At 48.7% G+C, this 281,082-nt stretch overlaps 6 protein-coding genes across 6 annotated transcripts in view; 1 reads left to right on the forward strand and 5 right to left on the reverse strand.

Moving 5' to 3' along the window:
• Positions 1 to 4,533: 4,533 nt before the first annotated feature.
• Positions 4,534 to 10,109, reverse strand: LOC145348542 (zinc-binding protein A33-like). Its single transcript, XM_080196732.1, has 6 exons — positions 9,511 to 10,109; positions 9,006 to 9,101; positions 8,026 to 8,259; positions 6,609 to 6,631; positions 6,406 to 6,524; positions 4,534 to 5,140 (listed from the first exon to the last, which is right to left on the reverse strand). Exons 1-6 carry the CDS (start codon positions 9,910 to 9,912, stop codon positions 4,608 to 4,610), a joined length of 1,407 nt encoding a protein of 468 aa, XP_080052858.1. The 5' UTR covers positions 9,913 to 10,109; the 3' UTR covers positions 4,534 to 4,607.
• Positions 10,110 to 15,533: 5,424 nt separating this feature from the next.
• On the reverse strand, positions 15,534 to 21,140 carry LOC145348175 (zinc-binding protein A33-like). The gene is made up of 6 exons (XM_080196368.1): positions 20,518 to 21,140; positions 20,017 to 20,112; positions 19,037 to 19,270; positions 17,622 to 17,644; positions 17,419 to 17,537; positions 15,534 to 16,153 (listed from the first exon to the last, which is right to left on the reverse strand). The coding sequence occupies exons 1-6, from the start codon at positions 20,917 to 20,919 to the stop codon at positions 15,621 to 15,623; spliced, it is 1,407 nt and encodes a 468-aa protein (XP_080052494.1). The 5' UTR covers positions 20,920 to 21,140; the 3' UTR covers positions 15,534 to 15,620.
• A 6,087-nt stretch (positions 21,141 to 27,227) lies between these two features.
• LOC145348685 (zinc-binding protein A33-like) lies at positions 27,228 to 33,549 on the reverse strand. Its single transcript, XM_080196843.1, has 6 exons — positions 33,099 to 33,549; positions 32,590 to 32,685; positions 31,297 to 31,530; positions 30,054 to 30,076; positions 29,851 to 29,969; positions 27,228 to 27,760 (listed from the first exon to the last, which is right to left on the reverse strand). Exons 1-6 carry the CDS (start codon positions 33,498 to 33,500, stop codon positions 27,228 to 27,230), a joined length of 1,407 nt encoding a protein of 468 aa, XP_080052969.1. The 5' UTR covers positions 33,501 to 33,549.
• Positions 33,550 to 70,082: 36,533 nt separating this feature from the next.
• LOC145348686 (uncharacterized) lies at positions 70,083 to 190,071 on the forward strand. Its single transcript, XM_080196844.1, has 34 exons — positions 70,083 to 70,298; positions 88,320 to 88,401; positions 94,043 to 94,305; positions 96,549 to 96,890; positions 97,904 to 98,026; positions 100,955 to 101,188; positions 104,314 to 104,469; positions 106,683 to 106,868; positions 108,653 to 108,766; positions 111,438 to 111,551; positions 112,655 to 112,888; positions 116,461 to 116,571; positions 120,725 to 120,917; positions 129,191 to 129,336; positions 131,287 to 131,400; positions 133,545 to 133,664; positions 137,672 to 137,824; positions 139,342 to 139,570; positions 141,863 to 142,064; positions 145,909 to 146,062; positions 151,538 to 151,722; positions 154,990 to 155,122; positions 156,268 to 156,525; positions 158,266 to 158,378; positions 161,472 to 161,977; positions 166,656 to 167,075; positions 170,584 to 170,753; positions 176,142 to 176,349; positions 177,946 to 178,033; positions 181,231 to 181,372; positions 183,092 to 183,393; positions 186,410 to 186,557; positions 187,495 to 187,592; positions 188,863 to 190,071. Exons 1-34 carry the CDS (start codon positions 70,250 to 70,252, stop codon positions 190,069 to 190,071), a joined length of 7,299 nt encoding a protein of 2,432 aa, XP_080052970.1. The 5' UTR covers positions 70,083 to 70,249.
• A 19,601-nt stretch (positions 190,072 to 209,672) lies between these two features.
• On the reverse strand, positions 209,673 to 237,213 carry LOC145348543 (vesicle-trafficking protein SEC22b-like). Its single transcript, XM_080196733.1, has 5 exons — positions 236,971 to 237,213; positions 223,042 to 223,151; positions 215,311 to 215,471; positions 212,562 to 212,708; positions 209,673 to 210,194 (listed from the first exon to the last, which is right to left on the reverse strand). The coding sequence occupies exons 1-5, from the start codon at positions 237,043 to 237,045 to the stop codon at positions 210,046 to 210,048; spliced, it is 642 nt and encodes a 213-aa protein (XP_080052859.1). The 5' UTR covers positions 237,046 to 237,213; the 3' UTR covers positions 209,673 to 210,045.
• Positions 237,214 to 250,378: 13,165 nt separating this feature from the next.
• LOC145348687 (uncharacterized) overlaps positions 250,379 to 281,082 on the reverse strand; it is a 39,100-nt gene continuing 8,396 nt past the window's right edge. The window contains exons 2-6 of the mRNA XM_080196845.1: positions 268,111 to 268,490; positions 260,466 to 260,675; positions 259,454 to 259,613; positions 255,934 to 256,847; positions 250,379 to 250,612 (exon numbers count right to left, since the gene is read on the reverse strand). Coding sequence (XP_080052971.1) covers positions 250,379 to 250,612; positions 255,934 to 256,847; positions 259,454 to 259,613; positions 260,466 to 260,675; positions 268,111 to 268,461 — 1,869 coding nt within the window. The 5' untranslated portion in view covers positions 268,462 to 268,490. The remainder of the gene's footprint in view (positions 250,613 to 255,933; positions 256,848 to 259,453; positions 259,614 to 260,465; positions 260,676 to 268,110; positions 268,491 to 281,082) is intronic.

The following is a 281,082-nucleotide window of genomic DNA, read 5'->3' on the forward strand; positions in this document are numbered from 1 at the left end:
GAGTCCTCATTCCCAGAGACCCTGACACACACACACACATGATCTTGCACACACGCACACTCACTCACACATAGACACACTCTCTCTCACACACAACTTCTCACAGACACACACACATAGTCGCTGACGTACGCACACACTCAGATAGTGTCTCTCTCACACATTCACACACTGACACACACTCTCACATGCTCTCTCTCTCACACACACACACGTCCTACCTGGGCTGAGTCTCCATTTACTGGAGAGTGATGAATAGACAGCCTCTGTCAGCTCACTGGATCACATTAACACACCAGGAACTGGGACATCGACTGCACAATAATATCTTTAAATTCCTGCTCACCTCCTGCTCCATCAGTGTGTTCGTGTTCCGTTTAAACAAATCGTGATACTGAATCTGTTATTGTCTCCCCCGCAGTCTGCGATCATCTTGTGAGACATGTTACTGAGACAGTAATGCTGGTGAGAAGGATATTCGACTGGGGTGGCAGCACTCAATGGGAGGCAGTGAATCAGCCTCTTGTTGAACACTCTGTGCAATGTGCCTTTCCATTGCCTTCCACGGGGTGTCACTGTGAGTACAGATACTGCCATCCAGCCCCCACTTTAAAATATTGCTTCAGCTGAAACAAGGGTCTGGAACCCCTCACCAAACCCAGTCACAGTGAGTACAGCGCTGGGCACGGAGCCTCTCTCTCTATTTTCAGACTATTGAGGGGTACCGGAGGTGACCAGTACTGTCAGGAAAACGTAGACAATACAGGACACATGAAGCCAGAGATTCTGAATCAAAGAGTTAATTTTATTTAACTAGCGGCTGCTGGGAGACCATCAGAGGGTGGAGTCAGCTCTCAGAATGAGCAGCCAGAACTCTCCGAATAGATCTGACCTTTACAATTCTAAATAGAACCATTATAGGTGTTCTTCTCATCTTTTTACCGCCGTATCTTAGCTTACAATCAATCATCTTTAAGATACATATATCAATAATAAGAACATAAGAAATAGGAGCAGGAGTAGGCCATCTAGCCCTTCGAGCCTGCCCCGCCATTCAATAAGATCATGGCTGATCTGTCGTGGCTCAGTTCCACATTCCCGCCCTCTCCCCATAACCCTTAATCCCCTCTCTTATCAAAAACCCATCAACCCGCGTCTTAAAAATATTTAGCGAGGCAGCCTCCATCACTTCAACGGGCAGAGAATTCCAGAGATTCACCACCCTTTGAGTGAAGAAGTTCCTCCTCAACTCCATTCTAAACTGCCCCCCCCTTTATCTTGAGGCTGTGCCCCCTAGTCCTACTATCCTTTCTGAGCGGGAAGAGTCTCTCCACCTCTATCCTATCCATCCCATTCATCATCTTATACGTCTCAATGAGATCTCCCCTCATTCTTCTAAACTCTAACGAGTACAAGCCTAGTTTATTCAGCCTCTCCTCACAGCTCAACCCCCTCAACTCTGGCATCAGCCTAGTAAACCTCCTCTGCACTCCCTCCAAGGCCAAAATATCCTTGCGTAAGTATGGCGCCCAAAACTGCACACAGTACTCCAGCTGCGGCCTCACCAATGCCCTATATAGCCGCAGCAAGACCTCCCTACTTTTATATTCAATCCCCCTCGCTATAATAACTCTCATATTCCTCAGCCAATTGCATCTCACCACCCAGTGTAATGATGTCTCATTTGTCCATGAAATCCAGACTCTAACTCCAATCTTGGCTAAAGCCACTTCCCTGTTGCCAGGTTACCAAGACGCTCACTAGAGGGATAAAAGTGAATGTTCCCACCCAACCATTGCCAAACTGGATAGGCAGGTGATCCTGCATCAGGGCACATTTCCAGCCTGAGTGTGGACAAGGAAAATGCCAACTCATAAAATTCCAATATGTGTTGCTGCAAAAGAAACTTTCTGAGATACATTTTGCAAAGTACATGATTCCCAGGCCTTTGGTTCTGAACTATTCGACTTTACCATCATACCTTGTGGTAACCTGCCTTCGGCTGAAGTGAATAATTCATACAACACTTAAAATACATTTAAAATATCAGCATATATGTTTAAATCATAATTACTTGTTTAATTATTTCCCTACATTCTCATGTGTGTAATCTCTTCTCTCATTAGTCTACAATCTTGTTTTCAGAATTATTTAACCCTTTGCTATTAACCCTGTCAGTGTCTAAGTAAAAACTCACTGATTTGTAAGAAATTTCCCACATCAAACCCCTTCTCCATTCCTGTCCTCCTTGAATGAGAGGGTGTTTCTCATTCTAACAACTCTCTGGGTAATGCTGTTGATCTTGAATTCCCGATTGGATTTGTTAATGACTGTCTGATATTGATGCCCTCACGTTTACTAGGCTGATGCCGGAGTTGAGGGGGTTGAGCTATGAGGAGAGGCTGAATAAATTAGGCTTGTACTCGTTGGAGTTTAGAAGAATGAGGGGAGATCTCATTGAGACATAAAAGATGATGAATGGGGTGGATAGGATAGAGGTGGAGAGACTCTTCCCGCTCAGAAAGGACAGGAGGACTAGGGGGCACAGCCTCAAGATAAAGGGGGGGCGGTTTAGAACGGAGTTGAGGAGGAACTTCTTCACTCAAAGGGTGGTGAATCTCTGGAATTCTCTGCCCATTGAAGTGGTGGAGGCTGCCTCGCTAAATATTTTAAGACGCGGGTTGATGGGTTTTTGATAAGAGAGGGGATTAAGGGTTATGGGGAGAGGGCGGGAATGTGGAACTGAGCCACGACAGATCAGCCATGATCTTGTTGAATGGCGGGGCAGGCTCAAGGGACTAGATGGCCTACTCCTGCTCCTATTTCTTATGTTCTTATGTCCAGCCTCCAGTTTAAAGGCAGCTGACAGCAAGTGGCCATTCACAGGACTGCCAGCAGATGGCAGGGCTGCTCCAGGTAAAGCCCTTCCTGCCAACATGGGAAAAGGACCCACCAGGATGAGGGAGTTGGGGGCGGGGGAGGGGGCATGGATTTCAGGGAAAGCTTCTTCACACAAAGACTCCAACACTATAAAACCAAAGTCAGTAAATGTGGTGACAAAACAGATCAGCTATGATCCAACTGAACTTTGCGACAGACCGGAGCATCTCACTGTCCCAACCCCTTTTGTACAATTACCCTCTTTGCAATGACTTGATGGTTTGAGTTATATGGAGAGGCTGGACTTTTTTCCCTGGAGGCTGTGGGGTGACCTTATCGGGGTCTATAAAATAATGAGGGCAGAGATTAGGTCGATAGTCAACATTTTTTCCCAATTTTAGGGGAATCTAAAACTAGAGAACAGAGGTTTACAGTGAGAGGGGAGAGGTACAATAGTGCCCAGAAGGGCAATTGATCTCACTCAGAGGGTGGTGAGTGTCTGCAATGAGCTGCCAGAGGTAGAACTAGAAGCAGGAACAATTTGTCTTTTAAAAAGCTTTTAGATAGTTACATGGGTAAGATGGTTATCGAGGGCCAAACGTGGCAATTGGGACTCGCTCAGTGGTAAAAATTGGGTGGCATGGACAAGTTGGGTCGAAGGGCCTGTTTCCATGCTGGAAACCTCTATGACTCAATGAGGATATCAGGATAATTTATTTGAAAGATGGGAGAATTGTAAATGTTGGGAGTCAGAGGGATTTGGGGTGAAGCAGAGAAAGTGAACAAACAGATACAGTGAACAATTAGGACGGTAAATGGTATGTTAGCCTTTATTACAATGGGGTTGATGTATAAGAGTATAAGCCTTGCTGCAATGAAACAGCGACTGGGTGTGGTCACAGTTGGGGGACGGTGCACAGTTTTAGTCTCCTTACCTGAGGAAACCTAGACTTACCTTAGAGACTACAATGAAGGTTCACTGAACAGATTCTTGGGGTGAAAGGGTTGTTCTATATGAGGAGACAGAGTGAGTAGAATGGATCTGTATTCTTTAAAGGTTAGAAGAATAAGGGGTGATCTTCTTGAGACAGACACAATTGTTCAGGATCCTGACAGGGTCGATGCTGAGACTGCTCCAGAACTCGGAGTCACAGAATCAGGATAAGGGGTCGGACATTTAAGACTGAGACAAGGAGAAATGTCTTCACTCAGAGAGAGTTGTGAATCTTTGGGATGTTCTACCTCGGTGAGCTGTCAGCGAGAATATTTAACCCAGAGATCGATATATTCTTGTCCACAAAGGGAGTGAAGGGATAGGCTGGGAAAGTGGAGATGTTGATATGTCCTCCTCCAGAACCTATTCTGATATTCTTACTCCTAATTCAATCTGTACATTCTCTGAATCAACAATCTGCAGAGTCCAGTCTGCAAATAAAACCTTTATTAAATGGAGCAAATGGAATTGACTTCACAATGAATTGTTTGAGACTGGGGGCACAGTTGCCATAATTCATTTTATTGCAGCCCAGAGTGTCTGGGTTTGTCACAGATTGAGATCAGGACAGTTTGAGAGGCTGAATTAACTTTACAGTAAACTCCAAACTGCAAACACACTCAAACACCCAGCCACACCCCCAATATCATGCAGCAGAGAATGTGAGTTGCTTGGGCAGTGGGTTAGGCAGCACACAGCACCACCCTGACATCAAAAACCATGCCTGAGTGTGTTAGTGAGTGAGCAGTGTGAGTGGCTCAGAGTTATCACCATAGTTATTATTACAAGGGTTAAAGATGGGGTAGAGTTTCTCGGTGAATGTGTCAGTGAATGTGTACAGGTGAGACATGTCCTCAGCATCGTAAAATGACACCTGTCCCCCCTCATAATCCAGGTAAATTCCTAACTTCCGGGGTTTCACTTTCAGTTGGGAGATGACATCCGGGATTTTCAATGATTCGCAGTCAGGATACCGGCCGATGACCCAGAATCCATTCTCAGGTGAACGTGTGATATATGCTTTCCTGTTGATAGACTCTCTGCAGGTACCCACAACCCAGGCAGTCTTGCTTCCAAGACCCACTTCCCAGTAATGTCTCCCTGATGTGAAACTCTGGCAGCTCAAAATATATAATCCGCAATTAAATCTTTCTGGATTATCAGGAAGATCTTTATTCTCATTTCCGAACCTCACACTGCTCAGATCCTGGGAAATGATGAGTCCATTGTGTGCTGTGTCTGGATCCAGGGTGAGAGAAGCTGGAACTGGAAAAGAACACAAATGGGAAGCTGTTACGAAAAGAAAAATCGGAGTGAATCACGAGACGTGTCCAAACAGCATTGGATTCTAACCCAGAATTGTTTGCTGTTGTTTATCATTCTGCACCAGTTCTGGGTACCACACTTTAGGGAGGATGTGAAGGTATTAGAGAGAATGCAGAAAAGACTCACCAGAACGGTTCCTGGGGATAGGAACTTCAGGTATGTAGATAGATCGGAGACACTGGGGTAGTTCAACTTAGAGAGGAGAGGGCGAAGAGAAGATTAGATAGAGATGTTCAACATCATGAGGGGGCTGGACAGAGAAGATCGGGAGAAAGTGTTCCCATTCATGGAGAGATGGGGAACCAGAGGACACAGAATTTGAAGTGATTGAGAAAGGAAGCCACGGTAATGTGAGGAAAAACCTTCTCACACAGCCAGGGTTTAGGATGTGGAATGCACTGTGGTGGAATCAGATTCAATCACAGCTTTCAAAGGGAATGGGATCATTATCTGAACAGGAAATATCTGCAGAGTGAGAGAGAGAAGGTGCAGGAGTGTGAGCGGGTGAGTTACTCTTACAGTGAGCTAGCAGGAACACAATGGGCCGGATGATCTCTTCTTGTGTACATCAGTGAAACTGCAGCTTGAATATTGTGTACAGATTTGGTCACCTTACGTCAGGAGGGAGATACTTTCATTGGATGCAGTTCAGAGAAGGTTGACTAGATAGATTCCTAAGATGAAGGGATTGTCTTCTGAGGAAAGGTTGAGCAAGTTGGGTCAAAACTCACTGAAGTTTAGAAGAATAAGAGGTGATCTTCTTGAGACATGTAAGATTCTGAGGGGGGTTTGACAGGGTAGATGCTGGGAGGGTCTTTCATCTCCTGGGGAAATCGAGATCTGGGCAGCAAAGCTTCAATAAAAGGGTAATATAAGATGGTGATGAGGAGGAATTTCTCCTCTGAGAGGGTCATTAGTCTTTGGAATTCTCTTCCACAGGGAGAGCAGTGGAGGTTGCCTCAATGACTACAAGGCTGAGTTGGATAGATTTTTGATCAACAAGGGGGTTAAGGGTTATGTGGGGTGGGGAGGTAAGTGGAGTGAAGGCCACAAGCAGATCAGTCATAATCTTATCCAAAAACAGAGCGGGTTCACTGGGCTGGATCACTGCTGCTTTTCTTTCTTATGGTCATTCCATCAGTGTGTCAAAGCCCATTAGTCACGTGGATAACAGTACGGAGATGGCAATATACAGAGAATGATACCTGGTGAAATCAGTGCTCTCATTTCCCTCCACACATTGATGTATTTGAATGGTCCACCATCTATATCCACAGGTAACTGAGTGGAGACAGTTCCAGCCTCGCGAAACTCCATCTGACTCCTGTAAAAACAGGTCCGCAAATCAGTCTGTGTGAGAGAGACAGCAGCGATCACATCGCAAAACTGTTCCTTTAAATCTGCTTACCTCTTCACAAGGTCCTGTATATCCTGAGGGGACAGAAACAGAATAGATATTATTGAGTCAGATTAGAACAAGAGGTCACAGGTACAGGTCGAGAGGCAGTAGATTTAAAACTGAAATCAGGAAGAACGACTTCTCGCAGAGAGTGATAAATTTGAATAACTTGTTGCTGGGTACCATGGTGGAGTCTGAATCATTAAATATTTATTTATGAATCACAAGTAGGCTCACATTAACACTGCAGTGGAGTTCCTGTGAAAGTCCCCCCCCCCCGTGGGTGGTAAATTTGTGGATCTCGCTGCCCCATGGCGCGGTGGAGTCTGAATCATTAAATAGTTTCAAGAAAAGATGGATATATTTCTGATAAAAAAGGGTTAAAGTGACATGGGGAAGAGGTGGAGAGGTGGATTTGGGACCAGGGAGAGATCAGCCATGACATGATTGAAGAGCCGAGAAGGCTCAAAGGGGTGAATTGCCAACTTCTGCTCCTAATTCATCTGTTCCTATTCTCACATTAAAGGTCGGTTCCTGTAAATCTCAGAGAAATTATGAGGAGGGACAGAATGGAGACATCTAGAAAATAACATCTCCTTTTCCCTTTCATTCTCACTCTGAGCTCATTATTTCCATGTGACCCATTTCTTGTGTCTCTCCATCCTGTTCCCAAATATTCCTGATCACCCAACCACCCCTCCCAGTGCCCATGTCCAGCTGGATGTTCTGTCCTCAGCAGCATACATTCTTCTGTATCTGACCATAGCCCCCATCACCCCTGTGCTTGGTGACCTACGCTGGCTCCCAGCTCAACAATGTATTCACTAAAAACATTCTCATACAGTCAGAGTCAGTAATCATTGTTACACAGAAGAAGGCCCTTCAGCCCAAGTCCACATTGGTTAGTGATACACCACCCAAATATTCGAATCCCATTTTCCTGCACTTGGTCCCGAGCCTTGTTTGCCTTTGGCATCGCTAACGCACATCTAAATACTTTTTAGATATTATGAGGGTCTCTCCCTCCATCACCCTTTCAGGTAGTGAGTTCCAGACTCCCAACACCCTCTGGGTGAAAAGGTTTACTGCACATCCCCTCTCACCTTAATCCTCCTGCTCCTTATCTTAACTCTCTGCCCCCTGGTCATTGATCCATCCACCTGGTGGAAAGGTTCTTTCCTGTCTACTCTATCTCTGCCCCTGATAATTTGATTTCTCCCTCCTCACGACTTACACCCCACCATTTTTCATTTCATCACATTGAGAATACCTCACCCCATCTCCCATTGCACCCTCACTGACAGCAGCAAGAGATCATCATCCAACCAATCAGACTGAGGTCAAACCCAGGCCCAGAGGTTAAAGGTCAGTGTGTCAGCCCTCAGTCCCACAATGTTCTCCGGGACAAGACAAAGAGGTTTTGTACCTTGAGGAACTCTGGAGCCTTTTGTATCTCCAGCCTGGATTGAAGATCTCTTATTACTCCTTCAACAGAAGACATTTCATCCAAGGTTTTCTTTAAATTCTTCTCCATTTCCTCCAATATTTTATTGCTTTTTTGCGCCAACTCTGTTTTCATCAACTCTTCCTTCTCAAACAGGAACTTGTGCATCTTTGCAAATTCACTGTGGATTTCATTTCTCAGTCTGTCAACTTCAGTCTGGAACAGAATACATACAGAGTGGAATAAACAACGTCTCTAATCCCAGTGTCCCTGGTCCCTGCGCAATGGTTTACAGGATTAAAAATGTCTCCAATTCCGATAACAAATAATAACAGCTCACGGCAGGTTCAACATGATGGAATATTCGGTGTGTGGGAGTGAGTTACAACCAAACACGACAACATTATTAAATATTAGACAGCAGGGAGTGAGTTACAGACTGGAATCTAATCCAGGGGTTCAGATGGTTTATATATAGAATAATGGATACCTGGGAGTGAGTTACAGACTGGAATCTAATCGAGGGGTTCAGATGGTTTATATATAGAATAATGGATACCTGGGAGTGAGTTACAGACTGGAATCTAATCGAGGAGTTCAGATGGGTTATGTATAGAATAATGGATACCTGGGAGTGAGTTATAGGCTGGAATTTAATTGAGGGATTCAGATGGTTTATGTATAGAATAATGGATATCAGGGAATGAATTACTAGCTAGATTTATTTTATTGATTATTGAGATTGGGTGCAGCAATAAAATTAGACATTTATACATTTTTGCCATATTTTTCAATTTACAGACGCTCCCTTCCATTCCAGTTCTGGGCGTAGCCTCAAATGTACATTGGACTCCAGCATTTAATTCAGTAAAACTCTCTCTCTCTCACTGTGTAAGAAGCTCACTCACTCTCAATGACAAACACAGGGAACATTACACAAAGCCTAAAGGACACTCTCCTACCTTCATCTGTGAAATGCCGTCCTCTCCTTCTCTTTTACTGTGAAGACTGAGGTCCATTTGCTTCTGCAGAGTCTCCAATGATGTTTCTAACTTGTTCTGGCAGACAGAAAGGACACAAGGGGGGTTGTGAAAGTGAACACTCGCTCAGGGCACCTTCTGGAGGAGTTTGCTGTTTTTAAATCCACTGGTGAAGGAGAGAAGGAGATATTCCCAGGATTGGTCACTCTCAATGTTTGGGATGAAAGGAATTTAGGAGAAACTTTGTGTTAATTCCGCCTGAGGCAATGATCCTCCTCCAGTTCAATTCCCCTCCTCTATTAACCTTCCCCTCAACCCTCTCCCCACCCTCCCCCACTCCCTGCAGCTCTCCCCTCCCTCATCGTACAACCTCCCTCCCCCTCTGTTACTAACCACCGCCCCCCCGCCCCCCCCCGCCCCCCCCCGTCCCTCTTCCCATCCTGTCCCTCTTCCCTCCCTGTCTGTGTCAGTAGCAGTGATCCAGTACCTTGTATATCTGGGCTGCTTCCTTTATTGGGATCACACTGTGCATCTTGTGAGCTCTGGACATGCCACACACCAGACAGATGGCTCTCTCTTCATCCTCACAGAACAGTTTCAGCTTCTCCTCGTGTTCCTGACAGTAAAACTCCTCCTCTGGCTGTGTCACCTTCACCTTCAGCACTCTGAGCTTCTCCACGATGTTAGCCAGGGTGCGAGCGGGCCTGATGTTCCTCTGGGTGAAGACCTGTCGACACTGGGGGCAGGAAACATCTCCCGGGACCTTCTCCCAACTCTGGGAGATGCAGCTCCTGCAGAAGTGATGTTCACATTCCAGAGACACGGGCTCGGTGAATATTTCCAGGCAGATGGGACAGGTTAGTTCCTGGCTGAGATCCGGAGATGCCATCCCAGTGCTCAGAGTCTCTCTCTCTGTCTCTCTCTTCCACCTCTTTCACTTTCAATTCCTGTTCCCAGCTGCACTTGCAGGATTTGACTTCACGTGATCAGAGACACTCCCAGTGCCAGGAATTCTGTAATCCCATCAAACTGAGCCCCTTTATTGTGTCTGGAGCCTTTTTCAATTTATAAAGTCAGCTTTAGAACATTCTCTCTTTCCTGTCTACAAACACACTCCTTAAAACACCCACCCTCCCTTCTCAATCCCAACACTTTGAGGAACTCAGCAATTTCATTCCCAGTTAAGATTGAAACCATGCTTTCAGCTGTCTCTGCTCCTGACCCAATCCCCCCCCTCCCCCGGCCCACTGACCCAATCCCCCCTCCCCCGGCCCACTGACCCAATCCCCCCTCCCCCGGCCCACTGACCCAATCCCCCCCTCCCCCGGCCCACTGACCCAATCCCCCCCTCCCCCGGCCCACTGACCCAATCCCCCCTCCCCCGGCCCACTGACCCAATCCCCCCTCCCCCGGCCCACTGACCCAATCCCCCCCTCCCCCCCTCCCCCGGCCCACTGACCCAATCCCCCCTCCCCCGGCCCACTGACCCAATCCCCCCTCCCCCGGCCCACTGACCCAATCCCCCCTCCCCCGGCCCACTGACCCAGTCCCCCCTCCCCCGGCCCACTGACCCAATCCCCCCTCCCCCGGCCCACTGACCCAATCCCCCCTCCCCCGGCCCACTGACCCAGTCCCCCCTCCCCCGGCCCACTGACCCAATCCCCCCCCATGACCATCCCCCGGCCCACTGACCCAATCCCCCCTCCCCCGGCCCACTGACCCAATCCCCCCTCCCCCGGCCCACTGACCCAATCCCCCCCTCCCCCGGCCCACTGACCCAGTCCCCCCTCCCCCGGCCCACTGACCCAATCCCCCCCTCCCCCGGCCCACTGACCCAATCCCCCCCTCCCCCAGCCCACTGACCCAATCCCCCCTCCCCCACTTTTGTCTGATTTACATCCCTGTCAAGTCCCTCTGGATGTTGCATTGCATTAAAGGCGCTATATAAATGTAAATTTGTTTCTTGGCTCAGACTGAATCTGTCGAAACACTTCTGAGGGGGGAGTCCTCATTCCCAGAGACCCTGACACACACACACGCACACTCACTCACACATAGACACACTCTCTCACACACAACTTCTCACAGACACACAACTCGCTGACGTCCGCACACACTCAGACAGTGTCTCTCTCACACATTCACACACTGACACACACTCTCACACGCTCTCTCTCTCTCACACATACACACACATGTCCTATCTGAGCTGAGTCTCCATTTGCTGGGGAGTGTTGAATGGACAGTCTCTGTCAGCTCACTGGATCACATTAACACACCAGGAACTGGGACATCGACTGCACAATAATATCTTTAAATTCCTGCTCACCTCCTGCTCCATCAGTGTGTTCATGTTCCGTTTAAACAAATCGTGATACTGAATCTGTTATTGTCTCCCCCGCAGTTGGCGATCATCTTGTGAGACATGTTACTGAGACAGTAATGCTGGTGAGAAGGATATTCGACTGGGGTGGCAGCACTCAATGGGAGGTAGTGAATCAGCCTCTTGTTGCACACTCTGTGCAATGTGCCTTTCCATTGCCTTCCACGGGGTGTCACTGTGAGTACATATACTGCCATCCAGCCCCCACTTTAAAATATTGCTTCAGCTGAAACAAGGGTCTGGAACCCCTCACCAAACCCAGTCACAGTGAGTACAGTGCTGGGCATGGAGCCTCTCTCTCTATTTTCAGACTGTTGAGGGGTATCGGAGGTGACCAGTACTGTCAGGAAAACGTAGACAATACAGGACACATGAAGCCAGAGATTCTGAATCAAAGAGTTAATTTTATTTAACTAGCGGCTGCTGGGAGACCATCAGAGGGTGGAGTCAGCTCTCAGGGTGAACAGCCAGAACTCTCCGAATAGATCTGACCTTTACAATTCGAAACAGAACCATTATAGGTTTTCTTCTCATCTTTTTACCGCCGTATCTTAGCTTACAATCAATCATCTTTAAGATACATATATCAATAATAAGAACATAAGAAATAGGAGCAGGAGTAGGCCATCTAGCCCTTCGAGCCTGCCCCGCCATTCAATAAGATCATGGCTGATCTGTCACTGCTCAGTTCCACTTTCCCGCCCTCTCCCCATAACCCTTAATCCCCTCTCTTATCAAAAACCCATCAACCTGCGTCTTAAAAATATTTAGCGAGGCAGCCTCCACCACTTCAACGGGCAGAGAATTCCAGAGATTCACCACCCTTTGAGTGAAGAAGTTCCTCCTCAAGTCCGTTCTAAACCACCCCCCCTTTATCTTGAGGCTGGGCCCCCTAGTCCTACTATCCTTTCTGAGCGGGAAGAGTCTCTCCACCTCTATCCTATCCATCCCATTCATCATCTTATACGTCTCAATGAGATCTCCCCTCATTCTTCTAAACTCTAACGAGTACAAGCCTAGTTTATTCAGCCTCTCCTCACAGCTCAACCCCCTCAACTCTGGCATCAGCCTAGTAAACCTCCTCTGCACTCCCTCCAAGGCCAAAATATCCTTGCGTAAGTATGGCGCCCAAAACTGCACACAGTACTCCAGCTGCGGCCTCACCAATGCCCTATATAGCCGCAGCAAGACCTCCCTACTTTTATATTCAATCCCCCTCGCTATAATAACTCTCATATTCCTCAGCCAATTGCATCTCACCACCCAGTGTAATGATGTCTCATTTGTCCATGAAATCCAGACTCTAACTCCAATCTTGGCTAAAGCCACTTCCCTGTTGCCAGGTTACCAAGACGCTCACTAGAGGGATAAAAGTGAATGTTCCCACCCAACCATTGCCAAACTGGATAGGCAGGTGATCCTGCATCAGGGCACATTTCCAGCCTGAGTGTGGACAAGGAAAATGCCAACTCATAAAATTCCAATATGTGTTGCTGCAAAAGAAACTTTCTGAGATACATTTTGCAAAGTACATGATTCCCAGGCCTTTGGTTCTGAACTATTCGACTTTACCATCATACCTTGTGGTAACCTGCCTTCGGCTGAAGTGAATAATTCATACAACACTTAAAATACATTTAAAATATCAGCATATATGTTTAAATCATAATTACTTGTTTAATTATTTCCCTACATTCTCATGTGTGTAATCTCTTCTCTCATTAGTCTACAATCTTGTTTTCAGAATTATTTAACCCTTTGCTATTAACCCTGTCAGTGTCTAAGTAAAAACTCACTGATTTGTAAGAAATTTCCCACATCAAACCCCTTCTCCATTCCTGTCCTCCTTGAATGAGAGGGTGTTCCTCATTCTAACAACTCTCTGGGTAATGCTGTTGATCTTGAATTCCCGATTGGATTTGTTAATGACTGTCTGATATTGATGCCCTCACGTTTACTAGGCTGATGCCGGAGTTGAGGGGGTTGAGCTATGAGGAGAGGCTGAATAAATTAGGCTTGTACTCGTTAGAGTTTAGAAGAATGAGGGGAGATCTCATTGAGACGTATAAGATGATGAATGGGATGGATAGGATAGAGGTGGAGAGACTCTTCCCGCTCAGAAAGGACAGGAGGACTAGGGGGCACAGCCTCAAGATAAAGGGGGGGCGGTTTAGAACGGAGTTGAGGAGGAACTTCTTCACTCAAAGGGTGGTGAATCTCTGGAATTCTCTGCCCATTGAAGTGGTGGAGGCTGCCTCGCTAAATATTTTAAGACGCGGGTTGATGGGTTTTTGATAAGAGAGGGGATTAAGGGTTATGGGGAGAGGGCGGGAATGTGGAACTGAGCCACGACGGATCAGCCATGATCTTGTTGAATGGCGGGGCAGGCTCAAGGGACTAGATGGCCTACTCCTGCTCCTATTTCTTATGTTCTTATGTTCTTATGTCCAGCCTCCAGTTTAAAGGCAGCTGACAGCAAGTGGCCATTCACAGGACTGCCAGCAGATGGCAGGGCTGCTCCAGGTAAAGCCCTTCCTGCCAACATGGGAAAAGGACCCACCAGGATGAGGGAGTTGGGGGCGGGGGAGGGGGCATGGATTTCAGGGAAAGCTTCTTCACACAAAGACTCCAACACTATAAAACCAAAGTCAGTAAATGTGGTGACAAAACAGATCAGCTATGATCCAACTGAACTTTGCGACAGACCGGAGCATCTCACTGTCCCAACCCCTTTTGTACAATTACCCTCTTTGCAATGACTTGATGGTTTGAGTTATATGGAGAGGCTGGACTTTTTTCCCTGGAGGCTGTGGGGTGACCTTATCGGGGTCTATAAAATAATGAGGGCAGAGATTAGGTCGATAGTCAACATTTTTTCCCAATTTTAGGGGAATCTAAAACTAGAGAACAGAGGTTTACAGTGAGAGGGGAGAGGTACAATAGTGCCCAGAAGGGCAATTGATCTCACTCAGAGGGTGGTGAGTGTCTGCAATGAGCTGCCAGAGGTAGAACTAGAAGCAGGAACAATTTGTCTTTTAAAAAGCTTTTAGATAGTTACATGGGTAAGATGGTTATCGAGGGCCAAACGTGGCAATTGGGACTCGCTCAGTGGTAAAAATTGGGTGGCATGGACAAGTTGGGTCGAAGGGCCTGTTTCCATGCTGGAAACCTCTATGACTCAATGAGGATATCAGGATAATTTATTTGAAAGATGGGAGAATTGTAAATGTTGGGAGTCAGAGGGATTTGGGGTGAAGCAGAGAAAGTGAACAAACAGATACAGTGAACAATTAGGACGGTAAATGGTATGTTAGCCTTTATTACAATGGGGTTGATGTATAAGAGTATAAGCCTTGCTGCAATGAAACAGCGACTGGGTGTGGTCACAGTTGGGGGACGGTGCACAGTTTTAGTCTCCTTACCTGAGGAAACCTAGACTTACCTTAGAGACTACAATGAAGGTTCACTGAACAGATTCTTGGGGTGAAAGGGTTGTTCTATATGAGGAGACAGAGTGAGTAGAATGGATCTGTATTCTTTAAAGGTTAGAAGAATAAGGGGTGATCTTATTGAGACAGACACAATTGTTCAGGATCCTGACAGGGTCAATGCTGAGACTGCTCCAGAACTCGGAGTCACAGAATCAGGATAAGGGGTCGGACATTTAAGACTGAGACAAGGAGAAATGTCTTCACTCAGAGAGAGTTGTGAATCTTTGGGATGTTCTACCTCGGTGAGCTGTCAGCGAGAATATTTAACCCAGAGATCGATATATTCTTGTCTACAAAGGGAGTGAAGGGATAGGCTGGGAAAGTGGAGATGTTGATATGTCCTCCTCCAGAACCTATTCTGATATTCTTACTCCTAATTCAATCTGTACATTCTCTGAATCAACAATCTGCAGAGTCCAGTCTGCAAATAAAACCTTTATTAAATGGAGCAAATGGAATTGACTTCACAATGAATTGTTTGAGACTGGGGGCACAGTTGCCATAATTCATTTTATTGCAGCCCAGAGTGTCTGGGTTTGTCACAGATTGAGATCGGGACAGTTTGAGAGGCTGAATTAACGTTACAGTAAACTCCAAACTGCAAACACACTCAAACACCCAGCCACACCCCCAATATCATGCAGCAGAGAATGTGAGTTGCTTGGGCAGTGGGTTAGGCAGCACACAGCACCATCCTGACATCAAAAACCATGTCTGAGTGTGTTAGTGAGTGAGCAGTGTGAGTGGCTCAGAGTTATCACCATAGTTATTATTACAAGGGTTAAAGATGGGGTAGAGTTTCTCGGTGAATGTGTCAGTGAATGTGTACAGGTGAGACATGTCCTCAGCATCATAAAATGACACCTGTCCCCCCTCATAATCCAGGTAAATTCCTAACTTCCGGGGTTTCACTTTCAGTTGGGAGATGACATCCGGGATTTTCAATGATTCGCAGTCAGGATACCGGCCGATGACCCAGAATCCATTCTCAGGTGAACGTGTGATATATGCTTTCCTGTTGACAGACTCTCTGCAGACACCCACAACCCAGGCAGTCTTGCTTCCAAGACCCACTTCCCAGTAATGTCTCCCTGATGTGAAACTCTGGCAGCTCAAAATATATAATCCGCAATTAAACCTTTCTGGATTATCAGGAAGATCTTTATTCTCATTTCCGAACCTCACACTGCTCAGATCCTGGGAAATGATGAGTCCATTGTTTGCTGTGTCTGGATCCAGGGTGAGAGAAGCTGGAACTGGAAAAGAACAGAAATGGGAAGCTGTTACGAAAAGAAAAATCGGAGTGAATCACGAGACGTGTCCAAACAGCATTGGATTCTGACCCAGAATTGTTTGCTGTTGTTTATCATTCTGCACCAGTTCTGGGTACCACACTTTAGGGAGGATGTGAAGGTATTAGAGAGAATGCAGAAAAGACTCACCAGAACGGTTCCTGGGGATAGGAACTTCAGGTATGTAGATAGATCGGAGACACTGGGGTAGTTCAACTTAGAGAGGAGAGGGCGAAGAGAAGATTAGATAGAGATGTTCAACATCATGAGGGGGCTGGACAGAGAAGATCGGGAGAAAGTGTTCCCATTGATGGAGAGATGGGGAACCAGAGGACACAGAATTTGAAGTGATTGAGAAAGGAAGCCACAGTAATGTGAGGAAAAACCTTCTCACACAGCCAGAGTTTAGGATGTGGAATGCACTGTGGTGGAATCAGATTCAATCACAGCTTTCAAAGGGAATGGGATCATTATCTGAACAGGAAATATCTACAGAGTGAGAGAGAGAAGGTGCAGGAGTGTGTGCGGGTGAGTTACTCTTACAGTGAGCTAGCAGGAACACAATGGGCCAGATGATCTCTTCTTGTGTACATCAGTGAAACTGCAGCTTGAATATTGTGTACAGATTTGGTCACCTTACGTCAGGAGGGAGATACTTTCATTGGATGCAGTTCAGAGAAGGTTGACTAGATAGATTCCTAAGATGAAGGGATTGTCTTCTGAGGAAAGGTTGAGCAAGTTGGGTCAAAACTCACTGAAGTTTAGAAGAATAAGAGGTGATCTTCTTGAGACATGTAAGATTCTGAGGGGGGTTTGACAGGGTAGATGCTGGGAGGGTCTTTCATCTCCTGGGGAAATCGAGATCTGGGCAGCAAAGCTTCAATAAAAGGGTGATATAAGATGGTGATGGGGAGGAATTTCTCCTCTGAGAGGGTCATTAGTCTTTGGAATTCTCTTCCACAGGGAGAGCAGTGAAGGCTGCCTCATTGACGACAAGGCTGAGTTGGATAGATTTTTGATGAACAAGGGGGTTAAGGGTTATGTGGGGTGGGGAGGTAAGTGGAGTGAAGGCCACAAGCAGATTAGTCATAATCTTATCCAAAAACAGAGCAGGTTCACTGGGCTGGATCACTGCTGCTTTTCTTTCTTATGGTCATTCCATCAGTGTGTCAAAGCCCATTAGTCACGTGGATAACAGTACGGAGATGGCAATATACAGAGAATGATACCTGGTGAAATCAGTGCTCTCATTTCCCTCCACACATTGATGTATTTGAATGGTCCACCATCTATATCCACAGGTAACTGAGTGGAGACAGTTCCAGCCTCGTAAAACTCCATCTGACTCCTGTAAAAACAGGTCCGCAAATCAGTCTGTGTGAGAGAGACAGCAGCGATCACATCGCAAAACTGTTCCTTTAAATCTGCTTACCTCTTCACAAGGTCCTGTATATCCTGAGGGGACAGAAACAGAATAGATATTATTGAGTCAGATTAGAACAAGAGGTCACAGGTACAGGTCGAGAGGCAGTGGATTTAAAACTGAAATCAGGAGGAACGACTTCTCGCAGAGAGTGATAAATTTGAATAACTTGTTGCTGGGTACCATGGTGGAGTCTGAATCATTAAATATTTATTTATGAATCACAAGTAGGCTCACATTAACACTGCAGTGGAGTTCCTGTGAAAGTCCCCCCCCGGTGGGTGGTAAATGTGTGGATCTCGCTGCCCCATGGCGCGGTGGAGTCTGAATCATTAAATAGTTTCAAGAAAAGATGGATATATTTCTGATAAAAAAGGGTTAAAGTGATATGGGGAAGAGGTGGAGAGGTGGATTTGGGACCAGGGAGAGATCAGCCATGATCTGATTGAAGAGCGGAGAAGGCTCAAAGGGGTGAATTGCCAACTTCTGCTCCTAATTCATCTGTTCCTATTCTCACATTAAAGGTCGGTTCCTGTAAATCTCAGAGAAATTATGAGGAGGGACAGAATGGAGACATCTAGAAAATAACATCTCCTTTTCCCTTTCATTCTCACTCTGAGCTCATTATTTCCATGTGACCCATTTCTTGTGTCTCTCCATCCTGTTCCCAAATATTCCTGATCACCCAACCACCCCTCCCAGTGCCCATGTCCAGCTGGATGTTCTGTCCTCAGCAGCATACATTCTTCTGTATCTGACCATAGCCCCCATCACCCCTGTGCTTGGTGACCTACGCTGGCTCCCAGCTCAACAATGTATTCACTAAAAACATTCTCATACAGTCAGAGTCAGTAATCATTGTTACACAGAAGAAGGCCCTTCAGCCCAAGTCCACATTGGTTAGTGATACACCACCCAAATATTCGAATCCCATTTTCCTGCACTTGGTCCCGAGCCTTGTTTGCCTTTGGCATCGCTAACGCACATCTAAATACTTTTTAGATATTATGAGGGTCTCTTCCTCCATCACCCTTTCAGGTAGTGAGTTCCAGACTCCCAACACCCTCTGGGTGAAAAGGTTTCCTGCACATCCCCTCTCACCTTAATCCTCCTGCTCCTTATCTTAACTCTCTGCCCCCTGGTCATTAATCCATCCACCTGGTGGAAAGGTTCTTTCCTGTCTACTCTATCTCTGCCCCTGATAATTTCATCTCTCCCTCCTCACGACTTACACCCCACCATTTTTCATTTCATCACATTGAGATTACCTCACCCCATCTCCCATTGCATCCTCACTGACAGCAGCAAGAGATCATCATCCAACCAATCAGACTGAGGTCAAACCCAGGCCCAGAGGTTAAAGGTCAGTGTGTCAGCCCTCAGTCCCACAATGTTCTCCGGGACAAGACAAAGAGGTTTTGTACCTTGAGGAACTCTGGAGCCTTTTGTATCTCCAGCCTGGATTGAAGATCTCTTATTACTCCTTCAACAGAAGAGATTTCATCCAAGGTTTTCTTTAAATTCTTCTCCATTTCCTCCAATATTTTATTGCTTTTTTGCGCCAACTCTGTTTTCATCAACTCTTCCTTCTCAAACAGGAACTTGTGCATCTTTTCAAATTCACTGTGGATTTCATTTCTCAGTCTCTCAACTTCAGTCTGGAACAGAATACATACAGAGTGGAATAAACAACGTCTCTAATCCCAGTGTCCCTGGTCCCTGCGCAATGGTTTACAGGATTAAAAATGTCTCCAATTCCGATAACAAATAATAACAGCTCACGGCAGGTTCAACATGATGGAATATTCGGTGTGTGGGAGTGAGTTACAACCAAACACGACAACATTATTAAATATTAGACAGCAGGGAGTGAGTTACAGACTGGAATCTAATCCAGGGGTTCAGATGGTTTATATATAGAATAATGGATACCTGGGAGTGAGTTACAGACTGGAATCTAATCGAGGGGTTCAGATGGTTTATATATAGAATAATGGATACCTGGGAGTGAGTTACAGACTGGAATCTAATCGAGGAGTTCAGATGGGTTATGTATAGAATAATGGATACCTGGGAGTGAGTTATAGGCTGGAATTTAATTGAGGGATTCAGACGGTTTATGTATAGAATAATGGATATCAGGGAATGAATTACTAGCTAGATTTATTTTATTGATTATTGAGATTGGGTGCAGCAATAAAATTAGACATTTATACATTTTTGCCATATTTTTCAATTTACAGACGCTCCCTTGCATTCCAGTTCTGGGCGTAGCCTCTAATGTACATTAGACTCCAGCATTTAATTCAGTAAAACTCTCTCTCTCTCACTGTGTGAGAAGCTCACTCACTCTCAATGACAAACACAGGGAACATTACACAAAGCCTAAAGGACACTCTCCTACCTTCATCTGTGAAATGCCGTCCTCTCCTTCTCTTTTACTGTGAAGACTGAGGTCCATTTGCTTCTGCAGAGTCTCCAATGATGTTTCTAACTTGTCCTGGCAGACAGAAAGGACACAAGGGGGGTTGTGAAAGTGAACACTCGCTAAGGGCACCTTCTGGAGGAGTTTGCTGTTTTTCAATCCACTGGTGAAGGAGAGAAGGAGATATTCCCAGGATTGGTCACTCTCAATGTTTGGGATGAAAGGATAAAGAAATTTAGGAGAAACTTTGTGTTAATTCCGCCTGAGGCAATGATCCTCCTCCAGTTCAATTCCCCTCCTCTATTAACCTTCCCCTCAACCCTCTCCCCACCCTCCCCCACTCCCTGCAGCTCTCCCCTCCCTCATCGTACAACCTCCCTCCCCCTCTGTTACTAACCACCACCCCCCCGCCCCCCCCGTCCCTCTTCCCATCCTGTCCCTCTTCCCTCCCTGTCTGTGTCAGTAGCAGTGATCCAGTACCTTGTATATCTGGGCTGCTTCCTTTATTGGGATCACACTGTGCATCTTGTGAGCTCTGGACATGCCACACACCACACAGATGGCTCTCTCTTCATCCTCACAGAACAGTTTCAGCTTCTCCTCGTGTTCCTGACAGTAAAACTCCTCCTCTGGCTGTGTCACCTTCACCTTCAGCACTCTGAGCTTCTCCACGATGTTAGCCAGGGTGCGAGCGGGCCTGATGTTCCTCTGGGTGAAGACCTGTCGACACTGGGGGCAGGAAACATCTCCCGGGACCTTCTCCCAACTCTGGGAGATGCAGCTCCTGCAGAAGTGATGTTCACATTCCAGAGACACGGGCTCGGTGAATATTTCCAGGCAGATGGGACAGGTTAGTTCCTGGCTGAGATCCGGAGATGCCATCCCAGTGCTCAGAGTCTCTCTCTCTGTCTCTCTCTTCCACCTCTTTCACTTTCAATTCCTGTTCCCAGCTGCACTTGCAGGATTTGACTTCACGTGATCAGAGACACTCCCAGTGCCAGGAATTCTGTAATCCCATCAAACTGAGCCCCTTTATTGTGTCTGGAGCCTTTTTCAATTTATAAAGTCAGCTTTAGAACATTCTATCTTTCCTCTCTACAAACACACTCCTTAAAACACCCACCCTCCCTTCTCAATCCCAACACTTTGAGGAACTCAGCAATTTCATTCCCAGTTAAGATTGAAACCATTCTTTCAGCTGTCTCTGCTCCTGACCCAATCCCCCCCCTCCCCCGGCCCACTGACCCAATCCCCCCCTCCCCCAGCCCACTGACCCAATCCCCCCCCTCCCCCGGCCCACTGACCCAATCCCCCCCTCCCCCGGCCCACTGACCCAATCCCCCCCTCCCCCAGCCCACTGACCCAATCCCCCCCTCCCCCGGCCCACTGACCCAATCCCCCCTCCCCCGGCCCACTGACCCAATCCCCCCTCCCCCGGCCCACTGAGCCAATCCCCCCCTCCCCCGGCCCACTGACCCAATCCCCCCTCCCCCAGCCCACTGACCCAATCCCCCCTCCCCCAGCCCACTGGCCCAGTCCCCCCCTACCCCACTTTTGTCTGATTTACATCCCTGTTACATCCCTCTGGATGTTGCATTGCATTAAAGGCGCTATATAAATGTAATTTTTTTCTTGGCTCAGACTGAGTCAAGTGTTCCTGTTGAAACACTCCTGAGGGGAATCGTCATTCCCAGAGACCCTGACACACACTGAGACACACACGCACACGTACAATCTTGCACACTCACTCTCACACAACTTTTCATGCACAGACACTCACTCTCTCTCTCACACAGACAACTTCTCAGACACACACACACACACAAAATCACAGACATATGCACATACTCACACAGAGAGTCTCTCTCACACATTCACACACTGACACACCCTCTCACATGCTCTCTGTCCCTAACACAGTCTGAGACACACACACATACACACACATAGGTCCTGAGCTGAGTCTCCAATTACTGGAGAGTGTTGAATGAACAGCCTCTGTCAGCTCACTGGATCACATTAACACACCAGGAACTGGGACATCGACTGCACAATAATATCTTTAAATTCCTGCTCACCTCCTGCTCCATCAGTTTGTTCATGATCCATTTAAACAAATCGTGATACTGAATCTGTTATTGTCTCCCCAGCAGCCTGCGATCATCTTTTGCTACCAAATAACCCTGTTGGACTCTAACCTGGTGTTGTGAGACTTCTTACTGCATTTACCCCAGTCTAACGCCGACATTTCCAGATCATCTTGTGAGACATTTGCATCTCACCACCCAGCATAATGATGTCTCATTTGTCCATGAACTCCCATCTTGGTTAAAGCCACTTCCCCGTTGCCAAGTTACCCGAGATGCTCACTATAGGGGTCAATGTGAATGTTCCCACCCAACCATTGCCAAACTGGATAGGCAGGTGATCCCGCATCCGGGCACCTTTCCAGCCTGAGTCTGGACAAGGAAAACACCTACTCATAAAATTCCAATATGTGTTGCTGCATAAGAAACTTTCTGAGATACGTTTTGCAAAGTACATGATTCCCAGGCCTTTGGTTCTGAACTATTCGACTTTACCATCATCCCTTGTGGTAACCTGCCTTCGGCTGAAGGGCTCAAGGAGGAGTTCTTGGAATGCTGCCAGGATAGTTTCCTTGAACAGTGTGTGTTGGAGCCGACGAGGGAGCGAGCTATCTTGGATCTGGTGCTATGTAATGAGGCAGGTAGAATTAGGGACCTTGCGGTGAAGGATCCTCTTGGGGAGAGTGATCATTGTATGGTGGAGTTTCTGGTGCAGATGGAGGAGGAGAAAGTGGGTTCCCGGACACACGTCCTCTGTTTGAACAGAGGGGAGTACAGTAGGATGAGAGAAGAATTGGTGAATGTGGACTGGGGGAGCGCGTTGGAAGGTAGGTCTGCTGAGGAGCAGTGGAGGATCTTTAAGGCGATCTCTCTTGGTGCTCAGCAGAAATTTATTCCGATGGTCAAAAAGGACCGTAGGAGGAGAGGTAATAAACCGTGGATAACGAAGGAGGTAAGGAAAGTGTTCAACTAAAAGCGGAGGCGTTTAGAGTAGCTTAAGAGTAGTGGGCGAGAAGAGGATTGGGAGAGGTTTAAATGTCAACAAAGATTGACAAAGAAGTTGATAAAGAAGGGTAGGAGAAACTATGAAGCTGGGCTAGCGCTTAATATAAAAAAGGATAGCAAGAGTTTTTATAAATATATAAAAAGGAAGAAGCTGGCTAGGGTGAACATTGGACCCTTAGAGGATGAGAAGGGGGACTTAGTGGTAGGGAATGGGGATATGGCTGAGGTCTTGAATAACTTTTTTGTTTTGGTCTTCACGGAGGAGGACGTGAATAATTTGCCGGGTGTTAGAGATGGAAAGGTGGTAGGACCGGAGGGTCTCAATGACATTACTGTTACTAGAGAGGCGGTGCTCGACAGACTGGAGGGGCTGATTGTGGACAAGTCCCCAGGACCGGATGGAATGCATCCAAGGGTTCTGAAAGAAATGGCAGAGGTGATAGTGGATGCCTCGGTGGTTATTTTCCAGACGTCGCTGGATTCCGGGGAAGTGCCGGAAGATTGGAAAACGGCTAATGTTACGCCGTTGTTTAAGAAGGGTGCCAGGCAAAAGGCAGGGAATTATAGGCCGGTTAGTTTAACGTCTGTTGTAGGTAAAATGTTAGAATCCATCATCAAGGAGGAAATAGCGAGGCATCTTGAGGGGAACTGCTTGATAGAGCAGACGCAGCACCGTTTCGTTAAAGGGAAGTTGTGTCTGACAAATTTACTGGAGTTCTATGAGGATGTGTCTAGGGCGGTGGATAAAGGAGAGCCGGTGGATGTGGTCTTTCTTGATTTTCAGAAGGCGTTTGACAAGGTACCTCACAAGAGGTTATTGCAGAAGGTCAGGGGACATGGAGTTGGGGGTAGGGTGTTAGCGTGGATAGAGGATTGGTTGTCAAATAGGAGGCAGAGAGTGGGGGTCAATGGGTGCTATTCGGATTGGCGGTTGGTGACTAGTGGAGTGCCCCAGGGGTCGGTGCTGGGGCCTCAGCTATTTACCATTTATATAGATGATCTGGAGGAGGGAACCGAGTGTAGAGTGTCGAAATTTGCTGATGACACCAAGATTGGTGGAACGGCAAATTGCACGGAGGGTGTGGAGAGTCTACAGAAGGATCTAGATAGGCTGGGCGAATGGGCCAGGAACTGGCAAATGGAATTTAATGTTGGCAAGTGCGAGGTGGTCCACTTTGGTAGGAATAATGGTAGGAAGGATTATTACTTACGTGGCGAAAAACTGCAGCAGGCGACGGTGCGGAGGGACCTCGGGGTCCTTGTGCATGAGTCGCAAAAACCCAGCTTGCAGGTGCAGCAGGTGGTCAGGAAGGCAAATGGGATGCTGGCCTTCATAGCGAGGGAGATTGAATATAAAAGTAGGGAGGTCTTGCTGCGGCTGTATAGGGCATTGGTGAGGCCGCAGCTGGAGTACTGTGTGCAGTTTTCGGCGCTGTACTTACGCAAGGATATTTTGGCCCTGGAGGGAGTGCAGAGGAGGTTTACTAGGCTAATGCCGGAGTTGAGGGTGTTGAGCTATGAGAAGAGGCTGAATAAACTGGGCTTGTACTCGTTGGAGTTTAGAAGAATGAGGGGAGATCTCATTGAGACGTATAAGATGATGAATGGGATGGATAGGATAGAGGTGGAGAGACTCTTCCCACTCAGAAAGGACAGTAGGACTAGGGGGCACAGCCTCAAAATAAAGGGGGGGCGGTTTAGAACAGAGTTGAGGAAGAACTTCTCCACTCAAAGGGTGGTGAATCTCTGGAATTCTCTGCCCATTGAGGTGGTGGAGGCTACCTCGCTAAATATTTTTAAGACGCGGGTTGATGGGTTTTTGATAAGAGTGGGGAGTAAGGGTTATGGGGAGAGGGTGGGAATATGGAACTGAGCCACGACAGATCAGCCATGATCTTATTAAATGGCGGGGCAGGCTCAAAGGGCTAGATGGCCTACTCCTGCTCCTATTTCTTATGTTCTTATGAATAATTCATACAACACTTAAAGTACATTCAAAATATCAGCATATATGTTTCAATCATAATTATTTGTTTAATTATTTCCCTACATTCACATGTGTGTAATCTCTTCTCTCATTAGTCTACAATCTTGTTTTCAGAATTATTTAACCCTTTGCTATTAACCCTGTCAGTGTCTAAGTGTTTACTATCGTAAAACCTTATTGACTTGTAAGAAATTTCCCACATCAAACCCCTTCTCCGTTCCTGTTCTCCTTGAATGGGAGGGAGTTCCTCATTCTAACCACTCTCTGGGTAAAGATGTTGATCTCGAATTCCCGATTGGATTTGTTAATGACTATCTGATATTGATGCCCTCACTCTATCCAGCCTCCAGTTTAAAGGCAGCTAACAGAGCAAGTGGCCATTCACAGGACTGCCAGCAGATGGCAGGGCTGCTCCATACAAAACCCTCCCTGCCAACATGGCAAAAGGACCCATCAGGATGAGGGAGTTGGGGCTGAGGTGGAGGGGGCATGGATTTCAGGGAAAGCTTTTTCACACAAAGACTCCAACACTATAAAACCAAAGTCAGTAAATGTGGTGACAAAACAGTTCAGCTGTGGTCCAACTGAACATTGGGTCAGACCAGAGCATCTCACTGTCCCAACCCCTTTTGTACAATTACCCTCTTTGCAATGTCTTGATGGTTTGAGTTATATGGAAAGGCTGGACTTTTTTCCCTGGAGGCTGTGGGGTGACCTTATCGGGGTCTATAAAATAATGAGGGCAGAGATTAGGTCGATAGTCAACATCTTTTCCCAATTTTGGGGGAGTCTAAAACTAGAGAACAGAGGTTTACAGTGAGAGGGGAGAGGTACAATAGTGCCCAGAAGGGCAATTGATCTCACTCAGAGGGTGGTGAGTGTCTGCAATGAGCTGCCGGAGGTAGAACTAGAAGCAGGAACAATTTGTCTTAAAGCTTTTAGATAGTTACATGGGTAAGATGGTTATCGAGGGCCAAACGTGGGCAATTGGGACTCGCTCAGTGGTAAAAACTGGGTGGCATGGACAAGTTGGGTCGAAGGGCCTGGTTCCATGCTGGAAACCTCTATGACTCAATGAGGATATCAGGATAATTTATTTGAAAGATGGGAGACTTGTCAATGTTGGGAGTCAGAGAGATTTGGGGTGAAGCAGAGAAAGTTAACAAACAGATACAGTGAACAATTAGGACGGTAAATGGTATGTTAGCCTTTATTACAATGGGGTTGATGTATAAGAGTATAAGTCTTGCTGCAATGAAACAGCGACTGGGTGTGGTCACAGTTGGGGGACGGTGCACAGTTTTAGTCTCCTTACCTGAGGAAACCTAGACTTACCTTAGAGGCTGCAATGAAGGTTCACTGACCAGATTCTTGGGGTGAAAGGGTTGTTCTCTATGAGGAGACAGAGTGAGTACAATGGATCTGTATTCTTTAAAGTTTAGAAGAATAAGGGGTGATCTTATTGTGACAGACAGAATTATTCAGGATCCTGACAGGGTCGATGCTGAGACTGCTCTAGAACTCGGAGTCACAGAATCAGGATAAGGGGTCGGACATTTAAGACTGACACAAGGAGAAATGTCTTCCCTCAGAGAGAGTTGTGAATCTTTGGGATGCTCTACCTCGGTGAGCTGTCAGCGAGAATATTCAACCCAGAGATCGATATATTCCTGTCTACAAAGGGAGTGAAGGGATAGGCTGGGAAAGTGGAGTAGATGTTGATATGTCCTCCTCCAGAACCTATTCTGATACTCTTACTCCTAATTCAATCTGTACATTCTCTGAATCAACAATCTGCAGAGTCCAGTCTGCAAATAAAACCTTTATTAAATGGAGCAAATGGAATTGGCTTCACAATGAATTGTTCGAGACTGGGGGCACAGTTGCCACAATTCATTTTATTGCAGCCCAGTGTGTCTGGGTTTGTCACAGATTGAGATCGGGACAGTTTGAGAAGCTGAATTAACTTTACAATAAACTCCAAACTGCAAACACACTCAAACACCCAGCCACACAGTTTAATATCGTGCGGCAGAGAATGTGAGTTGCTTGGACAGTGGGTTAGGCAGCACACAGCACCACCCTGGCATCAAAAACCATCTCTGAGTGTGTTAGCGAGTGAGCAGTATGAGTGGCTCAGAGTTGTCACCATAGTTATTATTACAAGGGTTAAAGATGGGGTAGAGTTTCTCGGTGAATGTGTCAGTGAATGTGTACAGGTGAGACATGTCCTCAGCATTGTAAAATGACACCTGTCCCCCCTCATAATCCAGGTAAATTCCTAATTTCCGGGGTTTCACTTTCAGCTGGGAGATGACATCCGGGATTTTCACTGATTTGCAGTCAGGAGACCGGCTGATGACCCAGAATCCATTCCCAGGTGAAGGAATGATGTTTCCTTTCCTGTTGACAGACTCTCTGCAGACACCCACAATCCAGAGTATCTTGTCTCCAAGACCCACCTCCCAGTAATGTCTCCCTGATGTGAAACTCTGGCAGCTCAAAATATATAATTTACAATCAAATCTTTCTGGATTATCAGGAAGATCTTTATTCTCCTTTCCGAACCTCACACTGCTCAGATCCTGGGAAATGATGAGTTCATCGTTTGCTGTGTCTGGATCCAGGGTGAGAGAAGCTGGAACTGGAAAAGAACACAAATGGGAAGCTGTTACTAAAAGAAAAATAGGAGTGAATCACAAGACGTGTACAAACAGCATTGGATTCTGACCCAGAATTGTTTGCTGTTGTTTATCATTCTGCACCAGTTCTGGGTACCACACTTTAGGGAGGATGTGAAGGTATTAGAGAGAATGCAGACAAGATTCACCAGAACGGTTCCTGGGATAGGAACTTCAGGTATGTAGATAGATCGGAGACACTGGGGTAGTTCAACTTAGAGAGGAGAGGGCGAAGAGAAGATTAGATAGAGATGTTCAACATCATGAGGGGGCTGGACAGAGAAGATGGGGAGAAAGTGTTCCCATTGATGGAGAGATGGAGAACCAGAGGACACAGAATTTGAAGTGATTGAGAAAGGAAGCCACAGTAATGTGAGGAAAAACCTTCTCACACAGCCAGGGTTTAGGATGTGGAATGCACTGTGGTGGAATCAGATTCAATCACAGCTTTCAAAGGGAATGGGATCATTATCTGAACAGGAAATATCTGCAGGGCGAGAGAGAAGGAGTGGGAGCGGGTGAGTTGCTGTTGCAGCGAGCTAGCAGGAAAACAATGGGCCGAATGATCTCCTCCTATGTTCACTGGTGAAACTACAGCCTGAGTATTGCGTACAGATTTTGTCACCTTACATCAGGAGGGAGATACTTTCATTGGAATCAGTTCAGAGAAGATTCACTCTGTTGATTCCTAAGATGAAGGGATTGATTTCTGAGGAAAGGTTGAGCAAGTTGGGTCAAAACTCACTGAAGTTTAGTAGAATAAGAGATGATCTTCTTGAGACATGTAAGATTCTGAGGGGGTCCCTTTGACAGGGTAAATGCTGGGAGGGTGTTTCATCTCCTGGGGAAATCGAGATCTACATAAGAACATAAGAAATAGGAGCAGGAGTAGGCCATTTAGCCCTTCGAGCCTGCCCCGCTATTCAATAAGATCATGGCTGACCTGTCGTGGCTCAGTTCCACTTTCCCGCCCTCTCCCCATAACCCTTAATCCCCTCTCTTATCAAAAACCCATCAACCCGCTTCTTAAAAATATTTAGCGAGGTAGCCTCCACCACTTCAACGGGCAGAGAATTCCAGAGATTCACCACCCTTTGAGTGAAGAAGCTCCTCCTCAACTCTGTTCTAAACCGCCCCCCCTTTATCTTGAGGCTGTGCCCCCTAGTCCTACTGTCTTTTTTGAGCGGGAAGAGTCTCTCCACCTCTATCCTATCCATCCCATTCATCATCTTATAAGTCTCAATGAGATCTCCCCTCATTCTTCTAAACTCTAACGAGTACAAGCCTAGTTTATTCAGCCTCTCCTCATAGCTCAACCCCCTCAACTCCGGTATCAGCCTAGTAAACCTCCTCTGCACTCCCTCCAAGGCCAAAATATCTTTGCGCAGGTGCGGCGCCCAAAACTGCACCCAGTACTCCGGCTGCGGCCTCACCAATGCCCTATACAGCTGCAGCAAGACCTCCCTACTTTTATATTCAATCCCCCTCGCTATGAAGGCCAGCATCCCATTCGCTTTCCTGACCACCTGCTGCACCTGCAAGCTGGGTTTTTGCGACTCATGCACAAGGACCCCGAGGTCCCTCTGCACCGTCGCCTGCTGCAGTTTTTCGCCACGTAAGTAATAATCCTTCCTACCATTCTTCCTACCAAAGTGGACCACCTCACACTTGCCAACATTAAATTCCATTTGCCATTTCCTAGGCAGCAAAGATTCAACAAGAGGGTGATATAAGATGGTGATGAGGAGGAATTTCTCCTCTGAGAGGGTCACTAGTCTTTGGAATTCTCTTCCACAGGGAGAGCAGTGGAGGCTGCCTCAATGATTACAAGGCTGAGTTGGATAGATTTTTGATCAACAAGGGGGTTAAGGGTTCTGTGGGGCGGGGAGGTAAGTGGAGTGAAGGCCACAAGCAGATCAGTCATAATCTTATCCAAAAACAGAGCGGGTTCACTGGGCTGGATCACTGCTGCTCTCCTTTCTTATGGTCATTCCATCAGCCCATTACTCACATGGATAACAGTACGGAGATGGCAATATACAGAGAATGATACCTGGTGAAATCACTGCTCTCATTTCCCTCCACACATTGATGTATTTGAATGGTCCACCATCTATATCCACAGGTAACTGAGTGGAGACAGTTCCAGCCTCGTGAAACTCCATCTGACTCCTGTAAAAACAGGTTCGCAAATCAGTCTGTGTGAGAGAGACAGCAGCGATCACATCGCAAAACTGTTCCTTTCAATCTGCTTACCTCTTCACAAGGTCTTGTATATCCTGAGGGAACAGAAACAGAATAGATATTATTGAGTCAGATTAGAACAAGAGGTCACAGGTATAGGTCGAGAGGCAGTGGATTTAAAACTGAAATCAGGAGGAACGACTTCTCGCCGTGGGTGGTATATTTGTGGATCTCGCTGCCCCATGGCGCAGTGGAGTCTGAATCATTAAATAGTTTCAAGAAAAGATGGATATATTTCTGATAAAAAAGGGTTAATGTGATATGGGGAAGAGGTGGAGAGGTGGATTTGGGACCAGGGAGAGATCAGCCATGATCTGATTGAAGAGCGGAGAAGGCTCGAAGGGGTGAACTGCCAACTTGTGCTCCTAATTCATCTGTTCCTATCCTCACATTAAAGATCAGTTCCTGTACATCTCAGAGAAATTGTGAGGAGGGACAAAATGGAGACATCTGGAAAATAACATCTCCTTTTCCCTTTCATTCTCACTCTGAGCTCATTATCTCCATGTGACCCATCTCTTGTACCTCTCTTTTCCCATTATTTCCCTATTATACCCCACTATTCCCAAACATTCCTGATCACCCTACCACCTTCCCAGTGCCCACGTCCAGCTGGATGTTCTGTCCTCAGCAGCTTATATTCTTCTCGATCTGACCGTAGCCCCATCACCCCTGTGCTTGGTGACTCACACTGGCTCCCAGCTCAACAACATATTTATTGAAAACATTCTCATCCTTGTTTTCAAATTCCTTCCTGGCCTCACTCTTCTCTGTCTCTGTCATCTCCTCCAGCTCCACAATGCTTGGGGACATCTGCACTCGTCTAATTTGTGTCTTCTCTGAATCCTCGATTTCAATCCCAACACCATTGTTGTCTGTGTCTTCAGTTGAATCAGGTGTTTGCAGGGGCAGGAACAGCAGAACCTACAGCACAATAAAGATCTACCTTCCACACTTCGACAATGCCTCTTAACCCCATCCTCAGAACGGCCCCATCTGCCCCAGTGTGAACCCCTCCAGCTACCAGCCCAGTCCTCTCTGAATCCAAACATCACTCAGTGCTGTGGTTACACTGTGTATAGGAATCACACTCAGATTCCTCACTCCATCTCCCATTGCACCCTCACTGACAGCAGCAAGAGATCATCATCCAACCAATCAGACTGAAGCCAAAGCCAGGCCCAGAGGTTAAAGGTCAGGGTGTCAGGCCTCAGTCCCACAATGTTCTCCTGGACAAGACAAAGAGGTTTTGTACCTTGAGGAACTCTGGAGCCTCTTCTATCTTCAGCCTCGATTGAAGATCTCTTATTGCTCCTTCAAGACAAGACATTTCACCCAAAGTTTTCTTTAAATTCTTCTCCATCTCCTCGAATATTTTATTGCTTTTTTGCGCCAACTCTGTTTTCATCAACTCTTCCTTCTCAAACAGGAACTTGTGCATCTTTTCAAATTCGCTGTGGATTTCATTTCTCAGTCTCTCAACTTCAGTCTGGAACAGATTGAATACAGAGCGGATTGAACAATGTCTCTAATCCCAGTGTCCCTGGTCTCAGCCCATTCACTGTACGGTCAACTGTTTGATGGAATATTCGGCGTGTGGTACTGAGTTACATCGAAACAGATTAAAACTATAACAATGTTTTATTATAAAATATAAGAGAGCAAGGAGTGTGTTACTGAGGGAAAACTAATCGAGTGGTTTGAATTCCAACATGGATCAACGTTTACCTGGGAGTGAGTTACAGACTGGAATCCAGTCGAGGGGTTCAGATGGTTTATATATAGAATACTGGATACCTGGGAGTGAGTTACAGACTGGAATCTAATCGAGGTGTTCAGATGGTTTATATATAAAATAATGGATACCTGGGAGTGAGTTACAGACTGGAATCTAATCGAGGGGTTCAGACGGTTTATATATAGAATACTGGATACGTGGGAGTGAGTTACAGACTGGAATCTAATCGAGGTGTTCAGATGGTTTATATATAGAATACTGGATACCTGGGCGTGAGTTACAGACTGGAATCTAATTGAGGGGTTCAGATGGTTTATATATAGAATACTGGATACCTGGGAGTGAGTTACAGACTGAAATCTAATCGAGGGGTTCGGATGGTTTATATATAGAATAATGGATACCTGGGAGTGAGTTACAGACTGGATTCTAATCGAGAGGTTCAGATGGTTTATGTATAGAATAATGGATACCTGGGAGTGAGTTACAGACTGGAATCTAACTTAGAGATTCAGTTGGTTTATATATAGAATTTTGGATATCTAACTGTGAGTTCCAGACAAGATTTCTTTTATCAATCATTTAGATTCGGTGCAGGAAGAAATTTTGACCTTTGTCCCCGATTCAAGAATCAACAATTTTCAGGCAGTGCTTTATAGTCCAGTTCAGGGCATAGCCTCTAATTTACACTGGACCCCAGCATTTTATTCAGTAAATCTCTCTCCCTCTCTCTCACTGTGTGAGATGCTCACTAACTCTCAATGACAAACACAGGGAACATTACACAAAGCCTAAAGGACACTCTCCTACCTTCATCTGTGAAATGCCATCCTCTCCTTCTCTTTTACTGTGAAGACTGAGGTCCATTTGCTTCTGCAGAGTCTCCAATGATGTTTCTAACTTGTTCTGGCAGACAGAAAGGACACAAAGGGGGTTGTGAAAGTGAACACTCGATAAGGGCACCTTCTGGAGGAGTTTGCTGTTTTTAAATCCACTGGTGAAGGAGAGAAGGAGATTTCCCAGGATTGGTCACTCTCAATGTTTGGGATGAAAGGATAAAGACATTTAGGGGAAACTTTGTGTTAATTCCGCCTGTGGCGATTATCCTCCTCCAGTTCAATTCCCCTCCTCTATTAACCTTCCCCTCCCCTCAACCCTCTCCACTTCCCTCTCCCCACCCTCCCCCACTCCCTGCAGCTCTCCCCTCCCTCATCCTACAACCTCCCTCCCCCTCTGTTACTAACCACCACCGCCCCTCCCCACCCCTCGACCCTGTCCCTCTTCCCTCCCTGTCTGTGTCAGTAGCAGTGATCCAGTACCTTGTATATCTGGGCTGCTTCCTTTATTGGGATCACACTGTGCATCTTGTGAGCTCTGGACATGCCACACACCACACAGATGGCTCTCTCTTCATCCTCACAGAACAGTTTCAGCTTCTCCTCGTGTTCCTCACAGTAAAACTCCTCCTCTGGCTGTGTCACCTTCACCTTCAGCACTCTGAGCTTCTCCACGATGTTAGCCAGGGTGCGAGCGGGCCTGATGTTCCTCTGGGTGAAGACCTGTCGACACTGGGGGCAGGAAACATCTCCCGGGACCTTCTCCCAACTCTGGGAGATGCAGCTCCTGCAGAAGTGATGTTCACATTCCAGAGACACGGGCTCGGTGAATATTTCCAGGCAGATGGGACAGGTTAGTTCCTGGCTGAGATCCGGAGATGCCATCCCAGTGCTCAGAGTCTCTCTCTCTGTCTCTCTCTTCCACCTCTTTCACTTTCAATTCTTGTTCCCAGCTGCACTTCCTGGATTTGACTTCACGTGATCAGAGACACTCTCAATGTCAGGAATTCTGTAATCCCATCAAACTGAGCCCCTTTATTGTGTCTGGAGACTTTTTCACTTTATAGAATCAGCTTTAGAACATTCTCTCTTTCCTCTCTACAAAGTAACTTCATTGCAGTGTTAGTGTATGCCTACTTGTGACACTAATCAAGAAACTCTAATTTTAACTCCTTTAAAATTTCTCATCCCCTCCCCTCCTCTCGCCCCCTCCTCCCCCTCCCCTCCATCCCTGTCCCTCCACCCCCACCCCCCCCCCCCCCCCCCCCCCCCCCCTGTGCGATTTCAGGGTTGAAAAGTTGGAGTCTCCCTTTCCAGACCCAGAATGAAGGGAAATTTCTCTGGTCCCTACAACTCAGAAAGAGGCCATCCGGCCCACTGAGTCTGCTCTGACTCTGACAGATTATTTTACCTACGTCCTCTCCCCTTAATGGCACACATTTCCCCTGACTAATCCATCTAACCTACACATCTTGGGACAATAAGGGACAATTTAGCATGGCCAATCCATCTAACCCACACATCTTGGGATACAAAGCAACAGCTTAGCATGGCCAATCCCCCTAATTTGCACGTCTTTGGACTGTGGGAGGAATCCGGAGCACTCGGAAGAAGCCCATGCAGACATGGGGGCAGAACATACAGACTCTGCACAGACAGTCACCCAAGCCGGGAATCGAACCTGGGTCACTGGTGCTATGAAGCAGCAGTGCTAATCATGGTGCCACCATCTCTCAGAGGGTGATTCACTGCGGTGGGCTATGGAGCCTAGCTCACAAAATACATTCAATGTTTGAGTTAGACAGATTTTTGATGGGCAATAGTCAATGCTTGGGGGGCAGCGGGGCAGAGAGGAGGGGGAACAGGCAGGAAAGTGGAGTTGAGGCAACACTCTGGTCAGCCATGATGTTGTTGAGTGCTGAGGCAGCATCGAAGGCTGAACGGCCTACTCCTGCATCTATTTCTTAAAATACGTTCTCAAGTTCAATGCAGAAGATTGTGAGGTGATGCATTTTGGTCAGAGGAACATAAAGTGAAAGGTAGAATTCTTAAAGGAGTGCAGGAGTAGAGGGACCTGGGTGAATATAGAAACATGGAAGATCAGAGCAGGAGGAGGCCATTTGGCCTTCGCACACACTCCACCATTCATTTCAATCTTGGCTGATCATCCAACTCAATAGCATCATCCTGCTTTCTCCCCATTACCTCGATCCCATTCACCCCAAATGATATATATACAGCTGCCTCTTGAATACATACAGTATTTTGGCATCAACTACTTCTTGTGGTAATGAATTCCACAGGCTCACCACTCTTTGGGTGAAGAAATGTCTCCACATCTCCGTCCTAAATGGACTACCCTGAATCCTCAGAAAGTTATCCCTGGTTCTGGATTCCCACACCATCAGGAAATATGCTCCCTGCATCTACCCTATCTAGTCCTGTTAGAATGTTAAAAGTCTCTATAAGATCCCTCGTCATTCTTCTGAACTCCAGTGAAAACAATCCTAAACTAGCCAACATGGATAGTGCATAGAAGGTGGCAGGACTGGTGGAAGGTGAAGCAAATGAAGCATATAATATTCTGGTCTTTGTTAATACGAGTATAGAGTACAAGGGAAAGGGGTTTTGCTGAACTTATAAAAGACACTAGGTAGAGCTCAAGTGGAATATTTTATACATTTCCTATGTATTATTTATTAGTGTCAAAAGTCGACTTGCATTTACACTGCATTGAAGTTACTATGAAAATCCCCCAGTCGCCACACTCCAGTGCCTGTTAGGGGAAAATTAGGGAGAATTTAGCACGGCCAACGCACATAACCAGCACGTCTTTCAGACGGTGGGAGGAAACGGGATCACCCGGAGGAAACCCACGCAGATACAGGGAGAACGCATTCTGGGCACAACACTATAGGATGGACATGAAGACGTCATAAAGAGTGCAGAAGAGATTAATAAGAATGGTTCCAGGGATGAGACACTTCAGTTATGAGGATAGATTGGAGAAGTCGGGACTTTTTCCCTCGGAGAGGAGAAGGCTGAGAGGAGATTTGATGGGTCATTTCTGAGGGCAGTTAATGGTCAACCACATTGCTATGCTCTGGAGGCCAGACCAGGTAAGGATGGCAGATTTCCTTCCCTGAAGGGACATTAGCAAACAATCGACAATGGTTTCATGATGGTTGTCATTTGAATTCTAATCCCAGATTTTTATTTATTTATTATTAGATTCCTAAGAAGGCTCACATTAACACTGCAATGAAGTTTCTGTAAAATCCCAGAGTCGCCACACTCTGGTGCCTATTTGGGTACATTGAAGGAGAATTTAGCACGGCCAATGCACCTAACCAACACATCATTCGGACTGTGGGAGGAAAACGGAGCACCCGGAATAAACCCACGCAGATACAGGGCGAATGCGCGGACTCCGCGCAGACAGTGACCCAAGCCATGAATTGAAGTTATTAAATCAGCCATGGTAGGATTCGAACTCGGGTCACCAAAGTTTGATTCCTTCGTGGGACATGGGCGTCACTGGCTGGCCAGCATTTATGCCCATCCCTAGTTGCCCCAGGGCAGTTGAGAGTCAACTGCATTGCTGTGGCCCTGGAGTCACATGTAGGCCAGGCCAGGTAAGGACGGCAGATTTCCTTCCCTAAAGGATATCAGTGAACCAGATGGGTTTTTCCAACAATGGTTTCATGGTCTTCAGTAAATTCTTAATTTCAAATATTTTTTATTGAATTCAAATTCCACCATCTGCCATGGTGGGATTCGAACCCGGGTCTCCAGAACATTGGCTAAATGTCTGGATTAATTGTCCAGCGATAATACCACTAGGCTGTTGCCTCACCATATTACCCTGCTTCTCTGGATTATTAGTCCAGTGGCAATCTTATTACTCCACACCTCCCCCAGTAAACCCCCTTCACAATACTGACTCCAATACTTGTATATCCTTCAAAATATATGGAGGCCATTTGTGACAAATATGTATCATCAGTTTCTACTGACTTCCCCTTGCTGTCCTCCCCCTGCACCCCTCCCAGGTATGACAGTGGGTTCAAAAGCCGCAACCAAGCCGCCATTTTAAAGTATTATTTCACTTGGAGCAAAGGCTTAGGACATTTTCCAAACATAAGAACATAAGAACTAAGAGCAGGAGTAGGCCATCTGGCCCATCGAGCCTGCTCCGCCATTCAATAAGATCATGGCTGATCTTTTTGTGGACTCAGCTCCACTTACCTGCCAGCTCACCATAACCCTTCATTCCTTTACTGTTCAAAAATTTATCTTGCCTTTAAAAATATTCAATGAGGAGACCTCAACTGCTTCACTGGGCAGGGAATTCCTCAGATTCACATTCCTTTGGGTGAAGAAGTTCCTCCTCAACTCAGTCCTAAATCTCCTTCCCCTTATTTTGAGTCTATGCCCCCAGTTCTAGTTTCACCCACTAATGAAAACAACTTCCCTGCTTCTATCTTATCTTTTCCCTGCATAATCTTATATGTTTCTATAAGATCTCCCCTCATTCTTCTGAATTCTAATGAGTATAGCCCCAGTCTACTCAGTCTCTCCTCATAATCCAACCCCCTCAACCCTGGAATCAACCTAGTGAATCTCCTCTGCACCCCCTCCAGTGTCAGCATATCCTTTCAAAAGTAAGGAGACCAAAACTGTACACAGTACTCCAGGTGTGGCCTCACCAGCACCTTATCCAGCTGCAACATAACCTCGCTGTTTTTAAACTCCATCCCTCTAGCAATGAAGGACAAAATTCCATTTGCCTTCTTAATTACCTACTGCATCTGCAAACCAACTCCTTGAGATTCCTGCATTGTACTCCATCTGCCAGACCTTCACCCACTCATTTAGATTATCTATATCCCCTTGCAGATTTTCAGCGTCTTCTGCATACTTTGCTCTTCCACCCGTCTTAGTGTCATCTGCAAATTTTGACACGCTATTTTTGGTCCCTAACTCCAAATCATCGATGTAAATTGTAAACAATTGTGGTCCCAACACTGATCCCTGAGGCACACCACTGATCGCCAACCAGAAAAACACTCACCTATCCCAACGCTTTGCTTTCTGTTAGTTAACCAATCCTCTATCCATGCTAATGCATTATCCATAACTCTGTGCACCTTTATGTTATGTAGCAGTCTTTGCTGCTGCACTTTGTCAAATGCTTTCTGGAAATCCAGATACACCACATCCACAGGTTCCCCACTGTCCACTGCATATGTAATGTTCTCAAAGAATTCCACCAAATTAGTCAAACATGACCTTCCCTTCATGAACCCATGCTGCATCTTACCAATGGGACAATTTATACCCAGACGTCTCGCTATTTCTTCCTTGATGATAGATTCAAGCATTTTCCCTACTACAGAAGTTAAGCTAACTGGCCTATAGTTACCCGCCTTTTGTCTACCTCCTTTTTTAAACAGTGGCTTCACACTTGCTGTTTTCCAATCTGCAGGAACCACCCCAGAGTCCAAAGAATTTTGGTAAATTAGTTCATTTGCTATTTCTCCCGCCATCTCTTTTAGTACCCTGGGATACATTCCATCAGGACCGGGAGACTTGTCTATCTTCAGACCCATTAACTTGCCCAACACTACCTCTCTCGTGATAATGATAATTTCGAGGTTCTCACCTGCCATAGCCTTCCTGTCATCAGTTTTTGGCATGTTATTTGTGTCTTCCACTGTGAAGACCAACACAAAATATCTGCTTAATACCTCAGCCATTTTCTCATTTCCAGTTATTACACCCCCCTTCTTGTCGTCCAAAGGACTAATGTTTACTTTCGCCACTCTTTTTTGTTTTATATATTTGTCAAAACTTTTGCCATCTGTTTTTATATTCTGAGCAAGCTTACTCTCATAATCAATCCGACTTTTCATTATAGCTTTTTTTGTGGCTTTCTGCTGACCTTTAAAGATTTCCCAATCCTCTAGGTTCCCACTAACCTTTGCGACTGTGTATGCATTTTCTTTCAATTTGATACCCTTCTTTATTTCCTTAGATATACATGGCTGATTATCTCTTTTTCTACAGCCCTTCCTTATCACCGGATGTACTTCTGCTGAGCACTATGAAAGATCAATCTGAAAATCCTCCACTGTTCCTCAATTGTCTCACCAGTTTTTGCTCCCAGTCTACCTTAGCCAACTCCCCCCTCATCTCTTTATAGTCTCTTTTGTTTATGCACAAGGCACATGATGGAGCATGACTTTTCCTTCTCATGCTCCAACTATATTTTAAATTCAATGATACTTTGATCGCTTCTTCCTAGAGGATCTGGGTAAGAATAATCCATTGAATCCATAGAATCCCTGTGGTGCAGAATGAGGCCAATCCCACCCAGACCCGATCCCTGTAACCCCACATGTTTACCCTGCTAATCCCCCACAGATTAAGGGGCAATTTAGCATGACCAATCAACTAACCCGCGCAACTTTGGACCATAGGAGGAAACTGGAGCACCTGGAGGAAACCCATGCAGTCACGGGGAGAATGTTCCAACTCCTGTATTTAATGTTCCGACCGATGAAACCAAGCATGCTGAATGCTTCGTCACCTGACGAAGGGGAAAAGCCCCGAAAGCTTGTGGCTTTTGCTACCAAATAAACCTATTGGATTTTAACCTGGTGTTGTGAGACTTCTTATTCTGTCAAGTAGCCAATTTTGTATCAAATCAAAAAGTGCTTATCTCACTTCCGGTTAAATACACCTGCACTGTTCCTCTTCACCACTTCTTGTGGCAGCGAGTTCCACCTTCCAACCTTTTTCGGGGTAAGAGATGTTTCTGCCGACTTCTCGACCAGATTAGTCAGTGACGGTGTTATAACCACAGCCCTGGTTTCGCCAGCTCCATCAACAGGTAGCAGGAGGCCGTCAGTGTTTTTACTCAGTACGGCCAGCAGAGGGTACCCCTGCTCCATCGGGATCCCACCCTGCCTCCACCAGGACCCAGCAAAAGCTAAAACTCTGCGGAATGCTGGAACTGCTGACGTAAAGTGTCGGAATTGCTCTGTGGTGAGAGACAGAGCAAGGGGAGAAACACAAATGGACTTTACAACTCTCAAGCCCAGAGTTGGCACAATTGCCATATCGCCTACTCCCCAGCTTGACTGGGAGAAGGGGAAGAATGGGTGGTATGGTGGCACAGTGGTTAGCACTGCTGCCCCACAGTGCCAGTGATCTGGGTTTGATTCCTGGCTTGGGTCACTGTTTGTGTGGAGTCTGCACATTCTCCCCGTGTCTGCGTGGGTTTCCTACGGGTGCTCCGGTTTCCTCCCACAGTCCAAAGATTTGTGGGTTAGGTGGATTGGCCATGCTAAAATTGTCCCTTAGTGTCGGGAGGATTAGCAGAGTAAATATGTGTGGTTACAGAGATACGGTCTGGCTGGGATTGTTGTCAGTGCAGGCTCGATGGGCTGAATGGCCTCTTTCTGAACTGTAAGGATTCTATGAGTTAGATACAGAGTAAGGCTCCCTCTATACTTTCCCCATCAAACACTCCCAGGACAGGTACAGCACGGGGTTAGATACAGAGTAAAGCTCCCTCTACACTGTCCCCATCAAACACTCCCAGGACAGGTACAGCACGGGGTTAGATACAGAGTAAAGCTCCCTCTACACCATCCCCATCAAACACTCCCAGGACAGGTACAGCACGGGGTTAGATACAGAGTAAAGCTCCCTCTACACTGTCCCCATCAAACACTCCCAGGACAGGTACAGCACGGGGTTAGATACAGAGTAAAGCTCCCTCTACACTGTCCCATCAAACACTCCCAGGACAGGTACAGCACGGGGTTAGATACAGAGTAAAGCTCCCTCTACACTGTCCCCATCAAACACTCCCAGGACAGGTACAGCAGGGGGATAGATACAGAGAGTAAAGGGGCAACAGCTGGCCTTGTGTTGGCCGTGGGGATCTGGGTTGTACACGAGCCAGTCTCAGCCCAGGTGACATTCCAGTCTACCTCAGTATATCTGTATAGGGCAGAGGGTAGGGGCAGGAAAAATTGTCTAGTCCTGAGCCCGGTTCACTAACCCCAGGATAGGAAGTGTTAACATCATGGCCATGCACAGCTGCTGAACATCTGGACAAGACTTGGCAAGGAGTTACACATGCAAAGCAAAGTATCCTGTCTGACAGCACGGCATTGAGTATGAGCCTTCAGGAAGAATGAATGGGAAGCAGGCAGTGGTGGTGAAGTGATGCAGCTGTGAGGGAAGCTTCTCTCTGGGCGTTAAAGTCCCCTGGCTTTTTATTAATTAATTTGTGGGACATGGGCATCGCTGGCTGGCCAACATTTATTACCCATCCCTAGTTGCCCTCGGAGGGCAATTGAGAGTCAACCACATTGCTATGACTCTGGATTTACAGAGTGTCACTGGCTGGCCAGCATTTATTGCCCACCCCTAGTTGCCTTGAGGACAGTTGAGGGTCAACCACATTGCAGTGGTTCTGGAGTCACATGTCGGCCAGACCAGGTAAGGACGGCAGATTTCCTTCCCTAAAGGACATTAGTGAACCAGATGGGTTTTTCCGACAATGGTTTCATGGTCATCAGTAGATTCTTAATTCCTGATTTTTTTTTAACTGAATTCAAATTCCATCATCTGCCGTGGTGGGATTCGAACCCAGGTCCCCAGAGCATTAAAGGTTTCTGGATTAAAAGTCCAGCAATGATAACCACTGGGCCATCGCCTCCCCCTCTTGACTGCCATTGGTATTCCTCTGTTTGTCCTTTTCCCACGCTCTGACTGAGGGCGTCAACCAAAACGCTGCGGGGGACTGAGCAGGCAGCATTGGAGAAGTTTCTGGAAGGAAGGAGCATGACATGAGTCGAGGAATCTCTTGGCTGTCGAAGCGGTTTTTCTGGTTTTTGCCGGGCAATATGAATTGTTAAGCACAGTTGTGCAATGTTACGCATCCAACGGGCCCAACCAGCAGTTGAACTGCTCCTTACCATGCCTCGCTCACAACTTTATCCGTTCCCCTCACCTCCCTACTCCCCCCAACCCTCCACCATCGCCACCTCTCCTCCTCCCCCGCTCCCCAATCCCAAAAATCCATGACCCACAGCAGTCGCACACACTTCCCTCCAAACTCACCCCCCCTTCCCCCACTTACCCCCTCCTGCCCAGACAGACAGGACGAGTGACGGCACCAAAGAGATTCAGTCAGCCCGAACAACAACAACAGCAATATTTATATTTACATAACACATTTTAGGGCTGATAAGACATTTTGATTTGATTTATTATTGTCACATGTATTAACATGTACAACAAAAGTATTGTTTCTTGCACGCTATATAGCCAAAGCATACTGTTCACAGAGAAGGAAAAGAGAGTGCAGAATGTGGTGTTACAGTCATCGCTAGGGTGCAGAGAAAGATCAACTTAATGCTAAGTAGGTCCATTCAAAAGTCTGACAGCAGCAGGGAAGAAGCTGTTCTTGAGATGGTTGGTACACAACCTCAGACTTTTGTGTCTTTTTCCCAAAGGAAGAAGGTGGAAGAGAGAATGTGGCGGGTGCGTGGGGTCCTTAACTATGATGCCTGCTTTGCCAAGGCAGCAGGAAGTGTAGACAGAGTCAATGGATGGGAGGCTGGTTTGAGTGATGGATTGGGCTACATTCATGTCATTTGTAGTTTCTTGAGGTCTTGGGCAGAGCAGGAGGCATATCAAGCTGTAATACAACCAGAAAGAATGTTTTCTATGGTGCATCTGTAAAAGTTGGTGAAAGTCGTACCTGACATGTCAAATTTCCTTAGTCTTCTGAGGAAATAGAGGCATTGGTGGGCTTTCCTATCTATAGTGTTGGCATGGGGGGATCAGGGCAGGATGTTGGTGATCTGGACACATCCCCAAATCTCTTCACCAAGCACATTGTAAAACAAAACTTGACACTCAAGTATGTTTCTGTGTCAAAGGTTAGGGGTCAGAGTTTGACTTCAAGAATTACCTTGGGTGCCATTTTCCGATCTCACCTATTCCACCGCACCCCCCCCCCCACCCCCTGCCTCCCCTTCCCCCACACCGCTGCCAGTGAGAATGGAGAATTTGGTGCTCAGCCAAAGCCCCATTCCCTGCAGCGGGACTGGAGAATTCCAGCCACGGCTGAGGTGGGAGGTTTCTCTTGCTTAAGTAGGGAGGTGGAGAGGTGTAGGGTGGGAATTCCAAATTTTGGGGCTCCAACAGGCTGAAGTATTTTCCTGCCGTGCTGGAGCGATTAAAGTTGAGATCAAGGTGCCAAAATTGGAAGAGTGCAAGATGTCTCGGAAGGTGGTGGGTTATAGAGGGGTTAACAGAGAGATAGGGGAGTGAGGGGGGAGGGCATGAGGTCAAGGGAAGATTTGTAAACAAGGGGATGACCAAAACAAGGGGCGGCACAGTGGTTAGCACTGTTGCCTCAAAGCGCCAGGGACCCGGGTTCAGTTCCCAGCTTGGGTCACTGTCTGTGTGGAGTCTGCACATTCTCCCCATGTCTGTGTGGGCTTCCTCCTGGTGCTCCAGTTTCCTCCCACAGTCTGAAAGGCGTGTTGGTTAAGTGCATTGGCTGTGCTAAATTCTCCCTCTGTACCTGAACAGGTGCCAGAATGTGGCTACTGGAGGATTTTCACAGTAACTTCATTGCAGTGTTAGTATAAGCCTGCTTGTGGTACTAATGAATAAACTTTAACTTAAAGATAATTTTAAAATTAAGGCATTGCTTAATCTAGTGCCAATGGAAGCCAACGGCAGACTGGCTGATAGGGTATTGGAACTCACTGGAAGGTGTCGGAAGCCGGTTCTCGATGGCCTCCAGTGTATGGAGGTTAGAATGTAGAGGACAAGTGTGCCGGGGTGGTTGGGACTGGAACTAACAAAGGAATCAAGAGTGGCTACAGCGGCTGGTGGGTTGAAATTAGACAAAGTCGGCCTTTAGGGTGGCACAGGAGTTAGAGCTGCTGCCTCACAGCACCAGTGGGTTCGATTCTGGCCTCAGGACACTGTCAGTGTGGAGTTTGCTCATTCTCCCCATGTTTGCATGGGTTTCCTCCGGGTACTCCCTGGACCAAATGGTAACCACAATATAGGGCAAAGCGCACAAGAAGAAAAATTAGATGCTTCTGATTAAGAGATGTCAATAATCAAGTATGATTTTAATCTGCATATAAACTGAAACAATCAGATTGGTGGTAGCAGCCTGGACGAGGACGTCTTAGAATTCTTTCAAGATAGCTTCTTGGAGCAGCACGTTCTGGAATCAACCAGAGAATAAGTTAAATTAGACTTTGTATTGTGTAAGGTGAAAGGATTAATTAACAAGCTCAAACTAAAGGTGCTCTTAGATAGCAGTGACCACAACATGATGAAATTTTACATCCCATTTAAAGGGGGGAAGAGTGGGTCTAAGACTTGTAAATTAAACTTAAATAAGGATAACTATGTGGGTGTGAAAGCTGAATTAGCTGAAATGAACTGAGATACTAGTCTAGAATATCGATCAATGGAGAAGTAACAATAGACACTTAATGAGTTGAATTTATTTATTAGTGTCACAAGTAGGCTTATATTATCATTGCAATGAAGTTACTGTGAAAATCCCCTAGTCGCCACACTCTGGTGCCTGTTTGAATACACTGAGGGAGAATTTAGCATGGCCAATGTACTCAACCAGCAGATCTTTTGGACTGTGGGAGGAAATTGGAACACCTGGAGGAAACCCATGCAGACACAGGGATAATATGCAGACTCCACACAGACAGTGACCCAAGCCGGGAACTGAACCCATATCCCTTGCACTGTGAGTCAGCAGTGCTAACCACTGGGCCACCATGCCACTTACTGAGCAAGCTGATGGAGTTGTGGCCTAACAAGTCTGATGTCCTGATGGCCTTCATCCTCGGGTCTTAAAAGAAGTAGCTAATGAGGTAATGGGTGTGTTGGTGTTAATTTTCCAAACTTTGTTCAGTTCTGGAAAAGTTTGTTCAGATTGGAAGTATTCCGGAAGGGAGGGAGGCAGAAAGCAGGAAATTATGGGCCAGTTAGATTGATCTTTGTCATGGGGAAGGTGTTAGAATCAATCACAAAGTTAGAACATAGACAAGGTGAAGTCATTTGGAAGAATCAGTATGTTCTTATGAAAGTGCAATCATGTGTTCTGGTTTCCTCCCACAGTCCAAAGATGTGCGGGTTAGATGATTGGCCATGCTAAATTGCCCCTCAGTATCAGGAGGACTAGCTAGGGTAAATGCATGGGGTTATGGGGATAGGACCTGGGTGCGATTGTGATTGGTGCAGACTCAATGGGCTGAATGGCCTCCTTCTGTATGTAGGGATTCTGTGATTCTGTGTTTAACCAATTTACTAGAGATCATTGAAGGAATGTCATGTGCTGTGGATAAAGGGGAATCTGTAGATATGCTGGACTTGGATTTCCAGAAGACATCTGATAAGATGCTACATCAAAGATTATTTCAAAATAAAAGCTCATGGTGTAGGGGGTAACATATTTACCTGAATTGAAAATGAGAAGGCTGGTAGGAAACAGAGAGTATGCATAAATGGGTCTTTTTCTGATTGGCAAGATATGATGAATGGAGTTCCACAGGGCCCTGAGCTGGGGTCTTTACGTCAATGACTTAGATGAGGGGATTGAAGGCAGACAACTAAATTTGCAGAATACACAAAGAAAGGTAGGAAGATAAGTTGCGGAAAAGACAACAGGGAGTTTGTAGATGGATATCAATAGGTTGTGTAAGAGGACAAAAGATCTGGCAGGTGGAGTATAACATGGGAAAGTGTGAAGTCATTTCCTTTGGCATGAAGAATAGAAGAGCAGAGGATGACTTAAATGGAGAACAACTGCAGAATGTTGAGATGCAGAGGGATCGAGGTGCTGTAGTGCAGGAGTCATGAAAAGTTAATACACAACATGTAATCAGGAGTGCTAATGGAATGTTATCCTATATTGAGAGAGGAATTGAACATAAAAATAAGGATTAAACTCTCCAGTGATACAGGGCATTTGTGTGACCATATCTTGAAAACTGTGTGCAGTTTTGGTCTCCTTATTTCAGGAAGGGTGTAAATACAGTTCAAAGGAACTTTCATCGAATCATAGAATCCCTACCGTGCAGAAAGAGGCCATTCGGCCCATTCAGTCTGCACTGACAGCAATCCCACCCAGGCCCCATGTATTTACCTTGCTAATCTCCCTGACACTAAGGGGCAAGTTAGCATGACCAATCCACCTAACCCACACATCTTTGGATTCTGGAAGGAAACCGGAGCATCCAGAGGAGAGTCATGCTTTATCAGGTTGATCCCTGGAACAGATTGTCTAATGTGGAAAAGATGGTCGGGTTGGGATTGTTTCCGCTGGAGTTTCAAATAGTGAAGGATGACTTAGAATCATAGAATCCCCACAGTGCAGAAGGAGGCCATTTGGCCCATCGAGTCTGCACTGACCACAATCCCATCCAGATCCTATGCCCCATAACCCCACATATTTGTTCCGCCAATCCCTCTAACATACGCCTTCCGGGTCACTAACGGGAAATTTAGTGCAGCCAATGCACTGAATGCACACATCTTTGGAGTATGGGAGAAAACCGGAGCAGCCAGAGGAAACCCACGCAGACACGGGGAGAACGTGCAGACTTCACAGAGACAGTGTCCCAAGCCGGGAATCGAACCTGGGTCCCTGGTACTGAAAGGCAGCAGTGCTAACCACTGTGCTACCATGCCACCACTTGATTGAAAGATCCTCAATAATATTAACAAGGTGGAGAGCGAAAGGATGTTTCCTCTTGTGGGGGAGTCCAGAACCAGGAGGCACTGTTTTAAATTAGGTGTTGCCTTTGATGAGGAGATAAACTTTATTTATTAGTGTCACAAGCAGCCTTACATTAACACTCCAATGAACTCACTGTGAAAGTCACCACTCTCGGGCACCTGTTCGGGTACACTGAGGGAGAATTTAACATGGCCAATGCAACTAACCAGCGCATCTTTCAGACTGTGGGAGGAAACTGGAGCACCCGGAAGAAACCCACACAGACACGGGGAGAACGTGCAAACTCCACACAGAGAATGTCCCGAGCCAGGAATCGAATTCAGGTCCCTGGCGCTGTGAGGCAGCAGTGCTAACCACTGTGCCACCAAACTGCTCCGAGGACGGTTGTGCGACTTTGGAACTTCTTTGCCTCAGAAGGTGAAGGAAGTTGGGGTCAGTGAATATTTTTAAGGCAGACAGATTGCTGTCAGGCAAGGGAATCAAAGGTTATCCGGTAGATGGGGAAACTAGATATCAACACAAACAGCTCAGCTGTATCATATTGAACGGACAGTGCAGGCTCGAGGGGCCGAATGGCCTAGTTCTACTCCTACCTTATATGTGTGAGTCGGAGGCATTGAAGGAAAGTGGTGTGAGCATGTTGAGAATGATGAATGGGGAGAATTTACTTTGTCACAGGATAACAGGGTGTAATTAGCGATTTTGCCAAGAGTACTATGGCAGTGTGACAGGGGTAGAAATCTGGTCAAAGGCAACTGGACCATAGGAACAGAGGAATTAGGAGCAGAATTAGGCCATTCAGCACTTCAAATCTGCTCCACCATTCAATCAGATCGTGGCTGTTCAGCCCCTGGTCCCAAATTCACCTCCCCACCTGTTCCCCATATCTCTTTAACCCATTTTTAATTAGAATTATGTCCACCTTCTTATTGAAATCTGCCTCACATGCCAGGCACCCGGGTTCGATTCCCAGCTCGGGTCACTGTCTGTATCGAGTCTGCACATTCTCCACGTGTCTACGTGGGTTTCCTCCGGGTGCTCCGGTTTCCTCCCACCCTCCAAAGATGTGCAGGTTAGGTTGATTGGCCATGGTAAAAAAAGCCCTTTGTGTTAGGGGGATGAGCAGAGTACATCGGGGAGGGGTGGAGGGGGGGTGGTTTCAGGGATAGGGCCTGGGTGGGATTGTGGTCAGTGCAGACTTGATGGACCAAATGGCCTCCTTCTGCACTGTAAGAATTATATGATTCAGATTCCACCTCGAAATGGGGCAGCAAGTTCCCCAAATTCAACACCCTCTGATCTGTGACTGATGGAGCAAAGACAGGAATGCTGTGACTCATGAGGGTTTAATGTGATGTCAAAGCTCAGACAGAGTGGAGCCGTTTGCCAGGAGGATGGTCCGTACTGGGAGGGAGGGGCGGGGGGGGCAGTTGTTCAGCTAATGCAGGAATAGATCAGGCAGCGAGCATTGTTTGCAATCAGCAGGAAAGCGAGTCTATAGTTGACAAAAGCAATGTTTGTCTAAGGCATCATGAGAAAGGAAGTGTAAACAATAGGGGAAAGGAGTACAGGAAAGCGGGAAACAACACGATACAAGGCAAAACTTCCAAAACACAGGACTGCGCAGGCCACTCTGCTTAGATAGCGTGTCGGGAACACAGTGGCAGTGAGAATATTAGTGTTAGTCACTCCCAGAGTCAGACTGGGATCAGTCACTCCCAAAATCAGACTGGGATCAGTCACTCCCGGAGTCAGACTGGGATCAGTCACTCCCTGAGTCAGACTAGGATCAGTCACTCCCAAAATCAGACTGGGATCAGTCACTCCCTGAGTCAGACTAGGATCAGTCACTCCCAAAATCAGACTGGGATCAGTCAATCCCAGAGTCAGACTGGGATCAGTCACTCCCGGAGTCAGACTGGGATCAGTCACTCCCGGAATCAGGCTGGGATCAGTCACTCCCGGAGTCAGACTGGGATCAGTCACTCCCGGAGTCAGACTGGGATCTTTCACCATGCTAAACTGCCCCTTAGTGTCCAATGTTGAGCAGTTAGGTGGATTGACCATACTAAGTTGCCCCTTAGTGTCCAAGGAGGTGCGGGTTATGTGGGTTAGCCATGCTAAATTGCCCCTTTGTCACAATCATAGTGGTTTACAGCATGGAAACAGGCCATTCAGCCCAACTTGTCCATGCCACCCTTTTTTTAAACCCTTAAGCTAGTCCCAATTTCCCACATTTGGCCCATATCCCTGTACACCCATCTTACCCATGTGACCATCCAAATGCTTTTTAAAAGACAAAACTGTATCTGCCTCTACTACTACCTCTGGCAGCTGGTTCCTGACACTCCACCACCCTCTGTGTGAAAAAATTGCCCCTCTGGATACTTTTGTATCTCTCCCCTCTCACCTTAAACCTACGCCCTCTAGTTTTAGACTCCCCTACCTTTGGGAAAAGGTATTAACTATCTAACTGATCTGTACCCCTCATTACTTTATAGACCCCTATAAGATCACTCCTCAGCCTCCTATGCTCCAGAGAAAAAAGTCCCATCTATCCAGCTTCTCCTTATAACCCAAACCATCAAGTCCCAGTAGCATCCTAGTAAATCTTTTCTGCACTCTTTCTAGTTTAATAATATCCTTTCTGTAATAGGGTGACCAAAACTGCACACAGTATTCCAAATGTGGCCTTACCAAAGCCTTGTACAACTTGTGACTCCACTTACAAGGAGCTATGAACATGTACCCCTAAAAATCTTGGTTTTGTAACTCTCCCCCATGGCCTATCAGTAACTGAGTAAGTCCTGCCCTGGTTCAATCGACCAAAATGCATCACCTCGCATTTGTCTACATTAAACTCTATCTGCCATCCATCAGCCCACTGGCCCAATTGATCAAGATCCTATTGCAATTGGAGATACCTTTCTTTACTGTCTATTATGCCACCAATCTTTGTGTCATCTGCAAACTTACTAACCATGCCTCCTATATTCTCATCCAAATATTAATATAAACTACAAATAATAGTGGACCCAGCACTGATCCCTGAGGTACACCGCTGGTCACAGGCCTCCAGTTTGAAAAACAACCCTCTACAACCACTTTCTGGCTTCTAACAAGAAGCCAACTTTGTATCCATTCAGATACCTCAGCCTGGATCCCATGAGATTTAACCTTATGCAACAACCTACCATGCAGTACCTTGTCAAAGGCCTTGCTAAAATCCACGTGGACAGCATCATCTGCACTGCCGTCATCCACATTCTTCGTTACCCCTTCAAAAGACTCAATCAAAATTGTGAGACATGATTTTTCACTCACAAAGCCATGCTGATTGTCCCTAATCAGTCCTTGCATCATTAAATGCCTGTAGATCTTGTGTCTCAAAATGCCTTCCAACAACTTACCCACAGATGTGAGGCTCACTGGCCTGTAGTTCCAAGGCTTTTCCCTGCAGCCCTTTTTAAACAAAGCCACAACCTAGTGTCCAAAGATGAGCAGGTTAGGTGGATTGGCCATGCTAAATTTTCCCTTAGTGTCCAAAGATGAGTGGGTGAGGTTGATTATGATGTGGATGTGCCAGCGTTGGACTGGGGTAAACACAGTAAAAAGTCTGACAACACCCGAAGGTCAGAGGTAAGCATTCTCCAAGGCGGCCTTCACGACACACGACAGCGCAGAGTCGCTGAGCAGAGACTGATAGCCAAGTTCCGCACACATGAGGACAGTCTCAACAGGGATCTTGGGTTCATGTCGCATTATCTGTAACCCCGTGACTTGCCTGGGTTTGCAAAACCTCACTCACTGTGCTGTCTGGAGACAATACACATCTCTTTAACCTGTGATCAGTGTTCCTTCCACACACATTGTCAGCCACTTTAGGACTTGAACAGCAGGTTAGGTGTAAAGATTCGCATTCTAATCAGTAATCTCTAAACTGTCTGTGCTTTATATGCTCTGTCCGAGGCCAGAACTCTCCATTCACCTGACGAAGAGGGAAACCTCGAAAGCTTGTGCGTTTACTATCAAATAAATCGGTTGGACTAAAACCTGGTGTTACATAAGAACATAAGAAATAGGAGCAGGAGTAGGCCATCTAGCCCTTCGAGCCTGCCCCGCCATTCAATAAGATCATGGCTGATCTGTCGTGGCTCAGTCCCACATTCCCGCCCTCTCCCCATAACCCTTAATCCCCTCGCTTATCAAAAACCCATCAACCCGCGTCTTAAAAATATTTAACTAGGCAGCCTCCACCACTTCAACGGGCAGAGAATTCCAGAGATTCACCACCCTTTGAGTGAAGAAGTTCCTCCTCAACTCCGTTCTAAACCGCCCCCCCTTTATCTTGAGGCTGTGCCCCCTAGTCCTACTGTCCTTTCTGAGTGGGAAGAGTCTCTCCACCTCTATCCTATCCATCCCATTCATCATCTTATATGTCTCAATGAGATCTCCCCTCATTCTTCTAAACTCTAACGAGTACAAGCCCAGTTTATTCAGCCTCTCCTCATAGCTCAACCCCCTCAACTCCGGTATCAGCCTAGTAAACCTCCTCTGCACTCCCTCCAAGGCCAAAATATCCTTGAGTAAGTACGGCGACCAAAACTGCACACAGTACTCCAGCTGCGGCCTCACCAATGCCCTATACAGCTGCAGCAAGACCTCCCTACTTTTATATTCAATCCCCCTCGCTATGAAGGCCAGCATCCCATTAGCCTTCCTGACCACCTGCTGCACCTGCAGTGTCAGACTTTTTACTGAGGTTGATTAGCCATGCTAAATTGTTCCTTAGTGTCCAAAGATGTGCGGATTAGGGTAATTGGCCATGCTAAATTGACATAGTGTCAGGAGGATTAGCAGTTAAAAACGTGGGGCTGCAGGAATAGGGTCTTAGTGGGATTGTGGTCAGTATAGACTCAATGGGCCAAATGGCCTCCTTCTGTAGGGACTCAATGGATAAGCTAAATATTGGCACTGATCAATATGTTCACAATCGAGCAGTCTTCAGACAGAATGGAGGAGGAGATACTGTTTCTCCTGACAGGATGGTCAGTAGACAGGGGCCTCAGATCCAAGTTTCAAGTTTATTTATTAATGTCACAAGTAGGCTTACACTAACACTGCAATGAAGGCGAAAATCCTCTATTCGGGAATGCTGAGGGCAAATTTAGCACGGCCAATGCACTCTAACCAGCACATCTTTCCGACTGTGGGAGGAAACCGGAGCACCCGGAGGAAACCCACGCAGACACGGAAGAACGAGTTCTGGACATGACACCATAGGAAGGGTATGAACGCATTGGAAAGAGTGCAGAAGAGATTAATAAAATGGTCCCTGGGGTGAGCAACTTTAGTTATGAGGATAGATTGGAGAGGTTGGGAATGTTCTTCTTGGAGAGATGAAGGCTCAGAGGAGATTTGATAGAGATGTTTAAAATCAGGAGGGGGGCTGGGTAGATAGAGAGGAGGCATTTCCCCCCTCGCAACAGGAGCACTCAGAGGAAACCCACGCAGACATGGGGAGAATGTGCAGACTCCACACAGACAGTGACCCAAGCCGGGAATTGAACCCAGGTCCTTGACGGTGTGAGGCAGCTGTGCTAACCACTGTGCATGGTGACGCGGCTTGAGGAAGAAGCAATGACAGTACAAGATGTTGTGAGCTGTCTGCTTGATCTGTAAGAGCTGTGGGAGGAGGTTGGAAGAGGCGTTCCAGAAGGGAATCGGGCCAAAGTCTGCAGCTGAGAAAATCTCGGGATTATTGGATAACAGTGTGCAGAGGTGCGATGAATTGGAAAGAGGTTTCGCCAATCTAGCAAGGGACACGATGGGCAGAGTAGCCTCTTTCTGTGATTAAATGATGCCCCATGCAGTCGAATAGCCTGTCGGCACATACCCTCTAGGCGAGACAAAGAACGGCAATCGATGAAGGGCAGCACGGTGACACAGTGGTTAGCAATGCTGCCTCATGGCGTCAGGGACCCGAGTTCGATTCCCGGCTTGGGTCACTGTCTGTGCGGAGTCTGCACATTCTCCCCATGTCTGCATGGGCTTCCTCCGGATGCTCTGGTTTCCTCCCACAGTCCGAAAGACGTGCTGGTTAGGGTGCATTGGCCGTGCTAAATTCCCCCTCAGTGTACCCGATCAGGCGCCGGAGTGTGGCGACTGGGGGATTTTCACAGTAACTTAATTGCAGTGTTAAGGTAAAACTACTTGTGCAGTTTAGGTGCACTGGCCATGCTAAACTGACCCTGAGTGTCAGGGGGATTAGCAGGGTAAATATGTAGGGTTACAGGGAAAGGGCCTGGATGGGATTGATGTCGGTGCAGACTTGATGGGCCGAATGGCCTCCTTCTGCAGTATCGAGATTCTATGATTTTATGAAAAGCTGAAAGACAGAACAGGGTCCGGTAACTGGCACTAGCACTGACTGTGAGGGCATTGAGATATATATCACCCTCCCCTCCCCCACACCCCCCCCTCCTCCCCCCCACCTCCTTCCCCTCCCACGGACTGTATCACTTCCCAAAGCAATTAGCTTCTTGGCATTCATGAGCAGGACGGCTGAATTAACATCAATTTGCGGTAAACAAACCCATTTGATAACAGGGCCCAGTGTCCGCTGGGACTGGAGCTGAGTCCTGCCAAGTCCCTGTCACTCTGCTGACAGATGGTCAGATGAGAGCAGCCTTCCATCAGTTCCTGCACTCTGTGGTTGAATTGGTCTGAAGCTGACCATCTTACAGGAGAGCAGCAAAGCCCCCTCTGTGTCCCAGCGCAGTCGTTTGTCTCGTCGATTGTGATCCTAGGTCCCTTACCTCTCCACGTGGCACCTATTAAAACAATTATAGAATCCCTGCAGTGCAGAAGGAAGCCATTCGGCCCATCGAGTCTGCACCAACCACAATCCCACCCAGGCCCTATTTCGCCTTAACCCCACATATTTACCCTGCTAATCTCCCTGACACCAAGGGGCAATTCAGCATGGCCACTCAACCTGACCCGCACATCTTTGGAGTATGGGAGGAAACCGGAGCACCCGGAGGAAACCCACGCAGACGCGGGGAGAATGTGCAGACTCCACACAGACAGAGGCCTGAATCGAATCCGGGTCCCTGGCACTGTGAGGCAGCTGTGCTAACCACTGTGCCACCGTGCCACCCTCAACAATAGTGCACAGAATCCCTACAGTGCAGAAGGAGGCCATCCGGCCCATCGAATCTGCACTGACTCTCTGACAGACCGTGCCACCCAGGCCCTCTCCCACATATTTTCCCTGCCAATCCCTGTAATTTCAACATCTTTGGGCACAAAGAGACAATTTTGCACGGTCAGTGTGCCTAACCAGCATATCTTTAGACTATGGGAGGAAACCGGAGCACACGAAGGAAACCCAGGCAGACACGGGGGCAATTTGCAAACTCCGCGCATAAAATGACCCGAGGCCGGAATTGAACCCGAGTCCCTGACGCTGCGAGGCAGCCGTGCTAACCACTACGCCACCAAGCCACCTGTAGATGTGGTGCTGGCTAGGCTAGAATTTATTGTCCATCCCTAACTGTCCTTGAGAACAGAGATTTCCAGCATGGAAATGGACCCTTCAGCCTATTGTGTTTGCAGCAGCCATCAATCACCTGTCTACTCTAATTGTTTTCCAGCACTTGGCCCTTCAAGTGCTCATTTAAACGTTTCTTAAATGTAGTGAGGGTTCCCGTCTCTACCACCCTTTCAGGCAGCGATTTCCAGATTCCCACCACCCTCTGGGTGAAAGAGTTTTGCCTCAAATCTGCTCTAAACCTCCTCCTCCTTACGTCAAATCTATGCCCCCTGGTTACCGACCCTCTCTGCTAAAGGGAAAACTTTCTTCCTATCTACCTCATCTATATGCTTCAGAATTCCGCACACCTCAATCAGGTCCCCCCTCAGCCTTCTCTGCACTGAGGAAAGCAGCCCCAGTCGTAACCAGACTCTCCACAACCGCAACACTCCCTCCCAGGCAACATCCTGGTGAATCTCCTCTGCACCGTTTCTAGAGCAATCATATCCTTTCCATAGTGTCGCGACTGGAGATGCACACAGTGCAGTCGCTGGTGGCGAGTCTTGAACCGCTGCAGTCCTTGTGGTGTAGGTACACCCACAGTGCTGTCAGGGGGAGAGTCCCAGGATTTTGACCCAGCGACAGCGAAGGAATGGCTGATATTTTTCCAAGTCATAGAATCCCTATAGTTAGAAGTAGGCCATTCGGCCCATCAAGTCTGCACCGATAACAATCCCAGCTAGGCCCCATCCCACCATATTTATCCTGCTAACTCCTTTAACCTAAGCATCCTGGGACACTAATATAGCACAGCCATTGCACCTAACCTGCTCATTTTTGGACTGTGGGAGGAAACCGGAGCACCCGTCTCACTAGACACAGGGAAAATGTTCAAACTCCACCCAGTCACCCAAGTGGGGAATTGAACCCAGGTCCCTGGAGCTGTGAGGTAGCAGTGCTAAGCACTGTGCCACTGTGCCACCGTGCTGCCTCCAGGATGAAGGGGGAAAGGGAAGTCAGGATGGTAAGTGGCTTGGAGGGGAAGTTCTATGTGGTGATCGTTCCCATGTACCTGCTGCTCTTGTCCTTCTAGATGGTAGAGGTGGTGGGTTTGATTTTGATTTGATTTGACAAACTATTGTCACATGTATTAGTACACAGTGAAAAGTATTGTTTCTTACGTGCTATACAGAGAAGGGAAGGAGAGAGTGCAGAATGTAGCGTTACAATCACAGCTAGGGTGTAGAGAAAGATCAACTTAATGCAAGGTAGGTCCTTTCAAAAGTCTGATGGCAGCAGGGAAGAAGCTGTTCTGAGAATCACAGAATTCCCAGAGTGTAAAAGGTCATTCAGCCCATTGAGTGTGCTCTGACCACAATCCCACACAGGCCCTATTTCCAAAACTCCAAATATTTACCCTGCTAATCTCCAGAAACTAAGGTCAATTTAACATGGCCAATCTATCTAACCCACACACCTTTGGATTGAGTCAGTTGGTACGTGACCTCAGACTTTTGTATCTTCTTACCAATGGAAGAAGATGGAAGAGGGAATGTCCAAGGTGTTGAGGTCCTTAATTATATAAAGCTGGCTGCTCTGCCAATGTAGCGGGAAGTGTAGATAGAGTCAGTGGATGGGAGGCTGGTTTGCATGATGGATTGGCTTCATTTAAACCTTTTGTCGTTTCTCGCAGTCTTGGGCAGAGCAGGAGCCATACCAAGCTGTGATACATCTGGAAAGAATGCTTTCTATGGTGCATCTGTCAAAGTTGGTGAGAGTCGTAGCTGACATGCCAAATTTTCTTAGTCTTCTGAGAAAGTAGAGGCGTTGGTGGGCTTTATTATCTATAGTGTCGGCATGGGGGGGAGCCAGGACAGGTTGTTGGTGATCTGAACACGTAAAAGCTCTCAACCCTTTCTTTGGCACATGATATCTGAGGAATCAATATATCGCCAAATTGCATCCCTGGTATTACCCCCAGTGCCAAACTGCAGCGCGTACACAACCACAGGATGTACCAAAGTGCCTTACAGCCAATTAAGTATTTTCTGAAATCCCTATAGTGTAAAAGGAGGCCATTCGGCCCATCAAGTCTGCATCGACAACAACCCCAACTAGGCTCCATATTCATCCTGCTAATCTCTTTAGACTACATTACGTTTAGTAGTCATTAAATGTAGCATAGGTTGAAGAGATTATCAGGATAAATATGGAGCCTAGCTGGGGTTGTTGTCGGTCTAAATATAGTGTGGGAAACATGGCACCCAATTTGCACACAGCAAGATCCCACAAGATAGAAATATGATAATGGAGACAACTTGGGTTTAGTGATACAACATGAATGGTAAATTATTGATCAGGACACTGGGAATAACTCCCTGGCACCTCTCCTGAATCATTGAATCCCTAAAGTGCAGAAGAAGGCCATTCGGCCCATCGAGCATGCACCAGCCTCAATCCCACCCCGGCCCTATCCCCGTAACCCCATGTCATTTTCTGTGGAATGATGTTCTCGCTCTTGAGGGAGTGCAGCGAAGGTTTACCAGGCTGATTCTGGGGATGGCGGGACTGATGTACGAGGAGAGATTGACTAGGTTAGGATTGTTTTCACTGGAGTTCAGATGAATGGGGAGAGTCTCAGAGAGACTTATAAAATTCTAACAGGACTAGACAGGGTAGATGCAGGGAGGATACTCCTGATGGTGGGGGAGTACGGAACCAGGAGTCAGTCTGAGGATTCAGGGTAGACCATTCAGGATCGAGATGAGGAGACATTTCTTCACCCAAAGAGCTTGTGGAATTCATTACCACTGGAAGTAGTTGATTCCAAAACATTGAATGTATTCAAGTGGGGGCTGGATATAGCACTTGGGGCAAATGGGATCAAAGGTTATGGGGAGAAAGCAGGATTAGGCTATTGAGTTGGGTGATCAGCCATGATCATGATGAATAGCGGAATAGGCCCGAAAGGCCGAATGGCCTCCTCCTGCTCCTACCTTCTATGTTTCTATGTGGTCACCCTAAACCCACTGGCACTAGGGTCAATTTAGCATGGCCAATCCACCTAACCCGCAGATCTTTGGAGTGTGGGAGGAAACTGGAGCATCTGGAGTAAAGCTTTGCAGACATGGGAAGAACATGCAAACTCCACACAGACAGTCACCCGAGGCCGGAATTGAACCTGTTCCCTGGCACTGTGAAGTAATGCCGTGAGATCCAATGGACATCCCATCTGAAAGTGACCACTTCCAATGCGGGTGAATAGGCGGGCTAAATGAGGAGAGGGAAGGAGAGGAATGAGTGGTTAAGATTCGTAGGAGTAGAGGAACTTGTTGGTCTTCCAGTATAAGGAGTTGTCCCCAGTTGAGACTTGCAGACTGGCACATTCCCAAAGCCCAGGACTATGTGCTGAGGGACGCACTAAAGCTTGGAGCAACCTCTGCAGAGGCGGAATGGGGAAGTCACTCTCTACTACCTTTCAACCACAGTGAACTGAGCAGAGTTGGAAACTGCGTGGGACACCTTGGCTGCATGACTGGCATTGAATGTACTTTGCGAATACCAGGTGTATTGAAATTGTATTGAAGCGTTTCAGAGTGGAACATGCTGTACCAGGAGAAGTTGAATTCTATTACGCTTCCTGTCATTTTCACGTTGAAATGTTTTGCCCTCAGGTTGTCTGTCTGACGTTCAGTATATAGTATAAACATCTAGAGTATTGTGATTGTACTGAGGAATCTCAGAGTGGAGCCAAGTGGAGTTCATTGCACTTTCTGTGCCCATATAATCCTGACAGTGCAGAAGGATGACATTTGGCCCATCGAGTCAGCACCAATTCTCCAAAAGAGTATTTACCCAGGGGGCAAATCCCTTTACCCTATCTCTGTAACCCTGCGCATTTACCCCAATCCACCTAACCTGCACACCTGTGGACACTAAGGGGCAGTTTAGCATGGTCAATCCACCCAACCTGCACATCTTTGGATACTCATGGGCAATTTAGCATGGCCAATCCACCTAACCTACACTTCTTTAGATACGAAGGGACAATTTACCATGGTCACTCCACCTAGCCTACACATCTTTGGACACTAGCGACAATTTAGCATGGCCAATTCACCTAAGCTGCACATCTGTGGACACTAAGGGGCAATTTAGCATGACCAATCCAACTAACGTACATATCTTTGGACACTAAGGGGCAATTTAACATGGCCAATGCACCTAAACTATGTATCTTTGGACATGAAGGGGTGATTTAGCATGATCAATCAGCTTATCCACACCTCTTTGGACTGTGGAAGCACCCTGAGGAAACCCACGCAGACACGGGAAAAATGTACAAACTTCACTCAGACAGTGACGCAACGTCAGAATTGGACCTGGATCCCTGGCGCTATGAGACTGCAGTTCTCCCCACTATGCCACCATTCCATTCAATTTGAAGGTACCACAGTGGTGAGCACTGCTGCCTCATAGCGCCAGGGATCCAGGTCCAATTGCGGTCTCGGGTCACTGTCTGTGTGGAGTTTGTATGTTCTCCCCCCATCTGCATGGGTTTCCTCTGAGTGCTCCAGTTTCCTCCCACAGTCCAAAGCTGAGGATTAGGTTGATTGGTTATCTAAATTGCTCCTTATTTTCAGGGGGATTAGCAGGATAAATTTGTGGGGTTACAGACATAGAGCCTGGGTGAGATTGCAATTGGTGCAGACTCAATGGGCTAAATGGCTTCCCTCTGCACGGTATGATTCTATGGAATGTCTTGTAACATACTTTTACAAAGGTTATGAATCAAGTGAATTTTTGAGAACATAAATGTTCTATCAAAACGTCTGATCGTCTTAAAGACAAATAAACTCAAAAGTCATTAGGGAAGGAGCAAGGGACTAATTGGGCTGCTTGGTGGACCTGCAGGAAGTCAATGGGCCGAATGGGCTCCATCTGCACTGCAATATGTCGGTACTCTATGACCTGGACTAGGCCGCTCTTTATTCTTCTTCATGTGCCCAGTCCTATCGAAAAGCAACAAGACTGTTGGGCTAAACAGCCTTGCCTTTTGTTGAAGCTTCGAGTGTGGTGTGGGTTAACCTGACTCTGGGAATTCCAAGCTGCGCTGGTGTTGTTAAGTGGAGAAAACTGGGAATGCTAACTGGCCGTCCAGGATCTGGGAGGAAGGCTGGTATTTCTCCGTAAACAAACATCAGGATGCCAAGTTGGCAGGCTGGGTGCAGTAATAATTTCAGCAGGCAGTTCTCATGACCTGTGACCCTTGAGGATGGGGTCATTGCCAGGCTGTTCAATACTTGCGCTGCATCGAAGGGGATTGGAAGCCAGTTTCAGTTGAGTGCAGGACTGGAATTTAAGTGACCCATTCCCAAGAATATCCACCCAAATTTCCTGCTAACTGTTCCACCAGGACTTTGGTGATAAACATTGGGGGAAAATAGTACAGTCTCTGAGAGTGCTGTTCGAACCTTACACAAGCAAGGCTGTTGGGGGTGTGGTTCATCATGACTTTTTTGATTTAGCTTTTTAAATTCATTCATGGGACATGGGTATCGCTGGCTGGTCAGCATTTATTCCCCATCCCTAATTGCCAAAGGACAGTTGAGAGTCAACCACATTGCTGTGGCTCTGGAGACACATGTAGGCCAGACCAGGTAAGGATGGCAGATTTCCTTCCCTAAATGACATTAAGGAGCCAGATGGATTTTTCTGACAATCGACAATGGTTTCGTGGTCACCAGTAAATTCTTAATTCCAGATATTTTTACTTGAATTCAACATTCACCAGCTGCCCTGGCAGGATATGAACCTGGGCCCCCAGAACATTAGCTGAGTTTCTGGATTAATGGTCTAGCGATAATACCACTTGGCCATTGCCTTCCTGGTAGATTGTAGGTGGAAGGTGGACACAAGAACATAAAGGAACAAAGGAAGGAGTAGACCAGATGGCCTGTCGATCCTGCTCCTCCATTCAGTACAGAATGTGGGTGATCTGTTTCATTGCTTTGTTTGCTCCCCATATCCCATAATTCCCTAAGAGACCAAAGATCCGTCTATCTTGGCCTTAACTGAGTTCACCAACGGTGGCAGAATGGTTAATGTTGCTGCCTCACAGCGCTAGGGGATCGGGGTCAATTCCATCCTCAGGTGACTGCGTGTTCTCCCTGTGGGTTCCCTCCCACACTCCAAAGATGCGTGGGTTAGGTGGATTAGCCATGTTAAATTGCCCCTTAGTATCAGAGGGATTAACAGAGTAAATATCTGGGGTTACAGGGATAGGGCCTGGGTGGGATTGTTGTTGGTGCAGACTCAAAGGGCTGAATGGCCTCTTTCTGCACTATAGGCATTCTATGATTCTATCATATGATTCTGTGATCCTCAACCCTCGGGATTTAGAGCATTCAAAAGATTTATAAAACTTTGAGTGAAGTAATTTCTTCTCATTTTAGTCCTAAAAGATTGGCCCCTTATCCTGGCACTATGCAGACACTCCAACCCTCCACCTTGCCGCCCCCAAACCCTCTGTTGTAGATTCCCTCAGCAGCGGAAACAATCTCCAAGCGTCCATCTATCATCAAACTCCTTCAGAATTTTGTCAGGTTGAATGAGATCGTTTCTCATTCGTCTGAAGCCCAGAGTATAGTTTACTTAGTGTCCCATCACTGATTTCTAGTATTTTTGTGGCGAGGTTGTTTCTCAGGTTATTTGCTGGATTGTACTTGAAATTGGTATTCCCACCCTGCGGTGATTTTCCATCCTGTTTTCAAGCTCCTGAATGGAAGGTGCTGTTTTGATTTGCAGCATCCATACCTCTTCTGGTTTCCACTCAATCCCATTTTACATTCACTATGATTCAGTAACCCAGAGAGCACATCACACAGTCGGATACACAGTGCCAACCAATGCCTCTACCTTCACAGGAGACTGAGGAAATTTGGCATGTCTGTTACGACTCTCACCAACTTTTACAGATGCACCGTAGGAAGCATTCTTTCTGGTTGTATCACAGGGTGGTATGGCTCCTACTCTACCCAGGACCACAAGAAACTACAAAAGGTCGTGAATGTAGCCCAATCCATCACGCAAATCAGCCTCCCATCCACTGACTGTGTCTACACTTCCCGCTGCCTTGGCAAAGCAGCCAGCATAATTAAGGACCCCACACACTCCTTACATTCTCTCTTCTACCTTCTTCCTACAGAAAAAGATACAAAATTCTGAGGTCACGTATCAATCAACTCAAAAACAGCTTCTTCCTGCTGCTGTCAGACTTTTGAATGGACTTACCTTGCATTAAGTTGATCTTTCTCTACACCCTAGCTATGACTGTAATACTACATTCTGCACTCTCTCGTTTCCTTCTCCATGAATGGTATGCTTTGTCTCTATAACACGCAAGAAACAATATTTCACTGTCGGTTAGTACATGTGACAATAATAAACCAAATCAAATCAAATCATTAAATCAAAATCAACCCTAGCGCCATTATGAGGAAGTGCAGCAGTGTTGGAGGAGCTGTCTTTCAGCTGAGACTTTTTACCTTTTCGACTGATAGCCAAGTTCTGCACACATGAGGACGGCCTCAACTGAGATCTTGAGTTCATGTCACACTATCTGTAACCCCCGTGGCTTGCCTGGGCTTGCAAAATCTCACTAACTGTCCTTGCTGGAAACGATACACGTCTCTTTAACTCTTTAACCTGTGCTTAACGCTCTCTCCACTCACACTGTCTGTACCTGTAAAGACCTGATTACCTGTAAAGGCTCGCATTCTGACCATTATCCTGTAATTGAGTTTGTGTCTATATATGCCCTGTTTGCGAACTGAACTCTTCACTCACCTGATGAAGGAGCAGTGCTCCAAAAGCTCAAGCTGCTAGACTTTAACTTGGTGTTGTGAGACTACTCACATAGATTATCTGATCATCGTCTCTTTGCTTATGGGATCTTGCAGTGCACAAACTACCCATCACGTCTCTGACATTTACAACGCCGACTGTACTTTTAAAACAAACGGTCATGTTTTGGCTGCCTGGTCCTTTGGGAACACCCGAGGTCAGAAAAGACGTCAGAGGAACGCATGTTGTTCTCCTTTCTTTTACTCTGGAGTATTTGTCATTGGATGGGATGAATTTTGTGTCACTGGGATCAGTTGCTGTGATGTTACCGATGTTAAGGAATAGCACAATGTTGGAAGGAACCTCAGCAATCATCCCCCTCCCACCCCCCAACCCCATTCTCTGAAAGGGGGACCTCTATTGAGACACAGCCCCTAGTGTCCCATCCACCCCCCAGCCCCCCCCTTCAGGTTATCCCTTGTTGTTCATTGGGTTGGAGATCGACAGAGACCCCCATGTGCGACATGGTGGCACAGTGGTTAGCACTGCTGCCTCACACCGCCAGGGAGCTGGGTTCGATTCCGGTCTCGGATCACTGTCTGTGAGGATTCTGCATGTTCTCCCTGTGTCTGTGCGGGTTTCCTCCCACAGTCCAAAAGATGTGCTGGTTAGGGTGCATCACCCATGCTAAGTTCTCCCTCAGTGTCGGGGGAAGGGTAAATATGTTGGGTTACGGGAATAGGATGGGGTTGTGGTCTGTGCAGACTCAATGGACCGAATGGCCTCCGTCTGCACTGTAGGCATTCTATGAAGAATCTTCAGTAGGGAACACAGGAAGATTGGCAATTGTGCTGTGCTTACTGCAACTACCAAACATCTCAGCTTTCTCTGCAAGTTCAAAACCTCTGTTAATTTACTTTGTAAATTTATTCTGATGTACTTTCCAAAGAGGATTTTCTGCGGATCTGCACCCTGTAAACCCCCTCCCCTGCCCTTCCAGTGCTGATCAACACATCTAGACCACAATGGCCAGATGAAGTTTTAATCTCGCCATGTTGCTTGATGAATAAATATTGGCCAGGATGCCAATTTTATCCTAGCTCCACAAAGGGTCATCCATACTCAAAGCATTGCCTCTAACCTCTCTCTCCAGATGCTGTCAGACCTGCTGAGATTTTCCAGCATTTTCTATTCTTCTTTCAGCTTCCAACATCTGCAGTCTTTTCTTTTTATCCAACATGACCTCCCTTGGTATACCTTGATTGCTAAAAGCAAGTATCCCTGAGGAATCCTGTGTATGTGTAGCACTGTTTGCTTTAACCAACACAAAGACTTCATATTAAGATATTACTGCCTATGTGTAATTAGGTTTAAATGCTGAACTAACTCAGCTAAGCTGAAAAATTGTAACTAATTTAACCACATTTAGAATCAGAAGGTATGATGGGTGAGCTAAAAATTGACTGTTTTAAAGTTTATTTATTAGTGTCACAAGTAGGCTTACATTAACACTGCAATGAAGTTACTGTGAAAATCCCCTAGTCGTCACACTCCAGCGCCTGTTCGGGTACAGCGAGGGAGAATTTAGTATGGCCAATGCACGTCTTTCAGACTGTGGGAGGGAACCGGAGCAACCAGAGGAAACCCACACAGACAGGAGGAGAACATGCAGACACCACACAGAAGCCAGGAATCGAACCAGGGTCCCTGGCACTTTGAGGCAGCAGTGCTACCCACTGTGCCACCCAGTGGCAGATGGAATTTAATCTTGAAAAGTGTGATATAATACACTTTCTGTGCATTCCTGAAGAGTACACAATGCAGGCAAACAACAGTTTCCTGTAACAGCAGCCACAAAGATTGTTTTTTCTGGACGGAGACAGCATTCGAAAAACACTTCCAATAATGAGATAAGAGTTGAAATATATTTTGGTTTGAGACTGCTCAGTTCAAGTTCAGTTCAGTTCTTAGATTAGGGGGATTGGTTTAGAAGCCAGTCTCTAAATATTTTTTTGCTTCTGTCATGTTAATTTTTAAAATTCTTCTCAATAAAAGAAAAACATTTTCAAACTTGTACCAGTGCTGACTTCTCATCTCTTCAAATGAATGAATGGATCCAACCTGCCTCATTCCACACCCAACCAACATGCCTGCCCATCCTCAGCAATCTGTGGACAAACATGCCAAGGCCTCTTTGTTCCACAGAACTTCCTAGCGTGCTGCCATTCACTAAATTACTGCTTCTAACATGTGTTACATCACACTTTTCAAGGTTAAGTTCCATCTTCAGGTTATCTGTCCATTTAATTATCCTGTCTGACACTAAACTCGCCTTTCCCCCTCAAATCCCTTGATCCCTTGAGAGGCTTTTTCCCAGAGTGAGAATGTCAATTACAAGGGGGCTCAGATTCAAGGTGAGAGGGAGAAAGTTTAAGGGAGATGTGCGGGGATGGTTTTTCACGCAGAGAGTGGTGGGTGCCTGGAACGCACTGCCAGAGGAGACGGTGAAAGCAGGAACATTTTCAACATTCAAGAGACATCTGGATGGGTACATGAATAGGGAGAGAATAGAGGGATTTGCATCAAATAAGGGCAGAAGGTTTATTTCAGTTTAGTTAGGATATCACGATTGGCACGGACTTGAGGTCTGCAGGGCATGTTCTTGTGCTGTCCTTTGTTTTTTGTTATTTAGCCCCCAAGGCCTATATCTAATTCTTTCTTGAAATCACGCAACATTTTGGCTTTAGCTGCTTTCTGTGGTAGTGAATTCCACACATTCACCATCCTCCGGGTGAAGAAATTTCTCCTCACCTCTGTCTTAAAAGGATTATCCCTTATCCTCAAATTATGGCCCCTAATTCTGGACTCCCCCACCATCGGGAACATTCTTTCTGAATCTACCCTGTCTAACCCTGTTAGAATTTTATAAGTTTCTATAAGATCCCCTCTCACCCTTCTAAACTCCATTGAATATAATCCTAACTGAGTTAGTCTCTCCTCATATGACAGCCTTACCATCCCAGGATTAGGCCTGGTAAACCTTCACTGCACTTAAAGATCTTATTGTCACTTTTTAATTTGCCCTTATCCTACTAGATGATCAAGGTTGTGGGTTTGGAAGGTGTTCCCTAAGGAGCATCAGTGAGTTCCTGCAGTGCATCGTGTAGGTGGTATACCCTATGTTCACAGGACAGAGAATGAGTACACACTGAATCATCCTGCTGCATTAATAAAAGGACAGCACTGGGGCACAGTGGTTAACACTGCTACCTCACAGCGCCAGGGGACCCGGGTTCGATCCCCGGTTTGGGTCACTGCCTATGCGGAGTTTCAACGTACTCCCCGTGTCTGCATGGGTTTCCTCCAGGTGCTCCGGTTTCCTCCTGCACTCCAAAGATGTGTGGGTTAGGTTGATTAGCCATGCTAAATTGACTCTAGTGCAGGGGGATTAGCAGAGTAAATGTGTGGGGTTACGGGAATAGGGATCTGGGTGAAACTGTGGACTCAGTGGGCTGAATGGTTTCCTTCTATGATTCCAAAGATATGTGGGTTAGGTGGATTAATCATCCTAAATTACCCCTTAGTGTCAGGGGGACTAAATAGGGTAAATGCATGTGCTTATGGGGATAGGTCCTGGGTGGGATTGTGGTCGGTGCAGACTCGATGGGCCGAATGGCCTCTTTCTGCACTGCAGGGATTCTATGGGATATTTGTTCTTAAATTGCATCAATACATATCTCTCTGCCCTTGTATCCAAATATATGTAAAAAAAAGAAAAGGTTTTCAAAATCTTTTCCAGGTAAAGTTTGAAACAAAATAATACAGTTTTTGCCTTGGCAAGGGAAAGATATTTACAAGACACTCAGGTCTGTGAGATTATTATGTTTGCCAAAAGCTGATTACAATGTGATTGCACTGTGCCGTGTATTCAACTGCCCCACCTCGAACTGTGTTCCAGATGGGAATCAGGGTGGTTTCCTTCTGCAGATAACACACTCAGTCACGCATATTAAATAAAGAAGGCAGGCTATTAATTACAATGCAACGCATCCATTCTGAAAGGCATAGAATCATAGAATCCCTACAATGCAGAAGGAGGCCATTCAGCCCATTGAGTCTGCAACGGCCCTATTCCTGTAACCCCATGCATTTACCCTGCTAATCTCCCAAACACAAGTGCCAATTCAGCATGGCTAATCCACCTAACCCGCGCATCTTTAGAGTTTGGGAAAAAACCAGAGCACCCAGAAGAAACCCATGCAGACACAGGGGGAATGTGCAAACTTCGCACAGACAGTGGCTCGAGGCCAGAATAGAACCCGGGGCCTTGCTGCCGTGAGGCAGCAGCGTTAATCCATGGTGCTACCGTGACGCCCAGATGTAGTCACTTCAAGGACAGAGTTCCTCTGTTGCTCCCTCACCCGTCGCAGATTCGGAAACCTCCTGCTAACGACTGTCTCCCACCCGCCCTGAGCTGCTGAACACTGCAGGCACTCAGGGTAGTGAGGTCTACTCTGGGTAGGAGGACTTCAACATGTCAGAGATCTCAGGGAGGCAGTGATATTGTGGTAATCATTGGTACTAGTAATCCAGAGACACGTTGCTTATGTTACAGACCATAGAACAGCACAGCACAGGAACAGGCCCTTCGGCCCACTAACTAAACTAATCCCTTCTGCCTGCCTTTGGTCCATATCCCTCTATTCCTTGCATGTTCATGTGCTTATCTAAAAGCCCCACACATGCCCCTATCGTGTCTGCCTGCACCACCACGCCTGGCATCACATTCCAGACATTTATCACTCTCTGTGTGAAGAAACTTGTCCCTCACATCTTCTTTGAACTTCCCCTCGCATCTTGAGTGCATGCCCCCTACTATTAGACAATTCAACTCTGGGTAAAAGATTCTGACTGCCTCTGCCTCTCATCATTTTATAGACTTCTAATAGGTCTCCCCTCAGCCTCTGCCGCTCCAGAGAAAACAATCTTAGTTTGATCAGCCTCTCCTTAGAGCTCATTCCCTCTAATCCAGGCAGCATCGTGGTCAACCTCCTCTGCACCCTCTCCAAAGCCTCCACATCATTCCTGTAATGTGGCGACCAGAATTGAAAGCAATACTCTAAGGTGCGGCCAAAGGTTTATAATGATGCAGAGATGCCAGCATTGGACTGGGGTGGGCACAGCAAGAAGTCTCACAACACCAGGTTAAAGTCCAACAGGTTTATCTGCAATCACAACCTTCTGGAGTGCTGCTCCTTCATCAGGTGAAGGCCCCCCTCACCACTACAACCCCACTCACCTGATGAAGGAGCAGTGCTCCGAAAGCACATGATTCCAGATAAACTCACTGGACTTTAACCTGGTGTTGCGAGACTTCTTAAAGCTTTATAAAGCTGCAACATGATATCCTGACTCTTGTACTCAATGCCCTGACCAATAAAGGCAAGCATGCCATATGCCTTCTCCACCACCCAGTCTACCTGATTGGTCACTTTTGTGAAGCTACGGACCTGAACTCCAAGATCCCTCTGTACAACAATGTACAATAGTGTCCTGCCATTAACTGTATACTTATCCTTAAAATATGGCGGGGAAGGGGGGGGGGTGCGTTGGTCAACGGGATGTGGGGGGGAAGCATGAGTTTAATTCCCACCATAGCAGTTGGCAATCCTTACACTCAATTCTTTTGTTAAAAATCTGTAATTTAAACCTAATCATTAATAATAGTGACAATCATCGATTGTCCCACTTTGATTCACAAATACCCTTTGGGGTAAAGAGTTTGTATTCGGATATTACTGCACAGCCCTTCACATCTCTTTAGAACTCTAGGGAACTTATAGCTTATTCCCTCTAATCCAGGTGGTAGACATTTTAACTACCCTCTGAAAATGACCCCTTGTGATCCACCCATTCCAAGGGACAATTAGGAATGGGCAAACAAATGGCCACACCCCATGAATGGGTAAAGGGAAAATCAGTGATGCCATCACTGACTGAGCAGGCTGAAGGGTATAGCTGCCAGACTGGGCAAGCAACAGTGAAGTAAAAGGATTGGTACACGGGCAGCAATGGTGGCACAGTGGTTAGCACTGCTGCCTCACAGTAAAAAGTCTGACAACACCAGGTTTCAGTCCAATCGATTTATTTGATAGTAAATTCACAAGCTTTCGGATTAGCCCCTTCGTCAGGTGAATGGAGAAGGGGAAGGAGAATGACGAAGGGGCTAATCTGAAAGCTAGTGAATTTACTATCAATCGGTTGGACTGAAACCTGGTGTTGTCAGACTTTTTACTGTGTTTACCCCAGTCCAATGCCGGCATATCCACATCATGACTACTATCGGCCTCACAGTGCCAGGGGCCGGGGTTCAATTCCAGTCTCGGGTCACTGTCTCTATGGAGTCTGCTTGTTCTCCCCTATATCTGTGTGGGTTTCCTCCGAGTGCTCTGGTTTCCTTCCACAGCCCAAAGATGTGTGGATTAGGTGGATTGGCCATGTTAAGTTGCCACTTAGTTTCAGGAGATTAGCAGAGTAAATATGTGGATTATGGGGATAGGGCCTGGGTGGGATTGTGGTTGGTGCAAACTTGATGGGCTGAATGGCCTCCTTCTGCACTGTAGGGATTCTGTGACACATACCTGACTTTGTTCTCACCCATCTACTTACCACAGATACATCTGTTCATAACACTCTTGGTGGGAGTGACCCCTGCACAGTGCTTGTGGACTAAGTTCTCATTTTATGCTGAGGATGTTGCCCATTGAGCTGTGTGGCACTATCACTGAGCTGAATAGGATACATTCACAACTGATCCAGCAGCCCATAAAATGGGCATTAATGAATGGCTTGGAGGCACAGTGGTTAACATTGCTGCCTCACAGCACGAGGGACCCAGGTTCGATTCTGGCCTTGGATCACTGTCTCTGCAGAGTTTGCACATTCTCCCTGTGTCTGCATGGGTTTCCTCCAGGTGTTCCAGTTTCCTCCCATGGTCCAAAAATGTGCAGGTTAGGTGGATTGGCCATGACAAATGTTCTTTATTGCCCCAAGATGTGTAGGTTAGGTGGATTGGCCACTAATTCCCCTTTAGTGTCAGGGGGAATTAGTGGGGTAAAAACATGGGGTTTCAGGGATAGGAGCTGGGTGGGATTGTTAACAGTGCAGGCCTGATGGGCCGAATGGTCTCCTTCTCCATTGTAGGGAAATCTATGATTTTATGAGGTATTGTAGGCAATCAGTAATGACAGAAATGTCTTTTAACCCTATCTGTAACCTCATGGACCAGCAGATTACTCACACTACCTTTGTTATTGTTTCCCTTCCAACACTTAGTGGTGCACAAGGCAGAATTTCATCTGTTCAGATAGCGAGGTCTTTTCCTGGAACTGGTCGCCAGTCTGTTACCAGGGGCTTATAGCTTGAGGGGTGCCATTCCACATCAAGCATGGCTGACCAGAAGTCTCTTCTGCCGCCATTGTCATCTTAGAAAGATTTTCCAGGTGGATTCTCAGCTTGTTGGCCGCATTATGATCGCACGTCCCTTGGCCAACAGCAGCAGCAATATATTTCCAAGTCAGGCTGGCATGTGTCTGGGTGAGGGACTTACAGGGTGCGGTGTTCCCATGCATCTGCTGCCATTCTCCCTCTAGGTTGTCAAGAACATGAACTTGGAAGGTACTGTTGAAGAGATACTCTCCACTTTCAAGAAGGTGGACACCATCCAGGACAATGCAGCCCACTTATTTGGCACCCTACCCACAAACATTCACTCCCTCCACCTTTGGCTGTACAGCAATACTTTTCACCCTATACTAACACATGTGACAATAATAAATCAAACACAATCACAAATAGTTAGCCTGTATACTGCACTTCACACATACACACACACAAGTATCCGGAGCTTTATCACATTCTCGTGACAAAACAAAATATGGATTGCGTTTAGAGAGCAGTGGACTGTTATTCTGGACAAACAATCACCCGTCAAATAGCACGCAACCAGGTCTCAGTGAGTGATATCAGTGGCCAGCTAATGGTTTATTTTAGTTTTGATTAGAGAGAGAGAGAGAGGTGCCTGTGCCCTGGTCTCGGTAATTGTGTGTGTGAGTGAGATATGGATAAATTTCCTCCTCTCTAACCCACAGGCTGTTCACTCACTCACTCCAGCCTGGGCTGCGTTTGGCAGTTTTCCCGGAACAGTCTCTGGGATCGCTTCCTTTCAGCTACTTGGCCCCAGTCGCATTCGCTCTCGGACACACACACACACCCACACGCACGGTGCCTCTGGCGCTGTAAGCCGGGGATCTACCCTGCTCATTCTCGGAGCTGCGCGCCGATTCTCTTTTGCTGGGATTTGATTTATTTATTGGTGTTTTCAATGTTTCTCTGGATGAATCTTTCCGAGCTGCTGGAAGTCTCTTGACGCGAGGGATGGTGCACCTGCTGGGAATTCTCCTGCTGATACTACCAGGCTCTCAAGGTGGGAAGGACGCACGCACAGATAGACGCACACATTTACACACACACACACAGATATACAGATAGACATACACAGAGATATGCACATAGACCACAGATACACACACAGATATACACAGACATACACACATAGACCGATAGACACACACAAGATATGCAGATAGACATACACACACAGATATACAGATAGACACACACACTTATATAGATAGACATACACAGATATACAGATAGACACATGCATACAGATACACAGATAGACACACAGACAGACACACATACACAGATAGACACACAAAGATGTACAGATAGACACATACACACACAGATATACAGGTAGATATACACACACATAGATACACACAAATGCACATACACACAGATGGACACACATACACACAGACATACACACAGATATGCAAATAGACACACGCAGACACACACAGAGATATACAGATAGATACACACACATACAGATAGGCACACAGACACATACAAATAGACACACACACACATACAGATAGAAACACACAGATAGACATACACACACAAACACACAGATAGATACACAGATAGACATACATACACACAGACGCACATACACAGATAGACATAGACACAGGTAAACACACACAGATGGATACACACACAGACACATACAAATCAAGAAATGCACTTGAAAATACACAAATAGAGGCACATAGACAGAGATGCACAGATAGACACAGGCAACACACACCTTCACAGACAAACACATAGCAAACACACAGTCACACATGCACAGACAGACACATAGACAAACACACAGCCACATATGCTCAGATAGACTCATAGGCAAACTAATACTGTCACACAGAGATGCATAGACAAACATACAGACACACAAACTGACAGAGACCCAGGCAAACACACATACATAGAGACACCCACACAGAGACACAGCTGCACATAACTGCAGACAAACATACATTTATTGGCGCAGACATAGAGGCACACAAACAGACAGAGAGAGATGCTCAGGGATTGACACAGGTGCACGCTCAGACAAACATAGTGACACATACATACACAGATATATACAGACACCGAGCCACACAGACACACGTACACACAGTGACATTTCCAAAAGAACAGTCTCAGACTCAAGCGTACAGAGCCACAGAGGTATTGGAACTTTCGGTAACTTGGTGAGGTTGTCGATTTCACAAAGTGACATGTCGGTTTCATGAATGGAACAGCGCCAAGCTGGCAATCTGAATAACGAGGTGATTTCCCAGGTCTGCTTCAGAAATGTGAACAGGAAGAGCTGCATTGTAATCCATAAGCAGTGTTAATATTTACTCCTCAGGGTATTATTATTGTCGAATATTTAACTCGGTGTTGCCGGGGGGGGGGGGGTGGAACGTAAAGTCAGCACAGATATCATAAGCAAGCTCAGGTCTCTGGTGGCTCACCCGGGGCAATGTTAACTGTGTGACCCTGCCCACATGTCCAAGTCTGTGTAGATATAAGTGCTGGGTACAAACTCCATCAACCTGGGGTGCTGGGGACAGTTTTTCTTTTTAAGGGTGTGTCAACTCAGATTCTTACAAAAAAAAATACAGCTTTATTCCACTCCATTTTCCATTTGCATGTGTATCCATCAGGGTGGGTCTTATCCAGGATGTGTGGATTGTGGACTGGTTCTAGTCTTAGGGACAGATGGAAAAAAACGATTGCAGTTTATTTATTTCATTTATTTATTAGCGTCATAAGTAGGCTTACATTAACACTGCAATAACGTTACTGTGAAAATACCCCACTGCAGCGCCTGTTCGGGTAGAATCATAGAATCCCTACAGTGCAGAAGGAGGCTATTCAGCCCATCGAGTCTGCACCAACCACAATCCCACCCAGGCCCTATCCTCACAATCCCATGCAGTTACCCCAGCTAGTCCCCCTGACACTAAGGGGCAATTTAGCACTGTCAGTGCATCTAACCAGCATGTCTTTTGGAGGAAACCGGAGCACCCAGAGGAAACCCACGCAGATACAGGGAGAACATGCAGACTCCGCACAGACAGTGACACAAGCTGGGAATCGAACCTGGGTTCCTGGCGCTGTGAGGCAGCAGTGCCAACTACTGTGCTACAGTTACATGTGCCTTTGCAGGTTTGTGTGGATGTGGACTGTAACTTCCATTACTGGACAGAGTATATGTTCTTTCTTTAGTTAACCAACTAAACTAAACTGACAAGCTGTGGGGCTAATGAACAATGCCACCGAATGGCCAAGTAAAATTAAAACATCAGAACAAAATTTGATTAAAGGGAACAATGATGCACCCCAGTCCCCACGGTGCCCACTGGGTGTGGAAGGCCTCGGTGGTGCCCCTACTCCGTGTGTGTGTGTTTATGTGCATGTGTGTGTGTGTGTGTGTACACGTGCATGCATATATATACGTGTGTGCGTGAGTCCACAGAAAGATGCTGCCTTTGGAACCAGATTCAACCACAAACCAAATCCTCAAACCACTGTTCATTGTTTGCATGTCAGGAGCAGGGCAAAAGGACCATCTGGATTTGGAATATTGTGAGTGGGCAGCACGGTGGCACTGTGGTTAGCACTGCTGCCTCACAGCGCCAGGGAGCCGGTTTGCTTCCCGGCTTGGGGTCAGTGTCTGTGTGGAGTCTGCGGGTTCTCCCCACGCCCGCGTGGGTTTCCTTCGGGAGCTCTGGTTTCTTCCCACAGTCCAAAAGACGTGCCGGTTAGATGCATTGGCCATACTAAATGCCCCCTCAGTGTACCTGAACAGGCGCCGGAGTGTGGCGACTAGAGGAGTTTCACATTTACTTCATTGCCGTGTTAATATAAGTCCACTTATGACACTAATAAGTAAACTTTAGACTTCAAAAATTTAAATGTTGGGCTCCTTCTCTAAGGAAGGATGTGCTGGCCTTGGAAAGGGTCCAGCAGAGGTTCATGAGAATGATCCAGGGAATGTAAAGCTTGATGTATGAGGAGTGTTTGAGGTCTCTGGCTCTGAACTCGAAGGAGTTCAGAAGGATGAGGGGGGATCTCATTGATACTTTCAGAATACTGAGAGGCCTAGATAGAGTGGATGTGGGAAAGATGTTTCCATCAGTAGGAGAGACTCAGATCCGAGGGCATGGCCTCAGAGTAAAGGGATGACCCTTTCAGAATCGAGACGAGGAGGAATGCCTTCGGGCAGAGGGTGGTGAATCTATTGGATTTAGTGCCACAGAAGGCTGTGGAAGCCAGGCCACTGAGTGTATTTAATACAGAAATAGATCGGTTCTTGATTGGCAAGGGGATCAAAGGTTACAGGAAAAAGGCAGGAAAGTGTGATTGAGAAACATATCAGCCAGGATTGAATGGCGGTGCAGACTCAGTGGGCCGAATGGCCTAACTCTGCTCCTGTATCTTATGGTTCATGGTCTTATGAATTTCTAGGGGATAGAATTGAAAAGTAGTGAGACCCTGCTGAACTTGCATGGAACTTTACTCAGGTCAGTCTATTACAGTACTGATAACATTCTGCTAGCTGTGGTAAGTAAAAAAAGAAGACACTGGAGGGAATGCAATGAATGGATACAAACTATGATACCAGAAAGCCGGAGAGCTACACCTCTCTGAAAAACAAACAGGCTGGGCGTCTTCTCTCTTGAAAAAGCGAAGGGTGAGGGTGACCTAATAGAGGTTGTAAACATTCCAAAAGGTTTTGATAGGAAGGACACAGTGGGAATGTTTCCTCTTGCGGGGAAGCTTGTGACCAGAGATTTTTTTTAAACCCAGGTTTCCAATGGGGAATTCAGATCAGAAACATTCTTTACGCAGAGTGTGGTGAGAAAGTGGGTCTTTGGTGTGTAGTGCACTGGTGAGTAAGTTTGTAGATTGGGCTGGGTTGCCACAATGAGCCTTTCTTCTTATTGTTCATTCTTGCAGGCGTTACTGTCAAGGCTGGTATTGATTGTCCGCACATTGCTGCCTTTGAGAAGGCTTTCCTGTTCAACTCATACCATAGAGTGATAGAATCCTTAGAGTGCAGACAGAGGCCCTTCGAGTCTGCACTGACTTTCTGACAGAGCATCCCACCCAGCCTTGTATTTACTCCATGTATTTACTCCTCTAATCCACCTTACCTACACATCCTGGGACACAAAGGGTCAATTTAGCATGGCCTATCCACCTCACCTACACATCTTTATATACTCGGGGGCAATTTAGCATGGCCTATCCACCTCACCTACACATCTTTATATACTCGGGGGCAATTTAGCATGGCTGATCCACCTAAGCTGCACATCTTTGGACATGAGAGGGAATTTAACATGGCCAATCCACATAAACTGCACATCTTTGGACACTAAGGGGCAATTTAACATGGCCAATCCAACTAGCCTGCACACCTTTGGACACTAAGGGGCAATTTAGCATGGCCAATCCAACTAACCTGCACACCTTTGGACACTAAGGGGCAATTTAACATGGCCAATCCAACTAACCTGCACAGCTTTGGACACTAAGGGGCAATTTAGCATGGCCAATCCACCTAACCTTCACAGCTTTGGATACTAAGAGGCAATTTAGCATGGCCAATCCAACTAACCTGCACAGCTTTGGATATTAAGGGGCAATTTAGCATGGCTAATCCAACTAACTTGCACAGCTTTGGATACTAAGACGCAATTTAGCTTGGCCAATCCAACTAACTTGCACAGCTTTGGATACTAAGGGGCAATTTAGCATGGCTAATCCAACTAACTTGCACAGCTTTGGATACTAAGGGGCAATTTAGCATGGCCAATCCAACACATTGTTGGACTGTGGGAGGAAACTGCAGCACCCGGAGGAAACCCACACAGACATGGGGGAGAACGTGCAAACACCGCACAATCACGCAAGGCTGGAATTGAGGTTTGGAATTGCTAACCAATATGATGTGGCACACATTGTGAAGGCACTCCCACCACACTGTTAGGTAGGCAGATCCAGAAACTTGGCCCAGCCGGTTTACGTGGGCAAGTTCAAACAATGTTTGGCTTGGAAAAGTAAGCTGGAGGTTACATCATTCCCATGCACAAAGTGTCCTCCTCCTTTGAGGCTGACTGGCTTGAAGGATGCAATGGCAGGAGTCTTAGGGAGTTGTTGCAGTGTCTTTTGTGGATGGCACACACTGCTGCAAAGTTGCGTCGGTGACGGAAGAAATGGGCACGGGTTTCCTCTCGGTGCTCCTATTTCCTCCCACAGTCTAATCAGTTTAGGTGGATTGGCCATGCTAAATTGGCCCTAGGTGTCCCAGGTTAGATGGATTAGCCACGTTGAATGCATTGTGTTGTGGGGATAGCGTGGGTGGGAGGGCTTGGGTAGGATGCTTTTGGAAACAATCATAAAATCCCTGCAGTACAGAAGGAGGCCATTTGGCCCATCGAGATTGTTTTATACATTCGTGGGACATGGGCGCCGCTGACTGGCCAGCATTTATTGCCCATCCCTACTTGCCCGAGGGCAGTTGAGAGTCAACCACATTATGTGGCTCTAGCGTCATATGTAGCCCAGACCAGGTAAGGATGGCAAATTTCCTTCTCTAAAGGACATCATCATAGGTAGAAATCATAGAAACCCTACAGTACAGAAAGAGGCTATTCGGCCCATCGAGTCTGCACCGACCACAACCCCACCCAGGCCCTACCCCCATATCCCTAATTATTTACCCACTAATCCTTCTAACCTATGCATCTCAGGTCACTAAGGGCAATTTTTTAAGCATGGCCAATCAACCTAACCCACACGTCTTTAGACTGTGGGAGGAAACCGGAGCACCTGGAGGAAACCCACGCAGGCATGAAGAGAATGTGCAAACTCCACACAGACAGTGACCCAAGCTGGGAATCGAACGCTGGTCCACTGGAGCTGTGGAGTAGCAGTGCTAACCATTGTGCTACCGTGCCACCCATTAGTGAACCAGATGGGCTTTTCTGACAATCGACAATGGTCATCAGCAGACTCTTAATTCCGGATTTTTCTTATTGAATACAAATTCCACCATCTGCCGTGGTGGGATTCGAACCCAGGTCCCCAGAACATGAGCTGAATTTCAGGATTAATAGTCTAGCCATCATACCGCTAGGCCACTGCATCGGCTCTCTGAAAGTGCCTCTTGCCCAGACCTCTGTAACCCCAGGTGTAAAGTGGCACGGACAGGGTACCGGTCAAATGGGCCGCATCGTCCCACATGGTGTTTTTCTGAGGGAATCTGCAGCCGTTGTGGTTGAATAGCTGGAGTGGGCCTACTTGATAAGATCATGGGTGGGCTGCCCCAGTGACTATTGATAAGCGGCAGCACAGTCTCTCAGTCGGAAAGCAGGGGAACACTAGAGGAAGAAGGCTTGTGTTCTAAGCAAGTCCCCTCAGGCTTACGGGTGGTTAATGGAATTGTAGGTCGGAGTTTCATCAGCTGCCACAGTATAATAGACCATTCTTTAGCAATCTGCGAATGTTTGTATGGGATAAAGCACGCAGGATGGGGAGTGTTTCACTCACTTCCTCCCCTTGTTCTTATTTTGTCCAGTAAATTAAGTCACATATCCTCCACTACATCAATCCTAAAAAAAAAACACATGGCAAGTGGGACAGTTTTGTTGTTCTGGAAATCTAATCAGGAACATTTTGATGAATAACACTCTTTTTTTTGACCTTCCCTGTGTGATTCTTGTCTTGCGCTGCTGTGGCTTTGAGAATATCTGGACATTAAAAGGGAGTAATAGAAAGCATTAACTGAGAGGCTTGCTGTGAACAGGGTGTGTGCAAAATATGGTCAGCGATTACTGGAAGGGGCAGAAACTAAATAAAAAAGATGTTTGTCCCCTCTTCCCCTCTGTCCCTTTGCCCTTCCATTGGTCTCTATTCTTCTCACGTCTCACCCTGCTCTCACGGGCGATTCAGTGGCACAGTGGTTAACACTGCTGCTTCACAGAGCCAGGGTCCCAGGTTCAATTCTGGCCTCGGGCCACTGTCTGTGTGGAGTTTGCACGTTCTCCCCCCGTATCTGCATGGGTTTCCTCCGAGCGCTCCGGTTTCCTCCCATGCTCCAAAAATGTGCAAGTTAGGTTGATTGGCTGTGCTAAATTGCCCCTTAGTGTCTGGGGGATTAGCAGGGTAAATATGTGAGGTTATATGGATAGGGCCTGGGTGGGATTGTTGTCGGTGCAGGTTTGATGGGCTGAATGGCCTCTTTCTGCACTGTAGCGATTCTATGGATATCCTAGCCCACTCTCACCACTCCCACTCTCACCATCCCCAAGTTGAGAAGGTGATCAAGAAGGCATATGACATGCTTACCTTCATCAGTTGGGGCATTGAGTTTAAAAATTGGCAAGTCATGTTGCCGCTTTATAGAATCTTAGTTTGGCCGCAGTTGGAATATAGTGTTCAATTCTGGTTGCCACATTAACAGAAGGATGTGGAGGCTTTGGAGAGGATACAGATAAGATTTATCAGAATGTTACCTGGAGGGCATTAGCTATAAGGTAAGGTTGGAGAAACTTGGTTTGTTCTCACTTAAATGACAGAGGTTGAGGGGAGACCTGATAATAGTCTATAAGATTATGAGGGGCAAGGACAGAGTGGATAGTTAGAAGCTTTTTCCCAGGGTGGAAGAGTCAATTACTAGGGGGCATAGGTTTAAGGTAAGAGGGGTAAGGTTTAAAGGAAATGTATGAGACAAGTTTTTTACCAAGAGAGTGGAGGGTGCCTAGAACTCGCTGCCAGGGAGATAATGGGAGCAGATACGGTAGTCACTTGTAAGGGGAATCTGGACAAATACATGGATAGGATGGGAACAGAAGGATATGGTCCCTGGAAGGGTAGAGGGTTTTAGTTCAGACAGGCAGCATGGTCGGTACAGGCTTGGAGGGCTGAAGGGCCTGTTCCTATGCTGTAACTTTCTTTGATCTTTATTCTGTATACACACACTCACCATTCCAGCCTGCTCTACAGAATTACCCGTTCTGCCTCTCCATTTCCAGTGCTTTAAAACCATAAAGCTTACTCTTTAACCAAATTCCCAGCCTACTCTCCTGACATTTGTCTCTCCTGGTGCCCTGACCGTTTCTTTTTATAAACCATAGAATCCCTACAGTGCAGGAAGCCATTCACCCCATTGAGTCTGCGCCAACTCTCCAAATGGGCGGCACGTTGGCACAGTGGTTAGCACAGCTGCCTCTCAGCATCATGGACCCGGGTTCAATTTGGGTCTCGGGTCACTGTCTGTGTGGAGTTTGTACATTCTCCCCGTGTTTGCATGGGTTTCTTCCAGATGCTCCAGTTTCCTCTCACAGTCCAAACATGTGCAGGCTAGGTGGATTGGCCATGCTAAATTGACCCTAGTGTCAGGGGGATTAGTTAAGGTAGATGTGTGGGGTTAGAGGAATAGGGTCGGAGTGGGAATGAGGTTGGTGCAGACTTGATGGGCTGAATGTCCTCCTTCTGCACTATAGGATTCTAATGCTGGAGGAGAGAAAAAAGAGCCGCGGGGAAAATAAGCTTTACATGCAGTTAAACCAAAAGAGAAAACGCTGGAAGATCTCGCCATCTGTAAGGAGAGAAAAAAAAACTGACGTTTAGGGTCCAGATGACCTTTTGTCAAAGCTGAGTTACATGGAGTTATGTAGCTCGCAAGCAGTGCCAATCAGAGGAGCTGGTAGTACAGTGGTACTATCACTGGATAGCAACCCCAAGGCCCAAGCTGACCTTGCGAGGACGTGGCTTCACATTCCATCAGGGCAGCTGAAGTAATTCAAATTCATTGAATAAACCTAGCTCAGTAATGGTGACCGTAACATCCATCACTGATTGTTGGTACAACCCATCTGGTTCACTAATGTCTTTTAGGGAAGGAAATCTGCCACCCTTACCCGGTCTGGCCTACATGTGACTCCAGAGCCACAGCAATGTGGTTGACCCTGAAATGCCCCCTGGAGTGGCCTGGCAAACCATTCAGTTCAAAGGAAGGGCATCAAGTGCCTTGTCAATGATGCCAACGTCACCAAGGAAGAGTCGAGAAAAGAAACTTAACCTCCCTCATGTGTATGTTCCAATAGAGCCTCCTCCTTCCGTGTGTCATCTCACCCTATCAGTGCATCTACACTATTCATCTCAACCACTCCCTGTGGTTAGTGAGCTCCACATTTTCATCACTCCCTGGGTGAACAGTCTTCTCCTGAGTTGCATGTTGAATTGGAGTTTTGAGTTTATTTATTAGCGTCACAAGTAGGCTTTACATTAATACTATAGTGAAGACACTGTGAAAATTCCTTGTTCACCACACTCCGGCGCCTGTTCGGGTACACTGAGGGAGAATTTGGCATGGCCAACGCGTCTAACTAATACGTCTTTCAGACTGTGGGAGGAAACTGGAGCACCCGGTAGAGACCCACGCAGGCACACAGAAAATGTGCAGACTCCACACAGACTTTTTTTTTTAACCGTGGCTAATCTCCTAAACCTTCACATCCTAAGGGGCAATTTAGCACGGTCAAAGCAACTAACCAGCACACTTTTCGGACTGTAGGAGGAAATCGGAGCACCCGGAGGAAACCCATGCAGACACGGGGGAGAATGTGCAAACTCCACACAGACCATGACCCAAGCCGGGAATCGAACCTGGATCCCTGGCACTATGAGGCAGCAGTGCTAACCACCGTGCTGCCCGAGGTTCAGTGCTCTGAGTCAAGCCCTTGCCATACAGCACTGATGCCCTTCTTGCTGATACTGGCTCTGAGTGCTGAGTGCCTGGTTGCTGGATATTTGCCAGCCCTGAATTTGTCCCCAGCCTGAGGCCCGGCTCCTGACTACTTGTCTCAAGTCTGGCCCCTTGTCCCTTTCCCACGCTCAGAGCAGACACTGGTATTTCCCAGTCAACTAACCTTCCACAGAGAGAATGGCTGATCTCACCCTTTTTTACCCACAGTAACTGTCCCTGACTGGAGCCTGGCAATGATACTACACACACACACACACACACACACACACACACAAACATCTACCCTGAGTGCATTCTTCCCAAACCTAGCATGTACTGACATGAGGATGGGAAAGCCACACTGTGCTGAGAATTGCAGCAACATATTAGATTCAGTCAGTGACTGCAGCAATAATGAACAAGCTGGCTTTTCACATATATATTCCATTTCCATTCTATGTCCTGTAGAAGGAGGCAGACAATGACAGAATTGTGAGACTTCCTTCACAGCAACTTACAGAAGCATACAATACAGCAACCGGCAGCGTCTGAACTTTATGCTAGCCCTGCATTGTACAGACACACAGTGTGTGTTACATACAGGGACTGGCAGAGTCTATATTTGTATACCGAACCCTGCATTTACAGGCACACAGAGAGTGTGGAACATACACGGACTGGCAGAGTCTGTACTTGTATACTGAACCCTGCGTTGTACAGGCATACAGAGAGTGTGTTACATACAGGAACTGGCAGAGTCTATACTTGTATACTGAACCCTGCATTTACAGGCACACAGAGTGTGTTACATACAGGGACTGGCAGGGTCTGTACTTGTATACTGAACCCTGCGTTGTACAGGCACACAGAGAGTGTGTTACACACAGGAACTGGCAGAGTCTATACTTGTATACTGAACCCTGCATTTACAGGCACACAGAGAGTCTGTTACACACAGGGACTGGCAGAGTCTGTACTTGTACACTGAGCCCTGCACCACACAGGCACACAGAGGGCCTGATTTTACCAAACATTTGTGCCCATTTTCGACTGTGAAATCGCGGTAACTTCAGGAGTTGGGCCTTTAACGCGATCTGCACCCGAATCCGAGCAGATCGCGACTTTACTGGCACCCGATTTGGGCGTGGGTCCGGTCCGCACCCGAATTGGATGGCCTGACAATTTAAATACAGGCCCCATTCGGCAGATCCCCTCCCCCCCGGATCGGACCCCCCTGAGGGGCAGGCCTCCCTCGACAGAGCACACCCCCAACCTACCTCGATCGCTGGTCTCCCTCCACCATCCTTCTCGACCATCTTCTGTCCTTCAAGAACCTGCAGCGCCTTCCTGGCCACAGACTCAGAGACACGGCTAAAGTGATCAGGTTTCACACCTTCCCGCTGGTGTCCGCAGACAGATCTCTAGTCCGGGGGGTAGAGGAGGGAGCTCAGATGGACTCTGGTTGGGGTTGGGGAGTGAGGAAGGTGGCGGGCTTAGATAGACCTCTGCTTGGGGAGGGCAGGAGGGGTCCGCTGCCACTCTGCGGACGATCCCTCCTCCCCACTGGAGGAAGAATCCCTCCTCCCAGAGCGGCCATACCATCCCACCAAGGGTTTTCATGCTGATCCACTGTGGAATCGGCCAGTTCTGCTTCATCTTCTTAGCGAGGAATTGCTTGATCCTGAAGGTTTGGTGGGATGGCATTGCCGCACATCCCAGCAACAAGATCAGGGTCAACTCCAAGAAGAGACATGGAGAAGGACCAAGCTGGGCCTTTAAAGGGATACACCATCATTGGTACACTACCAGCCACAGATTACTCTTCCCTGCAGGGGCAAGAGAGCGGGAGAGATGACTGTGACTGGTAGTGAACCAATGATAGTGTATCCCTTTACAGGCCCATCGAGTCTGTACCAAGCACAATCCCAACCAGGCCCTAACCCCCATATCCCTACATATTTACCCGCTAATCCCTCTAATCTACGCATCTCAGGACACTAAGGGGCAAGTTTAGCATGGCCAATCAACGTAACCCACACATCTTTGAACTGCAGGAGCAAACCGGAGCACCCGGAGGAAACCCACGCAGAGACAGGGAGAATGTGCAAACTCCACACAGACAGTGATCCAAGCCGGGAATCGAATCCAGGTCCCTGGAGTTGTGAAGCAGCAGTGCTAACCACTGTGCTACCGTACCACCCAACTTGTATAGTGTACTTGAACGGAGTGGCAACTAAGAGTCAACCACAGTGCCGTGCATCTGAAGTCACATGCAGGCCAGATCGGTAGATATCATTCCCTAAAGGACGTTTGTGAACTAGATGGGTTTTTACAACAATTGACATTTTATTAGATTCAAACATTACCATCTGTCCTGGTGGGATTTGAACCTGGGTCGCCAGGACAGCATCCTGGGTGTCTGTGTTACTAGTTGGGCATCAATACCACTACACCACCGTCTCTTCATCACAAGGTTTCTGGGCACAAAAATCAAGGTTAAGCTTGTTTGTTTATTAGTGTCACAATTAGTTTATATTAACACTGCAATGAAGTTACTGTAAAAATCCTGAGTTGACACTCCAATGCAGTACTGTGGAAGCATGGCACTGTCGGAGGTGGCTTTTTAGAGGTGAGATGTTACACTGAGACCCCTGCTTGGATGGTTGTCAAAAAACTCATGGCCTTATTTGAAAGAAAAGCAATGGTGCTGATCCCTAGTGCCATGGCCAGTGCTTATCTTTCTGTCAACACTACAAGGGACAGATTTGTGGATGTGAATTACTGTTTGTGGGGGAATGGCTGGGACAGTTTAACTGTCAAGTTTCCTACAGTGCGTACACTTCAATTGGATAACAAAATGTTTTAAGATGTTCAGTGGTTGTGAAAATTGCTGTGCAAGTGAAACCATTTGCTGCAATGATATAAATTTTTTATTAGTTCAGTTTGGTTATGAGTTTCACCAGTAGGCTCACATTAACACTGCAATGGAGTTAGTGTGAAAATCCCCTGGTCGCCACACTCTGGCGCCTGTTCAGGTACGCTGAGGGAGAATTTAGTATGTTCAATGCACCTAATCAGCACACCTTTTAGAGGAAACCCACGCAGACACGGGGAGAACGTAGAGACGGTGACCCAAGCCGGGAATCAAACCCAGGTCCCTGACCCTGCCAGGCAGTAGTGCTAACCACTGTGCCACCACGCCGCCAGGATGAGTCACAGCTGTGAGGGAGGAATTGACTGGTTTAAATTGCCCATACCTTCACGGGGGAAAAAAAGCTCAGGCATTGTGGTTACGATGTGCCACTCAGGAGGATGTTTAGCTTCCCAGACTGTCGTGTGGGAAGCTGAGAGGGGACCTTATCCACCCAGCATGTTGTACCCATTGAAAGATTTATCCAACACTGCGCAGGCTCCAGATAAGAACTCCTTTGAAGCCACCCAGACATTGATTAGCCTGCAACACTGAGTTCATTAGCCCTGTTTGGGGCAGGATAATGAGCCTGATTATATATGCGTGCATGGTCACAGGGATCAGAGGATACCAGCTGGGAAGTCAGTGGTGAACTGATAATCATGTGGCTGCAGCTTTGCCAGTTTACCAATCCCAGCTAAGGCAGCAGGAAGGTATATTTATACATTACTTTTCCTGAGCTTAGTGTGTGCTTCATAACCAATCAAACACTAATGTAGGGAGCTTCAAACAAAGCCAGTTTAATGGATACCAGGGGAAAGCTGGTCTTCATTAGATAAATGGAGTGAAAGTTAAAATGGGTAAATGAACAGAGGGAAACATTTGAAGAGAGAATGCCTTTATTAGTCAAGACATTGAACATATTAGCTTGAGGGAATTAGCTCAAATCATAGAGCGCTTGCTTAGCACATGAGAGGGAGTGGGATCGATGTCCATATTCTCCATTTTGATTTTAGGGTGGCACAGTGGTTAGCATTGCTACCTCACAGCGCCAGGGACCCAAGTTCGATTCCCGGCTTGGTTCACTGTATGTGTGGAGTTTGCACATTCTCCCCATATCTGAGTGGGTTTCCTCTGGGTGCTCCGGTTTCCTCTCACAGTCTGAAGATGTGTTGGTTAGGGTGCATTGGCCAGGATAGATTCTCCCCCAGTGTACGCCAACAGGCTGTGGCGACTAGGGGATTTTCACAGTAACTTCATTGCAGTGTTAAAGTAAGCCTACTTGTGACTAGTAAATAAAAACTAAAACAAAAGAGCAAGAGTGGCTGCGATGAGTTGTACAAAATGCCCATTAGGCCACAGCTGGAGTCCTGTGTGCAGTTCTGGTCACCATACTATTGGAAGATGTGATTGCACTGGAGGGGGTGCAGGGGAGATTCACCAGGATGTTGCCTGGGCTGGAGAATTTCAGCTATGAAGAGAGGATAGTTAGGATGGGGTTGTTTTCCTTGGAGTGGAGAAGGCTGAGGGGGGACCTGATTGAGGTGAACACAATTCTGAGGGATATAGAAAGGGTGGATAAGAAGGAACTTTTCCTCTTAGCAGAAAGATTAATAACCAGGGGGCATTGATTTAAGGTAAGGGGCAGAAGATTGAGAGGGAAATTGAGCAAAAACCTTTTCACCCAGACGGTGGTAGAAATTAGAGACTCGTTGCCTGAAAGGGTGATAGAATTAGAAAGCCTCACAACATTTAAGAAGCATTTAAATGAGCACTTGAAATGCCAAAGCTTCTGAGCAAGTGCTGGAAAATGGGATTAAAATAGTGTTTAATGGCCAGCACAGACGTGGTGGGCCGGAGGGCTCCTTTCTGTAAAACTATAAACCCCTATGACAAATCCATTTCATTAAAGAACAAAAACTGGACAAGATTAACCCATGGTTTACTCAAGAAGTGGAAGATAGTATTAGATTAAAAGAAGAAGGTTTGCAGGAGTAAACTCCTTGACAGAGTTTAGAAGAATGAGAGGGAATCTGAAATTGGTGCACAAACGGGACCAGCGCTGGGGCCTTACAATCCATATTAATGACTTTGACAATTTAGCCAAGATTGTCCAGCCCAAAGTCAACGGAATTTTCCATTCCACCCGCAACGATTCAGTTGTAGGCGGGACAGGAAAATCCTGCTCATAGAAGAGTAATGCGTCTAAGCTAATTAGTGAAACAAAGCTAGGTGGGAATGTGGGCTGTGGGGATGACACAAGGAGACTGCAAAGAGATATTGTCAGGATAAGTGAGTGAGCAACAAGGTGCCGGATGGAGTATGAGGAGGGATAGTGTCAGGATACTTCCTTTTGACATAAGAAAAGTGACTTATTTTTTCCAAAAGGCTTAAAACGAAAGGGTGATGGTCAGAGGAACTTGTGGGTAATTCATAGAATCCCTACAGTGCAGAAGGAAGCCATTCGGCTTATCGGGTCTGTACCAATCACAATCCCACCCCAGACCCTATCCTCAAAAATTTACCCTGCTAATCCCTCTTACATACATATCCCGGGATGTTAAGGGACAGTTTAGCATGGCCAATCCACCGAATCTGCACATTTTTGGATGTGGAAGGGAACCCAGAAGAAATCCATGCAGGCATAGGGGAGAACGTGCAAATTCCACGCAGTCATCCAAGGCCAGAATTGAACCTGGGTCCCTGCTGTTGTGAGACAGCAGTGCTAACCATGCCACTGTGCTGCCCAATGCCACCCTTGCTACAATTATATAGTGTTCTGGTGAGAGCATACCTGGAGTATGGTGTACAGTTTTGATCTCCATATTTAAGGAAGGGTTTACTAACCTTGGGGGCCGAACATAAGTGTTTCACTGGAGTGGTTACTGACTGAGTTGCCTTTTGGTGAGAGGCCAAGGCTATTGGGTCTATGCCCTCTGACATTCAGCAGAACGAGAGGCAATCGCGATGAAACTGTTGGTGGAACTCCCTCTGCAATAGTCATCTTTATCAAGCAAATCCCTCTTCAATGGGGATCCTGATTGAAGTCTCCTTTAAAGAGGCCAATATCACAAAGATCTTCTTTTGAAGGCTTGCTGATTGGGATTACCACCAGATGGTACAAACATTAAAGCTTCTAGTTATATTTAGTGCTGGGGCTGGGGCTTTGATATAGCTGAGAGTATATTGTTTTGAGAGAATTTGATCTCGCAAGTTCATTGACTTACGGTTGCTTGTAATGCAGGTGAACACTAGTTCCCCGTTACCAAGCACCCTTTATTGTGTACCAAGAACGAGAGTGCTCCCATGATTCACAGCTAGGCAGAGCAACACCTCGGGACTGACAGCACCGACAGCACACATTTAAAAGTCTTCCCTAAATGCTTGCTATTGAGCGAACCACTATCTTTACAGTAAGGGTACTCCACAAAATCAATTGTCAATCCCCCCAATGGCCTTTTGTGGCCATCACAACAGTGCTAAGGTTTTAACTCTCAAGTTTTTTTTTAAGTTTGCTTATTAACATCATAAGTAGGCTGACACTAACACTGCAATGAAGTTACTGTGAAAATCCCTGAGTCGTTACACTCCAGCACCTGTTCGGTTGTACTGAGGGAGAATTTAGTACGTCAATACACCTAACCAGCACGTCTTTCGGACTGTGGGAGGAGACCGGAGCACCACGCAGATACAGGGAGAACATGCAGTGACCCAAGTCAGGAATCGCCATGGTGGGATTCAAACTCGGGTTACCAGAACATTAGCTAAGTTTCAGAGCACGGTCTCTGGAACCGCAGTTCTAACCTAATGCAAGCAAGGATGTTAGGGAAGGATGGTCGTGACTTCTTTAATTCATTTTTTAAAAATTATTTGTGGGACATGGGTGTCACAGGCTGGCCAGCATTTATTGCCCATTCCTAGTTGCCTGAGGGTAGTTGAAAGTTAACCACATTGCTGTGGTTACAAGTAGGCCAGACTGGTTAAGGATGGCAGATTTCCTTCCCTAAAGAACATTAGTGGAGCAGATAGACTTTTCCGACAATGGTTTCATGGCCATCAGTAGATTTTTAATAATAGATTAATAATAGATTTTATTCATAATTTATAATAGATTTTTTTAAATACCATCTACTGTGGTGGAATTCAAACCCAGGCCCCCAGAAATTTAGCTGAGCTTCTGGATTAATTGTTCAGTGATAATACCACTAGACCATTGCCTCATTATATTAACCTGCTTCTCTGGATTATTAGCCCAGCAGCAATCCTATTACTCCACCACCTTCCCCAGTGAACCCCCTTCACAATACTGACTCTGATACTAGTATATCTTTGAAATATAAGGAGGCCATTTGTGACAAATATGTATCATCAATTTGTCTGTATAGCATACAAGGAACAATACTTTTCACTGAATACTAATATATGTGAAAATAATTTGATTTTGATTTGATTTGATTTGTTATTGTCACGTATTAGCATACAGTGAAAAGTATTGTTTCTTGCACGCTATACAGGCAAAGCATACCATTCATAGAGAAAAAAACAAGAGAGTGCAGAATGTAGTGTTTCAGTCATAGCTAGGGTGTAGAGAAAGATCAACTTAACGTGAGGTAGGTCCGTTCAAAAGTCTGACAACAGCAAGGAGGAAACTGTCCTTGAGTCGGTTGGGGCTTTTGCATCTTTCTTCCCAACGGAAGAAGGTGGAAGAGAGAATATCCGGCTCCTTAATTATGCTGGCTGCTTTGCCGAGGCAGTGGGAAGTGTAGACAGAGTCAATGGATGGAAGGCTGGTTCGCATGATGGATTGGGCTGCATTCACAACCTTTTGTAATTCCTTGCGGCCTTGGGCAGAGCTGGAGCCATCCCAAGCAGTGATACAACCAGAAAGAATGCTTCCTATGGTGCCTTTGTAAAAGTTGGTGAGAGTTGTAGCTGACATGACAAGTTAGCTTAGTCTTCTGAGGAAGTAGAGGTGTTGGTAGGCTAATAAATCAAATCAAAAAACTTGGGTACACTGAGGGAGAATTTAGCACGGCCAATGCACCTAACCAGCATGTCTTTCGTACTTTGGGAGGAAACCAGAGCATCTGGAGGAAACCTATGCAGACACGGGGAGAGCGTGCAGCGCAGACAGTGACCCCCAGGCCAGGAATTGAACCTGGATCTCTGGTGCTGTAAGGCAGCAGTGCTAACACGGTGAGGGGGGGTGGTTTCAGTGGGTGTTGAATACTGAGAGAGGGAGGAGAGTTTCAGTGGGTGTTGAATATTGGGGAGGTTGTTTCACACAGTTTAACTGTTTGGGGGCTGGTTCAGTTGATGTAGTTGGTTAATCTCATTCCCTGACTCACTTCCTTTCTCTCCATCTCCAGGTTTGAAATGTTTAGATGCCGTGGCTCCTTGTCTTAATGGTGGGAGCTGCCAGTCGCTCAGTAACGGGACCGCAACTTGTCTGTAAGTAAAACAGTGTCACAGTCATGGGAAAAGTGGTTGAATTGAAAGGGTGTCACAGAGGGAGTCGGCACAGTCTGCCTGGGTTTCTTGTATCGGTGCGGGTTCTCCAGTATCTGTGGGGGTGTGAGTTTGTCACTATAGAGAGAAGAACACACTTGAGAAAGATTTACATGCGTATGTTATTAGGGTGTCCATCCGGCCGAAAGCACCCCACTCCCGCTGCGAGAACTCATACATAAAGAGCAACTGTAAAGTTTATTTATTTATTAGTCACAAATCGGCTTACATTAACACTGCAGTGAAATTACTGTGAAAATCCCCTAGTTGCCACACTCCAGCGCCTGTTCAGATACACTGAGGGAGAATTTAGCACGGCCAATGCACCTAACCAGCACATCTCTCAGACTGTGGGAGGAAACCAGAGCACTCGAAGGAAACCCACCCAGACAGGGGGAGAACGTGCAGACTCTGCACAATCACCCAAGCCGGGAATCGAACCCGGGTCCCTGGCGCTGTGAGTCGGCAGTGCTAACCACTTTGCTACCGTACTGCCTGGAAAAGCATTGAGAAAATGTTGTGTGTAAATTTTCAGACAGGCTTTGCCGCTCTGTACTCTTCCCCCTGTTATCCACCAAGCTCCCCGCAGCCATCACCTTGGACCCACCCAATATAACCATTCCTCTTCTCCTCTGTTACCTCAAACCTGCCTCGTTACCCTCGAGCCTGTAACTCTCACCCTCCAATTGCCTATTATCCCCTCTCAGCCGATGCCTGCTACTGTCCCCATGCCCAGCACTGTCCATGATTCCCCCGCTGCACCCCCAACCATTATCTCCCCCATGAGACTGCCTACTACCAGGACATGAGTCTGAACCTGTTACCCGAATGCACCCCGCTTCCTCCCTAGCACTGTGGCTGTTCTGCCTGCTGCCCAGTGCCCTCAGTTACACCCCCAGCGCTCCACCATTGATCAATGCCAACCCTGCCCTTTTGGACCATCCCTCCCCCACCATCTGTGCCTTGAAACATGCCACCACATGCCCCCACCCATCTCTCCACCCCAACCACTCCCACCTGACTACAATCCCCACACTCCCCTCCGTCCAACTCCCAACCCCGCCACTCCGTCCCTCATCCCATACAGGGCCCCGACCCCCAACCTGCAAAACCTTTCCCCTCCTCCCACATCCCTCAGCCTCCACCTCCCCTCCTGGCTCTGCCCCTATGGCGGACTGCCTCCCTCTCACTGCCGACCCCACTTCGCCTTCGTCTACACCCCACCAGCCAACCACTGAATATCGGTCATTCATAAGTCCATAAGACGAAGGAGAAGGATTGGGCCACTCGGCCCATCGAGTCTGCTCCTCCATTCAATCACGGCTCGTCTTCAATCTCCTGCCTTTTCCCCAAAACCCCTAATCGCCTTATTAGTCAAGAAACTACCTATCTCTGTCTTAAAGGCACCCAATGACCTGACCTCCAAAGTCTTCTGCGGCAAAGAGTTCCACACATTCACCACTCTCTGGCTGAAGAAATTCCTCCTCATCTCTGTTTTAAAGGATCGTCCCTTTAGTCTGAGGTTGTGCCCTCTGGTTCTAGTTTTTCCTACCAGTGGAAACATCCTCTCCACGTCCACTCTATCCAGGCCTCACAGTATCCTGTAAGTTTCAATAAGAACCCCCTCATCCTTCTAAATTCCAATGAGTACGGACCCAGAGTCCTCAACCATTCCACATATGATCGAGGAGGAGAAACTCACTGCCTACACACTCCAAATCCTCAAGCTTCTGGCTCGCTGGCTGCACGCCACTTAACACGGAGCTATAAATCTGGGAGCTGACTGATTGACAATGTAACTGAGAAGGGGAACTTCATTCTGGTGAGCTGAATTATCAATGAGCTTGAGTGATATAAAAACGAAGAAACATAGACGGTAGAAAGAGGAGGAAGCCATTCCCTGGCAGTGCAGCACTCCCTCAGTACTGACCCTCTGACAGTGCAGCACTCCCTCAGTACTGACCCTCTGACAGTGCAGCACTCCCTCACTACTGACTCTCTGACAGTGCGGCACTCCCTCAGTATTGACCCTCTGACAGTGCAGCACTCCCTCAGTACTGACCCTCTGACAGTGCAGCACTCCCTCAGTACTGACCCTCTGACAGTGCAGCACTCCCTCAGTACTGACTCTCTGACAGTGCGGCACTCCCTCAGTACTGACCCTCTGACAGTGCAGCACTCCCTCAGTACTGACCCTCTGACAGTGCAGCACTCCCTCAGTACTGACCCTCTGACAGTGCAGCACTCCCTCAGTACTGACCCTCTGACAGTGCGGCACTCCCTCAGTACTGACCCTCTGACAGTGCAGCACACCCTCAGTTCTGACCCTCTGACTGTGCAGCACTCCTTCAGCACTGACCCCTGACAGTTCAGCACTCCCTCAGTACTGTCCCTCTGACAGTGCAGCACTCCCTCAGTACTGTCCCTCTGACAGTGCAGCACTCCCTCAGTACTGACCCTCTGACAGTGTGGCACTCCCTCAGTACTGACCCTCTGAAAGTGCGGCACTCCCTCAGCACTGACCCTCTGACAGTGCAGCACTCCCTCAGTACTGACCCTCTGACAGTGTGGCACTCCCTCAGTACTGACCCTCTGACAGTGCGGCACTCCCTCAGCACTGACCCTCTGACAGTGCAGCACTCCCTCAGCACTGCCCCTCTGACAGTGCGGCACTCCCTCAGCACTGACCCTCTGACAGTGCGGCGATCCCTCAGCACTGACCCTTTGACAGTGCAGCACTCCCTCAGTACTGACCCTCTAACAGTGCAGCACTCCCTCAGTACTGACCCTCTGACAGTGTGGCACTCCCTCAGTACTGACCCTCTGACAGTGCGGCACTCCCTCAGCACTGACCCTCTGACAGTGCGGCGATCCCTCAGCACTGACCCTCTGACAGTGCGGCGATCCCTCAGCACTGACCCTCTGACAGTGCGGCGATCCCTCAGCACTGACCCTCTGACAGTGCGGCGATCCCTCAGCACTGACCCTTTGACAGTATGGGGAAGGGAGTGATTTGGGTGGCATGTGATGCCTTCTGCTCTTGAACAGCTTCACCAGGCTGATAGCAGAATTGTCCCGGTGGATAAATAGGGAAATGGGTGAGGGATAGGGAGGGAGGGCTACAGTGATGGGTTGGCACTGTTAGGATAGGGATAGGGAGGGCAGAGACAGGATTGGTTTCTGCTCCGTACCTTTGAGTGTTTGTGTCCAGCACTGTGGCGTAAAGAGGAATGTGCAGTGGCTCTGTTCCAGCGATCGTTTCCAACAGCTCCTTATCTGGATTGTCGATCGGTGCCTCTGGCAGTGTGACATAAATCATTACGTCCAACAATTCCTTTGAAACTGGCTCCAGTGTTTGTGGGGAACTGGTAAATACGAAACATCTGAGAGGTCAGGACAGCCCAGTGCGTTGATCGAAATGTCCTTTGATAACCTCTTCCAAACACGTTTCCCTGTGTCCTGGAACTCTCTCTGCTCGATGGCACAGTGGTTAGCAGTGCCAGGGACCTGGGTTCGCTTCCTGGCTCGGGCCACTGTCTCTGCGGAGTGTACACGTTCTCCCTGTCTCTATGTGGGTTTCCTCTGGTTTCTTCCCACAGTCTGAATGATGTGCTGGTTAGGCTCATTGGCCATGCCAAATTCTCCCTCAATGTACCCGAACAGGCACTGGAGTGTAGCGACTAGGGGATTTTCACAGTAACCTCATTGCAGTGTTAATGTCAACCTACTTGTCACGAATAAATAAACTTCAGACTTTTAGACTGGTCACCCAGTCAGTGCCATTCATATTTCCTGGAAAAGTAGAATCCAGAAAGTGGCCATTTGGCCCATCTCCACTGAGTCTCTAAAAGAGCAGGCCCTCACATCCACCCTATCTCCATGACCCCACATATTCACCATGGCTAATCCCCCTAGTCTGCGCATTTTGGGACACTAAGAGGCAAGTTAGCATGGCCAATCCACCTAACCAGTATGTCTTTTGGACTGTGGGAGGAAACCGGAGCGCCCGGAGGAAACCCATGCAGACACGGGGAGAACGTGCAAACTCCACAGAGACAGTGACCCGAGCCGGGAGTCGAACCTGGGTTCCTCTCGGCTGTGAGGCAGTAGTACTAACCACTGCGCCACTGTGCTGCCCAATTAAAAAGAAATGTAATGTGTGGCATGAGAGAGCAACACTCCCTCAGCACTGAAGAGTCAGCCTTGTTTTGTATTCAAGCTCCAGAACGTTTCATTGACTGGTGGATTGCTTACAGCCAGCCAAATCGGAACTGGAGCAGCAATCGCCCTCGTGCCACACCCTGCCTTTATTCTGCACACTTAAAAAACTTAGATAACAATCCAATTTTCTTTTGAACGTCAGGAGTGAACCTACCTCCTCCAAGCACTCAGGCATAGCATGGAAAACATGCGGTTCTATGGAGATAGAGTGAGATTGTTGTCGATTCACTGGGTCGAATGGCCTTATTCTATACTGTAGGGATTCTATCTATCTGCCTACTTCCAGATCCTAGCCACACACTGCATGAAAAGAGCTTTCCTTATGTCTGCATTGCTTCCTTTGCCCCTAATCCTCCACCCTTCCAGTGTTGGGAACACTTAGGGGTGGCACAGTGGCACAGTGGTTGGCACTGCTGCCTCACTGAGCCAGGGATCTGGGTTCGATTCCTGGCTTGGGGCACTCTCTATGCCGAGTCTGCAAGTTCTCCCCCATGTCTGTGTGGGTTTTCTCCAGCTGCCCCGGTTTCCTCCCACAGTCTGAAAGATGTGCCAGTGAGGTGCATTGACAATGTTAAATTCTCCCTCAGTGTACCCCAGGTGAGATATTAAGGGGTTAACATCACATGCAGCTAAGGACTTTTGACTTGATTTCAAAATGACAAGCTTAAGACATCTGTGGTTAATGAATTTATCCTTTAACAGTTCTCTTTCTTTCAATATGACTATATTATGACCTTAAATATGGTTAACCTAGCTAGAACAAAGGGGGTCTTGAAATTAGCTATATTGTATCAGATTGCATGTGATCATAAGGATTGTAAAAGCTACATAACGGTGGGACTGTCCATTATTCAGTGCACCTTTGCTATCTGATTCCCAGCACTGGGTGAAAGTTACATAGAAAAGTTTTGCCAGCTTGCATATGTAAGAGGAACAAAGAACTTTTGAAGTGGACGGTGGTTTGTGTTTGCCTTTGTATCAAGGACGAAAGAGTCTCGCGAGAAACGAACTTAACACAGAAGTGTGGCAACTACGGGATTTTCACAGTAACTTCATTGCTGAGTTAGTGCAAGCCTACTTGTGGCACTAATAAAAAAATCCTTTCTCTATCTGCTTCCCCTTGATTTTCAAATAGCTTCCCCAAATCTCCTCTAGACTTTCTTTTCCCCAAGATAAACAGCCCCAGTTTCTCCAATCTATCTACTTTAGACATGGAAGTGATGATAATGCTGTCCTTTCCCCAAACCATGGCTGATGCCCTCTGCTATTCCCAGTGCTTTGTCTCCCGTGATATCCATACTGGGCCGCGGCGATGTTAGCTTGATACCTTTCTGTTTTGACAGCAACCTTGCTTCCTCCCCAGCTGTGCGCCGCACTACGCCGGAGACCGCTGCCAGCACCTGAACCCCTGCTCCAGCGCGCCCTGCCTGCACGGCGCCACATGCGAGACCCTCCCCCGAAATGGCTCCCTCGTCGCCTCCTGCTCCTGTCCGCCTGGCCAGACGGGCAGATGGTGCGAGACGTCTCTCCGCGGCGGCTGTCCAATGAAGGCCTGTCTGAACGGAGGGAAGTGCGAGGTGCTCCCCGGCCATGGCTACAGATGCAAGTGTGTGCATGGCTGGACAGGTAAGGCTGTTCCCAATTACCATCCAATGACCATCCGACTGGGGGTAGGGGGTCAGATTGCGCGAAGGGCGATCAGCCTGGTGTAATAAATGTTGGCCACTTGACCAAGATAATGGACGGGGAAGGGAACCCACAACTCTGAAGCGGCATCTTGCAAAGAGGAGTTGATGACCGAATCCCAACAGCACAGAAGGAGGACATTCGGCCCATTTGGATCTGCGCTGTATCCATGAATGTGCAGGTTAGCAATGCTAAATTGCCCCTTAGTGTCCAAAGATGTGCAGGTTAGATGGATTGGCTGTGCTAAGTTGCTCCTTAGTATCCAAAGATGTGCAGGTTAGGTAGATTGACCATGCTAAATTGCCCCCTAGTATCCAAAGATGTGCAGCTTAGGTAGATTGGCCATGCTAAATTGCCCCTTAGTGTCCAATGATGTGGAGGTTCGGGTGGATTGGCCATGCTAGATTGCCCCTTAGTGTCCACGGATGTGCAGGTTAGTTGGATTGGCCATGCTAAATTGCCTCTTAATGTCCACAGATGTGCAGGTTAGATGGATTGGCCATGCTAAATTGCCCCTTAGTGTCCACAGATGTGCAGGTTAGATGGATTGGCCATGCTAAATTGCCCCTTAGTGTCCACTGATGTGCAGGTTAGGTGGATTGGTCATGGCAACTTATCCCTTACAGCGCGATCTTACTGGTTATTCATGTCGCGCTCCCACTGCAGCAAAGTCAGACAATTTGCCATACAACCAAATTTCCGTTTGCTGCGTCAGGATGGGATAAGATTCTGGCCTTTGTAACCTTAGATATGTAGATTAGTGGGGTAAATGTATGGTGTTAAGGGGATAAGGCGGCCGGAGAGGGCCTGGGTGAGATGCCCTGTTAGCGAGGTGGTGTTAGCATGATGGGCCGAATTGCTTACTTCTGCACTGTAAGGACTGAATGATTAATTTAACGTGGCCAATTCACCTAAGCCATACATGTTTTGAGTGTGTGAGGAAACTGGAGGAAACGCACGCAGATATGGAGAGAGTGTGCAAACTCAGCACAGATTTGGGAGGTGCTGTCTAAGGAGGCTTGGTGAGTTGCTGCAGTGCATCGTGTAGATGGTACGCACTGCTACCACTGTGCTTCGGTGATGGACGGGGTGAAGGTTTGTGGATAATGCCAAATCACACAGTTCTGGATGGTGTTGAACACTTTGAGTGTTGTTGGAGCTGCACTCAGCCAGACAAGGGGAGAGCATTCCATCACACTCCTGACTTGTAGATGGTGGACCAGTGTTGAGGAATCGGGAGGTGAGTCTCTCGCTGTAGACCTTCATAGGATCCCTACAGTGCAGAAGAAGGCCATTCGACCCATCTAGTCTGCACCAACAACAATCCCACCCAGACCCTAACCCTGTAATCCCACATATTTACCCGACTAATCCCTCTAACCAGCACATCCCAGGTCACTGTGGGGCAATTTAGCATGGCCAATCCACCTAACCTACACATCGTTGGACACTAAGGGGCAATTTAGAAAGGCTCACCCACCTAACTCACACATCTTTGGACTGTGGGAGAAAACTGGAGCACCCAGAGGAGACCTGCACAGACACAGGGAGAATATGCAGACTCCACAAGGACAGTGACCCAAACCGGGAATCAAACCCGGATTCCTGGAGCTGTGAGGCAGCAGTGCTAACCACTGTGCCACTGTGCTACCCAGCCTCATACCCGCCCTTGTAGCCACAGTATCTATGCATCTGATCCAGTTCAGTTCCTGGTCAGTGGTAACCTCCAGGATGTTAGTGGGTGGGGGGTATTCAGCAATGGTAATTGACATTAAACCTCAAAGGGAGGCAGTTAGATTCTCTTTCTTGCTGTTGGTGGATGTTTCAAATAAGGGTGGCATGGTAGCACAGTGGTTAGCACTGCTGCCTCCCAGTGCCAGGGACCCGGGTTCGATTCCCTGTTCGGGTCATTGTCTGTGTGGAGTATGCACATTCTCCCCGTGTCTGTGCGGGTTTCCTCCCACAGTCCAAAGATGTGCAGGTTAGGTTGATTGGCCATGCTAAATTGTCCCGGGTTGGCAGGTTAGAGGGATTAGTGGGGTAAATGTGGGGTTGTGGGGATAGGGCCTGGGTGGGATTGTGGTCAGTGCAGGCTTGATAGGCTGAATGGCCTTCTCCTGTAGTGTAGGATTCTATGGTTTCTAAGACCAAGCTCACTGACGTTTTGTTATTTTGCCCTGCAGGCCCTCAGTGCCAGCTGCCAGACCTGTGCACTGCCAACCCCTGTACCAATGGCGGGAGGTGCACCAGCACCAAGGGGCACTTCACCTGCCAGTGCGACCCGGGTTTCGAGGGCCAGGTGTGCGAGAACGACGTGGACGAGTGCAGCTCGAGCTTGGGAACGCCCTGTCGAAACCGAGCCACCTGTATCAATGTGCCTGGCTCCTACATCTGCTCCTGCCCACCGGCCTACACTGGCACCAACTGCGAGATCCCCTCCACCTCCTGCTTCCTGTCATCCTGCCAGAACGGAGGCACGTGCGTTCCGAGAGATGGTGTGATGTATCAGTGTGACTGCCTCCCGGGTAAGGCCCTGTCCGCTGTCAATAAGTTTATTTGTTAGTGTCACAAGTAGGCTTACATTAACACTGCAATGAAGTTACTGTGAAATTCCCTCGTCACCACAATCTGGTGCCTATTCAGGTACACTAAGGGAGAATTTAGCATGGCCAATGCACCTAACCAGCATGTCTTTCAGACTGTTCGAGGAAACTGGAGAAAAACCATGCAGACACGGGGAGAATGTGCAGACTCCACACAGACAGTGACCCAACCCGGGAATCGAACCTGGTCCCTGGCGCTGTGAGATAGCAGTGCTAACCACTGTGCGACTGTGCTGACCTCATTTTGGCCGCAGAAGAATCTTAACTTGACATGTAATGCCGCCCTGTACATTGTTGGGGCTATACTGGCACATTTTGTTTAAAGTTTAGTTATTAATGTCACAAGTAGGCTTACATTAACACTGCAATGAAGTTACTGTGAGAATCCCACACTCTGGCACCTGTTCGGGTACACTGAGGGAGAATTTAGCGCGGCCAATGCACCCTAAGCAGCGCGTCTTATGGACTCGTGGGAGGAAATTGGAGGAAACCCACGCAGTATAGGTATTGGGATACAGTGAAAAGTGTGCAAAAAACAGTACATTTCACTGTATACCATGTGACAATAATAAACAAATCAAAGTCAGACACAGGGAGAACGTGCAGACTCCACACAGACAGTGACTCGAGCCGGGAATCAAACTCAGGTCCCTGGCGCTGAGAGGCAGCAGTGCTAACCACTGTGCCACCTGATTATGCAACATTCCTCCCCTGTATCAGTCAGTCTGCATCATGCAGTCAAGGTCTGGATTGGAACTAAGCCCAAGAGCGTCCGACTCTGGGATGGGACTGCTGCACACCGCACCGCCCCCAGCTCCCCTCCTCCCCCGCTCATATTGGGGCAAGAGAATCAAATGGAGGGAAAATGGGCAGTTGAGGGAACAATGTCACACCATTGTCTTTCTCTCATGCTTTTGGTGTCTGTTTCCTTGCAGCTTTTACCGGTCGGTTTTGCGAAGTGAATATCGATGACTGTAAGGGTCACCGCTGTCGGAACGGAGGGACCTGTGTGGATCGTGTCAGTACTTATGATTGCAAATGTCCCCCAGCATGGACTGGTAATAAACCCTGTACCGCTCAAATGTCCTTAACACACAGCTCAGGGAGTTTTTAACACTCATTCCCCCCGCGTCCCACCACCCCACCTGGCACCACTCCCCCCACATCCCACCCCACCGCCAACCCTCACCCCGCTTCCCACTCCTCAACACTGCTTCAAATAAATGTTCGTAGTTCAAGGGGTCACTGGGTCAAAGGTCACTGTGAGCCCAAGGACTGACGGGCAAGATCATTTGATAGGGCAAGGTCATTCTGAGTTCACGGGGTCAGTGGAGCACGGTCAGGTTGACGTCACGGTCATAGCAAGTTCAAGGATTGACAGAGTAAGGTCGCAGTAAATTCAGAAACTGGGAGGGTAATGTCATGGTGAGTTCAGAGGTTCACAGGGTAAGGTCAGGGTGAGTTCAGAGGTTCACAGAGTAAGATCATGGTGAATTCAGGGGTGACAGTTTAGGATCACAGTGAGTTCAGGGAAGAAAGGATAAGGTCATGGTGAGTTCAGGGGTGAAAGGATGAGATCAGGTTGAGTTCGGGGTGAAAGGATAAGGACAGGGTGAGTTCAGCGGTGACAGTTTAGTGTCAGGGTGAGTTCAGGGGTGACAGTTTAGTGTCAGGGTGAGTTCAGGGGTGACAGTTTAGTGTCAGGGTGAGTTCAGGGGTGACAGTTTAGGGTCAGGGTGAGTTCAGGGATGACAGTTTGGGGTCAGGGTGAGTTCAGGGATGACAGTTTAATGTCAGGGTGAGTTCAGGGGTGACAGTTTAGTGTCAGGGTGAGTTCAGGGGTGACAGTTTAGTGTCAGGGTGAGTTCAGGGATGACAGTTTAGTGTCAGGGTGAGTTCAGGGGTGACAGTTTAGTGTCAGGGTGAGTTCAGGGGTGACAGTTTAATGTCAGGGTGAGTTCAGGGGTGACAGTTTAATGTCAGGGTGAGTTCAGGGGTGACAGTTTAGTGTCAGGGTGAGTTCAGGGATGACAGTTTGGGGTCAGGGTGAGTTCAGGGATGACAGTTTAAGGTTACGGTGAGTTCAGGGGTGACAGTTTAGTGTCAGGGTGAGTTCAGGGGTGACAGTTTAGTGTCAGGGTGAGTTCAGGGGTGACAGTTTAGTGTCAGGGTGAGTTCAGGGATGACAGTTTAGTGTCAGGGTGAGTTCAGGGGTGACAGTTTAGTGTCAGGGTGAGTTCAGGGGTGACAGTTTAGTGTCAGGGTGAGTTCAGGGGTGACAGTTTAGTGTCAGGGTGAGTTCAGGGGTGACAGTTTAGTGTCAGGGTGAGTTCAGGGGTGACAGTTTAGTGTCAGGGTGAGTTCAGGGGTGACAGTTTAGTGTCAGGGTGAGTTCAGGGATGACAGTTTAGTGTCAGGGTGAGTTCAGGGGTGACAGTTTAGTGTCAGGGTGAGTTCAGGGGTGACAGTTTAGTGTCAGGGTGAGTTCAGGGATGACAGTTTAGGGTCAGGGTGAGTTCAGGGATGACAGTTTGGGGTCAGGGTGAGTTCAGGGGTGACAGTTTGGGGGCAGGGTGAGTTCAGGAGTGGCAGTTTGGGGTCAGGGTGAGTTCAGGGGTGACAGTTTAAGGTTACGGTGAGTTCAGGGGTGACAGTTTGGGGGCAGGGTGAGTTCGGGGTGACAGTTTGGGGACAGGGTGAGTTCAGGGGTGACAGTTTAAGGTTACGGTGAGTTCAGGGGTGACAGTTTGGGGGCAGGGTGAGTTCAGGGGTGACAGTTTAGTGTCAGAGTGAGTTCAGGGGTGGCAGTTTAGGGTTAGGGTGAGTTCAGGGGTGACAGTTTAGGGTCAGGGTGAGTTCAGGGATGACAGTTTAAGGTTACGGTGAGTTCAGGGCTGACAGTTTAGTGTCAGGGTGAGTTCAGGGGTGACTATTTATTGTCAGGGTGAGTTCAGGGGTGACAGTTTAGGGTCAGGGTGAGTTCAGGGGTGACAGTTTAGTGTCAGGGTGAGTTCAGGGATGACAGTTTAGTGTCAGGGTGAGTTCAGGGGTGACAGTTTGGGGTCAGGGTGAGTTCAGGGGTGACAGTTTAGTGTCAGGGTGAGTTCAGGGATGACAGTTTAGTGTCAGGGTGAGTTCAGGGGTGACAGTTTAGTGTCAGGGTGAGTTCAGGGATGACAGTTTAGTGTCAGGGTGAGTTCAGGGGTGACAGTTTAGTGTCAGGGTGAGTTCAGGGGTGACAGTTTAGTGTCAGGGTGAGTTCAGGGGTGACAGTTTAGTGTCAGGGTGAGTTCAGGGGTGACAGTTTAGTGTCAGGGTGAGTTCAGGGGTGACAGTTTGGGGGCAGGGTGAGTTCAGGGGTGACAGTTTAAGGTTACGTTGAGTTCAGGGGTGGCAGTTTAGGGCTAGGGTGAGTTCAGGGGTGACAAGATAGGGCCACAGTTTGTTCAAGCTTTCATATAATCCTACAATCCCTGCCCTGAAAAAGGCCATTCAGCCCATCAAGTCTGCACCAACCACAAGCCCATCAAGTCTGCACTGACCAAAAGCCCATCCAGGCCCTATTCCCATAACCCCACATATTTACCTTGCTAATCCCCCTGACACTTGGGTCAATTTAGCAAAGCCAATAGAGCTAACCAGCATGCCTTTCGGACTGTGGGAGGAAACTGGAGCACCCGGAGGAAACCCACATAGACATAGGGAGAGCGTGCAGACTCCACACAGATAGTGACCCAAGCCGGGAATTAAACTCTGGCACTGTGTGGCAGCAGTGCTGCCCACGATTGGCAGGATAATTCCACAGTGGGATCAGTGGTTGGGAGAGACGTTTACAGTGAATTCAGGGGTGTCCGTGAGGCAAACATTCTTTAGCAATAACAGCCAGAGTGTAGCTGCTGATGAAGTAAATACTAATCCCTAAGGAGGGCAGGTACCTTGTTGGCCATTTACTGTGAGCTGTTGTGTCTTCGCTGGTTGTGTTACAGGCCAGTACTGCACTGAGGACGTGGATGAGTGCCAACTCCAGCCCAACCTATGCCAGAACGGGGGCACCTGTACCAACACTGACGGTGCCTACAACTGCATCTGCGTCAATGGCTGGTCTGGTCAAGACTGTAGGGAGAACATCAATGACTGTACGGAGACCTCCTGCGCACATGGTGCCACATGCCATGACAAGGTGGCAAACTTTGTGTGTGAGTGCCCACCAGGTAAAAAAGGTAAGGGTGCTTCAGCTTCTCCTTTGTAAGGGGAGGGGATCTTGGAAATTGTGGTGCATTGTGGGGCATGTCCTCCAAATAGTTAATGGAGAGGTGTAAGGGATCTACCTCAGTCCATTTCGGTGGTCAAAGCAGTTTGAGTTGACAGGACATCTTAACCGTGGAAAATCCACCAGCCAACATCACCATGAACACTGGGATTTGACTTGATTTATTATTGTCACATCTATTGGGATGTATCACAGCTTGGTATGATTCATGCCTCGACCAAGACTGCAAGAAATTACAAAAGGTCGTGAGTGAAGCCCAAAGAACAAAGAAAATTACAGGAACAGGCCCTTCGGCCCTCCAAGCCTGCACCGACCATGCTGCCTGACTTAACTAAAATCCCTTACCCTTCCAGGGACTATATCGCTCTATTCCCATCCTATTCATGTACTTGTCAAGACGCCCTTTAAAAGTTATTACTGTATCCGCTTCCACTACCTCTCCCGGCAACGAGTTCCAGGCACCCACTACTGTCTGTGTAAAAAATTTGCCTCGTACATCTCCTTTAAACCTTGCTCCTCGTACCTTAAACCTTTGTCCCCTAGTAATTGACTCTTCCACCCTGGGAAAAAGCTTCTGACTATCCAATCTGTCCATGCCTCTCATTAACTTGTACACTTCTATCAAGTCTCCCCTCAATCCCCATCACTTCAATGAGAACAAACCAAGTTTCTCCAACCTCTTCTCATAGCTAATGCCCTCCATACCAGGCGACATCCTGGTAAATCTTTTCTGTACCCTCTCCAATGCCTCCACATCCTTCTGGTAGTGTGGCGACCAGAATTGAACACTATATTCCAAGTGCCCAGTCCATCACACAAACTAGCTTCCCACCCATTGACTTAGTCTACACTTTCCGGTGCCTTGGAAAAGCAGTCAGCATAATCAAGGACCCCATGCACCCTGGACATTCTGTCTAGCATCTTCTTCTGTCAGGAAAAAGATACAAAAGTCTGAGGTCACGTACACCGACTCCAGAGCATTTCTTCCCGGCAGCCATCAGGCCTTTGAATGGACCTACCTTATATTAAGTTGATCTTTCTCTGCACCCTAGCCATGACTGTAGCACTGCATTCTGCACTGTCTCCTTTCCTTCTCCCATTTGCACTCTGGTTTCCTCCACATCCTCCAGTTTCCTCCCACAGTCCAAAGACGTGTGGGTTAGGTGGATTGACAATGCAAAATTGGCCTTAGTGTCAGGGGACGAACTAGGGTGAGTGCATGGGGATGGTGCCTGGGTGGGATTGTGGTCAGTGCAGACTTGATGGGCCAAATGGCCTCCTTCTACACTGTAGGATTCTATGATTTGGTGATACTCTGTGAACAGTATGCTTTGTCTGTATAACACACAAGAAACAATTTTTTGCTGCATCCGAATTGCATGTGACAATAATAAATCAAATCCAATCAATGAATGACTTTTTAAACTGTAGCTAATATCAGAAATGCAACTGCGAATTCTGTGCACAGCAAGATCCCACAGATGATCATGATCCGACTACCCGCTTTATTTTATTTTGCGATGTTAAGTGAGGGTTATACCGAGGTCAGGACATTGGGGATAAATTCCCTGCTCTACTTTAAAACAGTGTCGTGGGATCTTGTGGACCTCTGACAGTGCAGCACTCCTTTGGTACTGCACTGAGTGTCAATGGGGAATTTAGTGCTTAGGCTTGCAGAGTGTGACTTCAACTCACTTTGATTTTGATTTGATTTATTATTGTCATGTGTTGGAACATAGTGAAACACTGTTTCTTGCACTATACAGACAAAGCATACCATTCACAGAGTACATAGTGTTATAGTAATAGGTTTTTTTTATACATTTGTGGGACATGGACATCGCTAGCTGGCCAGCATTAATTGCCCTTTCCAAGTTGCACTTGTATTGACTGGATTGCTTGGCTATTTCAAAGGGCAGTTGAGAGTCTGTGACTCTGGAGTCACATTAAGGTCAGCAGATTTCCTTCCCAAAAGGACATTAGTGAACAAAATGGGTTTTTCTGACAATTGACAATGGTTCCACAGTCATCAGTGGATTCTTAATTCCCAGGTTTTTTTTAGTGAATTCAAATTCCACCTACAGCTATGGCAGGATTTGAACTTGGGTCCCCAGTACGTCAGCTGAGTTTCTGGATTAGTAATGTAGTAATAATACCACTAGGCCATCACCCTCCCCATGTAGAGAAAAATGAACTTAAAATATAGTGGGTCCATTCAAAACTCTGACAGCAGCAGGGAAGAAGCTGTTCTGGAGTCGGTTGATACATGACCTTAGACTTTTGTACCTTTTTCCCGACAGAAGAAGGTGGAAGAGAGAATGCCTGGGGTGTGTGGGGTCCTTCTGACTGCAAGACATGAGAGCAATAGACTGAGCCTCAGTGAGAGAGAGAGTGAGGTTGAATGTTACAGTGAATGAACAACTCCAGGATCGTTGTGTTGTGTGTGACCATCACAGTGACAAACAAACTCACTAGGCCAAGGTCTTTTTCTTCACCCGATGTCCCTTTCCACCTTTACATCCTAGGAATAAGAACCTGTGGGGAATGTGTGGGAGACAGGGTCATCAAAGGCTTTTCATGGGCGGCACGGTGATTAGCACTGCTGCCTCACAACAGCATGGCCCCAGGTCAATCCCAGCCCCGGGTGACTGTCTGTGTGGTGTTTGCACATTCTTTTTGTGTCTGCCTGGGTTTCCTCCAGGTGCTCCGATTTCCTCCCACACTCCAAAGATGTGCAAGTTAGGTTGATTGGCCATGCTAAATTGATTCTAATATCAAGGGGATTAGCAGGATAAATGCATGGGGTTGCGTGGCAGGGCCTAGGGTGGGATTGTGGTCAGTACAGATTTGATGGGCCAAATGGCCACATTCTGCATGGTAAGGATTCTGAGTCTATTCTATGATTGTAAATTATTCCATCTTCCCTTTCCTTCCTCTCCTTTCTTCCTCCTCACCTTCTTATTTGCCTTCGTTCCTTCCCTCCTATGTGCCCTCCCTCAACCTGCCCCCCCCTCACCCCTTCAATGCTCCGCCTCGGTGCTGGGTGACCACATTTGTCGTTTCACACCCCCTCAGGTCTGTTCTGCCAACTGGACGATCCGTGTGTCAGTAACCCCTGCCACGAGAATGCCGTCTGCGAGATGAACCCGCTCACGGGACAAGCCATGTGCCAGTGCCCCATGGGCTTCACGGGACTTTCGTGCAGGCAGGACATCGATGAGTGCTCGATGGGTGAGTCTGGCTGGGGCAGTAACTGAGTCGCGGGGCTCTCCTGATCGCAGGTACCTCCGCCACCCCTTACAGCCTCCCTCTCGGTCTGATCTCAATGCAGGCCAACAGTTAATGTTAGGATGCAGAGGCTGATCCCCTTGTGAGAAGCCATGCTGAATTCCCCAACGAGGAATACCTTGCTCTGTAATCTGTTAAAAGTGTTTGGGGAGGTATTAACTGTTCATTAATGTTTCAAGGTTCATTAACAGAAAGACCTGACATTCACTTTAAGTGAATAAGGAACAAATTATTTATTTAACCAACTGCGAACTTTATCTAAACAAGCAACGTATCAATTAAATTACTGGAATGCTGTTCAAATAAATACAAGGATCATTCATTACCAAACAAAAAATAGTCAGTCTTAAAAAAAAATACAAACAGGTTTTATAGCTTTGAAAAAAGTTTTGGAGTTCTTCTGGTGATTCTGCTATTTGTAAGCTCTTTCTGATTTGGTACCCCTTTGCTCAATAGATGGAGAGTTCTCTTAAAAGATAGTTTAAACTGGCAGGAAGCTGTTCTTGCCCTCTCCTAGTGTTTAGAGGTGGCAGCTCTTCAGTTGAACTGAACTGAACTACAGGCAGACAGTTGAGTTCCTCTTTATAACTCTGATAACCTATCCATTTTCCTACACTGGGATTGGCTTGATTGTCAACAACAGCAAATTCAAATTTGATAGGTTCCTAATAGCTGAGTGTCTTCTTTAAACTGATAGGCTGTCAAAATTCAAAAACCTCTGACCAAGGCAACCCTGATGTTTGATCCTGGTTACGAATTTTGCAGTCTATGTACCCTGTGTGCCAGCATTTTAAACATCCAACCACTGACACAAGAACAGATTTGAAAGGGACCACACTTCACAAACTTAACTTCACAACAATACAAGTAACTAAATTTATCGAACGACAGTGCAGCACTCCTTCAGTACTGATTCCCTGACAGTGCAGCACTCCCTCAGTACTGACCCCCTGACAATGCGGCAATCCCTCAGTGCTGACCCTCTGACAGTGCGGCAATCCCTCAGCACTGACCGTCTGACAGTGCAACACTCCCTCAGTACTGACCCTTTGACAGAGCAGCACTCCCTCTGTACTGACCCTCTGACAGTGTAGCACTCCCTCAGTACTGACCCTCTGACAGTGCAGCACTCCCTCAGCACTGACCCTCTGACAGTGCAGCAATCCCTCAGCACTGACCCTCTGACAGTGCAGCACTCCCTCAGTACTGACCCTCTGACAGTGTAGCACTCCCTCAGTACTGACCCTCTGACAGTGCAGCACCCCCTCAGAACTGAGCCTTTGACAGTGCAGCACTCCCTCAGTACTGACCCTCTGACAGTGCGGCACTCCCTCAGCACTGACCCTCTGACAGTGCTGCACTCCCTCAGTACTGACCCTCTGACAGTGCGGCACTCCCTCAGTACTGACTCTTTGACAGTGCAGCACTCCCTCAGCACTGACCCTCTGACAGTGCAGCACTCCCTCAGTACTGTCCCTCCAGCAGTGCACGGTATAACGTTACTTCGGTACAGTTCTCCCAACAGAATAGCACTCATGTAGTATTATCTTTCTGACAGTGTATCACTCCTTCAGTACTGTCCCTCCAACATTGTATCACTCTTTAATAATGTCGCTCCAGCAGTGTATCACTCCTACAGGACTGCCCCTCCAACATTGTATCACTCTTTAATAATGTCGCTCCAGCAGTGTATCACTCCTACAGTACTGTCCCTCCAACATTGTATCACTCTTTAATAATGTCGCTCCAGCAGTGTATCACTCCTACAGTACTGTCCTTCCACTGTAATCTTTCAGAATGGCACTAGGAGCATCATTTTAGGTTACTTGTCCAAGTTACTGGAATAAGTCTCGAAGGTAAAACCTTTCACATCAGGGGTAAAGTCCTATCCACTGAGGCACAATGGGCACATATGTGATAAGTTGGCAGCTGGTCTGAATATCACACACTTCCCTGTAACAGGACACTGTATTTATCATGTTCTGATGGCCAGATTCAGAATGGTATAAATCTGGGTGCCTAAACGCTCTGTAATCAGTACCGAGACCCTACACGAGGGGAGACATCCACTATCACGGCCTATGTCACTCCTCCCTCCCCCTCAGCGGCACTTCTAGCAAAAGCTAACGCTGCTTTTCCGGAATCTTCCCCGGCAGATGCCAATCCGTGTGAGCTGAACGGCCGCTGCGAGAACAACGTGGGCTCCTTCGAGTGCCGCTGCCTGGCGGGATACACGGGGGCCCGCTGTGAACTGGACATCAATGAATGCCGATCGAATCCCTGTCGGAATGAGGCCACGTGCCTGGATCAGATCGGAGAGTTCAAGTGTATCTGCATGGCAGGTAAGCTCAGGGTCTGAACGAGAGGAAGCTTGAAAGGGGGTTATTAAATTTTGTGTTTATGACGGGATTTTGCTCTAACTGTAATACTGAAGAGGAGGGGATAAACATTGTTTAAGTGACATTCAAGATTCATCCAATCAGCTATCAAAGAGTCTGCTTGTTATCCAATTGGCTCAGAGATGGGCCAATGGCTGGAGGGTGATTGGATGGGAGGTCATGTGATTGAGGCCTTCAGGATTAGGCCTGGCTGTGGTTGTCAATCCCAGCGCAGAGCTGGGAATGCCCTGCAGCCATTTTAGAGATTATTTCATGGTATGTGGGCATTTGTTGTCCGTCCCCCATTGTCTTTGAACTGAGTGGTTTTCCTCAGCTGCTTCAGAGGGCAGCTAAGATTCAACCACATTGCTGTGGATCTGGCATAACATAACGGGTAAGGGAGGCAGATTTAAGGGTGGCACAGTGGTTAGCACTGCTGCTTCACAGACCCAGGGACCCAGGTTCGATTCCAGACTCAATTCACTTTCTGTGTGGTGTTTGCACATTGTCCCCGTGTCTGCATGGGTTTCCTCCGGATGCTGAGGTTTCCTCCCATACTCCAGAGGTGTGTGGGTTAGGTTGATTGGCCATGCTAAATTGCCCCTTAGTGTCAGGGAGTTAGTAGGGTAAATAAGTGGGATCATGGGAATAAGGCCTGGGTGTGATTGTTATCTGTGCTGACTCAATGGGCCAAATGGCCTCTTTCTGTACTGTAGGAATTCTATGATTCTATGATTTCCTTCCCTAAAGGATATCGGTGAACTAGATGGGTTTTTAGTAACAATCATAGAAATATAAAGGCAGGATTTGGCCATTCAGCCCTTCGAGCTTGCTCCAACATTCATTTTGATCCTGGCTGGTCATCAAATTCAATATCCTGATTTCCCTCTCCTTTCCCCCATATCCCTTGATCCCCAAGAGCTATATCTAATTTCTTCTTGAAATTACACAACATTTTGGTCTCAACTACTTCCTGTGGTAGTGAATTCCACACATTCACCACCCTCTGGGTGAAGCAATTTCTGCTTACCTCAGTTTATCCTCAAACCATGTCCCCTAGTTCTGACTCCCTCCCAACATCGGGGACATTCTTTCTGAATATATCCTGTGTAATCATAGAATCATAGAATCCCTACACTACAGAAAGAAGCCATTTGGTCCATCGAGTCTGTACTGACCACAGTCGCACCAGGCCCTATCCCCATAACCCACACACATTTACCCTGCCATTCTCCCTAACACGAAGAGGCAATTTAGCATGGCCAATCAAAGTAAGCCGCGCATCTTTGGACTCTGGGAGAAAACTGGAGCACCCGGAGGAAACCCATGCAGACACGGGGAGAATGTGCAATCTTCACACAGACAGTGACCCGAGGCTGGGAATTGAACCTTGGACCCTGGTGCTAACCACCATGCCACCGCGCCAGCCCAATCAGTTATTGTTGTCATGGTCACCATGACTGAGACTAGTGTGACATTCTAAAACATAGAACATAGAACCCTACAGTGCGGAAACCGGCCCTTCGGCCCATCGGGTCTGCACCGAACACAATCCCACCCAGGCCCTATCCCCATACCCCTACACATTTACCCACTAATCCCAGGACACTAAGGGGCAATTTTAGCATGGCCAATCAACCCAACCCACACATCTTTCTGCTGAGCATTAGGCTGGGCCTCTGGATTACAATTAGCACAGTGCCATCATCTCTGCCCTCCCCCATTAACCTTGCCTCCTCTTCCCTCAGGCTATGAAGGCCTGTTCTGCGAGATCAACAGTGATGAATGCCAGAGTAAACCCTGTTTGAACAATGGCGTGTGCCAGGACCTGGTGAATGGTGTGCACTGCCAATGCCCTCCAGGTAAGGAATGTGGGACATTGGGCAACAGAATCGGACCGATTAAAGGATGGAGGGTTCGATTTATTATTGTCACATGTATTAGTATACAGTGAAAAGTATTGTTTGTTGCGCGCTATACATCAGGAAGGAAATGAGAGAGTGCAGAATGTAGTGTTACGGTCATAGTTAGCATTTCAAGAAAGATCTACTTAATACGAGGTATGTCCATTCAAAAGTCTGACAGCAGCAGGAGAGAAGCTGTTCTTGAGTAGGTTGGCACGTGTCCTCAGATTTTTGTATCTTTTGTCCGACAGAAGAAGGTGGAAGAGAGTCTGTCCGGGGTGCATGATCTCCTTAATTATGCTGGCTGCTTTTCCGAGGCAGCGGGAAGTCTAGACAGAGTAAATGGACAGAAGGCTGGTTTGCATGATGGATTGGGCTTTGTTCACAACCCTTTGTAGTTCCTTGCAGTTTTGGTCGGAGCAGGAGCCATACCAAGCTGTGATACAACCAGAAAGAGTGCTTTCTATGGTGCATCTGTAGTGGACATGCCAAATTTCCTTAGTCTCTTGACAAAGTAGAGGCATTGACGGGCTTTCTTAACTATAGCGCCAGTATGGAGGGACCAGGACAGGTTGTTGGTGATCTAGACACCTAAAAACTTGAAGCTCTCGACACTTTCTACCTTGCCCGCATTGATGTAGACACAGGCATGTTCTTCACATCTCCTGAAATCGATGACTATCTCCCTTTTGTTGACATTGAGGAGGAGATTATTGTCGTTGCATCAGTTTACCAGATTCTGTATCTCTTTCCTATACTCTGTCTCGTCATTGTTTGAGATCCGACCCACTATAGCAGTGTCATCAGCAAAGTTGAAAATGGAGTTGGAGGGGAATTTGGCCATACAATGATGAGTGTGTAAAGAACATAGTAAGGGAGAATGAGTGAACTCACATTCCTGCATGGAGCCTTCGCAGAATGACACAAAATACCTCACAGCTAATGACATATACTTATTGTTTAGTGTTTTTAAAAATGTATTCTTAGGATGTGGGTAGGCCAGCATTCTATTGCTCATCCCTATACACCCTTTGAGAAGTTGATGGTGAACTGCCTTCTTGAACCGCTGCAAACAATGTGGTGTAGACACACCCACAATGCTGTTAGGAAGGGAATTCCAGGATTTTGACCCAGTGATAATGAAGGAATGGGCAATATATTTCCAATCAGGATGGTGAGTGGCATGGAACCCATTTGCCCTTGTTCTTCTAGGTGCTAAGAGATCATGGGTTGGAAGGTGCTGACTGAGGAGCCTCGGTGCAAACGCTGCAGTGCATTTTGTAGATGGTTGCCATTCTACGTTGGTGTTGGAAAGAGTGAATATTTGTAGAACGGGCACCAATCAACCAGACTACTTTATCCGGGATGGTGCCGAGCTTCTTGAGTGTTGTTGGAGCTGCACCCATCCAGGCAAATGGGGAGTGTTCCATCACACTCCTGCCGTGTAGATGGTGGACAGAATTTGGGGAGTCAGGAGGTGAGTTACTCACCACAGGATTCCCAACATCTGACCTGCTCTTGTAGTCAACGTATTTATACAGTTAATCTAGTTCAGTTTCTGGTCAATAGTGACCTGTAGGATGAGTGGGGAATTCAGCGATGTTAATGACATTGAATATCAAAGGGGAATTGGTTAGATTCTCTCTTTTTGGTCATTGTCAGGCACTTAGCGATCTTCATTGTAATGTTGCAGTTTATCTATTAGTGTCACAAGAAGGCTTACACTAACACTGCAGTGAAGTTACTGTGAAAATCCCCTAGTTGCTACACTTCCGTGCCTATTCAGGTACACGGAGGGAGAATTTAGCATGGCCAATGCACCTAATCAGAATGTAGTCTATAATAGTCAATTAATAGTCTACAATATCAATAGGCGGCACAGCGGTTAGCACTGCTGCCTCACAATGCCAGGGTCCTGGCTTCAATTCCCAGCTTGGGTCACTGACTTTGCAGAGTCTGCACTTTCTACTTGTATCTGTGTGGGTGGCACGGTCGCACAGTGGTTAGCACTGCTGCCTCACAGCGCCAGGGACTCGGGTTCAATTCTGACCTCAGGTCACTGTCTGTGTGGAGTTTGCACATTCTCCCCGTGTCTGCGTGGGTTTCCTCTGGGCGCTCTAGTTTCCTCCCACAGTCCAAAGATGAGCAGGTTAGGTAGTTTGGCCATGCTAAATTGCCCCTAGTGTCAGGGGATTAGTAGGGTAAATATGTGGGGTTACAGGAATAGGACCTAGGTTGGATCTTGTCAGTGCAGACCCGATGGGCCGAATGGCCTCTTTCTGCACTGTAGGGATTCTATGATTCCTCCGGGTGCTCCAGTTTCTTCCCACAGTCTAAAGGACATGCTGGTTAGGTGCATTGGCCATGCTAAATTCTCCATTTGTGGACCCGAACAGGCTGGAGTGTGGCGACTAGAGGATTTTCACAGTAACTTCATTGCAGTGTTAATGTAAGCCTACGTGTGACACTAATAAATAAGCAAAATGATATATGCATGGGCACCAGACGGAGAGTTGTGTCTCAGACATGCCCCCATTCTACAGTTTTGTAGGTCACCAGCCTGGTGCCATTCTGTCGTGATCAGTTTGACATTGTCGATGTTCACCTTTTGTATGTCTTCCCATGCCAGGGTTCGCTGGGCAGCGGTGTGAGATTAACATTGACGAGTGCTCCAGCACTCCTTGCCTGAATGGAGGGAAGTGCGTTGATGGTCCCAGTCGCTATGATTGCGAGTGTCCAGAAGGTGCGTTTTTTTTTAACTAATGACCGTGTCTAATGGTCAACAAGCGATTGGAGATATCACTTTGAGCTTTCTGTGTTCTCACTGGAGCTAAGGCATTGTGTGCACTGCTTCATTGGGAGTGGCACAGTGGCATAGTGATTAGCACTGCTGCCTTACAGTGCCAGGGACCCGGGTTCAATTCCTGCCTTGAAGGGTGCAAAAAAGGTTTACAAGGATGTTAGCAGGACTAGAAGGTTTGAATTATAAGGAGAGGCTGAGACTTTTTTCCCCTGGAGCATAGGAGGATGAGTGCGTGACCTTATAGGGGTCTATAAAATCATGAAGGGCATAGGTGAGATGAATAGTCCAGGTCTTTTCCCCAGGGCAGAGGAGTCCAAAACCAGAGGCATAGGTTTAAGATGAGAAGGGAAAGATTTAAAAGGGACCTGGGGGAAACGTTTTCACACAGAGGGTGCTGCGTGTATGGAATGAGCTGCCAGAGGAGGTGGTAGAGATGGATACAACTACATTTAAAAGACATCTGGGTCGGTACATAGGTAAGAAATGTTTAGAACGATATGGGCCAAACGCAGGCAAATGGGACCAGTTTGAACAACACAGTGACACAGTCGTTAGCACTGCTGCCTCACAGCACTAAGGATCCAAATTCGATTTCCAGTTTGGATGATGGTGCGGAGTCTGCATGTTCTCCCCATGTCTGCCTGGGTTTCCTCTGGGTGCTCCCGTTTCCTCCCGCAATCCAAAGGTGTGCAGGTTAGGCGGACTGGCCATGCTAAATTGCTCCTTAGTGCTGTAGGACAGTGTAGGATAAATGCATGGAGTTACAGGGATAGGGCCTGGGTGGGATTGTGGTCGGTGCAGATTTGATGGGCCGAATGGTCTCCTTCTGCACTGTAGGGATTCTGTGATTCACTTTAGGGAACCAGGTTGGCATGGATGCGATGGGCTGAAGGGCCTGTTTCAGTGCCACTCCATGGGCAGGATTTTGCGACCTGGCTTTCTATTCCAGGGTGGGTGAGGCAGTACAATTCCGGCCCATCACTCCATGATTATCTCTCTGTCTCTCTCTCTCTTTCTCTCAATCTCTCTCTCTCCCTTCCTAGGGTTTGAAGGGCTTCTCTGCCAGACAAACATTGACGACTGCCTTCCGAACCCGTGCCACTACGGGACCTGCCTAGACGGGATTGCCGATTACTCCTGTGCCTGTGTGCCAGGGTACACGGGGCGCATCTGCAACATCGAGATCGATGAGTGCCTGAGCCAGCCCTGCCAGAACGGCGGGCGATGCGCAAATCTGGCGGATGCCTATCGGTGCGTCTGCCCGCCTGGGACCACAGGTAACCGGGGTGGTTGGGAGGATGGGGTGGACAAAGTACGGATAGCTGAAGCTGGCGACGGGGGGAGGGGGGTGGGCACAACTTGTGCTAGCATGGCATTCTTGGAGATGGAGCGTGAGCGACCCTTCAGCAATGGGCTAGTCACACCGGGAGGTGATGCCCACATTCTGGAGAGTCTCGCCAACAAATGGGCCGCAGTTCATATGGGAATATCCAGGCTTATCCCAGGAAGTGAGGGTTATCTCTAAGGCATGGCTACCAACAGACCAGGGGGGAGATTCATTGGGAAATACTTCCCCTTTCCCATTCGAGTCTTGCCACTGGCACTTTCTCCTCTGATGTACTGAGTTGGGATCAGTGAGGGCTGTTTGGCTGGGTGAGATTCACACAGTCAGAAGAACGAGGAGGCTGTTCGCCCCCTTGCAGCGCTGTGGGTGAGCCGGGCACCACGAGGTTTGGCGTGCCGGGCAGTAAAATGGAGCAAGCCGGGAGGTCATCTGACCAAAACATGCTGGGAGTTTGTCCAGCCTGAGATAGCAACCGTTTCGGCGTGGCAGTGGGGGTCATGTGACAGACATTCGGTCAGAGGCTCCTTTGGGTCTGATGCAACCCAAAGCAGCACCTGATGATGAGGGTGGAATCGGTGATTAGAGCATTGGAGGAGCGGGTGAAGGTGTGTGTGGGGGACGGGGGGATGGGGGGGGTGGTGGGGGGGAGGTGGGGGGGAGGTGGCGGGGGGGTTGGCGGGAGTGGGGGGTGGTTTGGAGGTGGTCCAGTGATTAGCATTACTGCTTCACAGGTGCCCGGGCTCAATTCCTGGTTTGGGTCAGTGTCTGTGTGGAGTTTGCACGTTCTCCCTGTGTCTGCGTGGGTTTCGTCCAGGTGCTCCAGTTTCCTCCCACAGTCCAAAGATGTGCAGGTTAGGTGGATTAACCATGCTAAATTGCCCCCTAGTGTCCAAAGATGTGCAGGATAATTAGATTGGCCATGCTAAATTGCCCCTTAGTGTCCAAAGGTGTGCAGGATAGTTAGATTGGCCATACTAAATTGCCCTTTACTGTCCAAAGATGAGTAGGTTAGATGGGTTGGCTATACTAAATTGCCCTTTAGTTTGCAAAGATGTGCAAGTTAGGCGGATTAGCCATGCTAAACTTTCCTTTAGTATTCAAAGCTCTGTACATTAGGTGGATTGGCCATACTAAATTGTCCCTTACTGTCCAAAGATGAGTAGGTTAGGTGGATTAGCCATGCTAAATTGCCCCTTAGTGTCCAAAGATGTGCAGGTTAGGTGGATTGGTCATGCTAAATTGCCCCTTTGTGTCCAAAGATGTGCAGGATAGTTAGATTGGCCATGCTAAATTGCCCCTTTGTGTCCAAAGATGAGTAGGTTAGGTGGATTGGCTACATTAAATTGCCCTTTAATGTGCAAAGATGTGCAAGATAGGTGGATTGGCTATGGTAAGTTGTCCCTTTAGCGTCCAAAGATGAGTAAGTTAGAGGGATGGTAAATGTGTGTGTTTACAAGTATAGGGCAGGGCTGTCAGTGAATTGCTGCAGACTTGTTTGGCTGAATAGCCTCTTCTGCACTGTAGAGACCCTATGATTCTATTAACAGGCTGAAGACACTGGCTTTGACCTTCCAATGTTGAATGGGGAACTTCCAAGAGTGACATCTGACCAATAATCTGACAGGGCAGGTCGTCGCGGGGCAGGGTGGGGGGGTGCCGGGGCGGAGTGGCTCAGAAGAAGTTGACTGGCATCAACATAATGGTGGAAACTGTCCCCATGGGGAACGAAGAGACCAAGCACGACTTCTATCCGTTCTATCGGGGAAGTGTTATCCCATTTGAGTACGTCACTACAGAGCACGGGAAGGAACATTGCATCAGCACATGAAGTGCTTTCTTCTTGGCATTGCACATCTCCGTGTGGGATGGTGTTGACATTCCCAGTGCCATCATCCATCATTCCAGTGAAAATAAGGCTCATATTTCTGTAGCGTCGTTCCCCAAACCGGGATGTCCAAAAGCATTTTACAGCCAATGAAATACTTACTGAGATGTGGTCACTGCTGCAGGATGGGAAAATGGCAGCCAATTTCTGTACGTCAAGACCCCACGTGTGACCCTGTGATACGATCATGATGAAATTAGGGGCCAAATTTAACCGTCCCTCCTGCCATCGGAATCGAAGCAAAGGCCCATTGACCTCAGGCAAGATCTTCTGGTTTTGGGATGAATGCCACCAGAGACTTCTGCCCAATGTTTTTCAACAATGCTGGCAAGGGCCAAATATTGGTCAAAACAGGGATTAAGGGTGTCACAGGATCTGTGTATATCAGGAGGGGTGGTCATGATTTAACACCTTGTTCAAAAAGGGCTGCAACTTAGACTAAGTCGCTTAGGATTGTCTTCAGTGGAGTTTAGAAGGGTGAGAGGGGATTTCATAGAAACTTATATAATTCTAATGGGATTAGACAGGATAGATTCGGAAAAAATATTCCCAATGGTAGGGGAGTCCAGAACAAGGGGGTCATAGTTTGAGGATAAGGGGTAAACCTTTTAGGACTGAGGTGAGGAGAAATTTCTTCACCCAGAGGTTGGTGAATATATGGAATAAAGTCCCACAGAATTGTCATAGAATCCCTATATTGCAGGAGGAGGCCATTTGGCCCATCGAGCTTGCACCAACAATCCCACCCAGGCCCTATCCCCATAACCCCTTATATTTACCTTGCTAATCCCCCTGATACTAGGGTCAATTTAGCATGGCTAATCCATATAATCTGCACATCTTTGGACTGTGGGAGCACCCGGAGGAAACCTCTGCAGACACAGAGAGAATGTGCAAACTCCACACAGACAGTGGTCTAAATGAACCCAGGTCCCTGACTCTGTGAGACAGCAGTGCTCACCACTGTACCACCACGCTGCTCATAGAAGCTTATAAAATTCTAACAGGGTTGGACAGATAGATTCAGAAAGCATGTTCCCAATGATGGTGGAGTCCAGAAATAGGGGGTCATAGTTTGAGGATAAGAGGCAAACCTTTTAGGACTGAGGTGAGGAGAAATTTCTTCACCCAGAGGGTGGTGAATGTGTGGAACTCACTACCTCAGAAAGCAGTTGAGGCCAAAGCGTTGTGGTGTTTTCAGGAAGAAATTAGATATTGCTCTTGAGGCTAAAGGGATCGAGGGGTGGGGGGAGGGGAAGGGGAAATTAGGATATTGAATTCAATGATCAAAATGGCACAGCAGGTTCGAAGGGCCGAATGGCCGACTCCTGCTTCTAGTTTTTATGTTTCTACGTGCAGCACACCCTCGGGTCCTGGTTTATGTTTCTGAAGCAGGATTTGAACTCTCGACCTCCTGACCCAGAAGCAAAAGTGCACCCGCTGACACGGCTGAACTGTGCAAGGTTGCCAAGGAACAATGGTGCCAAGCTGTCACGGTGCACTGGTCGATGACTGATTGGAATTCATTGACAACAGGGTTATCTGTCAGACCTTTTCAACTTGCGCGTCTGCTTTTGTTTTGGTTTACATTGCAGCCTCCTTCTCTCTCTTTCCTGCAGGGCCGCACTGTGAGATTGACATAGATGAGTGCGAGGCCAAGCCATGCCAATCCGGCCACTGCAAGGACTTTGTCAACGGCTACACCTGTGTGTGTGACCCAGGTTTCACAGGTAAATGTGATCAGATTTCCACCCCACCCCCGCCACCCGCTTCTGATTGCTTCCTCTTTTGTAATGACCCACTTTCGGAAACTTCGCTCGTGAGGTGATCTTCAGGTTTGAGCTCATTCGAAAGTACCTCTGCACAAGGAGAACTCCTCCCCGCAGGGTGATTGCCCACTCTGTGTTCTGATTGGCCACCCAAACCAGCTAACCCTACTCTGCTGTGTTGCCCTTCAAGGTACAAATCACCGTCTCACTTTAAAGCTCAAGTGAGGGAGAATATTCTCTGTCAGTGAGGCACTCGCTTGATGCCTTAAGCAGGAAGTTTTAATTATCTTAAATTTGGATCTGCAAAGCCTGGTAGCTGTTTGCCTGGACCCACGTTTCAATCTTCCTTGCATCAACTGCAAAACTTGCAAACACAGCTGAAAATGGTGTTTCTCAGCCTTTTACCCTCTCCCTTTCTCTCTCTCCCTCTCTCTCTTTCTTGATACCTGCACACGAGCTGATATCTCTCAGTCCCCTCTCTCTTAGAGATATTTTACTGGGTTCTATCAGTCTCGCTGTCTCTCTCTTAAAGTGATATGCATAATAATGCATATGTACACTCACCGTGGTCTCTCAGTCCTCTCTCTCTCAGGGAGATGCCTGTATACTGACTGGGGTCTCTCAGTTCCCTCTCTCTCAGGGAGATATCTGTACACTGACTGGGGTCTCTCAGTCCCTCTCTCTCAGGGAGATATCTGTACACTGACTGGGGTCTCTCAGTCCCTCTCTCTCAGGGAGATATCTGTACACTGACTGGGGTCTCTCAGTCCCCTCTCTCTTGGGGAGATACCTGTACATTGACTGGGGCCTCTCAGTCCCCTCTGTCTCAGGGAGATATCTGTACACTAACTCGTGTCTCTCAGTCCCCTCTCTCTCGGGGAGATATCTGTACACTGACTGGGGTCTCTCTGAGGGGAATATCTATAGTGATTAGAGACTGAGATCTGTTCAGCTATGGGCTGCTGTCAGGACTGATGACACAGAAACAGGGATGAGTAAGGAGGAGCTGAATGAAATGGAGAAAGAATGCCCCATTCACCTGTCCCTGACAATCCCTCTGACTGTTAATGCAAAAATCGTGGGAAATGTACACAGTATACAAAACAGGACTCTCGGTGGGTGAGTTTGACGTTGAACTGGTCTATCTGGTTTGATCAAACTGCTCTGTGACTCCTAGCAAGTGCCAGGGACACACGGAGAAATTTCAATCCCAATCAATCCCAGGCAGCCTGAGACATTCCGCGTGGGGGGGAGAGGGGGAGGCGGTGGGGAATGTGAGTGGGGAGATGGGAGGGTGGTTGGCCAAAGTAATCGAGGCATTCCAACATGCCATATGAGTTTGCAAAAAAAAAGGCTAACTCTGTCAGGAGATAGTGATTGGGCCCTGAACATAACTTTCTTCCTGCAAGGTCAAAGGGTCAGTACTGAGGGAGTGCTGCACTGTCAGAGGGTCAGTACTGAGGGAGTGCTGCACTGTCAGAGGGTCAGTGCTGAGGGAGTGCTGCAGTGTCAGAGGGTCAGTGCTGAGGGAGTGCTGCACTGTCAGAGGGTCACTTCTGAGGGAGTGCTGCACTGTCAGAGGGTCAGTGCTGAGGGAGTGCCGCACTGTCAGAGGATCAGTGCTGAGGGAGTGCCGTACTGTCAGAGGGTCAGTACTGAGGGAGTGCTGCACTGTCAGAGGGTCAGTACTGAGGGAATGCTGCACTGTCAGAGGGTCAGTACTGAGGGAGTGCAGCACTGTCAGAGGGTCAGTACTGAGGGAGTGCTGCACTGTCAGAGGGTCAGTGCTGAGGGAGTGCCGCACTGTCAGAGGGTCAGTACTGAGGGAGTGCTGCACTGTCAGAGGGTCAGTGCTGAGGGAGTGCCGCACTGTCAGAGGGTCAGTACTGAGGGAATGCTGCACTGTCAGAGGGTCAGTACTGAGGGAGTGCTGCACTGTCAGAGGGTCAGTACTGAGGGAGTGCAGCACTGCCAGAGGGTCAGTACTGAGGGAGTGCTGCACTGTCAGAGGGTCAGTACTGAGGGAGTGCTGCACTGTCAGAGGGTCAGTACTGAGGGAATGCTGCACTGTCAGAGGGTCAGTGCTGAGGGAGTGCTGCACTGTCAGAGGGTCAGTGCTGAGGGAGTACTGCACTGTCAGAGGGTCAGTGCTGAGGGAGTGCCGCACTGTCAGAGGGTCAGTACTGAGGGAGTGCTGCACTGTCAGAGGGTCAGTACTGAGGGAATGCTGCACTGTCAGAGGGTCAGTGCTGAGGGAGTGCTGCACTGTCAGAGGGTCAGTACTGAGGGAGTGCTGCACTGTCAGAGGGTCAGTGCTGAGGGAGTGCTGCACTGTCAGAGGGTCAGTTCTGAGGGAGTGCTGCACTGTCAGAGGGTCAGTTCTGAGGGAGTGCTGCACTGTCAGAGGGTCAGTGCTGAGGGAGTGCTGCACTGTCAGAGGGTCAGTACTGAGGGAGTGCTGCACTGTCAGAGGGTCAGTACTGAGGGAGTGCTGCACTGTCAGAGGGTCAGTGCTGAGGGAGTGCTGCACTGTCAGAGGGTCAGTACTGAGGGAGTGCTGCACTGTCAGAGGGTCAGTACTGAGGGAGTGCTGCACTGTCAGAGGGTCAGTGCTGAGGGAGTGCTGCACTGTCAGGGGGTCAGTGCTGAGGGAGTGCTGCACTGTCAGAGGGTCAGTGCTGAGGGAGTGCTGCACTGTCAGAGGGTCAGTACAGAGGGAGTGCCGTACTGTCAGAGGGTCAGTACAGAGGGAGTGCCGCACTGTCAGAGGGTCAGTACTGAGGGAGTGCTGCCCTGACGGATGGTCAGTACTGAGGGAGTGCTGCACTGTCAGAGGGTCAGTACTGAGGGAGTGCTGCACTGTCAGAGGGTCAGTACTGAGGGAGTGCCGCACTGTCAGAGGGTCAGTGCTGAGGGAGTGCCGCACTGTCAGAGGCAGTACTGAGGGAGTGCTGCACTGTCAGAGGGTCAGTACTGAGGGAGTGCTGCACTGTCAGAGGGTCAGTGCTGAGGGAGTGCTGCACTGTCAGAAGGTCAACTGCCCTGCCCATAGATGAGACATGGATCTTAACATACTGGGAATATCCCACAATTACATATAGTATTTTGCAGTGGAGTGTGATCATCCTGCCTTTGAATGACTGATGAACTCTTCTGAATGCCATTTTGGAAAATGCGGATCTTACCCTTAGGAATTTTTAATTAATTCACTCATGAGATGTGGGTAATGCTGGCTGGGTAGCATTTGTTCCCCATCCCTAATTGTCCTTGAAATGGGTAGTTTGCTTTGCTACTTCAGGGGGCATTTTAAGAGTCAACCACATTGCTGTTGATTACATGTAGGCCGGACCAGGTAAGGATGGCAGATTTCCTCCCCTAAAAGACATTAGTGAACTAGATGGGTTTTTCTGACAATTGACAATGGTTTCATGGTCATCAGTAAATTCTTAATTCCAGATTTTTATTCATTTCAAATTTCACCATCTGCCATGGTGGGATTCAAACCCCGAACCATTAACCAGGGTCATAGAATCATAGAATCCCTGCAGTGCAGAGGGGCCATTCAGCCCATCGGATCTGCAGCAGCTCTCTGACAGGGAATCTTACTCAGGTCATTTTCCCCTCCACCCCCATCCTCATAATGCCACACATTTCCCATGGCTAATCCATCTAATTTACACATCATTAGACACTAAGGGACAATTTAGCATGACCAGTCCACCTAACCTGCACATCTTTGGGCTGTGGGAGGAAACCGAAGCACCCGTTGGAAAGCCGCTGGGAATTGAACCTGGGTCCTTTGTGCTATGAGGCAGCTGTGTGCCAACCACTGTGCCACCGTGCCATCCTAGTAATCGCTAAATTACTAGTCCAGTGACAATACCAGTGCATCAATTCCAACCAATGAATGCTGAACAAACACGGTATAGCTAATACAAGTTATATCACGAGTTTGGAAAGCTTCAGTGAAGCATCTTGGGATATTTGATTGCATTAAAGGTGCTATAGAAATATAAGTTGTTGTTGTTTTAAAAATTCAACTTGGGCGACAGAAGTGAAGGCTAACTTTAAGAAGAGATGAGGGACCATTATTAATCCATTCTTTTGATTCCAGGCTTTCGGTGTGATGTTGACATCGATGAGTGCATCTCCAGCCCTTGTCACAATGGCGGCACCTGCGAGGACGGGGCGAACAGGTTCACCTGCATCTGTCCAGACGGCTACCACGACCCGCAGTGCATTTCCAGAGTGGACCAGTGCAATAGCAACCCCTGCGCTCATGGGACGTGCCTGAGTGATGTCAACGGGTATGAAATGAGGGTCCAGGGTTAATGGGCAGAAGCCAGTGGTGGAGTGTGGCTCAAAAACCCATCACAATGCAAGCAGGCGATCGGGGAATATATCTCCATTTCTCTTGTGGGGAGGGGTGTGTGGGTGAGTGTAGGAGTTTCAAGTTACTGTATGAAGCACAAATCATTGCAACTTCCAGAAATGTCATCTGTCCGTCAGTGGTCACATCAATTTTTTACACTCAATTAGATTTAGTGCAATGCAAAGATGACACTAAGTCATCTAAGTGTGCAGGAACTTAATTTAGAACAAAGAGAACAAAGAATAGTACAGCACTGGATCAGGCCCTTTGGCCCTCCAGCCTGCAGCAATCAAGTTGTCCTATCTAGACCAACCGTCTGTATCCCTCTATTACCCTCTACCATATTATACAATGCTTTGAAAAGTCTACTCCCATGCTTCTCGTTCAGGTTCCAGGATGTCAATGTGTCTGTTTACTTTACTCTGAGTCCACATTCCAGCCTTATCCAATTAAGCGCAGTGAGCGCAGCTTAGTCAACGATGCATGTAATCAAACACAGATCAATTGAACCATTGAACACCACTCCCTTTTCCCTCTTGTAATCAAAGGTTTTTTTTAAATCAAACTCTCCGAAACAAAAACATTGGTGCATTGTCACATCGTGGTGTTCAGATTGTCCATTTTCTTTAAGTACAGAAATAGTCTTGAGAGATGTAGGTCTCAGAGGTCTGTGCTGAGGTCCGTGAACTTGAGGTTGTGATTCTGAGTGGCTACTTATTGAGGTGAATGATCAACATCACAATCCCTCATTGGGAAAGGAAATGTATCCTCATAGTCGCTGTCCTTGAAAAGTCTTGGTCTGCTCACTATCACGTGCCTTACATTCTCAGTTATAGAACATAGAACAGTACAGCACAGGAACAGGCCCTTCGGCCCACAATATTGTGCTGAACATGACGCCACATTAAACTAATCCCTTCTGCTTGCCCTTGGTCCATATCCCTCTATACCCTCTAAAAGCCCCTTAAATGCCCCTATGTACCTGTCTGCACCACCACTCCTGGCAGCGTGTTCCAGATACTTTCCACTCTCTGTAAAATTACTTGCCCCTCACATCTCCTTTGAACTTTCCCACTCTCATCTGAAGTGCGTGCCCTGGTATTAGGCATTTCAACTTTGGAAAAAGGATTCTGACTGTTAATGCCTCTCATAATTTTATAGACTTCTATCAGGTCTCCCCTCAGCCTCTGCTGCTCCGGAGAAAATAACTCTAGTTTGTCCAATCTCTCCTTATAGTTTATTCCCTCTAATCCAGGCAGCATCCTGGTAAACCTCTTCTGCACCCTCTCCAAAGCCTCCACGACCTCCCTGTAATGTGGTGACCAGAATTGAATACTAACCAAATTTTTATAAAGCTGTTGTCATCCAACAGGTGACTGTTGGTACCAAGCTATTGCCCATCCTGCTTTGATCTCGATAGAGATGATGCAAGTTTGCGGTCATGATTTGGCTGTTTGCGAACTCCAACTCCAGATGTTGGTTCCCTGACGCACGTCCTGCTTATCCAAGTGTGTTCCTGCTTTACCTTGTCACCTTGTGATTTTTCCTGCTTTTGTTTTGACATTCCCATTGGATGGCGGCGATGGCTTGAGAATGGTCAGTGATCAGTTAATGTTACAAACACCAGTTCAGCTGGTGTCCTTTCCAATCAGTGAGTATCGAGTAGGTCGATAGAGCGATAGCGATAAGATATAGGAGCAGAATAAAGTCATTTGGCCCATCGAGTCCGCTCCGCCATTCAATCGTGGTTGATATGCTCCTTATTCCATTTTCCTGCCTTCTCCCCAAAACCCTTCAACTCACTACCAATTAAAAATCTGTCTGACTCCTCCTTAAATGTACTCACTGTTCCAGAATCCAGTGCACTTTGGCGTAGCCAATTTCTCAGATTCACAACCCTCAGGTGAGAGGCAAGGTCATCACATCACAGGAAGGGTGTGGAGACTTTGGAGAGGGTATAGAAGAGGTTTACCAGAATGCTGCCTGGATTAGAGGGAATAAGCTAAAAGGAGAGGTTGGACAAGCTAGGGTTGTTTTCTCTGGAGCAGCAGAGGTTGAGGGGAGACCTGATAGAAGTCTATAAAATTATGAGAGGTATAGAGTTGATAGTCAGAATCTTTTTCCCAGCGGTGAAATGTCTAATACTAGGGGGCATGCACTTAAGGTGAGAAGGAGAAAGCTCAAAGTAGATGAGAGGGATGAGTCTTTCTACACAGAGAGTGGTGGGTGTCAGAAATACGCTGCCAGTGATGGTGGTGGGGGCAGATATGATCGGGACATTTAAGGGAATTTTAGATAAGCATGTAATATGCAAGGTATAGAGGGATATGGACCAAGGGCAGGCAGAAGGCATTAGTTTAATGTGGCATCATGTTCGGCACAATATTGTGGGCCGAAGGGCCTGTGCTGCACTGCTCTATGGCTGTAGCTAGAGAGACAGTGATGCTCGATGGCTGTTGGCCATTTCTCTTGCCTACAACCTTAACCATCGCCATCTCTCTGGCCTGTAGGCATTGACCATACCTCTTAAGGGACATATTCAAGGCTGAATTAGATAGATTTTTGGCCGTATGGGTCAAGGATTATGTGTGTGGACAGATATGATTTAAGGCTACAATCGGATCACACCTGATCTTTTTGAGTGGTAGAAGAGGCTAAATGGTCGACTCCTGTCTCTATTCCTTATGATCCTATAGAGTCTATTTTGATTTGATTTGATTTATTATTGTCACATGTATCAGCATGCAGTGAAAGGTGTTGTTTCTTGCATGCTATACGCTTGCCATTCATAGATGAGGAAAGGAGAGAGGGTAGAATGTAATGTTACAGTCATAGCTATGGCCAACTTAATGCAAGGTAGGTCCATTCAAAAGTCTGACAACAGCAGGGAAGAAGCTGCTCTGAAGTTGGCTGGTACGTGAATCAGACTTTTGTATCTTTTTCTTGAGGGAAGAAGGTGGAAGATAGAATGTCCGCGGTGCGAGTGTCGTTAATTATGCTGGCTGCTTTGCCGAGGCAGTGGGAAGTGTAGACAGAGGTACTGAAGAGGGTGGAGGGCAGATTTACAAGGATGATATCAAAAATGTGTGGGTATACATATCAGGGGAGAGTGAACTGGCTTGAAAGGAAGGCCAAAAGGCGACCTAAAATGAGAGCTTTAAAATGATGACATATTCTGATAGAGTTAATACAGAGTGAATGGTTCCCCTTCTGGTGAGAGCAGAAATCGTGGGCATCAATACAAGATCGTCACCAGGAAATCCGGTCGGGAATTGGGAAAAAACATCTTCACCCAATGAGTGGGAGAACGTGATGACTAAGGGCTGCAGGTTAGAGAGGTGGGTTGGCTAATGGTTACAGATCAGAGAGGCATTAAGGGCCAATGGCTGCATACCGGAGCAGCAGTGATGGCCAATGGCTTCAGTAAGAAGTCTCACAACACCAGGTTAAAGTTCAAGAGGTTTATTTGGTAGCAAATGCTACTGGCTTTTGGAGCTTTACCCCTTTGTCAGGTGGATGGGGAGTTCTGATCACAAACAGGGCATATAAAGGCACACACTCAGTTTACAGAATACTGATTAGAATCTGAGCCGTTACAGCTAATCAAGTCTTAAAGGTACAAATAAGGTGAGTGGAGATAGTATTAAGCACAGGTTAAAGAGATGTGTGTTGTCTCCAGGCAGGACAGTAAGTGAGATGTTGCAAGCCCAGGCAAGTCATGGGGATTACAAATAGTGTAACATGAACCCAAGATCCTGGTTGAGACCATCCTCATGTGTGCAGAACTTGGCTATCAGTCTCTGCTCAGCGACCTGCGCTGTTGTGTGTCGTGAAGGCCGCATCAATGGCTACAGGACAGAGATGCAACGATGGCCAACAGTGGCACAGTGGTTAGCACAGTGCCATGGACTCAGATTCGATTCCTGGCTTGGGTCACTGTCTGCGCGGAGTCTGCACATTCTCCCTGTGTCTGTGTGGGTTTCCTCCAGGTGTTCCGATTTCCACCCACGTTCCAAAGATGTATGGGTTAGGTTGATTGGCCATGCTAGATTGCCTCTTAATGTGAGGGGATTAGCGAGGTAAATACTTGGGATTACAGGTGGAACCTGGGTGGGATTGTTTTTGGTGCAGACTCGATGGGCTGAATGGTCTCTTTCTGCACTATAGGGATTCTATGATTCAGTGAATAGCTGCAGATTGGAGCAGCAGTGATGGCCAATGGCTGTAGGTCAGAGAGGCATTGATGAATGGGTAATGGACAGAGATCAGTTCTGGGACCTTTGTTCTTCATAGTATATATAAATCATTTGGAGGAAAATGTCTGATGAGTAAGCTCGCAGATGACTCAGAAACTGGTGGAGTTGTGGATAGTAAAGAGGATTGTCAGAAAATACAGCAAGATATAGACTGGTTGGAAACTTGGGTGGAGAAATAACAGATGGAGCTTAATCCAGTCAAGTGTGAGATAATGCATGTAAGAATTATACAGTAAATGGTAGAACCTGAGGAGTATTGACAGGCAGAGAGATCTGGGCATATATGTCCACCGATAGCTGAAAGTGGCGATGCAGGTGGAGAAGATAGTCAAGAATGCATACGGCATGCTTGCCTTCATCAGTCGGGGCACTGAGTATAAAAATTGGCAGATCATGCTGTACAGAACCTTAGTTAGGCCTCTTTTGGAATATTGTATACAATTCTGGTTGCCACACTACTAAAAAAGATGTGGATGCTTTGGAGAGGGTGCAGAAGAGGTTTACCAGATGTTCCCTGGTCTGGAGGGCATTGGCTTTGAGGCGAGGTTGGAGAAACTCGATTTGTTCTCACTGGAATGACAGAGGTTGAGGGGTGACCTGATAGAGGTTTACAAGATTATGAGTGGCACGGACAGAGTGGATAATCAGATGCTCTTTTCTAGGGTAGAAAAATCAAGTACGAGGGGACATAGGTTTAAGGTGAGTGGGGAAAAGTTTAGAGGAGATGTGCAAGTTTTTTTACACAGAGGGTGGTGAATATCTGGAACGCGCTGCCCAGGAAGGTGGTGGGAGCAGGCACACTGGGGCATTTAAGAGGCATGTAGCCAGATACATGAATAGGATGGGGTTGGGAGGATATGGACTCCGTAAGTACATATGGTTTTAGTTTAGGCAGACATCATGATCGGCACAAGCTTGGTAGGCCGAAGGGCCTGTTTCTGTGCTGTACTGTTTCTTATTCTTTGAGCTAAGTGCAATGGTTGCATTTAAAGGGAGGTTTGATATGAGACAGAAGTGAATAAAGACTTGTGATGTTAGAGTTAGATGAGAATAGTAAGGAGGAGGCAACCTATCCATGAATGAACACCAGCATGGATAGGTTGGGCCGAATGGACTTTTTTGTGTTCCATGAAGTGCTGAAATCCCTTTTTATTTCTGGGATTGTAACCCAGTCGAGGGCTGACGTCACCATTCCATCAGGGTGCGGTCTCACGGAGCCGGACATCACCCAGTGAGTTTGTTTTCCTGTCGCGTGACTTCTCCCTGTCATTTATTCTGGGAGGGGGTGACGGGGGCCCCTCCTGCCAGGCCAGCCTGGTGAAAGGGGCAGAGTCTGCCATCGCGACACTTGAGCTCCCGCCCCCGCGTGATCCTGGTACAGTGTTTCCACAGGATAAGGAGCAGAGGCCTATGTTGTGATGATTTGCAGGCAGGAAGCAGATGTTTCCTGCTGGATAAGTCTCGGATTGTAGCACGTCGGGGTGGGACAGGAGGGGCGAGTCCCCTCATGCAATGTCAGATTCATGTATTCCAGACAGTCACAAACTTTCATCTTTACCCTAACCCTGCCCCTTTGATATATTACCCCCCGAGCACGAATAAGGGAGTATCACTACGGTACTAATTGTGAAAAGTTAAAGTTTATTTATTAGTCACAAGTAGGCTTACATTAACACTGCAATGAAGTTACTGTGAAAATTCCCGAGTCGCCACACTCTGGCACCTGTTCAGGTACACTGAGTGAGAATTTAGCATGGCCAATGCACCCTAACCAGCATGTCTTCGGGACTATGGGAGGAAACTGGAGCACCTGGAGGAAACCCATGCAGATATGGGGATAATGTGCAGACTCCGCATAGACAGTGACCCAAGCCGGGAATCGAACCCGGCTCCCTGGCGCTGTGAGGCAGCAGTGCTAACCACTGTGCTGCCTCATGATGATAATGTTAACTGCATTTTTTTTGAAAGTGGTTTTAATTTTTAACATTTTAAATTACATATTAAAATTTTACAGAAACCTTAATTGCTATACTGGTTAGGAGTTCCATATAGCGTTCAACGTGTTAAGTATTTGTTTATAGTAAGGGTGGCTGGGTCATAGAATTGTAGAGTTCGACTGCACAGAAAAAGGCCCTTCAGCCCATTGTGTCTGTGCGGACTAAAGGCAAACCATTCTCATCCCATTTTCCAGCATTTGGTCAGCAGCTTTGTGTAGTGACTTCAGTGAGGCCCATGAGGTTGAGTATGAGCTCCCTGATTGAGGTAACGATTGCCTGTCCAATCAGGGAGCTCATACTCTAAGACGCTCTCTCTCTCTCTCTCTCTCTCTCTCTCTTTATATATATATATATTTATATATATATATAGAGAGAGAGAGAGAGAGAAAGATGTGTCCAGGCTACTGACACTTCGGATTCTGACTGTACCTGAAGCACTCTTAGGAGTGGTGATAGGTTTGTAAATAAGGGGAATCTGATGAAGGGACCCCAGTCTATTGAGAAGTTATTTCACCTTATATACCTTACAATTTCAAGTACACATCTAAGTGCTTCTTAAATGAGAAAGGCTGGTGGAGGCAGAGACTCTCATAACATTCTTAAATGTTATGAGAGTCTCTGCTCCACCAGCTTTTCCAGCAGTGAGTTCGAGACTCCCACCACCCTCTGGGTGAAAACCACTTTTTCCCAGATCCCCCAATGAGCCTTTAGCCACAAGGGTGGGTAGGCATCTATCTGTTAGAGCATGGTGGCACAGTGTTTAGATACTTCAGCATTTGTTGCCCATCCATAATCGCAAGGGTGGCACAATGGCTAGTACTGCTGCCTCACAGTGCCAATGTCCCGAATTCGATTCCCGGCTCAGGTCACTGTCTGTGAGGAGTCTGCACATTCTTCCTGTGTCTGCGTGGGTTTCCTCCAGGTGCTCCGGTTTCCTCCCACAGTCCGAAAGATGTGCTGGTTAGGTGAATTGGCCATGCTAAATTCTCCCTCAGTGTACCTAAACTGGCACCGGAGTGTAGTGACTAGGGGTTTTCACTGTAACCTCTTAGTCCAGTTGATCCTGGCAGAGGACGTGGTGGAGTACACGGCCTGGCACTCACGCATCTTCCGCAGGTCAGCCGGGTCCCTGAACACGAGGAGCACATCATCGGCATAAGCCGACAGGACCACCCCAATGCCCGGCCTCCGCAGGAGGCACAGGAATGGTTCTACACAAATTGAATACAATTGGCCAGATGAGGGGTCGCCCTATCACACTCCTCTACCAAAGCGAAGGAGCACTGTCAGGGACCCGCTAACCTTAACAAGGCAGTTATGATTCTCCCAGTAAGACAAGTTGGCATGTGCAGTTACATTCTCTGCTGCAGTCTCCATGGCAATGCCTTCATCAATCAAGCAACCAACACTCTCTTCTCATGCAGTATTAGTTGTTGTTTCCTTTGCTGCTGACCTATCTTGTGAGCTGTCCTGATGAGTCCAAGATGAAAAACTTCGACAACATGCCCCTTTTTTCATCAATCCTTATGGTCTGTTCTACCGAATGACTATATCCTCAGTCACTTCTGCACGTACATCAAAGGCTGGGGAGGAGCCTTTCTAGGACCTTCCTAACCTAGGAGATACTGAAGTCTATTGTACGTTGAGCAATCATTGGACGAGATTCACTGGCCTCCCAGCCGTGTGTTTCCCACTGGTGGGTTTTTCTGGTCTTGCCACTGTCAATTGATGTCACCCCATACCGGGGGTGGTGGTGGGGGGCGGTGCTGCGGAAAGCTGCGGGCAGGGGTGCGCTGCCAGTAGGACCGGAGAATCTCACTGGCATAAATAGGCACCCAGCTCTGTTTGCTCCTGAGGATATCTGGGTGAAACACCAGGAATAGGAGACTCAGTTCTCGCCAAGACGCCATATTGTTCCTCATTGATGCCAACAGTTGTTGACTTATCTTCTCCAGGTTTACGTGCATTTGCCAGTCAGGCTGGGCAGGCATCACGTGCCAAACAGATGTCAATGAATGTGAGTCGCATCCCTGTGCACACGGTGGGACGTGTCAGGATCGGGTCAATGGCTACGACTGCCTCTGTCCAAGGGGTTTCAAAGGTAAAAGTGGGGCTTGGTGTAGACAGTGGGATTGCAGGAATTCGCAATCTCTTAAAGATAAAGGCAGGGGAGCGAGAAGGAAGATTTTTTTCATTCATTCTTGGCACATGGGTGTTGCTGGTTGGGCCCCATTTACTGTCCATCTCTAGACACCTTGAACTGAATGGCTCGCTAGACCATTTCAGAGGGTAGTTGAGAGTTAAGTTTTAAGTTTAAGCTTTTATGTTTTTAAGCTTTTAACTTTAAGTTTATTTCGTTAGTGCCACAAGTAGGCTTACATTAATGCTCCAATGAAGTTGCTGTGAAAATCTCCTAGACGCTACACTCCGGCACCTGTTCGGGTACACCGAATGAGAACTTAGCACGGCCAATCCAATATTTTGGACTGTGGGTGGAAACTGGAGCACCCGGAGGAAGCCCACGCAGACACGGGGAGAATGTGCAAACTTCGCAGAGACAATGACACGGGCTAGGAATCAAACCCAGGTCCCTGGCACTGTGAGACAGCAGTGCTAACCACTTTGCCACTGTGCTGTCCCTTCCACATTGTCAACCACGTTGCTGTGGGTTGGGAATCACATGTAGGCCAGACCAGGTAAGGATGGCAGACTTCCTTCCCTAAAGGACATAAGTGAAATAGTCGTGGAGGGATTCGAACCCGGGTCCCCAGAACATTAGCTGAGTTCCTGGATTAATAGTCTGGTGACAATACCACAAGGCCAAACCATCCCCGGATATTGGGATAAAAGGAGGTGAGGGGAGGTTTGAGGAGGAAGCAAAGGAAAAGGAAGGGAGATGAGGGATGCTGTTCCAGCATCTGGCATTTCAAGTCTTAATAAACTAACCTCAGTATCATCTCCTGAGGGCATTATGTCATCAAGTAGACCTTATTTATATAAAGAATTACAGAAGCAGCTTTATTTAACATTTAACATGCGTTCAGTTTTATTCTGCATTTAACCCCGTGCTATACCTGTCCTGGGAGTGTTTGATGGTAAAAAGTTTCCCAGGGAAACCTCAAAAGCTTGTGAGTCTATTATCAAATAAATCGGTTGGACTAAAACGTGGTGTTGTCAGACTTTTTACTGTGTTTACGCCAGTCCAACGCCGGCATACCCACATCATGACCAGTGTTTGATGGGACAGTGTAGAGGGAGCTTTACTCTGTATCTAACCCTGTGCTGTACCTGTCCTGGGAGTGTTTGATGGGACAATGTAGAGAGAGCTTTACTCTGTATCTAACCCCATGGTGTACCTGTCCTGGGAGTGTTTGATGGGGACAGTGTAGAGGGAGCTTTACTCTGTATCTAACCCTGTGCTGTACCTGTCCTGGGAGTGTTTGATGGGACAGTGTAGAGGGAGCTCTACTCTGTATCTAACCCCATGGTGTACCTGCCCTGGGAGAATATCACTCCATAAGACGTGCAACAATTTGAAACTGGTTCATCCTTCAGACCAACGCAGCGCCAGGTACCCAGGTTCAATTCCGACCTCGGATAACTATCTGTGCAGAATTTGCTCATTCTCTCTGTGTGTCTGCGTGGGTTTCCTCCGGATGCTCTGATTTTCTCCCACACTCCAAAGATGTGCGGGTTAGATGGATTGGCCATGTTAAATTTCTCTTCAGTGTCAGGGGGATTAGCAGGGTGAATACCTGGAGTTACTGGGATAGGGCTTGGGTGGGATTGTGGTCAGTGCAGACCCGATGGGCTGAATGGCCTCTTTCTGCACTGTCAGGATTCTATGATTCTTTGCCAGTGCAATATATAACTATCACAATATATAACTATCCTCTTACGTGTTGGGAGAGCCGTGGAAGAGATAAGGTCGCAAGTGGCCGGAGAACATTGAGCGTGGAAGTGCCCTCAATGAGAGAAGGATGGCATTGCCAGCTTGGCACCCAGGTAATGATCCTTCACTAACTCTTTTGGTGTGTTTCCACCGCACTAGGTCAGAACTGCCAGATGAATCAAGATGACTGCCTTCCCAACCCCTGTTTGAACAAGGGCCGTTGCATGGATGGTATTGCCAGCTACCTGTGCCAGTGCGAGCTTCCCTACACAGGTAGCGCAGTGCTTCAGATGGTGTATAGAGGAGAGCATGATCAGTCACTGTCTGATGCTTTTCAGTTTTATGCTTATATATTTGTGTCACAAGCAGGTTTACATTAACACCGCAATGAATTTACAATGAAATCCCCCAGTCGCCGCACTCCGGTGCCTGTTCGGGTACACGGAGGGAGAATTTAGCACGGCCAGTGCACCTAACTAGCACATCTTTTGGACTGTGGAAGGCAACTGGAGCACTTCCACTTTCATGAGGGAGAACGTGCAAACTCCACACAGGCAGTGACCCAAGCCAGGATTCAAACCCAGGTCCCTGGCACTGTGAGGCAGCAGTGCTAACCACTGTGCCACCATGCCGCCCTTGTGCCGTTGTGCCACCCTAACTGGCTTCCATAACTTCACAGGGGTAACAACACCTTGTAAGGTGTGGTTCCATGCAGACAGGAGCTGGGATGTGGGGGTGGTAGAGGGTGAGGGAAGCGTTGCCGTCTGTGCGTATTTGTCCAGTTGCCCATCAGGTCCTAAAAACCAACCATCTAATGAGCATTTCTAATGAGCATTTAGGAAATTGTAATTCCCTCAACATGGGGAAGAACTCGCCTTTGGCGATTATATACATTCTACTCTACAGAATTGATTAACCGACTGGATGATCACCCAGTGCAGAAGGAGGCCATTCGGCCCATCGAGTCTGCACCAACCACAATCCCACCCAGGCCCTATGCCCGTAACCCCACTCATTTACCCTGCTAACCCCTCACACTCGGGTCAATTTAGCATGGCCAATCCACCTAACCCACACATCTTTGGAGTTAATTTGGAGTGGATTAATCCAGGCACTCAAAGTCCATTTGACGGCTCTGACGGGTGTGGGGAGGGGTTATTGTCGTGTGAATGAGACTGGGGGGATTCCGTGAATAGGATGAGGACTTTGTGAATGGAGAGATTCTCTGAATGGGATCCTGTGCATGATTTGATTTGATTTGATTTGACTTAGACAAAACATGCTGTTCATAGAGTACATAGGAGAAGGAAAGGAGAGGGTGCAGAATATAGTGTTGCAGTTACAGATAAGGTGAAGAGAAAGATCAGCTTAATGTGGGGTAAGAGATTTAAAAAGAGCATTGTTAGAGAGTTTAGAGGAGTTGGAATTCAATTTTAAAAGCATAAGAGAAGAGTAAAATATAGAATTAGAGGGCGTACTGGGGACAGCTCGCAAGAAGTTGCCTCGCTCCGATATCATTGTGAATTAAATGGGATGGGGGATTCTGTGATGGGGCAGATCCTATTCTGGGGCAGATTTTGTAATATTGCAGCCCTCTGCTGAGGCTGATCTTGATGTTCGAGTGTCCATCATTCTATCATTCCTCAGCGTGATGGTATGGGATTTTCTCTTATAATAGTGGCACGGTGGCGTGGTGGTTAGCACTGCTGCCTCACAGCACCAGGGAGCCGGGTTCAATTCCCTCCTTGGATCACTGACTGTTCTCCCCGTATCTGTGTGGGTTTCCTCCGGGTGCTCCGGTTTCCTCCCACATTCCAAAGATGTGTGGGTTAGATGGATTGGCCATGATAAATGTCAGGGGGACCAGCTAGAGTAAAGGCATGGGGTTATATCGATAGGGCCTGGGTGGGATTGTGGTCGGTGCAGCCTCGATGACCAAATGGCCTCCTTTTGCACTGTAGGATTCTATAATTCTATAGAGTGGCTCAAAGACACAGTGGCTACCATTGTTGTCTCTCAGCGCCAGGGACCTGGATTCAATTCTGGCTTCAGGTGACTGTGTGGAGTTTGCACATTTTCCCCATGTCTGCGTGGGTTTCCTCCGGGTGCTCTGGTTTCCTCCCGCAGTCCAAAGATGTGCGGGTAAGGTGGATTGGCCATGTTAAATTGCTCCTTAGTGTCAGGGGGACTAGCTAGGCTAAGTATATGGGGATAGGTACATCGGCCATGCTAAATTGCCCCTTAATGCCAGGGAGATTGGGAGAGTAAATATGCGGGGTTATGGGGATAGGATAGGACGTGGGTGGGATTGTTGATGGTGCAGGTTTGATGGGCTGAATGGCCTCCTTCTGTACTATAGGGATTCTATGAATATTTCCTTCAGTTCATTCATCCTCTCAAACCTTTTCTGCTCACAGGTACCCACTGCGAAACACTACTGGCGCCTTGTGCTAAGAACCCTTGCAAAAATGGTGGCACATGTAATGAATCAGTGGACTACCAGGCATTCTCTTGTGTTTGTCCAGCTGGTTGGAACGGTGAGAGATTTTACAGTTCATGTGAATCCGTTCTCGATCCGGTAATCACCAGGTAGCGCTGGGGGAAGCCAATGTAGTGGCTCCTCATAAAAGCATCCTCCTCATGCCAAGAAAGAAAAGATCACAATATCATTGATCACACGGCAGCTTGTTCTGTTTCTTTTAGCCCTCAGTGTACCTGGTTTATTGTCAATCCTTCATATGGTAAAACCTACAAGTTCATGAGGAACTCACAAAGGGACAGCACTGGCAGTGACTCAAGCTACCACTCCCAGCATTTTAAACATCCAGGACAAATTTAATCCTAATGCTACGTAGATATTCAGGTAATCTGATAATATTATTTACCTCAATTCAGGAAATGCGTCCCAAAAAAGAAAAGAAGGATAGGGTTTAGATACAGAGTAAAGCTGCCTCAACACTGTCCCGATCAAACACTCCCAGGACAGGTACAGCATGGGGTTAGATACAAAGTAGATCTCCCTCTACTGTCCCCATCAAACACTCCCAGGACAGGTACAGCACGGGGTTAGATACAGAGTAAAGCTCCCTCTACACTGTCCCCATCAAACACTCCCAGGATAGGTACAGCATGGGGTTAGATACAGAGTACCTCACAAGAGGTTATTGCAGAAGCTAAGGGGGCATGGAGTTGGGGGTAGGGTGTTAGCGTGGATAGAGGATTGGCTGTCAAATAGGAGGCAGAGAGTGGGGGTTAGTGGGTGCTATTCGGATTGGCGGTTGGTGACTAGTGGGGTGCCCCAAGGGTCGGTGCTGGGGCCTCAGCTATTCACCATTTATATAGATGATCTGGAGGAGGGAACCGAGTGTAGGGTGTCGAAATTTGCTGATGACACCAAGATTGGTGGAACGGCAAATTGTGCGGAGGGTGTGGAGAGTCTGCAGAAGGATCTAGATAGGCTGGGCGAATGGGCCAGGAACTGGCAAATTAATTTAATGTTGGCAAATGTCAGGTTGTCCACTTTGGTAGGAAGAATGGTAGGAAGGACTATTACTTACATGGCGAAAAACTGCAGCATGCGACGGTGCAGAGGGACCTCGGGGTCCTTGTGCATGAGTCGCAAAAACCCAGCCTGCAGGTGCAGCAGGTGGTCAGGAAGGCGAATGGGATGCTGGCCTTCATAGCGAGGGGGATTGAATATAAAAGTAGGGAGGTCTTGCTGCGGCTATATAGGGCACTGGTGAGGCCGCAGCTGGAGTACTGTGTGCAGTTTTGGTCGCCGCACTTACGCAAGGATATTTTGGCCTTGGAGGGAGTGCAGAGGAGGTTTACTAGGCTGATTCCGGAGTTGAGGGGGTTGAACTACGAGGAGAGGCTGAATAAACGAGGCTTGTACTCGTTAGAGTTTAGAAGAATGAGGGGAGATCTCATTGAGATGTATAAGATGTTGAATGGGATGGATAGGATAGAGGTGGAAAGGCTCTTCCCGCTCAGAAAGGACAGTAGGACTAGGGGGCACAGCCTCAGGATAAAGGGGTGTGTGCAGTTTAGAACGGAGTTGAGAAGGAACTTCTTCACTCAAAGGGTGGTGAATCTCTGGAATTCTCTGCCCGTTGAAGTGGTGGAGGCTGCCTCGCTCGATATTTTTAAGACACGGCTTGATAGGTTTTTGATAGGCAAGGAGATTAAGGGTTATGGGGAGAGGGTGGGAATGTGGAACTGAGCCACGACAGATCAGCCATGATCTTATTGAATGGCGGGGCAGGCTCGAGGGGCTAGATGGCCTACTCCTGCTCCTATTTCTTATGTTCTTATGCTCTACACTGTCCCCATCAAACACTCCCAGGACAGGTACAGCACGGGGTTAGATACAGAGTAAAGCTGCCTCTACACTGTCCCCATCAAACACTCCCAGGACAGGTACAGCACGGGGTTAGATACAGAATAAATCTCCCTCTACACTGTTCCCATCAAACACTCCCAGGACAGGTACAGCACGGGGTTAGATACAGAGTAAAGCTCCCTCTACACTGTCCCCATCAAACACTCCCAGGACAGGTACAGCAACATATGGAAAATTAAAAATCTATCCAATTTAGCCGTATAGAATTCAATGTCACACCTCCACTTTCTGTGGGAAGGAGAATTTCACATAGTAATGACCCTCTCGAGAGAAATAATTCTCATCTCTGTCATGTTATTCTGAAACTATGTCGCCTAGTTCAAGACTCAGCCAGAAGAGGAAACTTTCTTCCAGTATCTTCCTATTCAAATCCCCTCCTGATCTGATATGTTTCAATGAGATCATTTTCTAAACTCCAGTGGGTGCAGGTTGAACCCTTTGACCTGTCCTCATAAGGTAATCCTTTCATTGTGTGAAGGAGTTGTGCAAACATTCTCTGAATTGTTTCTGACACAATGATATCCTTTTTCAAATAAAAACTCTGCACCGTACTGCAGACATTGTCTTATGGATTCTCTGTGCAGCTCCGCTCAAACTTGTCGACTTTTATATTCCTCTTACAGTAAGTGCCAACATATCATTTTCTTTCGTAGTCACTCACTCGCTCTCCCTGCAGGCTAATCCTTGGGTGATTCATGTAGAGGACACCCAGATTCCTCTACATCTGCAATCTTTCCCTGGCTCCGACCCGCCACGGCATTTGGTGGAATTTCAATTCAACAAAAAATGTTTGGAATTAAAAATCGACCGATGGCCATGAAACCACTGTCGGAAAAATCTACCTGGTTCACTGAGTTCCTTTAGGGAAGGAAATCTGCCGCCCTTATCTGGTCTGGCCTACATGAGACTCCAGAGCCACAGCAATGTGGTTGATTCGCAGTTGCCCTCTAAAATGACCTAGTGAGCCATTCAGTTCAAGGGCAATGTTAGCGCTGCTGCCACGCGGCACCAGGGACCTGGGTTTGATTCCTGACTTCAGTCACTGTCTGTGCCGACACCAGTGAGCCGCCTCCACTGCCCAAAAGCATGCCATGCAGAGGCAGCGGAAAATCCTGCCCTTTTTTCCCTTCTAGTTGAACGAAGAAGTGAGATGGTTATGATCATTTGGAGGTTGTTAAGCATGATTATTTGTCTTCCAAACAACGTCAGATGTTGAACATGAAGTGCGGGTGAACATTCTAGCTTTGAATCAGGGGAACCTTACGGTGCAGAAAGAGGCCATTTGGCCCATTGTGTCTGCATCGACTCTCTGACAGAGCATCTTACCCAGGTCCTATCCCATACTCCCACATATTTACCCTACGCATCCCCTAACCTGCGCATCTTGGGATGACACAGGACAATTTACCATGGCCAATCCGCCTAACCCGCACATCTTTTGGACTGGGGGAGGAACCAGTGCACCTGGAAGAAACCCACGCTGACACGGGGAGAATGTGCAGACTTCACAAAGACTGTGACCCAAGGCCAGAATCGAACCCAGGTCCCTGGAGCTGTGAGGCAGCAGTGCTAACCACTGTGCCACTCAATGTGTCAGGTCTGTCTCTAGAATCATAGAATAGAATCATAGAATCCCTACAATGCAGAAGGTGGCCATTTGGCCCTTCGAATCTACACCAACCACAATCCCACCCACGCCCTATTCCCATAACCCCACATATTTACTCTACTAATCCCCCCTGACACTAAGGATAATTTAGCATGGTCAATCCACTTAACCAGCACACCTCTGGATTGTGGGAGGAAACCCACGCAGACACGGGGAGAACGTGGAAACTCCTCACAGACAGTGACCTGAGGCCGGAATTGAACCTGGGCCCTTGGCGCTGTGAGGCAGCAGTGCTAACCGTTGTGCCACCGTGCTGCCTAGTTTTGGGGAATTAGCTGATTCCGGTTGGGGTAACAGTGGAGATGCAGCAATTGGTCTTAGCTGTGATGATGCTAAGCAGATACGGAATAATCTCACCATTATTTTGGAGTCTACTAAGAGGACTTGTGGAGAGGCAGACAGTGGAGGGCGGAAATGCAATGTGCAGTGGCCAACAAAGCACTCATGCAGTTTTTCCTAATTTTTCCCTGCAGGGCAGGTTTGTGAGGATGATGTTGATGAGTGTATCTCTAACCCCTGCCTCAACCAAGGGGAGTGCCTGAACTCTGAAGGTGGGCACTTCTGCAAATGCCAAGCGGGCTACACCGGCCAGCTGTGCGATGTCGACATCGATGACTGTTCACCCAGTAAGTGATCGGGATTCCTCTCTTCCCTCCTTTCAGTGTTCTCTTCTTCCTCCTTCCCTCTCTTTCTCCCTCCCTCCGGTATCAGATACCACGTTCTATCCCGGGGCTGAATGGTCAGTGGAACAGACTGCAGTACTCAAGTAGCACAAATCAACTCTCCTTCCGGTTTCCCCCACTTACCCACAAGACTTACATTACAGACCTGCAGTGACTTTAATCAGGCAATTGAGCTGGGCCTCTTAGACAATGAACTCCCTGATTAAAGGCCAAATTGTGGGGCCAATCAGCGAACCTCTTGCTCTGTATTTAACCAGGCGTGCCAGTTCCTCTGGGACCCCTAGTGTAGACTGCTAACTGAGAGCATTCTGTACGCTGCTGTCAGACTTGTATATAAAGGGATTTTGGTGAAGGGACTCATCTGAGGACTTATTACAGGACCTGAGAATGGGACTGAACACCCAGTTATTCCGCACAGTCCCCACTTCCTTCCCTCTCAACTGCCTCTTTCCCTGTTAATCACCCTGCTCTACCCTCCTCTTCTCCCTAACCCCACCCTCACCTGGTGATTGTCCAAACTGTCTATTTAGAATCATAGAGTCCCTACAGTGCAGAAGGAGGCCAATCGGCCCATCAAGCCTGCAACAACAACAATCTCACCCAGACCCTATCCACTTACTTACCCAAGCTAGTCCCCAGACACTAAGGGGCAATTTAGCACGGCCAATCCACCTAACCCAAACATCTTTGGACTGTGGGAAGAAGCAGTGCCTCTGCTATTTCCACTTCATTTTCCCTGTCTTCCTATGTTTGTGAAGTGGGAACGGTCGAGAGCTTCAAGTTTTTAGGTTCCAGATCACCAACACTGATGCTATAGTTAAGAATACCCACCAATGCCTCTCCTTTCTCAGGATGCTACGGACATTTGGCATGTCTGCTACGACTCTCACCAACTTTTACAGACGTGCCATCGAAAGCATTCTTTCTGGTTGTGTCACAGCTTGGAATGGCTCCTGCTCCGACCAAGAGCACAGGAATGGCAAAGGGTTGTGAATGAAGCCCAGTCCGTCACGCAAACCAGCCTCCCACCCATTGACTCTGTCTACACTTCCCACTGCCTTGGAAAAGCAGCCAGCATAATCAAGGACCCCACACATCCCAGACATTCTCTCCTCCACCTTCTTCCGACGGGGAAAAAGATACACAAGTCTGAGGTCACGTACCAACCGACTCAAAAACAGCTTCTTCCCTGCTGCCATCAGACCTTTGAACGGACCTACCTCGCACTAAGTTGACCTTTCTCTGCACCCTAGCTATGACTCCAGGTCAATGCTCTTGAACATCTCCTTTGATGTGTAGACAGGGGCATGTCCTTTACAGCAGTTTTTCAGCAGAACATGACTTACAGCAAGGTGTATTGAGCCAGTTTAATGGGATAACAGTGGGAGGGTGGTTTGTAGTAGAGTGGGAGGGGAGACTGCATGCAATGAGGTGTAATGTCCACATGTGCTTTTCTCCAGACCAGTGCCTCAATGGCGGCTCCTGTGAGGACGGGGTAGATTCCTTCAACTGTTCGTGCCCGGCGGGCTTCGCCGGCGAGCGTTGCCAGGACGATGTGAATGAATGCAGCAGTGGCCCATGCTGGAACGGGGCAATCTGCAATGATTACGTGAACGGATATACCTGCAGTTGCCCACTGGGGTATGATGGGACCCACTGTGAGAACGACATTCTGGAATGCACTCCCAGGTAGGGATAGTGAACAACCGGCGTCACTAAGGCCCGGGGCTGAGACCGGGCCAAAGGGAAAATAACCTTTCTTTTCTGCCGCACCCTTTCCAGAATGTTCCAAAACACCTCACAGCCGATAAAGTAATTTCTTTATCGCTGTAATGACTGGTGTAATGTTGAATCGCAGAATGTGACTGTTGCTAAAGAGAGAGAGACAGCATGTTTTTTCATATCGTACTCATCAGGACAAATGCTAGAACTCCAAATTTCAAAGATCAACCACCCCAACAATTTATACTGCAGGGTAAAAGAGTGCTGATTGGTCAGCAAGTTGACACTAATTGGCTGAGGTGTTGTCATGACGAAAGGAATCATTGAATTCCTACAGTGCAGAAGGAGGCCATTCAGCCCATTGAGCCTGCACCATCAACAATCCCACCCACGCCCTATTCCCATAACACCACATATTTACCCTGCTAACCCCCTTGTCACTAAGATGCAATTCAGCATGGCCAATCAGCCGAACCTGTACATCTTTGGATTGTGGGGAGGAAACCGGAGCACTTGGAGGAAACCCACACAGACATGGGGAGAACATGCAAACTCCACACAGACAGTCACCCAAGCTGAAAATTGAACCCGAGTCCCTGGCGCTGTGAGGCAACAGTGCCACCGCCCCACCCGAGATTTCCATGTGACAGTGCAGCATTCCCTCAGTGCTATCAGCCCTTAGTGGCTTGACCATGCTAAGTACGTAGAGTTAAGGTGAACGGGAGGAGGAGAGGGCCTGCAGAGGGGAAGTTCTTTCAGAAAGACGATACAGACTCAGTGGGCCGAATGGTCTCTTTCTACACTGTAGGGATTCTATTGCTCTGAGATCCGAGTGCCCTCCACCTTAAACACCTTCAATTTCCAGGAATGTTTGGAAGAAGAAAATATAAATAAAACTGCAAATGCTGGAAAAATGAAATAAAGATTTAGACCCACGGCCCAATTTTAGTCCAAATGATCAAATGGGAATCTAAGAAATAAGGTATCAGTGTTACCCTATCCAATATTACTTTGACTGGAGAGTAAAACCCAGTCACAATTTTGATCTTGATCCCATTGTTTTCCCAATGGACAGTGTAGTGTTCAATAGCTCAGTGTTCGATTATGTTGGTTGGGTAACTGATCTATGCTAACTATGCTTGATTGGTTAAGTCTGTGTGTTGATCCAGAGCAAAATTAAACAGAGGAGCTACTCAAAGCTGGAGTCAGGATAAGCACAGGTGCAGAATCTTCCTATTGCCTTTGTAGAAACAAGTGTCACCTCTGAGGTAAACCAATAAATCGCAAAACATAACCAGCAAGAGGGTAAGGAGGTGGTTTAGGTTAAATTGGTCCCAATCATTTGGATGGAGGCCATTCATTGGTCATATCAGTGTTAACCATGTCAGATCCTCTATGTAATGTTGATCATGCCTGCAAAGGCAGCATGCTTTCCTCTGATTCAGAAAGTTGTAGATGCACAACATCTGTTATCGCCTTAACCCTACGTATTTAGCATGGTCAAGCCACTTAACCTGAACATCTCTGGACACCAAGGGGCAATTTCCCATGGCCAATCCACCTAATTTACATCGCTTTGGACACTAATGGGCAATTTAGCATGGTCAATCCACTTAACCTGTACGTCTTTGGACGCTAAGGGGCAATTTAGCATGGCCAATCCACTTAACTTGCACTTCTTTGAACGCTAAGCAGTAATTTAGCATGGCCAATTCACCTAACCTACACAGCTTTGGACACTAAGAGGCAATTTAGCATGGCCAATCTACCTAACCTGCATATCTTTGGACATTGAGAGGCAATTTAGTATGGTCAATCCAACTAACCTGCACATCTTTGGAGCACCCAAAGGAAACCTATGCACACATAGTGAGAACGAGTAAACTCCACGCAATCACCCAAGGCCAGGTTGGAACCCGGGTCCTTGGCACTGTGAGCCAGCAGCGCTAACCACTGTGCCACCGTGCTGCCCACAGAGGCGCTACCATTTTCCTGTTGGGCAAAGAAGACAAAGGTGATGGGGATAGATGGAACTGTGGAACTTGAAACACAACCAGATCAGCGGTGATCTTATCGAATGTTGGAGCAGGGCCGAAAGGCCCACTGCTGCTTCTGTTTTGCAAGTTTGTGATGAATTTTGCTAATGTTGACCTGGGCCGAATGGTATTTAATTTGTACTAAAGCCTTGTCAGAGTCCAGGCTTGTGCGCTAAGCACCTTAACCCTTCCCTATCCTGAGCTATTTTCCCTTGTTCCACAGCTCCTGTTTGAATGGAGGGACATGTGTCGACCAAGTCGCCAACTTCTCCTGCCAATGCCCGGCCGGGTTCGCTGGTCACTATTGCCAGCAGGAAATAAATGAGTGCGACTCGCAGCCCTGCCTGAATGGAGGCACCTGCCAGGACGGCTACGGGACCTACAAGTGTTCCTGCGCTCAGGGCTACACAGGCAACAGTTGCCAGGTAACCAGACAACACAGGGAATGGAGGATCAGATGGGATAGGAAGCAGAATTATCCTCAGGGGGTTGGAGTATGAGGAACAAGAGGTGGCAGTTCAGCCCCTCGAGCCTAGTTTGGAATTCATAGAATCCCTCCGGTGAAGAAGTAGGCCATTCGGCCCATCTAGTCTGTACCAACCACAATCCAACTCAAGCCCTATTCCCATAACACCACGGCTTTATCCTAGCTAGTCCCCTGGGCAATTTAGCATGGTCAATCCACCTAACCATCACAACTTTGGAGTGGGGGAGGAAGCCGGAGCACCCAGAGGAAACCCACGCAGACACGGTGAGAATGTGCAAATTCCACACAGACGGTGACACAAGCTGGGAATTGAACCTGGGTCCCTAGAGCTGTGAGGCAGCAGTGCTAACCCACTGTGCCATCGTGCCATCCCAGGGTGGCATCCCATTCAATTTGACCATCGCTGATCAGAACTCCACCTCACCCCTTGCTCTCTACACCGCCTGCCCGATGCTTTTTCAATCTCAGTCTTAAAGACACTTGGCGGCTATTGTTCTCCAGCTCTCTGGATTGCACTCATAATGGGACCTGGGTTTGATTCCCGGCCTGGGTCACTGCCTGTGTGGAATCTGCACATTCTCCCTGTGTATATGTGGGTTTTCTCCGGGTGCTCCGGTTTCTTCTCACAATCCGAAAGACTTGCTGGTTAGGTGCATTGGCCGTACTAAATTCTCCCTCAGTGCACCCGAACACTGAGTGTGCCAACTAGGGGATTTTCACAGTAACTTCATTGCAGTGTTAATGCTGGTCACACTAGTAAATAAACAATCATTCAGAACCCCCTGAATGAAGAAGTTACCCCTCAATTCGGTCTAACATGACTGAACCCTTAGCCTGAGGCTGCCCCATGGTGTTCCGCCCTGGACAAATGACCTCTGAGTGTTCCCCCTGCCCTGCCCTCCAGAATTCAATAAGATCGCGGTTGCTCTGGGCTCTGATCACAATCTCACAGCCTTTGCACACTTGCAGAGCTTACGGCCTTCTCTGACTGTTGTGTCTGACAGCGTGTAATATAAATCATCAGAATTTGAGATTGAATTGTGAGAATGCATTAATTATACACTATTTGGGGGAGGTCATAACCTAGTGGTATTATCACTAGACCCTTAATCCAGAAGCTTCTGGGTTCGAATCCCGCCATGACAATTGGTGGAATTTGAATTCAATAAAAAAATCAGGAATTAAGAACCTCCTGATGACCGTGAAACCATTGCTGATTGTCGGAAAAACCCATCTGGTTCACTAATGTCCCTTTAGGGAAGGAAATCTGCCATCCTTACCTGGTCTGGCCTACATCTGATTCCAGAGCCACAGCAACGTGGTTGACTCTCAACTGCCCTCGGGCAACTAGGGATGGCCAATAAATGCTGGCCCAGCCAGCGACGCCCACGTCCCACAGATAATTACAATTTTGTTTTTAAACATCGCTTCATGGTCTTATTGAAGGTTAATCTACATGATTTTCACTTATCAATTTGTCATTTGAGGTGGCACGGTGGTTAGCACAGCTGCCTCACAGCACCAGGGACCTGGGTTCAATGCCAACCTTGGGTGACAGTGGAGTTTGCCCATTCATCCTGTGTCTAAATTGCCCCTTAGTGTCCCAAAATGTGTAGGTTTGGGGAATTAGCGGGCTAAATTTGTGCAGTTACGGATGGGATGCCATGTCGCTGAGTCAGTACAGACTCGACAGGCAGAATGGCCTCCTTCTGCACTATAGGGACTCTATAATGAATGCGCACCTTGTATTCTCACTTTGAACTGCTCACTCACCCTCTGATATTTCAAACCTTATTTTCAGTGAAGCGTTTCCCTGGGAAAGTCCTGTCAAATCCTCCCATAGCCTCAGAAACCTGATGTCACCTAAGTTCAAAAGGAAACATTTGCAGCTTCCGAATAACCTTTCCTCACAGCTCGCTCTCTCCCATGCACAGCTTCCATATCCTGTTTGGCGGAGCCCTTCCAGTTCTCTGCTATCACCAGGCGTCAGCAAGCCCTGGGTCACTCGCGGAGACAGGGAGCAAAACGAGGGCCCCGCCTCTAATGGGAAGGACGGGGGCAGTGGGGGGAGGGTGGGGAGCGCGGGCAGGGGCGACATCGCATCAGGTTATCAGTCAGAGAAAGGTTGCTGCTTCCTTCATGAGTGCACCTTCATGAGCACAGTCTCAGCACGTTATCCCAATACTGCTTGTTTTCCGAATACTCCCCTGATTCATCCTCAGCCCTGTGTCCTCTCACCAATCAGACCATTTAACCAGTTTTCCTGCTGTTACTTCGCAGACTTTGACACCCAAACCTACAATAACCTGTCCATCTGAGCCTTCCATTTCCAGTTCTCTTCCCGCACCAAGTGATGCACTAAAGCTAGCATCCACTTCCAAGGAGAGAATCCTTGCACTGCAGAAGGTGACCATTCGGCCCTTCGAGTCTGCACTGACTCTCTAAAAGAGCATCATACCCAAGACCATGCCCATCCCTGTAACTTGACACAATTACCAAGACTAATCCACCTAACCTGCACATCTCAGGACACTAAGGAGCAATTTAGCAAGGCCAATCCACCTAACCTACATATCTTTGGACACTGATGGACAATTTAGCATGGCCAATCCACCAAATCTACATATCTTTGGACACTAAGGGGTAATTTAGCATGGCCAATCCACCTAACTTGCACAGCCACCTCTCTCTGCTTCTGAGGCATGGAGGACTCCCTGTCTGAGATCAGCCCTTGTCTTGTGGATCCCTCGAACCTGTACATGACTGAGTGTGTACAAACAGAGCTTGGGGTGCAGTCGATCAACTGGGTCAAGTGACCAAGATGTTTAAAATGATGAGAGAAGTCGACAGAGCTGATCGAGGGTAATCTTTACCTCTGTCAAGCTGAGGCGTTCCAGTTTCCTCCCACAGTTACTTCATTGCAGTGTTAATGTAAGCCTACTTGTGTGACACTAATAAATAACGTTTGATTTAATAGTTTGCACTTTTATCCATTTGAATGGCCTGTTGAGTCCGCTTCCACTGCCCTTTATGACAATGTCTTCCTGATCACAACAACTCACTTCGTTGCAAAAAAACGGCAAAATTCTCCTCATCTCCCTCTGACAATCATCATGATTGTAGCTTCTGGGATTCCTCCAGCCTCAGCCTCCAATGACCCGCAGCTTTTTAAAAGGCCAATTTTGGTGTTAACAAATTGTTTCCTGACCTTTTTTTCTTATTCTTCTGTGGGATATGGGTGTCACTGGCTGGCCAGCATTTATTGCCCATCCCTAATTGCCCTTGAAAGTCAACCACATTGTTGTGGCTCTGGAGTCACACAAAGGCCAGACGGGGTAAGGATGGCAGATTTCCTTCCCTAAATGAGGGTCAGATGGGTTTTTCCCACAATCAACAATGGTGATTAGTAAATTCTTAATTACAAATTTTTTTATTGAATTCGAATTCCACCATGTGCCATGGCTGGATTCGAACCTGGTCCCCAGAACATTAGCTGAGTTTCTGGGTTAATAGTCTCGTGATAAAACCACTAGGCCATCGCGCCCCCTTACTGACGAATTGTCATCACTTCCCTTCAATGGTGTTGGCCAATAGGGAGTCATGTTGTTGGGAGGCATGGTGCCATTTTGGGGCTAACAAGATGGAGGTCGGGGGCGAGAGGTGGGGGACATGCAAATGTCAATACTGCAGCTGCGTTGAGTCTTGGCTTCGGTCTCTGCCCTGAACCACATGAACCTTCACCTTTCACCCTGCCTCTCACAGTTCCTTTCTTCCACCTATAGACTCTGATAAACTGGTGTGCCAAACCCGTGTGTAAGAACGGTGGCAAGTGTGAACAGGTGAACACGACCTTCCACTGCGAGTGCAAGATGGGCTGGTCAGGTCTTTACTGTGACGTACCAAAGGTGTCCTGCGAGATTGCTGCTGGCAAACGTGGTAAGGGGCTGGGATGGTTAAACCCCCAGCTGTTTCTTCTCAATCTGCTGTGGGCTGCGACGCAATGGTGTGTTGCTGGTTAAAAAAAAGACACATGCTGTTGAAACTTTGCGTCCTGTACTCATCAGGGCCAAGCGGCAAGAATGCCAAATTCAAAGGGAACAACAATTTTTATGCTGCTTGAGGAAGGGGATGCTGATTGATTGGCAGGAGGATTTTGATTGGTTGTGCATTGGCATGGTTATGGCATGATGTTACATGGTTAAGGCACCCAGGGAAACATTGGCCTCAGGATTGTATTTAATCCCAAAATAGCACAATGCCTGGATGTTTGTAGAGGAGGACAAGCAAGATTGAAAAAGGCTCTGAATACTCGCTCGAGAGAAGATGAACAGAATCAAGAAGGTTCAATAAGAGACAGGAAACTGGGCCACATCACTTGGGGCCAGCACTGGGCGGCTGTCATACTTTGGATACAAGATAGAAGAGAGAGAGAAGTGGACTGTGTTAGGGTTAAAGGTAGGGAGAGTGGACTGGGGTTGGGGATTGGGTGAAAGATAGTTGAAGGTGATTGGGCTGGCGTTGAGGGTTGGTTGAAAAATAGAAAGGTGATGGTAGGGTAGCACAGCTTTCAGCACTGCTGCCTCACAGTGCCAGGGACCCAGGCTTAATTCTGGCCTTGAGTGTACATGTGGAGCCTGCACATTCTCCCTGTGTCTGTGTGGGTTTCCTCTGGGTGCTCCAGTTTCCCCCTACGGTCTAACGTTATGTGGGTTAGGTGGATTGGCCATGCTAAATTGCCCCGTAATGTCAGGGAAACAAGCTAGGGTAAATACCATGGTTACGGGGATAGGGCCTGATTGGGATTGTTGTCGGTGCAGATTGGATGGGCCAAATGGCACTGTAGCAATTCTATTTTGGAGATTTGGAATAAGAGTGATGGAATATTCCTCCACCATACTCTCTGGCACTGTATTGTACCGCTGTATTTTGCTTATTTCAACACGAAGAATGTTTCAATGTTAAGAATACGGGCATCGAGTGAGTTCTCCGAGCCCCATGATTCCCGCCGGAGAGAGGTGGTGTATTGTTTGCGAGCAGTGGGATTCTCTGATCCCGCTGCTGTCAATGGGAATTCCCACTGACGTTACCCTACACCGGCGGGATACTCGTGGGCGGGGGGTGGGGGGTGCTTGTTGCTGGGCGGACCGGAGAATCCTGCCAGTGTGAGTGGCCCAGAGAATTCAGGCCAACATGTTGGGTAAGAGAGTAGACTGCCTTCAAATAAAACACGGCTTTGCTCTAACTAGTTATAGCTCGATGGTATGGTTATGCCTTGTGGTTCTCCACCATGCAGACTCGCTGCTTGCTTACAGGCTGTTGCTGCTAAACTGTTCTCTCAGTCTCTTACCATGTGACTGCATACATCATACATGTGGGTGGTGTTATTCTCCAGTCTCCCGTTGCTCTGCCAACTGCCTTCACATTAGAACGATTTTCACATCTTTCTTTCTTTTCAAAAAAAATTTCCTACTTCCCATCACTGTACATTTTTTTTTAATCCTTATCCCAGCTCCCGCCACATCAAATCTCTGACTTTGAATTCAAGTGGTCTGAGGTCTTGACAGTTCTCTATACCTCGGTTTGTCTCTGACGAAGTGCTGACTTATTTCCGTTTTGTAACTCTCTCATTCTCCTGCTGAGGACATTTGGTGCCCTCCCTCTGGCATCTTCCATTGTTCTCACTCTTGGGTGTTTTGTTGCCCACACTGGGGTCTTTCTTTGGCCTCCCTTTGGGGCCTTTTGTTGCCCTCTTTCTGGGGCATTCTATTGCCTTCTCTTTCAGCTCTTTGTTGCCTCCTCTCTGGGGTCCTCTTTGATTTTGATTTGATTTGATGTGTTATTGTCACATGTATTGGCATACAGTGAATAGTATTATTTCTTGCACGCAACACAGACAAAGCATACCATTCATAGAGGAGGAAAGGAAAGGGTGCAGAATGTAGTGTTACAGTCATAGCTAGGATGCAGAGAAAGACCATAAGATACAGGAGCAGAATTAGACCATTCAGCCCATTGAGCCCGCTCCGCCATTCAATCATGGCTGATATGGTTCTCATCCCCATTCTCCTGCCTTCTCCCTTTGATCCGCTTATTGATCAAGAACCTATCTATCTCTGTCTTTAAGACACTCAATGATCTGGCTTCCCCAGCCCTCTGCAGCAATGAGTTCCACAGATTCACCACCCTCTGGCTAAAGTTTTAAAGGAGCATCCCTTCACTCTGAGGTTGCACCCTCGAGTTTTAGCCTCTCCCACGACTGGAAACATCCTCTCCACCTCTAGTCCATCCAGGCCTCTCAGTATTCTATAAGATTCAATTAGATCCCCTCTCATCATCCTAAACTCGATCAAGGCTCCGACTCCTCAATCAGCTTAATTTCAGTAGGTCCATTCAGTAGTTTGATGGCAGTAGGAAGATACTGTTTTTGAGTCGGTTGGTGCATGTCCTCAGACTTTGGTATTTTTTTCCCCAATGGAAGAAGGTGGAAGAGAGAATGTGTGGGATTCATGGGGTCCTTAATTATGCTGGCTGCTTTGCCGAGGCAGCGGGAAGTGTAGACAGGGACAAGAGATGGGAGGTTGGTTTGAGTGATGGACTGGGCTACATTCACGACCCTTTTATAGTTTCTTGCAGTCTGGGTCAGAGCAGGAGCATTGACCGTAATCCCACCCAAGCCCCATTCCCGTAACCCCACACATTTACCCTGCTAATCCCTCTGACACTAAGGGGCAATTTAGCATGGCCAATCAACCTAACCCGCACGCACACCTTTGGAGTGTGGGAGGAAACCGGAGCACCCGAAGGAAAACCACGCGGACACGGGGAGAACATGCAAACTCCACATAGACAGTGACCCGAGGCCGGAATTGTTTTGTGATGCAAGTAGAAAGGATGCTTTCTACCTGTGAAAGTTGGTGAGAGTGGTAGTGGACATGCTGAAACCTGTGTCTTCACTCTGAGGTATTCTGTTGACGATGGTCCTTTATTGAGAGTTGTCCAGTATCTGGGTTCCCTTCTCCTGTCCAGAGCTGCTTATCTCTTGTGGTCGCTGCTTTAAGTGCCGTTCCCTGTTTAAGAGGGAATATAGCAATATATTTTTCACTGTAGTTGCTGGGATACAGTTGGCTTCCCCCTGTTTTTCTTTCCGAGCTCCTGTTGCTGGGCGGATTTTTGAAAGAGAAGCTCTGTAGGTGCGTTTTGTGACAGGTGTATCAATGCAGTGTTCCAGCCTTTATTCTGTACTGTGCCGCACTGGGTCTGAAGCTTAAATCTTACTTAAAATGAGCATGTTTGAAGATATTTCCTTTCAGCCTAGAGAGCTTTTAAAATGACAATTTCAGCCTTTTATCCTGCCCGCCAAAGAGGGGATTTTTTCTAACTTAGGGTTCGCTCTGGGAGTTTTCAATGCTTTTCACACCCTGTTTTCTCGTTTTTTATTTAAACTTTAAGTTGCTTCCTGGCTCCAGCTTTTACTTTTAAGCCGCTGGACTTGTGAAAAACTTCTTTACAAAATCATTTTTATGGGATGTGGGTGTCGCTGGATAGGCCAGCATTTGTTGCCCATCCCTAATCCCATGGGTGGCATGGTGGCACAGTGGTTAGCACTGCTGCCTCACAGTGCCAGGGACCCGGGTTCAATTCCCAGCTTGGGTCACTGTGTGTGCAGAGTTTGCACGTTCTCCCCAGGTCTGCGTGGGTTTCCTCCAGGTGCTCCAGTTTCCTCCCACAGTCCGAAAGACATGTTGGTTAGGGTGCATTGGCCGTGCTAAATTCTCCCTCAGTGTTACCCAAACAGGCGCCTGAGAGTGGCAACTAGGGAATTTTCACAGTAACTTCATTGCGTTGTTAATGTAAACCTACTTGTGACACAAATAAAAAGTAATTGTTGTTCAGAAGGAGGTGGTGAGCTGCCTTCTTGAATCACTGCAGCCCCTGAGGTGTGGGTACACCCACAGTGCTGTTAGGGAGGAAGCTCCTTGATTTTGACCCAGTGACAATGAAGGAACGGCCGATCTATTTCCAAGCCTGAATGGTGGGTAGCTTGGAGGGGAACTTCTAAGTGGTGATGTCCCCAGGTCACCCATTTATGACTGAGATGCGGAGGAATTTTTTCTCTCAGAGGGGAGTGTATAGGAATAGGGGTGTTTTGCCGCAATTGTATAGGGCATTGGTGAGGCCACGCCTGGAGTATTGTGCGCAGTTTTGGTGTCATTATCCGAGGAAGGATGTCCTTGCTATAGAGGGAGTGCAGCGAAGGTTTACCAAACTGATTCTTGGGATGGCAGGTCTGTCATGTGAGGAGAGACTAAGTTGGTGAGGATTATATTCACTGGCATTTAGAAAAGTGAGAGGGGATCTCATAAAACCTTATAAAATTCTAACAGGGTTGGAACAGGGTAGATTCAGAAAGAATGTCCCCAGTGGTGGGTTGAGTCCAGAACTAGGGGGTCATAGTTTGAGGATAAGGGGTAAACCTTTTAGGATTGAGGTGAGGAGAAATTTCTTCACCCAGAGGGTGGTAAATGTGTGGAATTCACCACCACAGAAAGTAGCTGAGGCCCAAATGTCTGATTTCAAGAAGAAATTAGATATAGCTCTTGGAGCTAAAGGGATCAGGGGATATGGGAGGGAAGGTGGGATCAGGATATTGAATTTGATGATCAGCCATGATCAAAATGAATGGTGGGGCAGGCTAGAAGGCCTGAATGGCCTCCTCCTGCTTCTAGTTTTTATGTTTCTATCAGTGAATCTGTGGAATTCTTTACTGCAGTGAGCTAGAGAGGCTGTGTCTTTGTTCAAGGCTGAAAAAGACAGATTTTTAATCAGTAAGGGAATGGAAGGTGATGGGGATAAGACGGGAAAGTGGAATTGAGGATTATCACATCAGACCAATCATGATTTTGTTGAATGAGATCCTTTGGATTAGCATTGCTGCCTCACAGCGCCAGGGACCTGGGTTCAATTCCGGCCTCGGGTCACTGTCTATGTGGAGTTTGCATGTTCTCCCCGTGTCTGCGTGGATTTCCTTCGGGTGCTCCAGTTTTCTCCCGCACTCCAAGGGTGTGCGTGCGGGTTAGGTTGATTGGCCATGCTAAATTGCCCCTTAGTGTCGGCGGATTAGCACGGTAAATGTGTGGGGTTATGGGAATGGGGCTTGGGTGGGATTACGGTCAATGCAGACTCGATGGGCTGAATGTCCTCCTTCTGTACCATAGTGATTCTACGATTCTATGATTGGCAGAGCAGACTCGATGGGCCAAATGGCCTACTTCTGCCCCTGTGTCTTATGCTCAGTGCTGCTATTTACCCTCTGGTTTAATTACTAGGACTCTGTTCACTGTTAAGACGCACATTGGCGCACTGACTGATGTGGAGATGTTTTCTCTGAATCTGTCCATTTCTCTCCACCAGGGGTGAACGCCACACAGTTATGCCAGCATGGTGGGCAATGTATCGACGCGGGGAACTCCCATTACTGCCAGTGCCCAGCTGGCTTCGAGGGCAGCTACTGTGAGAGGGAGATTGACGAATGCCAACCCGATCCCTGTCAGAATGGAGCCACCTGCCACGACTTGGTTGCCAAGTATTCCTGCCAGGTACTGGGGTGCCCGCTTCCTGGGTGGGGCCTCAGATCCAGTCTAATTAAATCTTGGTGCGTTTTCACCTCTCACCCCTGGCACCCAGTCTGGCAATGCCTCAATATTGAAATTCTTCACCCTCATGTTCAAAGCCCTCCATAGCCTCGCTCCTCCCTATCCCTGTGACTCTCCCATGTCTCTCAACCCCTGGAGCAATACTTCCCTAATTCTGGTATCTCGAACATTCAGGATTTTAATGGCTCCACCATTGGTGGCCATGTCCCCAGGGGACAGCTCTGTAGCCCAGTGGTTAGCAGTGCTGCCTCACAGTGCTAGGGACCTGGGTTCGATTCTCGTCTTGGGTCACTGTCTGCGTGGAGTCTGCATGTTCTCCTCGTGCCTGTGTGGGTTTCCTCCAGGTGCTCTGGTTTCCTCCCACAGTCTGAAAGACGTGCAGTTTAAGATGCATGATTATCCCTCATTGTAGCCAAACAGGCACCGGAGTGTGGCAACTAGGAGATTTTCATACTAACTTCATTGCAGTATTAATATAAGCCTTACTATTGACTAATAAATAAACTTTACTTTACCTGGGCCCCTTACTCCTGAATTCCCTCCCTACACCCCATTCACTCTCTCCCTCACATTCCTGATTCAAATGGTCCTTTGAACCCACCAGTTTGAATGAACTTTTGACATCTAATCATCTGATTTGATTAATTATTCTCGCATGTATTGGGATACAATGAAAAGTATGGTTTCTTGCACTCTATACAGACAAAGCCTGCTGTTAATAAATTACTTCCTGAATGGCTATAAATTGGGAGAGGGGAGTATGCAGCGGGGCCTGGGTGTCCTTGTGCACCAGTCACCATGGAGGTTACAGATAGTGCAACATGAACCCAAGATCCCGGTTGAGACCCGGTCACGGGCATTCGGCCTCTGACCTTCGGGTAAGCATTCTCCAAGGTGGCCTTCACGACACACGGCAGTGCAGAGTCGCTGAGCAGAGACTGATAGCCAAGTTCCACACACATGAGGACGGTCTCAACAGGGATCTTGGGTTCATGTCGCACTATCTGTAACCCCCGTGACTTGCCTGGGTTTGCAAAACCTCACTTACTGTACTGTCTGGAGACAATACACATCTCTTTAACCTGTGCCTAATGCTCTTTCCACTCACATTGTCGACCACTTTAAGACTTGAATAGCAGGTTAGGTGTAAAGACTCGCATTCTAATCAGTAATGTGTAAACTGTCTGTGCTTCATGTGCTCTGTCTGAGACCAGAACTCTCCATTCACCTGACGAAGGGCCAAACCCCAAAAGCTTGTGAGTTTACTATCAAATAAATTGGTTGGACTTAAACCTGGTGTTGTCAGACTTCTTACTACGAAAACAATTGCTCCTCTGAACACTTCTGTATCTCTCCCCTCTCACCTTAAATCTATGCCCTCTAGTTTTAGACTCCCCTACCTTTGGGAAAAGATATTGACTATCTCGCTGATCAGTGCCCCTCATTATTTTATAGATCTCTATAAGATCACATCTCAGCCTCCTACGCTCCAGAGAAAAATGTCCTAGTCTATCCAACCTCTCTTTATAACAAAAGTTGAACAATATCGCCATCAGCTGGTGGACAGATCATTCTACATCACATCTTCTCATTTCTCTTTCTCCCCCCTTATCGTCTCCAGGAACACGGGAACGGAACAGAGGAATTAGCAGCAGAAATCGGCAAATTCAGCCCTTTGAGCCTGCTCCGCCATTCAACCGGATGATGGCTAATCTCCCTCTGGTCTCAAATCCACCTCCCTACCTGTTCTCCATATCCCTTTAACCCATTTTTATATCAGAAATACACCCATCTCCCTGAAACCACTTAACAAATGCACCGCAGCGAGTTCCACAAATTCACCTCCCTCTGTGAGAAGTAGTTCCTCTCAGTGTTAAATCTACTGCCTCTCAACCTGTACCTGTGACCTCTAATTCCAGGTTATCCCATAAGAGGAAACATTTGGTCTACATTTACTCGATCAAACCCTTTTACAATTTTATATCCCTCAATCAGGCCCACACTCACCTTTCTAAACTCCAGTGAGTATAAGCCCAAACTGTTTAATCTTTCCTCGTACGTCAACCCTTTCATCCCCGGAATCAATCTGGTGGACCGTCTCTGAACTGCCTCCAATGCCACCGCACCCTTCCTCAAATATAGAGACCTAAACTGAGACAATACTCCAGACATGGTCTCACCAATCGCAACACTTCCCTACTTTACACTCCAGTCCCTTTGCAATAAATACCAACATCCCTCCCCCCTGACTGTCACTCACTCTGATACCCCCTCCTCCCCTCACCTCACCCTCACTCACTCTGATACCCCCTCCTCCCCTCACCTCACCCTCACTCACTCTGATACCCCCTCCTCCCCTCGCCTCACCCTCAGTCCCAGTGACCCTCAGTCCCGCTGACCCTCACTCCCAATGACTCTCAGTCCAGGTGACCCTCAATCCTGCTGTCCCTCGCTCCCACTGGCCCTCATTCACGGTGACCCTCAACTCCAGTGTCCCTCAGCCCCGGTGTCCCTCAGTCCCTCTGACTCTCAGTCCCGGTGTCCCTCAGTCCCTCTGACTCTCAGTCCCGGTGTCCCTCAGTCCCTCTGACCCTCAGTGCTGCTGACCCTCAGTCCCTCTGACTCTCAGTCCCGGTGTCCCTCAGTCCCTCTGACTCTCAGTCCCGGTGTCCCTCAGTCCCTCTGACCCTCAGTGCTGCTGACCCTCAGTCTCACTGACCCTCAGTCCCAGTGTCCCTCAGTGCCACTGACCCTCAGTGCCACTGACCCTCAGTCCCAGTGTCCCTCAGTCCCGGTGTCCCTCAGTCCCTCTGACTCTCAGTCCCAGTGTCCCTCAGTCTCACTGACCCTCAGTGGCAGTGACCCTCAATCCCACTGACCCTCAGTTCCGGTGTCCCTCAGTCCCAGTGTCCCTCAGTCTCACTGACCCTCAGTGGCAGTGACCCTCAATCCCACTGACCCTCAGTTCCGGTGTCCCTCAGTCCCAGTGTCCCTCAGTCTCACTGACCCTCAGTCGCAGTGACCCTCAGTGCCACTGACCCTCAGTCCTGTGGTAAATGTATTCCCGTTTGGTTCTCTGGGGGTGGACAGTGTGAGATTTTGGCAGTGAGTATATATATGGTCTGGACAGAGAGCAGGAGTTCGCGCTGTGTCCAGTTCAGAGTCACTGCAGCGATGATTGACGGGGGATCTCTGTGTCTTTATTCCCAGTGTCTCCCCGGTTATTCCGGCGTGAACTGCTCCGAAGGGATCGATGAGTGTCGTTCGCAGCCCTGTCAGAACGGAGGTACCTGTATCGACCTGATTGATGGGTATCAGTGTTCCTGTCCGTATGGCACGCAGGGTAAGTAAGCAGCTGGAGGTGGGTGGGGTGGGGGTGCTGGGGAGTGGGGATGGATCAGCTACGGGTTAAAGCATCCCCCCCTCCACCCTGTGAGAAATCACACCACAAAATACAGTCCCTACGCTGATAGAATCCCCACCCCGGCCCCACACCTCCCCAACACACACACTCACACTCCATGTATATCCAACCTGCCTTTAACTGACCAGTGCCCCGAGGGACCCCTCACTACAGTACCTGAGGGACCCTCCCCTCCCCCACACCCCCTGAGGGACCCCCCCCACCCCACCCGCCAATACATTCAACCTGCTTGGGCAGTGCCACAAGGGACCCCTCCCTCAGTGCCTGAGGGACTCCCCCCTCCTCCTACACTCCCCGAGGGATTCCCCCCAGCTACACTCCCTGAGGGTCCCCTCCCCTCCTCCTGCAGTTTCAGAGGGACAACCTGAGGGAGCGAGGGGGGCAGTGGGAGAGGAGGGAATGGGTTGGGGTGAATTTCTGTATTGCCGGAGATGTGGGAACACTGGGAGACCATTCCAGGGGTATGGTTCACATCAGTGTATGATTCCCCTGTGCTGTTTCTGCTCCAGATTGAAAAGCATATGTCTCTCTCTCTCTCCCCCCCATCTCTATCCCCCCCATCTCTCTCCCCCCCATCTCTCTCTCCCCCCACATCATTCTCTATCCCCACCTCCCCTTTCTCACTACCCCACCTTTCTCTCTCGCCTCCCTGTCTCTACCCGTCTTCTCTCTCCACCAACCCCCCTCTCTCTCTCCCTCTCTCTCTCTCTTCCCCCCCTTCCCCCTCTCTCCCCCTCTCTGTCTGTCTCTTCCCCTTCTCCCTTTCTCTCTCCCTCCCTCCCTTTCTCTCCCTTTTCCCTTTCCTCGCTCACCCCCTGCCCCCCTACCCCTCCCTCCCTCGCTCCCTCCTCCCTCTTTCCCCCCTCCCCCTCTCTCTCCCCATCTCTCTCTCCCTCCCTCCACTCTCTCCCTCTTGCACCCTCCCTCTCTCTCTCCCCATGTCTCTTTCTCTCTTCCCCTCTGCCCGCCCCCTCTCCCCCTTCCCCCCGCCCCCTCTCCCCCTCCCCCCCCGCCCCCTCTCTCCCCCTCTCCCCCTCTCCCCCCCACCCCCACCACCCCCGCAGGTACGCGTTGTGAACACGACATTGATGACTGTGCCTCTCCTGCCACTGACCTCGGCCACCAGCCCAAGTGTTACCATGGCGGCCGGTGTGTGGACAGGGTTGGCGGCTATGCCTGTGACTGCCGGGCCGGTTACGTTGGCGAGCGGTGCGAGGGCGATGTGAACGAGTGCCTTTCCAACCCGTGTGACGGGCAGGGAACGCGGAGCTGCGTGCAGTTGGTCAACGCTTACCGCTGCGAGTGCAAGGCCGGATACACAGGTCAGTGCCTCCCAACGCGAGCTAAACCGGGGAGGCCGTTCGGCCCCTCTCCCACCTGCTCCCCCACTCAGCCAGACCATGGCCAACCTCACGCCATTTTAACCACCTACCTCCGACATCCTTTGACACCAGCGAGGATAGAAAGTGGAAAGTGGAACTGATCCACTTCAGATCAGCCATGATCTTATTGAATGGCGGGGCAGGCTCGAAGGGCTGGATGGCCTACTCCTGCTCCTATTTCTTATGTTCTTATGGTAAAATATCACCTGGGCTAATAATCCCACAGCCTCAATCTCTGGATCATAGGTTCAAATCCCACGGGGATTTAAATTCAGTTCATTAATACGTCCACAATATTCAAATAAAATGTGGTCAAAAGCTCATCAACGTATCATCGATTGTCGGAAAAACCCATCTGGTTCATTAATGTCCTTTAGGGAAGGAAATCTGCCATCTTTACAAAGAGCAAAGAAAAGTACAGCACAGGAACAGGCCCTTCGGCCCTCCAAACCTGTGCTGATCATGTTGCCCAAAAAAACCTTCTGCCCTTACTCGTATCCCTCTATTCCCTCCCTATTCATGTACCCATCCAGATGCCTGTTAAATGTTGTTAATGTGCCTGCTCCCACCATCTCCTCTGGCAGCGCGTTCCAGGCGCCCACCACTCTCTGCGTGAAAAACTTCCCTCGCGCATCTCCTTTAAACTTTCCCCTTCTCAGCTTGAACCCTTGTGATTGACACTACCACCCTTGGAAAAGGCCTTGGATATAAGGTGGGGAAGGAAAATCAGTTCCCATTACTAGATGATACAAAGACTGGGTGTCATCCCTATAGGAAGGCAATGGCCTAGTGGTATTATCGCTCATCTATGAATCCAGAAACTCAGCTAATGTTCTGGGGACCCGGGTTCGAATCCCGCCACAGCAGATGGTGGAATTTGAATTCAATTCAAAAAAATCTGGAATTAAGAATCTACTGACGACCATGAAACCATTGTTGGAAAAACCCACCTGGTTCACTCATGTCCTTTAGGGAAGGAAATCTGCCGTCCTTACCCGGTCTGGCCTACATGTGACTCCAGATCCACAGCAACGTGGTTGACTCTCAGCTGCCCTTGGCAACCAAGGCTGGGCAATAAATGCTGGCCAGCCAGCGACGCCCATGTCCCACAAATGAATTAAAGAAAAAGAAGGGTTTGCTTTAGATGGTTGAATGTTTGGTGGGCTGGCATGTTTACAGTGAGGTTTGTCAGCCCCCACCACAGTGTGATGTGCCAGGCTTTGCAAAGAGGCAACAGCAGCGCCACATTTGATGCCAATGTTACAGCAAAAACACTCAGAGACAGACTATGGATGCACACGTGTGTGTGCGGGCGCGCGGTTGACTCTCAACTGCCCTCCAAGGGAAATTAGGGATGGGCAATAAATGCTGGCCCATTGACGCTCATGACCCAAGACTGGACAAAAACAAAATGGCCTCCTTTTGTGCCGTAATGACTTTCTGTTCCCCCCGGATTCCCCCTCAAGCGAGGGAACCATTTCCGCCCATGTCCAGCGATGGGATTGTTTTCACACCTTGGTCAGCCCTCAGTGCGCCCGGGGTCCACCAGCCGGGGGTTGGCATCCTGCTTGAGTGCTTTGCTTCCCTAGGCCTGCTTTGCTGCATCGTGCTCTTGCTGTCATGTTTGGCCCACGGCTGCTCCTTCATCTTGTGCCGGCTGTGTCTCCCTGCTTCCCCCAGGCCGTCGCTGCGAGTCAGTCATCGACAACTGCAAATCTGGGCCCTGCCGGAACGGTGGCACCTGCGTCCTCACCGTCAACACGCCCTTCGGGTTCCTCTGCAAGTGCCCACCGGTGAGTACGGTAAACGTCCCACCATCCCCTCTTTGCCGTGTCTTTGCCGGGGTTCCAGAGGGGTGGCAGCAGTGGGGGGGGGGGACGACAAGGATCTGTAGATGTGAGATAGACCGGTGGAGGGGGGGGGGGGGGGGGAGGTGCAGGGGGAGGGGGGGCTGGAATTCCTCAGGGGCTGGGGTGGGAGACAAGTGCCGTGGGAAGGTGGAGGAGGAGGGAGAGTTGGGTGGGAGGGATACCCCCCCTGCCCAGCACTTAGGAAGATGGCAAAGGCCTCAATCTGACTGGGGCTGTCCCCATTTCCGGGTGTTCCCTGGAAAAGGGTGAACCCTCCAACTGCCTCATGCGAGGCTAAATTCACAGGAAGAAGGGAAGTGGCATGGTGACGCAATGGTTAGCACCAGGGACCCCAGGTTTGATTCCCAGCTCGGCTCACTGGTCCGCGTGGAGTCTGCGTGTTCTCCCCCTGTCGGCATGGGTTTACTCCGGGTGCTCCGGTTTCCTCCCACGCTCCAAAGATGCGGGTTAGGTTGATTGACCATGTTAATCTGACTCTAGGGTCAGGGTATCGACAGGGCGAATATGTGGGGCTATGGGACTAAGTGGGATTGTGGTTGGTGCAGACTGGATGGGCCAAATGGCCTCCTCCTGCACTGTAAGGATTCTATGATTCTAACTCCGAGGTGGGGAGGGGCAACTAGAATTCCCAATCCTGATTGGGTGGGGGACTGGAGAAGGGGGAAGGGGCAGCGAGCTCCAGATTCCCAGCATCCTCTGGGTGTAAAGGCTTGTCCTCCAATTCCCTCGAAACCGCCTGCTCCTTACTTTAAATCTACTCCCCTTGGTTACTGACCCCACGGGGAAAGGTTTCTTCCTACCCACCTGATCTCTGCCCCTCAGAATTTCGTACACCTCAATCAGGTCCCCCCTCAGCCTTCGCTTCTTCAGCCCCAGTTGTAACCAGCGCCTCCTCATAGCTCAAGCTCTGCAGTCCAGGCAGCATCCTGGTGAATCTCCTCCGCACCCTTTTCACTCATGTCCATCAGAAAGAAAACATGTTTGGCCTACATGTGACTCCAAACCGCAGCCCCGTGAAAGAATAAAGAAAAATTCAGTGTTCCAAATATTTATCGCTTGATTGAACACCAAGTTTACAAAGACCAATCCAAGGGTTTCATCAGCCTTGTCCAACTTGGCTCATCCCAAGTCCCATCTGGGATTTTCCTTCCACCACAGTGTTCCAGGAGTGTGTGTCAGAGAATGCCCGGCCTCTGCCATGTCTGATACAACTGATCCCGGGTGGGGCGCACAATTCCACCCACTGTGTGCAGAAGCGGATTTCAATACACTTGGGCTGGTATGGTGGCATAGTGGTTAGCACTGCTGCCTCACAGCGCCAGGGACCCAGGTTTAATTCCAGCCTCGGGTCACTCTCTGTGCTGACTCTGCATGTTCTCCCCGTGTCTGCGTGGGTTTCCTCTGGGTGCTCTGGTTTCCTCCCACGCTCCAAAGGTGTGTAAGTTAGGTGGATTGCCATGCTAACTTGCTCCTTAGTGTCCAAAGATGTACAGGTTAGATGGATTGGCCATGCTAACTTGCCCCTTAGTGTCCAAAGATGTAAATATTAGATGGATTGGCCATGCTAACTTGCCCCTTAGTGTCCAAAGATGTACAGGTTAGATGGATTGGCCATGCTAATTTGCCCCTTAGTGTCCAAAGATGTACAGGTTAGATGGATTGGCCATGCTAACTTGCCCCTTTGTGTCAGGGGTATTAGTGTGTTAAATAGGTGGGGTTATGGGGAAAGGGCCTTGGTGGGATTGTTGTCAGTCCAGCTTCAATGGACTGAATGGCCTCCTTCTGAACTGTGGGTATTCTATGAATGCGACCCCCGGCCCACCCCTCCGGCTGCCCCTCGGGGCCAAACAGTCTCTGCCCAAGAAACCCAGCTGGCAGACACATCGGCCCGAGGTAATGACCCATGGTAATGACAACAATAACTGCCTTTCACCCAGCACCTACTAAAAACAGCCCCATAGGGGAGAAAGTCAGGTGAAAACCAGAAGAAATCAGGCCTCAAGGGGAGGAGTTAAATCAGCGGGCCAGAGAGGCTCGTTCAAATAGATTGGGCTTTTGTCAGCATTTGGAAGGAGGATGTGGAGTTAGAGAGGTAGAGAGAGAGGTCTTGGGAGGGAATTCCAGCAAGTAGCTAAAGACATGGCCACCAGTCATGCAATTAAAGGAACGGGTGAGAGGAACATTGGCATTTGTATGTTCTCACCCCCCTCCCCATTCCCTAACCTCCATCTTGTCGGCCCTGAGATGGGGACATGGCTCCCAGCGACATGGCTCCCTGTTGGCCAATGCCATTGAAGAGAAGCGACGACGGCTCAGGAGTGAGGGGAAGGCGATGGCCTCGTTGTGTTATCACCAGACTACTGGTTCAGAAACTCAGCTGAGGTTCCGGAGCCCTGGGTTCGAATCCCGCCATAGCATATTGTGGAATCCTAATTCAATAAAAAAAACTCTGGAATTAAGAATCTACTGATGATCGTGAAACCATTGTTGAAAAAACCCATCTGTTAAAGTTTGTTTATTTATTAGTCACTAGTCAGGTTTACATTAACACCGCAATGAAGTTACTGTGAAATTCCCCTTGTTGTCACGCTCCGGCTCCTGTTCGGGTCAATCCACCTAATATCTTTCGTACTGTGGGAGGAAGCCGGAGCACCTGGACGAAACCCACGCAGGCACAGGGAAAATGTGTAAACTTTGCACAGTCGGTGACCCAAGCCGAGAATCGAACCTGGGTGTCTGGCGCTGTGAGGCAGCAGTGCTAACCACTGTGCCACCCAAACCTTACAGGGAGCGAACCAGGATAATGTCCTTTAGGGAGGGAAATCTGCTGTCCTTACCCGGTCTGGCCTACATGTGACTCCAGAACCACAACAACGTGGTTGACTCTCAACTGCCCTTGGGCAACTAGGGATGGGCAATAAATTTTGGCCCAGCCAGCGATGCCCATGTTCCATAAATGAATAAATTAAAAAGTTAATGGAAAAGTAATATTCTTTTTGATGTTGTTGTTTCCAGGATTACAGCGGAGGAAGGTGTGACAATTACAACTCCTGCAATGCCCGGCCCTGCCAGAACGGTGGTGTTTGCGTCTCGGGTCGATGTGTCTGCCAGCCAGGATTCTCGGGCACAGACTGTTCGGCCCCGAGGGGCGGCCACTGCACGGTTGGCACCTGCCGGAATGGGGGCACCTGCCTGGAGCAGGCCCGAGAGCCCCACACTGTCTGCCGCTGCCCCCCCGGCTTCCGAGGCCTGCGCTGTCAGAGCCCAAACCGCACGTTCGGAGAGCACTGCCCGAGCAGCCGCTGTGCCCACCGGGCTGGCGACGGCCGCTGCGACCTGGACTGCGACACCCAGGCCTGCAGCTGGGACGGGGGTGACTGCGCCGGCGACCCCTGGCGGAAGTGCCCGCTGGAGGAGCTCTGCCAAGCCAGCTTCAAGGACGGCAAGTGTGACGAGGCCTGCAACAACATCGAGTGCCAGTTTGATGGGTTTGACTGCCAGGGGCAGCACACCCAGTGCAAGTGAGCCAGCAACCTTTCCCTAAAGGGTCAAGAGGGGTGGGCAAGTGGGTGGGTGTGGGTAATGTGAGCAACCCGCCATTTAAAGCAAAGGGCTTTCATTTAGACACTATTCCTCATCACTCTCCCAAAGCACCAAATCCATTGAATCATCCTTACAATATAGTCAAGTGTGGCAGCCAATCTACACACAGCAAGATCCCACCAACAGCACTGCGGTAATGACCAGCCAGATAAATAAACACAGTGGCAGATCCAAGGCTAGGAATACTGCAGTGAGTAACTCAATCCCTGACTCCCCAAAGCCTGTCCACCATCTACAAGGCACAAGTAAGGGTGGAATACTCCCCATTGGAGTATAAAAGTTGGAGTGTTATGGTAAGGTTATATAAGGCATTGGCGAGGCCGAATTTAGAGTATTGTGTACAGTTTTGGTCACCTAGTTACAGGAAGGATGTAAATAAGGTTGAAAGAGTGCAGAGAAGGTTCACGAGGGTGTTGAGAAGCTGAGTTACAGAGAGAGATTGAATAGGTTAGGACTTTATTCCCTGGAGCGTAGAAGAATGAGGGGAGATGTGATAGAGGTGTATAAAATTGTGATGGGTATAGATAGAGTGAATGCAAGCAGACTTTTTCCAGAAAAAAACCAGAGGGCATGGGTTCAGGGTGAAAGGAGAAAAATTTAAAGGGAATATTAGGGAGGGCTTCTTCACGCAGAGAGTGGTGGGAGTGTGGAATGAGCTGCCGGATAATGTGGTAAATGCGGGGTCACTTTTAACATTTAAGAAAAACTTGAACGGTTTCATGGTTGAGAGAGGTGTGGAGGGATATGGCCCAAGTGCAGGTCAGTGGGACTAGGCAAAAAATGGTTTGGCACAGACAAGAAGGGCCAAAAGGCCTGTTTCTGAGTTGTAATTTTCGATGGTTCTGTGGTTCTACTTGTCTGGATGGGTGCAGCTCCAACGATACTGAAGAAGCTCAACACTATCCAGGCAAATCTTAATTGGCACCCCATCCACAAACATTCACTCTCTCCATGACCGACACTGGAGCAGTAGTGTGCACCATCTACAAGATGCACTGCAGCAACTCAATCCTGAGACAGCACCTTCCAAACCCATGACCACTTCCATCCAGAAGGACAAGGGTAGCAGATACATGAGAACACCACCTCCTGGAGGTTCCCCTCCAAGTCCTGACTTGGAAATATATTGGCCGTTCCTTCGCAGTCACTGTGTCAAAATCCTCCCTAACAGCACTGTGGGTGTACCTATACCACATGGACTGCAGCGGTTCCAGAATGCAGCTCACCACCGCCTTCTAAAGGGTAACTTGGGATGGGCAATGAATGCTGGGCCTATCTGGCACAAATAAAAAATATATAATTTGATTTTGACAGTAATTGATGAAAGATAGACCACCCTGATCTTTTGTGAATTGGGTCTGTGGGATATTTTATGATTACCTGAGAAAAACAGATGGTTTCTAGTCTGATCTAACCCTCTGTACTTCCCACCAATATCTCTCTGTGCACATTGGCTGCTCTGTTTCAAAGAATCCCAACAATGCAGAAGGAGGCCATTCGGCCCATTGCATCTGCACCGACCACAATCCCTATCCCCATAACCCCACATATTTACCCCGCCATTCCCCCTGACACTAGGGTTAATTTAGCATGGCCAAGCCACCTAACCTGCACATCTTCGGAGCGTGGGAGGAACCGGAACACCCGGAAGAAACCCACACAGACATGAGGAGAACGTGCAAACTCCACACAGTCACTCACGGCTGGAATCAAACCAAGGTCCCTGGTGCTGTGAGGCAGCAGTGCTAACCACTGTGCCACCCCGCTGCCCCACTACATTAACCTACATACTTCCGACATTAACACAATGACCACACATCAAAAAGTGCTTCACTAATGGTAACACGATTTGGAAGGGTGAGGTTACGCACTTTGGTAGGAAGAATAGAGGCATAGATTATTTTCTAAATGGAGAAAGGCTTCAAAAACCAGAAACACCAGGGAGTCCTGGTTCAAGATTCTGTTAACATTAACATGCAGGTCCAGTTGGCAGTTAAGAAGGCAAATGCAATGTTAGCATGCAATTCTAGAGGGCAAGAATACAAGAGCAGGAGTATATGAAATGAAAAAGAGTGGCTAAAGTAAACATTGGTCCTTCAGAGGAGAGAAGGGGGATGTAATAACTGGAAATGAGAAAATGGCTGAGGCATTGAGCAGGTATTTTGTGTCGCTCTTCACAGTGGAAGACACAAATAAAATGCCAAAAATTGATGACAGGAAGGCTATGGCAGGTGAGAACCTCGAAATTATCATTATCACGAGAGAGGTAGTGTTGGGCAAGTTAATGGGGCTAAAGATAGACAAGTCTCCCGGTCCTGATGGAATGCATCCCAGGGTATTAAAAGAGATGGCGGGAGAAATAGCAAATGCACTAGAAGTAATTTACCAAAATTTGTTGGACTCTGGGGTGGTTCCCGCAGATTGGAAAACTTCAAATTTGATGCCACTGTTTAAAAAAAAAGAGGTAGACAAAAGGAGGGTAACTATAGGCCATTTGACTTAACTTCCGTAGTAGGGAAAATGCTTGGATCTATCATTAAGGAAGAAATAGTGAGAGATCCGGATATAAATTGTCCCATTGGTAAGATGCAGCATGGGTTCATGAAGGGCAGGTCATGTTTGACTAATTTGGTGGAATTCTTTGAGAACATTACATGTGCGGTGGACAATGAGGAACCTGTGGATGTGGTGTTTCTGGATTTCCAGAAGGCATTTGACAAAGTGCCGCAGCAAAGACTGCTACATAAGATAAAGGTGCACAGAGTTACGGGTAATGTATTAACATGGATAGAGGATTGGTTAACTAACAGAAAGCAGAGAGTGGGGGTAAATGGGTGTTTTTCTGGTTGGCAATCAGTGACTCGTGGCATGCCTCAGGGATCAGTGTTGGGACCACAATTGTTTACGATTTACATCGATGATTTGGAGTTGGGGATCAAGTGTAGTGTGTCAAAATTTGCAGATGACACTAAAATGGGTGGAAGAGCAAAGTGTGCAGAGGATGCTGAAAGTCTGCAAAGGCATATAGATAATCTAAGTGAGCAGGCAAGGGTCTGGCAGATGGAGTACAATGTTGGTAAATGTGAGCTCATCCATTTTGGTAGGAATAACAGCAAAATGGACTATTCTTTAAAAGGTAAAAAATTGCAGCATGCTGCTGTGCAGAGGGACCTGGGTGTCCTTGTGCAGGAATCTCAAGGAGTTGGTTTGTAGATGCAGCAGGTAATTATGAAGGCAAATGGAATTTTGTCCTTCATTGCTCGAGGGATGGAGATTAAAAACAGCGAGGTTATGTTGCAGCTGTATAAGGTGCTGGTGAGGCCACACCTGGAGTACTGTGCACAGTTTTGGTCTCTTTACTTGAGAAAGTTTATACTGGAACTGGAGGGGGTGCAGAGGAGATTCACTAGGTTGATTCCAGAGTTGAGAGGGTTGGCTTATGAGGAGAAACTGAGTTGACTGGGGTTTTACTCATTAGAATTCATAGAATGAGGGGAGATCTTATAAAAACATATGAGATTATGAAGGGAATAGATAAGGTAGAAGCAGGGAAGTTGTTTCCACTGGCCAGTGAAACTAGAACTAGGGGCATAGACTCAAAATAAGGGGGAACAGATTTAGGACTGAGTTGAGGAGGAATTTTTTCACACAAAGGATTGTGAATCTGCAGAATTCCCTACCCTGTAAAGCAGTTGAGGCTATCTCATTGAATGTTTTTAAGGCAAGGGTAGATAAATTTTTGAACAGTAAAGGATTTAAGAGTTATGGTGAGCGGGCGGGTAAGTGGAACTGAGTCCACAAAATGAACAGCCATGATCTTATTGAATAGCGGAGCAGGTTCGAGAGGCCAGATGGCCGACTCCTGCTCCTAGTTCTTATGTTCCTATATACTGCTGAAGATGTATAAGGCTCTGGTCAGACCCACATTCTTGTGAGCAGTTTTAGGCCCCGTACCTGAGGGAGGATGTGCTGGTCTTGGAGCGGGTCCAGAGGATGTTCACGAGAATGATCTCAGGAATGAAGGGTTCATCATATGGGGAGTGGTTGAGGAGTCTGGGTCTATACTCGTTGGAGTTTAGAAGGCTGAGAGGGGGATCTAATTGAAATGTACAGAATACTGAAAGGCCTGGATAGAGCGGACATGGAGAGGATGTTTCCTCTAGTGGGAGAGACTAGAACTCGAGAGAACAATCTCAGAGTAAAGGGACGATCCTTTAAAATTGGGATGAGGAGGAATTTCTTCAGGCAGAGGGTAGTGAATCTGGGCAATTAGTTGCCACAGGGGGCTGTGGAGGCCAGATCACTGAGTAATTAAGACAGAGATAGATAGGTTCTTGATCAATAAGGGGTCAAGGGTTATGGGGAGAAGGCAGGAGAATGGGGATGAGAATCATATCTGCCATGATTGAATGGCAGAGCAAACCCGATGGGCTGAATGGGCTAATTTTGCTCTGATATCTTATGTAATGCCCTCAAGTGGTGAATGCCAACTTCTCTTGTTCTTCCTCGTCTCTGATTCTTTCTCTTGCTTTCTCTTCCCCGTTTGTTCTTTCCCCACCTCCCCCAGTCTTTAACCTCTTGACCTTGCCTTTACAGCCCACACTACGACATGTACTGCCAGCACCACTACAACGATGGCCACTGCGACCAGGGCTGCAGCTCGGCCGACTGCGGCTGGGATGGCATGGACTGCGCCCGCCCCAAGGATCGGGAGCTGGCCGGCGACACCCTGGTGCTGGTGGCCTTCCTTGCCCCGCACAAGCTGAGGAGCAGCCTCTCCAGCTTCCTGTGGAACCTGGGCCTGATCCTCCACTCCACCGTGCGAGTCAAGAAGAGCCCGACTGGGGAGGACATGGTCTTCCCCTACCGTGGGCGCGAGGACCTGGACAACCTGACTGCCTTGGTCTACAACATCAGCGCCCCCGGAAGGAAACGCACGGCGAGGGAGCTGGCGCGACACGAGGAGGAGGAGGAGGGAGATGGGCCCAAGCATGGGGCAGAAGGTGACATCCTCGGGTAAGAACTCTGGTACAAATGGTTAACATTTACTGAGCAGTCAACCCCATGGGGAAGGCACAATCATAGAATGATACCAGAACTCAGCACACATGAGGACGAGGGAACAGCGCTAGACCAGGTGAGGAGGGATGATTCCAGGGACGGCGGGACTGATGTATGAGGAGAGATTGATGAGGATAGGATTGTTTTCACCGGAGGTCAGACGAATGAAGGGGGAATCTCTTAGAGACTGATAAAATTCTAACAGGACTAGACAGGGTAGATGCAGGGAGGATGGTGGGGGAGTCCAGGACCAGGGGTCACTGCCTGAGGATTCAGGGTAGACCATTTAGGACGGAGATGAGGACTCATTTCTTCACCCAGAGAGTGGTGAGCCTGTGGAATTCATTACCACAGGAAGTAGTTGATGCCAAAACATTAAATGTATTCGAGAGGTTGTTGGATATAACACTTAGGGCAACTAGGATCAAAGCTTATGGGGAGAAAGTAGGGTTAGGCTATTGAGTTGGACGATCCAGCAGGATCGTAATGAATGATGGAACAGGTTCGAAGGGCCAAATGGCCGCCTCCTGCTCCTATCTTCTATGTTTGTCTGTTAAGAGGAAGTTCTTCAGCCAGGGGTTGGTGAATCTATGGAATTCATTGCCACAGAAGGCTGTGGAGGCCAGGCCATTGAGTGTATTTAAGACACACAGGTTTAGGAAATCAAAGGTTACGTGGGAGGAAGTGTTAGGTTTATTTAGAAAGTATTAAAATTGTTGAAACCTCAGGGCCAGATGGCATCTATCCCAGATTACTGACGGAGACAAGGGAGGAAATTGCTGGGCCTCAAACAGAAATCTTTGTTTCCTCGTTGGCCTCAGGTGAGGTCCTAGAGGGTTGAAGGATAGTCAATGTTGTCCCGTTACTTAAGAAGGGTAGCAAGGATAACCCGGGTAATTATAGGCCAGTGAGCTTGACGTCAGCGATTGTGAAATTGTTGGAGAAGATTCTTAGAGATAGGATCTATACACATTTGGAACTGAATGGTCCTGTTAGCGACAGATACAAGGGAAGTCATGTCTCGCTAATTTGATTGAGATTTTTGATGAAGAGACAAAAATGATTGATGATTGAAGGGTTGTGGATGTTGTCCACATGGACATGAGGCATTTGACAGGGTCCCTCATGGCAGGCTAGTGCAAAATATTGAATCGCATAGGATCAAGGGTGAACTAGCTAGATGGATTCAGAACTGGCTTGGCTAGAGAAGACAGTGGAAGGGTTTTTTTTTGAATGGAAGACTGTAACTAGTGGTGTTCCACAGGGATCAGTGCTGGGACCTCTACTATTTGTAATATATATAAATGACTTGGAAGAAAACAGAGCTGGTCTGATTAGCAAGTTTGTGGATGATACTAAGATTGGTGGAGTTGGCGGAGAGTGATGAAGATCGTCAGAGAATACAGCAGGATGTAGATAGGCTGGAAAATTGAGCAGAGAAATGGCAGATGGAATTTAATCCGGACAAATGCGAGGTGATGTATTTTGGTAGATTCAATTCAGGTAGGAGCTATAAAATAAATGGCAGAACCATCAGGAGCACAGAGAGATCTGGGGGGACAGGTCCACATATCCTTAAAAGTGGCAGCACAGGTGGAAAAGGTGGTGAAGAAAGCATAAGGCATGCTTGCCTTCATCAGATGGGGCAAATTATGTTACAGTTGTATAAAACATTGGTTAGGCGATATTTGGAATATTGTGTCCAATTCTGGTCACCGCACAACGAGAAGAATGTGGAGGCTTTGGAGGGAGTACAAAAAGGGTTTACCAGGATAGTGCCTGGTATGGAGGGTATTAGCTACGAGGAGAGATTGGGTAAACTGGGATTGTTCTCCCTGGAAAGACAGAGGCTGAGGGGTGACCTAATAGATAAAATTATGAAGGGTAATGTTAGGGTGAACAAAGGGCAGAAACGACAATTACAAGGGGACACAAGTTGAAGGTAAGGGGGGAAATGTTCAGTGGAGATGTGCAGGGAAGTGTTTTACACAGAGGATAGTGGTGGCTTCGAATGCACTGCCAAGTGAGGTGGTCGAGGCAGTTACATTAACGGCATTTAAGACCTATCTGGATAGCTACATGAGCAAACAGGGAATTGAGGGATACAGGCAGTTGGTCTTAGATAGGACAATGTGATCAACATAGTCTTGCTTTTTTCTGTGATGTACAGTTCTTTGTTCTTTGTACCCAAACTTCCAAGTTTTAACTAATTGTGCGCAATACAGTACAAAACATTGCAAGGTGTTCTGTTGATTTGTACAGAAAATGGAACAGTTATATTTCACTGTGTCTTTTTTTTGCAAATTTGTTGAAAGGGCCTTACTTCCCACCCTGTGGCCAAGGCTAGAAACAATGTTCCTGCACCTAACATGAGGTTTAGAGTAGTCACTTATCTTGAGTATGTAATCACTGTCCTCACTGAAGGCCTTGCTGGCTAATAATTATTGACCATCACTTCACAGAATTGTTTGTCACAACTTAATTTCCACAGTTGTTGTAATATAATTTTTCCAAACCAGCACCTGCAATTTTTAACTGCTTTTAACTATAGTTTCACTATATTTATTTGAAGTGAGCATCCTTAATCTTGAAGGAGAAAGTGAATTAAATATTTAACCATAGCTGAAATTGCAACTTGATTTCCATAGTGATGAGTCTGTGGAAATCATTGCCACAGAAGGCTGTGGAGGCCAGGTCCTTGAGTGTATTTAAGACAAAGATGGATGGGTTCTTGATTGGTAAGGGGATCAAAGGTTATGGGGAAAAGATAGGAGAATGCGGTTGAGAGACCTATCAGCCATGATCGAATGGCAGAGCAGATTCAATGGGCCAAATGGCCTAATTCTACTCCTATATCTAATGGTGACCTGGCCCAGCAAGTCTGTTCCACCAATTGAATCAATCATGATTGGACCTATACCTCAACCCCACCTTCCCAGACTATTCCCCCATCTCTTTAATTCATTTAGGACAGGGAGGTGATGGCCTAGTAGTATTATCACTAAACTATTAACCTAGAAACTCAGCTGATGTTCTGGGGACCCGGGTTCGAATCCCGCCATGGCAGATGGTGGAATTTCATTTGAATTGGAAAAAAAAGTCTGGAATTAAGAAGCTACTGATGACCATGAAACCATTGTCGGAAAAACCCATTTGGTTCACTAATATCCCTTGGGGAAGGAAATCTGCCATCCTTACCTGGCCTGGCCTATAACAGGGAGTTCAGGAGAATCCCCTTTACCTGGAGTGTGGCAGCAGTGTGGAAGTTGATGCCACATCAGGTAAGTGAGGTGAATAATATAAGATGTATTGAAGGGAGAGTAAGGTGTATTGAGAGGCTGAGACAGAAAACTGTGCGATTAGGTTCACGGGGAACGGGCATGGACAATTTGGGCGTCTTTCATTGACATAAAGACTCTGTCACAGTGATCTTCACCTCTGCTGTCTCTCCCTCAAATGAAAGGTGCATCATATTCGTGGAGATCAACTTCCAGCCCTGCCTGGCGACCTACGCGGCCTGCTTCCCCACGGTCCAGGATGCCGCTGCCTTTGTCGCTGCATTGGCATCTTCTGAGAAAGGCGGTCAGGAATTCCCCTTCCCGCTGCAAGCTGTCGCCGTGGTTCCTGAGAAAGGTCAGTCAGGTCTCTTAACTGCACCCCTTCCCCGCTTCCCCTCCACCCTCTTCCCATCGCTCGTTACTGTCCGAATGGGTTCGCTGACTCCCGCGACCGTTCCGTTTTTTTTTAATCCCGACAGTGCAGAAGGAGGCCATTCGGCCCATTGAGTCAACACCGACCACAATCCAGTCCAGGCCCTATCCCCACATTTACTCTGTCTGGTCCCCCTGACACTGAGGGGCAATTTTAGCACGGCCAATCTGCCTAATCCGCACATTTTTGGACTGTGGGAGGAAACCGGAGCAACCAGAGGAAACCGACGCAAACACAGAGAGAATGTGCAAACTCCACACAGACAATAACCCAACCGGGAATTGAACCCAGGTTCCTAGCACTGTGAGGCAGCAATGCAAACCACTATGCCGCCCTTCCTCCTGCTTTCCTCCCCCTCCCCCAGTCTGTCTGGAGTTATGCCAACTCTTGTAGGTGTGGCTTGGTGTGATGATTGTCCCTTGAAGGGCAACACAGCAGAGTAAGGATCAGGGTGAACTAGGTTAGGGAACTAAAGAACATTCTGTCTAATTGTCTTTGGAGCTGAGCAGGATGTTTTCATAGTAGGTTAATATTTGAGGCAGGCTCCAAGATAGAGTTTATGGAATTAAGGGTTATGGTGAGCGGGCGAGTAAGTGGAGCTGACTCCATGAAAAGGTCAGCCATTATCTTATTGAATGGCGCAGCAGACTCGAGAGGCCAGATGGTCTATTCCTGCTCCTAGTTCTTATGTTCTTATGTTATGAAAGTGTAGTGAATGAGTTTGGTGATTGTCACTTGTAGGGCAACACAGCAGAGTAAGGGTCAGCTGGTCTGGGTGATCAATCGGGACTCAGAGCGGGGAATCACCGCAGGGGAGGAGTTCTCACAGTGCAGAGGTATTTTAGAATTAGTTGCCGACATGACTTGTTAATAAATCTTTGTTTGCTCAGTAATGAAGTCCCTGAGAGTGCGCCATTATAAAGAGGGATAATCTTCTCCCAGGCTCTCTTACAATCTTTAAACAACTTTTGCCAATGTGAAAATTGCAGATGCACAACCTGATGACAAAACCAATAAAAGAGGGTCATAGTGCAGAAAAAGGCCCTTCAGCCCATCATGTCCATGCCATCTAAAGGCAAGCCACCCAACTATTCTAATCCCGTTTTCCATCTCTTGTTTCCTAGCCTTGTATTGCCTCGGCATCGCAAGTGCACATCTAAACACTTCTTCAATGTTATGAGGATCTCTGCCTCCACCACTCTTTCAAGCAGTGAGTTCCAGACTCCCACCCATCTGGGGGAGTGGGAGGTGAAAAGGTTTTTCCTCATATCCCCTCTAAATCTATGCCCCCTGGTTATTGATCCGCTTTCCCTCAACACCAGGTTAAAGTCCAACAGGTTTATTTGGTAGCACAAGCCACTAGTTTTTGGAGTGCTGCCCCTTAGTCAGGTAAGTGGGAGTTCTGTTCACAAACAGGGCATATAAAGACACAAACTCAATTTACAAGCTAATGTGTAGAAACTTGATGTCCGCGTCAATATGCGCAATCTTCTTGGAGATCCTCTCCACCTGGAGCCGGCAGTTTGCAGTGTCAATGGTGACCATGATGTGGAGATGCCGGCGTTGGACTGGGGTAAACACAGTAAGAAGCCTCACAACACCAGGTTAAAGGCCAACAGGTTTATTTGGTAGCAAATGCCACTAGCTTTCGGAGCGCTGTTCCGAACAGAACTCCCACTTACCTAATGAAGGAGCAGTGCTCCGAAAGCTTGTGGCTGGTGCTACCAAATAAACTTGCTGAACTTTAACCTGGAATTGTGAGACTTCTTACTGTGTTTACCCCAGTCCAACGCCGGCATCTCTACATCATTGATCTATCCACCAAGGAGAAAGCTTTCTTCCTGTCTATTCTATCTACGCCCCTCCTAATTTTCATGGAATAGAATCCCTGCTGTGCAGAAGCAGGCCATTCAGCCCATTAAATTTATACCAGTATCAATCCCACCCAGACCCTATTCCCATTTACCCTGCTAATCCCTCTGACACTAGGGTCAATTTAGCACAGCCGATCCACTTAACCCGCACATCTATGGATTGTGGGAGGAAACCGGACCACCCAGAGGAAACCCCTATTAGCACAGGGAGAACATACAAACTCCACGCGGACAGTGACCTGAGGCCGGAATGGAACCTGTGTCCCTGACATTGTGAGGCAGCACTGCTAACCACTGTGCCACCGTGCCGCCTCAATTTATACGTCCCAATCGTGTACCCCTCTGTCACCTCTGCTCCAAGGAAAACAACCCCAGTCTATCCCAGGGTGGAAGAGTCAATTACAAGGAGGCACAGGTTTAAGGTTCGAGGGGCAAGGTTTAAAGGAGATGTACGAGGCAAGTTTTTAACACAGAGAGTGGAGGGTGCCTGGAACTCGCTGCGGGGAAAGCTAGTGGAAGCAGATATGATAGTGAGCTTTAAGGGGTGTCTGCACAAATACATGAATAGGATGGGAATAGAGGGATATAGTGCCCGGAAGGGGTTTTATTTCAGACGGACAGCATGGTCGGTGCAGGCTTGGAGGGCCGAAGGACCCGTTCCTGTGCTGTAACTTTCTTTGTTTTTTTGTTCCACCCAATCTCTCTTCATAACTAAACCTCTCCAGCCAGGGCAACGTCCTGGTAAATCTCCTCTGCACCTTTCCAGTGCTATCACAGCCCTTCACTAGGCTGATACCGGAGATGAGAGGGTTGGACTATGAAGAGAGACTAAATAGACTGGGTCTGTACTCGTTGGAGTTTAGAAGGATGAGGGGGGATCTTATAGAGACGTATAAGATAATGAAAGGGATGGATAGGGTAGAGGTAGAGAGATTCTTCCCGCTTAGAAAGGACAGCAGGACTAGAGGGCACAGCCTCAAGATAAGGGGGGGACAGTTTAGATCGGAGTTGAGAAGGAACTTCTTCACTCAAAGGGTGGTGAATCTCTGGAATCCTCTGCCCGTTGAAGTGGTGGAGACTACCTCGCTAAATATAGTTAAGTCATGGGTAGATAGGTCTTCTGATGGACAGGGGGATTAAGGGTTATGGGGAGAAAGTGGGAAAGTGGAATTGATCCGCTTCAGATCAGCCATGATCTTATTGAATGGTGGGGCAGGCTCGAAGGGCTAGATGGCCTACTCCTGCTCCTATTTCTTATGTTCTTCTATAATGTGGATTCCAGAACTGCACACAATATGACCAGAGTTTTATACAGTTTCAGTATAATCTGCCTGCTCTGATATTCTGTGCCTCATTTAATAAAGTGAAGTATACCATATGCCTTCTTGGTTCACCAGCCCTGCTGCCTCAGGTATACATTCACACCAAGGTCTGCCTGATGCTTTCCAGAGTCCTGCTGTTCATCATGTATTCCCTTACCTTGTTTCTCCTGCCCAATCTTATCTGGATTGAATTCCATTTGTCACTGATTGGCCCATCTGACCAGCCCGTCTCTATCCTCCTGTAATCTAAGGCTACCCTCCTCACTATTTACCACCTCACTAATCATCTCCAAACTTACTGATCAACCCCAGGACATGAACACCATTTTCTCGGTCAAACAGTTGAAGCATTGGTTGGATTTGTGGGAGCAAATCTTCCCATTCTGCCTGCCATGGGAATCGGAGCAGGCGAGGGGCGGACCATGGAAAGATCTCTTGACCTTGGGTGGGATTTTCCAGTTTTGGGGCGGGCGCGGATGGAAAATCCCACCCGTGTATTCACAAACAACAGCAAGTAGAAGGGCAGAATGGGTACAGCACAGAAAGAGGCCATTCGGCCCAATGTGTCTGCACCATGGGAGCATGTGTAAGAGTCACTCTAAGAACCTCATTCCCCTGGCTTTTCTCTCTAACTCGGCTTTTATTTTTCCTTTTCAGTTAATTTATTTATTATAAATTGCAGCAAACAGAGTCTTGCGAAAGGAGCAGATTTATTTATCTTGTGAAAAGTGGAGGATAGTAATACACACGGTGGCACAGTGGGTTAGCACTGCTGCCTCGCAGCGCCTGAGACCCAGGTTCGATTCTGGCCTTGAGTCATTGTCTGTGTGGAGTTTGCACATTCTCCCTGCGTCTGCGTGGGTTTCCTTCAGGTACTCTGGTTTTCTGTCACAGCCCAAAGATGTGCGAGTTAGGTTAATTGGCCACATTAAATTGCCCCTTAGTGTTAGGGTAAATGTGAGGGGTTGTGGGATTAGGGCCTGGGTGGAATTATGGTCGATACAGGCCATATCCCTGTTACCCCATATACTGACCCAACTAACCCCCTAAACCTAGACACCTTAGGGCTGGGGCTGCATGATGGCACAGTGGTTAGCACTGCTGCCTCACAGCGCCAGGGACCCAGGTTTGATTCCCGGCAGAGCCTGCACATCCTCCTCATGTCTGCGTGGGTTCCCTCGGGGTGCTCTACTTTCCCCCCACAGTCCAAAAGACATGCTGATCATGTGCACTGGCCGTGCTAAATTCTGCCTCAGTGTACCCGAACAGGCACCGGAGTGTGGCGACTGGGGGATTTTCACAGTAACTTCATTGCAGTGTTGATGTAGGTCTACGTGTGACATGAATAAATACACTTAAAACTTAAACTTAAATCATAAAAGGTGTAAAATTGATTCTTGATGTGATAGAAAGGGAAATTACGCAGTCATCCCAGCTCCATGCAAGGCTTTTTGAGTTTGATTTATTATTGTCACATCATAGAATCTCTACAGTGCAGAAGGCCCATCGTGCCTACACCAACAACAATCCCACCCAGGCCTTATCCCTGTAATCCCACATATTTACACCGCTAATCCCTCTCACCTAAGCATCCTGGGGCAATTTAACCTGGCCAATCAACCTAACCAGCACGTCTTTCAGACTGTGGGAGGAAACCGGAGCACCTGGAGGAAACCCACACAGACACGGGGAGAACATGCAGACTCCGCACAGACAGTGACCCGAGCCGGGAATCTAACCCGGGTTCCTGGTGCTGTGAGGCAGCAGTGCTAACCACCGTGCCGCCCCACATGTATTTGTGTACAGTGGGTATCGTTTCTTGTGAGCTATACAGATAAAGCATACCATACATAGAGACGGAAATGAGAGGGTGCAGAATATGGTGTTACAGTCACAGCTAGGGTGTCGAGAAATATCAACTTAATGCAAGGTAGGTCCATTCGAAAGTCAGACAGCAGCAGGGAAGAAGCTGTTCTTGAGTTGGTTGATACGTGACTTCAGACTTTTGTCCTACACGCTGCCACCATGTATGAATTGAGCTGGCACGGGACGGTGGATGGGGGTTGGTAATGTGCCCCACCGTGCCTCTTGTGATCCTTCTCTTTTAACTGCAGAGCCTGTTTCGTTTCCATGGGAACTGACCGGCGTGTCACTGGCCGTCCTCTTCGCCATCATCCTGGGAATCTTCGTCGGCATTCACATCGCCAAGAAGCCGAAACGCAAGCGGGGCCCCCTCTGGCTGCCCCCCGGATTCGTCCCGAGCAAGGAATCCAAGAACTACAAGAGGAGGGAGCCGGTGGGGGAGGATGCCATCGGGATGAAGTAAGTTTGGGGAGAGGGAGGGAGCGCTGCTGGGGGAGTGTTCAGGATGATATAGTGGAGGGACCACCCTTCCCGCTGGGCGCGGCAGAGAATCTGGAGACGGTGGTGTGATGGTAATGTAACTGCACGAGCAATCGCGAGGCCTGGACTAATATAGGTGTTCAAATCGCACTCCAAACATAACTCTCTTCCACCTTTTTCCGTCGGGAGAAAGGTACAAAAGTATGGCCAACGGACCCAACCAGTGCGTCTTTCGGATTGCGTGAGGAAAACGGAGAAACCCACGCAGATACAGGGAGAACGTGTAGTCTCCACTCAGGCAGTGACCCGAGCCAGGAATCGAACCCATGTCTCTGGATCTGCGAGGCAGCAGTGCTAACCACTGTGCCACACAGACTCCGCTCAGACTGTGACCCGAGCCGGGAATCGAACCCATGTCTCTGGATCTGTGAGGCAGCAGTGCTAACCACTGTGCCACACAGACTCCGCTCAGACTGTGACCCGAGCCGGGAATCGAACCCATGTCTCTGGATCTGTGAGGCAGCAGTGCTAACCACTGTGCCACACAGACTCCGTTCAGACAGTGACCCGTGCCGGGAATCGAACCCATGTCTCTGGATCTGTGAGGCAGCAGTGCTAACCACTGTGCCACACAGAGTTGAGGGGGTTGAGCTATGAGGAGAGGCTGAATAAACTGGGCTTGTACTCATTAGAGTTTAGAAGAATGAGGGGAGATCTCATTGAGACGTATAAGATGATGAATGGGATGGATAGGATAGAGGTGGAAAGACTCTTCCCGCTCAAAAAGACAGTAGGACTAGGGGGCACAGCCTCAAGATAAAAGGGGGGCGGTTTAGAACGGAGTTGAGGAGGAACTTCTTCACTCAAAGGGTGGTGAATCTCTGGAATTCTCTGCCCGTTGAAGTGGTGGAGGCTGCCTCGCTAAATATTTTTAAGACGCGGGTTGATGGGTTTTTGATAAGAGAGGGGATTAAGGGTTATGGGAAGAAGGCGGGAAAGTGGAACTGAGCAGCGACAGATCAGCCATGATCTTATTGAATGGCGGGGCAGGCTCGAAGGGCTGGATGGCCTACTCCTGCTCCTATTTCTTATGTTCTTATGACTCCGCTCAGACCGTGACCCGAGCCGGGAATTGAACCCATGTCTCTGGATCTGTGAGGCAGCAGTGCTAACCACTGTGCCACACAGACTCCACTCAGACAGTGACCCGAGCCGGGAATCGAACCCACGTCCCTGGATCTGTGAGGCAGCAGTGCTAACCACTGTGCCACACAGACTCCACTCAGACAGTGACCCGAGCCGGGAATCGAACCCATGTCTCTGGATCTGTGAGGCAGCAGTGCTAACCACTGTGCCACCGTGCACATCTCTCCACTTCACCAATTCCGTTAAGCCTACTTCGATGCCAAGACTGCATCGACCAATGTCATTGATTGTAACTCGGGCTCAATCTGAGAGAGGTGGAGAAAGGTGACACTGTGGAAGGGGGTACAAAGAGGGAAGGGGATGGTGAGGAATTACACGTGCTTAATATGTGATGGGAATTTCAGACCCAGTTTGTGTTCTTCCTCCCAGGATCCTGAACCAGGAAACTGACGGTGAAGATGATGAAGACAATCAGAATTCCCTAGTGGACGGTCCACCCAGCACCAAGAAATCCAAGGTAATGAAGAACACACAAGCGAGTGATTAACACAGTGGCAGAGGGAAAAGAATGTAGGAAGGTCTGAGGTCTGAGGAAGGATGCTCTTGCAGTGAATGTTTACCAGGCTGATTTCAGGGATGGCGGGACTGATGTATGAGGAGAGATTGACAGCTTAGGATAGTTTTCACTGGAGTTCAGATGAATGAGGGAGGATTTCATAGAGACTTATAAAATTCAAACAGGACTAGACAGGGTAGATGCAGGGAGGATGTTCCCGATGGTGGGGGAGTCCAGAATCAGGGGTTACAGCCTGAGGATTCAGGGTAGACCATTTAGGACGGAGATGAGGAGACATTTCTTCACCCAGAGAGTGGTGAGCCTGTGGAATTCATTACCACAGGAAGTAGCTGATGCCAAAACATTGCATGTATTCAAGAGGCAGCTGGATATAGCACTGGGGGCGAATGGGATCAAAGATTATGGGGAGAAAGCAGGATTAGGTTATAGAGTTGGATGATCAGCCATTAGAGTGATGAATGGTGGAGCAGGCTCGAAGGGCTGAATGGCCTCATCCTGCTCCTATCTTCTGTGGTTCCACATTATTCACGATGGTGAAAAGCAGAGTGTATTTAATTGCAAGGGAAGGAGGTGAGGGAAGGGGATGAGGGAATAGGGTTGATGACGGAGTGGACCAGGGTGTCATGGAGGAAGTTGTGGAACGCTGACAGTCGGCTGGGGGGGCTGGTGTTGGTGTTGGCGGAAATGGCGTAGGATCACCCGTTGACTGCAGAGGCTGGCGGGGTGAAAGCTCGTTACTGCTGATGAAGTCATTTTGTAATGATTGTAAAGTTGGAAATGCAGCAACTAACTTGCAAATAGGTTACCACGAAGAGCGATGTGATAATGACCAGATAAACAGTGGTTTATGATATTCTCTGAGGGATCCGTATCTGACAGGATGCGAGGGTAGCTCCCCAACTCTTCTTCAAAACAGTGTGGCACGATCACCTAAAAGGGCGCACGGGTGATCAGTTCGAGGTGTCATCTGATACATGGTACCCTCTGACAGTGCAGCACTCCTTCAGTACTGACCCTCTGACAGTGCGGCACTCCTTCAGTACTGACCCTCTGACAGTGCGGCACTCCCTCAGTACCGACCCTCTGGCAGTGCAGCACTCCCTCAGCACTGACCCTCTGACAGTGCAGCACTCCCTCAGTACTGACCCTCTGACAGTGCAGCACTCCCTCAGTACTGACCCTCTGACAGTGCAGCACTCCCTCAGGACTGACCCTCTGACAGTGCGGCACTCCTTCAGTACTGACCCTCTGACAGTGCGGCACTCCCTCAGTACTGACCCTCTGACAGTGCAGCACTCCCTCAGTACTGACCCTCTGACAGTGCGGCACTCCCTCAGTACTGACCCTCTGACAGTGCGGCACTCCTTCTGTACTGACCCTCTGACAGTGCGGCACTCCTTCAGTACTGACCCTCTGACAGTGCGGCACTCCCTCAGTACTGACCCTCTGACAGTGCAGCACTCCCTCAGTACCGACCCTCTGACAGTGCAGCACTCCCTCAGCACTGACCCTCTGACAGTGCAGCACTCCCTCAGTACTGACCCTCTGACAGTGCGGCACTCCCTCAGTACTGACCCTCTGACAGTGCGGCACTCCCTCAGTACTGACCCTCTGACAGTGCAGCACTCCCTCAGTACTGACCCTTTGACAGTGCGGCACTCCCTCAGCATTGACCCTCTGACAGTGCAGCACTCCCTCAGTACTGACCCTCTGACAGTGCAGCACTCCCTCAGTACTGACCCTCTGACAGTGCAGCACTCCCTCAGTACTGACCCTCTGACAGTGCAGCACTCCCTCAGTACTGACCCTTTGACAGTGCGGCACTCCCTCAGTACTGACCCTCTGACAGTGCAGCACTCCTTCAGCACTGACCCTCTGACAGTGCAGCACTCCCTCAGTACTGACCCTCTGACAGTGCAGCACTCCCTCAGTACTGACCCTCTGACAGTGCGGCACTCCCTCAGTACTGACCCTCTGACAGTGCGGCACTCCCTCAATACTGACCCTCTGACAGTGCGGCACTCCCTCAATACTGAACCTCTGACAGTGCAGCACTCCCTCAGTACTGACCCTCTGACAGTGCAGCACTCCCTCAGCACTGACCCTCTGACAGTGCGGCACTCCCTCAGTACTGACCCTCTGACAGTGCGGCACTCCCTCAATACTGACCCTCTGACAGTGCGGCACTCCCTCAATACTGACCCTCTGACAGTGCGGCACTCCCTCAATACTGACCCTCTGACAGTGCGGCACTCCCTCAGCACTGACCCTCTGACAGTGCAGCACTCCCTCAGCACTGACCCTCTGACAGTGCAGCACTCCCTCAGTACTGACCCTCTGACAGTGCAGCACTCCCTCAGCAGTGACCCTCTGACAGTGCAGCACTCCCTCAGCAGTGACCCTCTGACAGTGCAGCACTCCTTCAGCACTGACCCTCTGACAGTGCAGCACTCCCTCAGTACTGACCCTCTGACAGTGCAGCACTCCCTCAGTACTGACCCTCTGACAGTGCGGCACTCCCTCAGTACTGACCCTCTGACAGTGCGGCACTCCCTCAATACTGACCCTCTGACAGTGCGGCACTCCCTCAATACTGAACCTCTGACAGTGCAGCACTCCCTCAGTACTGACCCTCTGACAGTGCAGCACTCCCTCAGTACTGACCCTCTGACAGTGCGGCACTCCCTCAGTACTGACCCTCTGACAGTGCGGCACTCCCTCAATACTGACCCTCTGACAGTGCGGCACTCCCTCAGCACTGACCCTCTGACAGTGCAGCACTCCCTCAGCACTGACCCTCTGACAGTGCAGCACTCCCTCAGTACTGACCCTCTGACAGTGCAGCACTCCCTCAGCAGTGACCCTCTGACAGTGCAGCACTCCCTCAGCAGTGACCCTCTGACAGTGCAGCACTCCCTCAGCACTGACCCTCTGACAGTGCAGCACTCCCTCAGCACTGACCCTCTGACAGTGCAGCACTCCCTCAGCACTGACCCTCTGCCAATATGGAGTGCGAGTCACTGAGCACAGCCTATAGGAACCCTGTGTTTACAGGCTCAGAAGTGGGACATGAGAATGGGGTTAATTTAAAAGGTTTTTGCCTGGTTTTGTATAAAGATTATGTGTTTACTCTGCAGTCTGAGGAAATGCCAATGCTTCCTGATGATCGCAAATGGACCCAAAAACACATCAAAGCAGTGGTGAACGTTCCGCAGTCTGTCGCACTGACCCCACCACAGGAGAATACCGAGAGTGTGGATGTCGATGCACGAGGCCCAGGTAAGTAGGCACAGAATCATAGAATCCCTACAGTGCAGCAGGAGGCCATTTGGTCCATTGAGTCTGCAGGGCCTTATCCAGGCCCACACCCCGTCTTATCCTTGTAACGCCACACATTTAGCCTGCTAGTCCCCTTATTTGCGAAAGGATATATTGGCCTTGGAGGGAGTACAGAGAAGGTTCACCAGGCTGATACCGGAGATGAGGGGGTTAGCTTATGGGGAGAGATTGAGTCGACTGGGCCTATACTGGTTGGTGTTTAGAAGGCTAAGAGGTGATCTTCTGGAGACATATAAGATAATGAAGGGGCTAGATAGGATAGAGGTAGAGAGATTCTTCCTGCTTAGAAAGGAAACAAGAACTAGGGGGCACAGCCTCAAAATAAGGGGGGGGGGGGTTGCAGTTTAGAACAGAGTTGAGGAGGAACTTCTTCTCTCAGAGGGTAGTGAATCTCTGGAATTCTCTGCCCATTGAGGTGGTGGAGGCTAGCTCGTTAAATATGTTTAAGTCACAGGTAGAGAGATTTCTGATCAATAAGGGAATTAAGGGTTATGGGGAGAGGGCGGGAATGTGGAACTGAACCACAACAGATCAGCCATGATCTTATTGAATGGCAGGGCAGGCTCGAAGGGCTAGATGGTCTACTCCTGCTCCTATTTCTTATGTTCTTATGTTCCCCCTAACCTGCACATCTTTGGAAACTAAGAAGAAATTTAGCATGGCTAATCCCCCTAACCCACACATCTTTGGACATTAAGGGACAACTCAGCATGGCCAATCCACCCATCCTGCACATCTTTGGACTATGGGGAGAAACTGGAGCACCCAGAGAAAGCCCATGTAGACACAGGAAGAACGTGCAAATTCCACAGACAGTGGTTCGAGGCTGGAATTGAACCTGGGTCCCTAGTGCTGTGAGGCAGCAGTGCTAATCACTGTGCCACCGTGCCATCCATGACATCAGTCTGTCGCAGCTGTCAGGACAATTCCCAACACTCATGGAGATATAAATTTCTCCTGGCTTCCATGACAACATGGTCTACTCACAGATTCCATGATTACGCCGCCTACTCCCAGTTTCCATGGTGACGTGCCTTCTCCCAAGTTCCATGATTACGTGGCCTACCCCCAGCTTCCATGGCGATGTGGCCTATTCTCAGGTTCCCTGTTTACGCAGCCTCCTCCCAGTTTCCATAGTGATGCAGTCGTCCCCCCAGGTTCCATGACGACGTGGCCTACTCCATGGCAACAGAGCCTGCCACCAAACCGGCTGCCCAGACTCCTGTAAAGTGTCCGCCACTTCCCTGGCATGAACTTTCCCCTTGCTTTTCCTTTGCTTCCAGCTGACTGGATCAATGTTTTCCCAGCTATGGCTTGGATAAAGATGCAACGGTGCGCAGTAGGCCTCAGGCTGTGGTTGGAAGTTGCTGCTGTTCATGCCAGCCGCATTGCCCTGTCCTGCCGTTGGCACATACTGACGCCGTGGGTTTCCTGGCAGCAAATGGGAAATCCCATTGACCATGGCGGGACCAGAAGATTCCGCCACCAGCCAAAAACAGGCCTTTTTGCCAGCGCAAAACACTCCACGATCTGTATAGAAAATCTCATCCTACGTTGCTGTGCCCGCTGCCTTGTCATCCTGCCTCGTACCAGCTCTCTGCTTCTCTTGACGATCTCTATTCATCCCCATTTCCCTGCCCTGCCTGTTATCGGTTTCAGACGGAGTGACGCCGCTGATGTTGGCCGCCTGCGCCGGCGGGGGCCTGGAATCCGGTTACGCCGAGGCGGAGGCCCAGGAAGGCTCAGCGAGCGTTATCATGGACCTCATCAGCCAAGGGGCCAGCCTCCAGCCGCAGACCAACGTGACCGGCGAAACGGCACTGCACTTGGCAGCTCGGTTCTCCCGGGCAGACGCGGCAAAGTGCATGCTGGACATGGGGGCGGACACCAACGTGCAGGATCGATCGGGACGCACGCCCTTACACACCGCCGTGGCAGCTGATGCACAGGGAGTCTTCCAGGTAGAAAAGTGTTTAAAGTTTATTTATTAGTGTCACAAGTCGGCTTATATTAACACTGCGATGAAGTTACTGTGAAAATTCCCTGTCGCCACACTCTGGCGCCTGTTTGGGTACACTGAGGGGGAATTTAGCGTGCCCAATGCACCCTAACCAGCACGTCTTTCAGACTGTGGGAGGAAACCCACGCAGACATTGGGAGAACGTGCAGAGTGCACACAGACAGTGACCCAAGGCGGGAATCGAACCCGGGTCTTGGTGCTGTGAGGTAGCAGTGCCAACTACTGTGTGCCACCATTATCTCCCAGGATAGAGAGAGCGAGAGAGAGAATGAGAGACAACAAAAGGAAAAATTAACTGACAACCATCGTGACTTTGAAGGGGCTGTGTTTGAGGCCTAGTCTCAGGTTGCCCAACGCCTGACTGAACGCATACCCCTGTGCAGACGCGGAATGAGGTTATGGGATAGTATGCTCAGGAGGAGGCCACTCGGCCTTCCGAGTCTGCACCAGCTGTTTAGAAAATGTTCTGCGTTCAAAGCTAAAACTGCAGGCCTGGTCTGGATCAAATAGTTTGGCCTTAATCTAGAGCGAGAATGCCCTCAAGGACATTCAGCTCTGTTGATGGGGGAGGACAGGGCAGAGTGGGAGAAATAATTTCAGGCAAACGTGTAGAAAGAGAAACACAGTTACTCCCCCTCCGACCCCTCCGACCCCTAATTCCCTCTCCAGTGTTAGCTGTGGCTTGTTCACTTTTGCATTCAGACCTGTGAATCAGATTGTGCGCCCAAGCCCCGCTCCACAGTTTTGAGCGCGACAATTCGGGTTGAGTGCAGCGCAGTGGGAAAGGGTGCTGCACTGCCAGAGGTGCCGTCTATGAAATGTCACAGTGAGGGCCTTCTCGGATGTACAGTGCAGAAGGAGGCCATTCAGCCCAACGGGTCTGCACTGACCGCAATCCCACCCAGACCCTATCCGCATAACCCCATGCATTTACCCTAGCTAGTCCCCCTAACACTAAGGGTCGATTTAACATGGCCATTCCACCTAACCTGCACACCTTTCGGATTGTGGAAGGAAGCCAGAGCACCCAGAGGAAACTGATGCAGACACAGGGAGAACGTGCAAACTCCACACAGACAGTGATCCAAGCCGAGAATTGAACCTGGATCTCCGGTGCTGTGAGACAGCAGCAGTAAGCATTGATAATCGATGGGCGCGGCGAGGTGGCAAGGTTGCGCCCTGTGTGTTTAAACATCTCGAGCGGGACTTAAACCCACAACTGTCTGGGTCCTCCTTTCTAAACCCATGACCTCTGCCAGAAGATTGAGATGCGTGATGGGGAATGTGCCAGGGAACAGTGTCTCCCCTTGTCCCCACCACAGCAGCAGCAGCTCCCCCCCACCACCGCCCCCCCCACCCCACCCCCACCGCCCCCTCGCCACCACCCCAACAAGATTTTGTTTAATTGAAAAGCACATTGCTTGGACAAATTCCTTTTACTTTCAGAGGACTAGAGCCTGCTGCTTATGAATGTATGTGACTTCTAGCAAGCCTGACTGATGATCTTAAATGGTATTGTTGGTGTCATTCCTGGCACACTCAGGATTGTGCAGTAAGTGCAGTCCAATTATGGAATCACATCTAATGTTGGACGGTATGTTCTGAGTATTGCCAGCAGGATATTGCCAGCAGGGGCTGGCTGCGTAGGGCCAGTGCTTTGCATATTGCAAGCAGCCGCACTGATGTACTGTTTGACCCAGTCCACCAGTCACTGGGGTGTACCTAGCATCACGCTGGCACTGAAACTCTTGTGTCACATTACTCAGTTGTGTGATAGGCAGAGTCTGTTTATTGGTTTGATGGTAACACTTCTCTTGCTATGCCTAGTTGCAAAGTCAAACAGCTAGCTTCACCTAGATAGGGGGTGGTACAGTGGCACAGTGGTTAGCTCTTCTGCCTCACAGCATTAGGGATCCAGGTTAAATCCCGGCCTTGGGTCACTGTCTGTGTGGAGTCTGCACATTCTCCCCGTGTCTGCGTAGGTTTCCTCGGAATCGGAGCAGACAACGGTCCGACAATGGGAATCTCCGTTGAGCTAGGGCGGGAAGTTCATTTCTAGCCCAAAGGAGGCCATAAAATCCCATCCACAGTATCCAGCATTAGATTTGGTTCCACAACTGGACAGCACTGAGTCAGCATTGAATGTATTGAAGAGGCGGCTGGGTATAACACCTAGGGCAACTGGGATCAAAGGTTATGGAGAGAAAGCAGGATTAGGCTATTGAGTTGGATGATCAGCCCTGAGCGTGATAAATGATGGAACAGGTTCGAAGGGCCAAATGGCCTTCTCCTGCTCCTATCTTCTATGTTTCTATGTAATAATCCCAACTGTGTTAAGAATGAAATGAGCAACCAGTTTAAGGTTATCCCTTGTGATTGCGAGGTCGGGTTGGGGGGTAGGGTGGGGGTGTGTGTGGGGTGGGGGGAATGTGTGGGGGTTTGGCGGTGTGTGTCAGGGGAGTGGTTGCTGTTCCTCAACATTCCCCCATTGCACCCAATCAAACTTGCCTTTGTAAAATTTAAAGAAGGGTGTTTGGGGGTAACAGTTCCCTGGTACATTCTCCACGGTCACACCTCGACCAACCAGAGCTCAGTTGTCAGCCAATCAGCCCTACTTCTCCGGCCGCATGAAGTGTCGTTCTCTTTGAAATTTGCTATTCTTGTGTCTGTCCTGATGAGTGCAGGCTGAAAAACTTTGACGGCACGTCTCTTTATTTCAGCCACACTCGTGTCCTGTACGACCAAGGCCACATCCCGAGACAACAACCTTTTCAGCTAACTCTCGGTCCAGGAATCCCAGGCTGATGATGTGGGCACCTCGAAGCCATGAGCAAAGGCTTTGACAATGGGAAGTGGGGGATACTTGGTTTAGCTGTAAAGCAGGATGCAGAGAGACTGCGCAGTGAGAGGGCCAGCCTAGACACCGGCCCGCGTTAACCTTCCCTTTATTTCCGCAGATCCTCGTGCGGAACAGGTCGACCGATGTGGACGCCCGCATGCACGACGGGACCACGCCGCTGATCCTGGCAGCCCGGCTCGCCATCGACAACGTGGTGGAGGAACTGATAAACTGCAATGCCGATGTCAGCGCCACAGATAATCACGGTACAACACCGGCTCCGACACGCTGAGCTAGAGCAAAAAAACCCAGGTCATCTGGTATTGGGGACGAGGAGGAAAATTTATTCACTCATTTTTTTATGGGACATGGGCTGCTTTGCCCTGGATGGTGTTGAGCTTCTTGTGTATTGCCGGAGCTGCACCCATCCAGGCAAGCGGGGAATATTCCATCACCCTCCTGACTTGTGCCTTGTCAATTGTACATCCACAATGCTGCTCAGGCCAGCATTTATTGCCCATCCCTAGTTGTCCTTGAGAAGGTGTTGGTGAGACGGATTCCAGCATCCGCAGTAATTTGCTTTTCAAGGTTCCTTAGACAGTACTTTCCAAACGTAAGATCGCTACCATCTAGAAGGACAATCACTTGTGGGTCAACCCACAGCACGTTGGACTGCAGCGATCCAACAAGGCGACAGCCTTTTCAGGCAACTGTTTGTCCAGGAATTCCGGGCCGATGACGTGGGAAGGTTAACGCGGGCTAAAGATGTATAGATTAAGTGCATTGACCGTGAAAAATTGCCCAATATTGTCCAAAAACGTGCAGGTTAGATGGATTAGCCATGCTAAATTGCCCCTTATTGTCCAAATATGTGCAGGATGAGTGAATTAGCCATGGTAAATTGCCCCTTAGTCTCCCAAGATGTGTTGGTTAGGTGGATTGGCCATGGTAAATTGCCCCTTAGTGTCCAAAGATGTGCAGGTTAGGTGGATTAGCCATGGGAAGTAGCCCCTTAATGTGAAAAGATGTGTTGGTTAGGGGGATTAGCGGGGCAAATCTGTGATGTTACTACGATAGGGAATGGGAGCGGGCCTGGGCAAGAAGCTTGGCTGGATAGTCAGTGCAGATTTGATGGGCCAAACGGCCTCCTCTTCACTGTAAAGCTTCTATAATACCTGACCCTGTGTCGCTTTGCTCTCTCAGGGAAATCAGCTTTACATTGGGCAGCTGCTGTGAATAATGTGGGCACAGTCACCATTCTCCTGCGCAATGGGGCCAACAAGGATATGCTGGACAACAAGGTAAGGAGCGGGGAAGGGTCTTTGATGGTGAAAGACCTTAACCCAGACATGTCAGTGGAATAAATCACACCCATCAATCCCACTGTGTCACAATCGTGGCAGAGGAGCAAAGATTCATTCCTGATATTTACCTGTCCTGGGAGTGTTTGATGCGGACAGTGTAGAGGGAGCTTTACTCTGTATCTAACCCCGTGCTGTACCTGTCCTGGGAGTGTTTGATGCGGACAGTGTAGAGGGAGCTTTACTCTGTATCTAACCCCGTGCTGTACCTGTCCTGGGAGTGTTTGATGGGACAGTGTAGAGGGAGCTTTACTCTGTATCTAACCCCATGGTGTACCTGACCTGGGAGTGTTTGATGGGGACAGTGTAGAGGGAGCTTTACTCTGTATCTAACCCCATGCTGTACCTGTCCTGGGAGTGTTTGATGGGGACAGTGTAGAGGGAGCTTTACTCTGTATCTAACCCCATGCTGTACCTGTCCTGGGAGTGTTTGATGGGGACAGTGTAGAGGGAGCTTTACTCTGTAACTAACCCCATGCTGTACCTGTCCTGGGAGTGTTTGATGGGGGACAGTGTAGAGGGAGCTTTACTCTGTATCTAACCCTGTGCTGTACCTGTCCTGGGAGTGTTTGATGGGACACTGTAGAGGGAGCTTTACTCTGTATCTAACCCCGTGCTGTACCTGTCCTGGGAGTGTTTGATGGGGACAGTGTAGAGGGAGCTTTACTCTGTATCTAACCCTGTGCTGTACCTGTCCTGGGAGTGTTTGATGGGGACAGTGTAGAGGGAGCTTTACTCTGTATCTAACCCCGTGCTGTACCAGTCCTGGGAGTGTTTGATGGGGACAGTGTAGAGGGAGCTTTACTCTGTATCTAACCCCATGCTGTACCTGTCCTGGGAGTGTTTGATGGGGACAGTGTAGAGGGAGCTTTACTCTGTATCTAACCCCGTGCTGTTCCTGTCCTGGGAGTGTTTGATGGGACAGTGTAGAGGGAGCTTTACTCTGTATCTAACCCCATGCTGTACCTGTCCTGGGAGTGTTTGATGGGGACAGTGTAGAGGGAGCTTTACTCTGTATCTAACCCCGTGCTGTACCTGTCCTGGGAGTATTTGAAACAGATAGTTCTATCTTTCCCAGTGCTGCGATCTGGACAGTCTCTGCACACTATATTCTGGGGAATGTTGAGCAAGTTGATACTTGGCGATGACTGAGTGTGGGATTGTGTTGACTCATCTCTGTCTCCTGTTGCATTTCTCTTTCTGGTTCCAGGAGGAGACACCTCTCTTCATCGCAGCTCGAGAGGGGAGTTACGAGACTGCCAAGGTCCTGCTCGAACACCTAGCCAACCGGGACCTGGCTGACCACATGAACCGGCTGCCCCGCGCCATCGCCAGCGAGCGCCAGCACCACGACATCGTCCAGCTCCTGGACGACCGTAGCCTGCCGCCCGATCCCGCTGTCACCCCCTCTTCGCCCTTTCCTGCCCTCAAACCCCCAAAGAAGGGGAGGAGACAGGGATCGCGGGGGCCAGTTTGCCCCAAGGAAGGTGGGGAGTGTGGCAACAGGGCAGCGCCGTGCCAGGGGGCGGGTGCCCTGCGGGATACGTCTCTACCCCCCCAGATAGACTTGAACCATTCCCTCTACATCCCCCAGGCCCTGCCCTGTGCCTACCAAGCAGCCCCGCCCACCTTCCTTCCTCCGTCCTACGCAGTGCTGCCAGTGGATGGACACCACAACAGTCCCCATGCCAACCTGAACAGCGCCCACCATCTTGGCGTGGGCCAACTGTACCACTGCCGGACGCCCAACCTGAGTGGCCCCCGGATGCTGCGCGTGCCAGCCCCGAATGGCAGCAGGGTAATGGCAGTGGGCGCACCTCACCAGGGCTACCCCGAAAGCCCCTGCCTGATGGGCATGAGTCGGCACCGGGTCCCAGAGCCGGCATGCGGCTACGCGCCGGCTCACCAGAGGGAGATGCCGGGACGCTGTGACCCGGCCTGGCAGCTGAGCATCTACCCGGGGCAGAACCAGGAGTGTTGGGCGCGGACGGGCGGTGGGCCCGGGTGTGGGCAGAGGCCACCTGGCCACCCGTGCCAACCCTGCCAGGTGCCCACGCCCGTCCCGAGCGGTGACTGCGAGCGGCAGGGGGTGACCTGCCAGCAGTCAGGCCTCGCCGGGCCGGTACCCATGGGAGTCGGGGGTCTGCCCCAGGAGGGACCATCAGGCGAGGAGCCAAGCTGTTATGCCACCGCACTGCCAACCATCCAGGAGCAGACCAGCCTGTACCCGACCCCGCCATCCCAGCACAGCTACCCATCCCCACCTGACACAGATGTCCCTCCCCCTCGCCAGGGGCGCCACCCCTTCCTGACGCCCTCCCCCGAATCCCCCGACCAATGGTCGAGCTCCTCGCCGCATTCCAACCGCTCTGATTGGTCGGATGGGATCATCAGCCCCGCCTCCGAGGCTGCACTTTGAGGTAAGGGGCGGGAGGTGGGCGCGGAGGGCGAAGGAGGTTGAGGGGGGGTGGACCAAAGGTCATGTCAGCTGCACTGATTTGTGGGTAAAGGGGCATGGCTTTGCCTCTGTGTGAGCATCATGCTAAAGAGGGAGGGAGGAAGGTGGTCCATGCGGCAACCAGTTGGTTCACTGGTCTGCATCTGCATGGAGATCGCTCCTATCAGCCATGCCAATCTGTTACCACGTGCGCCAAGGACACTGGACCGAGAGAGCAGGGCACAATCACGCCGTGCCATCTTGGGATTCTCTGCATGGTCCCTGGAATAAAGGCTCCAACTAAGGCCAAACCAAGATGGGTAACGGTCACTTTGCACAATCTTCCCCCCCACCCACCCCAAACCCCCTCCGTCCACCATTCACTGTAAAGAAAGAGACCCTGTGTCATCTTGAGAAGAATAGTTGCTGTATGTAGGAGAGCGAGCAAGAGAGAGATCGTTAGTGAAGGAAAACAAGGCATTGTGACCTGGTTTCATAGGCCAATGTTTGGGATGTGCGGGCAGTGCCAACGCATTGGGCAAAGGCAGCAGGAATGACAAAATGCACTGGCCAAAGAACACTGGGACATGTTCCTAACTTCCTAACCTCAACCTGACAACTCAACCTAACCCCCCCAACTTCCAGCCCAAGCACCATCAAAATCCCACGGGATTACAGGAGCAAGATTTGAATGTCGGGGGCTAATGGAAATTTACAAAATGATGAGAAGCGTGGATGAAACGGACGGTCAGAGTCTTCTTCCCAGGATAGAAATGTCAGTAATTTGGGGGACATTGGTTGAGGGTAAAATTTGATTTGTTGTCCCATGTACCAGTATACAGGGGAAAGTTTAAAGGAGATGTGAGAGGCAAGTTTTTTTACTCAGAGGGTGGTGAGTGCCTGGAACGTGCTGCCAGGTAGAAGCAGATACAATAGCAACGTTTAAGAGTCATCTTGACAGCTATGTGAATAGGCAGGAATAGAGGAATACGGACTGCTTAGGGGCCAAATGTCTTGAGAAAGGCATCAAGTGTCAACACAGGTAGGCTGAAGGGCCTGTTCCTGTGCTGTACTGTTCTTTGACACAAAATTAGGGTGGCACTTCTTAACCTTTTGGTAAGATCAAGTCCTAGATCAGGCACGATCCCTTTCCTTGTCAGCTTGGGGCTGGAATTTTCCAGTCTCGCACACCCCACCAGCGCTGCCAGCGAGCACGGAATGTTTGGCACTCAGCCAAATCTCCGTCCGCTGCTGTGGGATTGGAGAACCCCAGCTCTGGGCGAGGTCGGAGAACTCCGGCCTCCTGGATCTCATACGTCTCTCTTGTGGGGACCATGAATTGGATTTGTTTGGGCTTTTTGGAGCAAACAAGGAGATGGACAAAGGATCTTGTAGCCAACTCTACTTCAGAATGGATTAAAATATTTATTAAAAATTGGCGAAGGAACGGAAAGCAGGCAATAGCAGGGCACGGCTGATTTTGTTTGAGCTGGAGGGCAATATAAAGTGATATCCCCCCCACACTTTAAGGCAGCATTAATGCTACTGCTCTGTTGGGTATATATATGTGTAGATAGCTAGGCTGCATAGGACATGGTTTGAAGGTTCAGAGATGAACTCAGGTCGTAATTCTGCAGCCTCACCTGCCACAGAATTATCCAGGGTCAAAGGACCACTAAATATCCGGTGCAGAAAGGAGTACCTGCCACAATGGGACTGGAAAAGAACAAAGTTTATTTTATTTATTAGTCACAAGTAGGTTTTACATTAACACCACAATGAAGTCACTGTGAAAATCCCCTAGTCACCACACTCCGGCGCCTTTTCGGGTACACTGAGGGACAACTTAGCACAGCCAATGCAACTAACCAGCACGTCTTTCCGACTGTGGGAGCACCCGGAGGAAACCCACGCAGACACGGGGAGAATGTGCGCAGACAGTGAATCAAGCCAGGAATCGAAACCTGGCTCACTGGTGTTGTGAGGCAGCAGTGCTAACAACTGTGCCACCCAACATATAATAACAATTACAAAATATAGACAAACTGGTGGAATGGATGGACACAAGACTGGTGAAATTTACCAGTAGTGTGAAGTGATACTTTTTGTTGGGGGGGCAGGGACATGGGCGCGATGGGGTGGAGGTAAGGGTGGTGGTTGGGGAGAGGCAATATAATTGGGACAATTTAAAAACAAAGGTTTGGGGGGGAAACAGAATTACAGTGACGTCAGGTGTATGTGCATAAGTCATTGAAGGTGGTAAAACAGTGAAAGAAAAGAGGATACTTCGCATCAGAAATTGAGTACAGGAGGGGTGTTATGCTAAGCGCACAGAAGCACAATTGTTAGCACTGATGCCACACAGCGCCAGGGTCCCAGGTTTAATTACAGCCACGGAGTTTGGAGTTCTCCCCTGTGTCTGCATGGGTTCCCTCTGTGTGCTCCGATTTCCTCCCACAGCCCAAAGATATGTAGGTTAGGTTGATTAGCCATGCTAAAATTGACTCTATCATCAGGGGGATTAGCAGGGTAAATGTGTGGGATTATGGGAATAGGGCCTGGGTGGGATTATGGTCGGCGTAGACTCGAATGGCTGAATGGCCCCCTTCTGAACTGTAGGATGCTATGGATTAACTGGGGTAGTCGTGTTGTGAAAGGTTTAGTGGGAGCAGAATTCTTTAAATGCGTCCAGGGGAACATTTTAGGCCAGTATGCCAAAGGTGCTAAAGAGAAACTTGCGCTATACTTAATTTTAGATAACAAAGCCAAGTATGTGGTTGAAGTATCAGTGGGGGAGCATGTTGTAGACAGCGACCATAATTTAGTTAGATTCACGGAAAAGACAAGGATGGGCCAGAAGTCAAAATTCTGAACTGGGAGAAGACTGATTTTAATATGATCAGATATGATTTGGCCAGAATGGACTGGGGGCAGACACTTTCAGTTAAATCTCTGGAATGTATTCATGAAGGAAATGGGGAATGTACATACAGTCTGTTCCAAGAAAGAAAAAGGGTGACACGAACAAATCCAATGAACCCTGGATATCGAGGGATATACATCATTGGATGAAGAGCAAACTCAAGGCTGTGGCAGACATTGCAGGTTCAGAACAGCATAACCCCTAGAGGAGTATAGAATGTGTAAGAGGGAACTTATAAAGGAAATTAGGAGAGCAAAAAATGGGACATAAAAGAATGCTGATGGGTAAAATATAGGAAAATCCTAAACTGTTTTATGCTAAGGGCAATTTACATTAGGGGTAACTAGGGAAAGAGTAGGACCTATTAAGGATCACAATGGTATGTGAGGCTGGTGGAGGTAGGTAGGATTCTGAATGAATATGTTGTGTCGGTGTTCATTAATGAGAGAGATGATGTGGGTACAGAAATCAGAGAGAAGGACTATGATACCATTAAAGAAATAAACATAGAGAGGAGGTTATGAGTGGTCTGACAGGCTTAGAAGTAGATAAACCTCCAGAACCGTATGAAATGTATCCCAGGTTGTTGACTAAGCAGGGGCCCTGGCAATAATTTTCAATTCCTCTCTGGCCACAGGAGAGGTGCCAAAGGACAGGAGGACAGCCATAGAGGTTTACAGCATGGAAGCAGGCCCTTCGGCCCAACTTGTCCATACCACCTATTTTTTTAAAGCTCGTCCCAATTGCCTGCATTTGGCCCATCTCCCGCTATACCCAATTTTAAAAGATAAAATTGACAAAATTGTACCCGCCTCTACTACTGTCAATGTGGTACCATTACTCAACAAGAGAGGAAGGGGTAAACCAGGAAACTACAGGCCAGTTAGTCCAACCTCAGTGGGGGGGAAACTAATGGAAGCAGTTCTGAGAAACAGAATGAATCTGCATTTGGAGAGGCAGAGGTTAATGAAGAACAGTCTGCATGGATTTGTTCAGAGGAAGTCATTTCTGACCAACTTGATTGAATTCTTTGAAGAGGTGACAGGTGTGTCGATGAGGGTGATACATTTGATGTGGCCTACTTGGACTTCGACAAGGCTTTTGATACGATTCCACATGGAAGACTGATAGTGAGGGTAAGAGCCCATAGAATCCACAGATCTTTGGTAAATTGCATTCAGAATTGACTGAGTGGCAGGAAGCCGAGGGTGATGGCTTTTTTTCGGACTGGAAGACTGTGTCCAGTGGGGTCCCACAGGGATAAGTGTTGGGGCCCTTGCTGTTTGTGGTTCACATAAATGACTTGAATGTGGGACGGTTGATCAGTAAAGTTCACAGATGGTACAAAAATTGCTCGGTGTGATAAATAGTAAGAAGTCTCACAATACTGAGTTAAAGTCTCAACAGGTTTATTTGGCATCACGAGCTTTCGGAGTGCTGCCCCTTCATCAGGTGAGTCACCGAAGGAACGGCGCTCCAAAAGCTCATGATACCAAATAAACCTGTTGGACTTTAACCTGGCGTTGTGAGACTTCTTACTGTGTCCATCCCAGTCCAACGCCGGCATCTCCACATTGTGATAAATAGTGAGAGGAGTAGCCTTAGATTACAGAAGGATACAGTCGGGCTGGTCAGTGGCAAATGGAATTCAATCCGGATAAATGTCAGGTGATGCTCTTGGGAAAGAGAAACAAGGCACAGGGGATACATGATGATCAGCAGGACCCTGGGAAGCACTGAGGACCAGAGAGACCTTGGCGTGCATGTACACTGGCCCCTTAAGGTAGCAGGACAGGTGGATAAAGTGGTTAAGAAAGCACATGGTATAATTCCCTTTATTAACCGAGGCATAGAGGTTAAGAGCAGGAAAATTCTGCTGGAACTGTACAAAATATTGATTACACCACAGCTAGAATATTGTGTGCAGTTCTGGAATCCACATTATAGGAGGGATGTGATAGTATTGGAAAGGCCTCAGAGGAGATTTATCAGGATGTTGCCTGGGCTGGAGGGGTTTAGTGATGAAGAGAGATTGGATAGACTGGGGTTGTTTTCCTTTGAGTAAAGGAGACTGAGGGGAGAACATGATTGAGATGGACAAAATTATGAGGTACATGGATGGAGTAGAACCCTTTCCCCATGGTGGAGGGATCAGTGACTGTGGGCATAGATTTATGGTAAGGAGCAAGGGGTTTAGAAGGAATGCAAGGAAAACCTTTTTCATCCAGAGGTTGGTGGGGGTCTGGAACACACTGCCTGAAAGGGTGGTGGAGGCAGAGATCCTCAGAATTTAGATGTGCTCTTGCAATGCCAAGGCATACCAGGCTCAGGGCCAAGTGCTATAAATGGAATAGTTGGGTGGTTTGGATTTGATTGGCACAGGTGTGATGGGCCGAAGGGCCTTTTTCTGTACTGTGCTCCACTATGATAATGGGCTGAGTGGTCCTCATCCTAAACATTTACCTGATCCGTAATGCGTGGAATCATCTGGGCAGCACAGTGGCGCATTGGGTTAGCACTGCTGCCTCACAGCGCCAGGGATCTGGGTTCGATTCCTGCCTCGGGTCACTGTCTGTGTGGAGTTTGCACCTTCTCTTCGCGTCTGCGTGGGTTTCCTGCGGGTGCACCGGTTTCTTTCCACAGTCCAAAGATGTGTGGGTTAGGTGGATTGGCCATGCTAAAATTGCCCCTTCGTATGTCAGGGAGATTAGGAGGGTTACGGCGATAGGACCTACATAGGACTGTCAGTGCAGGTTCAATGGGCCAAATAGCCTCCTTCTGCACTGCAGATTCTATATACGGATTAGGTTGATTGGCTGTGCTAAATTCCCCTTAGTGTCAGGAGGACTAGCTAGGGTAATGCATGGGGTAATGAGGATAGGGCCTGAGTGGGCTTCTGGCCGGTGCAGACTCGATGGGCCAAATGGCCTCCTTCCATACTGTAGGGAATTCTATGATTGCCCTCCTGCCCTATGCATGACCCAGTAGTGCCAGGATCAAGAAGGTACCAACTCTTTCTCTCCGATACCCAACCTCCGCAGCTCCATCCCCAATTCCTCTCCACCTCACTATACCCCGACTGGCTTTAGTGTCCCACGCTGGTGAAATCAGTGTTGGAACATCCCTGACTGATAGTCCAGAGAACATCCAACAAGCATTGTCTGCTGGTCCACTGCGCTTCCAACCACTGCCACACTGTCAAAGGGACAGTCCCCACATCAGGATGACAGAACACGGGGATATTCCAAGCCCTCTCTTCACACACTGCAGCCGGATATATTAATATATTTATTACTCTTATCCAGGTCTTCTACTTCTAATCTCCCCTGTTTGCATAAATGCAACATTTTATTAAAGAGGTTATTTTTGATATAATTTTCTAAAGACTGTGCATATGTTTTTTTTCGTAATAAATGTTCCTTGTGTTTCTAATAAAAGTTTGTGGACAAATAAAATATCTGACGAAAGGGGTTAATTTACATTCCTTGAGATCCTGCGACTTTCCAAGATACCGACAAGCAAGCATCATATTCACGACACGGTGGCACAGTGGTTAGCACTGCTGCCTTACAGCGCCAGGGACCCGGGTTCGATTCCTGGCTTGGGTCACTGTCTGTGTGGAGTTTGCACATTCTCCCCTCATCCATGTAAGTTTCCTCTGGTTTCCTCCCACAGTCCAAAGATGTGCGAGTTAGGTGGATTGGCCATGATAAATTGCCCCTTAGTGTCAGAGGGACGAGCTACGGTAAATGCATGGGGTTATGGGGATAGGGCCTGGGTGGGATTGTGGTCGGTGCAGAGTTGATGGGCCAAATAGCCTCCTTCTACACTGTAGGATTCTATGATTCTATGATATTGCCTCCACTATAGATTTGTACCAATGCAGCTTGCGATGCGTACAGTAAATGCTGGTGTGCCAGACGCACATGGCCATGGTTATTTCCAGCACTGCGTTCCACAGTTGTGTGCGGACGTGAAATTTTGTTGCCAACTTGCTGTCGCTCTCAAATGCCTGGGCTGAGGAAAGGCAAGGGTCAGGATTCTCCAGTTTTCCATGCTCCGGTCACCTCTGCCGGTGGGAGCGGAGAATCTGTGCTCGGCTGAAACTCCACTTGCTGCAGCGGGACTGGAGAATCCCAGCCGCGGATGAGATCAGAGTTACACCAGCTTAAGTGGGACAGTGTAGCGGGAGCTTTACTCAGTCTCTAACCCCATGCTGTACCTGTCCTGGGAGTGTTTGATGGGGGTAGTTTAGAGAGAGTTCTGTAACTGGAGCTTACTCCTCGCCCACTCACATTCACACACTCCACCACTAACGGACAGTGGCAGCTGTGTGTACCATCTACCAGATGACCTACAGGATCCCAGTGGTTCTGAAGCAGCACCTTCCGAACCCACGACCACTTCCGTCTCAAGGGACAAGGGCAGCAGATACATGGGAACACCACCTGAAAGGTTCCCCTCCAAACCACTCACCACCCTGAACTGGAAATATATTCTTCGTAGTCGCTGGGTCAAAATCCTGGAACACCCTCTCGAACGGCACTGTGGGTGTAACTACACCTCAGGGACTGCAGCAATTCAGGAAGGCAGCTCACCACCACCTTCTCAAGGGGCAATTAAGGATGGGCAATAAAAGGTGGTGTAGCCAGCGACAGCCAAATCCCATGACTGAATGACCTCACTTGGGAGTGCTTGATTGGACATGACAAACACAAGTTCACCACGAAGCTCATCCTCTTTACTCTGTCACTAGCCTCAGCTAGTTTGTTGGGTGCTACAACTTACCTGGGGAGACATGTTCATGCATACTTCAAGGCCCTGCTAATGCCTCACCGTATGAAAGGAGGAATCTCTGCTGTTTCTCTCCCACAAGCAAGATACCAGGAGGGACCCGGAGAAGGTAGGTCTCGCAGAGATTAATCACAAAACTAACAGATTCCTACTCACACGAGAGACGCGGCACAATGGCACAGCGGTTAGTGCAGCTGCCCCATAACATCAGGGACCCAAGTTCAATTCCAGCCTCGGGTCACTGTGTGGAGTCTGCACGTTCTCCCCGTGTCTGCGTGCGTTTCCTCTGGGTGCTCCGGTTTCCTCCCAAAGTCCAATGGTGTGCAGATTAGGTGGATTGGCCATGCTAAACTGCCCCATGGTGTCAGGGGGACTAACTAGGTTAAATACAAGAGGTTATGGGGTTAGGGCCTAGGTGGGATTGTGGTCGATGCAGATTTGTTGGGACGAATGGCCTCCTTCTGCTCTGTAGGATTTTATGATTCTCTGAGACATGGCACAGCGGCAGTGGTTAGCACTGCTGCCTTCTAGCGCCAGGGATTCGGGTTCAATTCCAGCCTCAGGTAACTGTCTGTATGGAGTTTGCATGTTCTTCCCATGTCTATATGGCTCTACTCTGGCTGCCCCAGTTTTCTCCCACGCTCCAAAGATATGTAGGCTAGGTGGACTGGCCCTGCTAAATTGCTCCTTAGTGTCAGGAGTACTAGCTAGGATAAATGTATGGGGTTCTGGGAATAGAGCCTGGGTGGGATTATTGTAGGTGCAGATTCAATGGGCTGAATGGCTCCATCTGCACTGTAGGCATTTTATGATTTTATAAAGAAGATTAATACAGAACCCAAAAATGCTGGTTAAACTCAGCAGGTCTGGCAGTGAATGCCAAGATGGAAAATAAGGAGTAATGTTTTAAGTGCTTGCAAACCTTCTACAGAATTGAAGAGAGGTAAAACTATTATGAATTATATTGCTGAAGAGAAGTGTGGAGGAGGTGGGTCGAGGCAAATTGCCCTTTAGTGTCCCAAGATGTGTAGGTTAGGTGGCTTGGCCATCCTAATTTGCCCCTTAATGCCCCAGGATGTGTAAATTAGGTGGATTGGCCATGCTAAATTGTCCCTTAGTGTCCCAAGATGTGTAGGTTAGGTGGCTTGGCCATCCTAATTTGCCCCTTAATGCCCCAGGATGTGTAAATTAGGTGGATTGGCCATGCTAAATTGTCCCTTAGTGTCCCAAGATGTGTAGGTTAGGTGGATTGGCCATCCTAATTTGCCCCTTAATGCCCCAGGATGTGTAAATTAGGTGGATTGGCCATGCTAAATTGTCCCTTAGTGTCCCAAGATGTGCAGGTTAGGTGAATTGGCCATGCTAAATTTCCCCTTAGTGTCCCAAAATGTGCCAGTTAGGTGAATTGACCATGCTAAGTTGGACCTTTTGTATCAGGGGAATTAGCAGGGTAAATACATGGGGTGTATATTCAAGGGAAATAAAATCAGATAGTTCCAGGGGTGAGATTGTGGTCAGTGTTGGTTTGATGGCCTCCTTCTGTACTGTAGGGATTCTGTGATAAGACGAAGGGGTTGCTAATGATACCACTGAAGGGTGCTAATAGAGGCAAAGGTAAGATAACAAGATGCATTATTGGAAAACAAAGGTCAAAGCTCACTGGGAGTGAAGCTGAGAAGTAAGTGACAGGTGGCTCTGTGAGGGAGGGGCGGTGCTGTATTAGGGTAGGCCAAGGGAACCAAAAATCACAGGTCAAGATGGAGACGACACATAGAAACTTAGAAATTTGGAGCAGGAGGAGGCCATTTGGCCCTTCGAGCCTGCTCCACCATTCATTCATGTCTGACCATCCAACTCAATAGCCTAATTCTACTTTTTCCCCAAACATTTGTTCCCATTTGCCCCAAGCCGCCTATAGAATACATTCAATATTTTGGTATCAGCTACTTCCTGTGGTAATGAATTCCACAGGCTCACCACTCTTTGGGTAAGAAATGTCTCCTCCTCTCCATCCTAAATGGCCTACCCTGAATCCTCAAATCCTGGTTCCGGACTCTCCCACCATCAGGAATATCCCCCCTGCATCTACCTGTCTAGTCCTGTCAGAATTTTATCAGTCTCTATGAGATTTCCCCCCTCATTCATCTGAACTCCAGTGAAGACAATCCTAACCTAGTCAATCTCTCCTCATACATCAGTCCCTCCATCCCTGGAATCAGCCTGGTAAACCTTCGCTGCACTCCCTCAAGAGGAAGAACATCCATCCACAGAAAAGGAGACTAAAACTGCACACAATATTCCAGGAGTGGCCTCGCCAATATCCCTGTATAATTACAACAACACATCCCTGCTCCTGTATTCAAAACCTCTCGCAGTGAAGGCCAACATACCATTTACCTTCTTTACTGCCTACTGCACCTGCCTGTTGACCGAGGTTAGAAACTCAGGTGGTTGACCTGAGAGCAGGGAAGTTTGAGGAGAGGGTTAATCGGGTGTTCCAAATCAGGAAGTGTTTTATTGACAGGACTCCCATTTTCCAGATTAGTCTCGTTATAACTTTGGCACCACAGCCCCCAGAGAGCGGCAGAGGGCTAGAATTCTGTCCGTACTTGCTGAACTGGCTGTCTATTTGGATGGGGGTCTTTTTTGTTTATGCGGAAGGTTTTGTGTCTCGATGGGGAGAAATCCGGCCTTCAAGGCAGGCCTTTGGTCAGTGTACATTTCTTACTTCCAGTTTCGTCCACTGGGCGTCAGTGTGGGCCTAGAGATTGCCTCTTGTTAACACAGTAATTGCACTCCACAGTACAGAAACATTACACATTACCAGCAGCCTGAAATCTAACCAACTGTCTCCACGTCCATTCGACAGGCATTTAACCTCAATCCATGAACCTCTCAAAGTGCGAGTGCCATTTTCTGCTGCCTCTGACCCTAAATTAGTTTATTTATTAGTCACAAGTAAACGACATTATCGAATCATTGAACCATACAGTGCAGAAGGAGGCTATTTGGCCCATCAAGTCTGCAGTGACCACAATCCGACCCACGCCCTATTCCCACAACTCCATGCTCTAGTTAGTCCCCCCTGACACTAAGAGGCAATTTAGCATGGCCAATCAACCGAACCCGCTCATCTTTGGACTGCGGGAGGAAACTGGAGCACCCGGAGGAACCCACGCAGACACGAGGAGAATGTACAGACTCCACACAGACAATGACCCGAGCCGGGAATCGAACCCAGGTCCCTGGAGCTGTGAAGCAGCAGTGCTAACCACTGCACTACCGTGTCGCAGGCCAGAATGTTACCATCACGTCCGCCCTGATTCCGGGGCATGCGCAGCTCGCAGAATGGAACTCTCCGCTGGCCTCATTATACGAGCCTCACCCAAGCAAGGTAGTAAAATACCAGCTGTAGCATCATACAGCACAGAAAAGGCCCTTCGGCCCATCAAATCTGTACTGACAATACCACTAATGGTGTGCTAATCCCATTTTCCTGCACCTGTCCCACATCCTGCATATTATGATATTTCAAGCATTTATCTAAATATTTTTTTAAAAGGTTGGAAGGTTTCCAGCCTCCATTACTTTCCCAGGCAGTGCATTCCAGATCCTGACTTGGAAATATATCAGCATTCCTTCACTGTTGCTGGGTCAAATTCCTGGAACTCCTTCCCCAATAGCAGTGTGTCTGTACCTACGCATCAGGTACAAGAAGACCACAAGATATAGGCGCAGAATTAGGCCATTCGGCCCATCGAGCAGTGGCACAGTGGTTAGCACTGCTGCTTCACAGTTCTAGGGACCTGGGTTCGATTCCGGCCTCGGGTGACTGTCAACATGATAAGAACAACACTGTTCAACGTGATGTTTGCACATTCTCCCCATGTTTGCATGGGTTTCCTCCGGGTGCTCTGGGTTCCTCCCATAGTCCAAAGATGTGCGGGTTAGGTTGATTGGACATGCTAAATTAACCCTTAGTGTCCCAGGACACGATGGGTTAGAAGGATTAGCAGAGTGACTAAATGGGGATACTGCCTGGAGGGGACAGTTGTCAGTGCGGACTTGATGGGCACAGTAGCAATTCTATGTGTTTGCTCCATTTAGTCACGGCTGATATGTTTCTCAACCCCATTCTCCCGCTTTTTCCCCTAACCTTTGATTCCCTCACCGATCAAGAATCCATCTATCTCTGCCTTAAATGCACTCAATGACCGGGCCTCCACAGCCCTACGTGGCAGTGAGTTCCACAGATTCACCACTCTCTGGCCAAAGAAATTCCTCCTCATCTTCATAGTGAAGGGCTGTCCCTTTACCAGCTCACCACCACCTCCTGAAGGGCAATTAATGCTGGCTTGGCCAGCGAAGTCCACATCTCGTGAAAGAATAAGGGAGCGGTGGTCATCGCGAATATTAATTTTTTAACATAGGACAAAAGGGAGAGAAAATTAAAGGAGACAATGTGTCTGTGAGAAAGGAGCAGAGGGAACTCACTGTCTAGCTCTTTCATCGCTGAGTAGGTGATAGCTTAGTGGTATTATCGCAAGTCTATTAATCCAGAAACTCAGCTAATGTTCTGGGGACCCGGGTTCAAATCCCGCCATGGCAGCTAGTGGAATTTGAATTCAATAAAAAAATCTGGAATTAAGAATCTTCTGGTGCCCATGAAACCATTGCTGGAAAAATCCATCTGGTTCACTAATGTCCTTTAGGGAAGGAAATCTGCCGCCCTTACCCGGTCTGGCCTACATGTGACTCCAGAGCCACAAACAATATGGTTGACTCTCAACTGCCCTTGGGTAACTAGAGATGGGCAATAAACGCTGGCCAGACAGTAACGCCCATGTCCCACGAATTAACACTCTGTATGGCTGGCCGGACAAGTGAAGGCTGTGTACAGAGCACTGCAGATTGCACAGGTAGCTCATAGTTGGTTACTGGCTCTGTTCTGTACAGATAGATTCCCATTGTGTTCAGTACAACAATAACACATTACTGAACATCTACTACACCTCGCTGGCTGACAGATTGCTGCAGGGCTCCCTCACTGCGGCCTGTGTGTTGGTGCAGGGTTCCTGCAGGATTCACTCAAACAGATCCATTGATATAGAGTACAGCACAAGGAGAGGTGATGGCCTAGCAATATTATGGCTAGATTATTAAGAGTTTCTGGATTAATGTTCTGGGTACCCGGTTTCAAATCCCACCACAGCAGATGGTCCTGTATATAACACACTGTTAAGACTCCTGTACATATACCCTGTAACACACGGTGTGTTATATAATATATACAGGAGTGTTACACCCTGTGGCACACAGTGTGTTACATAATATATACAGGAGTGTTACACCCTGTGACACAGTGTGTTACATAATATATACAGGAGTGTTATACCCTGTGGCACACAGCGTGTTATATAACATATACAGGAGTGTTACACCCTGTGACACACAGTGTGTTATACAATATATACAGGAGTGTTACACCCTGTAACACACAGTGTGTTATATAATATATACAGGAGTGTTACACCCTGTGACACAGTGTGTTATATAATATATACAGGAGTGTTATACCCTGTGACATAGTGTGTTATATAATATATACAGGAGTGTTACACCCTGTGACACAGCCTGTTATATAATATATACAGGAGTGTTACACCCTGTGACACACAGCATGTTATATAATATATACAGGAGTGTTACACCCTGTGACACACAGCGTGTTATATTATACAGGAGTGTTACACCCTGTGACACACAGTGTTATATTATACACGCAGTTATACTCTGTAACACACTGTGTGTTATATAGTATATACAGGAATGTTATATCCTGTAACACACAGTGTGTTATATAATATATACAGGAATGTTATATCCTGTAACACACAGTGTGTTATATAATATATACAGGAATGTTATATCCTGTAACACACAGTGTGTTATATAATATATACAGGAATGTTATATCCTGTAACACACAGTGTGTTATATAGTATATACAGGAATGTTATATCCTGTAACACACAGTGTGTTATATAATATATACAGGAATGTTATATCCTGTAACACACAGTGTGTTATATAATATATACAGGAATGTTATATCCTGTAACACACAGTGTGTTATATAATATATACAGGAATGTTATACCCTGTAACACACAGTGTGTTATACAATATATACGGGAATGTTTTATCCAGTAACACACAGTGTGTTGTATAATATATACAAGAGTGCTTTACCTTGTAACACACAACTTGTTATACAATGTATACAGAATGTTATACCCTGTAACACAGTGTGTTATACGATAGATATAGGAGAGTTATACCCAGTAACTAACAGTGTGTTATATAGTATATACAGGGAGTGTTATACCCTGTAACACAGTGTTATATAATATATACAAGAATGTTATACCGTGTTATATAATATATACAGGAGTGCTATACCCTGTAACACAGTGTGAGTATTATACCCTGTAACAAGCAGTGTGCTTTATAAATGTGTACCCGCTTCAATATCTTAAAATTAGCTGTGAGGAGTGTGAAGGGAAAGGAAGTTGACTACCTTGGGCTAGGTCAAGGGCCAAAAGGGGGGACTGACAGTGGTAATGAACAGATTTGGTACATGGGAGGTAGACTTAACATGGCTGCATTGGAGTAAAATCACTTGCTAGTGCCTCAACGTCCGGACATCAGCAGAACTTGCCAGCAAAGTGGTTTAGTTTTTATAAGAACTATCTTTACTTTTTGGGTAATTTACAAACAAACTCTTGGGTAAAGGATTAGTTAGAAACCTACATGGATAGGATTGGAATTTTAAAACAAGGTGCTGTGTATTGACTAACTGTGCAAGTCTGCATCTGTGAGCAGGAGCTAAGAATTGTATTAGTACAGTACGCCATTCCTGTGATTGCTGTGTTGGGACCCATGTCAGAGGAGGGTTTCTCTGGGGCAGTTCCCTCCATGCTCAAACCATGAATAAATTATTGTAACCTGTCCCTGAGTCTCCTGTGGTTAGCTGGAAGAAGTCTGCACTGGAGAGGGTACAGAGGAGGTTCACCAGGATGCTGCCTGGGATGGAACAGTTAAGTTACGAAGAGAGGTTGAGTAGGGCTTATTGGTTTTTGTTAGAGCAGAGAAGACCGAGGAGGCGACCTGGTCGAGGTAAACTAGATTATGAGGGACATGGACAGAGTGGATAAGGAGCAGCTGTTCCCCTTAGTTGAAAGGTCAGTCACGAGTGGCATCGGTGCAAGGTGAGGGGCAGGAGGTTTAGGGGGGGATGTGAGGAAAAACCTTTTTACCCGGAGGGTGGTGATGGTCTGGAATGTGCTGCCTGGGAGGGCAGTGGAGGTGTGATGCCTCACTTCTTTTAAGAAGTACCTGGATGAGCACTTAGCCCTGAATGTTATGACATGCCACAGGCCAAGTGCTGTAAATGGGGTTAGATGGGAGGTCAGGCGTTGCTTGTGTGTCGGTGCAGACACGATGGGCTAAAAGGCCTCCTCTACACTGTACGATTCTATGATTCCAAAAGTGCACTACAACAATAATACATTGTGTATTACTGGCACATGACAGTCCTGTTAGCATGAGGGGACACAGCTTTAAATTGAGGGATGTTAGATAGAGGACAGATGTCAGAGGTAGGTTCTTTACTCAGAGAGTAGTAAGGGTGTAGAAGGCCTTGCCTGCAACAGTAGTGGACTCACCAACATTAAGGGCATTTAAATGGTCATGGGATAAACCTGTGGATGATATTGGAATAGTGTAGATTAGATGGGCTTTAGATTGGTTTCACAGGTTGGCGCAACATCAAGGGCCGAAGGGCCTGTACTGCGTTGTAATGTTCTATGTATATTTTGTGACGAGAAGGGAACTTTTTGCATCAAATCTTCCCTTCTTTTGAGATGCCAATATCACAGAATGCTACAGTGCAGAAGAAGGCCATCCAGCTCATCAAGTCTGCACCGAGCACAATCCCACCCAGGCCCTATCCCCGTAACCCCATGCATTTACCTGAGCCAATCCCCCTGACACTAAGGAGCAATTTAGCACGACCAATCCATCTAACCCGCATATCTTTGGAGTGTGGGAGGAAACTGGAGCACCCGGGGGAAACCCACACAGACACAACGGGGGGGGGGGGGGAGCGGTGCAGACTCTGCACAGGCAGTGACCCGAGCCGGGAATCGAACCCGGGTCCTTGGTACTGTGAGGCAACTGTGTTAACCACTAGGCCACAGTGCCGTCCGTAAATATGTTGTGTGGGCCTGAACAATCTCTGAGTCACTGTGTCATGGATAGTGAGAAGTGAATGAGATGATGCATACAGTGAACCCCAATCCTTCTGGGCTGTCACCCAAGACACAGGCCATAGTTACAGAATAGTTCTGGAGTGCAATCCAGCTCCCCGCTGCTGAGTGAGGGTGGGGGACCGACGGAAGGTTTGGGAGTAGCGCAGCAGGAACCGGATTTGTAAAAGGCTTTTATTTTAAATAGAAAATTCAATTTAAAAGAGGGAGGGATTTTTTTTTAAATTAAAGTTACAGTGAGTAGCCACTGTTCCACGAGACTGAGATTGAAAACCAAATCCAAAAAAAGGCACAAATCGGAACAGGGGTTAGATACAGAGTAAAGCTCCCTCTACACTGTCCCCATCAAACACTCCCAGGACAGGTACAGCACAGGGTTAGATACAGAGTAAAGCTCCCTCTACACTGTCCCCATCAAACACTCCCAGGACAGGTACAGCACGGGGTTAGATACAGAGTAAAGCTCCCTCTACACTGTCCCCATCAAACACTCCCAGGACAGGTACAGCACAGGGTTAGATACAGAGTAAAGCTCCCTCTACACTGTCCCCATCAAACACTCTCAGGACAGGTACAGCACGGGGTTACATACAGAGTAAAGCTCCCTCTACACTGTCCCTATCAAAAACTCCCAGGACAGGTGCAGCATGGGGTTAGATACAGAGTAAAGCTCCCTCTACACTTTTCCCAGGGAAAAGGGTGCAGGAAATTGGATAGTGATTACTAACCTCCTAAAATGGTATCTCCCTAACCCCATGCTGTACCTGTCCTGGGAGTGTTTGATGGGGACAGTGTAGAGGGAGCTTTACTCTGTATCTAACCCCACGCTGTACCTGTCCTGGGAGTGTTTGATGGGACAATGTAGAGGGAGCTTGACTCTGTATCTAACCCCGTGCTGTACCTGTCCTGGGAGTGTTTGATGGGAACAGTGTAGAGGGAGCTTTACTCTGTATCTAACCCCATGCTGTACCTGTCCTGGGAGTGTTTGATGGGGATAGTGTAGAGGGAGCTTTACTCTGTATCTAACCCCGTGCTGTACCTGTCCTGGGAGTGTTTGATGGGGGCAGTGTCGATGGAGCTTTGCTCTGTATCTAACCCCATGCTGTACCTGTCCTGGGAGTGTTTGATGGGGGCAGTGTCGATGGAGCTTTGCTCTGTATCTAACCCCATGCTATACCTGTCCTGGGAGTGTTTGATGGGGACAATATAGAGGGAGCTTTACTCTGTATCCAACCCCCTTCTGTACTAAGAGTGGGCACAGTCTCACAACACCAGGTTAAAGTCCAACAGATTTATTTAGAATTATGAGCTTTCGGAGTGCTGCTCCTTCATCAGGTGAGTGGAGAGTTGGGTTCACAAACAGGACATATATAGACACAGAGTCAATTACAAGATAATGGTTGGAATGCGAGTCTTCACAGGTAATCCAAGACTTTACAGGTATAGACAGTGTGAGTGGAGAGAGGGTTAAGCACAGGTTAAAGAGATGTGTATCGTCTCCAGCTAGGACAGTTAATAGGATTTTACAGGCCCAGGTCACATGGCGGGGGTTACAGATAGTGTGACATGAACCCAAGATCCCGATTGAGACCGTGTGTGAAACTTGGCTAACAGTGTCTGCTCAGCAATTCTACGTTGTCGTGTGTTGTGAAGGCCACCTTGGAGAATGCTTACCCGAAGATCAGAGGCCAAATGTCCATGACTGCTGAAGTGTTCCCCAACAGGAAGGGAACAGTCTTGCCTGGTGACTGTCGAGCGGTGTTCATTCATCCGTTGTCGTAGCGTCTGCATGATCTCCCCAGTGTACCATGCCTCGGGACATCCTTTCCTGCAGCGTATGAGGATGACCTTAACAGGATCGTGGGCTCATGTCAGACAACCTGTAAACTCCACCATTTGGCCTGGGCTTGTAAAGTCTCACTAACTATCCTGTCTTGAGACAATTCACACTCTTTAACCTGTGATTATCCCTCTCTCCACTCGCACTGTCTGTACCTGTAAAGCCTTGATGACCTGTGAAAACTTGCATTCCAACCATCATCTTGTAATTGAGTCTGTGTCTACATCTACCCTGTTTGTGAACCCAACTCTCCACTCAGCTGATGAAGGAGCAGCGCTCCGAAAGCTCGTGATTCCAAATAAACCTGTTGGACTTTAACCTGGTATTGTGAGATTTCTTACTGTGCCTACCCCAGTCCAACACCAGCATCACTACGTCATGCCTGGGGCTAGTGGAGAGGGAGCTTTACTCTGCATGTAACCCCGTGCTGTACCTGTCCTGACAGTGTTTGATGGGACAGTGTAGAGGAAGCTTTACTCTGTATCTAACCCCGTGCTGTACCTGTCCTGGGAGTGTTTGATGGGGACAGTGTAGAGGGAGCTTTACTCTGTATCTAACCCCGTGCTGTACCTGTCCTGGGAGTGTTTGACGGGGACAGTGTAGAGGGAGCTTTACTCTGTATCTCACCCCGTGCTGTACCTGTCCTGGGAGTGTTTGATGGGGACAGTGTAGAGGGAGCTTTACTCTGTATCTAACCCCGTGCTGTACCTGTCCTGGGAGTGTTTGACGGGGACAGTGTAGAGGGAGCTTTACTCTGTATCTCACCCCGTGTTGTACCTGTCCTGAGAGTGTTTGATGGGCACAGTACAGATGGAGATTTACTCTGTATCTAACTTGTGACGCTCCTGCCCTGGGAGTGTCTGATGGGACAGTGTAAAGGGAACTTTATTCTCTATCTAACCCCATGCTGCACCTGTCCTGAGAGTGTTTGATGGGAACAGTGTAAAGGGAACTTTATTCTCTATCTAACCCCATGCTGTACCTGGCCTGGGAATGTTTGATGGGGACAGTGTAGAGGGAGCTTTACCCTGTATCTAACCTCGTGCTGTACCTGTCCTGGGAGTGTTTGATGGGGACAGTGTAGAGGGAGCTTTACTCTGTATCTAACCCCGTGCTGTACCTGTCCTGGGAGTGTTTGATGGGACAATGTAAAGGGAAGTTTATTCTGTATCTAACCCCATGAGGTTCCTGGCCTGGGAGTGTTTGATGGGGACAGTGTAGAGGGAGCTTTACTCTGTATCTAACCCCGTGCTGTACCTGTCCTGGGAGTGTTTGATGGGACAGTGTAGAGGGAGCTTTACTCTGTATCTAACCCCGTGCTGTACCTGTCCTGGGAGTGTTTGATGGGGACAGTGTAGAGGGAGCTTTACTCTGTATCTAACCCCGTGCTGTACCTGTCCTGGGAGTGTTTGATGGGGACAGTGTAGAGGGAGCTTTACTCTGTATCTAACCCCGTGCTGTACCTGTCCTGGGAGTGTTTGATGGGGACAGTGTAGAGGGAGCTTTACTCTGTATCTAACCCCCTGCTGTACCTGTCCTGGGAGTGTTTGATGGGACAGTGTAGAGGGAGCTTTACTCTGTATCTAACCCCGTGCTGTACCTGCCCTGGGAGTGTTTGATGGGACAATGTAAAGGGAACTTTATTCTGTATCTAACCCCGTGCTGTACCTATCCTGGGAGTGTTTGATGGGGACAGTGTAGAGGGAGCTTTACTCTGTATCTAACCCCGTGCTGTACCTGTACTGGGAGTGTTTGATGGGGACAGTGTAGAGGGAGCTTTACTCAGTATGTAACTTGTGACACCCCTGCCCTGAGAGTGTATGATGTTGACAATTGCCTGTGATGGATCAGGCCGTGCTCCACATCCCAGCACCAACACCCCAATCTCGGGCAGCGAGGAGAAAGGCCCACAAAAGACGAACACCCAGGGTTGTACGATAACAGTCACTTTTACATTGTCAGTTGGTAGTACAGTTTGTTAGTGTTCCAGAGCGTTCCCGTTTAAAGGTCCATGTTACTTGATTTCCGAGTTGCCACCGTGTCCGTCCGCCCATCCCGAATGGTATCGATCACAACCACCAGAAGTAAAGCATGACCATGAAGAGACAGATGCCGGTCGCTGCTGCCTTGGTGAAGCGAGACCTGGAGTTGAGTTCCTTTGCGTCTTGTTGGTATTTCTTGGACAAGCTGGACAGGTTGCTTGCTTTGGTGTTGAGTGCTGAGGGAGAGAGAGAGAGAAAGAGGGGTTTAGAAGGTTCAAACCTACCCATGCCCACAATGCCAGCCCTCTTCAGCCAATGGGCACAGTCAACACTTGGATTGCCTGAGGGTCACTGGTTGGGGTCAACGAATATCCGAGACATGGAATCATTGATAGAAACATAGAAGATTGGAGCAGGAAGAGGCAATTTGACTCTTCGAGCCTGTTCCTCTATTCATCACGATCATGGCTGATCATCCAACTCAATAGCCTATTCCTGCTTTCTCCCCATAACCTTTGATCCCATTCACCCCAAGTGCTATATCCAGCCCCCTCTTCAATACATTCAATGTTTTGGCATCAGCTACTTTCTGTGGTAATGAATTCCACAGGCTCACCACTCTTTGGGTGAAGAAATGTCTCCTCATCTCCATCCTAAATGCTCTACCCCGAATCCTCAGGCTGTATTTCCTGGTTCTGGACTCCTGCACCATCAGGAATATCCTCCCTGCATCTATCTTGTCTAATGCTGTTAGAATTTTATAAATCACTATGAGATCCACTCTCATTCATCTGAACTCCAGTGAAAACAATCCTAACCTCGTCAATCTCTCCTCGTACATCAGTCCTGCCATCCCCGGAATCAGCCTGGTAAACCTTCGCTGTATTCCTCGTGTGGATTTTTCCATGGACAGCTAGTAGACTCGATGGGCCAAATGGCCTCCTTCTGAGTTGCAAATGAACCTATGACGTTCCCAAACATGTTGCACGGGATGAGTCAGTAGCTTGAGACACCCGACAGCCAGGGAGTACGAAATGAGGTCAGTTTACAGAACAGCTCAAGCATAAAGGTACTAAACCCAAACATTAGATCAGAGGGAGACAGGAGGAGACCGTAAGGGGATCTTCAATATACAGAGCTCTGGGCCATATTTCCAAATTCAGCCAATCGGACCTTGGCTCACTGCACCTTTCCCCTTGACATCCGGTCAGCAAAGAAAGAAACTTCACATGTGGAGGCTATTCAGCCCATCCCATCTGCTGGCTCCTGGAAAGAGATATCCAGTTTGTCCCCATCTTTTCAAATCATCCACAAATCTTTTTCAAGCATTTATCAACATCCTGGGGGATAGATACCACTGACCACAAACTGAACCTGACTGGCCACATAAATACTGTAGCTACCTGAGCAGATTAGCACCACAGTTACAAACATTCAATCCCTCCTCCACCGATGCTCAGTAACAGCAGTGTGTACTATCTACAAGATGCACTGCAGCAATTCACCAAAGATCCTTAGGCAGCACCTTCCAAACCTACATCACATGGGACAAGGGCAGCAGATATCTGTGAACACCGGCATCTGCATGTTTCCCTACAAGTCACTTGGCAACCTGACTTGGAAATATACTGTCGTTCATTCACTGGGTCAAAATCCTGGAATTCCCTCCCTAGCAGCACTGCTTTCATAGAATCCGTACAGTGCAGAAGGAGGCCATTCGGCCCACTGAGCCTGTACCGAACAAAATCCCACGCAGGCCCTGTAACTCACGGTGAGGTGGCACGGTGGCAGTGGTTAGCACTGCTGCCTCACAGCGCCAGGGACCCGGGTTCAATTCCCATCTTGGGTCACTGTCTGTGTGGAGTCTGCACATTCTCCCCGTATCTGCATGGGCTTCCTCCAGGAGCTCCGGTTTCCTCCCACAATCTGAAAGACGTGCTGGTTAGGTGCATTGACCCGAGCAGGCACCAGAGTGTGGCGACTAGGGAAATTTCACAATAGTTTCATTGCAGCGTTAAAGTAAGCATTTCTTGTAACTAATAATTAAACCTTAACTTGGTAACTCCAAATATTTACCCTGCTAATTCCCCTGAAATTAAGAGGCAATTTATCATGGCCAATCGACCTAACCCACACATATTTGGACTGTGGGAGGATACGGAGCATCTGGAGGAAACCCATGCAGACACGGGGATGCTGTGCAAACACCACACAGACAGTGACCCAAGGCCGGAATTGAACCCGGGTCCCTGGCGCTGTGAGGCAGCAGTGCTATCCACTGTACCGCTCCTTCCCAGGCCACTACTGTGGGTGTACCTACACCACATGGACTGCAGCGGTTCAAGAAGACAGCTCACTACCACCTTCAGGAGGGCAGCTGGGGATGCTGGTTCTAGCCAGTAATGCCCACATCCTGTATTAAAAATAAATCCTGTATTAAAAATTAATCACTATTTTAAAGTGATTGTGGAATCACGTCCCAGCGTAAAAACAAACTCACGCCGTAGGCGTTCTGCTTTCCGTAACTGTCTAAAACCCGCACCCCGGTGGGTCCCGGCCCCCCTGGACTGTGTGAACCAAACCGATGCCCGATGATGACTCACCCGAAAGAGCCTCCCCTCGCTGCAGTACCTCCTCAATGTTCGTCACCATAATCCGCTGGACATCGTGAAGCTCGCTATTGATGGAGCCCAGCTTGCGACGGGACCAGGAGTCGCTGTAGGTTTTCTTCAGCTTCTGAATGTAGGTATCTGCGGGAGGGAGGGAAGAGAAAGAGGAGTTAGTAAAGAGGAAGCTAGTGAGGGCCAGCAGGAACGCAGGCGAGGATGGCCATCCTCGGTAGGTGAAACGGCCTGTCAGGTTATCATTCTCATCCACTGGACCAGAAGCCACCAACTGTCCCGACAGGCCAAGCTGGGGCTAACTCTGAACAGCGGATTTAGAACCAACCAACAGGTACAGGGCTGAGTCACTTTTGAGGGAGCGCCGCGCCGTCAGAGGGTCAGTGCTGAGGGAGTGCTGCACTGTCAGAGGGTCAGTGCTGAGGGAGTGCTGCACTGTCAGAGGGTCAGTGCTGAGGGAGTGCCGCACTGTCAGAGGGTCAGTGCTGAGGGAGTGCCGCACTGTCAGAGGGTCAGTGCTGAGGGAGTGCTGCACTGTCAGAGGGTCAGTACTGAGGGATTGCTGCACTGTCAGAGGGTCAGTACTGAGAGAGTGCTGCACCGTCAGAGGGTCAGTACTGAGGGAGTGCCGCGCTGTCAGAAGGTCAGTGCCGAGGGGTGTGCCCCATCAGGTTGGTGTAAAAGATCCCACGGCATTAATTAAACATGGCATTACCCATAAAGACTCACATTCCAACCATTATCTTGTAAATTGAGTTTGTGTCTGTATATGACCTGTTTGTGAACACAAGTCCTCACCTGATGGAGGACTCTGAAAGCTCGTGCTGCCAAATAAACCTGTTGGACTTTAACTGGTGTTTTGAGACTTCTTACTGTGATTATTAAAAACTGAACCGGGGAGGTTCACATGATATTCTGTCCAGTATTCCTCCTGAACTAACATCCCAAAAATTAAATCTCCCAACTGCTCTGATCACATTGGGAACGTGGGTGTCCAGAGTTTCCTTTAATACAGTCGGAAATACCCTCAGAAATCTGTCCCCGGCTGTAGCCTGCTTTGGGGTGTCTGAGATAGTGGGATGTAAAGGCTGGTCGCTTCTTACACTGGCACGGCAGCTGGGGGTTTAAACTGGTTCCTCAGTCACTGTGACCCAGACACGAACTGAGCTCAACTACCGAGCAGCCTGGAGACCCAATTAACCCTCAACCACTGCGAGCTGATGTTTCTCCCAACGCAGCCGTCGCCCTGGTTACCTGTCCTGCGAGACTTTGCCTTTAGTTTCCACACCGGCACCAGGGGAATACCAACGTCAGCCCAGAGCGTACATCACCGCTCAGACTGGCGCTCCCACACAGCCAGAGCGTTCCCGGGAGAAATCCGCACCCTCCTCCTCTCTCCCGAGGCACGGCTAAACCACCTGGCCCCGTCCTCCTGGGAGCTGAGACAAGGAGCCACGGTCGGATATTCGACCACAGGGGGACTCACGTCCCGGGTTTGACAATCAACCCCCCCCCACCCCTCTCCCCACCCATCAAAATGCCCAGGGGGTTGAGGGAGGTCGCAAAACATCTGCAGCCCACTGCGTTGAAACTGGTGAAAAAAAGCCAGGCTGTCAAACTTTTTCAACTGCCACTCATCAGGACAGACGGTAGAATGCCACATTTCAAAGGGAGCAACAATTTGCATCGCATGAGGTGGGGGGGGAGCTGTGTTTTACAACACAGAAAAAGGCCCTTTGTGACTACGCCAGCCATCCAGCACCTATCTATTCTTATCCCATTTTCCCACACTTGGTCTGTAGTCTTCTCTGCTGTGTCATTTCAAGCGCTCATCTAAATGCTTCTTAAATATGGTGAGGGTTCCCTGCCTCTGCTTTCAGGCACTGAGTTCCAGATTCCCACCACCCTCTGGGTGAAAAAGTTTATCCTCAAATCCCCTCTTAACCTCCTGCCCCTGATCATTGATCCAGCTACAAACGGCAAAAGTTCTTTCTTATCCACCCTGTCTACATCCCTCAGAATTTTGTTCACCTCAATCAGATCCCCTCTCAGCAGTTTCTGGAAAACAGCCCCAGTCTAACCGGCCTCTCCTCATAGCTGAAACGCTCCCTCCCAGGCAACATCCTGGTGAATCTCCTCTGCACCCTTTCTAGTGCAATCACATCCTTCCTATAGCGTGGTGACCAGAACTGCACACATAAGAACATTAGAAATAGGAGCAGGAGTAGGCCATCTAGCCCTTCGAGCCTGCCCCGCCATTCAATAAGATCATGGCTGATCTGAAGTGGATCAGTTCCACTTTCCCGCTTTCTCCCCATAACCCTTAATTCCCTTGTCTATCAGAAATCTATCCACCCGTGACTTAAATACATTCAACAAGGCAGCCTCCACCATTTCAATGGGCAGAGAATTCCAGAGATTCACCACCCTTTGAGTGAAGAAGTTCCTCCTCAACTCCGTACAGTACTCTAACCAGTGTGGCCTAACCGGTATTTGTACAACTCCATTATAACCTCCCTGCTCTTAATAATCTATGCCCTCACTAAGTCCAAAGATGTGCAGGTTAGGTTGACTGGCCATGCTAAATTACACTTTAGGTCAGGGAAATGACACATGGGGTTATGAGGATAGGGCCTGGATGAGAATCATAGCAGGCATGATTGAATGGTGGAGCAGACTTGATGGGCCGACGGCCTAATTCTGCTCCGAAATCTCATCTATCTTTTCTTACCGAACTCAATGAAGACGTAGGGTCTGGAGACAGTGGCCACCTTCTTAATGTAGAGCTCGCTAAACTCGGCCTGCAAGTCATCCAGGAAGGCATACGCCATCTTCTTGGAATAGTTCCCCTCGCACAGCACCAGGTAGCAGACGCCTCGGTCGATCAGGTAGCTGTGGGCACAGACAAAGAAAGATCCCACTGAAACGCGACATCAAGGCGACACCAAGGTTGGCTGACAGTGAAGAAGGTCGTAGGTTACATGGATGGGGTGGTCAGCTGAGCAGAGCAGATGATATTTAACCCTGATACGTGCAAGGTGACGCACTTTGGAAGATGAGGGAGTATTTAGTGAATGGCAGGGCACTGGGAGGCTCGGAGGAACAGATGTATCTTTGGGGAATTAGAAACAGACCTCTGATGGTGACAGTGCAGCTGAATAGGATAGTTAAGAAGGCACATGGGACACTTGTTTTCATCAGTTGGGGTGTAGAGAATATGAGCAATGTTGGGGTTGTACAGAATGTTGGTTAGGCCACAGCTGGTGTACTGCGTGCAGCTCTGGCCACCTCACTATAGGAAGGATGTGACTGCACTAGAGGCGGTGCAGAGGGGATTCACCAGGACGCTGCCTGGGATGGAGCATTTGACTTAGGAGGAGAGGCTAGACAGGCTTGGATTGTTTTCTCAGAGCAGAGAAGAGGGACATGATTGAGGTGGATAAGATTATGAGGGGTTTGGACAGGATGAGTGGGGAGCAGCTGTTCCCCTTGGTTGAGGGGTCAATCTTGAGGGCAGGAGATTCAGAGGGGATTTGAGAAAAGATGAATCACTCAGAGGGTTGTGGGAATCTGGAAGGCACTGCCTGGGAAGGTAATGAAGGCTGGAAGTCTTACAACCTTGAAGAAGTATTTGGATGAGCACCTGAAACATCATACAATTTGCGGATATGGGCCAATTGCAGGAAAATGGGATTAGTGGGTCTTTAGAGGTAGTCATTGTTGGTACAGATTCAATGGGCTGAATGGCCTTTTCTGCTCAGTATGATTGTATGAAGTGGCCGAACTGGATATTGGATGGTTTGGGAATCCCGGGACAGAGTCTGGGAGAACACCTCCGGCATAAGAGAGTCAAGAGGGCAAGAACAAGATGCTGTGTCGGAGAGTCGGAGCAGACTCGATGGGCCAAGTGGTCTCTCTGTGAGGGCCACTTTTTGAATGCTCCGATTGAACCCGCCTCTACTACCCTCTCAGATTCCAGAACCGAGCCTCTTCCTGTCTGAAGATGCTCTCTCTTGTATCACATTTGCTTCTTTTACCAATAACTTTAAATCATGTCCTTTTCTTCTCCGTTCTCACACGAATAGGAGCGGTTTCTCCCCATCCACTCTGTCCAGATCCCTGACGGTTCAGATCATCCCGTGGCACTATAAGACAGTGGTTAGCACTGCTGTTTCACAGCGTCAGGGACCTGGGTTCGATTCCCGGCTTGGGTCACTGTCTGTGCGGAGTCTGCATATTCTCCCCATGTCTGCATGGGTTTCCTCCAGGCGCTCCGGTTTCCTCCCACAACCTGAAAGGTGTGCTGGTTAGCGTGCACTAACCAGAACAGGCGCCGGAGTGTAACGACTAAGCGAATTTCACAGTAACTTAACTGCAGTGTTAATATAAGCCTTACTTGTGACTAATAAAAAAAAAACTTTAAACTCTATCAAATCTTCTCTCAGACCCTTTTCTCCAAGGAAAACAATCCGAACCTCTCCAATCTACTTTTGTAACTGCGGTTCCTCATCTTGGATCCACCCTCACGAAGCTTTCTTAGCAGTGACTCCAATGCATTCATAGAATCCTACAGTGCAGGAAGAGGCCATTTGGCCCATCAAGCACACCCAGGCCGCCATCCCTGTGATACTAACGGGGCAATTTAGCACGGCCAATCAACCTAAGCCACACATCTCCAGACTGTAGAAGGAAACTGGATCACCCGGAAGAAACCCACGCAGACACAGGGAGCACGTGCGAAGTTTGCACAGTCACCCAAAGTCGGAAATCGAACCCGGAGCCCTGGCACTGTGAGGTAGCAGTGCTAACCACTGTGCCACCGTGCTGTCCACTGTTCCTAAAGTGTGATACACACAAATGGGCACAATATTCCAATTGGGGTCTAACTAATGTCTTGTAGGAGTTTGACATTACTTCCTTAGTTTTGTACTCCATGCCCCAGTTAAAGCCCAGAATAGTGCATGCTCTCTCCTGCCACCTCCAAACATCTATGCAGATATGTATCTAGATACTTCTGGTCCTGCACTCTCTTAGGAATTGTACCCCTTATTTCATAACGTCTCTCCATGTGCTTCATACCAATGTATGCATCACAGCTTGGTACGGCACCAGCTCTGACCAAGACCGCAAGAAACTACAAAGAGCTGTGAATGAAGTCCAGTCCATCACGCAAACTAGCCACCATTCATTGGCTCTGTCTACACCTCCCGCTGCCTCAGAAAAGAAACCAGCATAATCAAGGACCCCCTGCACCCCAGGCATTCTCTCTTCCACCTTCTTCCATCGGGAACAAGATACAAAAGTCTGAGGTCACATACCAACCAATACAAGAACAGTTTCTTCCCTGCTGCTGTCAGGCTTTTGAATGGACCTGTCACACATTAAGTTGATCTTTCTCTACGCCCTAGCTATGACAGTAATACTACATTCTGCACCCTCTCCTTTTCTTCTCTCCTATGTATTCCATGAACGAGATACTTTGTCTGTACAGCGCACAAAAAACAATGCTTTTCACTGTGTACCAATACATGTGACAATGATAAATCAAATTTTTCAAAAAAGCATCACCTCACACTTCTCCGCACTTGAACTTTATCAGCCATCTATTTGCCCATTTTACTAACGCATCTATGTCTCTTTGAAGTTCCACACTGTCTTCCTCGTAGTCCACCAACCTTCCTAGCTTTGTATCATCATAAACTTGAAATTTGTGCCCTGAATATCAAGATCTGATGAGTACATGGGATTTAATGGGATTGAGAGTTATAGATAGGCCTGGTAGGTAGAGATATGATCGGGCAACTTATGGGCCGGAGGGCCTGTTTGTGCTGTAGTGTTCTATGTTCTAGCTCGATGTTAACATGTAGCAAATAGAACAAGGATCCTAACACTGACCCCCCTGGGAAACTCCAAGTCAAACCTTCCTCCAGCCCAAAAAATTCCATAAACCACCTCCCTCTGTTTCCTGTAATTCAATTAAAATTGTATCCAAATATACACAGGTTAGGAGCACTGGCCATGCTAAATTACCCCTTCATGTCCAAAGGTGAGCAGGTTAGCTGGATTGGCCATGGTAAATTACCCCCAAGTGTCCAAAGATGTGCAGGTTAGGTGTATTGGCCGTGCTAAATTGCCCCTTGGTGTCCCAAGATGTTGGGTTAGGTGAATTGGTCATGCCAAATTACCCCTTAACGTCCAAAGGTGTGCAGGTTAAGCGGATTAGACATGCTAAATTGCCCCTTTGTGTCCCAAGAAGTATAGATTCATGGATTGCCCTGGTAAATGTACAGAGTTACAGGGATAAGGTGGGGAGGGGAGGCGTAAGGTACTCTGTCAGAGAGTAATTGCAGACTCGATGGGCTGAATGGCCTCTGTTGCACTCCCTTTGGAATTGTATCCCTTATTTCATAATGTCTCTCCATGTGCTTCCTACCAATGTATGTATCACAGCTTGGTATGGCACCAGCTCTGAGCTACGACTGTGCCCACAGTCTGTACTGCATCAAATGCCTTCAGGAAGCCATTGAACAGAACATGTCAGTGACGCCCGCATCCAATGAAAGAATGAATGAGTAAAAGTGAACCCATCCAAACACAGTGGGCAACCCGATTTAATATCACAGCTCTGTTCTTTCCCTTGGCGACCAGGAAAATGGTTCGTAAGATCGAATTCCAACCTACCCAGTAATCCCAGCGGCTCAAGGGGTTAAAAGCATTGCTTAACCTGCTTCTGAGACAGACGCATTGGAATAACTGGCTCCTTTTCAAGGTGGAACGATGTAACTAGTGGAACACAGCAGGGATCAGCTCTTGGCCTCCAATTGCTCACTATTTACATGAATCACCTGGAGGAAGGAACAGAACGTAACGTACCCAAATTTGCCGATGCTGCAAAGGTAGGTGGGAGGGCAGGTTGTGATGAGGTTATTGTGACTTTGCAACAGGATATCAGTAGATTGGGCAAAAAACCTGGCAAATGGAATTTAAAATCATCGAACCAAGCAACTCACAACCCATCCACCCTCGATTCTGCTGCGTCCAAACTCACCCATCCACTATAGGCCACCTGATAGCCCGCGGGCAGTGGAAGAGGGTATATGTAGGGACATTTTGGATGAGTGTAGGAAGAATAGGGTTGTTGTAGTGGGAGATTTTAATCTCCCTGGGGTGGATTAGAAGGTGCCTAGAGCTGGGGGGTCTGATGGGGAGGAATTCGTAAGATGCATATTGGAAGGATCCTTGCAACAGTATGTAGATAGTCCGACTAGAGAGGGGGCGATACTGGATTTAGTTCTGGGAAATGAGCCGGGTCAGGTGGTTGAGGTTGCGGTAGGCGAACATGTGGCTAATAGTGACCACAACTCCATCTACTTTAGGATACGAATGGAAAAAGATGAGAGCTGTCCTTAGGGGAGGGTGCTAAATTGGGGGAAGGCTCGATACAGCCGGATTAGGCAGGAGCTTAGGGATACAGACTGGGACAGGCTGTTGGAAGGCAAGACCACATTAGGCATGTGGGAGTCTTTCAAGGGAAAACTGCAAAGGGTGCAGGAAAGGCATGTGCCGGTTAGGAGAAAGGATGGGAAAGGTAGGATTAGGGAACCGTGGATTACTAGAGATATAGAAGACCTGGTTAGGAAGAAATGAGAGGCGTATGTTAGGTCTAAGCAGCTGGGAACAGAGAGAGCATTGGAGGAATACAGAGAGAGTAGGAGGGATCTCAAACGGGGAGTTAGGAGAGCAAAGAGGGGGCATGAGATGGCTTTGGCAGGTAGGATTAAGGAGTATCCAAAGGCGTTTTACTCCTATCTTAAGAACAAAAGGGTGGCTAGGGGTAAAATCGGTCCTCTCAGGGACAGACGTGGGGAATTGTGCTTAGAGGCAGAGGGAATGGGGGAGATCCTGAATGAATACTTTGCGTCGGTATTCACGAAGGAGAGGGGCTTGATGTCTAGTACAGTCATTGAGGGAGCGGTAGACCGATTGAAAGATCTATTGATTACGAGGGAAGAAGTGTTAGGGCTTTTAGAGGGCATTAAGACCGATAAATCTCCGGGGCCTGATTGCATTTATCCTAGGCTGCTTAGAGAGGTGAGGGATGAGATTGCTGGGCCTCTGACGCAAATCTTTGTCTCTTCTTTGGACACAGGTGAGGTCCCAGAGGACTGGAGGATAGCAAACGTGGTACCATTGTTTAAAAAGGGTAGGAGGGATAGCCCGGGTAACTATAGGCCAGTGAGCTTAACGTCAGTGGTAGGTAAGTTGATGGAGAGGATTCTTAGGGATAGGATGTATGCGCACTTGGAGCGTTGCGATCTGATTAAGGATACGCAGCATGGCTTTGTCAAGGGGAAGTCTTGCCTTACGAATCTGGTAGAATTCTTTGAGGAGGTGACAAAAACGGTTGACGAAGGATGAGCCGTTGATGTCGTCTATATGGATTTCAGTAAGGCATTTGACAAAGTCCCTCATGGTAGGTTGGTACAGAAGATTAAAGCTCATGGGATATGTGGTCAGGTATCTAGATGGGTAGAGAACTGGCTGGCAAAGAGGAGTCAGACAGTAGTTGTGGAGGGGTCTTTTTCTAGCTGGAGTTCTGTCACTAGTGGTGTGCCGCAGGGCTCAGTACTGGACCTCTTCTCTTTGTAGTGTATATAAATGATTTGGAAGAGGGAGTAGGTGGTGTGATCAGCAAATTTGCTGATGACACCAAGATGGCTGGATTGGCGGGCAGTGAGGAGCAGTGTCTGGCAATACAATGGGATATTGATAGGCTGGTTGATTGGGCAGATAGGTGGCAAATGGAGTTTAATCCGGATAAATGTGAGGTGATGCATTTTGGCCGGAATAATGTAGGGGGAAGTTATATGATAAAGGGTAAGCCTGTAAGGAGTATAGAGTCGCAGCGAGACCTGGAGCTGCAAGTGCACAAGTCTTTGAAAGTGGCAGTGCAGGTGGAGAGTGTGGTGAAGAAAGCCTATGGTATGTTAGCCTTTATAGGAAGGAGTATAGAATATAAGAGCTGGAGTCTAATGTTGCAATGGTACAGAACGTTGGTTAGGCCGCATTTGGAGTACTGCGTACAGTTCTGGTCGCCTTACTACCAGAAGGATGTGGAGACTCTGGAGAGAGTGCAGAGGAGGTTTACCAGGATATTGCCTGGTATGGAAGGACTGGGGTATGAGGAAAGATTGAAGAAATTGGGGCTCTTTTCCCTTGAAAGACGCTGACTGAGGGGGGATCTAATAGAGGTATATAAGATTATGAAGGGTATAGATAGAGTAAACAGAGGTAAGCTATTTCCTATAATAGAGTCACGTAGGACAAGGGGCCATGGACTTAAGGTGAGGGGGGAGCGGTACAACACAGATATTAGAGGGAGGTTTTTCACACAGAGGGTAGTGGGGGTATGGAATGCTCTGCCAAGTAAGGTGGTGGAGGCAAACACACTAGAGTCCTTTAAGAGTAACTTAGGCACATGACTGAGTTGGAGATGGGTGGATATAGGAGAGTCTTTAAATAAGGATCATTAGCATTGGGGTGTCCCTAGAAATATAAATGGGTATAGTATGATAATAATGTTTTTCTCTTTTTATTCACAGGTTTTAAGTTGGTCCACCTCATGTCCAACGAGGGGTATACACACGATGGGTCGTACTGGGGCTGCTCTTGGTTGTTCGAGATTGGCCTAGTGCTTCATGTCGTTAGTGTGTGCCTAAACTGGACAAGATACTGGGCAAGACGACAGCTCAGTGACTATCGCTGATTGCTGTGCAGACACATGGATTTGGGCCGGTGTCTGTGGGAGTTTGCGCATTCTCCCCGTGCTTGCGTGGGTTTTCTCCGGGTGCTCCGGTTTCCTCCCACACCCCAAAGATGTGCTGTTAGGCTGATTGGCAGGAATAAATTGTCCCTAAATCAGTTTTCCCTCAATCTGGACGGCCATAAAACATTAGATAGGGGTCATGGGTAGAGAGGTGGTGTTGAGATGGCAGCGCGGGCTCGTTGGGCCGAAGGGCCTGTTTCCCAGGCTGATTTTGTTCTTTGTTCAGCCACCCCTGCCCCCAAAATCCACCCCACCTCCCCCATCCTCACCCACCCATCCTGCCCATTTCCCCCTCAACCACCCCCATCCCAAACTCACCCAACTATCCTCTCCCACCCCATCCCGCCTTCGGGACTAACTCACTCCTTTTGCCCCATAGTCTAACTCACCCACCCAAGTCCATCCATCCTGGTACGCCAACACGCTCACTGAATCTGCCTCCTACCTCACCCTCTGAATCTCCGACCTTCAGGGCACTGGTTTACTCAAAACTGCCTTTAACAGGATTCGGTGCCGGGAGGGTGGGGTGGGGGGTGGGGGGCGCGATTGAGGCAAACAATTGAACACGAACGTTGCCGGTAAACCCAGGTCCAATCCCGCGTGACGCAACTGATAAACCACACCGGCGTCACCTACTGAAACATCAGAAGCCCCGTCTCCAGGGTGCACCGGGTCGGAGAATGTTCCGTCAGCTTCCGGAAGAGCTGCTTGGCCTGGTTTTGATACTCCTGTAGATTCCGGCCTGACTGTAACAAAAGAAAATCATCACTCATGGAATCATTACGGTCCAGGAGGAGGCCATTCGGCCCAATCCTTCTATGCCGGCCATCTGCAAGCCAACCCAGACTGTCCCGCTCCCTCGTTCCCCCACTCTTCCAAAACCTCAGCTTTTCCAAGCTAACCTTGGAACTGAAATCTCCCAGTGTCCGGGAACCATTTGGGTAAATCTCCTTTGCACCCTGTCTGGAAAACACTCACATTCCTCCAAACATGTGGTGGCCAGGACTGGATGCAATATTCCAGTTGTAGTCTAACCATAGCATGATGAAGGGTCAACACAACTTCCCTCCTTTTGTATGCAATACCTATATTTCTGAGGCCCAAGGTCCCACATGCTTTGTTAGCCACCCCACCATGGGTGGCACAGTAGTTGGCCCTGCTGCCTCACATCGCTCGGGACCCAGGTTCAATTGCAGCATTGGGTGGCAGTCTGTGTAGAGTTTGCATGTTCATAGAATCCCTACACTGCAGAAGGAGGCCATTTGGCCCATTGAGTCTGCACCAACAACAATCCCACCCAGGCCCAACCCCCATAACCCCTCGTATTTACCCTGCCAATCCCTCCAACCCACACGTCCCAGGACACCAAGGGTCAAATTAGCATGGCCAATCAACCTAACCCATACATCTTTGGAGCATGGGAGGAAACTGAAGCACCTGGAGAAAACCCATATAGGCATGAGGAGAATGTGCAAACTCCGCACAGACGGTGACCCAAACTGGGAATCCAACCCAGATCCCTGGAGCTGTGAGGCAGCAGTGTTAACCACTGTGCCACCATGCCCATGTGCTCTATGTGTCTGTGTGGGTTTCCTCTGGGTACTCCAGTTTCCTAACACAGTCCAAAGATGTGTAGGCTATGTGGATTAGCCATGCTAAATTGACCCTTAGTGTCCCAAGATATGTAGTTAAGGTGGATTGGCCATGCTAAATGGTCCCCTTTTATCTGAAGATGTGCAGGATTGGCCTTGCCAAATTGCCCCTTAGTGTCCAAAGATGTGCAGTTTAAGCAGACTGTCCATTCAGCCACCCTGTCACTATCCTGCTGCAATCCATTCCTTTGATCCTCATTGTTTGGCACTCCAAGTTTTAGATCATCAGCAAATTCAAAAACGTTACTGATTTCCAACGTCCAAGTCTCTTTGATTCTCAGTAGCTGGTGCGGTGGCCCTCAGGAAACACCACCTCTTGTCCGAAAAATAACCATTTACCGTAACTCACTGCTTTCTGTCCTCAAGCCAAATGTTTTATCTGACTGGACACTGACCCTCCTACCCTGTGAGCCATAATTTTGTTACCCAGCCTGTAATTTGGTAAAGTGTTCAAAAGGTTTAAAATCCACGTATACAATGTCCACTGCATTCCTTTATCAGCTTGTTACTTCATTCAAGAATTCAAATTTTGACAAAAAAATTAATTCAACTTTTATAGATTTCCATTGTGATGTATATAACCAAACGTTAGATGATGACGCAGAACATTATACTAAAACAGATACCATTTCAAAGGTGACCCTGTAAATTTCAGTGATCCAACGCGAATGTAATGTGCTTGCAAGACAGGTACAGCACGGGGTTAGATACAGAGTAAATCTCCCTCTACACTGTTCCCATCAAACACTCCCAGGCCAGGTACAGCACGGGGTTAGATACAGAGTAAAGCTCCCTCTACACTGTCCCCATCAAATACTCCCAGGACAGGTACAGCACGGGGTTAGATACAGAGTAAAGCTCCCTCTACACTGTCCCCATCAAACACTCCCAGGACAGGTACAGCACGGGGTTAGATACAGAGTAAAGCTCCCTCTACACTGTCCCCATCAAACACTCCCAGGACAGGTACAGCACAGGGTTAGTTACAGAGTAAAGCTCCCTCTACACTGTCCCCATCAAACACTCCCAGGACAGGTACAGCACAGGGTGAGATACAGAGTAAAGCTCCCTCTACACTGTCCCCATCAAACACTCCCAGGACAGGTACAGCACGGGGTTAGATACAGAGTAAAGCTCCCTCTACACTGATGATGGTGGGGGATTGGGAGGGGAAGGAACATGCTCGGAGAATGGAAATGCAGCTCACTGATATTCCACACACACCAGCATCGCTGTGAACAGGCCATAGACAAGAAGACTAATTCTTCACCTTGTCTTCAGCACCCATTCCATACTGATTCAGCGAGACATCTGTACTTGGGGGTTTTAATCTGTGAGGGAAGGCAATGCCCACCCACCTGCTTGGACAGACATTGCGTTCCCTCGTAGCCACCCAATACTGTAATAGAGTCCTGCATGAGACCCGACTAAGTCCACCAGCCTGGAGGGCTGGATCATACCACCCCAACAGGCCCAGCAGGGCAGGCACGCTCAACACTCCCCTTTCTGGGGGCAGGTATAACACCATCAGATTCCAGCCTGCAGTTCACCCCAGGGTGTCCGTTACTCCATATCACCTTCTGCTGTGAACAGCATGACAGGCCTGACAGAAAACATTCTCAACAATCTTCCGTCAATGTTGTTTCAGGGTCTGTATTAAACCGTTTCCAGGAAGCTCTCCAATGTTAGAGGTTATCATCTGTTCCAGTGTCAAAACACAGTACCAGGGAGTGCTAACCCTCTGACGACAGCCGCTATCTGAATAACCTTTGTCCTCTTTCACGTGGCAATGTTTTTACTCACTGCCGCATCGAGCAGCCAGGTTCACCACCGGAGAACGTGTCCTGGGAAAGATGGAGAGGCGATATCTCGGACAAGGGACAGCAGGGGCACGTGTGACAATGAAGGAGCGTGGATTCCGGGCGGATGAGCAGGTGCACTTCGGAAAAAGGACTGCTTAGAACAAAGAACAGGAGCAGGCCCTTCAGCCCACCCAGCCTGTACCGGCACAGGAACACTGCATTCTGCACTCTCTCCTCTCCTTCTCTATGAACGGTACACTATGCCTACATAACGAGCAAGAAACACTTTTCACTGTATACTAATACACATGACAATAATAAATCAAATCCAACTAAAGATCTTTTGTCTCTACACAGTTCGTATCCCCATCTATTCATTTATCTGTCACGATGCCTCTTAAACGTTGCTACTGCTTCTACCACCTCCTCTGGCGTTCCAGGCACTCACCACTCTCAATGGATGGCACAGTGGTTAGCACTGCTGCCTCACACAGCCAGGGATGTAGGTTCGATTCCCAGCTCGGGTCATGGGCTGTGTGGGGTTTGCACGTTCTCCGTGTCTGCATGGGTTTCCTCCGGGTGCTCCGGTTTCCTCCCACAGTCCAAAGACGTGGCGGTTAGATGCTAAATTCTCCCTCAGCGTACCCGAACAGGCACCAGAGTGTGGCAACCTGGGGATTTTCACACTAACTTCATTGCAGTGTTAACGTAAGCCTACTTATGACACTAATAAATAAACTTTCAACTCTGTAAAACAAAACTTTTCTCTCATCTCCTTTCAACTTTCCCCTTTTTACCTTAAACCTATGTCCCCTGGTAATTCACACTTGAACCCTTGGGTAAAAAAAAACAGACTGTCTGTTCTATCCATGCCTCTCATCATTTTGCAAACTTCTATCAGGTCCCCCGCTCAGCCTCAGATATTCAAATAAAAACAAACCAAGTTTGTCCAAACTTTCCTCATAATACGCTCCAAACCAGGCAACATCCTGGGAAATCTTTTCTGTACCCTCCCCAAAGTCTCCACACCCTTCTAGTGTGGCAGTCAGAACTGTATGCAATATTCCAAATGCGGCCTAACGAGGGGGATTGAATATAAAAGTAGGGAGGTCTTGCTGCAGCTGTATAGGGCATTGGTGAGGCCGCAGCTGGAGTACTGTGTGCAGTTTTGGGCGCCGCACCTGCGCAAGGATATTTTGGCCTTGGAGGGAGTGCAGAGGAGGTTTACTAGGCTGATACCGGAGTTGAGGGGATTGAGCTATGAGGAGAGGCTGAATAAACTAGGCTTGTACTCGTTAGAGTTTAGAAGAATGAGGGGAGATCTCATTGAGACGTATAAGATGATGAATGGGATGGATAGGATAGAGGTGGAAAGACTCTTCCCGCTCAAAAAAGACAGTAGGACTAGGGGGCACAGCCTCAAGATAAAGGGGGGGCGGTTCAGAACGGAGTTGAGGAGGAACTTCTTCACTCAGAGGGTGGTGAATCTCTGGAATTCTCTGCCCGTTGAGGTGGTGGAGGCTGCCTCGCTAAATATTTTTAAGAAGCGGGTTGATGGGTTTTTGATAGGAGAGGGGATTGAGGGTTGTGGGGAGAGGGCGGGAAAGTGGAGCTGAGCCGCGACAGATCAGCCGTGATCTTGTTGAGTGGCGGGGCGGGCTCGAGGGGCCAGATGGCCTACTCCTGCTCCTATTTCTTATGTTCTTATGTTCTTATGTTCTAACTAAACTTCCTTTATTATTGTCACATGTATTAGAATACAGTGAGAAGTATTGTTTCTTGCGTGCTACACAAAGTATACCATTCATAGAGAAGGGAAGGAGAGAGTGCAGGGTGTAGTGTTATAGCCATAGCTAGGGTACAAAGAAAAATCAACTTAATGTGACGTAGGTCCATTCAAAAGTCTGATGGCAGCAGGGAAGAAGCTGTTTTTGAGTCGGTAGGTACGTGACCTCGGATTTTTGTATCGTTTTCCAATGGAAGAAGGTGGAAGAGAGAATGTCCGGGGTGCGTGGGGTCCTTAATTATGCTGACTGCTTTTCCAAGGCAGCGGGAAGTGTAGACAGAGTCAATGGATGGGAGGTTGGTTTGAGTGATAGACTGACCTGTATTCACAGCACTTTGTAGCTCCTTGCGGTCATGCTGGAGCCATACCAAGCTGTGATACAACCAGAAAGAATGCTTTCTATGGCGCATCTGTAAAAGTTGGTGACAGTCATAGCTGACATGCCAAATTTCCTCATTTATCTGAGAACGTAGAGGGGTTGGTGGGCTTTTTTAATTACAGTATCGGCATGGGGGGGACCAGGACAGGTTGTTGGTGATCTGAACACCGAAAAATGTGAAGCTCTCGACCATTTCTACTTCATCCCCATTGATGTAAACAGGGGCATGTTCTCCACTATGTTTCTTGAAGTCTATGATTATCTCCTTCGTTTTGTTGATGTTGAGGCCGAGATAATGTAGTTGGTGGAATGGGGAATCAGTTAATGATTTAGCTTGACCTCAGGGTGGGGGCAGGGCAGAAGCGCATGAGAATCACTTCTTTGGAGAAACAAAAGGTTTGTTACAACACAGCGCCTTTCGCAACCGCATGATATCTCAGAGGGCCCAAGAGCCAATGAAGCATTTTTCGGAGGTGTCATCATTGTTGTAACGTTGGAAGTACAGCTGCAAATTAGCACACAGCAAGATCCCACAAGACAGCACTGTGATAATGACATCATCGGTCTCAGTGATGTTGTTTGAGGAACAAATATCGGCCAGTGTGCAATGCTCTCATAGGATCATTTGAGAAAACATACAGTGCCTCCGGCAGCACGGCACCCCCTCGGCGCCCACCCTCCGGCAGCGTGGCGCTCCCTCGGCACCGACCCTCTAGCAGCGCGGCACTCCTTCAGCACTGACCCTCTGACAGTGCGGCACTCCCTCAGTACTGACCCTCTGACAGTGCGGCACTCCCTCAGCACTGACCCTCTGACACTGCGGCACTCCCTCAGCACTGACCCTCTGACACTGCGGCACTCCCTCAGTACTGACCCTCTGACACTGCGGCACTCCCTCAGCACTGACCCTCTGACAGTGCGGCACTCCCTCAGCACTGACCCTCTGACAGTGCGGCACTCCCTCAGCACTGACCCTCTGACAGTGCGGCACTCCCTCAGCACCGACCCTCTGACAGTGCGGCACTCCCTCAGCACCGACCCTCTGACAGTGCGGCACTCCCTCAGCACCGACCCTCTGACAGTGCGGCACTCCCTCAGCACCGACCCTCTGACAGTGCGGCACTCCCTCAGTACCGACCCTCTGACACTGCGGCACTCCCTCAGCACTGACCCTCTGACAGTGCGGCACTCCCTCAGCACTGACCCTCTGACAGTGCGGCACTCCCTCAGCACTGACCCTCTGACAGTGCGGCACTCCCTCAGCACTGACCCTCTGACAGTGCGGCACTCCCTCAGCACCGACCCTCTGACAGTGCGGCACTCCCTCAGCACCGACCCTCTGACAGTGCGGCACTCCTTCAGCACCGACCCTCTGACAGTGCGGCACTCCTTCAGCACCGACCCTCTGACAGTGCAGCACTCCCTCAGCACTGACCCTCTGACACTGCGGCACTCCCTCAGCACTGACCCTCTGACACTGTGGCACTCCCTCAGCACTGACCCTCTGACAGTGCCGCACTCCCTCAGCACTGACCCTCTGACAGTGCGGCACTCCCTCAGCACTGACCCTCTGACAGTGCGGCACTCCCTCAGCACTGACCCTCTGACAGTGCGGCACTCCCTCAGCACTGACCCTCTGACAGTGCGGCACTCCCTCAGCACTGACCCTCTGACAGTGCGGCACTCCCTCAGCACTGACCCTCTGACAGTGCGGCACTCCCTCAGCACTGACCCTCTGACAGTGCAGCACTCCCTCAGCACTGACCCTCTGACACTGCGGCACTCCATCGGCGCCGACCCTCTGTCACTGCGGCACTCCCTCAGCACTGACCCTCTGACAGTGCGGCACTCCTTCAGTACTGACCCTCTGACAGTGCAGCACTCCCTCAGCACTGATCCTCTGACACTGCGGCACTCCCTCAGTACTGACCCTCTGACAGTGCGGCACTCCTTCAGCACTCACCCTCTGACAGTGCAGCACTCCCTCAGTAGGAAAATCATAGAAGATATTTGGTATGATGTGTCTGCAGTGGGACATGAACCCAAATCCTTCTAATTCAAAAGCTAAAGTGATACTCACTGAGACAATGGGGATTACAATAGGGGCAGTTGCAGCATAAAGAATGATTAAACTGTGAGAGGTTGACAGGCGGTGTTTGAAAAGAGAGACAGATTTTTAATTGTCCAGAATCAGATAAATAAATCACAATATCAGATACATTTATTCTATCATTTATCACAAGCCCTGCGTTAGATAGTTATGTCCTGGTTGCAGATACTGTCCCCTCTCTCCTACAGAATTATAGAATACCTACAGTGCAGAAGGAGGCCATTCAGTCCATTGAGTCAGCATCAGCAACAATCCCACCCAGGCCCTATCCCTGTAACCCCGCATATTTACCCCGCTTGACACTAAGGGGCAACTTAGCACGGTCAATCAACCTAACCCGCACATCTTTGGAGTGTGGGAGGAAACTGGAGCACCCAGATGGAACCCACGCAGGCACGGGGAGAATACGCAGACTCCGCACAGACAGTGACCCGAGGCCGGAATCCCCACACCCCAATGCCTTCTATATCTGCCAGGCCAATCTACCATTCCATCCCCACTCGCTACCCTCTCCAAACACATACCCCACCCTCGGGTTGCAATGGCCCCTCTTTAACATCTTTGCTCGTTCTCTCAACATTTTCACCTCCCCCTACTCATCCCCTCCCACCTGGAGATCGAAACATCAGCCCCAATGCTGGGAGGGGCGAGATCTCATGTACCTCCATCCTGGGACCCCCAAGCACTGCTCCAATTGACACGTATCTTCCTTGTAAGAAGGCAGATAACTAGCTGAATGGCTGTAAATTGGGAGAGGGGAGTGTGCAGTGGGACCTGGGAGTCCTTGTGCACCAGTCACTGAAGGTAAGCAGGCAGGTGCGACAGGCAGTAAAGGAGGCAAATGGCATGTTGGCCTTTATTGTGAGAAATTTTGAGTACAGGAATAGGGATGTGTTGTTGCAATTGCTCAGGGCCTTGGTGAGGCCATACTTAAGAGTATTGTATGCAGTTTTGGTCTCTTTGTCTGAGGGATGATGATCTTGCTCTTGAGGGAGTGCAGTGAAGATTTACCAGGCTGATTCCGGGGATGACGGGACTGATGTATGAGGAGAGATTGACTAGGTTAGGATTGTTTACACTGGAGTTCAGACGAATGAGGAGGGGATCTCATAAAAACTTATAAAATTCTAACAGGACTAGACAGGGTAGGTGCAGGGAGGATATTCCGATGGTGGGGGAATCCAGAACCAAGGGTCACTGTCTGGGGATTCTGGATAGAGCCTTTAGAATGGAGATGAGGAGACATTTCTTCACCCAGAGAGTGGTGAGCCTGTGAAATTCATTACCACAGGAAGTAGCTGATGCCAAAACATTGAATATATTCAAGAGGCAGCTGGATATAGCACTGGGGGCGAATGGGATCAAGGGTTATGGGGAGAAAGCAGGATTAGGTTATAGAGTTGGATGGTGAGCCATGGTCATGATGAATGGTACAGCAGGCTCGAAGCGCCAAGTAGCCTCCTCCTGCTCCTATGTTTCTGCACACTATACCCCACTTATAGAGCGGTCTTCACTCTGTAGAATCAGTATGGCGCAGAAAGAAGCCATTCGGCCCATCGTGTCAGCACTGGCTCTCCAAACGAGCATCATGACTAAGTCCGTTCCCCTGCCCTTTCCCCGTACCCCTGCACACTGTTTCGATTCAAATAATCATCTGATACCCTCTCGAACGCCTCGATTGAACCTGCCTCCACCACGCTTCCAAGCAGAACATTCCGGACCCCGAACAGTCGCTGCGTGAAAAAGTTTCCTCTCACAACACATTTTCTTCCTTTGCAAATCACTTTAAATCTGTGCCCTCTCGTTCCCGTTCCTCTTACGAGGGGGAACAGTTTCTTTCTGTCTGCTCTGTCCCAGCCCCCTCCTGATTTTGAATATCACCACCAAGTCTCCTCTCAGCCTTCTCCTCTCCAAGAAAAACAGTCCCAACATCTTAAATCTAATCTCACAACTGAAGTAAACACACCACAAAGTCAAAGAGAGATGAGGTGGCCCGAATATCTCTACAGATTTGTCAACTCTGACTGAAGCCATTCCAAGTGATCTCTTGTCATAACACTTCCAGCCCACCCATCAAAGGAGATAAACAGAATAATGTCTGTACTGTCTCCAGAGGAAATTCGGCATATCCGCTATGCCTCGCACCAATTTTTACAGTGACAGTATAGAAAGCATCCTTTCCGGGTGTATCACAACTCAGCATGACTCCTGCTCTGCCCGAGACCACAAGAAGCTACAAAGGGTCGTGAACGGTATAGGGCGCAAGAAACAATACTTTTCACTAATATGTGTGACAATAATAAATCAAATCAAAATCAGATAGTGAAATCTCCTGGAGAGATTAGAAATCGCACTGCAGTCACTGCTAACTCTCAGTTATGATGTGGAGACACTGGTGTCGGACAGGGCTGGGAGGTCACACAACAAAAAGTCTGGCAACACCAGGTTTTAGTCCAACCGATTTATTTGATAGTAAACTCACAAGCTTTCGGGTTAGTCCCTTCTTCAGGTGAATGGAGAGTTCTGGCCTCAGACAGAGCATATAAAGCACAGACAGTTTAGAGATGACTGAATAGAATGCGAATCTTTACACCCAACCTGCTGTTCACCTATTGTCTGGAGACAATACACATCTCTTTAACCTGTGATCAGTGCTCCTTCCACACACATTGTCGGCCACTTCAGGACTTGAACAGCAGGTTAGGTGTAAAGATTTGCACTCTAATCAGTAATCTCTAAACTGTCTGTGCTTTATATGCTCTGTCTAAGGCCAGAACTCTCCATTCACCTGACGAAGAGGGAGCCCCCTCGAAAGCTTGTGAGTTTACTATCAAATAAATCGGTTGGACTAAAACCTGGTGTTGTCAGACTTTTTACTGTGTTTACCCCAGTCCAACACCGGCACATCCACATCAGGTCACACACCACCAGGCAGAGCACTGCTCCTTCCTCAGATGAAAAGGGGGAGCACTCCAAAAGCTTGTGATTTCAAATAAACCCCTTGGACTATATGACCCGTGTCGTGTGACGTCTGAACTCCCAGCTAGTAAGGTCAATGGCAACATCACCATTGATGCAAACCCGCTCCCAGTGCGATCGCTATACTCCATGAAGTCACCCACTGCCTGGGAGGCCCTGTCAAGGAGAAGGATCTCAAAGACACAAGTTTGTTGTGTATTACTGCAGCTGAGTCACAGATGTGGTGAAGACAATTCCACACCAAAGAGAACAGGCATCCTGCTGGATATCATCGGAATATTTAAAAATGGATTCATAGGATTTCACAAGCCCACACTGACAACAATCTCAGCCAGGCTCTCTCCCCACAACACCTCCCATTTACCCTGCTAATCCCCCGGGACACTAAGGGGCAATTTAGCACGGCCAATCCACCTAACCTGCACGTCTTTTGGACTGTGGGAGGAAACCAGAGCACCCGGAGGAAGTCCAGAAAGACACAGGGAGAACGTGTAAACCCCACACAGACAGTGAGCCGGGGCCAGAATCGAACCCGGATTCCTGGCGCTAACCACTGTGCCACCGTGTCACCCGAACTGTACGACTGGAGTTACAAAGTCTTGTGGTTGAAGCCCCCAATCCAGGATTGTGTGTGCAGTGCTGACAGAGTGCGGCACTGTCCGAGGTGCTGCCGTTCAGATGACGCAGTGGTACCAAGAACAACAAATAACAAAGAAAATGACAGCACAGGAACAGGCCCTTCGGCCCTCTATGCCTACACTGACCATGCTGCCTGACTGAACTAAAACTGCCTACCCTTCCGATGATCATATTCTTCTATTCATAGAAGCATACAGTGCAGAAAGAGGCCCTTCGGCCCATCGAGTCTGCACCGACCATCATCCCACTCAGGCCCTATCCCCATATCCCTACATATTTACCTGCTAATCCCTCTAACCTACACATCCCAGGACACTAAGGGGCAATTTTGGCATGGCCAATCAACCTAACCTGCACATCATTGGACTGTGGGAGGAAACCGGAGCACCCAGAGGAAACCCACGCAGACACGAGGACAATGTGCAAACTCCACACAGACAGTGACCCAAGCCGGGAATTGAACCCAGGTCCCTGGAGCTGTGAAGCAACAGTGCTAACCACTGTGCTACCGTGCCGCCCCTCCATCCTATTCATGTACTTGTCAAGAAGCCCCTTAAAAATCATATTGTATCCACATCCATTACCTCCCCCGACAACGAGTTCCAGGCACCCACTACTCTCTGTGTAAAAAAATCTGCCTTGTACATCTCCTTTAAACCTTGCCCCTCGCACCTTAAACCTTTGCCCCCTAGTAATTGACTCATCCACCCTGGGAAACAGCTTCTGACTATCCACTCTGTCCATACCTCCCATAATCTTGTAGAGTTCTATCAGGTTGTAACCAACCCCCTCAAAACCAACCACGTCTGCACTCTCAGGAGATTACACAAGATTCTTTTGACCCTATTTCAGAGAGTGGATGGATGGTTGGTTGCCTTGATTAACTGAGGAATTGTATGTGAAAGCAGGGTGGTTATGAGGGAACTGTATAAAATGCTGGAGAGGCCACAGCTAGAGTATTGTGTGCAGTTCTGGTCGCCGCACCATATGGAGGATGTGATTGCACGAGAGGGGGCGCAGAGGCGATTCACCAGGACGTTGGCTGGGATAGAGAGTTGCAGTTGTGGGGAGATGCTGGGGTTGTTCTCCTTGGAGCAGAGAAAATTGATTGAGGTGTACAAATTTTGATAGGCAGAGATAGGAAAGAAACATTTCCCCTTTGTAGAGGGGTCAGTAACCAGGGGACACAGATTTAAGGCAACGAGCAGCGATTCAGAGGGGATTTGAGAAAAACCTTTTTACCCAGAGGGTGGTGGGAATCTGGAACTTGCTGCCTGAAAGGGTGGAAGACACGGGAATGCTTAGAACATTTAAGAAGCATTGAGATGAGCATTTGAAATGGTGCAGTGTACAAGGCTATGGAGCTGTGCTGGAAAATGGGCTTAGACGGATAGGTGCTTGAGGGCCGACAAGGATATGATGGGCCGAAGGGTCTCTTCTTTCCTGATGCAAAACTCAATGACTTCTCTCCGACCTCTGCCGCTTTTCCCTTAAATCGACACCACCGAACAAAAACGGCCACACAAAACGATGTGGCCATTGATACGCTGGCAGCTGTGCCTGCGGGAACTTGCTGCGGGCAAACTGGCCGCCACTTCCATTGCAACACCTCAGAGTGACCACAGGTCAAAATAAAGAGTTCCTCCCTTTGACAAATCAACAGTCTGGTGCCAACAGCCAGCAGTGCTGAGTGCAGGTACAGCCAACGGGCATGAGCCAGCTGGAAAGCTCCCAGCTGGCAGAGGGTGGCACCTTTTTGTCAACACAACAGAGGTACAATCAACCCCCACCCCGCACGCGCACACACATACACACCCTTCCCATTCCTGCCACAGCTCTCCTCCAAGGAGGTATAAAGAAAGGGGGAGGCAGTTTGCATGCACTCAAACTTAGCAGCAGCAGTGAGTGCACAGTGCGCAAAGGTACTGATTCAGCCGCCAACAGTTCGGTCAGAGAAAGGCCTACAGTCATTGTGCTTTTTTTAAACAGAGAGCCCAGATGTGTGCGAGAGTGTTGAGTAATTGCTTGTTACTTCTCCTTCAGTGCCCCCCGCAATAACACACAGAGAGAGGGAGAGAGGAGCTCCCTGCTGCTCCCTTACCCACTCCCCATCCCCCCCTTACCCGCTCCCCATCCCCCCCTTACCCGCTCCCCGCACCCCCTTACCCGCTCCCCGTCCCCCCCTTACCCGCTCCCCGTCCCCCCCTTACCCACTCCCCGTCCCCCCCTTACCCGCTCCCTGTCCTGTCCCTTACCCACTCTCAGCCCCCTTACTCGCTCTCCGCCCCTCCCGTACCTGCTCTCTGCTGCCGCTTACCTTACTCTCTATACCTCCTTTACCCACTCTCTTTGCCCCTTTACCTCTTCTCTTACCTACCCTCTGTTCCCTTATCCACTCTTTGACCCCTTTACCTGCTCTTTGCCCCTCCTTTACCCGCTTTCTTACGGCTCTCTCTGTTCCCTTACCTGCTCTCTGCTTCTTACCTTACCCTCTATTCCACAGAATCCCTACAGTACAGAAGGAGGCCATTCGGCCCATCAAGTCTGTACCAACCACAATCCCATCCAGGCCCTAATCCCGTAATGCTACGTATTTACCTGAATTCCCCCTGACACTAAGGGACAATTGAGCATGGCCAGCCCATCTAACCTGCCCATCTTTTGGAGTTACTCCCTTACCTGACTCTCTCTTGTTCCTTTACCTGACTCTCTGCTGCTCCCTCACTCTCTGATCCTCTTGACTCTCTGGTACTCCTTACCTGATTCTCTACAGCTCCTCACTCACCCTGCTGCTCCTTACCTCACTCTTTGTTCCTGACCTCACTCTCTGCTGTTCCCCACCTGACCCCCTAATGTTCCTCACCCTCTTGACGCTCCCTCACCCTCTGACGCTCCCTCACCCTCTGACGCTCCCTCACCGGACCCCCTAATGTTCCTCACCCTCTGATGCTCCCTCACTCTGTTGTTCCTTACCTCACCCTCTGATGCTCCCTCACCCGACCCCCTAATGTTCCTCACTCTCTGATGCTGTCTCACTCTCTGCTGCTCCCTCACCCTCTGATGCTGTCTCAGCCTCTGCTGCTCCCTCACCCTCTGCTGCTCCCTCACCCTCTGATGCTGTCTCACTCTCTGCTGCTCCCTCACCCTCTGATGCTCCCTCATCCTCTGTTGTTCCTCACCTGACTCTGATCCTCCTGACTCTCCCTCCTGCTCCTTACCTGCTCATTCTCCTGCATTGAGGCTGCCAGGGGCAGTCCGTCCGCCACCCGGGCGATCATAGTCATCAGGATCATCTCTGCCTGTGTGTGCTGGGCTGGAGAGGGGGAGCACCGAACCGGCCCGGCTGCAGCTTGCACTGAGAGGTGGGAGCAGGAGCAGCCCCGGGGATCAGGCTGACGTGGCGGATTCCCCAGCGCTGCAGAGCCGCGTCAGCACCCGAGAGCAGAGCCTGGGACACAGAGAGAGGCTGCTTAAAGGGGCAATGCACCCGAGAGCAGAGCCTGGGACACAGAGAGAGGCTGCTTAAAGGGGCAATGCACCCGAGAGCAGAGCCTGGGACACAGAGAGAGGCTGCTTAAAGGGGCAATGCACCCAGGAGCAGAGCCTGGGACACAGAGAGAGGCTGCTTAAAGGGGCAATGCACCCGAGAGCAGAGCCTGGGACACAGAGAGAGGCTGCTTAAAGGGGCAATGCACCCAGGAGCAGAGCCTGGGACACAGAGAGAGGCTGCTTAAAGGGGCAATGCACCCAGGAGCAGAGCCTGGGACACAGAGAGAGGCTGCTTAAAGGGGCAATGCACCCAGGAGCAGAGCCTGGGACACAGAGAGAGGCTGCTCAAAGGGGCAATGCACCCGGGAGCAGAGCCTGGGACACAGAGAGAGGCTGCTTAAAGGGGCAATGCACCCGGGAGCAGAGCCTGGGACACAGAGAGAGGCTGCTTAAAGGGGCAATGCACCCAGGAGCAGAGCCTGGGACACAGAGAGAGAGGCTGCTTAAAGGGGCAATGTACCCAGGAGCAGAGCCTGGGACAAAGAGAGAGGCTGCTTAAAGGGGCAATGCACCCAGGAGCAGACACTGAGACAGAGAGAGGCTCTTTAACAGGGCAATGCACCCCAGAGCAGAGCCTGGGACAGAGGCTGCTTAAAGGGACAATGTACCCAGGAGCACAAACTGAGACAGAGCGAGGCTGCTTAAAGGGACAATGCACCCAGGAGCAGAGCCTGGGTCACAGAGAGGTTGCTTAGAGGGGCAATGCACCCCAGAGCACAGACTGATACAGAGAGAGGCTGCTTAAAGGGGCAATGCACCCAGGGGCAAAGAGACTGAGACAGAGGCTGCTTAAAGGGCAATGCACCAGGAGCAGCCCAGAACACATAGACTGACACAGAGAATTTGCTTATAGGGGCAATGCACCCAAGAACAGAAAGACTGAAACAAAAGCTGCCTAAAGGGGCAATAACAATCCTGCTACTTAAAGGGGCAATGCTGCTGCTACTTAAAAGGCACATCTGCACAAATAAAAAAGTCACCTCAACATTTCTCCCGCAACTCCACCTCCTCCACAGCCAAACTCAGGAGTGCAAATGTCCAACTTGAGGAGTGTCTTTTTGGGGTGTGGGGGTTTGGAAGCAGGGGTTTCATAACTTCTGGTCAATGGGCAGGCCTGTCAAGATAGCTGTTCCATCTATTCCCGACCACCTCCACCACCCCCCACCACTCCCCCCAACTCACACTGCAGCATTCACTCTGTAACTCACTCCCAGGTATCCATTATTCTGTATATAAACCACCTGAACCCCTCGATTAGATTCCAGTCTGTAACTCACTCCCACGTATCCATTATTCTATATATAAACCATCTGAACCCCTCGATTAGATTCCAGTCTGTAACTCACTCCCAGGTATCCATTATTCTATATATAAACCATCTGAACCCCTCGATTAGATTCCAGTCTGTAACTCACTCCCAGATATCCATTATTCTATATATAAACCATCTGAACCCCTCGATTAGATTCCAGTCTGTAACTCACTCCCAGGTATCCATTATTCTATATATAAACCATCTGAACCCCTCGATTAGATTCCAGTCTGTAACTCCCTCCCAGGTATCCATTATTCTATATATAAACCATCTGAACCCCTCGATTAGATTCCAGTCTGTAACTCCCTCCCAGGTATCCATTATTCTATATATAAACCATCTGAACCACTCGATTAGATTCCAGTCTGTAACTCACTCCCAGGTGTCCATTATTCTATATATAAACCATCTGAACCACTCGATTAGATTCCAGTCTGTAACTCACTCCCAGGTGTCCATTATTCTATATATAAACCATCTGAACCCCTCGATTAGATTCCAGTCTGTAACTCACTCCCAGGTATCCATTATTCTATATATAAACCATCTGAACCCCTCGATTAGATTCCAGTCTGTAACTCACTCCCAGGTATCCATTATTCTATATATAAACCATCTGAACCCCTCGATTAGATTCCAGTCTGTAACTCACTCCCAGGTATCCATAATTCTATATAGAAACCATTTGATGGAAATCTGCTCTTCTCAATTTTTTTCATGTTGAGTAATGTATGGAAACTCTGGGGCTTTTCTCAGTCCAACTGCAATTACTTATTAATTTTTGGTAGTTTTTTTAAAATAGCATGACAGTTGAGGAACAGAATACTAGTTTAAAACAAGTGATAACTTAAGGTACTCCCAGGTTACGGTTGCACCTCGATGATATTTCATTGTTTACCTGATTCTTTTAGATGCTTTCTTAGCCACCCTCCACATTTAAAGTTTAATTATTATTAGTCACAAGTAGGTTTACATTAACACTGCAAAGAAGTTACTGTGAAAATCCCCTCATCGCCATACTCCACCACCTGTTCAGGTAACACTGAGGGAGAATTTAGCGTGGCCAATGCACCCTAACCAGCATGTCTTTCGGACTGTAGGAGGAAACCAGAGCACCCGGAGGAAACCCGCACAGACATGGGGAGAACATGCAGTCTCCGGACAGACAGTGATCCGAGCTGGGAATAGAACCCAGGTCTCTGGCGCTGTGAGGCAGCAGTGCTAACCACAGTGCCGCCACACTGGAGAGCCACATTGTTCACCTGAGAAGTCCTGATAGACATCTGATCACCAGCACCCCATAAGATATTAATGTTGGCGTGGCCTTTGAAGGAAATTGAAATGGGAAAGCTTTTCTTTTGTGAGAGATTTCATCACTGGGTGCATTACCTTGTGCCAATCTTACCTCACCACTGACCCTTAGGGAGATACATGTACACTGACTGGGGGCTCTCAGTCCCCTTCCCTTGAGGGAGATATGTGTACACTGACTGGGGTCTCTCAGTCCCCTCTCTCTCAGGGAGATATCCGTACACTGACTGGGGTCTCTCAGTCCCTCTCTCTCAGGAAGATGCCTGTATACTGACTGGGGTCTCTCAGTCCCCTCTCTCTCAGGGAGGTATCTGTACACTGACTGGGGTCCCTCAGTCCCTCTCTCTCAGGAAGATATCTGTACACTGACTGGGGTCTCTCAGTCCCTCTCCCTTAGGGAGATATCTGTATACTGACTTGGGTCTCTCAGTCCCTCTCTCAGGGAGATATCTGTACATTGACTGGGGTCTCTCAGTCCCTCTCTCAGGGAGATATCTGTACACTGACTGGGGTCTCTCAGTCCCCTCTCTCTCAGGGAGATATCCGTACACTGACTGGGGTCTCTCAGTCCCTCTCTCTCAGGAAGATGCCTGTATACTGACTGGGGTCTCTCAGTCCCCTCTCTCTCAGGGAGGTATCTGTACACTGACTGGGGTCTCTCAGTCCCCTCTCTCTCAGGGAGATATCCGTACACTGACTGGGGTCTCTCAGTCCCTCTCTCTCAGGAAGATGCCTGTATACTGACTGGGGTCTCTCAGTCCCCTCTCTCTCAGGGAGGTATCTGTACACTGACTGGGGTCTCTCAGTCCCCTCTCTCTCAGGGAGATATCCGTACACTGACTGGGGTCTCTCAGTCCCTCTCTCTCAGGAAGATGCCTGTACACTGACTGGGGTCTCTCAGTCCCCTCTCTCTCGGGGAGATATCTGTACACTGACTGGGGTCTCTCAGTCCCCTCTCTCTCAGGGAGATATCCGTACACTGACTGGGGTCTCTCAGTCCCTCTCTCTCTCAGGAAGATGCCTGTATACTGACTGGGGTCTCTCAGTCCCCTCTCTCTCAGGGAGGTATCTGTACACTGACTGGGGTCTCTCAGTCCCCTCTCTCTCAGGAAGATGCCTGTATACTGACTGGGGTCTCTCAGTCCCCTCTCTCTCAGGGAGGTATCTGTACACTGACTGGGGTCTCTCAGTCCCCTCTCTCTCAGGGAGATATCCGTACACTGACTGGGGTCTCTCAGTCCCTCTCTCTCAGGAAGATGCCTGTACACTGACTGGGGTCTCTCAGTCCCCTCTCTCTCGGGGAGATATCTGTACACTGACTGGGGTCTCTCAGTCCCCTCTCTCTCAGGGAGATATCCGTACACTGACTGGGGTCTCTCAGTCCCTCTCTCTCTCAGGAAGATGCCTGTATACTGACTGGGGTCTCTCAGTCCCTCTCTCAGGGAGGTATCTGTACACTGACTGGGGTCTCTCAGTCCCCTCTCTCTCAGGGAGATATCCGTACACTGGCTGGGGTCTCTCAGCCTCTCTCAGTGTTCATGTTAATGGATGTTTAAGTTCCCGAGGCATTATGAATTAGCCGGGAGTTGGCCAGTTGCCTGGTTAGTATTCCATTCTTAAACAATGCCAGCAAAAGCAGATTGTTCACAATTCTCACACACGCTTTTGGGTGGCATGGTGGCACAGTGGTTAGCACTGCTACCTCACAACACCAGTTTGGGTCACCGTCTGTGTGGTGTCTGCACGTTCTCCTTGTGTCTGTGTGGGTTTCCTCCAGGTGCTCCAGTTTCCTCCCACTGTCCAAAAGACACCAGAGTGTGGCGACTCGGGGATTTTCATAGTAACTTCAGTGCAGTGTTAATATAGGCCTACTTGTGACTAATAAATAAACTTTAAACTTCTCATTGTTGTTTTTGCCATGTGTGTATCGGGGAATGGCTGGTACCACCACACTCCTTCGAAAGAATTCTATCTACAAAATGTTTCAAGGTGTTTCAGAAGGACGATGGTCATCGAAGGAAATCATCATCAACTTCAGGAAGCCTAGTGGGGGACCATGCCCCTGGCTACACCAACAGGGATAAAGTAGAAAAGATCGAGAGCTTCAGATTTTTAGGTGCCCAGATCACCAACAACCTGTCCTGGTCAACCAATGCTGACACTATAGTTAAGAAAGCTCACCAACTTTGTCAGAAGACTGAAGAAATTCAGTATTGCTGCTATGATTCCCTCCCAAGTTTTACAGATGCACTACAGAAAGCACCCTTTCCAGACGTATCACCGCTTGGTATGGTTCCTGCTCTGCCCAAGGAAACTACAATAGGTTGTGAATGTAGCCCAATCCATCACACACACCAGCCTCCCAGCCATTGACTCTGTCTACACTTCCTACTGCCATCCATTGACTCTGTCTACACTTCCTACTGCCTCAGAAAAGCAGTCAGCATAATTGCGGACCCCACGCACCCCGGACATTCTCCCTTCCACCTTCTTCCGTCTGGAAAAAGATAGGTCTGAGGTCACGTAGCAACCGACTCAAGAACAGCTTCTTCCTTGCTGCCATCAGACTTTTGAATGGAGCTACATTATATGAAGCGATAGAAATCTTAGAATCATAGAATCCATACAGTGAGAGGGAGGTCATTTGGCCCATCTAATCTGCACTCCGCCCCAGGCCCTATCCCCTTAACACCACATATTTACCTCATTGATCTCTCTAACCTATACAACCTGGGATACTAAGGAGCAATGTAGCTTGGCCAATCAACTGAACCCTCACATCTTTAGACTGATGTTTTTCAACACCCTAGCTATGACTATAACAGTGTATTCTGCACCCTCGCCTTTCCTTTCTCCCTAAATATTCTATGAATGGCATGCTTTGTGTGCATAACGCAAGAAACAATACTTTTCACTGTATCCCAATACGTGTGGCAATAATAAATCAAGTCAAATGCAGAAGGCGAGGTAAGGGGTTTTGTACTGTCAACGTTTATTTACAGGCAGTTACAGATGTTCTTCAGTACACCCTCACTAAACCAAAGAACTGCTCTGGGAATGGATAACATCGCGCGCGCAAGGTGGTTCTCCACACACTCGCCAAAATCCAGCGACGTGACATAACCAGGCAGCTTTCATTATCCAGGGAACAAAAACTTTGCAATTCAGAATGGAGACGAAGAAACTCCCATTTATTTCGCACTTTAGGACATTCTTCTCCCAAGAAAGCATTTCTTGTTAAAATTCACTCCCAGAGCGTCACTGGGAAAGCCAACTACTTATTATTGGTCTCCTTACTCGAGAAAGGATATACTGGCACTGGCGGGGGTGGGGGTGGGGGAGCAGAGGAGATTCACTGGATTGATTCTGGAGTTGAAAGGTTGGCTTATGAGGCGAGATTGGGGCTATACTCATTGGAATGCAGAAGAATGAGGAGGGGGGATCTTATAGAAACATATAAAAATTATGAAGGGACTGGATACAATGGAAGCAAGGAGGTAATTTCCACTGGCAATGAAACTAGAACTGGGGGGCATGGCCTCAAAATAAGGGGGAGCAGATTTAGGACTGAGTTGAGGAAGAACTTCTTCACCCAAAGGGTTGTGAATTCCTTGCCCAGTGAAGCAGTTGAGGCTGCCTCATTAGATGTTTTTAAGGCAAAGGTAGATTTTTGAACAGTAAAGGAATTAAGGGTGAGTAGGCAGTTAAGTGAAGCTGATTCCATGAAAAGATCAACCATGATCTTATTAAGTGGCAGAGCAGGCTCGAGGGGCCAGATGGCCTACTCCAGCTCCTAGTTCTTATGTTCTTATTACCCATCCTCCTTGTTTTTCTTTCTCTATTCATTTGCCCAGCAGATTTTTTTTTACTTTTCTTGCATTTGCCCCATTCCCCTTTGAAAGTTATCCCTGACTCAGCTTCCATTGTCCTTCTGGGTAGGCATGTTGAGTGTCCAGGCACAGGCTTTGGGCCTGAACAACAGCTTTGTCTGTTTTCGATACTGCAACACAGGGAAGGTGGCGGCCTAGTGATATTGTTGTTGGACTAGTAATCCAGAGATGCCGGGGTAATACTCTGGGGACCCGGGTTCAAATCCCACCACGGCAGACGGTGAAATTTGAATTCAATAAAAAAACCATTAGAATTAAAAATCTGATGACGACCATTGTCACAAGGGAATAGGATCGATCGGAATAAGGGGGGGGGGGTGATGGCCTAGTGGTACTATAATTAAACTACTAATCCAGAAAATCAGCTAATGTTCTGGGAACCCAGGTTCGAATCCCATCATGGCAGATGGAATTTGAATTCAGTAAAAAAAATCTGGAATTAAGAATCTACTGATGACCATTGTCAATTGTTGGAAAAACCCATTTGGTTCCCTAATGTCCCTTCAGAGAAGGAAATCTGCCATCCTTACCTGGTCTGGCCTACATGTGACTCCAGAACTATGGCAATGTGGTTGACTCTTAAATTCCCTCAGGAACAGGTAATAAATGCTGTCCCATGAACGAATGTAAAATAAACAGGAGCCTGAGATGTGTTTAATTGCGGGAGACAGCGTCCCCACAGCTGTGCCACACTCCCCTAGTGCTGGTGTGAATGGGGTGGTTAATTAACTTCCTCTGTGTGCTGCCCGCTTCCTTCACCCCATTAGGAGCCCCATTTACCAGTGCAAGGGTTCCTCCGAATTTATTTCATCTGAACCCTTTCAGGATTGTGTACCTTTCTCTGCCTCGGGGGGGGAGAGGGGAAGGGGGAGAAAACTGGGTCAACAATGAAGTTGTTGGTGTGGGTCTGACGCTTAGACATCACTCAAAGACAGCAGAATTCCTTCCCTCGGGAAACTGGTGAACCAATTTAAGTGACCTGGAAAATTGTCTCCGTCTCCACTGATTACACAACCCGCTGAGTTAGTTTCTGAAGCGTTAGCCAATGTTTTACAGGCAGACTTGGTCACATTTACTGACATCAGGGCATTGAGTGATAGAATCATAAATCCCTGCCGTGCAGGGGGAGGCCATTTGGCCCATCATGTCTGCACCAACATTCCGACAGAACATCCCTTCCAAGACCTATCCACGTAATCCCATCCATTTACCCCACTAATCCCCCTAGTCTACACATCTTTGGACACTAAGGGGCAATTTAGCATGGTTAATCCACCTAACCTGCTCAGCTTTGGGCACTAAGTGACAATTTAGCTTGACCAAGCCATCTAACCTGCACCACCTTTGGCCACTAAGGGGTAATTTAGCACAACCAATCCACCTAACCTGCACACCTTTGGCCACTAAGGGATAATTTAGCACAACCAATCCACCTAACATACACATCTTTGGACACTAAGGGATAATTTAGCACAACCAATCCACCTAACCTACACATCTCTGGACACTAAGGGATAATTTAGCACAACCAATCCACCTAACATACACATCTTTGGACACTAAGGGACAATTTAGCATGGCCAATCCACCTAACCTACACATCTTTGGACACTAAGGGATAATTTAGCACAACCAATCCACCTAACCTACACATCTTTGGACACTAAGGGATAATTTAGCACAACCAATCCACCTAACATACACATCTTTGGACACTAAGGGATAATTTAGCACAACCAATCCACCTAACATACACATCTTTGGACACTAAGGGACAATTTAGCATGGCCAATCCACCTAACCTACACATCTTTGGACACTAAGGGATAATTTAGCACAACCAATCCACCTAACCTACACATCTTTGGACACTAAGGGATAATTTAGCACAACCAATCCACCTAACATACACATCTTTGGACACGAAGGGATAATTTAGCACAACCAATCCACCTAACCTACACATCTTTGGACACTAAGGGATAATTTAGCACAACCAATCCACCTAACATACACATCTTTGGACACTAAGGGACAATTTAGCATGGCCAATCCACCTAACCTGCACCCTTTGGACACTAAGAGGAAATTTAGTATGACCAATCCACCTAACCTGCACATCTTTGGAATGTGTGAGGAAACCGGGGCACCCGGAGGAAATCCACGCAGACATAGGGAGAATATATGAACTCCACAGAGACAACCACTTGAGGCCAGAATTGAACCTGGGTCCCTTGTGCTGTGAGGCAGCGGTGCTAACCACTATGCCACTGTGCCACCCTCAATTAACAATACTTCATTAGTACATCTACTGTTTTAACTTGAAGGGACACAGCTCCACACTCCTTTCACCTTTTTATGACTGAAGCATTGTTTGGAGCTGATCCTGGAAAACATCACACCTCCACATAGCCAACATAAGAAATAGGAGCAGGAGTAGGCCACCTAGCCCTTCGAGCCTGCCCCACCATTCAATAAGATCATGGCTGATCTGAAGTGGATCAGTTCCACTTTCTCGCTTTCTCCCCATAACCCTTAATTCCCCTGTCTATCAGAAATCCATCTACCCATGACTTAAATATATTTCGTGAGGCAGCCTCCACCACTTCAACGGGCAGAGAATTCCAGAGGTTCACCACCCTTTGAGTGAAGAAGTTCCTCCTCAACTCCGATCTAAACTGCACGCCCTCCCCCCCCCCGTTATCTTGAGGCTGTGCCCTCTAGTCCTATAAAGAGTGGTACCAGGTTTGGGATCAGCCATGGCTGCTGCTTGGCCAACCTCCACAGATGGGGCATCACTTCCAACCCCCTATATGCTCTTGGGAGAGGGCAAATTTTCCACCACTCCATAGAGTCCATAACTTCAGTGACGGCCTAGCCACACTCAACGCAGCAGGACCAGGGGACACTGTTTGTGCATTCACTCAATAAATACATTAAAAAATCCACGCAAATTCACGGGCCGGGACTTAAACTCACAGCTACGGCCCACTCTCACCTCGGAGTGTTCGCTCTGGAGAACATGACATTCAGGTTGAGACACACCCTGGTGCAGTATTGAGGGAGTGCCGCTCTGTCAGAGATGTCGCCGTTCCAATAATACCTGAATCCCGGGCCCATTTGCCCTCGATCTCGAGTGGACCTGAAAGATTCCATGGCAGGAGTGGTCCCCAGTCTGGCCAATCTTCAACCCTCCAGCAACATCACTAAACTCTTAGTATCTGATCAGCTTGGTAACTGCCCTTCACTGGTGTTCTGGGATACCGAGAGGGTTGTAGATAACATACAGATTCAAGGCAGGGTGTCTATCTGGCACGGTGGCACAGTGGTTAGCACTGCTGCTTCACAGCGCCAGGGACCTGGGTTTGATTCCCGGCTTGGGTCACTGTCTGTGCAGGGAGTTTGCACATTCTCCCCACGTCTGCGCGGGTTTCCTCCGGGTGCTCCGCTTCCCTCCCACACTCCAAAGATGTGCAGGTTAGGTGGATTGGCCATGATAAGTTGCCCCTTAGTGTCAGGGGGATTAGCTAGGGTAAATGCATGGGGTTACGGGATAAAGGGGATAGGGCCTGGGCGGAATTCTGGTTGGTGTAGACTCGATGGGTTGAATGGCCTCCTTCTGCACTGTAAGATTCTATGATCTTGAAATTTCCAAATGTGGGAATGCAGGTCAGGAATCCCTTAATTTTATATCCATTAATTCCAACGTACAGGGAGTGGGCTGGTGATGTGTGCTGCAGGGACTGCATGGGAAGTATCTAAGTTGTCCATAGAGGGAAAAAGTATTTTTATCAGAACAGGTCAGAGGCTGGGAATTCTACGATGAATAACTAATCTTCTGACTCCCCAAAGTCTATCCACCACCTACAAGGTACAAATCAGGAGTGTGATGGAATATTCCCCACTTGTCTGGATGGTTGCAGCTCCAACAACACTCAAGAAGCTCGACACCATCCTGGGTAAAGCAGTCCGATGATTCACACGCCATCTCACAGATTCAACATTGACTCCCTCCACCTCAGTAACAGCAGTGTGTACTATCTACAAGATGCACTGCAGCAATTCATCAAAGATCCTTAGACAGCACCTTCCAAAGCTATGACCACTTCCACCTAGAAGGACAAGGGCAGCAGAAACCTGGGAACACCACCACCTGCAAGTTTCCCCTCCAAGTCGCTCACCGTCCTGACTTGGAAATATATCACCATCCCTTCTCTTTCATCTAAGGAGAATCATCGAATCCCTACAGTGCAGCAGAGGGCATTTGGCCTATCGAATTGTACCAACTCTCCGAGTATCTTACACACCCTCTCCCCATAACCTCATGTATTTACCCCACTAAATCTATACATATTGGAACACTAAGGGACAATTTAACATGGCCAATCCCCCTAACCTACACACCTTTGACACTAAGGGGTAATTTAGCATGGCCATCCCCATTACCTGCACATCTTTGGACACCAAGGGTTAATTTGCTATGGCTAATCCCCCTAACCTGCACATCTTTGGACACTAGGGGGCAATTTAGCATGGCCAATCAGCCCAGCCTGCACATCTGTGGAGTGTGGGAGGAAACTGGAGCATCCGGAGGAAACCCATGCAGACATGGGGAGAACATGCAAACTTCACACAGACACTGACTCCAGCCTGGAATAGAACCCGGGTCCCTGGCGCTGTGAGGCAGCAGCGCTAACCACTGTGCCGCTGGATCAAAATCCTGGAATTCCTCCCTAACAGCACTGCGGGTGTACCTTCAGGAGACGGGCTCCAGCAATTCGAGAGGGCAGCTCGGCAGCGCCTCCTAGAGGGCAGTTTGGAATGGGTGTGAAATGCAGCAGCAATGCCATCTCCGTACCGCATAACATACAGAAAGCATCTGACCCACCCCTCCGTGACGGACTCACTGGGCAGGGAGCTGAGTGATCATATTTTATATCAGTGGCCTTTAACTGAGGCGGGGGCGGGGGAGACTAGCCAATATTCCTGCTCGAGGGGCCGGCCGCCCACCAGTGACACTCACACACCGCACCCCCCCCCCAACCCTCTCGCTGCCCTCCCCAACGACGGCTGCACGACCGACTGGATTGAGATGAACCGTGGCGGAAATCCCCTGACGACAACAACAACTTGTATCCATGAGGTGCCTACGATGTAGGAAAATGTCCTAAGGTGCTTCACAGGGGAGTCATCGAACAGAAGGGAAAGTGGCGTCGTGCCAAAGATGGGCGCCGTTGGCACAAGTTTGTCCGAGGCCTTGTAGGGCAGTGGTGGCACACCCCTCCACACCGATGGACCAGGGGCTCCAGGTTCGAGTCCAACACCAGGACTTGTAGGAGACTGGAAGAGCATTTGACGCAGTGTCAATGGGCTACTAATCAGCTGGGAGATTTTTCCATCGCTCCCCCCACCCCTGCCACCCCCACAGCTCTTCCCCAAAGGCTACAAAACAAAACAGGAAGGATGCAAAGCCACACTAAACAACAACGAACCAGTTGTCCGAAGCTTGGGCGGAGAGGTGGTTTCAAACAGTGTCTCGAAGGGGAAATGCGCAAGTGATGGACTCAGTAACCGCAGAAGCGGGGGAATAGCTGGGCCGGAAAGGCTTGGAGACAAGGGAAGGGCAGCCGGTAGCAGCCCTCGGTGAACGGGATGGGCCTGAGGGTGACTGTGACCGGGGTGTGGAATCGGGGCAGTGAAGTCGATGCCCACCAGGACAGGCTGCAGGGTGGCACGGCGCTGAGTAGGCCCCATTTTAATGCCATCTGGATGTGGGTGAAAGGATTAGCGTTAGTTGGAATACCAGGTACAGTTCTGGTCACCCTATTAATAGAAAGGATATTATTAAACTAGAAAGAGCGCAGAAAAGATTTACTAGGATACTACCGGGACTTGATGGATTGAGTCATAAGGAGAGGCTGGATAGACTGGGACTTTTTCCTCTGAAGCATAGGAGGTTTCGAGGTGATGTTATAGAGGTCTATAAAATAATGAGGGGCGTAGATCAGCTAGATAGTCAATATCTTTTCCAAAAGAAAGGAGAGTCTAAAACTAGGGGGTGTTGGTTGAAGGTGAGAGGGGAGAGATACAGAAAAGGGGCAACTTTTTTCACACAGAGGGTGATGAGTGTCTGGAACAAGCTGCCAGAGGTAGTAGTAGTAGAGGTGGGCACAGTTTTGTCTTTTAAAAAGCATTTAGACAATTACATGGGTAAGATGGGTGTAGAGGGATATGGGCCAAATGCGGGCAATTGGGACCAGCTTAGTGGTTAAAAAAAGGGTCTGCATGGACAAGTTGGGCCGAAGGGCCTGTTTCCACACTGTAAACCACTATGACTCTATCTATGACTCTACGTTCTCAGGTTTTCGAGCTTCTGCACTTCAATATCTCTGACTGGGAAACGGAGTATAGTTTCCGCTGGTCTGTGAGCTAATCTATATTTATATATTTATATCTTTAACCTTCCACCTGCCAGGATTTCCTCTGTACCGTATTTGTATTTATTTTTAACTCTATCTCATTTTGCTCCCCCCCACCATTCCCCACCCCCCCGTTGCCTTTTTAGTTAGAGTGGGCACGGCGCTGCGACATGCCCTTCAGCAGGGGCGAGAAGATGGAGCCCCGACGCTCCTCCACGACCCTGGTGGGCGCCCGCCTGGGGGTCAGGCCTGGCGGCAGGGGCGCCCTCTGCTCATCCATCCGCTGCTCCTGCAGGCGGTGCAGCAGGTCGAAGAAGGCCTGGGAGCTGTAGGCCGGAGGCTTGCTGCGCTGATCCTCGATCCGAGCGCTGGCCGACTGGAGGAGGCGAAGAGGGGGACAAGAGAGAGAGAGAGAAAACAAAATGGGTTACTTGATGCCAGCTGCTGTTCGCTCCCAGAATACCTCACTGCCCTCAGCCCGATTCATCGCCCCTGACAACGCCTGGTGTCAGTAGACACTCGACAGCCAGCCCACTGAGCCATGACGGGCTGGGTTCGAATCCCACCCCAGAGGCTTGAGCCTTTCCCCAACCCCCTCCCGAAGGCCTCAGTTCAATGACAGGCAGCCCAGGCCAAGCAAGGCCCAGGGGGAGTGGGCTTCCTTTGTCTCACTAGGCCACAAGATGGAAATTAGGCTCATTCACGAACTAACCACGATCGAATATATTTCAGAATGAATTATAAAGAATGCTCGGATAAAATAAAAGCAAAATACAGGTGGTGCTGCTGGAATCTGAAACAAAAATCTGTGGAGAGAGGATGGAGCCAACGTTTCGAGTCTCTATAATGCCTGGCAGATGAACGTCAGACCAACACGTTGAGTGCCTGATGCTAATATTTCACCCTTACAGGATGGCCCTCAGTTACCGTGAGGGTTGCCCCCCACCCCGCCTCTCCCCACTCCCCGTGCTCACTTGCCCCTTGCTTTCTTTATATAGAAGCCATAGCAACCCAGCAATGCAGAAAGAGGCCATTCAGCCCATCGGGTCTGCGCCAACAACAATCCCACCCCAGGCCCTATTCCCACAACCTGACTAATCCCTCTAACCTACACATCCTGGGACGTTATGGGCTGTTTAGCATGGCCAATGCACCCTAACCCGCACTTCTTTGGACTATGGGAGGAAACCAGGGCACCTGGAGGAAACCCATGCAGACACGGGGAGAACTTGCAAACTCCGCACAGCCAGTGGCCCAAGCTGGGAATCAAACCCGGGTCGCTGGCGCTGTGAGGCAGCAGTGCTAACCACTGTGCCACCGTACCAACCATTTCTTTGTGAGACATGAGTGTCGCTGGCTGGCCAGCATTTATTGCCCATCCCTCGTTGCCCAAGGGCAGTTGAGAGTCATCACATTGCTGTGGCTCTGGAACCACATGTAGGCCGGACCAGGTAAGGACGGCAGATTTCCTTCTCCAAAGGGTATTAGTGAACCAGATGGGTTTATTCCAACAATTGGCAACGGTTTCATGGTCATCAGTAAATTCATAATCTCAAATATTTTTACTGAATTCAAATTCCACCGTCTGCCATGGTGGGATTCGAACCTGGGTCCCCAGAACATTAGCTGAGATTTCTGAGTTAACAGTCTAGCGATAATACCACTAGGCCATCGCCTCCACTAGTGGCCCCAAACATTTCAGCAACATGAGTTTCACAACTTGATTGGGGTCTGAGATAGGGGCCGGTTTCTGTTGATGGATTCAAATGGATGGCTAAATGGGACGCTGTCTTCTAAAGTGGGGGAGAGGCTTTAGTTTCCCTCTATTTCCTGTACCTGTCAACCCCGTATGGCCTCAGAGAGGAGGAGGGGGGAGAAGAGGGTCAAAAAATCAACCCCTTCAAACTGCAGCAGACAGCTCCCTCTGCTGGGGATATGTGTGAATCGCATGTCTTAATAATAAGGAAACCTCACCCACTTAGTCACTTTACCCTGTGTTAGCCAAACTTCCTATTTTGGGTGTTCCTTATAGGTACCCGGTGTCACAACTAGGCTTACATGAAGTTACTGTGAAAACCCCTTAGTCGCCAACCTCAGGTGCCTGTTGGGGTGCACTGAGGGAGAATTTTATATGGCCAATGCACCCTAACCAGCACGTCTTTCAGACTGTGGGAGGAAACCGGAGCACCCGGAGGAAACCCACGCAGACACGGGGGGAATGTGCAGACTCCGCACAGACAGTGACCCAAGCCGAGAATCGAACCTGGGTCCCTGGCATTATGAGGCAGCAGTGCCAACCACTGTGCCACCGTGCCGGATATTTTTAATCATTCAGGGAATTACAGAGATTAGGTGGGAAAGTGGACTTAGTGAGTGCTCGATCGGTCATGATCTTATTAAGTGACAGAGCAGGCTGAGGGGCTGAATAGCCCGACTACAGTTACTATTTCTTATGGACCTATGGTCTCAGAAAAAAGATGGCTGGGGTTGGTGGGGAGGCAGGATGGGGATGATCTGAGAGGGAGTGGCCCAATGGTTAACACTGCTGCCTCACAGGGTCCCAAGTTCGATTCCCGGCTTGGGTCACTGCCTGTACGGAATTTGCACATTCTCCCCGTACCTGCATGGGTTTCCTCCGGGTGCTCCGGTTTCCTCCCACAGTCTGAAAGACTAAATTGTCCCTTAGATGTGCAGGTGAGATGGATTGGCCATGCTAAATTGCCCCTTAATGTCCCAAGATGTGCAGATTAGGTGGATTGGCCATACTAAATGTGTGAGTACCTTGGGTAGGGTAGGGTGGGGTGGGGGAAGAGAGTGGTGAGGGCCTGGGTAAGACATTCTGTCAGAGAGTCGGTGCAGACCCAACGGGCTGAATGGCCTCCTTCTGCACTGTAGGGATTCGGTAGATTCTATGAGAGATGTTTAACTATTTGAGAGGGTTAAGTGGAGAAAATGATTCCTCTTGTGATGGGTGAGATGGGGGTAGTGCGGTGCGGGGCAGGACCGAAACTAGGGGATGAGATTAATAAATCCAATCGGGAATTAAGGAGAAATGCCTTTGACGGGGAAAGATGTGGAACTGTGTCACCATGATATGGTGAGGAAAGTGGTAAAGTTGCCATCGTCCCAGGTGACCACCGGCTGTGTTCCCCTTGGAGGGGGAGAGGTGGTGATTTAACTGAGGGATCACCAGACTTCGGGCAAGATTGAGAAGGTGGGGCTTTCATGAGTAACCGCAGCCAGTACGAGAATCGAACCTGTGCTGTTGGCATCGCTCTGCATCACTAACCAGTCGTCCAGCCAACTGAGCTACACCGGACGGTGCGGTTAAAGGGAACCTTACGTGATGGAGAAGTGAATAGAAGGGCACATTGATGAGGTTTGGTGGAGGGGGAGGTCTCGCATTTGTTGCGGTAATTCTCTGGACGGTTGCTTGTCTGTTGGGTCAAATTTTGAACATTTAACATTGAAAGCATTTGAAGGAATTGCGAGTGCCCACTGAGTCTGCTCCAACCACAATCCCACCCAGGCCCCATCCCGTAGCCCCTGCAATATTTACCTTGCTAATCCCCCTGATTCTAGGATCAACTTAGCCTGGCCAATCAACATCTTTGGACTGTAGGAAGGAAACCAGAGCACCTGGAGGAAACCCACGCAGACATGGGGAGAATGTGCAAACACCACACATACAGTCACCCAAGCCAGGAATCAAACCCTGGTCCCTGGCGTTGTGAGGCAGCAGTGCTAACCACTGTACCACCCCGGGACAGCTTGTGTAGACTATTTAAAAACCACAGTGAAAAACCTTTCTCATTCTGAGGTGGCATGCAAAATATATTTTAAAAAAACCTCTTCCAATTTTGCCACTTCCTCCTTTGAATAGTTTAATGCTACAGTTTTTCTAGGGACTACCTTTTCTCATTGCAATTAAGGCTATTGCTTCACTTCCTCCCTCGCTCACTAATAGTTTACTGATGTCCGTTGGGGAAGGAAATCTTGCCCAGACTAGCTTATGAGTCAGATTAGGGTCAGAGCAGGGCTCACTGTTAACTAGACCCTAAAGTGGCCTTTAATTTTGACTGTTAACCAGTCTTCATGGCCTTCCTGACTGAACACCGAGACAACAGCTTCATAAGAACATAAGAACTAGGAGCAGGAGTAGGCCATCTGGCCCCTCGAGCCTGCTCCGCCATTCAATAAGATCATGGCTGATCCTTTCGTCGACTCAGCTCCACTTACCCGCCCGCTCACCATAACCCTTAATTCCTTTACTGTTCAAAAATTTATCTATCTTTGCCTTAAAAACATTCAATGAGGTAGCCTCAACTGCGCAGGGAGTTCCACAGAGGCACAACCCTTTGTGTGAAGAAGTTCCTCCTGTACTCAGTCCCAAATCTGCTCCCTCTTATTTTGGGTCTATGCCCTAGTTGTAGTTTCACCCGCCAATGGGAACAACTTCTATCTTGTCTATTCTCTCCATAATCTTATGTGTCTCTCTCAGCCCTCATTCTTCTGAATTCCAATGAGTATAGCCCCAGTCTACTCAGTCTCTCCTCATAAGCCGACCCCCTCAATTCTGGAATCCACCCTCAGAGCAGAAGTTGTCTCCTCGACCTCCACCCCATTTCATAGAATCATAGAATCACACAGTGCAGAAGAGACCCTTCGGCCCATCAAGTCTGGACCGACATGCAAGAAATCCTAATGTCCCCACCTAATCCCATTTCCCAGAACGTGGCCCATAGCCCTGGATGTTACAATGTGCCAAGTTCTCATCCAGATACTTTTTTTAAAGGGTGTGAGGCAACCCACTACCAATCTCCCAGGCAGTGCATTCCAGACTGTCAGCACTCTCTGGATAGAAATTTTTCTTCACATCCCCCTTAAACCTCTTGCCCCTCACTTTGAACCTATATCCCCTCGTAACTGACCCTTCAACCAAGGGGAATGGCTGCTCCCTAGCCCCTCTGTCCATATCCCTCATTTCCATTTATTTTATTTCTACCTTTTGTCTTATTCATCCAATTTTATTACTTTTTTTTTTACTTTTCCTCTTCTAAAATCTCCAAACCACTCCTCCCTCTGCCCCACCAACCCCACCTCACTGGGGCCTCAGGCTGTCCTTTGACACTCTGCCCCCCTTTGTCCTGCCATTCACACATTCCGGTTTCTCAATGGACGCTATTAGCACCATTCCCAGCCTTTAACATCACCATTTACATTCCCTTTGCCTTTCTGTCTCTGCCAATCCTATCAATTACTGCAGCCACTTCCCCATAGTCTAAACCTTGTCCTGTTTTCCTTCTCTTCAGCCCTGATGAAGGGTCATCCAGACCCGAAACGTTGGCTCTAATCCTCCCCCCGCAGATGCTGTCAGGCCTGCTGAGATTTTCCAGCATTTTCTGTTTCCGTTACCCTGAAGAGGCTTGGCTGTTTACGGGAGGGCAGCTCACTGTCCCCTTTTCAAGGGCAATATTCACTGGGCAGTAAAGGGGGGAGCCAGCCAGCGATGTCCACGTTCCCCACCCCCCCCTCCCGGTTAATGGATGAAGTAAAACAGACTCAAGCAGATTCCTAGACAGCAACATGGGCAAACTACGCCCTGAAGCATCCACTCTGTTTCTCTCTCTGACACGCGCGCTGGTCCCTTTGTATCCCTGTCTGTGAGAAAATGGGAATCTTTTTGTTTCTCTGTACCTGGTGTGTCATAATGGTGTTGTACAGTTCATCATCTGGCTCCTTTTTCTTTTTTGCTGCCAGTGTCTCCCCTAGCCCTGCTGGAATCTCGGCTCCCCCTGCTGGACTCCTGTCTTCCCCTGCAGCACTCCCGTCTGCCCCTGCTGGACTCCCGTCCCCCCCTGCTGGACTCCCGTCGCCCCCTGCTGGACTCACGTCCCCATCTGCTGGGCTCCCAACTCCCCCTGCTGGACTCCCGTTTCCCTCTTCTGGGCTCCCGGCTTCCTCTTCTGGACTCCCATCCCCCGCTGCTGGACTCCCGTCCCCCTCTGCTGGGTCGCCAACTCCCTCTGTTGGATTGCCAGGGCTCCCATCTCCTCCTGCTGGACTCCCGACTCCCCCTGCTGGGCTCCTGTCTCCCCCTGCTGGACTCCAGGCTTCCCCTGCTGGACTTCTGTCTCCCCCTGCTGGACTCCCGTCTCCCCCTGCTGGATTCCCGTCTACCTCTGCTGGACTCACGTCTCCCCCTGCTGGATTCCCGTCTCCCCCTGCTGGATTTCCAGGGCTCTCATCTCCCCCTGCTGGAGTGCCGTCTCCCCCTGCTGGATTCCCGTCCCCCCCTGTTGGATTTCCAGGGCTCTCATCTCCCCCTGCAGGGTTCCCGTCTCCCTCTGCTGCAATCTCTTCTCCCTCTGAGGGAGGCCGGTCTCTCTCTGCCGGCCTTGCCACCGGAGACTCCCCTGTCTGCGTTCGGGGTGCTGTTCTGCCAACGGGAGCCAGGTACTCGATGATGTCCACAGGGAATGATGAGGCGAGTTCCACCGTGGGGGAATTTTCAAAGTCGGCCCGCTGATCGTTGAGACGCCTGCTCTGCGAATACGCAATCAGGTCGAAGAATTCTTCAGTTTGCAGGGAAGATGTCGAGGGAAAGAAATCTGCAGGGAAGGTGAAAGGTCAGCAGAGGGCAATGAAACTGTTTCACTAGTGCCTTATCTCCCCACAACTTCCTTCCTTTTTATATATTCATGCTGGGTGGTGCAGTGGTTAGCACTGCTGCCTCACAGCGCCAGGGACCCAGGTTCGATTCCCGGGTTGGGTCACTGTCTGTGCGGAGTCTGCATGTTCTCCCCACGTCCGCATGGGTTTCCTCCGGGTGCTCCGGTTTCCTTCCGCAGCCCGAAAGACAAGTGGGTTAGGTACTAAATTCTCCCTCGGTGTACCCAAACAGTCGCCGGAGTGTGACGACTTGGAGATTTTCACAGTAACTTCATTGTGGCGTTAATGTTAGAATAGAATCCCTACAGTGTAGAAGGGAGCCATTCGGCCCATTGCGTCTGCACCGACCTCAATCCCACCCAGCCCCTATCCCTGTAACCCCATCTATTTATCCTGCTAATCCCCCTGACATTAAGTGGCAATTTTGCTTGGCCAGTCAACCTAATCTGTGCCTACCTGTGACTAATACTTAATTAAACAGCAACATCCATGTAAACCTACCCACATAGGTTTGCATCCCTGTATGTTTACATTCATGCAAACATGTGCGTTGATGTAAATCTTTGTGAACTTACATTTCAATGTACACATGTCCATAGGAACATAGGAATTAGGAGCAAAAGTCGCTACATTCCAGCCTGCTCTGCCATTCAACCAGATCATGGCTCATCTCAGCCTAGTCCCAAATCCACCTCCCCACCTGTTCCCCATATCCCCTTCACCCACTCTTTTATCAGAAATATATCCATCCCCTACTTGAAACCATTTAATGATCCAGGCTCCACCACGCTATGGGGCAGCGAGTGCCACAGATTCACCACCCCCTGAGAGAAGTCGTTCCTCCTCATCTCAGTGTTAAATCAACTCCCTCTCAACCTGTGACCTCTTATTCTAGATTGTCCCCACAAGGGGAAACCTTTGGCCTACATTTACTCTAGCAATCCCTTCTAAAATGTGAGATACCTCGATCACATCCCCTCTCATTCTTGTAATCTCACAGAATCACAGAGCACTACAGCGCAGAAGAGGCCCTTCAGCCCATCAAGTTTGCGCCGATTCATGAAAGGCCCTCACCTGCCCATTAAATCCCACTTGCCGGCACTTGGACCATAGCCCTGAATGTTATAATGTGTCAAGTGCTCATCCAGGTACCTTTTAAAGGATGTGAGGCATCCGCCTCCATCACTCTCCCAGGCAGCGCATTCCAGACCGTTATCACCCTCTGAGTGAAAAAGGTTTTCGTCAAATCTCCCCTCACTTTAAACGTGTGTCCCCTCAATACCAGCGAGTATAAGCCCAAACTGTTTAATCTCTCCTCGTCCGTCAACCCTTTCATCCCCGGAATCAATCTGGTGAACCTCCTCTGAGCTGCCTCCAATGCCACCGCACCCTTCCTCAAATATAGAGACTTTGACGTACACATGCACATTCCATGCATATCACTGAATGGGTTTCAAGAAGGAGATGGATATATTTCTGATATACAGACAGGTTAAAGGTATATGGGGAACAGGTGGGGAGATGGATTTGACACCAGGGAGAGATCAGCCATGATCTAAGTGAATGGCGGAGATGCGCAAAGTGCTGGATTTGTCGAGTTCTGCTTCTAATTCCTATGTTCCCATGTTGATACTGTTACAACGCAGAGGTTGGCTCCCTTTTAAAATGTAACACCGAATTCCCCAAAGAGGAATACCTCACCCCGTAATCTATTAAAAGTGTGTGGGAAGGTGTGAACTGTCCTTCAGTAATGTTTAGTTGTTAACCAACAGAAATACCTGACACTCACTTCAAGATGAACGCTTAACAATTTTAAGAATTTAACTAACAGGGAACTTCAACTAAATAAATAACATACTGAATAAAATAAGGTTCTACAAGAATGTTGTTCAAATAAATGCAATACTCATCATTAACCAAAAGCATAATAATGGAATTTAGTCACTCTCAGAATAATACAACCAGGTTTTGTGGCTTTCAGAATCCTTCGGAGTTCCTCTGTTGATTCCTCTGTCCGTAAATTCTTTCTGATTTGGTACCTTTCGCTGGTTAGGTTGTGCGTTTTCTTGAGAGTTATCTGAAGCTAGCAGAGTTGAGAGCTGCTCTCTCCCTCTCAAAGTTTAGAGGTGGCAGTTCTCCCGTTGCTCTCCCATTCCCCCCCTCCCCCCCCCACCCCCCCGCACTCTCTTTTATACCTGCGATGACCTATCAATTTTTCTACAGTAGGATTGGTCTGATGTTGTCAACACCATTAAATTCAAATCTTATCGGTTCCTGGTAGCTGAGTGCCTGCTGTAAATTGATTGGGCTAAATATCCAAAAACAGACTTTTTTTGCAAAAAACTCAAGCAAAAAAAGCTTGAGTTTTTGATAGCCACCTCCATGTGCACATACTCATCAGTGTATGCCTACACATCCATGGCATCATGTACATCCATACAGATACACAGCTATGGACACATGCACACATACATGTGCACCACTGCATTAATGCACACCCCTACATCTGTGTGTATACATATCTATCCAGATGTGTATCCCTTACGTTTTTCTCTGTCCAGAGGTGTTGAGGGCATCGATCGATACGCTCGGCGGTCTTTCAACTTCCTACGGAAGGAGCACCGTTGGTCATTGAGACGTCGGCTCTGGACCTCCCACACCAGGTCGAAGAAGACCTCACTGAAGTCAGGGGTCAGGCACTTAGTCTGCAGGGCGAGAGCGAGAGAGAGAGAGACAATATAACATTGAGCCACATCCCAACCAGGAGGCTACAAAGGGATGGGTAGATTCAGTGTGAGTGGGCAAAGATCTGGCAAATGGACTACAATGAGGGCAAATGTGAAATTGTCCAATGAAAGTAAGCATATTATCTAAATGGTGAGACATAGAGTCACAACAGTGCACAAGAGGCTATTCAGCCCAACAAATCTGTACTGACCCTCCGACCCTCCCTGTGACCCCACATATTTATACCACTAATCCCTCTAACCTACACATTTTTGGACACTAAGGGGCAATTTAGCATGGCCAATCCACCTAACTTGTACACCTTTGGACACTAAGGGGCAATTTAGCATGGCCAATCCATCTAACTTGTACACCTTTGGACACTAAGGGGCAATTTAGCATGGCCAATCCATCTAACTTGTACACCTTTGGACACTAAGGGGCAATTTAGCATGGCCAATCCATATAACCTACACATCTTTTGACACTAAGGGGCAACGTGGCATGACCAATCCACTTAACCTGCACACCTTTGGATTGTGGGGAGAAACCAGAGCAGCCAGAGGAAACTCACGTAAATACGGAGGGAACGTACAAACTCTGCCAGAATTGAACCCGGATCCCTGACACTGTGAGGCCGCAGTGTTAACCACTGTGCCACCGTGCCGCATGCCAGCTATTTAAACTAACTTACTGGGCCCCTATGGACATTGTTGATGCAGGGGAACTCAGACCAGGCAGGATTCCTATTGATCACAGGGACAGCCTGTACTAGCTTATCCATAGCAAGAGGGACATCCCAGGCTCATCTCCAAATACCTTACACTCACCATGTTGTTTCCATTGCTGGTATCCAAGGGCAACAGGTCAATCGTGAGGTGCTTTACAGCTCCAGTGTTACAGCCATCCTGTGGCGAGGTACCACTATCCTCCTCTCGCTTGTCTGTGGGGTGACCCACCTCGGTACGAGTGTCTGTACAAGCTGAATGATTGGTCATCTCACTGTCCTCCTGATCACCACCATCTTCACTCTCCCTATTCTGAAACAAGAAAGATTAACATCAGCATCTTTTACAACCTCAAGGTATCAGTCAATCTTTCACATTCCAAATTTGATCTGATCTGATTTGATTTATTATTGTCACGTGTATTAAAATACAGTGAAAAGTATTGTTTCTTGCACACTGTACAGACAAAACATACCCTTCATAGGGAAGAAAAGAAGAGGGTGCAGAATGTAGTGTTGCAGTCATAGCTAGGGTATAGAGAAAGATCAACTTAGTGTCAAGATAAGTCCATTCAAAAGTCTAATGACAGCAGGGAAGAAGCTGTTCTTGAGTTGGTTGGTATATATTTTTCCCAATGGAAGAAGGTGGAAGAGAGAATGTCCGGGGTGTGTGGGGTCCTTTATTATGCTGGCTGCTTTTCCAAGGCAGCAGGAAGTGTAGACAGAGTCAATGGATGGGAGGCTGGTTTGCGTGATGGATTGGGCTTCATTCGCAACCCCATGTAGTTCCTTGCGGTCTTGGGCAGAGCAGGAGCCATACCAAGCTGTGATACAACCAGAAAGGTTGCTTTCTATGGTGCCTCTGTAAAAGTTGGTGAGAGTCGTAGCTGACATGCCAAATTTCCTTAACTGCTTGAAAAATTAGAGGCGTTGGTGGGCTTCCTTAACTATAGAGTCGGCATCAGGGGGGGACCAGGACAGGTTGTTGGTGATCTGGACACCTAGAAATTTGAACCTCTCAACCATTTTCACTTCATCCCGTTAATGTAGGCTCTCACCAACTTATATCGATACACCACAGAAAGCATCCTTTCTGGATGTGTCACAGCTTGGTATTATTCCTGATCTGTCCAGAACCATAAAGAACTACAAGGGGTTGTGAACGAAGCCCAGTCCATCTCACAAACCAGCCTCTCATCCATTGACTCTGTCTACACTTCCCGCTGCCTCGAGAAAGCAGCCAGCATAGTTAAGGACCCCACACCCCAGACATTCTCTCTTTCACATTCTTCCTTCAGGAAAAAGATTGAAAAGTCTGAGGCCACGAACCAATCAACTTAAGAACAGCTTCTTCCCTGCTGCCATCAGATTTTTGAATACCTTGCATTAAGTTGATTACATCCTAGCTATGACTGTAACACTACATTCTGCAATCTTTCCTTCCCTTCTCTATGAACGATATGCTTTGTCTGTGTAGCGCGCAAGAAAGAAGACTTTTCACTGTATATTTATACATGTGACAATAATAAACCAGATCAAATCAGAAGAAGGGGCATCTCCATTTCAGTGGTGTTTGACTGGAAGGCAGTCGATACATGAAGTCATGGGATGACCATCCAGTCAGCCTCTCGGAACGTTGGTTCCCAATCCTTGGCCACTGATTTAGGAAGTCATGAGTTCAAATCCGGCTCGGGGACATGGCGGGGGGTCAGTTTTGGGGCTGGGTTGAGGGATGAACGCAGGAGGAGACAATGTGTAAAGCCCTTCACATCACACCAGCGAACCAGTTACACAGAACCACCTGACTGAATCTCACTCAAGAGGTGAACTCCTCTGTCACTCTCCCTCAAGCCTGTTATTCATGATGTGTTCAATCTTCTGGGTGGGGGTGGGGGGGGAGGGGGTGGTGGTGTTGGTGGTGGTTTGAACAAACCATCCTGTCAATCTGTATGCTGCCAGCATTCCCAGCTTTCTCCGACTCTCCTCGGCAGGGAATCATTTCGAGGACAGTACCCTGGAACGGTCAGTGTGATACTCTCTCAGTGTCAGACACAGGGGCAATATCCCCCTCTTCTCCTCTCCCACAGACACTCACACCGACTGGCAAAGTTACCAAGCATTCCTTAAATGATACAACGGTGTAATGTGAAGATCTGCCTTCTCCTGGGTTCACCCCTCAACCCACCCCCAAAACTGACCCCCTTCTCATGTCCCTGAGTGGGACTTGAACTGGTGATGACCTGACTCAGTGGTCAAGGGGTGGGCACCAGTGTTCCAAAAGGCTGGACTGGACAGTCATCCCATGACTTTGCGAATCGATCACTTTTAGTCGCTCCTTCAGTGCTCACCTAAGGAGTGAATTGTCCACACGGAACAAGATGTTGACATGAATGAAAAAAACCTTATAAACTGTCTTCATCCAGTGTCCGCCGTACATCCAGTGTCCAAACCTTCAGTTTCCTCACTCCCAGTGTCCACAACCAGTGCTCTCACCCTTAGTGTCCACACATTCAGTTTCCTCACTCCCAGTGTCCACACATAATGTGTCCACATCCAATGTCCACACCCCGGTGTGTCCACAGCCAGTGCCCTCACCTTTACTGTCCACACGTCCAGTGCCCTCACCCCTAGTGTCCACACACGAGTGTCTATGCCCAGTACCAAAGAACCCTACAGTGCAGAAAGAGGCCCTTCAGCCCATCAAGTCTGCACCAAACACAATCCCACGCAGTTCCTATCCCCATATCCCTACATATTATACCCACTAATCCCTCTAACCCATGCATCCCTGGACACTAAGGGGCAATTTCTTAGCATGGCCAATCAACCTAACCGGACTGTGGGAGGAAACCGGAGCACCCAGGGGAAACCCATGCAGACAAGAGGAGAACGTGCAAACTCCACACAGACAGTGACCTGAGCCGGGAATCGAACCCAGGACCCTGGAGCTGTGAAGCAGCAGTGCTAACCACTGTGCTACCATGCCACCCAGGAAGCGTGACCCTGACAAAGCTATGAGAAGCTCAGAAACAAGGGGGTCTAAAGGAAACCACATCATTAACTGGAAGGGGATGGATGCTGAATGCAATGGGGGCCTGTTAGTGTGGAACATTCGGGATGGTTCACACTGAACAGGTTGTGGGAAAGGTCATCGCGGTTCATACAGCCCTTCGGAAACAGGGATGACGTCTAGCCTCCCAGTTATGTTCAGGGGCTGGCAGACAGAAGTCGGAGAGTGCGGACCTTCCTGCCCTGAAATGGGAAGGAGTCACAGATGGATAGCAGACCAGGAGCTGTGGGGATCTCAGTCTAAAGTCAGGGAAAGGAGACAGTGCAGAGATGCAGCAGGGACAATCGCTGGGAGCATGGTGTGAGGTAGTACATGGCAAGGCCATTGACCACAGACCTGAGTCTGCCACATGCCTGGAGAAGAACAAGGGTGGCACAATGGTTAGCACTGCTATCTCATGGCACCAGGAATTTGGCTTTGATTCCTGACTTGGATCACTGTCTGTGTGGAGTTTGCACCTTCTCCCCGTGTCTGCATGGGTTTCCTCCCACAGCCTGAAGACGTGCTGGTTCGGTGGATTGGCCACGCTCGATGAATGGGGTTACGGTGATAGGGTGGGGAGAGTGGACTGAGATAGATTGCTCAAGAGGTGGATCAGTGCAAACTCAATGGGCTGAATGGCCTCCTTCTGCACTGATTGTATGATGCCATGGAAGACCTGACACCATGTGGTCTTGGAGGCTTCCTCCTACCAGCGACAGGGTTCAATCATTTTACCCCTGTGTCTTTCAGGGAGAATTAAGGGGCATTTCAAGAGTTTAGGGAGTTAACTTATTACTGTCACAAGTAGGCTTATATTAACATTGCAATGAGAAAATCCCCTAGCCGCCACGCTCTGGCACTTGTTCGGGTACACTGAGGGTGAACTTAGCACCTACCCAGCACATGTTTGGAGTGTGGGAGGAAACCCACGCAGACACGGAGAGAATGTGCAGATTCCACACAGACAGTGACCCAAGCTGGGAATCGAACCCGGGTCCCTGGCACTGTGAGACAACAGTGTTAACCACTGCGCCACTGTCACAGTCTGCAGCTGAGGAGATGAGCTGAAGGACAAACTGATTGATTATCCTGAGGTTTCATTCACAGGAATATTTGCCAGGCCGGAGTGAGCCAACAAGCACAGTGTGGGTGCTGAGAGAGCTATAGAGAACCTTGGGGTTTCCATCACCAACTGGAGAGAGTCAGGATTGGAAGGGTTAATGGAAGTTCGGGACTGTAACTCGAGGACACTTTCAGATTGGCATCGCCTGGGCCAACCCTTGTTGCCCATCGCTCGTCGCCCGCGAACTTAATGCCTCGCTCACCCATTTCAGAAGGGAGCAGTTAAGAGCCAACCACATTGCTGTGGGGTCTGGAGTCACATGTAGACTGGACTGGGTTTAAGGACGGCAGATTTACCTTCCCTGAGGGGTCATTAAAGTGGGGAGAGGAAGGGGGGAAGTTTTAGGAAGGGGATTCTGGAAATTAGGGTCCAGGCAGCAAAAAAACATGGCCGCCGGCTGTGGAACGATTAAAATTGGGGGATATTCAAGAGGTCGGAATTGGAGAAGGGTGGCTATCTTGGAGGGTTACTGGGGAAGAGGGGGTGATGTGGGAGGAGGTTACAGAGGTAGAAAGAGTGAGGATCAAGGACAACTAACCCAGCGTCAAGTCCGAGCCAGCTCAGTGCACCTGCCCATCATCTCAGGAGCAACCAAGGATGGAGGAGGGGGTGAGATACTGCATCTGACTTCCTCAGGCCTGGACAATGCTTACAGCCTGTTACAGGAGGGGAGGAGATGGAGGAATGGCCATTTGGGAACACTGCCAATTTCCCGTTCATTGGGCGCCACCTTGTCAAAATCCAGGCACGTGCAAACTAGCAGCACTGTGGGTGCACCACATGGGCTGGAGCAGGTTATGGAAGTTTATTCACCATTGACCCCCTCAAAGGGCCGACTGACCAGCAATACCCCCCCCCTCCCAAGAACGCACCCTTCCCCTCCATCCCCAGAACAAATTTAAATTAGAAACATTGCCTGCCTGCCATGATTTTCCAGGAACTCGTGTTAGTGGAAAGAGAATCGGTCAGAGATGGACAGGAAGGGCAGTTCCTCAAATCGTGTTCATGGTGCGGACGGAGTCAAACCCTCGAGAACAGCTAAACAGCTTAATCCCCCATCTATCTCCTCTCCCCCTGTCTACTCTCCTCTCTGTCTCCTCTCCCCCTGTCTACTCTCCCCTCTGTCTACTCTCCCCTCTGTCTCCTCTCCCCCTGTCTACTCTCCCCCCTGTCTACTCTCCCCCTGTCTACTCTCCCCTCTGTCTACTCTCCCCCTGTCTACTCTCCCCCTGTCTACTCTCCCCTCTGTCTCCTCTCCCCTCTGTCTACTCTCCCCCCTGTCTACTCTCCCCCTGTCTACTCTCCCCTCTGTCTACTCTCCCCCCTGTCTACTCTCCCCCTGTCTACTCTCCCCCTGTCTACTCTCCCCTCTGTCTCCTCTCCCCTCTGTCTACTCTCCCCCCTGTCTACTCTCCCCCTTGTCTACTCTCCCCCCGTCTACTCTCCCCCCTGTCTACTCTCCCCCTGTCTACTCTCCCCTCTGTCTCCTCTCCCCTCTGTCTACTCTCCCCCTGTCTACTCTCCCCCTGTCTACTCTCCCATCTATCTCCTCTCCCCCTGTCTACTCTCCCCTCTGTCTACTCTCCCCTCTGTCTACTCTCCCCCTGTCTACTCTCCCCCTGTCAACTCACCCATCTATCTCCTCTCCCCCTGTCTACTCTCCCCTCTGTCTACTCTCCCCCTGTCTACTCTCGCCCGTCTCCTCTCCCCCTGTCTACTCTCCCCTCTGTCTACTCTCCCCTCTGTTTACTCTCCCCCCATCTACTCTCCCCCTGTCTACTCTCCCCTCTGTCTCCTCTCCGCTCTGTCTACTCTCCCCCCTGTCTACTCTCCCCTCTGTCTACTCTCCCCCCGTCTACTCTCCCCCTGTCTCCTCTCCCCCGTCTACTCTCCCCCTGTCTACTCTCCCCTCTGTTTACTTTCCCCCCGTCTACTCTCCCCCTGTCTACTCTTCCCTCTGTCTACTCTCCCCCGTCTACTCTCCCCTCTGTCTACTCTCCCCCTGTCTACTCTCCCCTCTGTCTACTCTTCCCCTGTCTCCTTTTCCACCATCTCCTCGCTTCTCTGTCTACTCTCCCCCTGTCTCCTCTCCCCTTTGTCAACTCTCCCCCTGTCTAGTCTCCTTTCCATCTCCTCTCCCCTCCAACTCTTTTCCTTCTGCCTACTCTCTCCTCTGTTCACTATCCCCTCTGTCTACTCTCTCCTCTGTTCACTCTCTCCTGTGTCTCCTCTCCCCTCTGTCTACTCTCTCCTCTGTTCACTCTCTCCTTTGTCTCCTCTCCCTTCTGTCTCCTCTCCCTTTTGTCTTCTCTTCCCTCTGTCTCCTCTCCCCTCTGGCTCCTCTCCCCTCTGTCTCCTCTCCCCTCTGTCTCCTCTCCCCTCTGTCTCCTCTCCCCCCAGTCTCCTCTCCCCACTCTCTCCACTCAGCTCTGTCTACTCCCTCCTCTCCCCTCTGGCTCCTCTCCCCTCTGTCTCCTCTCCCCTCTGGCTCCTCTCCCCTCTGTCTCCTCTCCCCTCTGTCTGCTCTCCCCCCAGTTTCCTCTCCCCACTCTCTCCACTCAGCTCTGTCTACTCTCTCCTCTCTCTCCTCTCCCCTCTGTCTCCTCACTCTGTCTCCCCCTCCCCTCTCTCTCCTCACCCCCGGCCCCCTCGCCCTCCTCACGTTGCCAGCTTATGTGGCCATTGTGAATTCAGCCTTAGGAATTTGACTCTGAAATCTCTCCACAAAACCAGTGTCCGCGAGATGGATGAGGTGACACTGGGGGGCAGGATTGGTCATGCAGCTCCACCTCCAACTCAACGGGGTCAGGCCTGGGTACCCAGGGCTAACGGAAGTTCTGCCCAAATTCTAAACGGTCCCCCTCTGCCTGGCCAGAGGAATTTCTACTCCAAAACCCCACTCGCTCTGAACCCTCGAGCCTCCCAATCAGTACAACAACTCACCCTGTCCAGCGGGTGACGCCATGCTGGTTCGATGGCTTGCATTCAGTAGGTACCAGAAGGCAGAGGTAGCACTACGGAGGTCTGGGAGTCATAGAGGATTACAGCACGGACACAGACCCTTCGGCCCAACTTGTCCATGCCACCCTTTCATTTAACCACTAAGCTAATCTCAATTGCCCGCATTTGGCCCACATCCCTCCACACCCATCTGACCCATGTGACTGTCTAAAAGATTTTTAAGAGACAAAATTGTACCCGCCTCTAATACTCCCTCTGGTAACTCATTCCAGACACTCACCACCCTCTGTGTGAAAAAAATTGTCCCTCTGCATACTTTTGTATCTCTCCCCTCTCACCTTACACCTATGCCCTCTCATTTTAGACTCCCCTATCTTTGGGGAAAGATGTTGACTATCTAGCTGATCCATCCCTTCATTATTTTATAGTGCTCTATAAGATCACCCCTAAGTCTCCTACGCTCCAGAGAAAAAAGTCCCAGTCTATCCAGCCTCTCCTTATAACTCAAACCATCAATCCCAGTAGCGTCCCAGGAAATCTTTTCTGCACTCTGAGTTGGGGGGTGGGGAATATTAGAGGGGAGCAGAGGTGGGAGTAATGTGACCAACTCACCAGTCCACTGTCGACACTGGTGCCAAGTTCCGAGGGTTGAGGCAGGGACAACGTTCCGTTCTCAATAACTCCGTCCGCCAACCCATCACCTGCCCGCGTGGAAGGCTGGCGGTTCTCCGCGTGATTGGCTGGCTCAGTGAGCATCTCCAGATAGGGGGAGGGAGCATGCTGACCCTCCTCCTCCTCCGTATCTCTGGGATTGCCCCCACAGTCCGCATCACGCGCTCCTTCGCTCTGATCTTCTTCAGGAGGATCAGTAGCGCCTGTCAGTGAGACGGCGTCCGTCTCACCATTCCCAGCGTCCGACGTTCCGCTCCGGACTTCCGCGTCCGTCGACTCTCCTTCCTCCATCCCTCTCTCTCGGCTTTCTCCTCCTCACACTGCAACACACAAAGACAGCAGTCTCACAAAGAGGGTTCAAACACACCTCCCACATCCACAGGACACCCCAGTTCACTGCAGCACTCCCTCAGTACTGACCCTCTGACAGTGCGGCACTCCCTCAGGACTGACCCTCTGACAGTGCAGCACTCCCTCAGTACTGACCCTCTGACAGTGCGGCACTCCCTCAGTACTGACCCTCTGACAGTGCAGCACTCCCTCAGTACTGACCCTCTGACAGTGCAGCACTCCCTCCGTACTGACCCTCTGACAGTGCAGCACTCCCTCAGTACTGACCCTCTGACAGTGCAGCACTCCCTCCGTACTGACCCTCTGACAGTGCAGCACTCCCTCAGTACTGACCCTCTGACAGTGCAGCACTCCCTCAGTACTGACCCTCTGACAGTGCGGCACTCCCTCAGTACTGACCCTCTGACAGTGCGGCACTCCCTCAGTACTGACCCTCTGACAGTGCAGCACTCCCTCAGTACTGACCCTCTGACAGTGCAGCACTCCCTCAGTACTGACCCTCTGACAGTGCAGCACTCCCTCAGTACTGACCCTCTGACAGTGCGGCACTCCCTCAGTACTGACCCTCTGACAGTGCAGCACTCCCTCAGTACTGACCCTCTGACAGTGCAGCACTCCGTCAGCACTGACCTCTGACAGTGCAGCACTCCCTCAGTACTGACCCTCTGACAGTGCAGCACTCCCTCCGTACTGACCCTCTGACAGTGCAGCACTCCCTCAGTACTGACCCTCTGACAGTGCAGCACTCCCTCAGTACTGACCCTCTGACAGTGCGGCACTCCCTCAGTACTGACCCTCTGACAGTGCGGCACTCCCTCAGTACTGACCCTCTGACAGTGCGGCACTCCCTCAGTACTGACCCTCTGACAGTGCAGCACTCCCTCAGTACTGACCCTCTGACAGTGCAGCACTCCCTCAGTACTGACCCTCTGACAGTGCGGCACTCCCTCAGTACTGACCCTCTGACAGTGCGGCACTCCCTCAGTACTGACCTTCTGACAGTGCAGCACTCCCTCAGTACTGACCCTCTGACAGTGCAGCACTCCCTCAGTACTGACCCTCTGACAGTGCAGCACTCCGTCAGCACTGACCTCTGACAGTGCAGCACTCCCTCAGTACTGACCCTCTGACAGTGCAGCACTCCCTCAGTACTGACCCTCTGACAGTGCGGCACTCCCTCAGTACTGACCCTCTGACAGTGCAGCACTCCCTCAGTACTGACCCTCTGACACTGCAGCACTCCCTCAGTACTGACCCTCTGACAGTGCAGCACTCCCTCAGTACTGACCCTCTGACAGTGCAGCACTCCCTCAGTACTGACCCTCTGACAGTGCAGCACTCCCTCAGTACTGACCCTCTGACAGTGCAGTAATCCCTCAGTACTGACCCTCTGACAGTGCAGCACTCCCTCAGTACTGACCCTCTGACAGTGCAGCACTCCCTCAGTACTGACCCTCTGACAGTGCAGCACTCCCTCAGTACTGACCCTCTGACAGTGCAGCACTCCCTCAGTACTGACCCTCTGACAGTGCAGCACTCCGTCAGCACTGACCTCTGACAGTGCAGCACTCCCTCAGTACTGACCCTCTGACAGTGCAGCACTCCCTCAGTACTGACCCTCTGACAGTGCAGCACTCCCTCAGTACTGACCCTCTGACAGTGCAGCACTCCCTCAGTACTGACCCTCTGACACTGCAGCACTCCCTCAGTACTGACCCTCTGACAGTGCAGCACTCCCTCAGTACTGACCCTCTGACAGTGCAGCAATCCCTCAGTACTGACCCTCTGACAGTGCGGCACTCCCTCAGTACTGACCCTCTGACAGTGCGGCACTCCCTCAGTACTGACCCTCTGACAGTGCGGCACTCCCTCAGTACCGACCCTCTGACAGTGCGGCACTCCCTCAGTACTGACCCTCTGACAGTGCAGCACTCCGTCAGCACTGACCTCTGACAGTGCAGCACTCCCTCAGTACTGACCCTCTGACACTGCAGCACTCCCTCAGTACTGACCCTCTGACAGTGCAGCACTCCCTCAGTACTGACCCTCTGACAGTGCAGCAATCCCTCAGTACTGACCCTCTGACAGTGCGGCACTCCCTCAGTACTGACCCTCTGACAGTGCGGCACTCCCTCAGTACTGACCCTCTGACAGTGCGGCACTCCCTCAGTACCGACCCTCTGACAGTGCAGCACTCCCTCAGTACTGACCCTCTGACAGTGCAGCACTCCCTCAGTACTGACCCTCTGACAGTGCAGCACTCCCTCAGTACTGACCCTCTGACAGTGCAGCACTCCCTCAGCACTGACCCTCTGACAGTGCAGCACTCCCTCAGTACTGACCCTCTGACAGTGCGGCACTCCCTCAGTACTGACCCTCTGACAGTGCAGCACTCCCTCAGCACTGACCCTCTGACAGTGCGGCACTCCCTATGTACTGACCCTCTGACAGTGCAGCACTCCCTCAGTACTGACCCTCTGACAGTGCAGCACTCCCTCAGTACTGACCCTCTGACAGTGCAGCACTCCCTCAGTACTGACCCTCTGACAGTGCAGCACTCCCTCAGTACTGACCCTCTGACAGTGCAGCACTCCCTCAGTACTGACCCTCTGACAGTGCAGCACTCCCTCAGTACTGACCCTCTGACAGTGCAGCACTCCGTCAGCACTGACCTCTGACAGTGCAGCACTCCCTCAGTACTGACCCTCTGACAGTGCAGCACTCCCTCAGGACTGACCCTCTGACAGTGCAGCACTCCCTCAGTACTGACCCTCTGACAGTGCAGCACTCCCTCAGTACTGACCCTCTGACACTGCAGCACTCCCTCAGTACTGACCCTCTGACAGTGCAGCACTCCCTCAGTACTGACCCTCTGACAGTGCAGCAATCCCTCAGTACTGACCCTCTGACAGTGCGGCACTCCCTCAGTACTGACCCTCTGACAGTGCGGCACTCCCTCAGTACTGACCCTCTGACAGTGCGGCACTCCCTCAGTACCGACCCTCTGACAGTGCAGCACTCCCTCAGTACTGACCCTCTGACAGTGCGGCACTCCCTCAGTACTGACCCTCTGACAGTGCAGCACTCCCTCAGTACTGACCCTCTGACAGTGCAGCACTCCCTCAGCACTGACCCTCTGACAGTGCAGCACTCCCTCAGTACTGACCCTCTGACAGTGCGGCACTCCCTCAGTACTGACCCTCTGACAGTGCAGCACTCCCTCAGTACTGACCCTCTGACAGTGCAGCACTCCCTCAGCACTGACCCTCTGACAGTGCAGCACTCCCTCAGCACTGACCCTCTGACAGTGCAGCACTCCCTCAGTACTGACCCTCTGACAGTGCAGCACTCCCTCAGTACTGACCCTCTGACAGTGCAGCACTCCCTCAGTACTGACCCTCTGACAGTGCAGCACTCCCTCAGTACTGACCCTCTGACAGTGCAGCACTCCCTCAGTACTGACCCTCTGACAGTGCAGCACTCCCTCAGTACTGACCCTCTGACAGTGCAGCACTCCGTCAGCACTGACCTCTGACAGTGCAGCACTCCCTCAGTACTGACCCTCTGACAGTGTAGCACTCCCTCAGTACTGATCCTCTGACACTGCAGCACTCCCTCAGTACTGACCCTCTGACACTGCAGCAGTCCATCAGTACTGACCCTCTGACAGTGCAGCACTCCCTCAGTGCTGACACTCTGACAGTGCAGCACTCCCTCAGTACTGACCCTCTGACAGTGCAGCACTCCCTCAGTACTGATCCTCTGACACTGCAGCACTCCCTCAGTACTGACCCTCTGATAGTGCGATACTCCTCAGGTTAGACCCTATGACTGTGCAGCATCGCGTGGGGGAAGGGGATTTTGATTTGATTTGTTATTGTCACACGTATTAAGATACCGTGAAAAATATTGTTACCTACGCTTCTATACAGGCAAAGTATACCGTTCATAGAGAAGGAAAGGAGAGAGCGCAGAATGTAGTGTTACAGTTAAAGCTAGGGTGTGGAGAAAGATCAGCTTAATATAAGTTAAGTCCATTCAAAAGTCTGACAGCAACAGGGAAGAATCTGTTCTTGACTCAGCTGATGTGTGATCTCAGACTTCTGGATCTTTTTCCTGATGGAAGAAGGTGGAAGAGAGAATGTCCGGGGTGCGTGGGGTCCTTTATTATGCTGGCTGCTTTTCTGAGGTAGCGGGACGTGTAGACAGAGTCAGTGGATGGGAGGGAGGCTGGTTTGTGTGATGGACTGGGCTACATTGACGACCCTTTGTAATGTTTTGCAGTCTTGGGCAGAGCAGGAGCCATACCCAAGCTGTGATACATCCAGAAAGAATGTTTTCTATGGTGCATCTGTGAAAGTTGATGAGAATCGTAGCTGACATGCCAAATTTCCTTCGTCTTCTGAGATAGTGGAGGCATTGGTGGGCTTTCTCTTGAACAAAAGGGACCAGGGTAACAAATAGCAAAGGCGGCAGCTTTGTCTAAAACCCAGAACAACGTGGACGGGGCAGGGCCAGCTCTCACCAACAGCAGGACAGGAGATGGCCATTCAGCCCCTCAAACCTAGTCTGCCACTCATCAGTGTTCAATTCCCATTTGGTTTCCATTCATGTGCTCTGGTTCCAGCTACAGCCGGGTGGAAATCAATGATTTAAAAGTGCTGGTGAAAGGTGGCTGGAGGGGTGGGGTTGGGGGGGGTTGGGGAGGAGGGGAGGGGGGGCGCGCAGCATCCGGTTTGCTCTTTTTTGGTGGGAGATGGTTCCGAGTTTCTCCCGCCCTTCTCATCTTCAAACCTCTCCCTCCTGAATGGCCTGGTTACGATTTTAAACTTCTCCCACCTCATCCCGGTGGAAACGCCATCTGTCAATTCTTTTCGAATTCTTAAAGCAACCCCAAAGTCTATGACATACAAACAACAAAGAGCATTTCAGCACAGGAAGAGGCCCTTCGGCCCACCAGGCCTGTGCTGATCACCTTGTCCTACCTGGACTAACTGCTCACATCCCTCTCTTCCCCCTCTGTTCATGTGTCTGTTAAGATAAGTCTTAAATGCCATGAGCATAACTGCCTCAACCACCTCACTTGGCAATGCATTCCAAGCCCCCACCACCTCCCTCTGCGTAAGAATCTTTCCCCGTTCATCTCCACTGAACACTTCCTTTGAACTTGTGCCCCCTTGAAATTGTCATTTGTGCCCTGGGAAAAAGCTTCTAACCGTTGGCCTTATCTATACGCCTCATAATTTTATAAACTTCCATCAGGTCGCCTCTCAGCCTCCGTCGTTCCAGGGAGAACAATCCCAGTCTATTCAATCTCTCCTCATAGCAAATACCCTCCATACCAGGCAACATCCTGGTCAACCTTTTCTGTACTCTCTCCAAAGCCTCCACATCCTTCTCGTGTGGTGACCAGAATTGGACACAATATTCCGAATGTTGCTATATCAATGTTTTATACAACTGTAACATAATTTGCCAACTCGATGCCCCTGCCATGAAGGCAAGCATACCACATGCCTTCTCCGCCACCTTTTCCACCTGTGCTGCCACTTTTAAGGATATGTGGACCTGTCCCCCCAGATCTCTCTGTGCTCCTGATGGTTCTGCCATTCATTTTATAGCTCCTACCTGAATTGAATCTACCAAAATGCATCACCTCGCATCTGTCCGGATTAAATTCCATCTGCCATTTCTCTGCCCAATTTTCCAGCCTATCTACACCCTGCTGTATTCTCTGACGATCTTCATCACTCTCCGCCAATTCCGCCAATCTTAGTTTCATCCTCAAACCTGCTAATCAGACCATCTCTGTTTTCTTCCAAGTCATTTATATATATTACAAACAGCAACGTTCCCCGTACTGACCCCTGCGGAATACTATTAGTTACCATCCTCCATTCAGAAAAGCAAGCTTCCACCACGACCCTCTGTCTTCTATAACCAAGCCAGTTCTAATTCCATCCAGCGACTTCACCCCTGAACCCATGTGATTTAACCTTTGGCACCAGTCTCCCATGAAGGACCTTGTCAAATGCTTGACTAAAGTCCATGTCGAGAACATCCAGGGCCCTTCCCTCATCAATCATGCGCTGTTCACATCAGGTGGAGAGAATAACTGGCCATGTTAGCTTGTGTGTGGGAGGTTTAAACCAGAGGCTGGTGCTGAGGCCTAGATGGGGCCTACCTGCCAGAATTCCACACAGCTTGCCCAGGGTCGGGTTGCCAAATGGTGAGACCTATTCTTGCGGAAGTTTAATCGAACTATCTGCCTCTAAAACACAACCTTTTCCCTCCATCGCCAATGTTTTTATGACTGAAAATGAATGAAAGTGTGATTTTTAAAGCACAGTATTTTAGATTACGCCCCTAAGACTTTTTCTCACTCAGCTTTGCTGATGAAGGTTAATCCCTGGAGGCTCTGTGTTTGGTTTTAATTTGATTCGTGGGACATGGGCATTGCTGGTTGGCCAACATTTATTGCCCATCCCTAATTGCCAAGAGACAGGTAGAATCAATAGGATCCCTACAGTGCTGAAGGGGGCCATTCGGCCCATTGAGCCTGCACTATCCACAATCCCACCCAGGCCCTATCCCCGCAACTCCAAGCTAGTTCCCCTGACACTAAGGGGCAACATAGCACGGCCAATCCACCTAACTTGCACATCTTTTGGGGAGGAAATCGGGGCACCCAGAGGAAACCCACGCAGATACGGGGAGAATGTGCAAACTCCACACAGACAGTCACCCAAGATGGGAATCAAACCCGGGTCCCTGGTGCCATGAGGCAGCAGTGCTAATCACTGTGCCACCGTGCCACCCATGTTGAGAGTCATACACATTGCTGTCACATGCAGGCCAGACCCTGTAAGGATGGGCCATTAGTGAACCAGAAGGTTTTTCTGACAATGGTTTCATGGTCATGAGTAGATTCTTAATCCCGGATATTTTTATTGAATTCAAATTCCATTGTCTGCCGTGGTGGGATTCGAACCCGGGTCCCCGGAGCATTAGCTGAGTTCCTGGATTGACAGCCTAGCCATAATGCCACCAGGCAATCGCCTCCCACTGCCGAATATCTTAGAGCCACAACACAAGCACCATGAGGTCTGGTGACACGCTGATGAACCCTTATTAGTGTGAGTTAGTTCCTGATCGTGCTACTGAAGAGTTTTATTCAGGGCACAGCCGCACACAGACAGATCTGTATACATGGGGTCACTGTGCAATGTCCATTGTCCTGCTTTGAGTATCGACTGTATCCAGGGAATTTAGGCGGAGAGTAAGTTATAAATAATAGATTCTGCGCAGAGTCACAGGAAGTCACAGGCCCTGTTTACACAGAATTGAGAAATCAGGGAAATGTGTGGTGAGATGATTTAAAAAGATAGGGCGCTGGATACAGAAACACTCCCTCAGCACGCAGACAGTACTGGGTACAGAAACACTCCTTCAGTACTCAGAGGGCACTGGGTACAGAAACACTCCTTCAGTACTCAGAGGGCACTGGGTACAGAAATACTCCTTCAGTATTCAGAGGGCACTGGGTACTGAAACACTCCTTCAGTACTCAGAGGGCACTGGGTACAGAAACACTCCTTCAGTACTCAGAGGGCACTGGGTACAGAAACACTCCTTCAGTACTCAGAGGGCACTGGGTACACGAACACTCCTTCAGTACTCAGAGGACACTGGGTACAGAAACACTCCTTCAGTACTCAGAGGGCACTGGGTACACGAACACTCCTTCAGTACTCAGAGGACACTGGGTACAGAAACACTCCTTCAGTACTCAGAGGGCACTGGGTACAGAAACACTCCTTCAGTACTCAGAGGGCACTGGGTACTGAAACACTCCTTCAGTACTCAGAGGGCACTGGGTACACGAACACTCCTTCAGTACTCAGAGGACACTGGGTACAGAAACACTCCTTCAGTACTCAGAGGGCACAGGGTACAGAAACAATCCTTCAGTACTCAGAGGGCACTGGGTACTGAAACACTCCTTCAGTACTCAGAGAGCACTGGGTACTGAAACACTCCTTCAGTACTCAGAGAGCACTGGGTACTGAAACACTCCTTCAGTACTCAGGGGGCACTGGATACAGTAACTCTCCCTCGGTATTCTGAGGGCACTGGGTACAGTAACTCTCCCTCGGTACTCTGAGGGCACTGGGTACAGTAATTCTCCCTTGGTACTCAGAGGGCACTGGGTACAGTAATTCTCCCTCGGTACTCAGAGGGCACTGGGTACAGTAACACTCCCTCGGTACTCAGAGGGCACTGAGTACAGTAACACTCCCTCGGTACTCAGAGGGCACTGAGTACAGTAACTCTCCCTCGGTACTCTGAGGGCACTGAGTACAGTAACACTCCCTCGGTACTCAGAGGGCACTGAGTACAGTAACACTCCCTCGGTACTCTGAGGGCACTGGGTACAGTAACACTCCCTCGGTACTCAGAGGGCACTGAGTACAGTAACACTCCCTCGGTACTCTGAGGGCACTGGGTACAGTAACACTCCCTCGGTACTCAGAGGGCACTGGGTACAGAAACACTCCCTCGGTACTCAGAGGGCACTGGGTACAGTAACACTCCCTCGGTACTCAGAGGGCACTGAGTACAGTAACACTCCCTCGGTACTCAGAGGGCACTGGGTACAGAAACACTCCCTCGGTACTCAGAGGGCACTGGGTACAGTAACACTCCCTCGGTACTCAGAGGGCACTGAGTACAGTAACACTCCCTCGGTACTCTGAGGGCACTGGGTACAGTAACACTCCCTCGGTACTCAGAGGGCACTGAGTACAGTAACACTCCCTCAGTACTCAGAGGGCACTGGGTACAGAAACACTCCCTCGGTACTCAGAGGGTACAGTCACTGTGACTGAAATACTATTGGAAAAGCTGAAATGATGTTTTGGCCTTTGCCTGGATCCATGTTGTCCAGACCACAAGCAGACGCGGAAACTGGTTTTGTGTAAAAGCTGACGCTGTTAGTTTGTATGTTGTCACAGCATTTCACAGCCATTTCTATCATTGTTGCTACCAATCTACTGGAAGGAAGTGATGCTTGCTTTTGTCTGTGGGTGTGGGATGATTCTAGCCTCTGTGTTTTTGATTTTTAGTCAGTAAACAACATGAGTTTGGAGATGGTGAACATGTGCGTTCCAAATGGCTATTCCGTATCTTTCACTGCCGCACAACGAGCGTGACGAGGGTGAAGGATATTACTGCAAGAAACCCTCTGGTTACTCCACTTACACAGGTCAGCCCGCCCCCAACCAGCCAAAGACACACCGGAGATAAACCCTCCCACGCACAGAAATCACAATTCACTGTAAACTGTGACATTGGGTTATCATCAAACACTCCCAGGACAGGTACAGCACAGGGTTAGATACAGAGTAAAGCTCCCTCTATACTGTTCCCATCAAACACTCCCAGGACAGGTACAGCCCAGGGTTAGATACAGAGTAAAGCTCCCTCTACACTGTCCCCATCAAACACTCCCAGGACAGGTACAGCACAAGGTTAGATACAGAGTAAAGCTCCCTCTACACTGTCCCCATCAAACACTCCCAGGACAGGTACAGCATGAGGTTAGATACAGAGTAAAGCTCCCTCTACACTGTCCCCATCAAACACTCCCAGGACAGGTACAGCATGGGGTTAAATACAGAGTAAAGCTCCCCCTACACTGTGCCATTAAACACTCCCAGGACAGGTACAGCACAGAGTTAGGTGGATACTTGGAATTCCCTTCCCCAGAGTGAATGGCAGTGGCTGGGTAGTTGAATAAATTCAAGTTAAAATTAAATGCTGCATAATCTGTGTCACAGCCTAACATGCAGCACTACATATCCTGCGACACAGCTTCTAACATGCAGCATCGCATATCCTGCGACACAGCTTTTAACATGCAGCATCGCATATCCTGCGACACAGCCTCTAACATGCAGCACCGCATATCCTGCGACACAGCCTCTAACATGCAGCACCGCATATACTGCGACACAGCCTCTAACATGCAGCACCGAATATCCTGCGACACAGCTTTTAACATGCAGCACCGAATATCCTGCGACACAGCTTTTAACATGCAGCATCGCATATCCTGCGACACAGCCTCTAACATGCAGCACCGCATATACTGCGACACAGCCTCTAACATGCAGCACCGAATATCCTGCGACACAGCCTCTAACATGCAGCACCGCATATCCTGCAACACAGCCTCTAACATGCAGCACCGCATACTGCAACACAGCCTCTAACATGCAGCACCGCATATCCTGCAACACAGCCTCTAACATGCAGCACCGCATATCCTGCAACACAGCCTCTAACATGCAGCACCGCATATCCTGCGACACAGCCTCTAACATGCAGCACCGCATATCCTGCAACACAGCCTCTAACATGCAGCACCGCATATCCTGCGACACAGCCTCTAACATGCAGCACCGCATATCCTGCAACACAGCCTCTAACATGCAGCACCGAATATCCTGCAACACAGCCTCTAACATGCAGCACCACATATCCTGCGACACCGTCTCTAACATGCAGCACCGCATATCCTGCAACACAGCCTCTAACATGCAGCACCGCATATCCTGCGACACCGTCTCTAACATGCAGCACCGCATATCCTGCAACATAGCCTCTAACATGCAGCACCGCATATCCTGCGATACAGCCTCTAACATGCAGCACCGCATATCCTGCGACACAGCCTCTGACATGCAGCACCGAATATCCTGCAACATAGCCTCTAACATGCAGCACCGCATATCCTGCGACACAGCCTCTAACATGCAGCACCGCATATCCTGCAACACAGCCTCTAACATGCAGCACCGCATATCCTGCAACACAGCCTCTAACATGCAGCACCGCATATCCTGCGACACCGTCTCTAACATGCAGCACCGCATATCCTGCAACATAGCCTCTAACATGCAGCACCGCATATCCTGCGATACAGCCTCTAACATGCAGCACCGCATATCCTGCGACACAGCCTCTGACATGCAGCACCGAATATCCTGCAACATAGCCTCTAACATGCAGCACCGCATATCCTGCGACACAGCCTCTAACATGCAGCACCGCATATCCTGCAACACAGCCTCTAACATGCAGCACCGCATATCCTGCAACACAGCCTCTAACATGCAGCACCGCATATCCTGCAACACAGTCTCTAACATGCAGCACCGCATATCCTGCGACACAGCCTCTAACATGCAGCACCGCATATCCTGCAACACAGCCTCTAACATGCAGCACCGCATATCCTGCGACACAGCCTCACATGCAGCACCGCATATCCTGCAACACAGCCTCTAACATGCAACACTGCATATCCTGCGACACAGCCTCACATGCAGTGCAGTGTGTTCTGGGTCGCAGTCTGGTGCGTCATGCAACCTTGGAAGGTGCTAGTCCTGTGACACAGATTGCAGACTGGTTCACGATAGTTCAGCACAGCCCTGGCAGTGACTCGAGGGAACTTCCTCTGCCCCCTCAGCAGGACGTGAGGTCATTGCCCGCAGTTTGCAGTGTGTGTTTTCATTTCCTGGCAACTTGCTTATTCTGGTCTTTATTTTGATGAACTTCCTGCTCTCGCTGGAGCCTTTCCTGAAGTCAATAACATCACACTAAGGCCGAGTGCCCCAGATAGCCATTATTCACCTGTAACAGAGGGTGCGCTGCTCAACAACAGTGGACATCATCTCCAATCTAACACGTTATCAATACGCCAGCCCATGGCTGTTTAAGCTTAGATTTATTTATGAGTGTCACAAGCAGGTTTACATTAACACTGCAATAAAGTTACTGTGAAAATCCCCTAACTGCGACACTCTGGCACCTGTTTGGGTACACTGAGGGAGAAGTCAGACTGGCCAATGCATCCTAACCCGCACATCTTTCAGAGAGTGGGAGGAAACCGGAGCACCCAGAGGAAACCCATGCCGACACGGGGAGAATGTGCAGACTCCACACAGACAGTGACCCGAGCGAGGAATTGAACCCGGGTCCCCGGAGCTGTGAGGAAGCACTGATAACCCGTTGTGCCACCGTGCTGTCCTGTAAGTCACGGAGTATTGGTTGTGCTTGAGAATAGTTCACAGTGAGAAATCAAAGAGTAGAAATTTGCCTGAATTTACTTTACTGGTCCTGCCCACCACACTGCTTGGCCTGGGCAGTCGCCACCCAAAGACATCTCCGAGTAATCCAGGGTTTGGATACACCAATACAAAACTGAGAGAGTGCCGCACTGTCAGAGGGTCAGTAATGAGGGAGTGCTGCACTGACAGAGGGTCAGTACTGAGGGAGTGCTGCACTGTCAGAGGGTCAGTACTGAGGGAGTGCTGCACTGTCAGGGAGTCAGTGCTGAGGGAGTGCTGCACTGTCAGAGGGTCAGTACTGAGGGAGTGCCGCACTGTCAGAGGGTCAGTACTGAGGGAGTGCTGCACTGTCAGAGGGTCAGTGCTGAGGGAGTGCTGCACTGTCAGAGGGTCAGTGCTGAGGGAGTGCCACACTGTCAGAGGGTCA

This window comes from Carcharhinus amblyrhynchos, chromosome 9, assembly GCF_965287045.1.
Source record: "Carcharhinus amblyrhynchos chromosome 9, sCarAmb.v2.hapA, whole genome shotgun sequence".
Taxonomy (NCBI): Eukaryota; Metazoa; Chordata; class Chondrichthyes; order Carcharhiniformes; family Carcharhinidae; genus Carcharhinus; species Carcharhinus amblyrhynchos.

Excerpts from the sequence above, each read along its gene's own strand:
- LOC145348685 (XM_080196843.1), bottom strand. The coding sequence starts at position 33,500 with ATGGCATCTCCGGATCTCAGCCAGGAACTAACCTGTCCCATCTGCCTG. Across the intron at positions 32,686-33,098 it reads AAGCAGCCCAGATATACAAG|AACAAGTTAGAAACATCATT; the intron begins GTACTGGATCAC and ends TCTGTCTGCCAG. Across the intron at positions 31,531-32,589 it reads ATGGCATTTCACAGATGAAG|ACTGAAGTTGAGAGACTGAG; the intron begins GTAGGAGAGTGT and ends AATCTGTTCCAG.
- LOC145348175 (XM_080196368.1), bottom strand. The coding sequence starts at position 20,919 with ATGGCATCTCCGGATCTCAGCCAGGAACTAACCTGTCCCATCTGCCTG. Across the intron at positions 17,645-19,036 it reads AGGCTCCAGAGTTCCTCAAG|GATATACAGGACCTTGTGAA; the intron begins GTACAAAACCTC and ends CTGTCCCCTCAG. Across the intron at positions 17,538-17,621 it reads ATACAGGACCTTGTGAAGAG|GAGTCAGATGGAGTTTTACG; the intron begins GTAAGCAGATTT and ends CTGTTTTTACAG.
- LOC145348542 (XM_080196732.1), bottom strand. The coding sequence starts at position 9,912 with ATGGCATCTCCGGATCTCAGCCAGGAACTAACCTGTCCCATCTGCCTG. Across the intron at positions 9,102-9,510 it reads AAGCAGCCCAGATATACAAG|AACAAGTTAGAAACATCATT; the intron begins GTACTGGATCAC and ends TCTGTCTGCCAG. Across the intron at positions 6,632-8,025 it reads AGGCTCCAGAGTTCCTCAAG|GATATACAGGACCTTGTGAA; the intron begins GTACAAAACCTC and ends CTGTCCCCTCAG.
- LOC145348543 (XM_080196733.1), bottom strand. The coding sequence starts at position 237,045 with ATGATCCTGATGACTATGATCGCCCGGGTGGCGGACGGACTGCCCCTG. Across the intron at positions 212,709-215,310 it reads CTACGTCTTCATTGAGTTCG|ATACCTACATTCAGAAGCTG; the intron begins GTAAGAAAAGAT and ends TCCCTCCCGCAG. Across the intron at positions 210,195-212,561 it reads GCGAGGGGAGGCTCTTTCGG|CACTCAACACCAAAGCAAGC; the intron begins GTGAGTCATCAT and ends TCTCTCCCTCAG.
- LOC145348686 (XM_080196844.1), top strand. The coding sequence starts at position 70,250 with ATGGTGCACCTGCTGGGAATTCTCCTGCTGATACTACCAGGCTCTCAA. Across the intron at positions 142,065-145,908 it reads ACACAGGCAACAGTTGCCAG|ACTCTGATAAACTGGTGTGC; the intron begins GTAACCAGACAA and ends TTCCACCTATAG. Across the intron at positions 176,350-177,945 it reads GAGGATGCCATCGGGATGAA|GATCCTGAACCAGGAAACTG; the intron begins GTAAGTTTGGGG and ends TCTTCCTCCCAG.